We start from the raw sequence: 288,358 nt of genomic DNA, 5'->3' as shown, positions 1-288,358 counted from the left end.
CGGATGAAGCGTCATGACCACTCATGCCACTCGTCATGGCGTAATGCAAGATAACATGTGTGGCTTGCAATTCCAACCTGGAATAGACTCTCTAGGTGATGCTCCTTCCAAGAAATATTTTGGAGAACTGACATTCGAAGCTAAATGCAAAAGGGATCCTCGGTGGCTCAGATGGATATAGCGTCTGCCATGTAAACAGGAGATCCCGGGTTCGGGTCCCAGCCGGGGCACACATTTTCAGTTGTCCTCATCGAGGTATATCAACAACACCTGTCGACACCTGAAGGTTTCAATTAATTATCATTTACTTGTAAGTGCTGGCAGAAGTTTAATTGAAACACATTCACAATAATTCTCTATTATTCCAGTCTTGAATATACCTTCCCGTGCGAGTTCTCATTTCAGTTGTTTTATTATGACGATCATTTCTCCCTGTGTTGGATGGCTCCGACAAAACGTTTTCACATTCGGAAAAGAAGGTTGATGACCGAAAATTAATGAGAATATTCCACTGCAACGGAAAACGCCTTTGATTTTATGATGTCCATACTAAATACCGTGTCATGTCAATAAACTCTCTCCCCTATATGAAGATAATACAAATCGTGTTGCTCTTTTATAAACTTTGTCGATGTACTCCTTTAATCCAAGTGCTAAGGATCCCAGGAGGCGTAGAAATACGCCAAAAGAGGACGGACAGGTTCAGTGTAGGCAATCTCTTTAGTACATCTGTTACATTTCGTAAGTGTTTTTCCAATAAAACGCAGTCTTTGGTTTGCCTTCCCCACAATGTTTTCCATGTGTTCTTTCTAATTTATTTTGCTCGTAATTGTAATTTACTTGAATTTACGGACTTGAGGTTAGATTGATTTATTGGTTAGCCGAAGTGTAACGGATCCCTTGTAGCAGCTATTGCATCAGCGTACACTGAAAGGAACCTAATTGGTATACAATCTGTACCGGAAAAGTTACTATTATTAAGCAACACTGTCGCTCTAGCAGCACTGATATCGCGCAGAGAATACATTCCTTATGTCTTGCCCCTGGAAACTGTTACATCGACCAGAATCTCTTTGGGTTTCTTCTGCCAGATCTCGAGACGGCGTTCCGTTGTAGAAACTATTATAAGCATCTCGCATTGAAGTACAAAATTTCGAGCTTCTAAAGAAGATGGACTATCTTGGAGATTATGCGTCCGTCTAAATTTTGCTTGCTTTTTCCGTTGTTTTTGAAACAGTGTACTGATCTGTTATATGTATAAAGGGGATTAGTTCCGTCGTTTGTTAATTTATTTAGTACAAAATCTCAAATGCTGTCGATACTATTTCTTGGTATTCAAGACACATCTGGTCTACAATTAAATTGAAAACTTGGAAGTAGTGGAGATTGTATCCCAGGAAGGCATTGAAAGAAGGTGACATTTCTTACTCAACACCAGGCTGTCAACGAAGACGATGACATAATTACACTGTCATATTTCCAACGTAGGTATCATAGGAATCTAACAATGGATCTTAGGACATGCACAGTAGGATATTTATAGACAGTCATTTGATATCGATGAATTGTAGGTGCTATGCTTATGAAATTCTTTGTGCAGTCCACGTGTACTCTACATGGTTGTGAATATCATCCTGTAAGTTAATGATCTATTTTTCTAGTTGTCGTAGCTCTCTACCTGGCCAGAGACTGACTGAGGACTAGAGAGCATTCTAACTTATGAAACAATGCAGTCGGACCGTAATGAAATTTCGAGACATTTCTCATTTTTCCGTGACTTGGAGGAGGACATATCTTACTTGCAAAAATCAGGTGGACTCAATAGCTATATCGAAGACCGGAAGTTTGCGAGAATGTAGTACGTAAGCGATATTCTGACAAAAGCGGAGTTGAGAGGTGAGTCCTATTGCTTCCTTCCAAGTGTTGTGGGTAAATATATTACTGCCTTTGACATATGTATCGTGAAGTGACTGAAGTGAGAAAATTGGGGGCTCATATGAAGATTTTTATTGAGAGACAATCGGCAGCAAAGTTTCAGCCTCTTGGTTTCTCAATAAGTAGGATACTGTGTTTCAATGAGTTTCTGTTGTTCTAACCAAGTTCTAGGCAACACTTCCTTAAACGTTTTTACAAACAGAACAGAATAATTTTTATGGGGTGTGAGAACCTGAAACTGTCGGCGTTTCAATAAAATATCTTCTAACAAAACGACTGCTCACACCCTGTAAGACACACAGTTAGGTGACGGAGTAGCATAACCTGTTTCATCTCTTCGCATTCTTTCAGACAGCATCACCACTCGCCCTAGTAATAGAGGGCGGAGTGTCGTGAATCATTTCTTTGACAGGGAAAATAAGTCCTTATATCACTAATTTGAGAAGTGGTATTGACACGCTATTCAGACAAGACTTTACTTAAATTAGCTTTTATTAGATTTAACTTCTATTTGACTGCTTCCTCTGAAGTATCTCTCTCAGATAACTGGTCAGAAGAGGACCCTTACATAACAAGCTGTAATTCTGAATATAATTTTTCTCTTATCTGGATACCTTTGTGGAAAACAGAATTTGAAGAGTGCTGAGAATAACTTTAGCTCTGCGGGTCAAATTATTCCTTTAACTTAAACTAATGTTGACTAATTAACTTTTCCTTTTACCTGCTAAACAGAGCCTTTTATTTAGGTCTGTCCACCTGTTGATTTTCGTATGGCCTCAGGGAATGCCAGGTATCCGATTTTCTATTCCGGAAATTCAGTTCTCATGGCAGCCTGTTGCGATGGGTATTTTGTCAATTTAGACGTCCTTTTGTCTTGTGTTCAAAATTCATTTTCATTATTGACTGTCAAATTGGACATAATGCCGTAAATTGATCTTGAGTGTGACTATCTAATTTGTTCATTCTCAGTGCTTGACTCCATTTCACGTGCGGAAGCGACAATATTTTTACAGGGCGTCAACTAATTCGCTAACTTCAGCGCATTTTTCTACACTATTGTGTTCTTCAGATTCCTTTTTTACATAGTTTTCTGACTTCATCATAATACAGAGGCAGCTATCGTTACCTGGGTAAATTATTTATATTGGTTTAACAACAGCATACAAATAATTATGTTGCAGAATATGCACCTTTCAGTATGACGTTCAAACAATGTTACGGCGCTATACATGTTGCGCACTCGCTAGATAAAGTCAACTATCTTGTGCAACGTAACTTCGTGGAAATGTCAATAAATTTCTAAAAATTTAAAATAAAGAAATATGAGAAAATGGGATGTGATTGATTCATTATATGCATATAGTTAATTACATGCATAAACAAGGTAAATAAATAATGTTGTCCTTACCTCGAACGTTTTGTCTTAAAAAAAATCACACAGAATTTCAAAAAGTTATAACATCATTTTCTTCGACTTTCATCTGTTTTCTTAAGTATTGTAGAGTTTCCTTTCAGTACAGGAAACAGAGAAAAACAGGTTGTAAGACCGTTGAGACAATAAAATTTCGTACACATAATATTCATAAAATTGTGCTGTAATGTATCACCTCTCTTTCCCCACATGGGTATCGCTATTTTAAAATTTTTCATCAGAGTAAATCGTTATTAAGAAAAGGATACATCACACTGTGAATAAGAAAAGAGAACATGTAACCATGAAAAATAGAAAGAATATATTGTTTTTTTTCACTTTTATCTTACTGTCTAATAGATTTTGTAAAAGACAGCAAGTTTGCTTTCATTTTAATGATCAATTATCGGCAGGGCAAGAAGTCGTCTTTAGAATGAAGCGAAGTTGATGACTAGATATCGTAATGTTGTTATCTGTCAACGCAACTTGATAGTTTGTATAACAATAAACGGACTTCGTTTAAAAACATAAATTGCAGGTTCGACTCAAAATATTTGAGTTGAGAGGGCGCTATAGGATTTTTTGGCCGGCGATCACGTCGCCAAACTGGCTACTTTAACTTAATTTCATAGGCCAAAAATGTATAGAAAAATCTTCAGTAGCACACGAATACAGCGTTATGCCCTATACTGCAAAGCAAACATAAAATAAATCAGATAGCATTCCTTTTCAAGAACGTAAATGAAGTTACAGGAATGATAGAACCCTGTAGCAGCGAGTTTCAGCGGGGAAGAAAGAAATCACTATAATCTGTTAAATCTATTGTTTTAGCATAAAAAAGATCAGAACTATTTTCACAGGCGAAATGTTTACAAAGATAACGTATATCATGAGAAATTTCGTTGTTAGATTAAATGATTTGCTACAGGTGCTAACAGATGAAGAACTTAAGGGCCAAAACCTCGTAACAGCATACTTCTTAAATTATCTGACGAGAATTCGGGCATTTGTCAAGACAAAACTTCGTAGGGTAGCGTCACATGGGTTGCTTATTTTAGTTAATACAAGTTTCCTCATTCATGATAAACTCCTGACATGGCCACCAGTTACTTGCTTCTCTTCGTTCGGATGAAGAAACCATTTCGCGGCAGCCATTTCCAGATTGAGTACGAGATGATTTTCGAGGTGTTAGGTTTCCTGGACGGCCGAAATGCAGACTTCTACTACAAGATGTCCGACAAGCCATACATCATAGGAAAAACTGTGTCCCATTGAAGGGCGCCGATTCAGAGGACGAACAACAAGTTTTGAATCGCAGCTTGATTTTTCGAGAGTGTAACGGAGAATTTAGGACTATCTCTAGCAGTTGCTGTAACTTCCATGGAAACAAATAAGTATCTGGTCAGTTTCAAGTGCTAGGATGCAGATTATGTGCTACTCGTACGAGTATATGTGGATGCTGTTCTACACTGCAAAAATAATCCTGCCTTTGTGCCAATGCAGACAGAACGGAGTGTGCTAAAAAGTTAATGGGCAATAGAAGTAGCATTAAATGGACAGTAAGAAATGACACCAAGTAGCAACTTTGATTTCACACGTTTTGGCTACAGTATGTATTCATTCCAGAGACGTATTACAAATTCTATAGCGTCACGGTTCGCAGACTGGTACCTCCAAAGATCCATTATAAAATTCGATGGTGCAGACAGCGAACCATGTATTTTCATAGTTCCCCATTGATGGACGGCGTGCCTAAATGAGACAATGTAGTCACATGGTCAGTGAGTCTTGCGGGTCTGTTTGATAAAGTAGGACGGGGACGTTGTGTTGCGGTAAGATGCCAAATAGTTGTACAAAATTCGAGTACACTTGAAATGAGAATCTCCTTATCATTCGTAAACGTTATAAGGGTTATGAGAGCTTATTTTAATGCTTGTACTGCAAGGCTTGTAGTGGCGAACTTCAAGGCTCTTGGACAACTTTACAATGAGTTTCTCTTCCTGAAATGTTACGCTCATGGCTTTGTGAATGGGTCGTCTTCCGTGCACGGTACAGAAGCAGTTTGTTATTTAGCCGTTGTAATATTATGACATATGTGCGCATCACATCCCAGTTCAATGAGTCATCGAGGCATAATTGAGTTTTGAATGTGATTATACGGTAACACACTCAAATATTTTGAAATCGTTAGAATTTCCTTGCCATTATGTTCCAATATTAACGATTTTACATCGAGAAGTACTTTGTTAACAGTAATAATTCATTCTACGTCCTGCGCACTTTGATTTGAGCAACGATGTTCCTGAGTTATTTCTACGATTCACAATACACCACTCTAACGAATCCTCTCCGTTGTTCTCAGCACTCCAGAATACAACAAATGTCAGTTGCTAACAGTGATGGCGAAGCGGCGGTCCATCTTTTGATAAAAAAATTAAAATTATAACTTTATAGTCATCAGAAATCATTCGACCTAGTACTGTTTTGAACATGTGAATCAGTTGATTGTCTTCGAGTAAGATCCTCTGTACATCCAGAACTACTACTCGTCTCAATCCTCTGATATTTGGGCACCGTTGATCAATTTCTGTTTCTTCATTTCCGATTAAATATACCTACAGAAATGTATAGTCTTTGTAGGGTAGTGGTAGTAATGCCCCCATGTTGTGATAGATTTGTCTCCGGGTGGAAAAACACATAATCGATTTCATCTCCCTGCGTGAGGCGACTGCCAAAGGAGAAGTAACCATGAGAAAAAGGTTGAATAATTAACGAAATGATACTTTATGTATTGTATTGTGTGTAACCGTGATCTAGACTCGTCGGCGCGACAGCTCAGCGTGTTAGGTCAGAGAGCTGGCTGGTCTCTGTAATAAAAAACTGAGTGATGGGATCAACAACGAACTTCAACGGATGTCACTTGACCTCCGCTACGACCAAATACAAAATGAAGGGCAGGGTCTTTGATTAGTAAGCATAACGTCCGCGGTCCCATTTTTGAATTCCACCACTCATCAAATTTTGATTAATAATCAGTATTGGAGACCGAACACTTTCATCTTAAGAAAATCACCCTCGTTCTGCAAACGGCATTATCAAGGAGGATGGAGGAGCGAACAGAGATTTTGGGCACACTCTTGCCCTTTGGGTGGGAAACGTATTCCATAATGGCGGAATAAGCAGCAATGATCAACGGTATGATGGTACAGCCGACCGCTGGTGGCCGAGCGGTTCTGGTGCCACAGTCTGGAACCGCGCGACCGCTACGGTTGCAGTTTCGAATCCTACCACGGGCATGGATGTGTGTGTTGTCCTTAGGTTAGTTAGGTTTAAGTAGTTCTAACTTCTAGGGGACTTATGACCTCAGCAGTTGAGTCCCATAGTGCTCAGAGCCATTTGAACCATTTTTTATGATGGTGCATAAGGAAATAGAAACCACTGCATTAAAGACAGGTAACGTCTATAACCTGGCGATATGGCCTGTAACGGAAAAAAAGTCTCATGATGATCTCTTCATTAACGATAGTTTATGGAATAGTCCCCATTCGGATCTAAAAATTGTGCAAATGGCTCTGAGCACTATGGGATTCAACTGCTGTGGTCATCAGTCCCCTGGAACTTAGAACTACGTAAACCTAACTAACCTAAGGACATCACACACATCCATGCCCGAGGCAGGATTCGAACCTGCGACCGTAGCAGTCGCACGGTTCCGGACTGCGCGCCTAGAACCATTCGGATCTCCGGGAGCAGACTGCCAAGGGGGAAGTAACCATGAGAAAAAGGTTAACTAATCATCGAAAAGATAACGTTCCACTAGTCGAGGCGTGAGATGTCAGAAGCTTGAAGCTGGTAGGGAAACTAGAAAAACTGGAAAGGGAAAGGAGAGGCTCAATCTAGATATGGTAGGGGTCAGTGAAGTGAAATGGAAAAAAGACAAGGATTTCTGGTCAGATGAGTATAGGGTAATATCAGCAACTATTCTTATTAGCCTTGACAGACTGTTGGAGAATAAGCTACACTCATCTCATTCCATTACACCACTGGATTACTGGATTTTTCGTTTTTCTTCCTAAGTGAATCACATTTTCAAATCAGATGGGGCCCTATGTTCATGTTTATGTAATGGAAGACTTAAGTTTTAATAGTGCATTTGTTAGTGGTGGGAGGGAGTTCAAACTCATCTGTAACTGTTTTTAACGAAGGCTGTTATCTACCTACTAAGATATGACAATGCACGAGGCGAGTGAGAGCAAATCCCGTCAGTATGCCATCTAGAGTTCATTTACAATACCGATTGAGGTGTAATTAGTACTATGTTGACTACTGTTGGTGGAGGAAACTTTGACAATGATGCGGTCTAGCTTGTACTTGTTGACTAATTTGCTGTCGACATACTATTGTTGGATAAGCACCTAAGACTTGCATTTTCTTATGAATAAATAAGTAGCACTATGCGAGAAGGAAGGGAGGTCCCTCAGACGGGTAGGCGCGTAGAGGTAAAAAAAAAGAGCAATGGTGTGATTAAATTGCGAATCTCCTCCTACACTTGCAGTAGCTATGAACTATGTGTGGCGTGGCGGTGTGAGGCTGTTGCACTAATGTTAATGATTCAATGAACAGTTTATTGGAAGCTCTGTGATACTGTCACATTCATATTACTGGGTTATGCACCATTTGAAAAATGACGTATTTTTCACGAAACACTACGTTGTCAACGAAAATTGTGACAGCATTACATTGTTAGATTTGTAGCTTAGTAATCACAGGAATGTGATAAAGAAGGATATTTATAGACAATCATTCGATATCGATTAATTTTATTGGCTATGTTTCTGAATTTCTTTGTGCAATCCACATATACCCTTTACTACTACTACGAATTGTGAATATCATCCTGTAAGTTAGTGTGCCATTTATCTAGTTGTGATAGCTCTCTACGTAGTTTGTGATGGATGGAGAGATAGACACTAGTGGAACCATACCTTTGGAACGTGAAGAACGTGAAAGTCGAAAGAAGGTAGAAGGTTAGTGAGAATATAGTAGGTAAGGGATACTCTGGCGAAAGGATAATTGAGAGATGAGCTCTGTACCCATTCTTTTAAGTGTTGTGGACAAACATAATACAATCTTTGACATATCTCTCATGAAGTGACTGAACGAGAAAATTAGTGTCTAATACCAAGGTTTTTACACAGAGACAATCTGCAGCAAAAGTACTGTCTTTTGCTTTCTTGATTAATAAGCGACAACATCCTTCTACATCTACATCTACATTTATACATTTATACTTCGCAAGTCACCCAACGGTGTGTGGCGGAGTACACTTTACGTGCCACTGTCATTACCTCCCTTTCCTGTTCCAGTCGCGTATGGTTCGCAGGAAGAACGACTGCCGGAAAGCCACCGTGCGCGCTCAAATCTCCTTAATTTTACATTCGTGATTTAATCTGGAGGTATAAGTAGCAAGGAAGCAATATATTCGATACCTCATCTACAAACGCACCCTCTCGAAACCTGGACAGCAAGCTACAACCAACGGGATGCAGAGCGCCTGTCTTGCAGAGTCTGCCACTTGAGTTTGTTAAACATCTCCGTAAAGCTATCACGCTTACCAAATAACCCTGTGACGAAACGCGCCGCTCTTCTTTGGATCTTCTGTATATCCTCTGGTACGGATCCCACACTGATGAGCAATACTAAAGTATAGGTTGAACGAGTTGATCGACTACATTTTCTAAGGACTCTCTCAATTAATGTCAACTTAGCACCCGCCTTAGCAACACTTAATTTTATATGATCATTCCACTTCAAATCGTTTCGCACTCATACTCCCAGATATTTTACAGAAGTAACTGCTATCAGTGTTACCTCCGCTAGCATATAATCATACAATAAAGGATCCTTATTGCTATCTATTCGCAATACATTAAATTTGTCTATGTTAAGGGTCAGTTGCCACTCCCTGCACCAAGTGCCTATCTGCTGCAGATCTTCCTGCATTTTGCTGCAATTTTCTAATGCTGCAAGTTCTCTGTATACTACAGCATCATCCGCGAAAAGCCGCATTGAACTTCCGACACTATCTACCATGAGGTTTGTGTGCTATAAACAGAAAAAGCGACATCTTAACAGGTTGGCTAAATATACATGTATATCTATCTGCAAACTTTACAAGCCATCGTATAGTGTATGGCAGATGATACCCTGTATCACTACTATGCATTTTTTCCCCTATTCCACCTGCAAATACAGCGAGGGAGGAAAAGAATGTGTATATGTCTGCACAGGAGCGTTAATTACTCGTAGCTATAGGACAGTACGCTGGTTGAGCGGCAATAGAGGTGATTGTGTGGGATGTGCTTGCTTTCCGATTTTTACATGAAAATTTGAAAATATTCAATATGGTGAGTGCGTTGGACGATTATTCCCCCATGTAAAGTGATCATTTAACGGCTGTGAAGTCACAGTGACTCTCTAGCCTCAGGGCACCTGTTACACCTGACACGTGAACACTTGGAGATGGGTCTGTAACTTACGGCACGGCTTTTGCTGCTTTGACTCCTGACACTCCTGCAGTTAGGTACACTGCGTGCTTCACTATCACGTGTATGTTGCAATCAGAAAGTTGTTTTTGGCAGATATGTTTACTGGAAACTTCGCTGGGGGATTGGGATGACTGTGTTCTCCAGTGAGTGTGCTTACAAGGCCTTGAATATATTTAGTAATACAATTTATTTCTGGTGGAAATTTAATGACTTGAATTGTAAAATGTATATGTTTGATTCACAAAGTTTATTATCTCAGATATGTGTTATTATGAAGAAGAGAGTTTCTATGATGGTGGTGAGAGTTTTGAGTGATCTATTTGGGTCCTACAAACAATCCTGTTAGTAGAACATCCGCAACTGAGTATTATAGCAGAGGATGAAATTACCGCTTCAGTTACAAATTACTTTATTATCACACGACCGGTTTCGGACTGTTATAAGTCCATCCTCAGGCGTCGTAGCTGTGCTATGGTCTCCGAGCGTCGCGTGTACCGGGCCCGGTGTGCTGCCTATGAGGGCAGAACTGGACATTGTCTCGATGCATCTTGTGAACATTAATTTTACAGTACTGATATTGACCTTATCTGCTGATTCAACGCGATGAACATAGAGAAAAGCATGTTACACATTTGCCAGTTCTGATCATGAAGCATCCATACAATAGAAACTATCTATTGTAACAAATTCAAATGACATGCTTGCTATTTAGCCAGTCACGTTGTTACAGTGGCTATTTTTCCAATGTGAAAGTATTCCATCCAGGAAACTGGTAACGAATAAATGTATTGTAAGACAGCAAAGTGTGTATCATGCGTTACTGCAAGTATATCTATGCTGTTGACAGTTGCCTGAAAATTTTTTTATCAAAGAGATAAATGTCTCTCTAAATTGTAGAGTACTGGACCCTATGCAGGGTTATAAAGGTGACCGCCCAAGATGCTCATGGATGCATTTCTTTTACTTGAGTCATTCTTTGTTATTTGAAAGAATACTTGCTTGTTATAAATGTCAGTCCGTCCAGCACAACCTGTGTAAGATGTTAAGTATATTTTTCTGATTCCTTCGCACAACGGTTGCTAGTGACCTCATTACGATGGACGACTAAGTGACGCCTGTTTGAGATGCAACCAAACCACTCTGAGATGTCAACCTCACTCTCCACACACTGTTCTTCGCGATATGTCCTGGAGCAGCCGACATCGGTCGCCTACATCCGGTACTTTGGCCATTCTTGTGTCGTCGTCGTCAGTAGAACTACCCATTAACCATAACAATCCAACATCTCTTAACTTTTGATATCCAGTATTATAAAACATGAAATGAAATCATTCTGTAATTGTACTTATGCTACATGTTATACTTTACTTACACCATGCTATATGTGTCAGTAAACGAACACAAAAATAATGACACTGTCTAAAGATCTATGTATTTACACTAATTTCGTAAAGCAAAAGAGGTTCAGATGAGTAGATATAATGTACAATGAAAATTTTAAGACATATGTTGAATGTCAATTATCCCAAGCAACATTTTCTTAGTAATTAACTTACCACAAGAATGATATTAAACTCAGCATCCGTATTGAGTTGCGTAAGGAATTTTGAATGCAGATAAAGTACTTCTGCAATGACATGTAATGTCTTTCATAACGTAAATTGTTGAAAGCTCCATTTTCAGGTGACTGCGCCCACGTGAGGGCGGGGAGAGGTGGAATGAACAGGTTACTTAAATATATTAACGAGCATAAAAACAGAGACAGCCTTTGACAGTACATCTAGAAACACAGTGTTCTACGTCTACAAAAGAATTTTTATAACAACGTTTATTTAGCTCATCTGTCTTCATAAACAGTGTACTATAATGAGGTTAATTTTTAGACAAAAAAGTTATTATATGTTCACTTAACAGTGTCTACTCGATTACAAATCATTTATGAAGACTCTTCGAACTCTACAGTTCAGTGGGTGATGTAACGGTGAATTGCTTATGCATGTACTACGACAGACATTGCATCCGTCATTCAGGACTGGTTTAACGCCCAAACGGTACAAGCCGCCGCTCACCAAGTTGAGAGGTGTTACGCAAGCGACGAAGTGTCAGAAGCAGAAGGTATTTCTCCGCAATACTGAGAGTGGTAGTGATGTTCAGTCTCAATGGGGCGCTGTTACGTGTGACGTTCCCCAAGGGTCGGTGCTGGGGCTACTGCTGTTTCTTATTTGTATAAATGAGATGCCTTCCAGTATTACAGGTGACTCAAAAATATTTCTGTTTGCTGATGACACCAACTTGGTAATGAAGGATCTTGTGTGTATTATTGAAAAAGTATCAGATAATGTAGTTCATGAAATAAGTTCGTGGCTTGTGGAAAATAATTTGATGCTAAATAACAGTAAGACTCAGTTTTTACAGTTTCTAATTCAAAATTCAACAAGAACCGATATTTTGATCAGACAAAATGGGCATATTATAAGCGAGACGGAACAGTTCAAGTTCCTAGGCGTTCGGATAGATAGTAAGCTGTTGTGGAAAGCCTATGTTCAGGATCTTGTTCAGAAATTAAATGCTGCTTTATTTGCCGTTAGAACAGTATCTGAAATAAATGACAGTTGAACACGAAAAGAAGTCTACTTCGTATATTTTCATACGCTTATGTCGTATGATAATATTTTTTGGGGTAATTCTTCTGATTCAAAAGGGGTATTTTTGGCTCAAAAACGGGCTGTTCGAGTTATGTGCGGTGTAAGTTCGAGAACCTCTTGTCGACCCCTATTCAATAGTCTAGGAATTCTGACATTGCCCTCACAGTACATATTTTCCTTAATGTCGTTTGTTATTAGCAATATTAGCTTATTCCCAAGAGTTCAGCAGCTTTCACTCAGTTAATACTACGCAGAATCTGCTTGTGGAATGCACTTCTTTGACTCTTGTGCAGAAAGGAGTGCAGTATTCTGCAGCATCCATTCTCAGTAAGCTACCACAAGAACTCAAAAATCTTAGCAGTAGCCCAAACACTTTTAAGTCTAAACTGAAGAATTTCCTCACGTCTCAATGTTATTCTGTCGAGGAGTTCCTGGAAGAGCTGGAAAATGAAGCAAATTTCAGTGTTACATTGTTGATTTTATTTATTTGAACTTACGACTTGTCGCCTGAATATGTTTCTTATATTTCATTTTATCTGTGTCGTCGTGTTATAATTTCATGTATTGACTCGTTCCATGACCATGGAGACAACTCCTCAATTTGGTCCCAAGGAACAATAAATAAATCTGTGCACAGCGTGCATTGCATTTACTAGAGAAGTGAATGTAATCTTCTTTTTTGTTAATTTATTAGAATGTGTTGATTTCTGCCATCCTTGGTGTACCTTTGTGCTAGAAAGTTGCGTTCATTTCTGAACTATTGAACCTTTTTGTATGTTTTTCAAACACTGGAATTAGTTGGAAGTACAGTGATTAGTTTTGTGAGGCTACGGTAACGTGCTTCTGGAGCTCAATAGTCTTCTCATTTTAACAGTTGTAAGTCGAACCCACAATTTACTTTCTTATATGATGTTCAGTTATTATTATATTATTGAAACCATTTCTTTACGTTTGCGATTAGTAACAACATGGCTTCCAGTTACCAAACTCACTGCATTCCAGCGAGGACTTCTTGGCCTGCAGCTGATCGTTCCATTGAAACTGAAATTAAACTCGCAGTGTGTTACAGAATCTCTTAGGCGGGGATCACTCAGCGATAATACGATATGTGGTACGGCGCGTTGCAATAAATGTCGCTCGACACGTCGCCTTCCGTTGCGACACTCGTGTTTGCACTGGGTTGATTCAATATGCGATACGATAGGCATTGAGACTCGTCGTACTATGAGCAACAAGACGGTATGAATCACGTTTCTTTTTGAGCTATAGTTCAGAGCTATTATGAAGCGTTCGTTATTGTACATTAACATTGTTTAAAGCACAAAAAACTGAAAAAGTAAAGCAAGTCCGAGGTGCACCTACACAACGCTATTAGTATCACAGTTTGGATGTGGTTTCTCATGAGGCCTCCCCACACTAGAGTTCTACAGTATGAGTCCAGACCGCTTCCAGTTTTTGGAACTATCAGTCTCATGCAGTCTGATTAAGCGGTACAAAAATTTTCGACTTCGTCTTTCCTTAGCTGAAAAGTTATTCATTACAGTCAGGTAAGTTGGCAAAATGTGCCGCGATGAACAACTTAATTTTGTAAGGCCAGCTGTTATGGCATTTCATTCAATATGATACACACATAAGTAATAGATAAAATGCTCTTGAGAAGTAGTCCCAAGAAACGTTGCTGGATCTAAAGTTACATCAGCCATCGTCTGTAGAGTAGCAGTGGGTGGTGAGCTCTGTGTAGAAAAGGTGTTTGAAGAATAGAAGAAAGCCATGTACATGAGAAAAATCCGGACGTGTTTCTCTCGGCTTTGTCCAGGAAGAGGAATTTTCCTTTCTGATCTCTTTTACTGCTGAAATCAAGACGCGTAGACATAAGAAAAACGAAGTCATCATTATCAGTTGATGACCCCTGGTTTCTCTTCATTTCAGTAAGCCTGTACTGCCAGCGTACGAATGAGAAGCACGAGGCTGCTGCACACTCCACACAGTAGTGGCTGTGGCTTTTGGCACGTAGGTACCAAACGTGTCGCGGAAAACCTCCAGTATATTGTTCCGAATATGGAATGTGGTATGGCTCTTCATCCACCGTTAAACAGAATTTCGACATGTTAGCTATAGTTCGTACACAGTAATAGATCCCATGTAACGTGCCAGTCCTAAACTGTATAATCACTACATTTTCCCTGTAAATATCTCGAGATATGTGCAGTGTTTTATTTGACTCAAAAGTATCATAAGCATGACGAAAAGAAAACAGTTCGTTATCCAGCTGTGGCTATCAATTTGTATTTTCTCATTTTTTTACCGAATAGTTTCCTCAGAATCAAATGAGGAAGACTATAAAATGAAGCGAAAATGTGGGTAGAAGGACGTCTTCTTTGTAATTTTTATGATTATACTTTACGTTTTCTAATTGACAGTGAGCTTTGTCCTTTCTACGACAACATTTTAGTCTCATGAACCAATCTAAAAAATCATAACCCACATTGAGGAAGAAAGGTCATGCATTACATAATTCACAGCGTACCATTTCCAAAGAACACTCGGCATCACCTTGCCAGATAATACCTCATTTAAAATTATTCTGCTGTGTTGAATCCGCACCTTACTTTGCTGCTTTGTCTCTTGACCAATGGTGACCATTGTGACTAAGGAAGTCATATGGATTGAACTAACACATCTGCAACATATCGACTGCTGCGTGATTATCAGATGCCTTTGCTGCCTATGAATATGTGCACTTAGTGAGACGAACTGTTTCCTTCCTCGTAAACAGTTTTCATTGACGATGGAGACAGCTGCTAAAGGAGACCCAAGTACATTTTATGTGCCTTGATCTTTTCAGAGAAAAGAAACAACAGCGGAAGGTCCTGAATAAGGTGTGAGAGCACTTGATTGTGAATGTAGATCCACTACACTGATATTATGTTATCGTTTGAAATACATAGGGTGCTACAGCTACAGTTTGTATTCAAATCCTAAGGGTAATGTTTGGTGATTGATAATTCGTTAGACACCCCAGCAACTCCACTCTTTGCTCTGCTACCGTAAAGTCATGCTTAACATTAGGCTGCTAAAGGCTTGAAATGTCTATCACGTAGACATATACAGATAGTTTTTGGATTTACTAGGAGATTTAATTTTTCTGTGTCAGTCCTGTAATCATCCAAATGACTGTTGAATATGGGTGACATCCATCATCTGCTTAGTCACTGTAGCGAGTCTGCAGAAAGAGTTTGATGATTTTGGGGGCTAAGATTAATTTCACTTTATTTAGACCCCTATTTATATCTGGCTGTAGCAAAAAATGTTCAAATGTCTGTGAAATCTTATGGGATTTAACTGTTAAGGTCATCAGTCCCTAAGCTTACACACTACTTAACCTAAATTATCGTAAGGACAAACACACACACCCATGCCCGAGGGAGGACTCGAACCTCCGCCGGGACCAGCCGCACAGTCCATGAGTGCAGCGCCCCAGACCGCTCGGCTAAGCCCGTGCGGCTCTGACTGTAGCCCATCCTATGTCAGCGATAGTGTCGTGGAGGGAACGGGGCTGTAGTTGGCGGGAGGGAGAGTGGGGTGAGTAGAGTCGTAGCCACGGAGTGACGAATCTCGCTCGTTCCCTGACTTGGTGTAGAATTGCCCATGGATTTTTAACAGATGCAACCTGACCTTTGTATTTGTACGGATAGGTTTTGGTGGCAGGATAACACTTCTTTGTTTGATTTGAAGCATTTGTCCCCACTGCTGATCTAATGAATATCGATGCTTATGACGTGCTGAAGTTGGGAGGTTACCTTATGTTAATCATATTCTACTCTACAGAACAAATTACGTTAAATTTTAGGAATTGTTTCTCTTAGGCACTCCCAGTTCCACGTTAGAAGTTTACCTGTGCAATAAATGCACCGTGGTGAGGACGATAAGGTCTTTTCTAGTTCATGGACAGAGAGACCATATGTTCTGCATTTCTAACGGATTTGTGTTGTTAATGACTATGCTAGTTGAAACATTCGAGTGGATTTAGCAAACACACTTATTTCATTTTGTCAAATGAAGCTTGCCTTGAGATACTGAAAGAAAATTTAAACGTTTTAGTTTTCTCTAGCATGCCATCAATATTTTTGGTTGCAGCGCTGCTTACAGTTATGTAAGAAATTGTGAGCTTGTCTACTCCTTTATACGTAAAATACCACAAAAAAAATTTTTGAAGAAAGTGTTTAATGCAATAGGGTACTTACAAAGTTCATTACCAGCTGATTTGTTATCTCTAGTGTAGAGACTGGCTTTTAGTCATTATACTGGGAACACCCTCAAAGCGTTTACTTGTATAGAACGGTGAAGCAAAAGACAGTTTTCATGTTTTAATGTTTTCTTGCTGTAAGCATGGTCTGCATCAGAAGACGTAAACAAGCTCGAGATGAAGAACTATCTAGCATAGCTTTACATCTTATGTGAGTGTACTCTCTGATGGTGTACACATTCTGCTGAGAGTGCTGTTGTTTGAGAAGTCAAGGACCACGTTGTTCTCAAGAAAAGAAATGAAAATGCAGAGTACACCTAGGCAGAGCCCAACTTACCTGGATTTCTGTTATGCAACTGAAATGCGACATGTTCCACAGCTTTTGGTGACTAACGAATGTTTCGCTTCAACATTGACCTATCTCATCGGCATGTAGCACATATTAAAGTCTACCCTTTATGGAGGTTTGTACTTTTGCAATCCAGGTGCTCAAACAGCTGTCTGCTTAGTGTCTGGCATACAACACTCCGCCGTTGACCACAATATCAGACGCTGAAACATGCCCAGAGGTAACGGTAGTACTGCAAGGGCTCAGGCCTCCATATTTGCCAGTTGCTTCTTCATAAAAGAGTTGTGAACAGCCCTGCTGATGCAATTCACAATATGTAATTTTAGATTACTCACGTAATGGGTTATAACATGAGTCGCTGATGTAATACGAGTATAAATATCTTATCAGTAGAACATGAACGAATTTGAAGCAGTTCTATCACATTGGCTCATTTTCGGGTGTCGAAAGTTATGGACTGTGAACTACGGACTGCTCATGGAAACCTTGTACGGTGTGTACTAAATGCTGCTCAAGGCTGTGGAATTCAAAACAGGTCGTCCTACCAGACGACGTCTTACGTATAGTACATAAACGAAAGGGTGGTGTACATAGCCACAGAATTCCTAAATTTCAAGGACGAGTTTCCACTAGCTAATGTTCCGACATGGACACCAGATATTTCGTGGAAACCTCGTCATTCCTGCACCCTGCCAGAACAGAATCTGAGAAAACCAAACACACCCCTGACATAATATGATTGAAGCACCTGCTGAAATAAGCACTAGAATGTTGGTGATTAGCATCCATGACGTGACGTCATCTTCCAAGTGCAGTAACGCATTACCCTGTTGAAAATTTAGTTAACAAGGGATTTCCACCAAAATGAATAAAAACATAATTGTGTAATGTCGCAGTAGCTTGCGCTCCCTTTTTCGTAGCTCATCTTGTTCCTTCAGGAATTTTGGAAATTTTGTAGTAGATAACTCCCACTAGACGTAATAGCCCTATGGATACAAAGTACAGTGCCTTCTTCTCTCATGCATTGCGCTGGGTTACTACCATTGCTTTGAGTCGCTCCTTTAATCGTCCCATCTCCAATCATTACTTTGTACCTTCCTCCTCCACGGCCATGTGCCTTATACGATGCAGTTAATGCCAACAGTGTGTCCAGCTGATCGGTTTGTTCTTTCAGTTTTCGCTTTCATGAACTGATCGCCAACCTATCTCCTTGATCTATGCATAATTGACACATCAACACGAGGCTCGCCATCCTCTGAACCCTGGTCTGTAGCCAATGCTAATCAGACATATTGCTTCCCTGCCCCCCCCCCCCCCCCCTTCCAGTTCTCAGTGAGTGGGTGCTCGGCATAAATGGCCAATATGTCGGGCTACTCTGGATGGCTGTCCATCAATATGCCCAGGAAAAACCCTGCGTTAATAGCAACATGATTTTCTCTCATTGGCCTAATCCCTGTTCCTCCTAAGCCACAACACCCATTAGCATAGCTTCCGATTCATCAAATCACTTCCGTAACCACTAAATACCACGAATTTCACCTATGTGTCAAGTACAGGCATTGATTAATGCAACCCCACGATTTTGCACACATTCCGATCAGGATGACAAGTAAGCCCCTTTTCAGCACGACAATACCCCCCTACTTCCCTCACTACCCCGTTGCTACTAGCTTATACTCCTGCCGTTCGCCGACCGGAGTGGCCCTGCGGTTCTAGGCGCTACAGTCTGGAGCTGCGTGACCGCTACGGTCGCAGGTTCGAATCCTGCCTCGGGCATGGATGTGTGTGATATCGTTAGGGTAGTTAGGTTTAAGTAGGTTAATTAGGTTTAAGTAGTTCTACGTTCTAGGGGACTGATGACCTCAGAAGTTAAGTCCCATAGTGCTGAGAGCCATTTGAACCATTTCAACCCTGCCGTTCTTTGGAATCGCCAGTTTAAATTGCCCAGCGTCATAGAGCGCACTTGACATTCAAGATAACCATCGACTTTCCACTCGGCACTACAACCTCAGGTAATTACTTACTACTTTTCCATCTGTAACTAGGTTGTTTATGTTTTTATGTTGGTAACGCCACGAAGCTCTCCGTGTGAAAATCACTGACTGTGCTGTGTGCAGTCTGTGGCTGGTTGGCATTGTTGGAATATTCACTATTGTAGTGTTGGGCAGTTAGAGGGGAAACAGCGCGTAGTGTTGTGCAGTTGGAGGTGAGCCGCCAGCAGTAGTGGATGTGGAGAGAGAGGTACCAGAGTTTTGAGAGGTTGCTATAACCGGATGATCTGGACGTGTGTCCCCCAGAAAAAGGAAATTTGTAAAGATGGGTGTCATTAATTGATATATATATATATATATATATATATATATATATATATATATATATATATATATATATATATATATTGATTATTTTTGAACACTATTACGGTAAACAAATTGTTTGTTCTCTATCAGAATTTTTCCTTTGCTAACTATGCGTATCCTTAGTTAGTGCCTTCAGTAGTTAGGATCTTTTATTTAGAAGCAGTGTTGGCGCTCAGTGTATCGAAGTAGTTCGAGCAACAAAGATTTTTGTGAGGCAATCTTTAGTCAGCGCCATTCTTCTGAAGGGATTTTTTAAAGTCAGATTGCATTGCGCTAAAAAATAATGTGTGTCAGTTTTGTGATGATCAGAATAAGTAAAGAGATAACTGTTTGTGTACGTTGTGTTTAGCTCAGCTGTTTGAAAATCAAATAACGTTGAAGTTTAACAGCACAGTTTTCTAAGGAGACGTTTCACATCCACTCTAATACTTCCAAATGTTCAAATGTGTGTGAAATCTTATGGGACTTAACTGCTAAGGTCATCAGTCCCTAAGCTTACACACTACTTAACCTAAATTATCCTAAGGACAAACACCCACACCCATGTTCGAGGGAGGACTCGAGCCTCCGCCGGGACCAGCCACACAGTCCATGACTGCAGCGCCTTAGACCGCTCGGCTAATCCTGTGCGGCTTAATACTTCGATTTCCTAACATAACCACTGGCTAGAGATACGAAGATTAGTTTGTTGGTATAGGCAACAGTATTTAATACAATTTACCCCACTCAGTAATAGCCACTATTGTACGTTGCAAGTACTTTCGAGCAACCCAGCCCTATCGTGTGCTACTCAATGGTAGCGGTATACTATTTAATAGCTCTCACTGTGATATCACTATCCCACCTAAGGAAGTGTTTGCAGACTTATCTTACGCCCCAAATGTGCGACTCCCTCCTCTCCTGTGGTATTTACCAGAACAACTGCTGGTACTGTCACCTGACAGTTGACCATCTCTCCCCAACCACTCACATTCCCATCTGGTCCAGTCTTTAACTGACCTAGTAAACAAAGAGTGAGGGCAGATTACGCTAGACTGTGCCACCGCACACACCACGGATTGGCATCACCACCAGTGTCTCAGTTATTCCTAGTTCTGTATGTACCCCTTAAGTAATTATCTTTATTGGCTTATCGCTATGGGTAGTGTTTAGAAAAGGATTTTTTGCGTGACTTCGGTCGTCTCCCCTGCTGTCCCTGAACAGCAACCTCCTGCGGAATACCATGCTTAAATTGTGAAATGGAAGCAAGAGTGTTCCCTGCTGCCCCCATACTGTCGTCGACGTCGTTCTCGGCTTATACTACATACTGTAGTAGACCAGTAGGAAATAGTAGTGAGTAGAAGGGAATAATAAATAAGTAAAATACACTCAAAAGAAAAGGCGTGGACCTCCTTTAGGTGTAAGCAATAAAGTATGTATGTGTGAAGTGATTCAAATGTGTCAACCCTCTCTCCCCCCTCCCCCCCCCCCCCCCCCTTGAGATCTGTGCACCGCCCCATCCAGAAGCCCCCGCTTATGTTCAAGTTTTTCAGATTTTTCTTGTATTGATCCTTATACCGTTTGAGAGGGGCACCTCGTGGACTTTTACCTGTTCTCACTTCGCTGTACAGCATTTGGCGTGGAAGTCTGTCATTTTTCATCCGCTGGACATGTCCTACATACTGTAGTAGTCCAGTAGGAAATAGTAGTGAGTAGAAGGGAATAATAAATAAGTAAAATACACTCAAAAGAAATGGCGTGGCCCTCCTTTAGGTGTAAGCAATAAAGTATGTATGTGTGAAGTGATTCAAATGTGTCAATCCTCGCCCCCTCCCCCCTTGTGATCTGTGCACCGCCCCATCCAGAACCCCCCACTTATGTTCAAGTTTTTCAGATTATTCTTGTACTGATCCTTATAACGTTTGAGAGGGGCACCTCGTGGCCTTTTACCTGTGCTCACTTCGCTGTACAGCATTTGGCGTGGAAGTCAGTCATTTTTCTTCCGCTGGACATGTCCTACATAGTGTAGTATTCCATTAGGAAACAGTAGTGAGTAGAAGGGAATAATAAATAAGTAAAATACACTCAAAAGAAATGGCGTGGCCCTCCTTTAGGTGTAAGCAATAAAGTATGTATGTGTGAAGTGATTCAAATGTGTCAATCCTCTCCCCCCCCCCCCCCTTGTGATCTGTGCACCGCCCCATCCAGAACCCCCCACTTATGTTCAAGTTTTTAAGATTATTCTTGTACTGATCCTTATAACGTTTGAGAGGGGCACCTCGTGGCCTTTTACCTGTGCTCACTTCGCTTTAGAGCATTTGGCGTGGAAGTCAGTCATTTTTCATCCGCTGGACATGTCCTACATAGTGTAGTAGTCCGATTTCAGAATCTCTGCCTGACCATAATGTAATCTAACTGAAATACTCTGTATTTCCTGACTTTTTCATATATAACTTGTCCCCATGTGATACGCGAAAAGAATGTTCGCTCCTACTAGCTGAAATTTACTGCAGAATGCCATTAGTCTTTCTCCTCTCTTATTCCTAGTACCAAGCCTAAATTATTCCGTAACGAGCGATGTTGCACAGTGGTTAGCACACTGGACTCCCTTTGTGGAGGACAACGGTTCAAAACCCGAGTCCTGCCATCGTGATTTGTCTTCCGTGATTTCCGTTAATAGCTCAAGGAATATGCCGGAACGGTTCCTTCGAAAGTGCATGGCCACTTCCTTTCTCCATCTTTCCCTAATCCGAGCTTATACTCCGTCTCTAATGACATCAAGGTCGATGGGACGTTAACAGTAATCCCCACATCCTTGTCCTTGATATTCTCCCGTAAACCTATCCAATTCTCCTTTCCCTACAACCGCATGCGAATCGCCCACGACTACTCGATTTTCATGTCCGTTTACGTACTGTTCTATCTGTTCAATATTGTAAATTACTTTCTCTATCTCTTCATATTCGGTTTGCGACGTCGGCATTTAGACCTGACCTATTGTTACCAGTTTTTGTTTCTGGTCGATTCTGATGAGAACAATCGTATCACTGAACTGTCCACAGTATCTCACTCTCTGCTCCACCGTCCTATTCATAACGAATCCTAAACCCATTACACCATTTTCTGCTGCTCTTGGTGTTACCCTGTACACCTCTGATCAGAAATTGTTGCCTTCATTGTACCTCACTGACTCCTAGTATACCAGATACTCTAGCTAGAAGAAAAGGATTTCTGGGCAGATGAGTACTGGGTAATATACAAAACAGCAGAAAATGTTATAACGGGACAAGGGTTCGTTATGAGTAGGAAGTTGGAGCACATAGTCGGTTACTGTGAACAGTTCAGTGATAGAGTTGTTCTGATCAGAATTGACAGCAAAACAATGTTGACAACGATAGGTCATGTATACATGCCGACATCGCATTGTGGAGATAAAGTAGTAAAGAAGATAAAGTAGATAAAGTCTATGAGGATACTGAAACAGGAATGCAGTATGTAAAGGGAGATGAGAATCTAATAGTCAAGGGGGAATGAAATGTAGTTGTAGTGGAATGAGTAGAAGAAAAGCTTACAGGAGAATATGGGCTTGGGACAAGGAATGAGAATGGAGAGAGACTAATTAAGTTCTGTAACAAATGTTAGCTAGTACTAGCGAATACTCAGGTAAAGAAACACAAGAGGAAGAGGTATACTTGGAAAAGGCAGGGTGATACGGGAAGATTTCAGTTACATTACATCATGGTCAGACAGAGATTCCGAAATCAGATAATGGCATGTAATGCGTACCCAGGAGCAGATATAGATTCAGATCACAATGTAGCCGTGATGAATGATAAGCTGAAGTTTAAGAGATTAACGAGGAAAAATCAATATGCAAAGAAGTGGGATACTGACGTATTAAGGAATGATGAGATACGATTGAAGTCTTCCGTGGCTTTAGTTACAGCAATAAATAATACACTCCTGGAAATTGAAATAAGAACACCGTGAATTCATTGTCCCAGGAAGGGGAAACTTTATTGACACATTCCTGGGGTCAGATACATCACATGATCACACCGACAGAACCACAGGCACATAGACACAGGCAACAGAGCATGCACAATGTCGGCACTAGTACAGTGTATATCCACCTTTCGCAGCAATCCAGGCTGCCATTCTCGCATGGAGAAGATCGTAGAGATGCTGGATGTAGTCCTGTGGAACGGCTTGCCATGCCATTTCCACCTGACGCCTCAGTTGGACCAGCGTTTGTGCTGGACGTGCAGACCGCGTCAGACGATGCTTCATCCAGTCCCAAACATGCTCAATGGGGGATAGATCCGGAGATCTTGCTGGCCAGGGTAGTTGACTTACACCTTCTAGAGCACGTTGGGTGGCACGGGATACATGAGGACGTGCATTGTCCTGTTGGAACAGCAAGTTCCCTTGCCGGTCTAGGAATGGTACAACGATGGGTTCGATGACGGTTTGCATGTACGGTGCACTATTCAGTGTCCCCTCGACGATCACCAGAGGTGTACGGCCAGTGTAGGAGATCGCTCCCCACACCATGATGCCGGGTGTTGGCCCTGTGTGCCTCGGTCGTATGCAGTCCTGATTGTGGCGCTCACCTGCACGGCGCCAAACACGCATACGACCATCATTGGCACCAAGGCAGAAGCGACTCTCATCGCTGAAGACGACACGTCTCCATTCGCCCCTCCATTCACGCCTGTCGCGACACCACTGGATGCGGGCTCCACGATGTTGGGGCGTGAGCGGAAGACGGCTTAACGGTGTGCGGGACCGTAGCCCAGCTTCATGGAGACGGTTGCGAATGGTCCTCGCCGATACCCCAGGAGCAACAGTGTCCCTAATTTGCTGGGAAGTGGCGGTGCGGTCCCCTACGGCACTGCGTAGGATCCTACGGTCTTGGCGTGCATCCGTGCGTCGCTGCGGTCCGGTACCAGGTCGACGGGCACGTGCATCTTCCGCCGACCACTGGCGACAACATCGATGTACTGAGGAGACCTCACGCCCCACGTGTTGAGCAATTCGGCGGTACGTCCACCCGGCCTCCCGCATGCCCACTATACGCCCTCGCTCAAAGTCTGTCAACTGCACATACGGTTCACGTCCACGCTGTCGCGGCATGCTACCAGTGTTAAAGACTGCGATGGAGCTTCGTATGCCACGGGAAACTGGCTGACACTGACGGCGGCGGTGCACAAATACTGCGCAGCTAGCGCCATTCGACGGCCAACACCGCGGTTCCTGGTGTGTCCGCTGTGCCGTGCGTGTGATCATTGCTTGTACAGCCCTTTCGCAGTGTGTGGAGCAAGTATGGTGGGTCTGACACACCGGTGTCAATGTGTTCTTTTTTCCATTTTCAGGTGTGTAGCTTAGTAGGAAGTATAGTTGAAGAGGAATGGACATCTCAGAGACGGGGAAATCACATAGGAGGAAGAGAAAGACGTGGGTACAAAGAAAGTAACTGCGAAGAACAATGGACAACACAAGAAATACTTCATTTGATTCATGAAAGAAAGAAGTACAAAAATGTTCACAAAAATTCAGGAATACTGAAACACAGGTCTCTGAGGAATGAAATAAATAGGACGTGCAGGAACCTAAGACGAAATGGCTGCATGAAAAATGTGAAGAAATCGAAAACGAAATTATTGGTAGAAGAACTGACTGAGCGTACAGGAAAGTCAAAACAAATTCCGTGATATTAAAAGCAATGGTGGTAACATTAAGAGTGCTACGGGAATTTCACTGTTAAACGCAGAGGAGAGAGCGGATAGGTCGAAACAGTACATGAAGGGCTCTATGAAGGGAAGATTTGTCTGATGTGACACAAGAAGAAACAGAACCGATTTAGAGGACGTAGGGGATCCATTATTAGAAGCATAATTTAAGAGAGTTTTGCAGGACTGAAGAACAAATAAGGCAGAAAGGATGGATAACATGCCATTAGAATTTCTAAAATCATTGGGAAAATGGCAACAAAACGACAATTCCCCGGTGTGAAAAATATACGAGTCTGGCGACATATTATCCGACTTTCGGAATCGTCAACACAATTCCGATGTCTATAAGAGATGAAAGGGGTGAGAACTATCGCACAATCGGCTTAATATCTCATGCATCCAAGTTGCTGACGAGAATAATATACAAATGAATGGAAAATAAAACAGAGGATTTGGTAGACGACGATCAGTTTGGCTTTAGCAAAAGTTAACGCACCAGAGAGGCAATCCTGACGTTGAGGTTGATAATGGAAGCAATACTAAAGTAAAACCGAGACACGTTCATAGGATTTGTCGATCTGGAAAAGGGGTTCGACAATGTAATACGGTACAAGGTGTCCGAAATTCTGAGTAAAATAGGGATAAGCTGTAGAGAGAGAGACGAGCAATATACAACATGTACAGCAGCCAAGAGGGAGTAATAAGAGTGGATGACAAAGAATGAAGCGCTCGTACTACAAAATTAGTAAGACAAGGATTTATTTTTCGCCCCTACTGTTCAATCTGTACATCGAAGAAGCAATGATGGAAATAAAAGAAAGTTTCAGGAGTGGAATTAAAATTCAAGGTTAAACGGTATCCGTGATACGATTCACTCATGACATTGCTGTCCGGAATGAAAGTAAAGAAGAATTAGATGCTTCCTTGAATGGAATGAACAGTCTAAATCAGTTCAGAATGTGGACTGATAGTAAATCGAATAACGGCAAAAGTAATGAGAAGCAGCAGAAATGAGTACAGCGAGAAATTTAACATCAGGATTGATGGTCACGAAGATGATGTAGTTGAAGTATTCTGCAACCTAGGAATCAAAATACCCAATGATGGACTGATCAAGTACGATATCAAAAGCAGACCAAAAGTGTGAAAAAGACATTCTTAGTCAAGAGAAGTCTTATAGTATCAAACATAGGCCTTCATTGAACAAAGTAATTTCCGAGATGTACGTTTGGAGCACAGAATTGCATGGTAGTAAAACATGGATTCAAAATGGTTCAAATGGCTCTAAGCTCTATGGGACCTCACATCTGTGGTCACCAGTCCCCTAAAACATGGATTGTGGGAAAACCGGAACAGAAGAGAATCGAAGTATTTGAGATGTAGTGCTACAGACGAATGTTGAAAATTAGGTGATCAGGTAAGGAATGATGAGGTTTTGCGTAGCATCGTAAAGGAAAGGCATATGTGAAAGACACCTACAAGAAGAATGGAGGGGATGCTAGAACATCTGATATGACACCAGAGAATGGCTTTAATGGTAATAGAGAGAGCTGTAGAGGGCAAGAACTATAGAGGAAGACAGAGACTGAATACATAAAGAAATAATTGACGATGTGTGTTGCAAATGCTACTCTGAGCTCAAGAGGTTGGAGCAGAAGAAGAAACTGTGGCTAGCCGCAACAAACCACTCAGAAGGCTGAGGACACTCCTCTTCTCTGCATATAACAATGGAATTCGCATTGCACTCTTAATAATACCACCATTTTTCTGTATGCTGAGTCATTTCCTTTTACTTTTTTTTCAGATTTTTCGTGCAACAGTTTTATCTTCTATTCTGTGCGCAAGTGTTACGTATTTCATTCCTTAGTGACTTGTCTCAGCGTATTCCTGATTTTACCTGAACATTTCTGTACTTAGTTCTTTTATCGATCAACTAAAGTATTTCGTCTGTTACCCATGGTCTTTTCGCCGCTATCCTCTTTGCACCTATCTTTTTCTTTCCAAAATCTGCCACTCCACTTTTTAGAGATGTCCATTTCTCATCGAATTAACTACCTACTGAGCTATTCCTTATCACAGTATCTAGAGCTTCAGAGAACTTCAAACCTATCACATAATTTTATAACATTTCCTACCCCACTTCTTTGCTCATTGAGACTTCCTGGCTAAACTCAGCCTGCTCTTCATCACTACTGTACTGTGATCTGAATCTACATCTGGGCCAGCGTCCGCCTTACAATGCAGTATCTGTTTTCCGAATCTTTGCCTGACCATAGCGGAATTTTTACTGATATCTTCCATATTTCCTGTCCTTTCCCAAGTACAACTCGTCCCCTTGTGATAATCGAGTATTCGCTATTACTAATTGCAATTTGTTGCAGAACGCAATCAGTCTTTCTCCTCTCACACTCCTATTAGCAAATCCAAATAAATTCCGTACCGAGCAGAGTTGCACAGGCACACATGATTCGCATTTGAGAGGACAAATTTTCAAACCCGCGTCCGGGCATCCTGATTTATGTCTTCTGTGATTTCCCTTAATCGCTTGAGGCAAATGTCGGAATGTTCTTTCGATGGGCACGATCACTTTCTTTCTGCGTCACTAATGATCTCGTCGTTGACGGCACGTTAAACAGTAATCCTCCCATACCCGTCCTCCATATTCTCCCGTAAACCTGTTCTTTTCTACTTCCAATACAACCGTATCCCAATCGCCCACGACTACTAGATTTTTCATTTCCCTTTATGTACTGACCTACCCGTTCAATATACTCATACACTTTCTCTCTTCATCTTCGCCATGCGACGTCGGCATTTATGCATAGTCTATTGTTTCCGGTTTTATTTCTATAGATTCTGATGAGAACAACCCTATGACTGAACTGTTGACAATATCTCACTCTTGGCGCTTCCTTCCTATTCATAACGAATCCCATTCCCGTTACACCATTTTCTGCTACTGTTCACATTACCCTGTACTCACCTGATCAGAAATGGTTTCCTTCTTTCCGCTTCACTGACTCCCAGCATATCTAGATTGTGCTTTAGCGTTTCAGTTTCCAAATCCTCTAGGTTCCTTAACACATTTAATATTCTGACACGCCTCATCCCGACGCGTATACCGTTATCCTCTCGTTGCTCACTCAATCTTTTAATCATGATGACCTCCGCATTGGCAATGCCCTCCCAGAGATCCGAATAGGGGACTAGTTCGGAGTTTTCTGCCAAAGGAGAAACCAACGTGGGATATTTCAATTGTTGTTCACAAGCTCTATATATTACAAGTTCCAAACGCAGTGGTTTCCATTCCCTTTTGCATCCTGACGCTGTTAAACATTGCTCATTCTTTCATCAGTCGTAAATGTCTGCTGTTGCCGCCGGTATACTCGTGGAGGTCAACTTGTTAAGGCAGGACCTGGGTATTGGGATTGTACGAGGTTGGCATGAATGGATGAAATGCATTTGACACTCATATTTTCAATACGCAGTCATCGTTGATATGTGGCGCCGTTGGCGCCAGTCTCTTTTCTGTATTCATGAAAGATCTATGCGATCGACTCTGTATAGCGTAGCCGCGGTTTCCTCTTGGGTAGCTTTTCGGCTGTTTAAGCGCACGTCGCTATGCGGAGGTGACTGGTTTATTGGTTGGTTGGCTGACGCTCCGATGTGGATCTGGTTGACGGCGGTCGCTCTTTGAGCATGCTGTGACTCTTTCTCAGGTCGGCAGTGGGGCTGCGGACGGAGACGTGCGTGCGGTCTGGGGTGTCTACTGCGTTTAGTGAGAGGGCGATGGTCTCCTCTGTGCTGCTAAATGATATGAACCCGTCAAAGTGGCTTTCGAAGTGTATCAGCCTGCAACCGGATACGCTACAGAATCGAACGTTAACGGCTCTCCCAGAGTTTTGACCCGCATGTTATGTGTTTCTTGTTGACCACTGTTGCACAACTTGTTGAACAGTGGCTTGCCTGTTTTGGACGCATTTGAGACAGTAGGAAGAAGCGTATGTATAAATGGATGCCTGTGCACTCTGAAATAACCACAGATTTGATTTAATGGGACTTTTTCCTGCCTTTTGGTATTAAGTGTAATCCACCTATAGCCACATTCTTTTGTAAAATTTAGAGTTTTATGACATTGTTTTTCTTATTTTATGTAATTATTATTATTGAAGAATATAAGACAGAGTACGCCTTTTGGTTTCTACACATTTTGCAGTGTTCTCATGGTGAATGTTTATGTATCGTGGTTCCTGTGCAAAGGCAGTGCGAACTGTTGTTGTAGACAGTGATTGCAAGAGATTTAATTTGGCTGCGAGGAGTGATTGTATTCCTGTTTTGAAATTTTTCTTATATTTTAAGGGTTGTGTTGCTCTGGATACTGCCCATATGCTGTGTCGTGATATGTTGTTGTTTCAGTGGTATAATGAGCGGTGCGCGTCGTCCGTTGTGGCTGGTCGTGTAACTGGGGGACGACGCCTTGGCGGCAGCCAGTGAATTGTAACCGATAGCGTTGTCGCTGTGTTTATCAGCAGAGTCCAATTATTCGGCGAATATTTGTTCTCGGTGACCCTTAGGCATCCGTCTTTTGATCCTCACCGTTTCTTTCAGCTTTGGGCTCTGAGCACTATGAGACTTAACATCCGTGGTCGTCAGTCTCCAAGAACCTATAACTACTTAAACCTAACTAACCTAAGGACATCACACACATCCACGCACGAGGCAGGATTCGAACCTGCGACCGTAGCAGTGGCGCGGTTCCGGACTGAGCGCCTAGAACTGCGAGACCACCGCGTCCGGCCCTTTCAGCTTTCATTCAGGCTCGAGCTCAGTTGTAGTTTCTGCGCACCTCTGATGTTCCATTACGTATCACTGAAATTTTCTAATACCTGAAAGATGCCTATTATTGTACTGGGTTTTTGATATCTCATTTAGAAAAATAGATTGTGCGTTGTTTCTGTTGTTATATCTTAAAAGGTGTCCTGACCTTCTGGGAGCTTTCCTCAGTCAACCGTTTATTGTGTGTATGGCTCTCTTAATTTATGTAAACAGGTTTTAAAATTGCTATATTTATTGTTTGGGATGGGCTTTGACGCCAGTAAAGATTTGCCTGTTTAGTAATGTTTCAAATTCTGGGGCAATTATGTATATTATTCTGGGGTAACAGCAGTTTGTGGTTGTCATGCAATTGTTAAATAAAACCAGTTGGAAATTACAAACCTGAATTTGTGTTTGATTGGTTATTGTTGCCTTCTCTTTATTTCGTTGAAGTAACCTTGAGCGTGTATTCCAAGTCTCAATTGTTCGCCATAGATAAAGATATACATGCTAGTTGAAATAAAACAGTTGATGAAATGGAAGTACTTTTATTTGATTCTGCATAAAACTATTACAAGAACAACAGAAATATAAAAATCCAAAACAATTGTTATCAAATACTAATCCTTGCAATCAGTTTTTCTTATAACAAAAAAAGCTGACAGTTCTTGAAATTCGATTAGCAACCAGAAACTGTCATAAAAGTGGATCAGGTCATTCCTCAGGTTTTGGTTGTGAGTAAAAGAGGTAAGTTCTGTTGTCGTTTTTAGTGTATTGTTTTCTCTGAAGATAGCAGGACAGCCATTTGGTCTTCACCCACTCGCAGAGTAGTCGGCGCCGTCAACTTGAACTTACAGTCTTGCAATTCATCTAACTCGTCGGACAGTCTGACAGAGATGATCGACATTGACTCTTCGGTTTCACCACGTAAACTGCAACAAATATAAGGAAATATGTTTTAATAAACGTAAGAACTAAGAAAAAAATTAAATGTGAGAGCACCCTGGTAATAGATGCACTACAGAGGGTCGTCCCCACGTGTATCAGCTACATTTTGTCACGATCTCGTATTTATTTGAGCACCTCTCTCGATGTGTTTTGAGAAGGTTTCCCTTCAGTGGACCTGGAAGTACCATGTCACATTTGGACTCTAATTTTAATGAAACAACTTTAATAGGAGGTGAATGTTGCTAGGAGCGCTGTGATAATGGAGCAACCTGCCTAACTGCTGACGAGTGGGCTATCTTAGCGGCTTCATATCCTTGCTCTTTGTCAGATTGACCATGCGAGTAAACCTGACCCGTGGTGCTTTTCGAGAGATTGAGAATGTTATTAGAACGAAGTCACTCAAGATGGGTAACGAAGCTGTTAACGTGGCTTTCCATAAGCCACACGTGCCTCGTGGGTCGTACCAAGTGATGAGCACATCCGGGACCTAATTTGTTGGTGAGTTGGGAAATGGTGAGCACCACCAGTTCCCTGTAACCGTAGCACCTTATCCTGAGCGATCTGTTGCTACAGCGGTGCGGCACGATAAGGCCATAACATTCGAACGAAGCAACGTGAAGCGGTCCCAAGCGTTTACTCCGTCCTGCATGTGTTATTCCGCAATCCGCACTCCGCAGAGCCAGCAACAGTACATATGCTGCGGACTGAACTATAAAATTCGTACTGGAGAACCGTTGCACAATTTAAATTATTGTTGTTGTGGTCTTCAGTCCTGAGACTGGTTTGTTGCAGCTCTCCATGCAAATCTGTCCTGTGCAAGCTCCTTTATCTCCCAGTACCTACTGCAACCTACATCCTTCTGAATCTGCTTAGTGTATTCATTTCTTGGTCTCCCTCTACGATTTTTACTCTCCACACTGCCCTCCAATGCTAAATTGGTGATCCCTTGATGACTCAGAACATGTCCTACCAACCGATCCCTTCTTCTGGTCAAGTTGTACCACCAACTTCTCTTCTCCCCAATCCTATTCAATACTTCCTCATTAGTTACGTGATCTACCCACCTAATCGTCAACATTCTTCTGTAGCACCACATTTCGAAAGCTTCTATTCTCTTCTTGTCCAAACTATTTATTGCCCATGTTTCACTTCCATACATGGCTACACTCCATACAAATACTTTCAGAAACGACTTCCTGACACTTAAATCTATACTCGATGTTAACAAATTTCTCTTCTTCAGAAACGCTTTCCTTGCCATTGCCAGTCTACATGTTATATCCTCTATACTTCGACCATCATCAGTTATTTTGCTCCCCAAATAGCAAAACTCCTGTACTACTTTAAGTGTCTCATTTTCTAATCTAATTCCTTCAGCATCAACCGACTTAATTCGACTACATTCCATTATCCTCGTTTTGCTTTTGTTGATGTTCATCTTATATCCTCCTTTCAAGCACTGTCCATTCCGTTCAACTGCTCTTCCAAGTCCTTTTAAGTATGAAACGAATATTATAGTTTTGTTAAGGCATAATCACTGAGTCAGTGTAAAACCAAGTGATGCCAATGACTGTGTATAAAATTTCCGTCATTTCAGTCAGCATCATCAGCACTGGATGTATCTACACTTGGTGCCCAACATAATGTTCTCGTAACAATTCCATCTGATGATGAGCCTGAAGTGACTCCAAATTACGAATATTGTCTAATATAACGTATCAAAAACGTAAAAAAGCTACTAGTTGCATATTTTATACCACATAAATCGCAAATACTTCGTCTCGGTAAATACATACAGTCGTATGTACTTTCTCTTAATAAACAAAAAAAAAAGTAAGGCGGAACACTTCCTCACCACCGTCCGATCTACATAACTCTTTATCTCTAAAAACCGCAAAGTCAACGGGTCGCTAAGTTTTGAATTTTTTTAAAATCTTGGGCGACTCTTTCAATTTGTCCATAGGCGTATGGAAGGTACAATTTACGTGCACTAACGCCACTGTCGGCCTTCCACCCAGTACAATGAGTAGTGTACTTTGCCTGACAACTTACAATAACTCGTCGAGAAGGTGTAGGTACACAGCTGCCAAAACACTTACTGTCAAGATAGATACAATACCGGTAACGGAACTCGCGCTAACATCCATCGCCTATTGAATTATATCTTCTAAAATTGACAAACGATTGCCAATAGAACTGTTCACATCGCGCTATGGAACATAATTCAAATTAAAGAACCCCGATTCAGAATTTTAGGAGATTCCAAGATTGTAACATATTTAAGTGGATCGCAAATTACTGGAAAAACTACGTTAACTAGGAGTAATTAACTCCTACGAATTGTTTTGCTGAAGAACCACATCTTGTTGATGTCCGTAAACTAAGGACTCCTACATTGGGAATGGGGAGATATTTATACACAATATCAAGGAGGGATAACCAATTTTCCTTGATACAATCTTATCATTCGTGCACTGAAAATAGTGTTATTCAGAGTAACTTACCTTTCGGGAGCTGGTTGTAACAAGTGTACAGCTTCAGCGAATTAGCATACAAGTAGAACTTGTTGTCTGCCGCGACGCATATGGTATCCTCGTCTGCGTTGTCCCTCTTCCATCTTTGAATTTCAGACGGTGGCCCAGAGGCCGATTCCACCGGCTGACCGCACACCTCCGCCACAGCGACCAGTGCTGCTGAAACAAATAAGCATAGTTATAATAACGCTATCGTGTACTGTCTATTAGTGTTACCTTTTGTCTAGCAACTCGACGCTACTGTCTGGTAATCTACGGAGATACAGTGCAACTATACTTACTCGTAGCACGAGTCTGTCACTTGCTATCGTATCCGCACGGGATGGTAATGTTACCCTATTAGTTAGTATTGTGACTCAGAGGCTGTTTGTCTCTACGACTAACAAGAAACCGATGTGACAATAATCAGGGAAGCCGTAGTAATATAATGAAGGATATTTGTGACAATTGTATTATTATCTGATGGCATACTGCATCACAACAAGAAGCCATACGCGTTGTGTACAGATACAACAGGCACAACCGAAGATATATTTCCTAATTAACGAAGAAAGGAAAGACGTACGTTGAATAAATGAGCTAGTTATTAATAAAATCAAGTTTTTACTTTGTTAAACATAGTTTGCGAGGATAATTTTTGACCAGAGACGGAAATGAAATGGAGTACATACAAGAAATTCTGTTATCTTCTACATACGCAGTAAACATTTTGATTGGTTCCATTAATTCACTCCCTGGTAGTCAGCTACAGTGATTAACCTAAGAAAAGACAGTCGGTAATGACAGTGGCATAGGTGAGTACACAGCACTTATCGAGGAAGTCATGGCCTTAACTGGACGTACACATGAAAAAATATATTTACGTACATCGCTCATCTAACCAAGGTTTTCATGAGGTGACCATTGATTGTGAGGCATATAGAGGAACCTAAAGTTGCTTCGCAAAGCAGATTTTCTATACGCCAGTACCATCTTATTTACCGTTATTTAGCTGTAATAAGGGGCATTACCACAACAACCTAGAGAATAAATAAAAAATACGGTGAACACGTCGAACGCCGCAACGATATAACATTGCAAATAAGTAAACACATGCACTGGATACCCAGGCTACTGTCTGAGCGTTATTATCCAAGGATTAAAATGAAAAATGTTTCTTTTCCCTGAGTCTTACACCACGGCTTCGGAAGTTTCTCCTTTGTAGCAGGGCGAGTGTCGGAACTGTTCCAAAAACATAAGTAATTACGACTCCTTCCGGCTCACCATCAGTGTACCTGATATTTGGCGGAAGACTTTGACCTCTTTGCTGTTGATGACGTCGAACAACCAGCTCTAGAGAACGCGACACGTCTTCAAAAAATACTGAAAACCCCCCTGCCTCACTCTCAGTTAATTGGTACTTACCATTCTTCAGTGGACTGCATCTCTAACAGCCTTTCTCTACCCGTCAAGGTAAAAAATGAAACCCACTAAAAACCTCTAAGTTATTACGCATTTACGCATCACTCTCTCGTAGATGCATCTAAACAGACTGAACCAGAGTATGCGTTGTATGCACCGTCTCTCTTAGTTTGTGAAAATCTTACACATATTATCCGGTGGAGGGTTGGGAGCTGTTCCATCGTGTATGTTAAGTTCAAAAATGGTTCAAATGGCTCTGAGCACTATGGGACTTAAATTCTGAGGTCGTCAGTCCCCTAGGACTTAGAATTACTTAAACCTAACTAACCTAAGGACATTAAACACATCCATGCCCGAGGCAGGATTCGGACCTGCGAACGTAGCGGTTGCGCGGTTCCAGACTGTGGCGCCTAGAACCGCTCGGCCACTCCGGCCGGCCGTGTGTGTTAAGTAAATCATAGTAATATATATTAGTAAGTCAGTAGGCTACTGTTTGACAATCAGTTGTCGTGCTGTAAAACTTCGGCCTACAGATTACTACATATTTTCTGCCTCTAGCAGGGTAATGTCAGTTGGATATGGTGTCAGCAATTTCTCATAGAGGCAAATGGTAACTAAAATCTCGTGGAACTATATTTCAGGTGCGTTTATTGCACAACAACCCGTTCTTTCTAATGAGCATTTTCACATGACACTGAAAATTTCGCAAAAGTCCTCATAACCACTTCTCACAAAACAATAATAAAGATATTGCATCTAGTTTTATTCGTGTGTAGTGCAATCCGTTCCAAGAATATATTTCCATCTTTCATTGAACCTGGAGTTTATGTATGTCTTGGCTATATGTTCTTTTCTCTCTCATCCTGCATGCGTCTTTGTATGTTCTCGCGGCAGTCGGAATACCGAAAAATTTCAGCGTAGGAATGTAAAAGATAATATTACACAGCACAATTTTTTGGTATCTATTTACAGGTTCAAAATGGCCTTGAGCAGTATGGGACTTATCGTCCGTCATCGGTCCTCTAGAACTTAGAACTACTTAAACCTACCTAATCTAAGTACATCACACACATCCATGCCCGAGGCTGGATTCGAACCTGCGGCCGTAGCGGTCGCGCGGTTCCAGACTGAAGCGCCTAGAACCGCTCGGCCACAACGTCCGGCTATTACAAGTTCTGTATTCACACACACACATACCATACACTATTAACAGTGATAGATCTTTTTAAATCGTAACGTAGGAGAAAGATACTAGAACATTAATGCTCACCAAAAGGTTATCATACAGCTAAAGATGTTCTATTTCATCTGATAACAGTTATCTTTCAGATTATACCTTTATTTATGGCTGATGTCAGCAACAATAAATAAAATTTTAAATAGCGATTATTGGTGTTAAACAGTTTTATGTACTATTATAAAAATACGCAAATCTAAAAGAAATTTCATTAATGAAGTTTGAGATAAATATTTAAGCACCTGAAATATATATGATTGTAGTACAGTAATTACGTAACGGAGGAATACGAAATGTTAATGGTTCATTAAGGATTTTTTCCCTGACTTTCTGCAGTGTAAAATAATTTCTAATATAGTACTAAATCAATTACATGATGTACTATCTTAACACCTTCCTCTGTTTTAGGGAATAGGTTTCAAGTTATTTGAGCTACCATAGCTGACTGGTTACGTCTGTAATAGTTGATGTGCTGAGGGTATCTGATAAGAACGTTTCTGCTGTCTGTACTATTTAGTGCCTTGACCAAGGTTTACATGGGGTTCTATACACACAAAAATCTCCAAGTTTTTCTTTCCACTGTCTTAGCGTCTGAAATTTGGGCTAATTCCTGCTAACGTTACTGTTTGTGAACAAAATTACTTTTATTTTGTGCAAAGAAAGTAAGTGTCCTATTTTTTGGTAATCCGTCGGAAATGTTTCCTGTATCGTAAGTTTCTTTCACAGAACCTCGAATTTTTTCATCTTTCATTGAACTGGGATAGTAAATAGCTAAAGCTGTTTGGTTTTTGATGTCAAATTACTTCTCCCTGTTCAATACGCTGAACGTAGCTTTTTTTCACTGTGTACCACCGTTTTATATGCAGTCTTGGGTGGCATGATGTGATAGAGATTATGGTGCTAGAAGCTGTCTCTCCTCTGTAAGAAATTAAACCTATTGTATTTTCTGTATATAAGTCTAGGAATCTTCTTGTGTGCGTTACCGAAAAAATTATGATATTAGGTGAATCAGTTGTGTCAAATTCGATTAAAATGAAGATATCATCTCCCTATCGTCTGCAAACAGGGTATCAAGATAAAAGTTCTCTTTTGGTCTTGGTGATTAACGATAATATTTGGTATTGTGAAAGATATTGAAGACACTGTGGTCATCCAATATGGTTGATGGTGCTCCACGAGATCCGGAGCAGACACGTTGACGCCAATCGATACAGTTCCGCATTATCGACAAAGTTCGAGCAAACCGAATGTCTCAGCAGAACTGTGGCAGTACTCAGTACGTCCTTGCAGACAGGATTCAAGAGGTCGAACATAACAAAACAAAATCGGCAGGTGGAAAGGCAATTACAGTAGTAAGAAAAACAGTTGTGCGTATATGATACATGTATAGTCTGCGTCACAAAACTACCATAATGAAGACCAGGAATGGACTGGATGTTGGTGTAGGGGGCGGCCGTTGACCTTCAACGTAATTAAATGTTATGTATTGCTCAGAACTACGTAAAGAGCTCCACTACTGTTCAGCTGTACTTCTGGTAAAGAATCTTTGGAATCAGTAAAATACATGAATGAGTAACTGGGCGAAGGGATCGAACTTTGGTTCACATAAACTGGTAGCAGGAAAGCAAATGCCAAGCAATGGGTTATCAGACGAATCCTAAGGAAATGTAATTCATCCACGAGACAAATGGCTTCCATCAATTCCCGAGCTCTGTACGTCTGTTTGGGAACGATAGAGCGGACAGCGAATATACAATGAAGAGCAATGCTATTCATTGTGCGTTTCTTCAGTAAGCGCGAAAGCATTACGCAGATGTTGGAAGAATTCCAACCTCTTACTGTAAAACATCGACCTTCAGCTACTGTAACAAAATGTTTACGGCTGTAACTAGCACTAACATATTATGGTTTTTCATGTCCTTCCGACCCCTTTCCGTACAACCATTTCAGAGGAAATCTGCAACTCCGTACACAAAGTGAATTTTTCTTAAGGCCCATCAGGTTTTCTCTACTATCACAGCATACAATGTGATTATACTACTCACATTTTTTGATGGATCGTCCCTTAACTGCTACATTCACACCAGAGTCATTTAAGTGGTTCCATGTAATCTGCCTCTCCCTTTTCAGTTTGCAATCCTGCTAAGTCCAACATTCAGTACAATCTATTTCGCTCTTTTTAATCTTCAAATGGCACTAAAAATGTTCTCCTGCGTTGCGCGCTGCATTTCTAAGTTCACTATTTATTGGTACGTAAGTGCTAGACTGTAACTCTTAGCATTGGTAACTTCCCTATTCATTTAAATGATTGATAAAGACAACTCGTAAAACCGTCGCTAGCGTATATGCTCAGCGTTTCTCGTGAGCACGGCTAAATGGAGAGACACTCCTCATGCATCCTCTGTACTCTTAAATTCTTTTCAGTTTCTATCGAATACTTCGCTAATTGTGGTAATAAACGTTTCTTCGACACATATAGAAACAGTGTTTCGCCCGAATCACTACCTGAGAGATCATGCAAAAAGGAGGGAAAAAAGGAAAAAGCTGTATCGGAATCATATAATAAATATTCTGCCAATACTTACCAATAACAAGCAACAGAGAAATCTTCATGGTGCTCGGGATGCCGTACTAGTGTTTTCTGGGTTGTATTTATACCAGGACCACAGTTTTATCACCCGCTAACAAAACGAAGGTTATCATACTGTTCTGACTAACCGTTCCGCGAATGACTTTCCTTGTACTTGAAGAGCTGTATTCATGTTTCTCTGTCTCATATTAAGCGTTATCATCTTTGGCAAAGCTGGGGTTATCGTACTGCTTCAGCCACTTTTTCCTTGTAAATGTCTTTCTATGAGTTACACATTCCTTCCACGGCGAAGAAAATTCCGATCACATTTAGCTATGGAAAGAGAGACTGAAAGAGTTTGAATATTGTAGATTTCATTAAAATCTTGATTTATCCAAGAAAGATATGATAGATTACTTATTTCAATCGATTACATCGTAATGTTCCGTTCGGGAAATCGTTAGAAAATGTCACAAGACAGAAGAATTACGGAATGCAGTAGCGTTAAATAGAATAACTAAGTAGAAATCATAATGAAGATTGCGAAGAATTAAAAAAAATATTAATGTTAAAATTTCAAACTCTGTTACTATTAATTTATATTATTAGGCGATGTGTAGACGTCTTCTATCTTTGCAGCTTCAATTTTCATTACACATGTTTCAAGAACTTTACAGCTGTAACCATTTTGGCTATACGATTTGTTTTAAATTAAAATCTGAAGAATTTCCTCTTTTTGAATTACTTATTACACCGTATTCCGCCATTAAACTGTACTGCCACCTGATGGCATCTTCGTCGACTTTTGACTTGTGCATGGGGCGGTCAGCCTGTCTGCTATTGAAATTTGTTAGCTGCTACTGACACTGCAGCTGGGCATTACGATATATATCAACTGTAAAGTATTACAACCATGTTCGTGCAGTAAGATTTTACGTACGTATATCGTACATACGACAGCAATGTATGTTTTTACTGCAACTAGCTTCGTACCAGTAACTTCCAATCGTAGCCATTTAATTTAATTCTGTTTTGTTCCACAGCTGGCTTTTCTTTCAGGATGTTAACGCGGTGTTCACGAGGAGTCTAAGACGATGAAGTCAGCGTTTCTCTGGCAATTCTACAGATGCTGCTTGGTGCACGATGGTGTTGCTCCCTTAGCGCAACTCTTCAGGTATGTCTGTTGAACTACACTCACTTGGTCATTTTGTTTTGTTGACAACAGAGACCTGGAAGTAGAATCTGTTTCTGTTAACAATTTTTTGTACAGTTTAAATAAGTGTAATGTGAGTAAGACTTGAAACTTCCTGGCAGATTAAAACTGTGTGCCCGACCGAGACTCGAAATCGGGACCTTTGCCTTTCGCGGGCAAGTGCTCTACCATCTGAACCACCGAAGCACGACTCACGCCCGGTACTCACAGCTTCACTTCTGCCAGTATCCGTCTCCTACCTTCCAAACTTTACAGAAGCTCTCCTGTGAACCTTGCAGGAGTGCTAGTTCTGCAAGCTTCGAAGGAGAGCTTCTGCTAAGTTTGGAAGGTAAGAGACGGATACTGGCAGAAGTGAAGCTGTGAGTACAGGGCGTGAGTCGTGCTTCGGTATCTCAGATGGTAGAGCACTTGACCACGAAAGGCAAAGGTCCCGAGTTCGAGTCTCGGTCGGGCACACAGTTTTAATCTGCCAGGAAGTTTCATATCAGCGCACACTCCGCTGCAGAGTGAAAATCTCATTGTGAGTAAGACTTGTTCATTAATGAATATTAGTCGAATGCTCTTAAGACTTATAGATTTAATGATACTATAGTAACGATGTAATGAAATTATTCAGTGAGATTTGGTGCTTGTTTAATTCTGTATCCCAAATGTCAACTGCTATTAATGTGGCGTATTACGCATAGGCTAAAATGGGGATTTCGTCGTCTTACCAGCCTCTCTCTGTTGCCTTCCTGCTAATGGTGGCAGTGCTTAAGAGGAAGACTGACAAAAATGGAGCAAAATATCAGAGAAATGGGCAATATAACTTGTAAGAAATTAAGTTCTCTTGATGCCTCCACTATGTTACTCTACGTTACCAAGCAAAAAAAGAAAAGTCGCAGTGAAGTATCTCTGCTTTTACTCGTATTTAACTATTTTGGAAAATCTCTTTCTACATCTACGTTTTCTACATTTATTTTTCATTTAATGTACAACTAAAATGAAATATTTGTGACTTACGGTTTCGAAAACCCTCGCGGTGAACGTATTAATTCACACGGCCTATTTTATTTGAGGATATGTCGCAAAGTGCATGTAGGTTTAAAAATATATTTGGTGTTGAGCAGTTACAAGACATGTAGCAGCATGTCATAGGTTTGGTCTGAACAGCTTTACGACCGACACAATCTGTCTACGAATATGCTGAATTTAAGAATAGAAATCACAAATTCATCTAAGAAGTGTACGGGAATGACTACATTGAAAACTTAAGGGGGCAGTTCAAGTTTCCTTTACGGAAATCCGAGGATACATTAGAAGCTATATTGGCTGCAGTATTGGCTACAATTAACAAAGGGAATGTAGTGGGATTCTTTAATCTGTACACATAAATGAGAACAAAATACAGTTTTACTCACCACCAGGTTTTTAACGTTTATGAGACAGAATGTGGAGCTGTACCATCAGTTCTGGGCACCACTGGAGAAAGAAATGTAGTAAAGATATCCTCTGCTGAAAGGGGATCATCAGTGCCACAGAGGAGTTCCTAACTTCATTTTTTATCCGCCCAAAAGTTAGAAGTCAGTCTACTGGAGGTGACCATGAATCTGGTTGGACAAATGCTGAATGTTTTGTAAAGTGGCTGGAGCATTTCCTTACACAAGTATGAGCAATAGAAAGAAACCCAATCCTTCTGCTTATGGATAATAATACTATTCAACTGCCTTCGAAAGCTCTTACCCTCTGCAGACGTATCTTTACAACTATCCTTGGGTTCCCATGTCGCAGAAGCCACAGATTTCAACCGTTGTATGTGTTACTACACGGGCATCCTAAAACTGCGTATAGCAAATCTAGTTCTGACTCTCTTGCTGACTGTCCAGAGCAAGTGCTGATTGCTGATAATACACGTCATTGCATGGTTGTTGGACATTACCATTCGAAAAGCTACATATTTAAATGATACGATCGAGGGCTTTGCAGACACAGTAAGTGGGCCATTACGTTCACATATAGATAGTGGTGAAGCTCTCCGATCTCCACTAAAAATAGACAATTACATCAATGAAATTCCGTCCGAATCAGATGCTCTTCCTCGAATGTCAGATAACCCAACTGCAGAACTTGATATATTGCCAGGGCCCTTATATACACTCCTGGAAATGGAAAAAAGAACACATTGACACCGGTGTGTCAGACCCACCATACTTGCTCCGGACACTGCGAGAGGGCTGTACAAGCAATGATCACACGCACGGCACAGCGGACACACCAGGAACCGCGGTGTTGGCCATCGAATGGCGCTAGCTGCGCAGCATTTGTGCACCGCCGCCGTCAGTGTCAGCCAGTTTGCCGTGGCATACGAAGCTCCATCGCAGTCTTTAACACCGGTAGCATGCCGCGACAGCGTGGACGTGAACCGTATGTGCAGTTGACGGACTTTGAGCGAGGGCGTATTGTGGCATGCGGGAGGCCGGGTGGACGTACCGCCGAATTGCTCAACACGTGGGGCGTGAGGTCTCCACAGTACATCGATGTTGTCGCCAGTGGTCGGCGGAAGGTGCACGTGCCCGTCGACCTGGGACCGGACCGCAGTGACGCACGGACGCACGCCAAGACCGTAGGATCCTACGCAGTGCCGTAGGGGACCGCACCGCCACTTCCCAGCAAATTAGGGACACTGTTGCTCCTGGGGTATCGGCGAGGACCATTCGCAACCGTCTCCATGAAGCTGGGCTACGGTCCCGCACACCGTTAGGCCGTCTTCCGCTCACGCCCCAACATCGTGCAGCCCGCCTCCAGTGGTGTCGCGACAGGCGTGAATGGAGGGACGAATGGAGACGTGTCGTGTTCAGCGACGAGAGTCGCTTCTGTCTTGGTGCCAATGATGGTCGTATGCGTGTTTGGCGCCGTGCAGGTGAGCTTCACAATCAGGACTGCATACGACCGAGGCACACAGGGCCAACACCCGGCATCATGGTGTGGGGAGCGATCTCCTACACTGGCCGTACACCTCTGGTGATCGTCGAGGGGACACTGAATAGTGCACGGTACATCCAAACCGTCATCGAACCCATCGTTCTACCATTCCTAGACCGGCAAGGGAACTTGCTGTTCCAACAGGACAATGCACGTCCTCATGTATCCCGTGCCACCCAACGTGCTCTAGAAGGTGTAAGTCAACTACCCTGGCCAGCAAGATCTCCGGATCTATCCCCCATTGAGCATGTTTGGGACTGGATGAAGCATCGTCTGACGCGGTCTGCACGTCCAGCACAAACGCTGGTCCAACTGAGGCGTCAGGTGGAAATGGCATGGCAAGCCGTTCCACAGGACTACATCCAGTATCTCTACGATCGTCTCCATGGGAGAATAGCAGCCTGCATTGCTGCGAAAGGTGGATATACACTGTACTAGTGCCGACATTGTGCATGCTCTGTTGTCTGTATCTATGTGCCTGTGGTTCTGTCAGTGTGATCATGTGATGTATCTGACCGCAGGAATGTGTCAATAAAGTTCCCCTTTCTGGGACAATGAATTCACGTTGTTCTTATTTCAATTTCCAGGAGTGTATTTTATCTCCGTTACCCCATGCAGAACACCCATCGGGCCTCATCTAATTGTACTCCCATTTTACCTCCATAGCCATACAAAGAACTTGGTGCATTATCAGTACGCTCACCGACCTCTAACTCCACATCTTCCTCTGCTTTACAAACATTCTCTCAAGCTGCACCTGTAAATGGTTCAACTAAAGGAAGAAGTGAGTGACTATCTCTAAACCTGTGAAGGTGGCTCCAAAGTTATCTTATCCACCTCTAAGGTCTACTTGACGTGTGTCACCATCACTAACAGAAATAAGTCATACAAAGAGTCTTATATTGCAGGACATGTATAAGAGTTTGAATCTAAAAGAAATATAAAATGAAGCAATAATTCCCCCCGATTTGTTACCTTTTGTAACCATTTCCAGATCTCAAGCTTAATGTTTAAGCGGTTCAGTCTAGTGCTCAAACATTGTTTCCTACACTGAGATATGGTCATTTATAGACTTTAAAAACATATAATACCTTACGGTTTGTGGCTCGCTGTCTGCATACTGAGAACGGCAGGTAAATGCATTAAAAAATACATCAACGAAGTTCTTGGAACATTAGCATATAAGTGTTGTGTACCATACAGTGCTAAAAGCACATTCCTTTTCAGATACACTGTTTCCTCAGAGTTGTCGTAACAAATCCAGCACTCTTTCACTCTAGCTACAACAAATTTTGTGAGTGAAAATACTCTTATTTTCACAGAATTCAGCGGATGTAAGCAGCAGATTGCGAGGTTTATTTCTAGTGGTTTGTTCCGATCCCAATGGGTGGTGTGCTGCTACCGTTTAACCAGCTAGTGTGCAATCCGAGTACTTGTAAGAGGGCGCGCTTAAAAGTAAAGCCTCCGAATTTTTATGAGAAAACATTTAAACATTTTAAATAAAACCAACTTTATTAAGATTCTACATCATTATTCTTCAGATCTACATATTTATTTCTGAACGTAGCCTCTATGGCAATCAACACATTTTTTTATTGTAAACACACGAAAAGCATACCGACAATCCTTCTTTCCACGTACAATACGAGACTGGAATAGAAGGGAGAACCGATAGAGGTACTCAGGGTACCCTCCGCCACACACCGTCAGGTGGCTTGCGGAGTACGGATGTAGATGTAGAATCGGGCGGGGAGAAGTTGGAGTTGTACAGAAGGTGATCGATGGCAGTGAATCCAAAGCATTACAGTGCTGTTTGTGGTTTGGTTATGTCATGCTAAAGGTGATGGTGCCCAACATGTAGACAAAATTTTCGAATATCTGGATTCAGAGGCATGAATTTCAGATGCACTTTGAACGTCTCGGAACACTATGTGCATCACTTTGCCTGTTGATAGCATGGCCTCGAGGAGTTTTATGAGGGCGGCAATCTTTTTTGGCGGAACTCTCTTGATGCTCTGGCTTTCAGCTTCAGAACGAAGAACCCTAACGTTCATCATCTGTTACTACGTTGTTGACAGATTTCTGGTCTCCTCTGTTTCATGACAGCAGTGATTAAATGAAGCACAAACCATGCACACAGTTTTTTGTACAGGAGTTCTGGAATGATGTTCGATGCACTGCACACACGCTCATTACATGCCGCACTCGCGCTTACCGGGGAGCTATGTCTGTTTTAGCCGACGATTATCTGTGATTGATTCATCAACTTGTTTTAGATAAGTCTCGTTGGTTGCCCCACGTGGTTGTCCACTTCGCCCTCTGCCACGCACTTTAAGTGGTTTCATAGATTAGGAACACGAACAAACCGACATCGTAGACTGCTGACGTCGATACCATTGTCACCGTACACAGTTTCTAATCTTCTGTGCATTCCAAATGGAGGCGTGTTGCTCTTTTTTACTCGCCGATATAGTTACGATACAGAAGGCCATGACACACGCTACAATTCAACAGAGTTTGGCAACTTGCTACAGCGAAGGGCGAAGTCGACCAGGTAATATAAATAAAGGTTAATACCTCAGCCCATTTTGAGAACGGAAAAAAGGATTCACAGTAACTATGTTTAGCGCGACATCCTATGTACACAATACGTTTTTTTGTCAGTATTTTGAGGTCGATAGTAGAAAATATTCGTTCGTCCGCTCCAGTGGACCCACAATGGCATTAGATGTTAAACAAACGCGTCTAATAACAATCGAGTAAATGTAAATTCGTGTGACTAGGGCCTCCCGTCGGGTAGACCGCTCGCCTGGTGCAAGTCTTTCGATTTGGCGCCACTTCGGCGACTTGTGCGAGGATGGGGATGAAATGATGATGATTACGACAACACAACACCCAGTCCCCGAGCGGAGAAAATCTCCGACCCAGCCGAGAATCAAACCCGGGCCCTTAGGGTTGACATTCTACCGCGCTGACCTCTCCGCTTCCGGGGAAGGAAAACTACCGATTACCACTGGGTAGTAAAAGTTTCAGACACGATACTCTTAAAATAGTACTCACGACATTTAATGTTTGTCAAGACGTCTCACCATCATGAATTACGTTCCCTATTTGAGAGCGGCGATAGTCAAATACTGCTCGCCTCTTCTCATTTAAGTTTTCCGAGGTTTTTCTACGTATCCTAAGCTGATTGACAGAATGGTTCTTTCCAAACCGAGGCCGCTCATTTCCTTCACCATGCTTTCCCCATCTGAGCGTTTGCTCTGCTATGATTACTTCGTCGTATTTCGTCAAGACTTCCTTGCTGCTACACGATAAAACCGTACGTTATGGATTTTGTCTCTCTGTCACATTGCCTCACATTCACATCAACCAAGTTTACAGGTAATGGTCGTGGATGAAAATATACATCTACATCTACATGACTACTCTGCAATTCACATTTAAGTGCTTGGCAGAGGGTTCATCGAACCACAATCATACTAACTCTTTACCATTCCACTCCCTAACAGCGCGCGGGAAAAACGAACACCTAAACATTTCTCTTCGAGCTCTGATTTCTCTTATGTTATTTTGATGATCATTCCTATGTATGTAGGTTGGGCTCAACAAAATATTTTCGCATTCGCAAGAGAAAGTTGGTGACTGAAATTTCGTAAAAAGATCTCGCCGCAACGGAAAACGTCTTTGCAGTAATGACTTCCATCCCAATTCACGTATAATATCTGCCACACTTTCTCCCCTATTACGTGATAATACAAAACGAGCTGCCCTTTTTTGCACCCATTCGATGTCCTCCGTCAATCCCACCTGGTAAGGATCCCACACCGCGCAGCAATATTCTAACAGAGGACGAACGAGTGTGGTGTAAGCTGTCTCTTTAATGGACTTGTTGCACCTTCTAAGTGTCCTACCAATGAAACGCAACCTTTGGCTCGCCTTCCCCACAATATTATCTATGTGGTCTTCCCAACTGAAGTTGTTCGTAAGTTTTACACCCAGGTACTTAGTTGAATTGACTGCTTTGAGAATTGTACTATTTATCGAGTAATCGAATTCCAACGGATTTCTTTTGGAACTCATGTGGATCACCTCACAATTTTCGTTATTTAGCGTCAACTGCCACCTACCACACCATACAGCAATCTTTTCTAAATCGCTTTGCAACTGATACTGGTCTTCAGATGACCTTACTAGACGGTAAATTACAGCATCATCTGGGAACAACCTAAGAGAACTGCTCAGATTGTCACCCAGGTCATTTATATAGATCAGGAACAGCAGAGGTCCCAGGACGCTTCCCTGGGGAACACCTGGTATCACTTCAGTTTTACTCGATGATTTGCCGTCTATTACTACGAACTGCGACCTTCCTGACAAGAAATCACGAATCCAGTCGCACAACTGAGGCGGTACCCCATAGGCCCGCAGCTTGATTAGAAGTCGCTTGTGAGGAACGGTGTCAAAAGCTTTCCGGAAATCTATAAATACGGAATCAACTTGAGATCGCCTGTCGATAGTGGCCATTACTTCGTGCAAATAAAGAGCTAGCTGCGTTGCACAAGAGCGATGTTTTCTGAAGCCATGCTGATCACGTGTAAATAGAGCGTTCCCTTTGAGGTGATTCATAATGTTGGAATACAGTATATGCTCCAAAACCCTACTGCAAACCGACGTCAATGATATAGGTCTGTAGTTAGATGGATTACTCCTACTACCCTTCTTAAACACTGGTGCGACCTGCGCAATTTTCCAATCTGCAGGTACAGATCAATCGGTGAGCGAGCGGCTGTATATGAGTGCTAAGTAGGGAGCTATTGTATCAGCGTAATCTGAAAGGAACCTAATCGGTATACAATCTGGACCTGAAGACTTGCCCGTATCAAGCGATTTGAGTTGCTTCGCAACCCCAAAGGTATCTATTTCTAAGAAACTCATGCTAGCAGCTGTTGGTGTTTCAAATTCTGGAATATTCCATTCATCTTCCGTGGTGAAGGAATTTCGGAAAACTGCGTTCAACCACTCCGCTTTAGCGGCACAGTCGTCGGTAACAGTACTATCGGCACTGCGCAGCGAAGGTATTGACTGCGTCTTTTCGCTTGTGTACTTTACATACGACCAGAATTTCTTCGGATTTTCTACCAAATTTCGAAACAATGTTTCGTTGTGGAACCTATTAAATGCATCTCGCATTGAAGTCCGTGCCAAATTTCGCGCGTCTGTAAATTTTAGCCAATCATCGGGATTTCGCGTTCTTCTGAACTTCGCATGCTTTTTCCGTTGCCTCTGCAACAGCGTTCGGACCTGTTTTGTGTACAACTTGGGATCCGTTCCATCTCTTACCAATTTATGAGGTATGAATCTCTCAATTGCTGTTGCTACTATATCTTTGAATTTGAGCCACATCTCGTCTACGTTTGCATAGTCATTTCGGAACGAATGGAGATTGTCTCTTAGGAAGGCTTCTAGTGACACTTTATCCGCTTTTTAAAATAAAATTATTTTGCGTCTGTTTCTGGTGGATTTGGAAGAAACAGTATTGAGCGTAGCTACAACGACCTTGTGATCACTAATCCCTGTATCAGTCATGATGCTCTCTATTAGCTCTGGATTATTTGTGGCTAAGAGGTCAAGTGTGTTCTCGCAACCATTTACAATTCGCATGGGTTCGTGGACTAACTGCTCGAAATAATTTCGGAGAAAGCTTTTAGGACAATTTCGGAAGATGTTTTCTGCCTACCACCGGTTTTGAACAAGTATTTTTGCCAACATATCGAGGGAAGGTTGAAGTCCCCACCAACTATAACCATATGAGTGGGGCATTTATTTGTTACGAGACTCTAATTTTCTCTGAACTGTTTCGCAACTATATCATCGGGAGTCTGGGGTCGGTAGAAGGTGCCAATTATTAACTTAGTTCAGCTGTTAAGTATAACCTCCACCCATACCAATTCGCACGGAGTATCTACTTCGACTTCACTACAAGATAAACCACTACTGGGAGACACAAACACTTCACCACCAATTCTGCCTAATCTATTTTTCCTGAACACCGTCTGAGACTTCGTAAAAATTTCTGCAGAACTTATTTCAGGCTTGAGCCAGCTTTCTGCACCTATAACGATTTCAGCTTTTGTTCTTTCTATTAGCGCTTGAAGCTCAGGGACTTTCCCAGCACAACTACAACAATTTACAACTACAATTCCGACTATTCCTTGATCCAAGCACGTCCTGTATTTACCATGCACCCTATGAGATTGCAGCCCACCCCGTACTTTCCCGAGGCCTTCTAACCTAAACTTAGTTTAGGGTCGTTTATTTTAAACATTGGACATTTACATATGCAACGAAAACTGTTACACGTCCATGTATGTTAACCGTTTAAAAGCCACGAGACGACCAGTTGATCCTTCCCGCCCAAAAAGTGCAGACCTCACCACACCCGTCGTGTGAGTCACATCTGATACTGAATTCTCTGAAATTTGATGATTTCGCCAAGTTAAAATTGTGTTAGGTCCTCAGTTGCAGATATCGTTCTCTCACTATTCAGATCAAGATAACTGCCTCTCACTTAGATTACGGTTCAACTGGAGAATCGCTTCTATGCCTGAGTTACCTACTCGAAGTGTTAACCTGCGATTGAGTTCTCTGCATCAGTTCTTGACCATATGTTGCCTCTGCTCTGACACCGTGGAACTAACAGCGAAGGAATTAACCATAACTTCTGGCTTGGAGCTGTTTTATAATAAGATCATCAACTGGGAAAGTTTAAAACTGCCGTACGTCTGCGTAAGCAGTTGGTTTGGTGAGCAGTTCTGCTTCGCCTCAACCCCCCTGACCTACTCAAAGCTTCCCTTGTCACTAGGTAGACTCTTTTTGATCTACTGTCCTCAGAGAATATCGCACCATGATGCTGGACTACAACACGTGGGAGGTTGGATACAGTTGCTTTGAAGTTATTAATTATCTTTGTCTCTGCACAGTATGTATCACGTGGGCAATACGGGGGAAAAGCCAGTCGTCGAAGTTCCAGCCGTTTCTGTATGGCGCAATTGGAAGAGCTCTCACCACGATGGTCACGCGTCTGGATAGGAGCAGCTGACCAGCACCATTCATTTTCTCATAAATCGTAAACGTTGTGAATATTTCTTCAAAAGTTCGAATTTTACTTCTGTTTCGAGGTACAAATTGTAGTAAGTAGTGGGACAAAGAACAGAACTGAAGGAACTATAAATTACCAGCAGTACACGAACAGTAGCCTTCGTTCCAATCAATCATATGGGAAGCCGGTCATCTACAACTTTCGGAATAGACTTCAGGAAGTTGTTACTGAAGGAGACAAAATTATAGAAATCGTCGAGGATTTTTATCCGCTACTCTTAAAGTCAATCGCTGTCTTGGCAAAGCATGCATGGTGAAAATCATGAACATTTTGCAGGAAGTTGTTACTGAAGTAGACAAAAATATAGAAATCGTCAAGGATTTTTATCCGCTACTCTAAAAGTCAATCGCTGTCTTGCCAAAGCATGCATGGTGAATCATAAACATTTGTTTTGAATACGAGATTAGAAGAACTAGAACCTATGTATGAAAATGAAATGGAAACAGTTCTGTGATAAATAAAGAATAGTAGGGCACCCAGAGAAGACCACGTTATAAGAGAAACGCTTGAAATTAGAGCAGAGACTCTTGAAGAAGCATTCATAATTCTAGTAAATGTAGCTCTCGAGGAAGGTAAAATCCCAGAGCCGTGGAAAAAGGGAGGAGTCATTCTACATCTCAAACAATGTGATATAACTAACAGCGAGAGTTACATGAGTATTGGCATTTTATCTCTATATTACAAGCTACTAACAACAATCATTACCAACAGACTCAGTCAGACGTTTGGGTATTACCAGCCTGTAGAACGGTCAGTATTCTGAAAAGGGTTCATTGCTATTAACATCCAAGTAATGGTAAAGAAATAAACGTTCCACGTCACATGGCTTTTATAGCCACGATCGTATCCTGGGCAGTATCGAGGATGATGAACAAAGCCCCCATTCACTACAGATGTACCAAAGTAATGCAGTACGTTTATAAGAATGGCACTTTACATTAGAAAATCAACGAAGACGAACAGTGGAGAGGTACACGTGAGAAGAGGAGCCAAACAAGGAGACACAATCTTACCTAAGTAATTAATCTACACTTTGAAGGATTTCTGAAGTGTGTACCTTGGGCACAGAAAGATGTCGGCATGGAAAACGACTCAACCAACTTTTCGTAGCAAATCACATCATCTTTTTATCAGTGACAGAAACGAAGTGTCGTCAGTGATCCGACGACTAAAAGATCATTCTCAAGCTGTAAGCTACAAAATTAACCATCAAAAGATCAAAATCAAGAATCCTGGCAATATTAGTCTCCATCGAAAATTATGCTTTTGAATTGGCGTGGACCACTAGCCCACGAACTGGAGCAGCATTGTAACATATCGAGAAGAACGGAATACTTCCTCCTGCAACTTACACAACCCACAGTGTTGTCTAATTGTAGATATGGGTGGCCAGAGGATACTGAGGGAAGGTCGGTGGTATTGGTTACCTTAAGACATCGACATGTGCCTAGAATCTGTGGCCAGTTATTTACGTCTAGGGATGTATGTGGAATCAAGGAGAAAGTTCAGTCCAGTTGAAAGCTGTAATTTTTCAGCGCTTTGTGACATAATCGGTTAGGCTGCAGCATCCATGTGACTCCTGTGACCAGCGTATTTTTTGTAGGTCCCACTTTATGTGAGCATTACGTAGATAAACTTCGTTTTGTTATCACTGGCTCTGCACAACTTGCATTGTAATATTGAGTTGTACGTGGAAAAAAACTGGAGGGCTATGTAGATATTATATTATATTCAACAAACAGTGAGAACGCTGCGTACGTGTGATACACTGCCACAGGAGAGGACACCATGAAACCAGTCGGTGGACTAATGAGCAAGTCATCAACATCTGAAGAAAGTAATTTTGGCAGAGTGGTGAACACTGATATAGGAATGTTATCACTATGTGGCACAGATCACTTTGCTGATTCTAAATGGGGATATACCTACTTACGCTTCTTGTAGAAATTCAAACGTTTTACATCGACAATGCAAAAAAAAATCATTGTGGTTCTTTTTGGCTCTTACCACACCACTGGTAATCCAAAATTTTAACCCATGCGTTTAGTATTATTCCGCAGTCGCAAAGACTCGACACAGCTTTGGCAAAATTTTATGACGAGCCCAGTATCTTGTTCTCCCAGTTTAATCCCAAAATACGCAAGATAAGCCTGCTTCACAAAGTCAGCGATGTTCTTCCATTGTTCTCGTACAGTGTATTCTCCACAAATGTAGCAGAACACATTAGGAGAGTTGAAATAACCGCTACACGAAGAACCCATGTTTGTCTATGAAAAGAATAAAATAAAAATTATATTTTCAAAAATATATTATTATAAATATGATAAGGTGGGTGATTTAGATCTTACATTTAACTATAAGTAATGTAATAACTAATAGTGACACACCTTTTTTTTGAAACAATGAGTGAGAAATGTTTAACAACTGTTACACAAATCGCGTCCTCTCACACGCTCGTTCCTCGCTCGACTGCCACTCTGAGCCCAAACAAGGGGGTGGGGGACCCTGACCTTCAACGCAGCAGTGTGACCAACTGACTCTCCTTGAAATTGTGAAACACAGGAGGGTGTCTCAAATTAGTACCACATCCCAGAATCTCACATTATCCTCTATAACGTGTAACATATAAGATATTACATTTGTATATAAGCAGTCACAAAATACAACATGAAAAGGCACACAGAATTATATAATTCACAACCGATTTACTTATATTTAACGATTAAACGCTACATGTCAGAGATAGCCTGTATCTATCAAACTAGAGCCAATAGGGGAAATCCTTTTTCAGATTCAGCATACCAAATATACCCAGTATACGTCCAAATATCACTGGCAACAAGAAAAAATGTAGAGCTGTGTAGTCAAGCATCTACTAAAAAGGGAAACACAATTGCGATGATAGTAAATGTCCTGTCTCCATGAAAACAGGTTCAGTCCATTTTGTTTTAGTTTTATGAGCATTTCATTATATTGCGACATCCAGAGTAGTGTACCGCCGCCGATTACAGATGATCAGCAGAGATATATGTACACCCTGTGCAAAATGGAAAGAAACCTTCCTCTACTTTGATGTGAAAACCACCGATCTCCAAAAAAACGTTCTCGTTATTTCAAAACCGTCATCCGAGTAAAGAAAAAGCTAAAATTTAAACTCCAAAGAGAAAACATCCTTGTTGAGCAATTTATTTCAGCTTGATTGACAAATTACATGATCTGAGAGCGTCTCTTGCGTTGAAATCAGTGCCTATAAATAAACTGTTATTCATGTAGGTATTACAGACATTTCAGACACGTGAAATATCATTAGAGTATACGGTCTTTCACACTAAGGGCTCACATGTCGGAAGAAACACAAACATTTTATGTTCGACAACAACGAGCTATAATTCAAGAAGACATAGCTGTTCTGTACACTTGGGCAGGTCCCATTTTACCAGTACGAATCTATATCATACTAGCCTTACGAAACAAATTGTGAGAGCCTTTCTCGCCCTATGTAGGTCGTATATTGAAGTGGACAAGATATCACTGCAACAGAATAAAAGAAACACCTGTCAAGAATCATTCCACGGTGCTCTAGCCATCCCTTTCACCCACCAGGCGGCACATAATTGTTATCAGGTTGACAGGTTAATTAATTAAATTGATCATGAGGGTCATTTTGAATGGCGAGTATTTTTTTCAGCAGTCGGACCTCACTCTCGAGGTAGCTCAAATAGGAAACCATGGAGAGAAGCTGATGTTCTTTTCTAGGAACACTATTGGGAACCGACATTTGATGCTGAACGCAGAGGGATTCTACAGGTCACAACATACAGTTCACATAAGGACCGAGCTATTAAAAACATTATCATAACGACTAAGTTGCCCTCACCCTGCATAATAAGCGGTCTTGAATCTACAGGTAGATATGAGTTGCTAATACCGTTAAGATTGCTGGTATAAATGCTGTCTGCAATTTGGAATCAGGTTTATCCATGCAACCACATACTTGCGTTGGATCCTGCAGAAACGACTTTTAATGATTACAGCCACTGATCATGCCACTCTCATATCTCAAAACGAGTCACCTTTATCGAACCTATCTGCTAAGTGTCCCATACAGCAAAAACACCAGCACAGTTTTTTAGACAGTCCCTCTGCATCTTATTACTGCTCCTCAGTCTCTGCCCGCCCTCCTTTCAGCTTCGTCCACGTTATCGTCCCAAATCAAGTAGGACCTGAACGGAAGTCGGAGACAGCTATATCTAAGGTCTTCTACATCCCATGGAGAAACAGCTGAGGTAATGCGACAAGACCGCGTTTTGACCACTCAGTGGAAATGGTGATATGATGTTGTAGCTCCGCCAGCTGTGAACAATGTGTATCACCATCACTAAGCGAAGCTTTCCCCTGCAACATGAGGTAGTAGGAAAGATAGTAGGAGCAATTATACTGGTGCCTCTTGTTTTGAAACTTGGGAAGGTTCCACTTCAAACAGGTACTGCAGTCTGAAGGGGATCTGCGTCTCTCAGGGTGCCTTCATATCTGTCACCCAAATATTCTCTGGCACCATGGTATTTTGTGCCATCCAACAGAAAAAAATCTGTGAACTCTTAATACACCACTAACGACATCCGTCAGAGAACTTGAGAACTTGATATTACCATGACCATGTCTTCTGGTATATCGAAAACAAATTCAGTCTTCGTCCAGCATTGGCCATACGTGGCCATCGAAATAAATATACAGGTATTGGCTAATGGAGCAAGCGGCTCATGATCGAAATCGCTTTCACAGATCAGTGTCAAGTTTCATCACCTGTGCTGTAGGAGATCTTTATCACACAGACTATCAGTCGCAAGAGAGGATTTCTTTGTTGTGGTTTCGTACAGTGTTTATTTACACTATAACACATCCAAACAGTGCATGAATACAGTATCATACTAGTCCTTACCGAACAAATTGTGAAATCCTTTCTCGACCTATGTAGTTGGGATATTGAAATGGTAAAGACATCAGGGCTATATTTTTTTTTTTCCACCACGAGTTGGAGTTCTGTTTAGATGTCAAACTGCCTTAATACATATTAATCCACTGGTTCTCACAGAAAACTGGACATCGCTTTGTGTAAATTAAGGAGCTGCTGCTTCCACAATACACACAGAATCATCAAAAGAAAAGACAGAAGCGGTATTTCCTAATGAAAAAAAAAAAAAAAAAGAAAGACATCGGGACATATGGGAACTGGTAGAGTCTTTCAACGTTGTGGGGCGTTTCTAACAGCTGTTCCAGGGTGACTGATGACCCCCACATTTAAAGCCATCTTTCACAGTCATGTGGTAGCAGATGTCCAGGTGGCCCGTTTCGATTGAAGCGGCGTATTGGAGTAACGTACACTATGACTGTTTCGGGGCAGGCCATCAGCAGAAGGTTTTGCTCCATCTAACGTTCCCTCTCCATCTCAAACATGTGATGTCAGTCAATCGTCATGTGGTAATCAATAGCGTACCAGTGGACAGATGGGATGGAAAACGCACTGTCTATTTACTGTCATAAGCAGCACAGTTGATAGTGTGATCAATTTCAGCAGTTTTACAAACTTTTCTTTCATTTCAACGCCGACCAATGAGGCGGCAGCGTGGTTCCCAATTTCTGTATCATCCCTAAATCGCTCCTACACTACTTTGCGAGTACCACAGACAAGATTGCGAATGTAGATACGTTACTTTGCAGTCATTGTTAATTCTCAAACATACATAATCCAAAGCATAGCAGACAGCGTCCAATACTGATCTACATATTTCTAGCCCTTTGATCATAGTGCGTTATTTACGATTACGATTGCCCATCTTTCCCTGTGTGGGTGGGAGTCACAAAGCATTCTCATATCCATAGGATAAAGTTGTAGATTGAGCTATCTCATCGCATTGTTTTTTACCAACCTTCCTTGAAACTCTGTCACCGATTTAATTAGCAGCTTACCAGAAGTAGGGGGTTACTATGTGCACTGTATTCCATGTCTCGTATGGAACAGAGAGAACCAAGCCGTAACTGCTGTCCAGAGACGGCTGTTCGTCACTAATCTTACTCAGAGCGCCCATAGAAGTGTATAAGAGCTCCCCAGATGCGTGCATGTCGAGGACGTTAGCACTCCCGAGCCGTGCTAAAAACTGCTGTTTTGAAGAGCGCGCAGCAGCCCGTAGTGTGAAGCAGTCGCCCTCCGTTTCTGGCGGTGGCTCCGCTGAGGCAATCGCAGCTTTGGTGTCTCCCTCTGGTGGGAAAGGTTGCCTGTTCACGTTCATTTATGTGGCGCTATGAGCTCGCCAGTCGGTCAGTCAGGGTCAGTTTGGGTGAGTGTGCAGTCTCGGGTCAGTCTCTCGTCCGCAGCTTGTTAGTCTGTCTCTCGTCCGAATTTGTGGCGCAGTGAGAGAACTCAACGAGTGGTCGCCCGGTCGGGGGCCTAGTTTCTGCATCTGAGTCTACACGTTAGGCCGCCAGTCTGCTCGAGTTGCTCAGGCAACGTTCATTGGAGGTTGGATCGATCGGGTGGTCGGTTGCGCACTGAGACACAAGATGGCTTGTCCGCCTTGAGCGTCGGCGCACGTGAGTCCAGTGGGCCGCGCCGTATAGCCAAGGGTAGAGGCTTAGCGGCTGACACGAGAGCAACAGGAGTCAACCCACGACAGCGGTCTGGCCGGTGCGAGCTGCGACGCCGTGAGACGGGAGGTCGGCGCGCCTTCCTGCGTCCGTTGAAGCGGCTGGCAGCGGACGGTTCGGGAGAGCGTTTTGGGGGTGCTGCGCCAGGTCTTAGCCAGAAATCGCAGTTTATTAGAAGTGATTGGTGATATGTTGTTTCATTTAATTGTTAAATTCTACTTGTTTTCTTGGTGAGGTCACCAGCCACTTTGTTTTGGGGTCGTCCCACTATTCTTCTCCGTTTGCCCACCCGTGGGAAGGTGGTTATTTATGAATTGGGTGGTCCATTTTTCCCTTGTAGAGTAGGGGCGGGTTGGAGATCCGTGCGGTTCGGGTTTTTCGGTAATCTCCCTATCAATCTGCCGTACGTTAATAGCTGCCTCTGTCTCATGTTTGTCGGATTCGGTGTGTTAACGAATGTATTGCTTGAAGTTTATCGACCTAATTCGTGAAATATGTTTTTATCTTGCCTATTATCTTGAGAGGCGGTACTGTAGAGCATGTTTGGCCAACCTTGTATAATTTGTGTAAGATTGCATTTCTTTTCTTTAAATTGTCATTTTAGTATACAAAGTCGCCACCCTTCAACCGTAAGACTTTTCTTAGAAGTTAAAATCAAGTTGCACCTTCGGTGGCAAGTTAATCTTTTAATTTTAGTGTTTTGCCCCATTTCCATCTCTCCTACGGGGTGCGTAGTTTGTGTGCTTGTGTGAATTGTTAAAACTTTTACTTTAAGGTAATCTGGCGTGTTGCAGATTTGCACCTGTGTAGTCTTTCAGAGGTTGTTGTGAGCGGTCGTGACGATGGCCGTGTCAAAAGGGAGTGACAAGGTTCTCAGCCCGAAAGCTCATACACTCAAAATTTTGTTTCTTTCTGCCTCTGAATAAATTGTAACTCGATATTTAGAGGGTGCTTTCTACTTATAATTTTAAATCTGTGTCTAAAAAAAGAAGAAAAGTTTTTTGAAATAAAATTCCCATTTGTTAAAAGCCATTTCAGTTTGAATTCATCAGTTACTCCCTGGCAACTACTTCCACGCTCACATAATGTGATTAAATGTGTTAATGTTCTTGAGGAATCGCTAGTAAATAAAGTAAATTCTTAAGAAAAAGTTTTGAAAGTAAATTCACGGTTCAACTCCTTATCGGTGTATATCAGACATGAGAGTGTCGTGATGATACAACAAACGGTTGTGAAGCAGAAACGTGTGGTTAATGCATGATGGAGCTCCGGACGGATATAGTTTGAAGCATTTTACGTGAACCAGCTGCGCTATCAATTCAGAAGTATTGTTCTAATGTCTGGGGTCAGTACCAAGAAGGCATTCGAAAGACAAATGATCGTGGAATGTAAACATATATATTCCTAAGGCTATACGCTTCCGAACTATTACTCGTGTGGAATACGACGCTGTTAATAGTGCTATGTAAAAATATATTCCCAGCGCATGATACACTTTCTAACTGAAAATTTCTCACCGACAAACTATGGTGACAAAATGTAATGTATAAAGCTACTCCCATGCACAACAAACAAAACATAATTCTTTGTAATAAAAACACTAGAAAGGTTTTCCGAAGGAGAATGCCGCATGTGGTTTACAAAGTTAAAGTCCGATTACGGTTCGGAAATTATGATACACTCACAAAAGTCCTATAAAATGATCGTCGACAGCACAAAATGCGTGTGAAGAAATAAACACTACGATCAGTAACCAGAGGAGATGTAAAATCTTTTAGCTGCTTACCTCAACGCCTGGTAACCTTCCTCTTGCACACGGTTCTGTGTGGTGTCATAGTCCGATGTTAGCCTATATCGCTCAAGTACAAGATAACATTGCTATTTCGCCTTGACGTCACGCCTCTAAAATGCCTCCTCTGTCCATTATTAAGGTATGTATATGTAACATTAGTCTACTATCCTCCTACAGAACATGCAATTTTTGTTGATTTGGCACAGTACTGCTTTCATGATATTTGTCTCTAATTTGATGTATTCTCAGTCAGTGTACAAAATTTTACTAGGTTTTCGCGATTTTGCATATTTCATGCTATTTCTCTCAATTTTTACGTATATCGGTTCGCTCTGTTCCTTCACGAGACATTTTCTGTTTCCTACTCCATAACGTACTTTGGACTTTCCTGAACATTTTGGTGTTTAATACATTAAAATTAGTCAATTGTGAGACCTTAAAATAATATTTTAAATGTTGACGAGAGACGGTCAAATTTCGCGGCTACGCATATACTGCCACAGTTGAGCAGTCATACCTTGGGAACAACACAGTCTGTAAGGTCGTGAATTGCTTTGTTTTGTGTCTACTGCTACGTCTCAGATGTTGGGACTACGAATAAACAAATCAGTCCTTTATTTCTGATACTAGTTTTCGTTGAACGCAGTTTGGTTATCGGCTATTTTTGTAGTAAGCTAAGTTCTATTCCTTTTTATATGTAAATAAAAATGACCAAGCGTAAAAGTAACTTCACGAAACGCAAATTTTCGGGTAACAGATAAGTGAGATCAGCATTTTCTTCCGAAGTATTTGAAAACACGTTTGCTAGCAGTGAAGCACTGATGTTAGAGACATGTAATTTTAGCACCATTCCAAGTGTGAGATTCAACACATATGGAACTAGAATACTTAAAATATCCTGAGTTGTTTTATTTTCATGTTCATTTATTTACAAAATTCGGTCAAAAAAATTAATATTTGAAAAAAAGAAAAGACAACAAGCCCCAAAATACAGTTTTGGTAATTACTCTAGTTCATTGTATCTAGAAAGGTGAATATAATAATTATGGAAAATTGTAAGTTGGTGTCTTAAAAAGTTTCCAAGATAATGGGTCACAAAATTCGATAATTTAACATTGGTGTCATAGGATATACAATGTCCCCTTAACAGTGAATGTACTTACTGTAAAATCATCCATGTATGTTCGCAATCTTGTATGTGGTACTCGCAGAGTAGTGTAGGGGGGCTTTAGGGATGATACAGAAACTGGGAAGTAAGCTGCCGCTTGTTGTTGAAATTACAGACGGGCTTGTAAAATTGCTTCAATTGATCGCACTATCAATTGTGCTGCTTATTACAGTAAATCGACAGCGTATTTTCATTCCCATCCGTCCACTGGTTCGCTATTGATTACCACATGATGATTGATTGACATCACTTGTTTGAGATGGAGAAAGAATATTAGGGGGAGCAAAACCCTCTGACTATAGCCTTCACTGAAACAGAGATCGCGTACATTACTCGAATAGGCCGGATAAATCGATGGGGGCCAGCTGGACATCAGCTACCACATCACTGTGAAACATGGCTTTAAATGTCGGGGTCATCAGTCACCCTGCAACAGCTCTTTGGAAACCCCTCACAACGCCAAAAAACTCTACCGGTTTCCAATGTCGCAATGTCTATCGTATTTTTTTGCCAATAAAAAACACTGCTTCTGTCTTTCATTTCAATCATTCTGTTTGCATTGTGGAAGCAGCAGCTGCTTAAATTACAACATGCGATGTCCAGTTTTCTATGAGAACCAATAGACTGAGACGTGTTAAGTCGGTTTAGCACCCGAACAGACCTGGAAGTCATTGTGAAAAAAACAAAACAGTGGTGGTGTGTGCTAATGTATTCATGTACTGCTTAGATGCGTTATAGTGAAAGAAAACACCGTAACAAGCAACAGCACAGCGACCCTATTTTTCGACTGATAGTCTGTGGGCTAAAGGTCTCCTACAGCACAGGTGGTGAAACTTGACACTGATCTGTGGAGGCAACTTCGATAACGAGCCACTTGCTCCAGTGAACAAATACGTGTATTATTAATAGGACAATCACATATGTTTATTAGTGGCATGCAGACTGTACTTGTGTTGGATATATCTGAAGACAGTGACTTAGCAGATAGGTTCGAAAAAGTTGACGCATTTCTAGATGTGAGAGTAGGACGAATATGATTCACCAGTGGCTGTAATCGTTAAATGACGTTTCTACATGATCCAACACAAGTTTGGTGTTTACCAATTATGGTATACAGAAGCAGCATAATGTTACCCTCTGTAAGGATTTTTGTGGACTTGACCATGAAATGCCAAGAAGAGTGTAGCCTATCGCACAATAAATTAACATTAAAAAAACAAAAAGAAGCAGATCTAATTTAGAATCTGTTTTAACTATGCAAACTGCTCAAATGATAAAGAATTCGGTCGTCACCCTAATTAGGCGTAGAAATGTGTCAGATTTCTTTTAAAGACAGAGAAAACTGCTTTCAGTAGAAAACGACCGCCTGTATCTTTCTCTCAAACGAAAGTGCAATGACCCCAGCCACAAGCATATGAAAATGGTATAGTGGGTGCTAGCAGTCATAGTAGAACAAGCCAATCTTTGCAAACACAACAGACACTAATACACTCTTCTATATTACATGTGAATCTGAGTAACTTCATTAATACTACCAATGCAAGTCAATACTGAATTGGAAATTGTCCATGGATGTAGTCACAAGTTAACAAATACCTTTTACACAGCATAAATTTAAATAAAGTTCAATAGTATAGATAATCACACTATTCCTTAAAAGCAATGAATAACTGATTTCCTAGATAATGTTATTTCTTGTAACTTTACCTTCAGTAGGAACAAAATAAGTAGTGGGTGCCCATAAACTGGTATTACACCACTTCACACATACAATGAGCATAAAATTCAACATAAATGTCAACGCCAATTAATACTTTCTTTTATATAAAAACTTTGTATATTTTCCGCAACTTTCAACAGGAAGGCCCTTTAATCTCAGCAGCAGTTATAAAGAAAAAAACTGGCATACCTTCTTAAACAATAACTCACTGTGAAATTTCAATAGAATGCACAACAAATTTGCTTACCAGGAAAAACATTTCAAACCAATCTTTGATAACATTCGATTTGAAACCAACCTCAAAATAGTATGTTGGCTTTTAGTTATAGTCACAGTCTTTTACTTTAAAGTCAGTAATTAAGCAAATGATTTTAAAAGTCCACAACACTTTGATATATCTCATATACTGGGAGGCTTTCACAAAGATACTCTTACTATCTCCCTCAATTTTTTTTGCAAGTCCACAGTAGTTTTAACCACTCTTTTTCACTTAATATCAAACAACATTAATTAAATAGCTGTTATGCTTTGAGACTTTTATTTGTTCACAACATGGACACTAGGTAATCATAATTTAAGTGGAGAGGACCCTGAGAAGTTTTTTGATTGGAAACAAATCAAGGTAAATTTATAAAATTTGTTCTGAGTTACATTGTATTTTAGAAACATTTAAGTTCTCATCCTTCACTTTAAACGTCTAGAAATCCTCCACTTCAGCATAGTAACTGCACAGTGTAGTGGCGAGTACATTAAGGTAGATGGATTTGCTGTTGAAAGTGGTATGCCCGCTCATATTCTTGGTAGCGACATACTTCTGATTTTTAACACAATTTACAGTTACAGAGCATAATAATTAATCCACCCATCCACTTGAGCCTTTGGCATAGTGGAAACTGGTACAAAAAGTCTCTCTCGGCTTCTGCACCATGTACTGTTTGATCATTAGCTGCCAGTGGTTCGGTAGCTAGTCTCCAACTGAATCCCTTGTCCACATTTTCACCTGCACCAACCACATTTAGCGCGTGCTACATAATTTCCATTCCAGAGGGGAACCACAACACCTTTTCATACACAAAGATCTAAGAACCCTGAATTAGGATCAGCAATTACCGACCAGAAAACAAACTTTTTAAAGCAAACATATCATTTGCTCACATTGACAGTTCAACATAAAATTATTTAAACAAAACTATTCTTTTCTAAATACAACCAAAGAGTTTGTGCAAGAAAGACAAAAAATATTACAGCATAACACAGAGCACATGTTACAGACATTACACTTCATGTCAAATACAATTAATTAGAAGAAAATTATTTGTCATCTTATCATAGTGTCATACATGCCCCATGTTTGGTCGAGATTTCCCATTAGGGATACTTCAAGGAAACATTTATAACACCTAAGTGGTGTCAGCCACAAAAAAATTTCATTCAACTTCAGTTGGGAAAGAAATATATGTTACAGACATGCAGTATATGCATCAAGAAAGAATCATACATTTCTTTTAAATCATTTCAAAAAGGAAACATCAGTATATCAACTTTCATATGCACCTATACAGACTAAATTTCTTTCCGTTATTTTAAGAATAACAAACTTATCATAAGACAACACCATCCTTAAGCATTATTACCTCATGTACATATTGATCAAATATTTTCAGTACTACAGAGAATACATCATTCCCACATTAGTTTAAAGAAACAAAATTTCATCATTACACAGAGCATGCATTAAATTTCTCCATCTCATCCACATATACTATTGCAGTGACAGACAAGCAGTACACAAATATAACTGCACACTAGTAAAACAGGCATAGTCTTTTACAGCAAAGCTACTGGACGTATATAAAAAGCAAAAGAAATATTTTTCACTATCTACAAAGAACTGTGATAATCAAGAAACCAAATTGTCTTTGAAAGATATGTGCATGAAAGCGCACACACACACACACACACACACACACACACACACACACACACACACACACACACACACACACACAAATAAAAAGCTGAAGTTAATCAATCTTTTCCCTGAACTTCACCCCCCGCCCACTACATTGACCCCAGCAAAACTAAGTTATTTTAAAGCCTATCTTCACATTCAGTAGACTGTTTTGCAAACAATATAATTCATAGATACACATTTTTACATAAGTACAATGAAAGAATACTCTTTTTGAAGTAACACTTTGGCTATCACTAAGGTTTGGCAGTCTTTTCATAAAATTTTGTATAAGGAAATAAAGAAAAACTTTTTTGGATAAACACACTGCCCATTAAGTAAGTTTGGCAGTTCATTCTCACTCATCAACTCCTTGTCTCACATTCTCACGTGCTTACTGCCCGGTGCAGTTGGCACTACTTATGTTGTTATTCATATCCTCACCCCACATTGGCAAGTACTTTGGCTACTACTCGTATAAGAGTTTAGGTAATTTTCTGGTTCATAACTAGTTGGCATTTCACTAAATTGGTTTTTTACTCAACTTCAGAAATTTGGGTATTCTGTCCCATTTCGAACTGCAGTACTTTTTTTACTGTATTCTCCATTTTCTCATCTCCAGGACATATCACACATTCTGTATAATTACAACATCTTTCGTATTTTTTGGTATCTGAAACTTATCCAAAGTCTTTAGACACTGGTAACAAAAACAAACAAAACATTTCTTTTCAACAAGAAAACATTGAGTAGTACACACATTCTATGTCATTTAAATTAAATGTCATACTTGAGATTAAGTCAAGAAAAAGTTTTTCTAGTCATTTTTCATTACTTTTTCGTACCATTAGTTCATTACACACATCAATTCAGAGAATCATTTTATAGCTTATTACACATGATTTTATGATAAATCCTGTGGTTTAGAAAAAGGGAATATCTTACTTCTGACACTTATAGTACACACATTTTCCCTGCCTTTGACATAGCCCTTTTTCATATCTACTTTATACCATACATATACAACCATCTCTGGACATTAATCATATTAAACTATTCATTTTAAACTTTACCTTTATTTACTCTGTTGCATTTTCATTTATTTCCATTGCATGTTTCTACCTCTTTTTTCAGTACTCAATTTACTTACAACATGCTCAGTCATATTCTAGGGAATCTGTAATAATTATTCACTTCTCTGTTCACAAACAATTCACAGTATTCTACATTACTTCCACACTATTCAAGATACTCTGATAGAGAAGAAGGAAAGAAGAAAGTAAAGAGTTCAGAATGAAGAAGGTAAAGTCGACAACACGAAAAGGAAAGAAAGAGGTACTGAAAATAGCTTGAGTACCTGTTGTTCGTCAAACACCTAGCATTGTATAGAGTGCAATGCCCCTTGAGGGTTTCCAACCATTCATCTTTGTTGACATATACCTTTGTCTATAACAAAGTGTACTTATAAACACTTTCTGGTTTTTGGGTACACTTGAAATTAATCATTACCCTATGGAGCTCTTTACACTTCAAAGAGATTGCTATAAATATAATCATTTATAATGTTTTCGAATTTTGTAATGATCTGGCCCAATCCTCATGATTTATTGGCATTAATAGGTTCTCAATTTAAAATATACAGATTCCTGGTAAATTCATTCATAATACTACAACAAATACACAACATTCTGCCCCCAGGTCTTAAGATTAAAGTGGCAGTAACCTATTTGCAGGTAAAATTCAGTAACTTAGAAATAAGGTCATTCATTATATTAGCAACATATTTACAACACTGTGCCCCATGTTTCTATATTAATAAGACAGTCATTTACTATTCACTAAACCAACCCTTAAATCTGGTGGCTTCTCAAGGCTTCTACTTTCTACATCTTTCAATATTCTGTTTAGCTCTTGCCATTGTTTCTTGTAGTCAGGTGGCTTTTTAGATTTATTGATCTCTAGGTCTCTAAAGATATTTAGCAGTCCTTGTCTCACTATATTTTCATCAGGTGGTTCTTGCTTTTCTGTAAGTCAAATTCTTTCACAGCATTAAGTAAAGTATTACCCAGTATAGTATCATCTGGTACCTCTTTCAGTTTTGCTTCAGTTTGGCATTCTCTATTTTGTTTTGAAAAAAAAATTCATTTATTCTCTTGTAACCTCTTTCTGTAAATGTACATCTACTTTCGTCTACCTATCAGAACCCATCTGCATCTGAATCTGTATCTCTTCCTCGCCTGAGCTATCATTAGACTCTTCTTCATTATCAGATTCGAGCAAGAATGCAACTTTTAAACAGTGGGGCAATTCATCACTAGATGTTATAGTCAATTCAGTTTTCTGAAAAGTCTGTAGGACTGCTTCCCTGATCACATTCTCGAGTGCTACGCTAAATAATAAGCATGCTAATGCATCTCCGTGGCGTAGCCCATTTTTTATTTCCAGGGGGTCGGAGTAATGGAGCTTCTTATGTCATACATCATCGTTTTAACCATTCTCAGAAGCTTTCCATGTATCGCCATCTCCTGAAGGCATGAAACAACTGGTTTATAACGATGCTGTCGTATGCAACCTTAAAGTCAATAAAGAGGCGATGTGTTCGAATTCTGTATTCAAAAATTTTCTCCATAATTTGGCACTGGTTGAAAATATGGTCTATTGTTGATGCCCCTCTTCGAAATACGCCGTCCTTTCATCTCCCATTGTCTCATTGACTATACATGCTTCCGTGGTGGCAAGAGGCCATCACATCAAGGCAGACAGCGATGGCAGCCAGCTCATGCAGCGAGGTGCTGATCAGAGCAGCTGGACACTTGAAAAAGCCTGCGTCTCCCACAATGGAGGATGGAAGGAGGGAAAGAGGGAGATAAGAGGGCCTTGAAATTCGGGCAGTTTGTGGGCGGCGCTTGAGATGAACGAACATTCAACTACCGCTCTCTCTGCAGACTTTCGGGACGTCGGTTTTCCCCAGTACATGTGTTGCATTATGACCTATTCATTATGAGTTCTGGTTTTTCAAAGTGTATTTACAACTGTGATGCATTTTGTCTATCTTTTGTGGTAGGTGTCTGGCTTTAATTACCTGGGCTGCAGGGTGTTTTTTGAGCTGGTAGCTGTACCTAGCTCTGATGTCGAACAACTATAGATTGTGTCCTCAGCTAGATGCTTACAGGTAATACACGTAATAAACTCATTTCTGTGAAACACAACCATCTTCTCAGATGAACATATTTCCCACCAAAAATTGAAATATTTCATACACACCAGCCTTTTTCCCACCAAGTCGTAGGTGAAGGGTTGAGTTTGAATGTGTTTGCCACTAGTTTTAAGTGGTACTGTGAAGTTTTTTCCTGGGGGGAGGGGGGGGGGGGGTAACACCAGATGTATGGTATCGCTAATTTTTGAGGTGTAATCAGATTTTAGGCTATCCTTGTTAGCAGTATGCATATAGTTGTGTAATTAGGACAAATCTTTATGATTAATTACATAATTAGGACTGATCATTACATGAGTTTAACAATCAAAATAAATAAAGTGTACTAACTTTCTTCTCCTACATATGGACAGTTTCCTTGTCTACCCTTCAGAACGAGCAAGGTTCGAGTAACAGGAAGGGCAGTGCCATTTTTAATTCCTCATCAATTCTAAGCGCCTCTGGAGGTATAATTGTGTGTGGAGGCTGCAATTGGGCTTTCTGTCCAAAAGCACCAGATTTCGAGTCCCAGAAACAGTATGACCATTTTCAATTTCCCGCCAGTTCCAAGGAGACGTTTTGGGATGAACGTCAGCATAGCCATGGGACAAACTAAAAAAAATTCGAATCCAGCTAAAATTCCTGCCAAAATTCGAAATTCTCATGAAAAGTGGAGATTACGTGAGGGTGAAGGGTGAGGGGAGGGGGTTGGGGCCCATGTGCAGGATAAGTAAAGCACCTGAGGATATAGGGAGGGGGGGTGAGGTTGGGTGTGGCGAGGGGGCTTTATTGATCAGTTCAATTAATTTGCATATCAATTTGATATCAATTTTTAATATCAAATCTGCACCTATGCCTCCATCTGCCTACTACTATCGTTTCACACGTGTGACAGTGTCTGACGTATCGATTCTGGTGCAAAAAATTATCGCCTATTACTGTCGTGCGCCATCTAAAATGATTGAGCCCTGGCTACTTTTGCAGGAGGACACTTACTTCCTGACTGGGAAGACTCTTGCTCTCACATGGTTTGTAGACATATCCATATACAGTTTATTCTGTGATGGTGAGAAGATGGACCTTTACCATAGGCAATATCTCCATGAAAAACACAGTGCAATTGAAACACTGGTCGCTATCAACAACTCTTCCCAAATTGTCTTCATAACCCCCATCTCCGCCGCCTCCTCCCTGATACTTGGGATGTACTACGCAGAAGAGAATCCCCAAAGTTGACCGTGATATGAAGCAAAATGGATTTCGACTTCGTATCAATGACCATTGTCTACAGATGGGAAGCGCACGTGGAATGACGTGAAACATTCAGCATTATTCCTATGCTTTTGATTGTGTGGTCAAGCAATCAATATAACTATTGTAATTTCCGTTCTGTTATTTGTTCATAGATGTTTCGAGTTCATAAGTGTGTTCGAAGACGGAGGCACAAAGTAAATGTAATTAGGAAAATGTATTTGATATTGTGATGATTTATGTCAGTTAATTTGTTTTCAACGCTTTGTTTCGATTTGTATAGCAATTTTGTCCAAAGGTTTTGGAAATTAAGGACAAACTAAGTAAATAAATAAAACTAAAATTGAAAACAAGGTCGAAGGCAAAAGTCGGGCTGCTTTGGTTCCCGGTACCAGTCTCGCTGATGGATACATTTCTAGCCATTTACGACAGAGACACAAACCGGCAGGCCGAAAATCAATAAGAAAATTTTATTTATGAAATTACACATTTCCATACTACTTCATTGTGTGACAGAATGCCTAACAAACACAGAAAACTTCAAAGTCCAGACTGAGTAAAACCTTACTAATTCGTGCTGATGCAGGCACTCTGGTGTTTCAGATACTTTGTTGTTGTGGTCTTCAGTCCCGAGACTGGTTTGATGCAGCTCTCCATGCTATTCTATCTTGTGCAAGCTTCTTCATCTCCCAGTACCTACAGCAACCTACATCCTTCTAAATCTGCATGGTGTATTCATCTCTTGGTCTCTCTCTACGATTTTTACCTTCTACGCTGCCCTCCAATACCAAATTGGCGATTCCTTGGTGCCTCAGAATATGCCCTACCAATCGATCTCTTCCTCTAGTCTAGTTGTGCCACAAATTTCTCTTCTCTCCAGTTCTATTCAGTACCTCCTCATTAGTTATTTGATCACCCATCTAATCTTCAGCATTCTTCTGTAGCACCCCATTTCGAAAACTTCTATTCTATTCTTGTCGAAACTTTTATCGTCCACGTTTCACGTCCATACACGGCTACACTCCATACAAATACTTTCAGAAACGACTTCCTGACGCTTCAATCTATACATAATGTTAACAAATTTCTCTTCTTCAGAAACGCTTTCCTTGCCATTGCCAGTCTACATTTTATAACCTCTCTACTTCTACCATCATCTTATTTTGCTCCCCAAATAGCAAAACTAATTCACTACTTTAAGTGTCTCATGTCCTAATCTAATTCCTGACTTAATTCGACTACATTCCATTATCCACGTTTCGCTTTTGTTGATGTTAATTTTATATCCTCCCATTCCATAGTCACCTACTAAGTTTCCTTCTCTTCCTTTTCCTACTATCGAATTCCTGTCACCCATGGCTGCAAGCCCTCGGGAAAAATTACGGCTGTAGCTTCCCCTTGCTTTCACCTGTTTGCAGTACCAGCACAGCAAGGCCGTTTTGGTTTGTGTTACAAGGCCACATCATTCAATCATCCGGTCTGTTGCCCTGCAACTACCGAAAAGGCTGCTGCGCCTCTTCAGGAACTACACGTTTGTCTGGCCTCTTCAACAGATACCCCTCCGTTGTGGTTGCGCATACGGTACGGCTATCTGTATCGCTGAGGAACCCAAGCCTCCTCACCAACGTCAAGGACCATGGTTCATGTGGTGGTGGTGGTGGTGGCGGGTGGATATGGGGCAGATACCGTACTTTAACGAAACATAAGGAAGCAGATACTTTATGTTACGTTAAAATATGGTTTGATTGTAAGGACTTCGCGGTGACTTCAGTTTCATCTGTATTAGTACAAAGCATTATTTCGTTGAGCACAACAGTAAACATCAGAGATAAATGAATTAACAGTAGCATACACACATCAGCCAAAACATCGCCCGCATCTCGTGGTCGTACGGTAGCGTTCTCGCTCCCCACGCCCGGGTTCCGGGTTTTATTCCCGGCGGGGTCAGGGATTTCTCTGCCTGGTGATGGCTGGGTGTTGTGTGATGTCCTTAGGTTAGTTAGGTTTAAGTAGTTCTAAGTTCTAGGGGACTGATGACCATAGATGTTAAGTCCCATAGTGCTCAAACCAAAACATTACGCCGCCGCGACGTTGGATGCTGTCTTGTGGGTTGTGGGCAATGACTAGGTAACAAAAGCATGTTAGCGGGGCAGGCATGACGGGGAATCACTCTGTGAAAGATATAGGTTGCGTTTGGGGAAATCCATTGGTTTAAGGGACTTAGACAATGGACAGCTTATTATCACGCAGAGCCTGTGAACAAGTATCTCGAAAATGGCGAAGATGGTCGAATGTCCACGTGCTAGTGTCTTGAGCATCTCCGGAAAGGTAGAAGGACACTGAAACTACCATTAGGCACCAAATAGTTGGAATTCCATACTCTTCACAGAACGTAGAGTTCTGAATCTTGTCTACTGTGTAAAATAGGCTAGATGGTGATGTCTGGCATTTCTGCCGAAAGGGCACAATGATGGTGCACGCACAAGTGTTTCGAAGTGCACCGTTCATCGTATATTATTGAACATGGAGGTTCGCAGCAAACCATCCTTGCGTATTCATATGCTGACCTGAAGAAATCGTCAGTGACGACTTTAGTCGGACGTTACCATCGGGATTCGACCTTCAGTCAACGGCAAGTTGTCAGCTTCTCGGGTAAATCCCATTTTTGCTACACTAGGTCGATGGTAGTCACCACAAATCCTTTCATCGAAGAGAACGGCGGCTGGGAACGGTGCAGCACGCCACGGACGCAGGTTGTTCGAAGCAGTACTAAGCTATGAGAGAGATTCTCTTGCCCTTGCTTGGGACCTGAGGTAGTAATCTTAGATACGCTGACAGATGAGAACCAACAGCATCTCTTCATGCTACATGTCATCCCTGACGGCGATGTCATCTATGAGCAGTACAGCCGCATGCGCCTCGAAGGCAAAACTGACCTACAGTCGTTTGAGGAGCGTTGCAGTGAACTCACTTTGACGTCTCGGCGATAAAACTCGCCTGATGTAAATCCTATGCAACCCATCTGAGGGGTCGCTATTGGCCAGAATCATCGCGTACGCTAATCAGCAGCTAGTTATTTCCGCGATTTATGTGACATGTGTGTAACAGTTATTCACACATACCTCCAAAAACCGACCAACAAACTGTCGGGCATCTGATACACGGAGCAAGTGAAGCATTGCGTTCCAAAGACTGACAAACAACCTGTTAAGCGGGAGGTCATAATGTTTTGGCTCATCAGTGTATTCTCTCCCATTCTCTAAACCGCTCTGTCAACGCTTAGCTAATTTACCGAAACCTATTGGATTTGACTGAAAAGTGTCGTCAAACAAGACTTGAAGTGAATTTTCGTCCAGAGGGGAACTTTCTTGGCTGTTTTTCTATAAGGAGGTTGAAAGGTAAACATCTGTGGGCATAAGGTCAGAGAAAAAGTACGTGGAGGTGACTTTTCAAACTCCTGGACAGTTTTGTTAGTGAAATCGGCGGAGTATGTAATCCTATAGTATTGTAGTGAAGTTTTGTAGGTCGTTTCCCTTACACTATAACTCATACAGGGTGTTTCAAAAATGACCGGTATATTTGAAACGTCAATACAAACTAAACGAGCAGCGATAGAAATACACCGTTTGTTGCAATATGCTTGGGACAACAGTACATTTTCAGGCAGACAAACTTTCGAAATTACAGTAGTTACAATTGTCAACAACAGATGACGTTGCGGTCTGGGAAACTCTATAGTACGATATTTTCCACATATCCACCATGCGCAGCAATAATATGGCGTAGTCTCTGAATGAAATTACCCGAAACCTTTGACAACGTGTCTGGCGGAATGGCTTCACATGCAGATGAGATGTACTGCTGCAGCTGTTCAATTGTTTCGGGATTCTAGCGGTACACCTGGTCTTTCAAGTGTCCCCACAGAAAGAAGTCACAGGGGTTCATGTCTGGCGAATAGGGAGGCCAATCCACGCCGCCTCCTTTATGTTTCGGATAGCCCAAAGCAATCACACGATCATCGAAATATTCATTCAGGAAATTAAAGACGTCGGCCGTACGATGTGGCTGGGCACCATCTTGCATAAACCACGAGGTGTTCGCAGTGTCGTCTAAGGCAGTTTGTACCGCCAGAAATTCACGAAGAATATCCAGATAGCGTGATGCAGTAATCGTTTCTGATCTGAAAAATGGGCCAATGATTCCTTTGGAAGAAATGGCGGCCCAGACCAGTACTTTTTGAGGATGCAGGGACGATGGGACTGCAACATGGGGCTTTTCGGTTCCCCCTATGCGTCAGTTCTGTTTATTGACGAAGCGGTCCAGGTAAAAATAAGTTTCGTCAGTAAACCAAATGCTGCCCACATGCATATCGCCGTCATCAATCCTGTGCACTATATCGTTAGCGAATGTCTCTCGTGCAGCAATGGTAGCGGCGCTGAGGGGTTGCCGCGTTTGAATTTTGTATGGATAGAGGTGTAAACTCTGGCGCATGAGACGATACGTGGACGTTGGCGTCATTTGGACCTCAGCTGCAACACAGCGAACGGAATCACGAGGCCGTTGTTGGATCACCTGCTGCACTAGCTGCGCGTTGCCCTCTGTGGTTGCCCTACGCGGTCGCCCTACCTTTCCAGCACGTTCACCCGTCATCTACATCTACATCTACATCCATACTCCGCAAGCCACCTGACAGTGTGTGGCGGAGGGTACCCTGAGTACCTCTATCGGTTCTCCCTTCTATTCTACGTAAAGCGGCTTTCCGAACTCGCCGTTACTTCTACACAGAACGTTTCAGAATGACGTTTTTTTTTTTAAAATTGGGAACAGATCGCCTACGTCAAAACAGGAAAAAGTGTCCAGAAAACAGGAGCTCTAAGAGCTATGAGCACCTGTTCGTCTTCGATACTGTGAACTACAGCTGTTCTACCGCAAGCTCTTTGCTTTCCATATATTGAGAGGAGAAAAAAAGTCCAGTAAATATGGGCGCTAAAGTGCGTACCTTCAGAGTTGAGAACTCGCTCATCTTCGCTACAGTGAAACATCTCTTCCACTCGAGAAGTGTTCGTAGTTCATTATTTAAAAATTACGCAAGTTTTTTCGTATTGCAGGAAATACATCAGAAAACGCATCACCTCACATCCGAGACATCACTTACGAATGAACACACGAAAAAACGCACTTGAAAATTGGAATCACGTTCCCTGTCCGTTGAAATTTTTCAAACAGATCCTTTATTGTATCGCTTTTCGGTACTTTGGTTACATTAAACCTCCGTTGAAAACTTGGTCTTGTTGCAACAACACTGTGTTCTAGGCGGTGGAATTCCAACACCAGAAAAATCCTCTGTTCTAAGGAATAAACCATGTTGTCCACAGCACACTTGCACGTTGTGAATGCACACGCTTACAGCAGAAAGACGAAGTACAGAATGGCGCACCCACAGACTACGTTGTGTTCTATATCTTTCACATCACTCGCAGCGCCATCTGTTGTTGAAAATTGTAACTACTGTAATTTCGAAAGTTTGTCCGCCTGAAAATGTACTGTTGTCCCAAGCATATTACAACAAACGGAGTATTTCTATCGCTGCTAGTTTAGTTTTTATTGCCGTTTCAAATATACCGCTCATTTTTAAAACACGCTGTACATGTCTTAGTTGTTGACAAAAGAATGTATCTGTGGTATAATTTTCCCTGGAGACGTTTTCTTAGTGCACAACACGGTTTTTGAGCTACCAGAGACAAAACATTGTCTTCACACTGCCTATATTCGGGTATATGTCGTTTGATAGGGCTCATCCATTAATCTTCTTAAGAAGTTAATATCAAGACTTCATAACTATTCAGCAGTAGGGATATTGCATTGAAATTGTTAATGAGGCAACTGAGGACGGTCCAGTAAAAATGTGTTCTCGTTGTGTCGCATTAGAACATGCAGTACTACTCCTCCCGGCTTCTGAAAGTCTCCTATTGAATTAAAACGTCGCGCAACGCTTAAATGTTTGCATTTCGTCATATACGACTGTTGTTCAGGGTTCCAGAATGTACAAAATTATTCACGCCAGAACGATCTTTGTTGAAGCAGCAAAACTCTTTTTCTGACGTGTTTTGCGCCAAAATACTAATCCCACACAAAGTACAAAAGTTCAGAGCTGCCTTAACCCCTCCACTAAAGCCAAAGAGAACAATATATCTTAAATGTTAGACCTTTTTCCACTTGCGACTGTATTTTATCATCCTTGAACATTATCCATAAATTTCACGCATGAAAAATCCAAATCATAACTGCGACATAAAAACGAAAACTTTAAACCATAAACCGTTGATAAACACACTCATAGCGTGTTGCCACGTTCACCTGGTTGTAAACATCTGACTTTGGCGGCTGACGGCGTATGGCGAGCAGTTGTCAGCAGCTTTGAGGCAAGGAAATTCTCGAGCAAAAACTGTTCTGTATAGAATGAAAGAAATTGTGTTTCGATTTTCATCAGAATAATAACTTTAGTAGGCACCCGATTTTAAAAATGTGTGGAATGCAGTGGGCCTGAACGCGTGGCTCCATCTTTTACATGGCACAAAGCTTACCTTTAGACTACTTGCAGTCACTCGAGAAAACTGACAAACCATCCTTCATATACTTCCGCATTAAATAGTGTTGCCAGATCGGTCATATGGCTGAACTTGTAATTCTAAGGGGTAACCACCATTGTTAGCTATCTTGAGCTAACGACTCGGTCTTTGGCTCTGCAGTTAGTGATATACCCATCACAATGTTGGAGCACTGAATTCGCGGTGTGGCAGGTCAGTATTGGTACTCAACAGCCGACATCTAAGGTCAGAGTTCCCAGCTGCTTATCGGCTGCTATATGGGGTCAAGAATGCGATACGTACAGAACTGCGTTAATAATTTCGTGGCTTGTTACATGTCTGAACAGCGTTTTGTTACTTACTAATGAAGAATACCTAGTGTATACTTTATCCTTTCAATTTAGTTCTGAAAACGTTTTCGGGCCAACAAGACTATTATTAGATTATCACTAAACATCATAATGAAGGAGAATACATTGCCAAGCAGCACCATTGGAAAAGATAATATACCTCAAGACTGTGGTGCAAAACCTTCCATGGCGAAATCGAAGTAAAAGTCACCTTTGACAGTTCAGTTGTAATGTTTTTAAATATATATAAGGTAGACAGTAAATGTACATGGAACACACCAGAAAACATTAAGACTGAGAGAAAGGAAGAAAAACTGAGGTCTTACGAAACGCCGACGAAAATTAAAAAAAAAATAATATGAGAAACTTTAAATGCTTAGGCCACAATTTTCGTTATATAGTTAAATTATGATAACTAGTTTCCGTTACTTTGCAGACCTCTAAACTACTAGAGGGAAAGTAGCCTAAGAAAATATCTTTGTAGAATTAAGTAGGATATAAAGCAATGTATAACAGCTGTACAAAATGTATGAGGAGAGCGTTTCAATAATAAAAGTGAGTATGAAACAAATCCAGTAAACAGTTTAGTATAAGTAATGTGTTACTGCTTTCAAGACAACATGCCTTTCACATCGTGAAAACGATTTGAATACGAACCAAATACATCACCATTAGCTACACTCAAACACCGACATGCATTCGTATTAAGGACCAACAAGACCAAACAGCATACTAGGACAGCATGTCTTTTAAATCTTCACCGAGAAGGAGCTAGGTTGTAAACTTGCCGAAAAATATTCAAGCTGAAAAGGGAAGGTGCCTTGTGTAGTTAACTGGAAAATCCTGTGTGTAAAAGACTAATCCTAGGTAACCGTCAAATGACAAAAAATCATCGAATTACAATGTAGAGCTAAAAATATGAACAACATACCACAATCTCGCAAGATACAGATTATAAAGAAGGAAAATAGGCAGTTCTATTAGTACAAATTGTTTCAAATGATTATTATCTGGAACTGCATGGAAGCTATTATAGTGAGAAAAACATGATCAACGGTAAGGAGAATTGTCTGTTGTTCCATGGTCGTGAACATTCAAACCAGTCAGTAAGCAGTAATTTTATAAATGAAGCTATATGAAAACGGTCATAAAATTTGTGATATATGCTATATTCCGGCTTACAAAGGAGTTGACTGTTTAAAATTATGTAACACCAGGCCAGTCAGCCTGGCATATAGTTCAAAACTGACAATTCTCTAGCCCTACAGCTTTCAACACCCAATTTTTAATCATTAGTACTTCATTATTATGCTGTTTTTTAACTGGTTCGGATTGGCAGGATATAATATTTTTCCTTAAGTTCATGGAGAGATAAAATTGGTTGGAACACTGTTTCAGAATTAGGCATTGGTTATATAAGTGTCACTTATAGTTAATTCGTGAAGCAAACCTAAGCCTTAATGAGATGTCTATAGTTACAAAGAATGTGTTTACATTGTATATTTACTCTTTGATACTAAAATGCACATTTCATTAATATTTTTTTTAAATGTCATATTCACGAGCTGTCGTATTAGCTACGGTTTTTTTCCGACGGAAATATGGTCAGCCCTGTACCTGTTTTAGATTTCGCCTTTACACGCCTGATGCAGGTTTAGTGTAATTTTTTATGCAGCTTTCCAGGATACTTCACAGAATGTGTATGATGGGAAATGGCGGAGGGATGGGGGCGCCAAATCATAAGTCGATTGAATGAAAAAATATTCTCGAACGGGCCCTGCCTAAATTCAAGAGAGCTGTGTAGCAAATCATTTTATCTGACAAAGAAAGTAAGAGTAAATCGCTGGTGCTAATCGTCATCTATACATTCAGTTTGTGAAAATCACTGAGTTGCGTCGTTCTTATCGATTGCTCTTCGGTGCGAGTTCATCTTTTTGGCTTCTCCACTGTTCGTCCGGTGGCGCTGCCAACGCGCTACAGCCGGTGGGCCAAATCTTAATGGAGTGCGAGCCTCGTTTGGACAGCGCTGGGAGTAAGTAGAGCTGGAGCGGTCGGTACGACGGTTGGCCGATTATGCGGGAAGTGACCATGAGTTCCGTTCCGCAAGAGGCTGATGGCTATTGGTTTTCCTTCGAAAGTGTTCTACCGCCGCCGCCCATTGTGTTGCCGCCCGTCGAAGCGACCGCTTGGCAACATGCCGTCAGTTGGGGATTCACTTCCAACTTTATCCTTTGCCTGTGATTCCATATGGAACGACGGTTTGTTGGTTGATTGGTTGGGTGGTTGGTTTGGTCGGTCGGTCTGTCGCCTCAGCGGACGACGAATGTTGGATCTTTTTGCCGCGTCTGGGTTCTGTGAGCCACTGATTACTTGCAGTCAGTTCCTCTTGCTTCACAGTGACAGGTTTTTGAGTTGCTTATGGTGTTTTTGGTGGCTATAATTACGTTGGGCAACCAGAGCAAAGTTCATTAGTCCATGCTGCATAGGGAGTTAGCTGTCATGTGGTGTACACTGTGGACTTTTAATGAATCCCCTATATTGTAAGGTTCAGTATTTGTATCTAGTGAAATTTTGAATATTTTTAAGTCTAGGGTTCTGTACTGATCTTGACATTGTAGTTCAAAGTAATTTCTAAGCCTTGTGGTACTTGATGATTATTCATTTTGACGTAGTTGTAAATTTTTTGAGACACATTTTAAGCCCTTCTGGCGCTCTGTGATGATTGTTTGTTATTAACTGGCTTTTCGCTACCTTCCGTTGTGAAGGAAAATTTTCAAAAACTGTTCAGATGTGTGTGAAATTTTATGGGACTTAACTGCTAAGGTCATCAGTCCCTAAGCTTACACACTACTTAATCTAAACTGTCCTAAGAACAAACACAAACACCCATGCCCGACGAAGGACTCGAACCTCCTCCGGGACCATCCGCACTGTCCATGACTGCAGCGCCTTAGGAAAATTTTCAATGTTTCCAATGATTTCCTCTTGCCATCAGTGAAAGAATATTCAAATCGTTCTAATGGTTTTTGTTAAAGGAATAGAATATAGTGATTTCTGTCTTGAAACTTTGTGGAAAATTAAAACTGTGTTCTAGACCGAGACTGTAATTCAGGGCCTTTGCCTTTAGCGTGCATGTTTTCTTCCGAGTGGGCTACCAATGCACGACTGACGACTCACAGCTTTACTCCCGCCAGTACCTAGTCTCCTACCTTCGACTGCAAAAGCCCCGACTTCGAGTCTCGTTCCGGGACACAAACTTAAATTACCAGAATGTTTGATATCGTCGCACACTCCGTTACAGAGTGAAAATTTCATTCTGTACTTTTTTCTTCCTTGTTGAAGCTCGCTGCTAGAAGGCTGCATTATTCCCGTAACTTGAATTTTGTTTTGAAACAGTAATGCTATTTGAGTTATTTCGTCTTCATTTTGTAGTATAGAGCAAAACCCAGCATTTTTGTACTAATGAAGCTGAAATTAGCTGGAGAGATAGTAGTTAGTTTGGTGACGCCACAATCGCATGTTTTAAGCTGTTAAGATTCGTAAATCAAACCAGCAATTTATGTTTTTAAACGAAGTCAGATTATTATTACTGAAATTATTTCTTTGCATTGACTCCTAACAACATTGTGGCCTCTAGACCACAAGCTGTGTGCATTCCAACGACGTCTAGTGGTCTCAGCCAATTGTTCAATGGAACTGAAACCAAACTAGCCTTTTCTTACAGAATCTCTTCGGCGCGGTTCCGACTGAGGTGATACGATATGCGATACGACACGACGCTTGCCGGTGCGGCGCTCGTGTTCCCACTGGGATGATTCGATATGCGATACGATAAGGATTGTGACTCGTCGTACTACATGAGACAAGGCATCACGAATCACGTTTCTGCCTCAGTTACGATCTTGATCTCTTCTGAAGTGGTCGTTATTGTGACGTACTATGTACAGCTCAAAAAACTTAAAAAAGAAAGGTATTACTGGGTAGACAAATACAGTGCTTTCAATGTGAAACACAGTTTCGCTGTGGTTTATCGTGAGGTCTATCTATAAGAAAGATTTCACAAATCCTACAGAATGAGTCCAGACAGTTTCCAGTTTTTCGATCTATTAGTTTCAGGCACTCTGACTAAGCAGGACACAAATTTTAAATTTCCTGATTCTCCGAGGAGAAGTCACTCGTTACAATTAGGGAAATTGGTGAAAATGTTTGGGCTATGTTAGAGACGCCACCATGAAAAATTTAAGTTTGCAAGACTACCTAGTGTGGCTTTTCGGTCAGTGTGCCACATACATAAGTAAAGGAGACAATGCTGCTGGGAAGTATTCGGAGGAAATATTGCTGGAATTGAAATGAGATCAGTCATTATGGATAGTGTAGCAGTGAGTGGTAAACTGTGCGTCGGGGTAGACAAAGGGTTTGAATAAATGGAAGCAGTCTGTGAACATTGGAAAAATGACGGCTTCTCATTCTTGGCTTTGTCCAGTTGCTCAGTAACCGATCTCTTTTACATCTGAAACCAAGGACTATGGACTGAAAAAAAAATGCAATCACCATTATCAGCTGATGAGTCCCGGTCTCTCTTCATTTCGATAATAGGGGACCGATGACTTGTGCAGTTTGGTCCCTTTAATCTTTCACCCAACCAACCAACCATATAGGTAAGTTTTTCATTTTGAGCTTCGGCTTGTACTGGCAGCATACGAAACAAAAAATCGAGGCACAGGATGATCACACAGTAGGCCATAGCAAGCAGCAATAGAGTTGAAGGTGGCGTGCAGCTACGAACATGGTCGCGGACACCCCCAATATGTCTCACGTATTGCTCGAGTATGGAAAGAGGTACGGCACTCATTCCACCAACATCGTCATCATCATCATATAAGACTGATTATGCCTTTCAGCGTTCAGCCTGGAGCATAGCCCCCTTATAAAATTCCTCCATGTTCCCTTATTCAGTGCTAACATTGGTGCCTCTTCTGATGTTAAACCTATTACTTAAAAATCATTCTTAACTGAATCCAGGTACCTTCTCCTTGGTCTGCCCCGACTCATCCTACCCTCTACTGCTGAACCCATGAGTCTCTTGGGTAACCTTGCTTCTCCCATGCGTGTAACATGACCCCACCATCTAAGCCTGTTCGGCCTGACTGCTACATCTATAGAGTTCATTCCCAGTTTTTCTTTGATTTCCTCATTGTGGACAACCTCCTGCCATTGTTCCCATCTACTAGTACCTGCAATCATCCTAGCTACTTTCATATCCGTAACCTCAACCTTGTTGATAAGATAACCTGAATCCACCCAGCTATCGCTCCCAAACAGCAAAGTTGGTCGAAAGATTGAACGGTGCACAGGTAACTTAGTCTTGGTACTGACTTCCTTCTTGCAGAAGAGAGTAGATCATAGCTGAGCGCTCACTGCATTGGCTTTGCGACACCTTGCTTCCAGTTCTTTCACTATGTTGCCATTCTGTGAGAATATGCATCCTAAGTTCTTGAAACCGTCCACCTGTTCTAACTTTGTTCCTCCTATTTGGCACTCAATCCGTTTGTATTTCTTTCCCACTTTCGTTTTGGAGATGCTAATCTTCATACCACAGTCCTTACATTTCTGATCTAGCTCTGAAATATTACTTTGCAAACTTTCAATCGAATCTGCCATCACAACTAAGTCATCCGCATATGCAAGACTGCTTATTTTGTGTTCACATATCTTAATCTCACTCCGCCAGTCTATTGTTTTCAACATATGATCCATAAATAATATGAACAACAGTGGAGACAGGTTGCAGCCTTGTCTTACCCCTGAAACTACTCTGAACCATGAACTCAATTTACCGTCAACTCTAACTGCTGCCTGACTATCCATGTAAAGACCTTTAATTGCTTCCAAAAGCTTGCCTCCTATTCCATAATCTCGTAGAACAGACAATAACTTTCTCCTAGGAACACGGTCATATGCCTTTTCTAGATCTATAAAGCATAGATACAATTCCCTATTCCACTCATAACACTTCTCCATTTTTTGCCGTAAGCTAAAGTTCTGGTCCTGACAACCTCTGAGAGGACTAAACTCACACTGATTTTCATCCAATTGGTCCTCAACTAATACTCGCACTTTCCTTTCAACAATACCTGAGAAGATTTTACCCACAACGCTGATTAAAGAGATACCTCTGTAGTTGTTACAATCTTTTCTGTTTCCATGTTTAAAGATTGGTGTGATTACTGCTTTTGTCCAGTCTGATGGAACCTGTCCCGACTCCCAGGCCATTTCAATTATCCTGTGTAGCCATTTAAGACCTGCGATTCCACTGTATTTGATGAGTTCTGACATAATTTCATCCACCCCAGCTGCTGTATTACATTGCAAACTATTGACCATTTTCTCCACTTCCTCATATGTAATCCTATTTCCATCATCATTCCTATCCCATTCTACCTCGAAATCTGAAACATTGCTAATCGTATTTTCACCTACATTGAGCAACTCTTCAAAATATTCCCTCCATCTGCCCAAGGCATCCACAGGATTCACCAGCAGTTTTCCTGACCTGCCAAAATACTTGTCATTTCCTTCTTACCTCCCTTTCGAAGACTGCTAATTACACTCCAGAATGCTTTCCCAGCAGCCGGCCGCGGTGGTCTCGCGGTTCTAGGCGCGCAGTCCGGAACCGTGCGACTGCTACGGTCGCAGGTTCGAATCCTGCCTCGGGCATGGATGTGTGTGATGTCCTTAGGTTAGTTAGGTTTACGTAGTTCTAAGTTCTAGGGGACTAATGACCACAGCAGTTGAGTCCCATAGTGCTCAGAGCCATTTGAACCATTTGGTTTCCCAGCAGCTTGACCCATAGTCTCCAACCTGTTTCCGAAGTCTTCCCAAGATTTCTTCTTGGATGCTGCAATTATCTGTTTGGCTTTGTTTCTTTCTTCAACATAACTTTCTCTGTCTACCTGAGTTCTAGTATGTAACCATTTTTGATACGCCTTCTTTTTCCTTTTACAGGCTTCCTTGACTGGGACATTCCACCAAGCTGTTTGCTTCATCCTACTTTTACACACTACTGTTCCAAGACATTCTTTAGCCACTTCTAGTACTGTGTCCCTGTACCTTGTCCATTCCTTTTCCAATGACTGTAATTGACTACATTCAACTAACTGGTACCTTTCTGAGATCTCTGTCATGTACTTGTGCATGATTTCGTTATCCTGAAGTTTCTCCACTCTTATCCTCCTACATATGGACCTGACCTCCTGCACTTTCGGTCTCACAATCCCAATTTCACTTCAGATTAAATAATTATCAGTGTCATCAAAGAAACCCCTGAATACACGTGTGTCCCTCACAGCCTTCCTGAATTCCTGATCTGTTATTATATGGTCAATGACAGATCTGGTTCTCCTGCCTTCCCAAGTATACCGGTGAATGTTCTTTTGTTTAAAAAAGGAGTTTGTGATTACTAGCCCATACCGGCACAGAAATCCAGGAGTTGTTTCCCGTTCATGTTGGCCTCCATATCCTCTCCAAATTTACCCATAACCTTTTCATACCCTTCTGTTCGATTTCAAATCCTGGCATTAAAATCCCCCATAAGCAGAACACTGTCCTTGTCCTTTACTCTAACAACTACATCACTGAATGCCTCATAAAAACTATCCATCTTATCTTGATCTGGCCCTTCACAATGCGAATATACTGACGCAATCCTAATTTTCTTGCTAGACACTGTAAAATCTATCCACATCAGTCGTTCGTTTACATACCTTATTGCAACTACACTGGGTTCCATTTATTTCCTTATGTAAAGCCCTACACCCCATTGTGCTATTCCTGCCTTGACTCCTGACAGATAGACCTTGTATTCTCCCACTTCCTCTTCTTTCTCACCACTTACCCGAATGTCACTAATAGCTAAAACGTCCAGCCCCATCTTACTTGCAGCCTCTCCCAGCTCTACCTTCTTCCCTGAGTAGCCCCCATTGATGTTAATAGCTCCCCATCTCATTACCATTTGTTTGCCAAGTCGTATCTTAGGAGTTCCTGGTTTGTCAGTTAGAGGTGGGACTCCGTCACCTCCAAAGGTCCTAGACATTTTGCTCTGATTGTTGCCAGCATCACATTTAAAGTACCAGGGAAGCAGGTTGCTAGCCTTATTTGCCCCAAGTCCCATTGGGTTTTACCCCTAACGGTTGAGGGACTAACCGGTGGATTTGGTAGTCTTTGCCGTATGAGCACAAAGGTGACCACGACTCAGAATATGTCCGAGATGCCCAGCCTTCTTCCAAAGTAAGTGGTATCCCGGCTGTCGGGACCACTTATTTGGCTACTCATACGTTGCCCATGGTTCATGAACTAGGAATGACTACAGGAATCCACACCATGAACCACCGTTAAAAACAATTTCAAGATGTTAGCTATAGTTTGTACTGTAAAGGATGTCATAAAACGTACCAAACGTAAACTCGGCAGCAACAACATTTTTCACTGTAGACTTCTCAAATTATGGGCAACGTTTTACGTTATTACCGTGTATCACAATAAGTATGGGTTGTAACGAAACGAAAACAGGCCATTATACAGCTATGGCTATAAGATGCCGATTTTTTTTTTACCGAATAGTTTTCCCAGAATCCAATGAGAAAGATTGCGTAGAGGAGAATGCGCGCGATTCCCGAAACAGCCATTTTCATTTTTTTTTACGCGAAGAATAAAATCCTTACAGGAAAATTAACTACAGAGGACGATGATGTTTCGTTTAGGAATACACAAAACAGTTTTTAGGCAAATCAGATGACTTGAATTTTCATTCCCTGGGTATCGTACGATAAGAGTTAAGTGGATTAATCAGCGCTCCGTCTAAAACCGAGCGATACGACAGAGATACGTATGGGTGTCGTGTTGGTGTCGTCACAATGAGAGCCGGGTAAGTCGCTTTCGTTATGTGTCTATGCGCTCCGACGCTGCAGGGTTGCTCCTGCATTATATCATACATCCCGTATCGCCTCAGTGAGAACCGTACCTTGGGCAGTGAGAGAAGAGTGGGTGAATAACTCCGTCCTAATTTTTATGATTATGGATTTTCTTTTCTTGTTACCAATGAGTTACGTCCTTTCTTCGATAAACCTTCAGTCTCAAGGACAAATCTAAAACAACAAAACCTATACGGGGGAAAGAAAGATGATACTAACATACAGTAATACTTCTTCCATAGATGATGAATACGACATTTTGTAATAATGTGGTACGTGTCACTTTAACATAAGTTTTCTTTACACGGAAATTTTTTTCAGCTACTATTTAACATCTAAAAATTCATCTACTAAGTTGAAGGAGGTGTCATTCAGAACATATTTTCATTCTTTTTAAATGTTGTTTGGCTATCTATCAGACTTTTAATGCCATTTCGCAAATGACCAAAGACTTTTGTAGCAGCACAGTTCACTCTTTTATGTGCCAAAGTAAGATTTACCAAGAATAGAGAAGGTCATCCCTTCTTATAGTGTTGTAGCCATGCACATCGCTGTTACTTTTGATCTGGAAGGATTATTAGTAACAAATTTCGTAAGTGAAAATATGTATTGCGAAGGTACTGTGTATATCATCAGTTCTTTAAATAAATGTCGGCAATGCGATCTTGGTTGGTCTCCATCAATTATTACGACTACACGCTTTTGTGCAACGTACAATTTTTCACTTAATGATGCATTACCACAAAAAATGATGCAAAATTGAAGCATTGAATAAAAATATGCATAGTAAGCTAATTTAATGATACGGTTATCACCTAAATTTGCAATAACCCTAATAGCTTAAGTAGCTCAACCTAACTGTCTCAGAAGATCATCGACATGTTCCTTCCAGTTCAATTTCTCAATAATGCACACACCCAGAAATTCTGAATATTCTGTCTTAGCATCAGACTTTTGTTAATAGCCTATATTTGTCAATTGTGTTATGCCATTTACTCTACAGAATTGTATATATTGTGTCCTCTCAAAGGTTACTAAGAGTCGATTTGTAGAGAACCATTTAATAATTTTCTGAAAGATATTATTTATAATTTTCTGAAATGATTCTTGTTTGTTGAGTGTGATTACGATACTTGTCTCGTCATCAAAAAGAACTAGCATTGTATCTTTATAAATATAGAGTGGTAAGTCATTTATGTATATTAAGAACAATAAATGCCCCATACTGAACCGTGAGGGACACCATTCTTGATATCTCCTCAGTTAGAGGACTGTGTTGATTTTGGCAGACATTTTGTACTGTTAATTTCAACCTTCTGCGTTCCTCCAGTTAGATGTCAATTAAACCATTTGTGCACTGTCCCACTCACACTTAAGCTTATCTAGAAGTATATCATGATCCACAAAATCAAAAGCCTTAGAGTGATCACAAAATATCCCAGTGGATAGTGTTCGGTTATTCAGTGCACTTAACATATGATCACTGAAAGCAAAAAAGAAATTGATATTTTGTTAGTACTCCGTTTATAAAAATATGTAATGCTACTCTGGAATACACTACTTTTACAAGAAATTTGGATAAAGGTGTCACAAGTGAGGCTGGGAAGTAGTTGTTACCATCAGACCTGTTCCCCTTTTTATGCAATGGTTTAAAAATAGAATATTTCAGTGTAATCTGGAAAAATGCCCTGTTTCAGTGAGCTACTACTTGTGTGGATGAGAATCATACTTATCTGTTGGGAAAAAGTTTTTAGTACTCTGTTGTAAATGCCGTTAATTTCATGTGAGCTTTTACATTTGAGTGAATTTATTGTTTTCCTAATTTCAGTAGGAGAGATGGGCTGAATTTAAATTTTATCAAATTGCATATGTATTTCCTCTTCCATTGTCTGCCTTGCATTTTCTAATCAATAACTGGTTCCTATTTTCTCGACAACACTTAAAAATGATTATTAATAACGTTTTATCCTTCTGACTTCCTGTTTGATAGAAATGCAGTCTTTCTGTGCTCTCAGTTGCTCTGTTTCCCTTTTAAGAACATTGTTTTAATTTTATTATCAGATGTACTAATCTCAGACATAATTGACATATTTCTGGACTTTTTAATAACTTTTCTTACTACAGTCCAATAGTTGTTATAATGTTTCACTGTCTCTAGATAATTTTTACTCTTAGCCCTAAGATACATTCACCTTCCTGTTTACAAGACAGTTTTAGTAAGCCATGTCCTTTTAGATAGATTCTTAGAATTATATTTCACTATTTTCTTAAGGAAACTGTTTTCAGATGTACTCACGAAGGTATCATCAAATAGTTTGAATTTTAAATTACCATCCAGTTCCCTGTACACCTCATCACAGTGTAACTGTTGGAAGCTTGCCAAAGGTAGGCAGGTGATGAAGTATCCAGGGAACCTGATGCTATTTTAAAATTTAACCTGTTTCGTATACCTTTGTGAGCATGTTTCAATTGCGGCCGTTCCAGAAAGCACTTGGCAGCACCTTGCCAGATGGTTGATGGGTTTCACTTTTTCCCACTGTCCACACCTCGCTTTGCTCCATTGTCTCCAGCCCAATGCTGATTGTGTGGCTAAAAGAGTCATCTAGACCGACTGCTGATTATCAGTACCCTTGCTGCCTATGACCGTGTACTGTTAAGGAGACGAACCAATTCCATCCATGTAAACAGTCTTCTGGTGACTATTGGGAGAGGTGCTGATGGAGCCATGTACGACATTGTGTGTGAGTTGATGTCTCCAAGAAGGAAAAATAGCTGCAAAAGCTCTTAAATAAGGTTTTTGGGGAGGTGGCTCTTGAGTGTTGCCGAGGGGGGAAGTAGAAACACAACAGTTTTATTATGTTACCGCTCTGAGTAAATAGCCATATATAGCTACAGTTCGTAGTTTAATGCTGACTATTCACTAGCCAGCCCTAGCCTACACTTTTCTGTTCTACCACTTTCTCATGCAGACTCCCAAAGGCTTGAATTGTCTATTTGGTAGACATATGCAGACAGTTTTTATATGTAGTAGGATTTTTAACTTTTCCGTCTCCTCCTGTAATCAACAAAATTCCTGTTAAATGCTGTTGACAACCTTCTTACCCTCCGTCATTGTATCGAGTGTACAGCAAGAGGTCAGAGATGGTTGGTAATTGTGATCATGTGACTTTCACTTCATTTAGACCTTGATATAAATGTGGCTATAGTCTATAGCCATGGTGGTGGTAGTGTTGAGTGGAGGGATGGTGTTGAGGAGAAAGGAGGTGAGTAGAGACAAGCCGAGAATTGATAAATCTAGCTAGTTCCCTGTCTCACTGTAGAATCGTCCATGGCGTTTTAACAGATGCAACTTGACCTTTGTGTTTGTACAGCAGATGGCACGGTAACACATATTTGTTTGCTTCAAAGCATTTGTCTCCACTGCTGGTTTACTGGTTCTCGATGCGTATGGCGTGCTAAAGCTCAGTTTACGATTTTCCTCTCTCAGGCATTCCCGGCTATACGTTAGATCTTTACCTGTGCAGTTAATCCACAATGGTGAGAACAAGCATCTGTCTTCTGGTCCATGAAGAGAGTGACCAGGTCTTCCGTATGTCGTACAGCTTTGTGTTGTCAAGGAGTACGGTAATTAAAACATTCTAGAGGATTTTGTATTAAAATTATTTCTTTCTCTGAAATAAAGTTTGAATGAAGATACTTGCTGTTCTGAAAGATAACAGAAACGCTTCAATTTCCTCTAGCATGCCATCAACATTTTCCATTATAAGGCGTACCACCTCCCTCTATTTCCAATTATTTCTGAAGTTGTGCTCTGTCTACTTCTTTACATGTCAACACGTCTCAACACCTTTGTTTGAATTAATGTTAAGTGGAAATGGAGCCTAACAGTGTCCATTCATAGTTCGTTACATGCTGATTTGGGGTCTCGACTGTAATAAGCAGTTCTGAGAACTGCGGATTTAAGTATACTATAAAAATCTCAGAAGCTTTGGTTGTATAGAACGTCGAAACTAAATATCATTTTTCACGTTTGTTGCTATAAACATTGTCCGCATTATGAGACGTGTTCTGTTACACTCCTTAAGTGAAGCTCAATAAGGAGTACTATCTACTGTAGCTTTACAGTTTACTTAGGTTTCTGTACTCCCTGGTAGTATACGTATTCTGCTGGGAGTGTTGTTGATTAACGAATCGAGGACCAATTTGTTCCCACGTAACTGGTAGGAAAATACAAAGTAAACCTCTGCAGAGTACCGCTTATTTGGGTGGGTCTTATGCAATTGAAATGCGAAAGATTCCACAGCTGTTGCTCACTGACGAATGTTTCGCTTCAACATTGACCCACCTCATCGGCGTGTATCACTTATTAGGGTCGCCTTTTTGTGGAGATTTGTATCTACTTCGCATTATAGGCGGTGAAACAGTCGTCCGCTTAGTGTCTGTCATACAACATTCCACTGTGGAGCACAACGGTAGCTACTGTGGCATGCCCGCAGGTAATGGTAGTACTGCTAGGGCACAGATCTCCATGTTTGCAGATCACATATTCACAAAAGTATTATGAAACCTCCTAGGGACCCAAGTCACAAAACGTAATTTTAACAATTAATGGACTCAGTTACGTAATACAAATTCCTCGAAAGAAGAACGTGTGTACATCAGAATGGGGATTGCCTGATATAAGGATCTAGAAAATTTTGTACTTTCAATTATTTTTCCAATATTGTCTACGATACTGACTGCTCATACGAAACGTCGCACGGCGTATACTGATGTAATGCGCTAGCCTGTGGAACTCAAAACACTCGCATGTCGCCCTGCAAGATGACACCTAATGTATAGGCTACATAAACGAAAGGTTGGTGTAAAGCTCATGAAAGAGTGTCCAGTGACAAATGTTCTAACAAGGCTTCCAGATATCCGGCGGAAACCTAGTAATTCCTGCAACCTGAATACCTTGCATCCCTTTACGTATCGTCATAGACACTTTGAAGATGAAATTAAGGTCTTGGTTGCTTGGTTGCTTGCTGCTTTCAAGTATGGAATGGGAATGATCAGTACGTAGAAATATAACGAAAAACGAGCTTTTCCGACCAATATGCAAAGTACTGATCTGCTATTCCACTAGACCACAAAATGCACTGACGAAAACAAATCTCAGCCAAATAAAAGAAAGAAATTAATGCACGATAATGAAATTTCGGAAACACGTTCGTTTAGGTACCATATTTAAGTGATAAGCACTGCAAAATCGCACATTAATATAAGCGCGATACAAGCCACTGCACATTTTAAATTCTGGTAAGATAAAAGCTGGTGTAACTACCAGAATGTTGAATGCAAGCATGCATATATGCATACATTGTGTTGCACGGGTGCCGGCTGTCAGTTCGGGGTATGAAGTTAAATGCCTGCTTTATTTGGTCGGTCGGGGCGGTGACTGTTAATGCTGGCCGTGGATGACGCTGGAGTTATCTTCCGATTTTGGGCTATGTGTGCTCAATTCGAGACATACATGGTGATCTGAAACGGCAAGATCATATGTCAACACTCTGCAGAGTATGTTAGGTTGCAACACCCGTACGCGGGCGAGAGTTATGCTGTTGGAGAAAAGCCATGGGAATAATGTTCAGCAATGGCAGCGTAACAGGTCAAATCAACATATTGACATGCAAATTGGCATTCAGGGTGCATGAGATAACCCGAGAGTGCTCCCGTTGTCAAATGCAACCGCACCCCAGATCGTAATTCCACGTGTAGGTCCAATGTCTCTAGCATCCACATAGGTTGGCTGCAGTCCCTTAAATGGCCTGATAGCCAATATATGGCCATCACTGGCGCAGAGGCACAACCAGATTTCAGAAGGCGAAGGACCTCCTTCCTGCCTTCCAGTGAGCTCTCGCTTGACATCATTGAAATTGCAAATGGCGGTAGTTTAGGGTCAGTGGAATGCGTGCCACAGAGCTACTGCCTCAGAGCTGTCGCTGAAGTCATGTATGAAGTTCTCTGTTCCACTTTGGTGCTCTAATTGCATACGCAGTGCGATCCGCCAGCGCCATACGCCGAACACGATGCCCCTCGGTAGCAATAAGCGATCTTCGGAACTCTGTCTTCTTGCGACTGTACATTCCCTTGACCACCATTTCCAGCACTCTTGTACAGCGATTGCATTCCTGCCAACCCTTTCTGCACTATCGCAGAAGGAACTGCCAGATTCTAGTAGACCTATTAAACGACCTCGATCAAACTCAGTGATGTTTTGATGATGGTGTCCTTGTCGCCTTAAAGGCATCCTTAAATAATAGCTTACCACGTGCAATCTTAAGGGTAACTAAGCCCTACGACCATTGCAACGTGTATGTAAAGTAAACTAGATGTGCATTTTCATAGTGGTACTACTAGCACCAATCATACGCGAATGGCTTCAAATGTGTAGAAACACGCCTGTCCAATTTCGTTTATGCCCCACTACTTTATCGCTGCTACGACTTTTTTTCCGTCAAAGTATGTCGTACAAAACTGCACACTTACCAATATCCGTAGCCCACAAATAAATTTCTTAAAATTAACAACTATGACCTTGAACACTCGGAACCGCATGATACCATGCTTAGGGTAACACTCTATCTTAAAAATAGCAGGGATCTGTGTCATTTCCACGCAAATCTCCGCACTTGTCCGCTAATGCCATACGCCATACGCAAGTGCTTGAGTAGCGTGAATGGTAACGCTACAGTATGAATGGTTCTCTTGGAGTGTTCGTATGCGGATTAATGTGTAAATTGTGTACAGTGATGTCATTAAGAGAATTAATCCTACGAATACTGTCCAAATATTACGGACAAGGTTGCGACTTTCTGAATATGGAAATGAAATCGGGGCGGAAGAGAGTTTGTGGATATACAGGGTGTTACAAAAAGGTACGGCCAAACTTTCAGGAAAAATTCCTCACACACAAATACAGAAAAGATGTTATGTGGACATGTGTCCGGAAACGCTTAATTTCCATGTTAGAACTCATTTTAGTTTCGTCAGTATGTTCTTCCACCTACTCTCAATGGAGCACGTTATTATGATTTCATACGGGATACTGTACTTGTGCTGCTAGAACCTGTGCCTTTACAAGTACGGTACAACATGTGGTTCATGCACGATGGAGCTCCTGCACATTTCAGTCGAAGTGTTCGTTCGCTACTCAACAACAGATTCGGTGGCAAATGGATTGGTCGAGGCGGACCAATTCCATGGCCTCCACGCTCTCCTGAGCTCAACCCTCTTGACTTTCATTTATGGGGGCATTTGAAAGCTCTTGTCTACGCAACCTCGGTACCAAATGCAGAGACTCTTCGTGCTCGTGTTGTGGACGGCTGTGATACAATACGCCATTCTCCAGGGCTGCATCAGCGCATCAGGGATTCCAACCGACGGAGGGTGGATGGATGTATCCTCGCTAACGGAGGACATTTAGAACATTTCCTGTATCGAAGTGTTTAAAGTCACTCTCGTACGTTCTGTTGCTGTGTGTTTCCATTCCATGAATAACGTGATTTGAAGAGAAGTAATAAAATGAGCTCTAACATGGAAAGTAAGCGTTTCCAGACACATGTCCACGTAACATAATTTTTTCTTTGTGTGAGAGGAATGTTTCCTGAAAATTTTGCCGTACCTTTCTGGAACACCCTGTATTGTATAGCATACGAATTCAGAAATACAATCGGATGACACAGAAATACATGACTTTGCGATGGATAGATACACTGAATTTGAGGTACAGGAGTAACCTGAACCGAAGGTGGCTGTTCAACCAATACACATCTTTCTTCACCAGAGCAACCGTTACAGTCCAGTCCAAACGAGTACGGACTATCTTCACCAAAACAGTCGAATACCATTTTACCAGGAAAGAGAACAAACTGTACAATTACTAACTATAAAATAACATGTACTATCACAGTTTGATCGAGCAAACTCGTATGTCTACAGTGCACTACTGACAACGGCAAATATGGCCACTAGAAGCTTCTCAATGATTGTCGTGGACAATTTCAAAGCATCGACTTCTTTTATCGACAATGCCAATTCAACCAAGCATTTTACTACATTTGTCACACTTAAGGACACAGAAGACCATAAATGTATCCGTCACAAAGCATAGCACTTTGTGGAAAATGTGAATATGTTTATAACAGAACAGGGAGTGGAGAAAAAAATGTTTGGAACAGTGACCAAAGCCAAATCCAGTGTGAAATGTCATCATCAGCAACACTATCTTACAGAGAAGAGAAAACTACAGCTAATGTAGTCTGTGCATAGGTCTACCCATAGCTACATAACTGATGTGGCTTTATCAATGACAAGCAGTGTAGTAAACAGGTTGTACATTTGTTTTCAAGAAGCAAACGGCTCTTTTGGCCCAATATTTCGAAGAAATTTTAAACAACTTTCCCACGAAACATAAATACGTGGAAGCAAGTAAAGGTGGAAAAATGACTAAAGAGCACATGAAGCATTTTCTAACCTCAGTCTCTGGGAACTTGTAACAAGTGGAAGGACCCTAATTACTGTGCATTTCTTAGCCATGTAATCCAGATCGTACCCTTTTAGATGCAAGTTTTCCAAACAAAGATGTTATGCTAAAGATATTTCCACCGAAAACAGAAAAATATTTTCAAACCCTTGATGTTCACTTCTTTCGAGAACACAAGCTCTTTATCAGAAGGATCGCTAATTATGAATGACTGCAATCTGCCAAACCACTAGCGAAGATAATTTGGTTTATCAACAGTAAATAACAAAACATCCGCAATAAATTCCACATTTCCTACCTTTCTTAACTCTTCAGTCCATTTATTTTTTACAGATTAAGGGGCAGTTTAAAAAGAGTTGTGTTGGGAAGCACGTCACACTGCACACTATCCTCGAGGTCTTACCAGCGTTTTCAGCTAGAGGAAGAGCACGAAATGGCTGCCTCGTCTGAGAGGCAGTAAAGCCCATGTGGCTGTCCTACTGATAAGAAGTCATTTTAAGGCAGAAGAGAGTGACGTCTGTGTTCATAGGCACCAGGAAACCACAAGAGCAGCAGAATTAACCTCATGTACTGACAAAAACCGTCGAAATAAGCTCAGCAACTATTATGTAATTTTCGGATCTGTCCACGAAAAACAATTAATCAAAACAGCATATTTTTCAAATAATTACCACTTGCACACTTTGTTTCGGGCTTTTTTATCTCCTTCCTTTGTACATTAGATTTACTCAAACACGAAGAAACTTTTAGGGTATCAGTTGCTACATCCACATCGAAGTGTTTTGTCGTGCAGGAGGAAGAACCTCTTGAGGAAAGTCAACGATGTCATCAGAAGCGGAGCACAACCTCAGATAATGATGGTGAAGGCCATCAGCGGAGTCTGTATTTATAGAAGCCAGCCAGGCACGAGCCTTAAGCCGCGTCGGGAAACCTTGTAAAACTTAAAGGAAAATAGCCGAATGTGATTTGGTATCTCCCCACCAGAGCAGAAAACGGCTGTATCATTGATGACGATGATATATCTTCAGTACCAGGAAACTGAATGTCGTTCCTGCCATGTTAGTTCTAGGCGACAGTCAAAATGTCATCACATCGTTTCGTTTCCAGAATTTTTAATGTTATTTGCTTTCTCTTTTAGTGAAGCCACTGAAGACAAATAAACTTACTAATTGAAAAATCTGTGTGGATATCCTTCTCAGACTGCTAATAAAATGATAACTATAAAAGCATTCGAAATATTTAGTAGCAAGGCAAATTGTGAGAGAATACGCGATAAGATGCAGTGGCATCGGAATTTACAGTTTACAGAAGCTGGACCCTATGAAGTGGTGTGCATTGATCGTAATACTTCAGATCAGTTATAGGGAGAACGGGCAGATAATCGGCTTGTTGGAAAGCCTTTGGGGAAGAGCAGAGCATCTGAAATTGACCACGATGATTTGGTCTGTATGGCCCACAACATCTCTGTGCACACGATTTAAGGCAATTAAAAATTCTTATAGTTCCTTTTTCTACTTTCCAGTGAAAAGATGTCGTACATATGCAACTGGTAAAACACCATTTACAAAGAAAACCAAAGAAACTTAACATTTGTCATCTTAAGTACGTATGTGTATCTGTGTACGATATTAGTGAGATGTGAAGCATCGCCACTTGCTATATAACCCGTTTCTTGGATGACTTTGACGGTATCTAAAGCGTAGGTGATAATGTTTTAATTGTAAACCCTTTACACGCTTTCGCTTCTTTCCAGTTCTGTTATTGAAAGTAAATATATTTTCTTGTTCTACTTTTTAATGATGGCATTCACTTTTAACGTGTTGCAGGTTTTTTTCTGAAATTGTGATACTTACTGCAGGGAATTAAAGTTTTCTCCTAGTGTGACAACTTGTTCCCTACTACAACGTAGTCTTCTACTTAGGTACAAATACTCTATTGAAATTAAAAGACATTGCTATCGAGGCTACTTTTCGGGGACCGTAATTAGTTGTTTATCTGTTAAATTATTGCTTTACTACACGGCAAAAATCATTTAGTGATATCAAATAAGGCAGAAGTTTTATCAAACACTAGTTACAAATTAAATACATTTTGAAACTGAAGACCTTGGAACCTAACAGAAATTTCCATTTTTAAGGTAGGTAAAGTTGTGTGTACATTAAGGAAAGTCAGTTAAGTTGCAAGTATGACATGTTCTAGGGTGAAAGACGTTCTTCTGTCTCAGGATAGAAGATGGCGCACAACCGACGCAGTATGTTTTAACAGTCTAGACGTTATACAGGGTGTTTCTCCTAAGGGTTGTTATGTGCTTTTCCTCTGGTGCTTCAGCAGATATTTGCAGTTTCAGTTGTGACTTATGTACTTGGAGATAGCTCTGACGAATGTTGCTAGTCTTGTCATCCACGCGACGGCTAGTGTAGAAGGAAAATGACGGTTTGTTTCCCGTTAAAAGCAAAATGATTTGTTAAGGATACATAACTTTATATAATAATCCTTAACTGAAGAATTAACAACATATCTCAAATAGTTTTGATACATTATACAGGACTGAAATGTGTAGAATTAGAAATATTTATAAATGCTGCAGAAAACACAGTTCAACATCTAAGAACAACTAAAAAATGTAGAAACTGTTCGTGTTGGTCTCCAGAGCGTATTCCTTCATGCGATTCTAAAGTCAATAACTAGACTGACATAGCGACTAAGAAAACACCACGTGCTCCTAGGCATACCATCGTCTAGGTAAAAGACTCTCCCGTTCAAAACGGAAAGCCGAAAGCAAGGTGAACGGTACAAACCATCAGTGACCTCTATACAGCCCTTTAATCGGGTTAGAGACGTCTGCATTCATGGATAGGCTTTATTGAAAGAAAAAGAATGTTCCTTTCAATATTTTGCCTAAATTTTTTGTGCTATTTTAAAAAAGGGTCGTGAGCAGTTTGTAGTAACTCACGTTTTTACTAGCTTTTTCTCTTCTTACTGCGGCTTTAACATAAATTACCCCGAAGAGATGGAAATATCAGCTATGGTGAGTTGGTGAGCTGTGGCATGTAAATTCCGTGGACATTGGTGTTTTCATTTCCTTCACTGTATCTCAATGACACACAACGAAAAAAATGAAAGGTGCAATGTGAGAGTATGATAACCCGTCCTTTTGACAGTGGCTGTTAAAATGTTGTTGATAACAAACATGACACAGCCATAGATAACATGCCTTTAAGTACAAGGAAAGTCGAATTGCTGCTTGTTGTTGCAACCATAGTTCGTGGAGGGGAATATCAGAATGGAACGCTACGATAACCGATGGATCGAGTGTTTAAATATATATATAAACGAAAACATAACGCAAGAAGCAGTAGTAGTTCTCACTGAGTACAATGAAGGCTGCTCTGTTGCTTGTTGCTGGTGAGTATTGGCAGAATTCATAAACTTTCATTCAAGGTAACCTTTTTTCCTTCGTTACTTCCTTTTACATAGTTTATGAAGAGGTGTTATGTTGTGAAAATCTCTTTCTACAGTGGCCGAAGAATTGATCACTGCCACAACTGACGACGTAATAGTCAGAAAACAGCTTAGAGTCTCGAGTGTTCTAGGACTGTTCCATTCGCTGGTGCTCGCGAGCCGTGTAGCGCATAGATACTCGACGAAAGGTGTTCTTGTAGTCTATATCAATAATTTCAGTGCTTTGATAGTATGTCCTGAGCAGTTACCAATGTTACGTGTATCAGAATAGTACTTGCATACCGTTGAGTAGCTAGCGAGCAGTAGAAGAGAAAATTTGAAGTGCCACGCGAAGGCGAAAACAACGCTAAACAGACAATGAAGTATGATGGATTTTACAGGCTTGCAATGTGAATAGGGTAGCACAAGATAGGAAAATATACAGAATACGAAACTGAGGAATGAATGAGCTGTGAATGCAGAAATTACCGAACCACATGCCAGAAAATGTGACTAACACTCTTTTATTGTTTGCTGAGAATTCAGTTGACCTAACCAAGCAATAACTGTAGAGAAAAAGTGACCGACATAAAGATAAATTCGCTTTATGGACGAAATAGCAGCTTGCATGAAAAGTGACTAAACGGGAATGCAGTGGTAGAAACGAAACTCATCATGTTATATCGCTGTGTTAGGTACAGCCGTAATAATCTTGTTACTGTTGCCAAATATCGGTTTGATAATAAATGGAGTTCGCCAAGCATCTCCTTGTTTAAAAGTGCCACCCTTCACTGTGTCTTCTCTATGTCTGTTCTATCGATTCGAGACGGATGAGAAGTATTCGGGAACCTACTGAGACATTTTTTTGCAAGTTATCGCTTTCGTGGGAGAATTTTACTGTCGTAAGAATTTTCCAATAATTCTGAGACTGGCAATGGCTTTTCTTGCATCCGGTTTTGTGTGGTCGTTCCACTTCAGGTCACGTCGGACAATCACTGCTAGGCACGTTCTAGTTCCAGTGATTGGTCGCAATTAGTGTAATTTAACAGTAGCGGATCTCTTCACCTATTTATGCCCAATGCGCTATACTTAATTACGCATGCGGCCAACTTCCAGCATCTCCCCCTATCGTCCATTCACCGTAGATTTTCAGTTCCCTGCAGTCTTCAGACGTTGCAGCCTCACTACAGACAACAGTATCGTCCACGATATATCTCACGAACCTTCCGCCATTGTAACTAAATCATTTATATACACGGTGTTACAAATGTATTCCATATTTTGAGTGAGTATTGTATGGACGAAAACAACAAAAAATTCCAGTAAAAATCGTATGTAAAATGCACACTTTAAGAGGCATGAGCACTTGTTCATCTTTGCTACCGCGAAGCACATCTCGTCTACTGTAAATCCTTTGCTATTTCGAACTGTCTAGAGAATGCAGTAAAAATGAGAAAACAAATGAGACCACATTATTTGGTTTCTATGTAACGGTCTGTATCGCACCTATACTCTTCTGTGCATAAAAAGGTTTATTGTGACATGTGTACATACTGTTAAATTATTAACAGAAACAAGACATCTAATCCGAAGATTACCTTTTGAATATAGACAGTTACAAACTAATTGTTACTGCACGAATGTTTACTGTGTACAACAACGGTAGAAATGAAAAAAAGGTTATAAATGAAAGTTTTACTGAAGTTTGACCTAATTTTGAAATCACGCAAATACTGAGCAAAGCAGATAATGCGGCAATTAAACAAAGTGCACCTGCGTGAGCATAGATGTAGAAAAGATTCGTAACATGAACACTAAAGACGTCAATATGGGATGCAATAACGTTAATTATAATTATGCTATGACACACAGCAGTCTTCATTAATTTCAAAAACCTTCTACCGGCCGTGTACTATGCCAATGCACGTGCTCGCTTACTGATATTTTGCCTTACCACTTCTAATAAAACCATTTCCAGCACAATCCCCATTTGGCATTTCCGCGCCAACACACATGTCTATACCAGAACACAGATGCTTCACAACTCATCTCTACCCGCTCTCTCAACCCAACGAAGTTATTGTTACATGAAATATATTGCTCGTGTTTCGTGCAATAAAATATCTCCGACATTGTTAGCATTATTTGCTACAGCGATTTGACATAATTATTTCTTATTTATCCTTTCGGCATAAATTAGACTTTCATGATACTAATTACTGACAAAATTCATAAACATATGTAGTTCAAGAAAATTGTTTTGAACTCCTGACATGACGTAGCTGAAAAATACGTGAGGCACTGGGTTGTAGTATTACAATCAGAGCTCGTAAAGTAATCTGCTTGCTGCTGCGTACATCCTATGCTTGTGAGTCATCGCTCTGTAATAACACGCTTCCTTAGTGCTGGCAAGTTCAGAGAAAAAAGTGTAACATAAATTTTTGTCACAAGCTATTAAACATACGGATTGGTCCTGTTAGATTTAACGCATGTGCTCCACTTACTCAGAACTGTGAATACGCTTTGGAGCAAAAACACTAACAGATGTTTACTGCATATTGTATTCACAGACAATAACAGAGGAACGTGTTCATTTGTTTACTGCGTTCCTTAGGTCGTTCGTCCTGCCCTAGAACAGACGTCCCTCACAGTAACAAAGATCAATAGCCGGCCGGTGTCGTCGAGCGATTCTACGCGGTTCAATCTGGAACCGCGCGACCGCTACGGTCGCAGGTTCGAATCCTGCCTCGGGAATGGATGTGTGTGATGTCCTTAGGTTAGTTAGGTTTCAGTAGTTCTAAGTTCTAGGGGACTGATGACCTCAGATGTTAAGTCCCATAGTGCTCAGAGCCATTTGAAACACTTTTGAAAAATCAGTAAGTGCTCAGAGCTCTTGAGGTATGCAATTCAGAGAACATGTCTACTTGACATTTTGGCCATGTTTTAGTCCAAAGTGCCACCTCTCCAAATATAGAATACTTTTTATTTTAACACTCTGTGTAGTGTGAACTCTAGTCACTACGTCGCCCTTCCTTTTGGTGCTCTTGAAATTGTCTTCCCAACTGTCGATTTTTTCCCGTTAATAGCGATGTGTTGCGTTATATCTACAGCGACACATATATGTATCGAATATCTTTCGGAATAATTAAAGAAACGAGGAACTAATGTGGGCAACATTGTCCACGCTCTGGAGCTGAGCTATCACGAGATTTCTGTTTGCAGAATTCATGTGAATTTCTAATGGAGAAGATTCTCGTCGTCCAAAAATAGTCATAATGAGTGAATGTGAAACGTGTTCAATCACTCTGTACGTTAGCGATTTAGGCCTTCAATCATGTGCAGCCGCGCGGTGTGAGGCGCCTTGCCGTGGTTCTCGCGGCTCCCCCTGCCGGAGGTTCGAGTCCTCCCTCGGACATGAGTGTGTGTGTTGTCCTTAGAGTAAGTTGTTTAAGTTGGATTAAGTAGTGTGTAAACCTAGCGACCGATGACCACACCAGTTTGGTCCCATGAGAACTTACCACAAATTTCCAATTTCCAATCACGTACGCTTTTTCAAATCGATTGGAAAGCTTCGTTGGTCCTGCAACTTTCGATTAACTTCTGCTCCAAGGGAAGAATTTTCTGCATATGACCTTACAAGTATCTCCCAGGTCCATATAATTTTCTACTTTTACGCTATTGAGTAATTTTGGTTTCTATTATGAGCATCAATTATGTCCACGTCGACCAAATGAGCGGTATGGGATAATTGGTCGAGCCTTCATTCCACGATGAAACAGTTTCGAAAGACCGAATTCAGTAATTCGACCTTCTCTTCATGAACTTCCATTTAGGTGCCATTACGACCAAAAGGTGACTGAATAGGTAGTGTAGACGCATTTTCAGGTCCGATACTTCTTAGGATTTTTTATCATATCGGTTAGAGACGTTTTAATTTCAAACACATGGTTACCTTCAGATTGTGATTGTTAACAAGGCTCTGCCGTCGTTTAAATCTCTATTGAAGTTCTACTTCTTTTAGGATGGGCTTAGTAACATACCACGTGAACTGTGGTCAGTCTTTGCGATCCATCGCAAGCCTACTTGGAACTTACAAGTTAAGATGCGTTTTCAGTACTTTCAGATTTTATCCATTTGTGCTTCACATCTTCATCAGAGCAGATGAATATTCGACAGCTCAAATACACTCCAGTTTATTTCCTGCTATTCTGCTAAGGAGGAATATTTTCATATATCTCGTAACTTCCTTTTCTTCGTTTTTACACTTGGAGTCACTGAAGCCTTAACTTCTCTATAGTGACATTCTCTCCTTTACATAAACACATTCGGGTCTGTTATTAGATCCTGTCTGTTACTGGATCATGTAAGATATTCCCCTACGAGTCGGTTCTTTGAATCATTCAGAACAGTCTCATACCAACCCTGCCTCTGGCACCTGTTTTGATCACATGGTTCTCTCTTTTAATGGCTACATTATACCGCTACGTTAACGTTTGCAGTTGCAATCTTTTAACAGTAGATAAACAATGAATTATGAGTCTCAGAAATGATACAAACGGGAACTAGTAGCAATATCTCCCTTGTTGTCTTAATGAAAAGACGGGTTCCAGTTCAATTATACAACAATAAAGTTCCTTCACCATTTATTATTTTACATACGTAGCACAACGAGTTTCCCGAATTTTTTCCCAGTTTAGAATATTGTAGGAAATAACATAATTTTTAGATATGGTGTCTGATTGTATGCTTGTTCTCCCACAATTCCTTGTGGTCGTCTTTTTATCTCCTCACTGTAATTTAAAAAAAACCGAAAATTTAAATCATGGAATGTAAATGCTGCTGTTTTGGATAATATCTTTGGAATATATCACAATAGTTCAGAAATATTACACAGATTTTATAGATGCTCTTGATGCTCTTACGAAGCATATATATTTATTAGGACAAAGACGACACTTGTCGATACTTTAACGAATATAGGGGATTAAAAAATTTCTATGAAACTATGGGATTGAACTAGAGAGGAGCAGCAAACTATTAAGATCAGAATCTAAATAAGGGACTTCGTTCATGGCAAAGCATTTTGTGTCTAAATCGATTCGTATAACAGAATCACTGAGGGTTTCAGAGGATATTCTTGGTTACTGATAAGTAGATGCAATTGAGACAGTTTATTCCATACAGTGCTACGTTACAACTAAACACTTTCAATAAACTGCTCCGCTGGCAGTAACAAGCCTTGGTTAATTGAAGTTGGGGAATATTAAACGGTTTGCTTCGCTAAATTTGTATGGGTACTACATGCATATCATATAAATCTTTTTATCAAAATGCATAATACTTGGAATACAAACACATGTAGTGCTACTGAAGACATAGTTCAGTAGGCGAAGACGTGCTGTTAGCGTGATATTTGTTGAGGTAAACATACACGAACGTTCCTGATCCACGTTTCCTATTACCAAACGTTTATTCTTCAGTTTCTAAATAAATATAACACGCAATAAGTATGTATGACTCTAAACCATATCTGGGAGCCCTTATAATGCTTAACATGTTGCCTTAATTTTTCTGTTGCATGTTAACTACTGCAATGCAATACAACACGCCTCGAAAAGGGTAGCAAGCATGAGAAGGCATACTAGAGACCGGCTTCCCCTCCCGCCTACCCCATCCATCCTACTATTCTTGGCCATGTAAAGAACATCTATTAAACATACAACCAGTGTAATTTTCTCACACAGGTTAACTAACGTGTAGCATGAAGGTAATAAAATTAGTTAAAGTCCATCCATATTCCAACTAACAAAATGAATCACCGTGTTTAAAATAACTCTTGTGTCAAGTGTGTTGGCACCACTGTATCATGTAACAATATATGTGGTGCAGGACGTTAAAAATACAAAAAATGTACTATGCCTACACAGTCTCATAGCTATGAAATTAAAATAAATCATTTTGGAATTTTGTTTAAATGGCCTTGTAAATCATACCACAATTATCGCTATTATAGATGTTACGATGAAACGTCCCCTTAGAAAAATTATACATGACTGTGCTTAAACTGACACACAATATTATTAGCGCAACGCAATCTGACTTTCAAAAATTCCTACAAAAGAATGGCCCTGACTAACATTAACCTATACGTTTCACAAATCACTTACCTCACAAAAATCTTCGTTACTCGAACTACTGCAATACAGCGAGCGCCACTACTGCCAGCTAAATAAAAGATTCAAACTACTGAAGGTACTAACTACTGATAGGCACAGTTAGCAAAAGGAAGATTTTGATAGAGAACAAACAATGTATTTACGTTAATATTGTTCAAAAGTCATATTATATATAGCACTTCATGACATCCAGTCTCTCTGCTCCCCACATCCACCACTGCTGGCGGCTCTCCTCCAACTGCACAACGCTACGCGCTGTTCACATCCACCTGCCCAACACTACAATGGCAGACAACAATGCAAACTACCCACAGACTGCGCACAGAACAGCCAGTGATTTTTCATACTGAGCGCTACGTGGCGTTAGCAATAAAAAACCTAAACAGCCTGCTTACAATGATAAATGAGTGCACTTGTTTAGTACAAGTCACATAGGTAACCATCCTTTGGCCAGTCACCATTTTTTTCGTCGCCATACTTGATGGTGATACCATATAGACAGACTTAATTTGAACAGGGGTGACGTTTGGTCTACTGCAAGAAGCCGTTCATGGTTAATACCACCTGCCCTGCGACACTTCGTTGCCTATGCTGGATTTGCGATGTTATATGGGGTCTGTCATATCGGATACCATCTTGGCGGAACAAGGAGAATATTTGTCCTTGAACTTGACCTGTCCGAGAGGTATGGGGGAGACATTAAGGGGTTATCCAATTAGGAACAATTAATCCTGCATTGTAATCAATGCTCTATTTTGACTTCCAAGTGTCATACATGATCTACTGTCTGTCCTAGAACCACGTTTTCCCTATTGTGGCAAGAGGAGGGTGAGGATGACATAAATCATTTGCTGTTCAGGTGGTAGGAGAGTATGGCGTCGTAAATCAGCTCGCACACGGTCCAATAGTGGAACAGCGAAGTAGAAAAGTGGTTCGATGACTCTTCTTCCGGGCACTTACGTGTGAATTCCAGCAATGCCAAGGTACTGATGTAGCTTTAGATGTAGATCTCTTTGTTCAGAGTATAATGTAGGGAGAGAGGTTTATAAATTATCTGGACACAGTGATGATGATGAAGACTGAATGAAATGTGGGTTTGTATTGGTATTGTTCCACTACTCTGACTGTAATCAGTCAAAGTCCAAAACCGTACGTCGTCTAACCACCACGAAATGTTAACGTCACAGCATCCTCACTGTTCCCAACTCACATTTGACTTAAGATTTTGTAAGCGTTAAGAATTGTTCAAGTATATTAAGAGCTGCTTATAACTCTACAATCACTTCAAAGGTCGTAAAACAACTGACACCACCCCAACATACAAACTACCTGCAATACCGTTCCACACAGCGTGACAGTCTGACACGGAATGACCCCTCAGCTCACAACGACAACGAGTTAATGCCCTCTCGGACTTATAAGTCCTCGGATGCACTACCGAAACTCACAACGAACGCAGTATTTAGAAAGTAGACCTATGGACCCAATAAATTGGGCTGTGGCATATGTTGGTACCGTTTTTCCATAATTTTAGTAAACAGATCAGATATACATAACAGAGGCTTTAGCCGGTAATATTTTCTCCTTCATTGTTTACAACAGTCTGCCAATGCTAGGGTAACTTTTCTATTCAGCGACTACAGAAATCAAGCGGTTTTTCAGGCAAAGACCTCTTTGAGCCATATTCGGAGTGCATTTTCATCCGGCAAGCAGGTTTCATGAACGTTGTTCGATGGAAAGCGGAAAAGGAGACATACTGATGGCACAAGATCGAATGAATAAGATGGTGCGTAATTACTTTCCAACCCAACTCTTGCATTGTGTTCCTTGTCAGTCTAGCACAATGTGGACGCGCGTTATCTGAAGTAGCTTCACTTCACGCAGTCCTGCTGGTCGTGGTTCTTGCATTACGTCTGCAAGATATCTCAGCTGTTGAGAATAAATGCCAGCAGAGATGGTTACTCCATCGCTCTTCCACCACGTGAGTAACATTATCATCCATGGGTGCGTGCAGGTCTTTTTACAGGGAGTTGCTGTTTTGTTTTAGCTCAACCAGTCGTTTCTTTTCCTTATGTTAGCATAAAGGCACCATTTCTAATCAGCAGTAATGACACAGTGTAGGAATAATAGGTTCTGTTCAAGAGCCAATTAATGACGAGAAAGCACAGATGGACATATGGCCACCCACTAATTTTTGTGATTTTGACTCTGAGCATCTGCTACCAATACACACGACTTTGAAGCTGCTCCACTGCATGCAGCTGTCGTACGATGGTGGAATAATCACAGTTTATCACATTTACGAGTTAATGAGTAAACTGACGTGGGTACTTATGAAATAATGCGTTTAAACTATCTTCATCAAACCCGAAGGTCTTCCTGAACATGGGATCACTACTGTCAAAACGATCCTCATACAACGAGATAACCATTTCATTGCTCTGTCCAGTAGCATTATCCCTATACCCTGTGCAAATGTAACTGTCTTCTTCCACTGCTGTCACCCCTCTATTGAGTTCAAACAAAAGAATACGCCAGGAATGTTCCGATTTCTGCACTTGACACTACATTTTCTTGCATCTACAGCTCCACTGATCATCTCCAAATGACAATCTGACAATCTGTAAATGCAGATGGCAACAGTGAACTACAAATACAAAATGACCTTCGATAAAGATATCCATAGTAACTGGAATACCAACATGAAAAACAAAAACGCTTCGCACTTATCCACCAACCTTATAAAACATGTAGACGTTATAATTATAACATCTATGTCGAGTTTAAAGTCTTCGTCTTCCGTTCCACTAAGATAACGTACATTTTGCAATGTTTAACAGTTTACACATAATGAAACGTCCCCTTAGAAAAATTTATACAAGACTGGTCTATGTGAAACGCCCTCTTTGAACAATTATACACGAATGTGCTTAAAGTGACACACAATATTTTTTAGCGCAACGCAATCTGAGTTTCAAAAATCCCTACGAAAGAATGGCCCTGACTAACATTAACCTATACGTTTCACAAATCACTTACCTCACAAAAATCTTCTTTACTCAAGCTACTGCAATACAGCGAGCACCACTACTGCCAGCTTAATAAAAGATTCAAACTACTGAAGGCACTAACTACTGATAGGCATGGTTAGCAAATGAAAGATTTTAATACAGAACAAACAATTTATTTACCTTAATAGTCATAATATATATATCAGTTCGTGACACCAATTCTTACAAATTTCAAAACTCCGCCATCTCTCTCCCCACGTCCACCACTGCTGGCGGCTCACCTCCAACTGCGCAACGCTACACGCTGTTAGCATCCTGCTGCCGCTGCCCAACACTACAATGGCAGACAACAATGCAAACTAGCCACAGACTGCGCACAGCACAGCCAGTGATTTATCATACAGAGCGCTACGTGGCGTTACCAATAAGAAAACGTAAACAGCCTACTTACATAGCCCCCATGCTCCCACAAAAAAATTTACAAATTGTTTTGGGCAGTGGCCAATACAGGTTTGAAAATTTTTTTCATAATTACAATAACAAAGAAATGAAATGCACACACTTATCGATACAATGTTGGTCAAAAGCTAAAATTTTCTCACAGTCCATAAAGACAGTTCTGATCATTCATCAAAGTAAAATTGCAGTGTTTTTCTCAAAGTCTGAGCAGTAAAAGAAAATGCACACAGAAGTAGTGGATTTCTAAGCAGTCTTGAAGAAGTGGTGTTGTCCTTCCAAAGAAAGACAGTGCTGACTCTTGACATGCAGACAGGTAATGGGCCACAGCAGAGTCAGTCGATGTTGAAGACTATCGGTAGGTAGGTCATCACAGAGCAGACCCACTGTAGTCCTGGTAGAGATTACTATTGGTGGGCCACGAGAGGTGCAGACCCACTGCAGTCCTTGTAGAAATAATGGTATTGGTGGGTCATCAAAGGTGTAGACCCACTGTAGTCCTTGTAGAAATAATGGTATTGGTGGGTCATCAAAGGTATAGACCCACTGTAGTCCTCGTAGAGATGGCCAGCAGCCATCTGTTTGACTGTGCAGGCGCACAATCACCATTGAAGAGTCTTGCGGATAACATAGCAAGTCCATAAACCACCACTTGTCCAATCACAAAGAATTTGTTTGAAATGTCCTTAGAACCAGCAATGCTGTTGTCCAGTCCTTTGCTGAATTATTAACACATGTGCAATCACTAACAGTCCCTACTTCTCACATATTGTCCATATACTATGACCAACAGAAATGTGTGCAGTGAAATGTAATTTACAAGTTACTTAATTTGATGAACTGGTGTCAATTACAATTTTATAACATAAGAATACAATAACAAAGGTACAAAAAATATCATTAAAGAACATAATAGTACAGATAACATTTGCAGTAATACAGGCTTTACAAAAGAATCGAAATAACATATACATCAGTGTTAGAGGAATTGTGACATGAGTACATACATCAAAGATCAGAATAACTTTTGAAACATCAACTTCACACATGAGCATTTAAACAAAACAGAATAAATAATTTTTAAACATATTTACAAAGAAAACGACATATTATTAATCCAAATTATATTTGAGGATAACAGTATTCCTCATCATAGTGAATGTAGCTGAATATTAGAAAATTCTACAACATAAGTCTTATCAGATGAACATATAAAGACAGGAAGAACATAAATACACAAGGGTACACAAACACATAGTGGGATAACACAAAAGGAAAGGATAGGGTTTGTTTTCAATGTAACGTTTGGGACTGCAGTATAACCCAAAACTTCATTCTGTAGATCTTTCGTCATATCTCAACATTTGTTTCCACCAAAAATATCCTATCCAAGCATGCTTTCTGTATTTTGCTCACATCCTCTTTCAAAAATAGTTTTTCTCCACTGTACACTACTTTTTTGGCCAGACCATTTCTTATAGCCAAACTATTTTGTTATAGCTTCTCAATGCATTTCTTCCAAATCATCATAGTTAGTTTCTTTTATAGTCTACCCCCTCTTAAGCTAACTTAAATCTACTGAGCTCAGATGCTAAACTAAGGGACGAGGCAAAGCAGCGGCACAAAACAATTAATACAAACAGCAATGACAAAAAAATGCAAGTAAGCATAGCGAGCAGCAATAAATGTAATAATTTATATCTAAACATGACAAAGCTGAAACAGAAAAAATATTACAGTAAAAATGTGTAATACCTATGTCACATCTTAACACTAGAGTGTTGCATCACTAGAACATACGCTAGACGATAAGTTACCAAATCATAAAAAAATTATTTTTGTAAGTCCTGTGAAGGGAAATGTCTATTTGTGCTCTCTTTTCTAAGGAAGTACATCATAAAATGATTCTTTACTGGATCTATAGACAGAAAGTAGTTATATTAGTACATGTATTACATTTTAATTTAAACAATGCTGCATTGCAACAAGAAACTAGATTTTAAACAAAATGAGTAAATAAATATATAAAGCAATCCATATGGCATTTCTCTCAACTAGCAAGACAATAGCAGTGTAATATTTCTCATCGTTTCATTAGGCATTTTAGTAAATATCATAAATTAAGAGCTCCATAGTATAATCATATGTTTTCAAGTTTGAGCGTGTCGTATTTGCGATGCTTTCTACAAAGGAATCTCAATAGCGAGGATAATGACCTCTTTTTTTTTCTCCACCTGTGCCTCTGACAGGCACACACTAATGGCTTTCTTTTGTCAGGTGGTTGTCGCGCAGCTGGGTGCCCACGACGCATTACATGCAGATGGTCACTTAACTGTCTTATCGAAATATTTACGACACCAGTTTCCGCTACAGTGGCAGTCTCATATAAAAAAATTCACAGGTCAAGAATTTGCGTTACAAATATGTAGAAACAAAATCCTTTAAATAGAATAGTGTCCAAAAAATTTTCGCCAGCATAGTGATACATTCACGCAAATACACTCATTTCATAACTCTTAAAGTACGATTCTCGGTTTCCAACATCCTTTCTCACAAATCAGAGTCCCTAACCACTACTCATTATTTCTTACCTTATTACACACATATATATATATTCGTCGACACTTCTTGTATATTTCATCATAACAGATACGTAGCATAACCAAATAACTCATATAGCATCAGCTTAAACATACCTCAGCAGCATAATTCACATCGTCATCGTAATAATAACATCATAACACCACAGTCAAATTCTCAAAATCTCCGTAACTTCCTCCACTAATTTCAAAACCTAAAAAAAAAATTCTCTGCTCATGTCAAAAGTGTCATCTGCCTCAAATGTACTTTAAAAATCGTGATCCCATACCAAATATGTCATTCAAAGCTCTCATAGTATCACAATGGTTCCGAAAAATATGAACTGTTCACAAAGTACAGACAAAATACAACTTCATAAGTGTGAAGTTATCCAATGGTGTAATTACGTAAACATCTGTCACTGATGTAGTAAAGTAAATGTTTGTCTCTCTCAGTTAAATGATCAGATAGCTGTGTAATTTATGTGTTAGAGAAATATGGTACCGATGTGTAAAGTTGTATTAACAAATACCATATTAGCTAGGGCTCCTTGTGCTTGCCAAACACATGGTACACAAAGTAAGCGTGTACCCCCCTGAGGATTAATGTAATTATATCCTCAGGTGGTACAGATTACAGCAATGGCATGAAATGTATCACGGAAAACTTTCTTTTTAATTCAACAGTATTGATAAATAAATGGTTGAAGTACCAAATTAATCACTCAAATGCGTCCCCTGTCGTGCTAAATGTGCGTTTTGCTGTAAGATAATTCTGTGGAACTGTCGTAGTTATCGTCCTCTGTAAGCGAAGTTGTGCTGAAGTCAATGTACTTACCTCATGATAAACGAAATTGAAATGCTTTGCGTATAGATATCTTAGTTATTACGCTTATTGCCGTGATGAAGTAAGTACTTTACTGTACGTATTGTTGTGCTACAGAAAAGGCTGTCTCATTGTAGCTATACCACAAACGTTACTACTAAAACATGTTTTACTTTCCAGAAAAATTCAGAAAAACTGTGCAGATATAAAACAGATAAACTGCAAAAGCAACATTGTAAATTGTCACTCATTAGTAGCGTCGTGATAAAATCGTGTGTTGTTGTTGTCTTCAGTCCTGAGACTGGTTTGATGCAGCTCTCCATGCTACTCTATCCTGTGCAAGCTGCTTCATCTCCCAGTACCTACTGCAACCTACATCCTTCTGAATCTGCTTAGTGTACTCATCTCTCGGTCTCCCTCTACGATTTTTACCCTCCACGCTGCCCTCCAATGCTAAATTTGTGATCCCTTGATGCCTCAAAACATGTCCTACCAACCGATCCCTTCTTCTAGTCAAGTTGTGCCACAAACTTCTCTTCTCCCCAATCCTATTCAATACCTCCTCATTAGTTACGTGATCTATCCACCTTATCTTCAGTATTCTTCTGTAGCACCACATTTCGAAAGCTTCTATTCTCTTCTTGTCCAAACTAGTTATCGTCCATGTTTCACTTCCATACATGGCTACACTCCAAACAAATACTTTCAGAAACGATTTCCTGATACATAAATCTATATTCGATGTTACCAAATTTCTCTTCTTCAGAAACGCTTTCCTTGCCATTGCCAGTCTACATTTTATATCCTCTCTACTTCGACCATCATCAGTTATTTTACTTCCTAAATAGCAAAACTCCTGTACTACTTTAAGTGTCTCATTTCCTAATCTAATTCCCTTAGCATCACCCGATTTAATTTGACTACATTCCATTATCCTCGTTTTGCTTTTGTTAATGTTCATCTTATATCCTCCTTTCAAGACACTGTCCATTCCGTTCAACTGCTCTTCCAAGTCCTTTGCCGTCTCTGACAGAATTACAATGTCATCGGCGAACCTCAAAGTTTTTACTTCGTCTCCATGAATTTTAATACCTACTCCGAATTTTTCTTTTGTTTCCTTTACTGCTTGCTCAATATACAGATTGAATAACATCGGGGAGAGGCTACAACCCTGTCTCACTCCTTTCCCAACCACTGCTTCCCTTTCATGCCCCTCGGCTCTTATTACTGCCATCTGGTTTCTGTACAAATTATGAATAGCCTTTCGCTCCCTGTATTTTACCCCTGCCACCTTTAGAATTTGAAAAAGAGTATTCCAGTCAACATTGTCAAAAGCTTTCTCTAAGTCTACAAATGCTAGAAACGTAGGTTTGCCTTTTCTTAATCTTTCTTCTAAGATAAGTCGTAAGGTCAGTATTGCCTCACGTGTTCCAACATTTCGACGGAATCCAAACTGATCCTCCCCGAGGTCTGCATCTACCAGTTTTTCCATTCGTCTGTAAAGAATTCGCGTTAGTATTTTGCAGCTGTGGCTTATTAAACTGATAGTTCGGTAATTTTCACATCTGTCAGCACCTGCTTTCTTTGGGATTGGAATTATTATATTCTTCTTGAAGTCTGAGGGTATTTCGCCTGTCTCATACATCTTGCACACCAGCTGGTAGAGTTTTGTCATGACTGGCTCTCCCAAGGCCGTCAGTAGTTCTAATGGAATGTTGTCTACTCCGGGGGCCTTGTTTCGACTCAGGTCTTTCAGTGCTCTGTCAAACTCTTCACGCAGTATCGTATCTTTCTCCTGATAACGACATCCTCCTGAGTAGTCCCCGCCCGGAGATCCGAATGGGGGACTATTTTACCTCCGGAATATTTTACCCAAGAGGATGCCATCATCATTTAATCATACAGTAAAGCTGCATGTCCTCGGGAAAAATTACGGCTGTAGTTTCCCTTTGCTTTCAGCCGTTCGCAGTACCAGCACAGCAAGGCCGTTTTGGTTAATGTTGCAAGGCCAGATCAGTCAATAATCCAGACTGTTGCCCCTGCAACTACTGAAAAGGCTGCTGCCCCTCTTCAGGAACCACACGTTTGTCTGGCCTCTCAACAGATACCCCTCCATTGTGGTTGCACCTATGGTACGGCCATCTGTATCGCTGAGGCACGCAAGCCTCCCCACCAACGGCAGGGTCCATGGTTCATGGGGGGTAGCTGTCACATAAACTAACCACTGTGTCATCTGGTATCTCACAGAAAGTACTTTGAATCCAGAATGTATTTTCAAGTAAACCAAAATGTTGCATTAAAATCTCATTAGCCATACTGGTAAATGTTCTAAGTATGTAAGCCTTATAGTCGTTACGTAATCGTGCAACTAACAAGCAAGAATGTACACACGCAATAACACTGTGATGTCTGTTCACTATAACAAAGCACTCGTAAATACTGTCTAAATATGTTCCGTAGGTTCTAGACTGGATAGTAAACTTCAAACATTGTTGCATGTTAACAGTTTCTCAGTGTGACAAAGCATACTAGAAATGTGAAGTGAAATGTTTTATGGCAAAGACAAAGTTAAAAAGCAGATTATCTTTCAATAAACGGTTTTACATGTGAAATGTGGTGTAAACCTTTACTCTTCCTCAGTATGCAGCAAATCAACTTGAAGTCAATCATCATGTGGTATACGGCAGTAAAGAACACTAGAATTTTGCTCAAGGTTAGCTTATGTTATTTTTCTCTGAGCCAGCCGGCGCACGCGGCTGCCTGAGGTGCGAGTCATTGTCTGTTACCTCTTTGTTGGCGCGCGTCGTTACTGGGAATAGGAGACCTAACTTCTACAAATTCACCTTGCCGTGAGGGCCCTACCCTGTTTGAAGCTCGCCAGTTCTGATGGATTTCCGGTCTGTCATTATGATTATATTGTCTGTCGTCATGTCGGTAGTTCCTGTAATTTCTTGTTTGTCGGTCATGTGGTGGAGAATTTCTCCCTGAATCGTAACTGCGCGCTGGACCGTTGCATCTGAAGTTATTCCGTCTCCCGTGATGATAATAGTTCTGGTTGCCATATTGTCTGTTTCTATGATTGTCTCTGTCATATTCATTACTACGGAAATGCGATCTTTCTCTGTAATTATTACTAACCTGCCAATGGTTGTCATATAGGTGGTGTCTGTTTTGGTCACGATTTGCGTTGTAGGAATAGACCTGTCGTGTCCAGTTATTGTTTCTGTCGTCACGGAATTGTGACGGATGTGACCTGTAGTGATTGTTTTCCTGTTTTCGTATCCGGCTACGGTCTGTGTCAATTTCTAATTCTTGTAAGAATCCCTGAAAAGCTTCAATGTCATCTCTGCAACGTCCCGCCAAAATCATATGTCGTAAATGTTCAGGCAATTTCATTAAGCAAATGTGGATGAGTTCTGTGGGGCTGTACGGGTTTGACAGGTACTGATTCTTGTGCAACATGTCTTCAAAATATTTCACAAGACTGGAAAATTCAGATTGTTCGAAATTTTTCATCATTATGATGCCATGTTTTACTCGGTCTTGTGTGGCTTGAGACCAATATGCTGAGAGGAAGGCGTGGTAAAATTCTCCTTCACTGTGGCAATCGTGAATGACCGATCGCATTCTTACAGCTGGTTCATTCTCTAAGTAGCCACACATAAATTCTAATCTGTGTTCTAATGACCAGTTGGGAGGAAAACAATGAGAGAATTGCTGAAGCCACGTTTGTGGATGAATGTCGTTGCCAGAATTCTTAAATGTTTTCAATTTACGTGTAGTAATGAACAGCTTATAGTCAAAATCATCATGTCGGCGAGTCGCATATCGGACATTGTTACGTCGTTTCGGCGGTTCCATCTCAAAATTCGGTGTACCTTGCCAATTTCTTTCATAATTTTCGAAGTGCCCTGTGATATTATTTTGTGGCTGTTCCGTATTTCTATGTCCCTCTTCCCGTATTGAAGCGCGAGTGTCCTCTGAAATACGTAATTGTTGTATTACCTGTGTCAGCTGATCTTGTACTTCCCGGATTTCTCTTTGGTGTTGCGTACTAATTTGATTCAGATTTTGTTTGAATTTCCTAATTTGTTCGCACTCTTCTGTGTCATTAAGGACTACCGGTTTTGTGTCATTCAAATTATCATCTACCTTCGTAGATAAATTATTTAGCTGATCCGAAAGTTCAACTACTTTCTCTGATAATGAACTAATGTCCTCCATGTGTCTTTCTGAACCAATTTTCAGAGTATCTACTGTGTCCTTTAAGTTTTCTTCAGTTTTTGCAAGTTGCGTAACCGAATCGGTAGATGCAACTGAGTCAATTTTAGCTTGCAAGGTCTCATGATTTTCATGAACAATTGTTTGCAGTTCTTTTATGACTGTTTCGTGATTCTGTAATGCACTTTCATGCCGCGAAAAAATAGGTTGGAAATGCTCACAAATTTGTGTTTTACGTCATTACAGACTTTTTGACATTTCGATTCGATTTTATGTAATTCAGTGGTGAAATCTTCACGTGTTTGTTCAAGCGTATTCCACTGAGTCTAACGTTTGAAGCTTTTGCTCCATTGCGTCTAACTTTTGCTCTGTTTGTCTCTGATTTTGTTCAAGCGTTGTGTCTAACTTTTGTAGCCTTTGTCCCATTTGTTGCATTAACTGTAATAACAGTGCACTGGTGTCTGAAACATGTTCCTTAGTGCTATTTGGAAATGTTTTGGAACCGGCAATATTCGCAGTTTGAAAAACAGAAAATGTGTCTCGACTTATTTGAGAAACCGGTGAGGACGCAAAACCTGAATCTACAGTATTTGCAAGAATGTGTCCTGTCATTTCGGACTCCTGAGGCGAGCGGTTGCCAACCGATCGATCGATAATGCTTCCCTGTTCACTAATTGTTTCACTGTCTAAACCATTGTTTGCAGCCCGCTCCATTTCCCTATGTACAATTACCAAATTACTACTTTGAACATTAGTTAATTCAATACATGGTGGCGCTAAGACACTGCTTTCGTCTTCACTGTCATTTCTCAGTTTACTTTGGAGCCTAGTATTACGTTTTTCACACGCCATTATAGTCACAATATTTCACACGACAACACAGAAAAGCACAATTTGAAGAACAAAAATAAGAGAACACATTAACATAGCACTGAAAATAATATCTAGTTAATTGCAAGCGCAGCTGCGAAATACTTCATGCAAAACTACATGCATGCCACAACTATTTTACTGTACAACAATGAAAGACTGCAACTACAAAGGAAATTTCCTCTATGATTACGCGCTAGCAATAAAAAAATCTACATTAATTACACGAACTACAAGGAAAAAATCAGAAGATTCCAGTGAGGTATCCTCGGCTAAGGGTCGACATATGAAACGTCCCCTTAGAAAAATTTATACAAGACTGGTCTATGTGAAACGTCCTCTTTGAACAATTATACACGAATGTGCTTAAACTGGCACACAATATTTTTTAGCAACGCAATCTGACTTTCAAAAATCGCTACGAAAGAATGGCCCTAACTAACATTAACCTATACGTTTCACAAATCACTTACCTCACAAAAATCTTCGTTACTCAAGCTACTGCAATACAGCGAGCACCACTACTGCCAGCTAAATAAAAGATTCAAACTACTGAAGGCACTAACTACTGATAGTCATAGTTAGCAAATGAAAGATTTTAATAGAGAACAAACAATGTATTTACCTTAATAGTCATAATATATATATCAGTTCGTGACACCAATTCTTACAAATTTTAAAACTCCGCCATCTCTCTCCCCACGTCCACCAATGCTGGCGGCTCACCTCCAACTGCGCAACGCTACGCGCTGTTAGCATCCAGCTGCCGCTGCCCAACACTACAATGGCAGACAACAATGCAAACAAGCCACAGACTGCGCACAGCACAGCCAGTGATTTTTCATACAGAGCGCTACGTGGCGTTACAAATAAGAAAACGTAAACAGCCTACTTACAATAATTAAATAAAACATGAAATCTGTGCACAAGTGCCTATGATAATTGAACAAGTAATGACTCGTAAAAGAAGCTAGGAAAGAAAGGTAGCTTATGCGATAGAAGCGTCTTAGTTCTATATTCAACGCTGCTATTATGGTTCAAATGGCTCTGAGCACTATGGAACTTAACTGCTTAGGTCATCAGTCCCCTAGAACTTAGAACTACTCAAACCTAACTAACCTAAGAACATCACACACATCCACGCCTGAGGCAGTATTCGAACCTACGACCGCTACGGTCACGCGGTGCCAGACTGCAGCGCCTAGAACCGCTCAACCACTGTTGATATTACATTACGTATAATTAAACACTTTCAAGTGACGAGAGTATTTCATACGGACAAAATTTAATATTTAATTACATAAGCAAAAATAACGTTACAAGATTTACATATGACTTTTTCACTAATCTTGACGTATGAGGAATGTCATGTTACGAGTAAGTGTGGATAATGTGATGATCTGGCATGTTTCCACAATGTAAAAAAAGTGAAATATAATAATTCAGTAAATAAGGTAAACATGGATATGAGGATTTAGTGATGGTAGCTAGTGTCTTCCGTGTAATTTAGCGCTCATCTCACCTCTTCCATGCCTGCAAAAAACTACGGATATCATGTCTTCGGCAGCTTGCTCGCCAGTAGGAACGTGGCTAACGAAGCTGGTGCAGCCATCTGCCCACCCGTCGGCTCTTCAGCCAAGTCAAAACGTACAACTCTAAAGTTCCAATAAGTTTAGATGGCTGAATAGCTCGCCAGCGTGTGTGTTACGTTACGCAGTGAAAGAATTAACGCAACGAATCTACCAGGGATGGAGAAGATAACAGAGTATGTTATATGTACTGTCATTCGTTTTTCCTGCTTGAAAAAAATTCTCTGGGCAAAATACCTGTAACCAAAGCTATCACTTGATTTTATTATTCATTGCCTCATTCGCTCTACATCTGTAATTCTTTTGTTTGCTAACTGGGAAAGGTTATTTCCTTTCTGTCTGTCGTATTTGCATAAAACCGTGAGGCTCTCGTGTTGCGAGACAGTACGTCTTCAGATTTTCTAAATAATGTCACAAATATTCGGTATTGTGATACTGTAACTTACGTGACTGTAGTTACATTGGTTTTCATGTACGTCATAGAGACAACCAGCCTCAGACTCACACTGCCAGCCAATAGAGCATCATTACCGTCCAGTGGAGGTATTTTAGCCAACGCCAAAGTCGTGCTATGAGTCCTTAGAGTGCATTGTATCTCAATATTTGCACATTAGCAGAGAGCGGAGTCACATTGCCAGACAGTACTAATGCCCTGCTATAAGATAGAGTGGCACTAACACCCAAAAGACAAAACCGCATTCCATAATTATGTTCATTAACTTCTTCAGCCCTGGTAGCAGTGGTGGAGGTCCACGGACAACCAGAAGAGTCGACCACCGTCGCCAACCCACAACCAACCACCGTCACTAATCCACAACCAACCACCGTCACTACGCCGAAACCAACCACAGAAAGCTCGCCCGCGGAAGACGAAGATGCCATATGTGTGGAGGCAGACAACACTCTGTACTTGTATGCTAATGTCCAGAAGCTGTATTATTGCTACGACCTGCTACCGAAAAGTAAGTCACTTAAAACAACACTATTTCCTACTTAGAATTGAAAAGGTAACAACACACAGTTTAGTATAACATTTCTTGAAGGATTCCATAGCGCATGTGAAAATATGAATAACATCAAACATTCAAGAGAAGGTGGTTACCCCTACCTGATACTCAAAACGCATGAAAATACCTTCCCGCACAATGCAAAACTCCGAAATTTTCAAAATTGCAACTCTTCGTGATTCTTCACCAAAACTATTTGGATCAGTTTGCTGCACGCAGTTAACCCACTTTTCCCTATAATTTGCGATCCCCTAAAAATTGCTGCATTTTTTAACCTTATACAGTTCTGAATCGGAATTATTAGGACTAATCTGTATAACTCGGCACAATGTTCGTCAGGGGCTATAGTTTCAACATTTTGCGAAGGGATATTTTAATAGGCGACGGTTGTTACAGCAAGTGCCGTGATTGATAGCATGTGATTTATTTTGACGGTGTTGTGTTAGCAGCTTTGTACCAAAGCCTACACACAGAAAAACAACATATCCGATAGGAAAGGCCCACTTTTCAAATTAACCCGTTTAAGTAAAGAACTAGCATTAGTGTATATAAACAATAATGTATCGTCCGGTGTATAAATTGTCAGAGGAGGAATACTATGATGTCTGTTTTAAAAAGCTCAAACGACGGGTATAATTGTCCTTGAACGAAATTTTCACTCTGTAGCGGAATGTGCGCTGATATGAAACTTCCTTGGAGATTAAAACTGCATGCGCACCGAGACTCGAACTCGGGACCTTTGCCTTTTGCGGGCAAGTGCTTTACCATCTGTCTTTGTTTTATAATAATGACTTGGTACTATCATGACACTTCAGTAGACTATTGTCAAATCATCATGTAATGACAGCTGCTAATGGGAGAAAAAAGTAGCTATGATAACAGAAAAATAATAACAATAATAATAATAATAATAATAATAATACACCCCGTGGAGCCCCGGGAAAAGAATAGGCCTCTGGTATGTTCTGCCAGTCGTAAAAGGCGACGAAAAGAACAAACCACTAATAGGGCTAACCCCCCTTTTAGTGTGATTAGTTGGTTCAGAACAGAACTAATGAAGCCTCGGACAAGCGCCGTCATGGTTGAGGAAGACGCTTGAACCCTATGCCCGTCCACAATGGTAATGACACTGCTAGCCACACGGAAAATGATTTAAATCCAAATAGAGGTGTTTTGCAGGATATGCTTCCTGCAACCACTCTAGAAGGAAAAACAAAGATAGAGGATGAGATGGTCAGATGAATTTCACCGACACCTCATGTTCTGTTATTCCCAAGCAACAAACTTAGGAACCAACACAACTGGACACAGATTACTATTATACACAACATTTATTACCAGATACCCAGAATTAAAATTTTAACAGAACAACGACTAGCTGATCAGATCCGTGTAATAACCAAAAACAGCGTCTGCGTGCCAGTGAATCAAATTTGAGTTAGGGTTTGCCACCCATGGAAACTGAAGGCACCAGTGTAGAAGCTATATCTATCCTACACTGCTCATTAGGGAAAGTGATGGCCTCAACAGAGTCTACTAGTTCTCGCAAATCACCAAAGTTGGTGGGATGGCGAGCAAACACCAAACGCGATCGATCCTTGGGTCACATGCCCCCTAAGATGTTTGAACTGCTACCAGACTCTGTAATAGGCATACCAAGCTGAGTGCATTCACTCCACGTATTGGCTCAACGTCTCCAACGATGACTGAACCTGCCAATAATACTCCCCTCAAGCTCATTATGCACACGTACCGACAATTTTATGCCTGTAATAAGAGCCCTGAACCTTCCTGACGACTCAAAGTTTCCAAAACCGAAGTACCCAACGTCCCTTTCGCTAAAGGTTGTGCAATGGGTAAGGCATCATTATGAAAATCAAACCACACATGCAGTCACAATATCTGCTGCACCTGATTCAGTCTATCAACAGACAATTCTGAAATACCAGCCAGGAGGCACATAATGGGATTGGGTGACTTAGTAAATTGATTGGAGGGCCTCGGAGTGGTTACCGTCACTGAGTTGATTACGGACTTAAATTTCCTGCCCCATACCCACAACCTCTCTTTCTATACTCAGGGATGCTGCCCTAGCCTGCACGTCGCTAGCCTGATAACTCAACTGCGTAACTTTCAGTCTTTTTGATCGTTAAGCGCAACGCAGTCAATCAAGCGATTCCATAAATACGCCAGATGCGCTTGTATCCTACCGACCTGCCTAGTTGTGTGTTGAGTATCCTCCAGAAAGGAGATATTTCGCTGTACGCCATCTAACACAGGTGAAATGTTATGAAGAGAGACACATACCAGTCCGATGATATCCGCTGAAAGACTAAGCAGGCTGTTCAACGCCAAACGCAATCTGGTCGCTAATACCTTTGGTTGGAATTTGACGGACTTATTCATACAGCAAGAACTATTTTTCCAGGTGGGAAATTCCCAAAAACTCTCTGGAATACATGATATGTAGCGGTCCCCTGAAAACAATGAAAGAATATCAGTACAACACCTTGGAAGGAAGAAAATATTAACACAGTAATCCGAAGGAACAATAAATGACATCAAAGGGTATACAAATCTAAACCTCCCTGCCATGGAGAACGCAACATCACAACATATGTTGGGCTAATTCTCAGAGCAAACACATGGTAGATGGTCCCACATATTTCGTCATTCGGAGTTTCATGTAATACACTTTATTGCTTAACAACAATTATTATGATTAAAAATTACAAACCCTGTAAAATAAAGAATAAAAACGCTTACAATAATTTAAAGAACATGTACAGGAGCAGTTCACTAATAAAACACTTTAACAATTTACATCATTAAAAATAGGGCTTAAAACTAGGAATAAATATAAAAATACAAGTAAGACGACACACAAACTAGGTGTGACTGCAAGCTGGTTCAACAATCTGAGTTTTACCACAAAAAATAATTACAAATTACGGCCACTAAAGATACTAACAATTGCGAAGCATAGATAAAACTTTAATCAAACAGACAATGTCTACCCAAAATACAGAAAGGATAACAAGTCACACCACTGTTTGTTGATGTTGCAAACCCCATTAACAACTTATAAACCTTAATAACAATCACAAGCTGCGACATCGTCGCGAAAACACACAGTGACCAGTATATGTAATAACTTTCCTTTGATTTACGTCCATGGTCACAATCTTTTTGTTAAGATCTTGTTAACCTAAGGACAACACACACACCCATGCCCGAGGCAGAATTCGAACCAGCGACCGTAGCGGTCGCACAGTTCCAGACTGTAGCGCATAGAACTGCTCGGACATTCCGGCCGGCTAATAAGAATCCCTTAATCAATAAAATACACAAACGGCAGTGTCGATGATGTAGCCAATACTAACTTATTTAGGACGTGACTACACATACAAGTTACAAAATTAAGACTTCTTAAATTTATTTGAAAATTAAAAATGTGAAATAGCAGTGCCTGAAAATTAAATAACTAGGTCATACCCACCTACGAAAGATGTCTTTCCTTCAACAAAGACTATGCTGCAGCTTCAATTTTATCAATTCAGTTTACAACAGAGAATGTTCACACACTTACACGGAATATGGCCTGGAAAAACAAATTAATATCGGCTACAATTATCGACGTCCACCCACACAATCACCTAGAGGAGCGTCAATACCACAGTTCTAATTCAACATTAACACGGACGTGGCCCTACGATAACAAGTACCGATAAAAATCATCACTTAACTCCACTCATGTGTGAAGGAGCCGTAACGTCCAGGATTCCAAACAGCGGTGTTATTGCCTCCAATGCGCACGGGTGATCTCCACGTGCAGTAAAATCTAAGCTTGCAACGTTGGCCCAAAACTTCCTGACCAGGTTGTATGATGCGTCCGCTGGTCTTCGCGCAACACGCTGCTATTAATCCTAAATTAAGGTGGAAAAGCTTGCGCCGACCACTGTGGCCGATCGGTTCTAGGCGCTTCAGTCTGGAACTGCCCGAGCGCAACGGTCGCAGGTTCGAATCCTGCCTCGGGCATGGATGTGTATGATGTCCTTAGGTTAGTTAGGTTTAAGTAGTTATAAGTTCTAGAGGACTGATGACCTCAGATATTAAGTCCCATAGTGCTCAGAGCCATTTGAAACACTTTTGAAAAATCAGTAAGTGCTCAGAGCTCTTGAGGTATGCAATTCAGAGAACATGTCTTCTTGACATTTTGGCCTCTCGGGGTCCATACCAGGCAGCAGGAGTCTCCCAAAACCAACAACTTGCCAGCCACTTGCCCTTCAGTTAACCGTCACCCCACAGCCCGCCAAAAACCAACAACGCACTCCTCGACAAAAGACCCTAGCCTAGTAACTATTGGCGCCAGCGGAATGCCGCGCCCACCAAAATTAAAGACACCCGGCTCTTGGCTGTTTGTATCTAGATGGAGCCTAAGCATTTCCGTTTTGAGACATCTTAGCTTCCCTACCACGTTTAAACTTCTTACGTGACCCCCCCCCCCCCACTCCTCACCCCCCCCCCCCCCCCCCCCCGCTAGTAAAAATTGTTCAAAAGGCTCTGAGCACTATGGGACTCAACTGCTGTGGTCTACAGTCCCCTAGAACTTAGAACTACTTAAACCTAACTACCCTAAGGACATCAGACACATCCATGCCCGAAGCAGGATTCGAACCTGCGACCGTAGCAGTCGCACGGTTCCGAACTGAGTGCCTAGAATCATGAGACCACCGCGGCTGGCCTCCGGCTAGTAGAAAGTCGTTCTTTCGTTAGTTATTTGTTATTCTGTCATGGTCACCTCCCGCTCTGCAGTCCCCTCCCTGAGAACCGAAAGAAGGACTACTCTGGAATCCGGTACCACTTTTTCAGTTGCAGCCCACATATTCTCAGCATACACGTTATTTGTCATTAGCGCAGTGGTTCCCATTGCTTTCTGTATACTCATACAATTTTTCATTGTTGATTCTTCCACCTATTAGGCACAGTTCCCCATCCCAAGGGCAAAAGAATGTCCTAAATCTCTGTTTGCTCTTTCTTGCATCTTTGACAAGGCCTCTGGCAGAAGGAGGGTGAACTCTCAGGTTGAAACTGTTAAGCCGTCATGGCTCATGACTTTTTTTGTCAAAATTTAATTAGTGATGATCTTACAACTCAGGATGGGTGATGTTTTCATTACTAAGCAAAGATGCTAACCCTACACCATAGGTGCGTTCCTATATTTTCTTCCGTGGACATTTTGCTGTAGATGCGGACGTCAGAAAACTAAAGTATCTTCCTTTTGCTACAAACTTCACTTATAGTATGTGATTTCACAGCCTGTGGCTGAAGCTTCAGAAAAAATAACTTCTGCTCAGGAAGGACAATACGAGAAGGGGAAGGCTCCTCGTATTCTTCATTCATCAGTATGAATGGACATTTGTATTCCTTTTGTTGTTCGACATAAAATTTAGGTTCTTCATCTCTGCTGCTTCGAGGGGCTAAGGCCAAATGCTATTTAACACCACTATACCGCAAGTCAACGTGTATATGGTTCAAATGGCTCTGAACACTAAGGGACTTAACAACTGAGGTCATCAGGCCCCTAGAACGTAGAACTACTTAAACCTAAATAACCTAAGGACATCACACACATCCATGCCCGAGGCGGGATTCGAACTTGCGACCGTAGCAGTCACGCGGTTCCAGACTAAAGTCCCATATTGCTCAGAGCCATTTGAACCATTTTCTTTAATGTTTTAATTACGGATTGTTTCTACCTCGGAAGCTACGCGGTGAAGCCAAGATCTCCGTTTTCTGTGACATACAATGTGCCTCCTTCCAGCCCAATGGTTGCCGCTGAAGTATGTTCAGAAGTTAAGGCAATCGCCCTATGTGGCCAGTTCACCAGCTTCAGGGGACCAAAATTCCCCTAAGTTTTCGTCATTCCCCTGTTATGTGGCTAGCATTCCCCTAGACGGTCACCATTCTCCCTTTTGGTGTGCACCACTCCCCCACAATGGACGACACTAGCTTTGTTAATATATATGATATAAAGAATTTGGTGGTCGCACCAGCTTCTCTTTGACATATTGCAGCAATGTTACTGAGGAGAAAAATAATCTACAGCTTGTTATTATTTTTAGCGATATGGAATGTGGGGAAACGATATATGATCAAAACAATATGAGAACTATTTACTGATCGAATCAGGAAGTTATTTTTATAAGCAAGTCGCGAGAAGATGGCGCTTTCCTTGTACGCGGGATAAATCTTCAGTAGGATGTAACTTGAAACACCAAAACAGTTTAGCTCATTTGGTTATCGATTTCACTTGTCTCTGTCATAACGCATTTACAACTACACACACTGAACACTGTTTTCACGACGGACTGACACTTGCAACGTATCGAGGACAATAAACAGGTACCATTCGCAACCAAATACAATAATGAAATTTTCAGGCTTCAAAAATAAATAAAAAAAAAGATATGTGATTGTCGAAAGAACTCCAGACAAAGATTTTACAGTCGTAATTGAGTTTCAAAATGCGCGGGACTTTAGAAATATCCATCCGAGTCAAGTGGAATGGCAGCAGTTACGTGACAATGGGGAATTCAATGAAAGCAAGTTCACCATGAAATATAATCCACACGTTCTGTGTAGGACAGGTCGGTAATCCGAACTGTGGATGGTAGTCCAGGTGTTGTTACCGTCCCAGCGGCTTCCTTGGCGAGCGACTAACCGGTCACAGCTTCATAGCCGCTGATCCAGAGGTGTGATTTCACTCAAGTGAAATTAACAGAATGGACTTCTTCCCGCATCGGCGCCAACAAGCATCGTTAAGCATCGTTAGATTATATAAAGAGACACTGGGTAGGAAATATAGAGAAGCTGTCACCCGGAAAAAGAGTCGAAGTTCTTTTTTATGACATTCGCCACTACTGGAAGTTTGAATACCCCAGATCTCTACAAACATGATATGCAGTACTCGCCTCAAAGCCAGTCCTTTGCGAGTCGTCGTGTGGATATATATTGACCTCAAATACTGATTTAAAATTGCGAGAAAGTCTTATTGTTATTGATAGCCTGATTGTCAAAAGTAATTCTAGTTATTTCGCTCATTTTCAACACTTTCATTGGAAAGAAACCTTAAACACTTTTATGAATGTGCTCTAATTATCAGTCAAGAAATCTCTTGAAGATCTAAATACTTTTGGAATGGAGGAAGGGGGGGGGGGACGCTATGTTTATCCAGAAGCATTCCGCTAAACTTTGTATGGTGCAGTTTGAGTATATCAATCTCAGAATTCAGATTCATGTTGAATCCATATAAGAAGAAATTAGGTGCATGGATACTGCCGGCATATGCATGCCCGAAGGAACATTGCGTCGTAATTCGGTATAAAACACATACTGCATTATCGTACTTAACCGCCGCCACCGGACAAGCAATTTTCAATTCCAATACGAGAGCGAGTCAAATGAAAACCATAAATTTGTAATAACAAATAAAATTTCGCGCCGTTGTCCTGTAAGTTGGTAAGCGTGCTACAAACAGCGTGCAGAATGGCCTGTATGTGGCAGCATAGTGCACAGATGCACACATACCGTCGTAGTATTAGTATAAAGATGGCCGCCCCACTTACGACTTGCACCAGGGAAGAAAAACGTTCTGTTATTAGGATTTTGCGTAGTGAAGGTGTGAAACCTATTGAAATTCATCGACGAAGAAGGTTCAGTACAGTGATGCGTGTTTGTCACAGCAGCAAGTCTACGAATGGAGTTAGAAGTTCGCAAATGGTGTGACTTCAGTGGAAGATGCTCCTCGTCCAGGTCCGGCACAACGAGTTGTGACTCCACAGAATATTGCATCAGTTGAAGCCATAGTGAAGGAAAACCGACGAGTGACACTTAATGACATCGCAGCATGTTTACAGATTGGTAATGAGTCAGCACACCACATTGTGAATGATGTGCTCCAGTATCACAAAGTGTCTGCAAGATGGGTGCCACGTCAGCTGACTCCGGAAATGTGAGAACGATGTGTTGATGCTTGTGAAGAACTTCTACGGCACTTGGAACGAGAAGGTGATGGCTTACTTGCAAGGATCGTTCTGATGAAGAGGTACGTCACGCGGTGCATGAGTGGTTGCGTGGACTACCAAAAGAATTTTTTTCTAAAGAAATTTATGCAATTTGTAAGCTCTGGATGACTTGCATTGAGCGTGGCGGAGATTATGTTGAAAAGTGATACAGCTTTGTACCACTTCTACACAAGAAATAGTATTTAAAAAAATATTTAAAGTTTTCATTTGACTCACCCTCGTACATAGTGGATGGAAACGTCGCAGACATATGGTTGACGACATATGGAAGTTTGTGTCCGCCCGCTAGTTGTGCTCGGACAGCTAAATGGTAAGACGACCGCTCGCGATCAGCGGGAAATCCTGGTTCGAGTCCCAGGCAAAGACAAACTTTCAATGTCGACATTCCATTATACAGCTGACTGTTCACAGTCGCAACTGTGAGTACATTTAAAGTATTTCATAACGGTGGTAGTCGCCTCAGTGCCAGTTCCTTCGGAAATGCGTGCAATTCCGATGGAACATTGCATCGTAAATCGGAATGATACAGCTTCTGCAGTGCTGCTGTCATCTGCCGAGAATATACACAATGGATGTACGAATGCAGGTTGCAGAAAAATGGTTAACGACATATGGAAGGTGGGGTCCGGCCGTCATTAGGTCTCGGATAGCCAAATGGTAAGGCTACCGCTCACGATAAGCTCGAAAGTTCTGGCACAATATTTTAGTTTTCTCATTCTGTTATACAGCTGGCGGTTGTCCATATTCGCAACTAAAAATATATTTCTTGTAAGTGTGAATTGGTGGGGGTGTAGCACATAGCTCTCAAAAAAGCTCTCAGCTCGTTTCTGAATACATTGACAGCCATCTTGCACTTTTAACCACATATTTTGTCTGCGATTTGCCGGAATTTCACTACCAACCTCGAAAGAATACGGTACGGGCCTAGTATTATTTCGGCTCGAAGATTCTCTCTGTGGCTCGAAAACAATTACCTTTGCCTGTGGAAATATCCAGTCCGTGTCTTGTTACCCACTGCTGGAATGCAAACATTTAGACTTTATACAAACACAGGTTCTTCAACACAAGTAGGTGGTACGAAATAGGTTAAATGGCAGAACACGTTTTACGGCGTTCATAATATAATAAAAAGTTGTAGGTGATTTTTAAGCGTACTCACTGAACCGCAAGGAGTGATATATCAGTTGTTCATACAAAATCGAAATTCTCTACGAATATGGCTAAAATGGTTCAAATGGCTCTGAGCACTATGGGACGTAACATCCTCGGTCGTCAGTCCCCTAAAACTTAGAACTACTTAAACCTAACTAACCTAAGGACATCACACACATCCATGCCCGAGGCAGGATTCGAACCTGCGACCGTAGCAGCCCCGCGGTTCCGGACTGAGCGCCTAGAACCGCTAGACCGCCGCGGCCGGCTCTACGAATATGTTTTTCCAAATACGTAGTACTGGTATCACTAGTTTGGCGTCAGCATTGTTTTTTCAGTACAAGTTTGGATTTAAATATTATTTCGTTCATCAACAGTGAATGTACTGTCTTGGATGGGCGGCCTTGCGGATGGCCCAATCCACGGCTGCGCAGCACGGTCAGGAAAGAGTAACTGCAAGGCACCGCTTTACGTTGGATCGTTCCAATAATAGAGCGGTCTCGTGCTAAGCCGCTTTCTCATCAGATCGCTCAGGTAGGAAATGGTTTTACGGTTACAGGGGGCTGGACGCGCTCGCCATTCCCCAACTCACAAACTCCGTGTTTGGCATATCCGTTCCGAGCAAATGCGACTGAGGTCCTGGTCCTGTGGTGCTTGTCATTTGTCGCGACCCAGGAAACACGTGAGGCTCATTGAATGCTGCACACGTGGCGGGTATTACGCTCCTTGAGGAACTTTGTTCTAGTGACATCCTGATCCTCTCGAAACACGCCACGCGTTAGATTTACTCGGATAGTCCATCTGCCAAAGAGCGATCTCGTATCGTTCCAGTAAGGTGGTGGTGGTGGTTAGTGTTTAACGTCCCGTCGACAACGAGTTCATTAGAGACGGAGCGCAAGTTAGGGTTAGGGAAGGATTGGGAAAGAAATCGGCCGTGCCCATTCAAACGAACCATCCCGGCATTTGCCTGAAACTATTTAGGGAAATCACGGAAAACCTAAATCAGGGTGGCTGGAGACGGGATTGGACCGTCGTCCTCCCGAATGCGAGTCCAGTGTGCTAACCACTGCGTCTCCTCGCTCGGTGTTCCAGTAGCGGAGGAGACTACTAACATAGAGCTGTTGTCAGCAGTTATGACGGTTACTCCACTATCATGGCACTCGTAACAACATTCACCGCCACTTAAAACACGTATTCGTAAAATGAACGGCCTATATGTGACATGACACCTCTCTGTCCAATGAAGGAAATCTGTTCAAAACGGATCAACAAGTTATGTTTCTATTATTGTCTGGTAATGATCAACCGAATTCGATATCCTGACTAACTACAGCTTGTACATGCCGAAACGCCTTTTTTTGCAGTGCATCTGTTACCAGAGGGCTCTTACGTTCTCTGTGCAATGCGATCGTAACATAATTTTGTCAAAGTGCTGAAAGTGAAATTCATGATATGTAGAAAATTGCGGTGATTTATAATTGTATTATCGGTAGTAAATATCAAATGCTGTTAAGTTTTTACATAGTTGCTACCTTTGTTAATCCATAATTCGTTGTATTTGTTGTAGTTTACGTGGTGCAATCAAAGGACAAATGTACGACAGAGCTGTTAGACTGTCCACGGAACTGAAATCCAAGTTGCCGGCTCACCCTTAAGGGGGTGATTACGAGTTATTGAAGACCAGATGGCTGGCCTCCTGACTGAAGAGGTCTACCGTCTCCAGAGGAAGAGGACGATGGAAGAGCGTCAGAACATACATCTTTCGTTCGCACCAAAAACAGGCGGAAGCAAGTCATCCTGTGTTATAGCATTTTCTGATTACTTCACGACAAGCAATAAATAAGATGCGCTTTTCATTTAGGCGAGAAACTGACTGCAAAAATTAGTATTTAAAAACATTGGTCTTGGCTTTATTTATCTTTCTGTTATTCTTGTAATACTTTTACTCTTACGTAATAAACGTGTGGATTCATGCCGACAACTGTTATATTTCAACTGTACAATATATTTTTTTTATCAATAGCTCCACATAAATACTGACAGAAATGGCTGCTTATTAACAATAAAATTTATTTCATCCATTCACGCTAACCTCATTCCCAGTACCCAGTTCCTGCCTCTACACACTGACTGCCACAACGACACCTGCGGCCACAAAAGATCTTTGCGACTAACGCCGTGGATTGGCCTTGGCTGGCCTGGATAATGCGGAAATACACTACTGGCCATTGACATTGCTACATCACGGAGATAACGTGCTACAGACGCCAAATTCAACCGACAAGAACAAGATGCTGTGATATGCAAATGATTTGCTTTTCAGAGCATTCACACAAGGTTGGTGCCGGTGCGACACCTACAACGTGCTGACATGAGGAAAGTTTCCAACCGATTTCTCATACACAAACAGCAGTTGACCGGCTTTGCCTGGTGAAACGTTGTTGTGGTGGCTCGTGTAAGGAGGAGAAATGCGTACCATCACGTTTCCGACTTGGATAAAGGTCCGATTGTAGCCTATCGCGATTGCGGTTTATCGTATCGCGACATTGCTGCTCGCGTTGGTTGAGATCCAATGACTGTTAGCAGAATATGGAATCGGTGGGTTCAGGTGGGTAATACGGAACGCCGTGCTGGATCCCAACGGCCTCGTACGATTAGCAGTCGAGGTGACAGGCATCTTGATCGCATGGCTGTAACGGATCGTGCAGCCACTTCTCGATCCCTTTCCAGGCGCGCAGTCCGGAGCCGTGCGACTGCTACGGTCGCAGGTTCGAATCCTGCCTAGGGCATGGATGAGTGTGATGTCCTTAGGTTAGTTAGGTTTATGTAGTTCTAAGTTCTAGGGGACTAATGACCACAGCAGTTGAGTCCCATAGGTCTCAGAGCCATTTGAATCATTTTTCTCGATCCCTAGTCAACAGATGGGGACGTTTGGAAGACAACAACCATCTGCACGAACAGTTCGACGACGTTTGCAGCAGCAAGGACTATCAGCTCGGAGACCATGACTGCTGTTACCCTTGACGCTGCTTCACAGACAGGAGCGCCTGCGATGGTGTACTCAACGACGAACCTGGGTGCACGAATGGCAAATTGTCATATTTCGGATGACCCAGTTTCTGTTTACAGCATCATGATGATCGCATCCGTGTTTGACGACATCGCAGTGAACGCACATTGGAAGCGTGTATTCGTCATCCCCGTACTGGCGTATCACCCGGCGTGATGGTATGGGGTGCCATTGGTTATGCGTCTCGGTCACCTTTCGTTCGCATTGACGACACTTTGAAGCGTTGACGTTACATTTGAGGTGTATTACGACCCGTGGCTCTACCCTTCATTCGATCACCGAGAAACCCTACATTTCAGCAGGATAATCCACGACCGCATGATGCAGGTCCTGTACGGGCCTTTCTGGGTACAGAAAATGTTCGACTGCTGCCATGGCCAGCACATTCTCCAGATCTCTCACCAACTGAAAACGTCTGGTCAATGGTGGCCGAGCAAGTGTCTCGTTACAAACGTCAGTCACTACTCTTGATGAATTGTGGTATCGTGTTGAAGCTGCATGGGCAGCTGTACCTGTACACGCCATCCAAGGTCTGTTTGAGTCAAAGCCCAAAAGTATCAAGGCCGTTATTAAGGCCAGAGGAGGTTGTTCTGCATACTGATTTCTCAGGATCTATGCACCGAAACTGCGTGAAAATGTAATCACATGTCTCTTCTAGTATAATATATTTGTCCAATTAATACCCGATTATCATCTGCATTTCTTCTTTGTGTAGCAATTTTAATGGCCAGTAGTGTATTTGCAAGCCAGGATAAATAGTGTTTTATCTGCTTGTACTCTCTGGCGTCTCAAGACGGAAGTCTAGCCAGTTTTATTTCAAACTGTTATACAAAGACATCTTCGAAATATCATGCCAAGATGGAGGTTCACGCTATCGCTGTATTAAAGGGATGTCTACCGTCTCAGTCAATAGTCCTTCTAGAAAAAGAGTACTGTTATCCCCCAGGAAACTTAAAAGACGAATTCGGAGAGTTCTCCCACGCATTGAGCACCCTCTCCTTCAGCATGACAATGATTGACCATAATATAGGTTGCATGGGGGCTTAATTAAATAGAATGCAAATAATGTTAATTTTTTGAGTCGCTGTTTGTGCGGTTACGCAGTCTCGTAACCGGTTGGCCCTGAATAATATTAGTATGCAATCTGACTGCACAGAATTACAACAAAGAATGAAAGGAAATTTGCGTTAACACAATTAATTAATTAAGTCCCCAGCGACTATAAAACCTACGAAACAACAAAGTACAAATCTAACTGTTCTGTGTGTGGAAGTGTGATTCAACGTAAACATCTGGTACGGCTCTACCTCAATAAGACAAGATGGTTTAAACGCCATTTACAATGAAGTAATTAAAAAAAACCAGAAATACGATGATTGCACATAGAAACCAGAATTACAGTCAAATACAAGAACACGAGCTAGATGCTTTGTTGATTGAACCTGTGACCAAGAGGCATTGTTACATAAGACATTAAAAATAAAAAAATTCTTTACGTTCACATGTATTGACGAAAAATACACTCTGAATATTACAACATCCCCAATCGAATAACATATGGTATCTTACCCAACAGAACAACTAGTACTCTATCGACGTCTCAACAAGCACAGATCACGCCTACCTCAGAACTACGACGACTCTCACCAACTTCTCAGCGGCAACTGCCAGTGGAGGCGGCTGAATAATACTCTTTGGACCAATCTCTGGCGCTGTGGCTCAGTGTAGCTGCCTTTCATATGCCCCTCCTCCACGGGCTAGAATTTGATGGCATTTTTGCCAGCAATGGTGGTGAAAATACCACCAAATTCGTCCAAAAAAATACAGACAAAAATAAAAGATGATATTAAATAAGTAACTAAATAAATTTTGGCTTTGCACTGACCCTTCAATAACCTAATATATAAAATACAGTAAGGAATACAAATGTTTGCATACATGTGATTTTACATATTAGTTTACACAAGTATCATGTGGTTAAACAGTTCAATCAATAGCGTCAATGACGAATAGGTGCTGGTAATAGTCTCACAACATTTCATAAACAGTAAACACACAAAAAAATCAGTTTTTACAAATATTCACATAACATCTTTTCAATAGTTCAATAAACAAGTAGCACTCCTCAGAGTAGTTGACAGTTCCAGCAGTAGCACCCAGCAATGGTCAACAGGTGCAAATAGCAGTCTCATAGCATTTCATCAGCAGTATTTAAACAGCTCCAACAGTGGCACCCAAAAAATGGCGAGCAGGTGCAGACATCAACAAGTGACATCATTCCAGTAGAAGCAGTCCATCAGTGGCACCCAGCAATGTTGAGCATGTGCAGACAGCAACAAGTGACATAATCTCAGTAGAAGCAGTCCCATCAGTGGCACCCAGTAATGTTGAACAGGTGCAGACACCAACAAGTGACGTCATTTCAGTAGAAGCAGTCCATCAGTGGCACCCAGCAATGTTGAGCAGGTGCAGACAGCAACAATTAACATTATTTCAGTAGAGCACTTCCATCAGTGGCACCCAGCAATGTTGAGCAAATGCAGACAGCAACAAGTGACATCATTTCAGTAGAAGCAGTTCCATCAGTGGCACCCAGCAATGTTGACAGTGGCAGACACCAACAAGTGACATCATTTCAGTAGAAGCAGTTCCATCAGAGGCACCCATCAATGTTTAACAAGTGCAGGTAACAGTCCATAACACTCACTATTTAGACAGTTCATCAGAGTTCATCAGCAGTAATTAAACAGTTCCAAGTGGCACCCATCAATGTTGAACAAGCGCAGGTAACAGTCCATAATATTCACTATCATTAATCAGACAGCTCATCAGAGTTTATCAGCAGAAATTAAAGAAACGTTTCCAAGTGGCACCCATCAATGGTGAACAAGTGCAGGTAACAGTCCATAATATTTACTATCACTAATCAGACAGTTCATCAGAGTTCATCAGCAGAAATTAAACATTTGCAAGTGGCACCCATGAATGATGATAGGTGCAAGCACGAAGATCAGTTTGAATGCACACACAATTGCTTTTACAAAATCATTATCAGTGCTCTTACACTAAACATACAAATTATAGCAAACACTCAAATGATATCAGATAATTGTCATATTAACTATTACAAAAACACAAATGTCAGTAAACCTATAATATTTATGGGTGTCAGTGCAAGCCACAACAAACAAGTGAAATAATATTAGGGAGATAGGTCGGTACCAATTATTTGGGATTAGGAAAGGAAAACACACAAAACACACTCATTCATCTATCATCCACATTTAAGTACTAGTGTGTAATTGAATAGTGTTAACTGTGTAAATGCAATTCTGTCATAATTTGATACTCAATATGTGTATCAAGTAGTAGTGGTACAGTGTATAACAGCCAATAATAGTTAGTCAACGTCATAGTAATCATGTAAAGACCAATGTTTGCCAAGCCAACTTTTTCTGAACAACTGTCAGTGTGCCATGATATGCAAATACTTCCTTTCTCCAAAAAAAAAAGTATATACTGCTTATTGAATTAACAAAGTGTGTGTATAGACAATCTTCCTTCCGCTTGAGTGTTCCAGTCTGCCATCTTCATCCTCCTTGTTCCGTATTAACAAAAAAGAATAAAATAAAAAAAAAATATGCTCACCTCTTATCCACAAAAACTCCAATAATCATCAGCATCCCACAATCTTAATACTTCAATAATACGTCTTCAAAACGTCTATACATATAAACCTTATCAACAAATTTCATTTACCTTACCTCTTATCCACCAAAACTCCAATAATCATCAGCTTCACACAGTCTCAATACCGCAATAATACCTCTTTAATACGTTTATACATATAAACCTTATCACCAATATCATTTCACTTCCATAACAGCTCTTTCCTCTAGTCAGTCTCCACGAACAAGTACAGATAAAATCCTAGTGCAAACTTCAATTCATCATCCCATACGATCCGAAGACACAATGTCCACACACAACCTCTGTGTAATCCATCTGACCCGAATATTCTACTCATTATGAATTATAAAATACGTTTTGGTTACCTTGTCTATCATTAAATAAAAGAAATGCATACATGACCTCTAACAGCCTTTAGTTTGAATAACTTTCAGTAAGTAAGTACGAGTAGGGAGTGACAATGATTGTAATATTTCACAGTGTGTACACCACTTCAAGAATCATGGCACAACAGAAGCAAACATGTGGAGTATTGCTTGTGTCAAGTGTCACTTGCTATTTCAATTGCTCATTAAAAATGCAGTGTAATAACTGTCAATGGTCTAAACCTAGTGTTGGTATGTCATGTCGTTAGCTTCCTTCCCACTAGCATAAATTTATACAGCTTCCATAAAACCTCCACCTCATGTGACTTCAATGAAGTTTCTTGTACCAATGTCGTTCGTAGAATTATAGCAGTTCATTTTCTTCCCTTAAAATATAAAGCACTGAGCGTAAGAAAAACATGGAATAGCGAATAAATATACCAGTAGAGAACAGAATGTCAACAAGTGGATGTAGCACAATGCCTACAACGAGGCTCTGCCAAGCGAACAATCTATAATTAATACCGTAGTGTGGCCTAAACTCCATGTTCGTACACCGTACATCAGCATTTTTATATACCAAAGTAAAGAGTAGTTATGACAACAAAACAGAAATGTGTAAATATTCAATCCATACGCAAAGCAGCAAATATATATCTTGCGTAATAAACAGGTCATTAGCATCATATCAGCATAAGCAAATAAATGTTCACATGTAATCTTAATAAGTAAACATGAAGGCGCAAGCAGATAAATCACAAGTATAACTTACATACGTAAGCATATCAGCACAATTAATCAGGTGACAATTATAATTTAAATAAATAAGCACAGCAGTAAAATAATTTGAAAAAAGTTGGCATCAGTGAAAAAGCATTGCAGCCAAGCGATGCATAATATACATAAGTAACAACCCTGTTCATTAATAAAACATTGTCAAAATCAGCAAAGCACGTCGCTTCACAAGTAAATTCATAGAACATAAAATTTAGCACAAAATATAAATCACGTAATCGCGAGCAGCAAATTACGTCTAAAGTACGTACGTAAGTGGAAATATATTACCTGAAAAATAAACTCAATTAATAGTTACCTTTTTAGTTTAATACGTTCTTCTTCGAAATTGCATTCTTCCTGAAATTTCCTCGATAGCAAGTCCTTTTAACGTCGGACACACACAGAATTTACCTGAAGTTCTTAAATATTTTATACAACCGTATCCTGAAAAATACTGAACGTTAATAACATAATTCATCAAGTCACTATAGCTTTATACTGAATAGTAATTGCGGTCGAAGACTGCCTTGTGCGGCGCGCAGACTTGACTGTTGCTTTGAGTATATGCCGCCGCCAGAACACGGCGCGGTACCCTTGTATTCTCCGTGTTTACGTATAACTGTTAGTTTCTCAATGGTATGTCATTCCACAAAAATTTTAACGTTCGATATATGATGTACTCCCTTAGAGCGCCGAAATTTAATAGTTTCTACTTCGACAGTGTTATCATGAATAATTTTGCGAACCCTATATGGATCGTTACAAAGCAGAAAAAATTTGCGACACAAGCCTTTTCCTTTGCGAGACAAACGATGAGACTTAATTAACACCTTTTGACCAACTGACAAGGTTTTTAAACGACCAGGACGTTTAGCTGATTTTTCTCTACTAGCAGCCGCAGATGCAATATTTTGTAGAGCCAGATTGACAACTTCAGAATGCCGCAGTTTTCGTGAAGGCGGAAAAGGAACGATTTCAGAAATGCGATTTGTCGGTGCTTTATTTTTTAATATCAATATAGGCGGTAAAGAAGTTGAATCATTAGGGAGTTCATTCAGAATGTTTTGAAAAATATGAAGATTCTGATCCCACGTTCTGTGATTCTGATGACAATAAAGTCGACACAATTTATTGATTTCCTTCATCCATCTCGCTGAAGTGTGAGATTGAGGGTGAAAAAGTGAAATGAAAATTGGGTTAATCATACGACGCCGTAGGGTACGAAGCCAAATTTTAGAGCGAAACTGTGATCCATTATCTGATATAACCTTATCAACATGACCAACTTCTTTAAGAAAATGTTTGATGAAAGCATTAGATACTGAACGAGCTGTTGCTTTGCGTAAAGGTGTAAAACACACATACTTCGATGTCAGTTCCACTACTACCAAAATGTACGCAAAACCACTAGTAGAACGAACCACTGGACGGAACAAATCGACTGCAGCCATCTCCTTTAATTTTGCTGGAATGATAGGAAACAACGATGCTCTGTGAGAAATAGTTGGCGGGTTATCCATTTGACATAATTTGCATTTGGCAAGAACAAATCGAATACGTATTTTCCATATTACTGAAGTAGCAATTTATGAAAGCATTTTCTGGGACCAAAGTGTGCATAACTGAAACATGTATGCCAAATCAATTTATTAACCCACTCATCAGGCATGCAGACGAACCAAACAGAGTTGTGAACCGATTTTCGTTTAAAAAGAATGTCATTGCTAACTAAATAATACTGTCTAATCGCTACGCTTTCCTTTCTCTTCCACTTCTCCTTAATGTCCTTCCAGATTGGATCCTTGTTTTGCTCCTTAGCGATGTCCTGGAGCGAAGACGAAATAAAATTTTCAAACGCCACACCTTGAATATACATCAAACAATAATTGTTTTCTTTGCAGTCCTCCTCAGCACTTTGTTTCAAACCCATAGGTGCCCGTGATAAAACATCAGCAATAATATTTGAAGAACCCTGTATGTAAGCAATATTAAAGTCAAATTCCTGTATATACAGCGCCCATCGTAACAATCTTCCATGTGTTAATTTTGTTGACATAAGAAATTCCAGAGCTCGATGATCGGTGTATACCTTAGTATGACTGCCATACAAAAATATGCGAAATTTTGTGAAAGCCCAAACAACAGCCAAGGCTTCAAGTTCCGTAATCGAATAGTTCTTTTCTGATTTAGAGAGAACACGACTTCCAAATGCAATAGTTTTCTGTACTACAACGCCGTTTTCTTCTATCTCTTGAAATAAGTGTGCACCTAGGCCTTTGTATGATGAGTTCGTCGCCAAACAAAAAACTTCAGATAAATCCGGATGTGAAAGAAGTGGAGCAGCAACTAAAGCAACAGGAAGTTGTTCAAATTCTGATTGATCTTTCTCATCCCAACACCAATTAGAATTCTTTCCAGATAGTTCACATAAACGAGGTGTGGCCAAAATGTCCAATCTAACAAAGCGCCTAAGAAAATTACAGACACCAAGGAAACTACGAACATCACGTTTTGTAGTAGGAACAGCAGAATTACGAAAAGCGTCTAGTTTCTCTAGATCAGGAAGAATACCTTCTGTAGAAATAATATGACCAAGAAATTTCACCAGAGGACGACCAAGTTCACTGTAATGCCAACTCTTGTAAAAATACGTAATAATGAATCCAAAATTTTGTTGTGCTCACTCCAAGAACGTTTAGCGATAAGAATATCGTCAACATATCAAGTAATGTTGTCACGAAGATAAACAGGTAAAATTTCGTTTAAACTACGAATGAATGCTGCTGAAGGTACAGTAAGTCCAAACGGTAATTTCCGAAATCACTTGTGGGTAAAATAGTCATATCCGGTTATTCTTTACCGACTCTCTGCCTCAGGCATTGATGTGTGTGATGTCTTTAGGTTAGTTAGGTTAAAGTAGTTCTAAGTGTAGGGGACTGATGACCTCAGATGTTAAGTCCCATAGTGCTCAGAGTCATTTGAACCATTTGACCACTTTCAAGCGTTTCACTTTGATAGTGATCAAACGGTGCAAGCAGAGATAAAGCTGTGGCTCTTTCAACAAAGCCAATAATTCTGCAGTGATATTATCAACAAATTTGTCACTCGTTGGTAGAAAGTTGTTCATCGTGATGGTGAGTATGATGAGAAATAAATCTGTGGACATGAAGAATAAATATGTAAAACTTTAATAAAATTTATTGTATTTAAAAAGCTTTAATACTTTTCAAATCTAAACATTCGGGTGCATTACTATTCAGCACTGACATAGTTACGTCACACGCCGCCATGTTACATGCCACATGCTCTACCAGCAGTGAACTCCAGCTTGCGTCAGCGAAATATAGAAGTTGACCGAGTATTGGTGATACGCAATAGAGCAAACGGTATTGGGAACACAACAAAAATTTCGGAGGTATACTTTTTAGTTCGCCCTCGTACTTCACGTCTTTATTGGTAATTAATCTTTCTCATCAAGTGCAAATCCATTTTGCACAATGACTGTTAATTTCATTAGCTAAAGTGATTTTCCGATTATTATGAATCTCAGTTATGAAATGAATTCATTCAATGAACAAATAAAAACATGTTTAACACTCCTAGTACGACTGGGGGTCTAAGTAATCCCATAAGCAACTGGGAACATATCCCCCTTGTTTTCAAAACTGTAGTTTTTCTAACCTTAAGAATGTCTCCGTCTCATTCAGTTTTATCCAAAGAAATTTAGTTCAGTTTTATATTTACATTACACCAAAATGTATCCGTGGTTTTTGCACTGACTGCCACTTGGGCCAAGATGAACCGAATCGAACTTCATTTCGTTCCTTGAATGTAGCACTTCCGAAATTAGAATGATGACTTATGCTGAAACAGATATAACGTATGTTTTCTCGTTAATTCGTTAAAATACTGCCCATATATCACGTTTAAGTTACTTGGGATCTTCATGACCGCGGCGGTACGGAATGGGATTTGAAAATGACCAGCTTTATGTTTTATAATTTCTAATAATCTTCTATAATTTCCTAGAGCCCTAAGAAGTGACAGTACACACTCCACTTCTGTAGATCGTCTAATACAAGAGAAACACCGCTCAAGAAACATGGAGACTGATCTTAAAATCCTCAGAGAATGCAACAGTCTATATCAAAACCTCACAATAGAGGGGAAATACCACATACGAAAAGCAATAACACAAAGAATGAGAGCCCTGAATGAAAATACTACACTGTGCAACAAAACACTGTTTGGAACACTCAATGAACTATACAAAAGACCTTCCCGCATATAACATAACTGTCACACAATGTAAAAAAATCTTTTTTCTCGGTTCCCTCTCCACACCTTTTTCCTGCACGCTCTCTCTTTCTCTCTCAACAGCACACACACACACACACACACACACACACACACACACACAATTGTGCTGGGACTGAGAGACTGACTATTTGTACATTTTTAACGGGTTATTGATTGTTACAAGGTCTTCAATATGTTCCGTATAGTGTGATCCTGAATGGAGCTTTTTCTCGTTCATGATCACTCCCAGAAATGTGAAAAACAGTGGCATCCGGACCCGTCTTCTTTGTGTCTTCAAACATCATCTCGTCTCCCGAAAATAACCCGTCACTGCTGTCAAGTTGCTCCATCATGTAATTAGTATTTGTCCGATTCACGTTCCTTAACAACTTTACCCTACCCCTTGTCAGCATTCGGAACTGTGTAACATTACAATAACGACTGTAACTGAAGAAAAAATGCATCCAATAATCTACCACTATTCTCTAGAGACTGATCAATGAAACTCTTTGCCTCCGAAAGTAATACATGACTAGAAAGCAATCTTATACAAGTTAACGACACTGTTCATAATGCTGATTTACGACAATGATCATGAATGTGGTGCAAAAACCACAAGTTCTTGAGTCAATAAGGGAGATAATTGGCTAATTAAAAGAAAACATAGGGATTAGTACATAGGCACCGTCAAACAAAATCTACAGCAGATCCAAAATTAATTTCAAGGAATTGATGATAAAGAGAAAAGTAACTAAAGCATAGCAGTGTGATTCTCAGTGTGCGGAACCTAAGGCAAAGGTCGCCAGTATGGAGACAAACCGCTTGTTTGCTGTGCTGGGACCCATATAACTGATTGCAAGTTAGGGGGCAGAATCACGAAGTTATGCAAATCACACCCAAATGGGTTTATATTGAATCGGCACAAGGTGTCTAATGTAATTTTACAAACTGGCTTTTTGATTATCGTAAAGTTTTCATGGATTAAGAGAAGATACTCAGTACGTGTTCCTGATGGTTGACTAAACTGCACAGTGTATACGTTTGTCTACTCCCGTCTTGGGCAACATTCTTCTTTTTAGCAGTTTGGAAATTAAATTTATTGTTATTACATGCTCTCAGTGGTTAACTAATATGCTCAGTATATGCCAGCTGAAATTCATCCCACTTTAGAGTCTCTCCCTTTCGCTTCAGTTGAGGAGAGCTGCCAACTCGGCAAAGTTCTGGACGAAGTTTCGAAAATATTGGGCCATGTCGGTAAACTCTTAATTTCTTTCTTATATCTGGGCACTGGAAAGCGATGGATGGCTTTGGTGATTTCTCGTATATCTTCACACCATCAGCTGAACCTACACAACCTACGAAGGAGCTCTTTTTCTTGATTTGGTTAACCTTTGATGGTTTAATGGCTAATATTTCCTCACGCAGGCTTCACAGTAACTGCCCTAATTGGTCCAGGTGGGCCTCAAACTTTTTGCAATAAACAAAATCATCTGAAAATACTATACGCTCTTGAACTTTAAATCATCCAAAACATAATCAAAACCAAAAGGGACTCTGTTGTAGTCAAATTCCAATCCATACAGAAAGCAGTCAAGGGCTTATACTCTTCTGCAAGTAGTACTTGATGATACACTCCGTTCGGATCAAACACTGAAAAATATTGTGCTCCCAAGAACCAGAGAGAACAATCATGCAAATCTGAAAGTGAGACTGTTTATAATGTCACTTTCTGATTCAACAGACGACCTGTCATGCGAGCTAAAAATTTTGGGAATGCATGACGCGAAACGGATTACGCCATCGGCCAGTTGTTAGTTGATTATATTCTAAGTTTTCATTTTTAGAGGTGATGATTGGTAAGACGCTTCTGGCACCGGCGTCCTATCTGTCAACTGAACATTATATTTTATTGTTGATACCAAGTCTATAAGGGTACGCCTGCAGTTTCTCAGGATGGCTAAAATACTGAATCTCTGAGGTGTTGTTCCGAAACGTCTAATAAAGCCATATAGCCTCTTCCAGATTCAAGTGAAACAACTGAAAAGAATATACTTTTTTCTATAACTGAACACAATCCTCCGTGGTATTATGGTGGCACAAAGGCTAAAACATAACATCGTGATAATATATTTCAAAAGACACCTGGTACATTTAAAAGTGACACCTTAACGAAACCACGTTTCTCAGATACTGTACCAGAGCGAGCTGAATCTGACATGATCACTGCTGAATACTTAAATGAAGTTCCACCTTCCTGACGAGAGGAAAAATGAACCCATTGACACTACGAGAGCTCAAATGATATGTCTGAAGCACGAGAAATTTACAATTTCGAGAAAACTTGTGATACCAGCATTCGAGAGATTTCTCCCGAAACAGCTTCACGACCATTAGTGGCGTAAACAAAGGAGAAATTGGCTTAGGAGCACACTTTGGTTTTCCTCGTTATTTTGCTCAGTTAGTTAAGCCCCCAACTAAGTCAACATCTACTCACAGCAATCTGCTTGCCTCTGGCGTGAGATTTAATTTCCTGCCTCGCGGCGTAGCCGCCCGGTCTATGGCATCTTGTCACGGTCCACGCGGCTCCCCCGTCGGAGGTTCGAGTCCTCCCCCGGGCGTGGGTTTGTGTGTAGTCTTTTGCGTTAGTTAGTTTAAGTTACATTAAGTAGTGTGTAAGCTCAGGGGCCGATGACCTCGCCAGGTTGGTCCCATAAGACCTTCCCACAAATTTCCAATTCTGATTTCCTTTTTCTCGGGATATCGGAAAATCAGACACCAATATCCCTCTTCATTGCATCGAGAAACGCCCCAACCCTCGGCAGTCTGTTCCCTGGTGCACGTCGCCTATATGGAGCCTTCTCACCCAATAAACTAGCGTTACTGCCAGTAGGATCACTCTTCCTGTCACTACTACAAAACCTCTCGAAATTTGCTGGTAATTCATGTAAATGAAAAGAGCTTTATGTTTTATTGGCAAAGAGCACTCTGGACTGAGCCACAGGATGCACCCCCTCTCCAATAATGATCACAATCTCTACCTCAGGCATCTTAAGATACAAATAAGTAAAAGACATTCTAACCTCATCGTCTCGCGCGTAGCTTTTCCAGCGCAGCTGGTTATGGTAAACTATTAACATTTACCAAAGAAAAACCACGAAACAGCCGAGTGTCTTTAAATATTTTTATTTTACTCACACTATTAGTTTGGACATCTCATTAATGCGATCTTCAGGTCTCTGCGTGTTCAAAACTACGAGTATAAACGCAATTTGTGTCAAAGTATAGCACTAGTTTACATTACAGAAAACGAACTGTAATAATAAAAGTATCTAAAACCTACAAAATGCAACATGCAGCGTTAAGAAGTATACGTATGCGCACAGATCACAACGCATGATATGTATACGTACTGGTTATCATCGAATCTAACTAATTTCATGTTACAGATTTACTCGTATAACATAACATTCCAGACAAAAAAAAAAAAAAATTGCCTTATCTCATGAATAAGAAAACCACAATTTTTCTTAGGAAAAAAATCCTCACTTAAAGCAAAAGTCTCGATATGACTTATGAAGTACACATTAGAGAGCGTATCTATCACCCAGTTAGTATCACCATCTGTGATATATCAGAAGTAGTTGCCACAATGCAAGAAAACGCAAACAGAGGCAAAACCCAACGGCCAACAAATTACTACGTGAAAAATGGTAAGCAATAAAATGGCGAGAAATACTCATAAAATACCAAGAGGACATAATTTTATATGTAAAATAAAAGGTAAAAACATGACTTTGAGTCCCTTAAAAGATCAATTAAACGGCGAGGACATGCTACAATGGGCCAAGGAAGAAACCCCAAATGCCATGTTAATCAAGCAGTGTCATCCGAAAATCTCAGTTGAATACGTAATTACTGCTCCCTTTGGGGATATAATGTATCTTGCTATCGACCTGTTTATAGAACTACGCAACCCACCCAAACATGAACTAACACATAGATGTTTCGCAAAAGCTAGTGTGGGGACACGCCAAGCTAAACGTAGGGTGAGTGTGTAAAGACCAACTAGAATACAGAGTACATACACACTAGATGAGGAACATGTTGGAGTAAAAAGGAGAAAAATTTGTGAGCGGAAATGAGTTGTTAAGCGGCTTCATATAATAAACCAATCATTGAATGGAACACTAATAAATCGAAGACTTCTAAATAATAAGGAATATAAAGTGAAAAAAAACAGTCAATGTAGTAGCACAAGACTACATATGCCAAGAGTCTCCAGCCATATACTAAATCTTGTGACTAACAAAAGGAGCACTTACAATCAAAACTCATAGCTATCATCAAATCGCCGTAAAACAAAACTCTTAAAAATCATAAAATTAGCATATATGATAAGAAAACAATCATCAGTTTCCTTGTAGACTGTATGGCGAAGTAAAGATCATAAAGCTATAACTATACTAAACAATCCGAAACGCCTCTAATGAGACGCAGTCAATAAACGCAGAATGTCCCTCATATGCCCTCGGGAATATATAAATTTGGGTCTAAAGATACACCAGGCTAAGAAATGAATCGAAAAACTAATTACTGGAAATCAAACCATTGAGTAACAACACCGCTTCACACTCTTAAATCTCAAATTGACATTATCATCATAAAGAAAATCTCACTACAGTAAAGTACCAGATTAGAAATGACCACAAATGATGAATAATAAAAAGGTGCGACATACCAATAGTATGAAGCATTGTAAAGCTCTATGCCATGCACCAGTACTCCTAACATGGGAATGTATCATCTGTAACAACGGGATGAACCAATGCACTACGATAACTCAGTTGGGTTCATTACAGAGTACACAACTATATGTAGAAGAAGATAACATCTATAAATCTAAAGAAGACCAGGAAATATCGTGTGTCAGTAGAGCCAAATAAAATCGATAATGTAATGTGAAGGACAGAAATCGTTCCGCGGGAATAACTTAATGTAATAGTTGGATAATAAGTTAGATACACTACTGACAGAAAAGACTACACCGTAACGAATGTACTGTGAAGAATGGTATCAGTAGATTTGAGTCATACAGGAAAGTGATAAAGAAAGCCCAACCAGTGACAATAAGCCCATGTACTCCCAAACAATACAATGAAAACGACTGCGCCCCATCGAAAGTACAGTCGACCACGCCAAGCAATTATACGACAGGTACGTATGTAAAATAAATACCGTTATCATAGTGAAAGGAAGACCCATCCGATAGAAGCGCCACGAGAAGGTCGCAACTACTCTCTAATCTAATAGGATTTCGTCAAGTCTTTGCGAAAATAAATGTTAAAAATTTATGCTTGAATCTACTGGAACCTTGGGTCATCAACACTTCCAGATAGGATGTCCTCTATTTCAAACCACACCTTGATATGATGGTCCAAGTATGCTACGAAAGAAACTCTATTGTGCCCAACTATTACCGAAATCGAATCGCCCAAGGTAAACGATCATTAAACTGTGGCAGAAACTGCGGTTTGCAAAAGATGTAAAAGGGGACCAGACGAAGTAACTTTATGGCTCGCAGCTGTTGCACAAAGCGTTGTAAAGAAAACTACACAACCGTCAACATTCTGCGACGACACTTCCAAATGAAATCACCAGTCTCCGGAGAAGAATGCGTCCGTAAGATGAGTACCATACCAGGACATTCTTGGCATTAAAGCCAACGAGGAAACTACATCGATAAAAATCCGATTCCACAACTCCTTTACAATCAGACCAACTTCACGAACACTTCAAAATGACTCGTCCCTGTTATAACATTTCAGCTCCTCAACACCAAATTAAAACGTTCCACTTCAATTTGTTTGCACTTATAGCGATCCCAGCTTCCTCAACCAAATTAAAACGTTGCATTAGGAGGTGTCTGCTTCGTGCAAAAGGTCTTGAGTTCATATTGACGACAACAAGTAATTCTTCATTACAGACGTTTATTTACAAACAGAACTGACAGACTTCACAGACTCAACAACTTTTTCAAGTTTTGACTGGTTATTTGAAATTTCGTTACTTAAATCAGTTTCAAGGACAGAAATTTTGCTCTCAACCGTGTCCACACGACAACTAAGTTCTTTTTGGTTTGACTCAAAAGTAATTCGCCATTCTTCGAGAACCTGATTAGTGTGAGCAATCTGTTCTGTATTTGAATTTATTTCTGATTTTAAATCACACACAGCCTTCGAAATCGACCTGTCCATCAGTTGTTGTGTCTGTTCAATTTGTTGACGTAATTCGGCACGAGAATCGTCCATCTTCGAGTTTGTGTTATCCAACTTCGAGTTTAACTCTGAAAACATTTGTTTTAACATTTCCAACATTCCTACACTGTCAGAAGCACTTTCCCTAATAGGTGTACTCGCTACACCGCTGTCAATACTGAAATCTGCGTCTTTTTCCATTATTTTAGGAAGCAGGTACTTATCTTAGTGTCCGTCGGCGGTCGTTGGTGTCCGTGTTTTGCGAAATTTCTTCAATTCCAGGATGGTTTCTCTCGGTTGATTCACTCCTCTTCTTGTGACCCCAGAATCGACGTATTTACTTCTGAAGAATGACTGGTCCGTCGTATATCCTCTTCTTGTGGTCCCAAAACAGACGTATTTTCTTCTTGTGATCCCAGAAGAGACGTATTTTATTTTGAAGAATCACTGGGTGGTCGTCATATTCTCTGCTTCCTCCTCCAAATTATAACATTTCAGCTCCTCAACACCAAATTAAAACGTTCCACTTCAATTTGTTTGCACTTATAGCGATCCCAGCTTCCTCAACCAAATTAAAACGTTGCATTAGGAGGTGTCTGCTTCGTGCAAAAGATCTTGAGTTCATATTGACGACAACAAGTAATTCTTCATTACAGATGTTTATTTACAAAACAGAACTAACAGACTTCACAGACTCAACAACTGACTCCCAGAGCTAACCGCACTGCATATCCGAACTGGCAACTGACCACTCCTAGGTGTATTAATATCTTTCCAAACAATGAGAGTCTTTGACAATGTTTTGTTTACAATATGATAGCAATTCACGACTTAAAACTAAATTAGACATTACAGAATTTTAGTACAGATTAAAGTAAGTAAAAGGATCAGTACATATAAATTCTTACAACCATAATTTCCAAATAGATTTTATAACATTTTTCTACCAGCTTCTGGATAACCTTCACCAGATTTGTACCGATGTTTCCAGAAATATCTTGTTATTTGATTCTGGATATTTCTTGAGTGATTCAGAACAACCATTTATATGTAAAATGATTTAAATCGTGTTTCAAAACATAAATAAATCTTTTTAGCAATATTTCTTGATACAAATCGTCTTTCGAAATTAGGTTATGAAACAGTTTTCACAAGTTTTCGTATTTTTGCGATCATAATATAGAATTTCTCCATAGAAAGTTCCAGAAGTGTGCATTAAACTTTCATTTACAGACTTTCTCTTTAGCTGGTGAGTTTTTAAAAGTATCTTGTCCATATTATACGAAGTAATTTAGCTCAAAACTGATAATTTATACAATTAATCAGAGCTACAGCAAACAGTGAGTCTTTCTTTTACAAAATGAAATATAATTACAAAATTGAATGAAAATAGGTTACTAACACTAATATATATTTACATTAATTCTGTTTTGGTCTTTCTGTGCAAAATGTCCTAATATTGACACAGTACAATATTTAAACATCACCAAAGTTTCCCTTTACATTTTGCATATCTGTATCGACATCCCCTAAAAGTCTACAGTATCGAATACTTCAATATGTCCCAATATGTCCTGTAATGTTACACTGTGACAAGAAGTGTATGATCGTAAGATTTAATTTGGCTATTTAGGCCCACGGTATTTTGCTGTATTCTTTAGGCAGATGGGTTTACAACAACCTCGTAGGGAAAAGTAAGCGCTCAGTTAACAAAATAACCTCTCTTAAAATTTTTTCTTACGAAAAGAATCGGCCGAGCCATTCTAGGCGCTGCAGTCTGGAACCACGCAACCGCTACGGTCGCAGGTTCGAATCCTACCTCGGGCATGAATGTGTGTGTTGTCCTTAGGTTAGTTAAGTTTATGTAGTTCTAAGTTCTAGGGGAATGATGACCACAGAAGTTAAGTCCCATACTGCTCACAACCAACCATACGAAAAGAATCGATGGAAAAGAATCTACTCATCTACGCATTTCAAATGTAGAAAATCAAAATCATCGATGCTTGCAAAACAGGAATACCTGTATACCGTGAATTCTAAAGCGAAAGTACAAAAGGTAAAGCTTTAAAAAACAAGTCAAGATGAACATCGAACCCAAATATACTAAATGACAAATTACTTTTGTAGTTTTAAATGAGATCATTTAGGTTAGGCTTTACCGTGACTGTTATTGACATTAAACGTAAAAACAAGTTTTTTGTTACCAGTCACCGTGTTATTTATTTCCACGACGCGTTTCAAAGGTTTAAATCTCTATCATTGGGTGGATTTACATTAGTTAGTGTAAAATTTATCTGTGTGTTGTGTCACGATTTTGTCAGTCAGGTGAAACGTTATAATGGCTGAAACTTCATATTTTTTAATAAGAATCAGGTGAAATGTTACATACTTGAAGTACAATAATCATATTGGCTACAGCAGTGAAATTATACATAGACGACAATATTTGACTGTAATTAATTGACATATTTGATAGGCTGGAGACAGAAGGAGAGGAACAGAGAGAGAAATTGTGTGTGTGAGAGAGACGTGGTAGAAAGAGTGATTGTATGAGAGCAAACATTTACATGGCAAGTGGTCTTAAGATTACATGTTATATATATTAGCTGCCTAAAGGTTGGGGTAATACATTGGTTAATGATATAAATATGCAGACAGGCATACAATTTGTGCCAGTAGTTGATGTACATACAGTTTCAAGTTGCTCTCATATAATCACTCTTTCCACCCTCTCTCTCTCTCTCTCTCTCTCTCTCTCTCTCTCTCTCTCTCTCTCACTTTCTTTCTCTCTTCCTCTCCTTCTGTCTCCAGCCTATCACAACTGTCTATTAATCCCAGTCAAATATTGTTATCTATGTATAATTTTACTGCGGTAGCCGATATGATTATTATACATCAAGCCTGTAACATTTCACCTGATCGTATAAACGAGTACGAAGGTTAAGCTATTTTAACTTGTCAAAATCGGATTTACATGCGACCTGAAGTACACACACATATATTCGACACCTCAAAACGAACACCTCCAAATCCTTTAAACAATTATTCTGTAATAATGTTGTTACGATGTATATTCTTTTCTTGACTTCTGCTACACGAACCTTGCCCCCAGCTGATTGCAGACGCCATATTTCTTTACAAATGTGACAGTATGCATGTGATGTGTTACGACAGCCAAAGGAACCCGTGACCACTGAAGGTACTCTATTTTTCTTATTTTATGTTTACCATTATATATCAGTTTAATTTTTAGTCAGAAGAAATTCAAACCGTGTACTGAAATAGTGTCTGTTTGTCCACTGGGCAGTGCCACAAGTTCCTCCAAAAAATCGTAACACAACACACACACAAATGTCATACTAACTAATGTAAATCCATCCCATGATGGGGGTTTAAACCTTTGAAACGCGTCGAGGAAATAAATAAAACAGTGACTGATTAATTACTTTTGTAGATTCTGTGCTTCCAAGACGTGACAAATGAGCACACCGGCTTTTCAAAAAATGGTCAAAGATGGCACAACGGAGTCACAGGATAAAAGATAACCGCTCTTGTCATACACTGATCGTATCGCAGACGGCGTAAAAGAAAGATAAGTGTGGTGGTATGGTACTTACATGTGTACCACAATGGTGCACTTCTCCTCACAGGAAAGATTCCATTCGGAAGTGTCGCGCCATCATAACATAGATTGTGTAGTTTCCTCTCAAACGGTGATTTGGACGGCTGATAGCTTTATAGTTAGTTGATCTTGTCCCCCTTTAACACTTTTTCGTATAAATCACAGATTTTGCTGTAGTTAGATGATAGTTTACTTTAAATGGTTTGATTTCGGTAATGGTTTGGCACTATAGTGTTACTTTTATTGAATATCATGTTGTGGTTTGAAACATAGAAGTGCACGTTACCTTAGATTCTAGTAGGATGTCGCAACCTTTTTTACACTTTTTGGAAAGTTGTGACCACATTCTGTTTGATTACAGCGTGGTTATGTGCTTCCCATGATGGTTTCGGATTTTGGGTGTGCCTATCATTGGTCTAGAGGTACTTTGTTAAACTATATTCTCTCATAAGTAGTAGGGAGTTGGGGTTACGAGGACACTTTTGATATCAAATTGACAGGCAAATTAATTAAATTGATCAATTAATCATTATTAATTAGTACTTCAGCCGTGTATCGACTCATGGTACACCTTGTGTTCAGATTGCATTGGTTTTCCTTTTCTTCCCCCGGCCATGTTTGTTTGATATGTTTTCTGTCATTAAGTGGCTGATAGGTTGTCTTTTCCCTCTGCTATCGATATCTGTATTTTTGCTTCCGAGAAACTGCTATGGAGGAAGTGAGACCTTTGAGCGGTTGTAGCCTCGTGTGGTGGCGCGGAAGTAGGGGCGTTGCGCGCGGGGAGTGTGGTGGACACGGGAGGGCAGTGTGGCTCACCCGCGCGAAGCAGGGATGGTCGTTTGTACCGAGTCGCCACGTGATGTATGTCGGTTGTGTGTAACGAGCGGCTCGAGTTGACGGAAGAGCTCCCCGCGTGTTGGTTGTACAGTATACAGAATCGACCCACGAGTAGTTGCTGTTCATTTCGCCTTGGTGGAACGTTAACAAGCTTCTTTTAATCCTCCGTTTCAACACTGGAGTTTGAAAGGCGACACCTAACATGAAGGAGCGGTCACTATCCGCCAACGTTGCACAGAAGCCGTGACCTCCGGTGACAGAGCGTGTTGTCGCGTGACCGTGGCGTGTTGGGTACGCTGGCGATGCGTGCGCGGTCGGATGTTTGGATCCTTGCCATCAGAGGTCGTGTACTGCATGTTCGAGGAAAATTGCAAGTTAAGTTCGTGGAAGGTTTAATCATTAAGCAACAATTTTTTGTAACCAGCGTCTCTTCTGCTCTGTGGCCTCCGGCGACAGGGTTTCCTGTCCCCGGCACCGGTGTAATTGAATTGAAGACAGTGATCTTTCCTCCTACTCTCGTTACTGTCTGATGGGAGTTGTAGTTTTGGCAATTTAATTGCTTCGCTATTCTGTCGTGTGTTGTGAGTAAATTCATGTTTCTTGTTGGTTGATAATGTGGTCGCTCATTCACGACTGTGTGCTGTAATGTTTCCTTGCACGAGGTTAGCTCTAATTCTGTCAGCAAGTTAAGCCATGTTATAACAAGTTTTCGCTGGCTAAAAGTCGGTGCAGTGACCAGCCTGAGAGTGGCAATTGTGTTCACGGGTGTATTTAAATTGGTCAGTATTCTGTCTAGCCTGAGCATCCCTGAGTGGGTGATTTGTGGCCGCCTTACACGGGTCCGTCATATCTGTTACGTTCTAATGATATTCCAAGAGACTTGTTTAAAAATTTTTTAAATTCCTCCAAGTTTTTAAATTCCTTTTATTGCCATTAATCGTCTGTTTGCTGAGACCTGTTTAATTTTTTTTAATGGCAATGTTGGTAGCTTCACTAACTCACCGTACTTTTACCAAAGTTCTCTATTTACTTTAGTAGTCTGTTTACTAATGTTTAATTTTTTTAAATTGTTGTATTGCTATAAATTACTTGATTGCCGTTAGCGGCGTGTTTAAAAGGCTGTTATTGCCGTACTGCTAGTTTCTGTAAGATACGAATAGAACATTTGTGAAAATCTCAGCTCGACAGTAAACTACCAGAAATTTGGCCACGTTTCCCAACTTGTGGTGTGGCTTGTAGTAACCGTAACCACTGTGTGTCACTACTTGATGGGCGTCCACAAACTGGCGAAAATCGAGGCCCTCTTCTTCCATCCCTAAACCCCTCCCACCCTCCATCCACTTAAAAGGAGACTCGGGTTTCTTTAAACGGCCAGATGCTCCGCAGAGCGCCACAGGCCCCCACTACCACCCCTCTAAGTATTTCCGCTACCCTCAGCAGTCTCTAGTGATATATGTGGCATGCCTTGAGGCAGCGCCCCTTAGCACAACTGGGAAATTTAATAGCATAAACCCGCCCATCCAGAGAATTGTCCAGTTGGTCCGCAGCGCTCAGCTTTCCACCATCTGGCCGCCGCTTTAAGGCGACGCTCCTACGCCAACACAAAAGTGTGTATAGTCAGCTAAACAATAGGAGATAAAAGCATGGCCACCTCAAGTGCAACTTGTCCGTCTGAAGTATAGTGACGCAGCCATCCCTAAGGCTTAGGGAGCGCTCCAGCGGCGGCGGCCTGACACAGACTAGGCAGGGCAACAACGCATCCAATAGGCCTCTCGTTCTGCGATGGAAACATTTTAACTTCGACTGTTTTGCTGCGAAAATTACAGATCACCGTAGAAAGTTTCCGTTATCTCGAAAACGTCATCGGACTACAAGAGAATTGTCTGTAAATAAACTGAGATGCAGGTGAAATAACATTAGAGAATATAATATTTCATGTCATTGGCTCAAATGACGAAAAAATAAATACATTCATGTTATGTTTGACAACAAGAAGCTATAATTTAAGAGAGCGTTACTGTTTTGTAAACAATGACGGCTCCCCATTTACCAATGCGATGGTGTATCATACTAGCATTTACGAAACAATTCGTGAGATCCTGTCTCGCGCTGTGTAGGTGGGAGCTTGAAATTTCGTTAAAAATATCACAACGAAAAAAACAAAAATGCTTGTCAAGAATCTTTCCGTGGTGCCCTAGCCATCTCTTCCACCCATCAGGTCACGTCATCGATATCAATTTGATAGGCTAATTAATGAAACTGATGATGAGAGTCAGCCGGCCAGAGTGGCGGAGAGGTTCTGGCGCTTCAGTCTGGAACCGCGCGACCGCTACGGTCACAGGTTCGAATCCTACCTCGGACATGGCTGTGTGTGATGTCCTTAGATTAGTTAAGTTTAAGGGGGGTAGGACGTCAAACAGGCCGTCTTGGAGCAGGAGAGACACCACAGGAGATTTTAATTTCCACTGTATTTACTTTTACGAATAAATTCATACAACTTTGTCACCATGACCAGGAAGGATTTAGAATTCTCACTCATAGCAGTCGAAGTTCAAAAACATAACAAAATTAATTTTGTTTTACATGTGAAAGTTCATCATTTTTTCACTTACCATTGGCTGCGTTTGTTGCCGTAGGTACACGTTTCTTCATAAATAAGAGAGAATCTTCGATGAATTTTGCACAGCATACAAACCATACTTACAGGTGTATGGAACTCTAGAAATTATTTAATTTATGAAAAAATAAATGTGATGTTATATTTTAAACTTCATGTTTATAAAAAACTATTATCTAAATTTTTACCACAGTTTTTAATAGATTTGGAAAATTCTAGAGTTTCATACACCTGTAAGTATGGTTTGTATGCTGTGCAAAATTCATCGAAGAATCTCCCTTACTTATGAAGAAAAGTGTAACATTAGTAAAAAATGCTGCCAATGGTAAGTGAACAAAAGGTGAAATACAAATGTAAAAAAAAAAAATTATTTTCCTATATATTTGAACTTTCACCACTATAAGTGTAAATCCTGAATCCTTTCTGGTCATTCCGAAAAAGTTTTATGAATTTATTTTTAAAGCTATAGACAGTGGAAATTTAAAAATCCTGTGGTGTCTCCCCTGCTCCAAGTTGTCCCGCTTGACGTCCTACCCCCCTCAAGTAGTTCTACGTTCTAGGTGAGTGATGACCGCAGATGTTAAATCCCATAGGGCTCAGAGCCATTTGAACCATTTTTGATGAGTCACTTTGCATGGCGGGTAATTTTTTTCAGCAGTCAGATTACACTCGCCAAGTAGGAGGACATGGGGGGAACACGATGTTGTTTCCGAGGATCACTATTGAGAAATGACATCTGAAGCTGACCACAGAGTGGTTCTACAGCCCAAAACATACATTTCGCTTAGGGTTCAAAAAGGCTCTGAGCACTATGGGACTTAACTTCTGAGGTCATCAGTCCCCTAGAACTTAGAACTACTTAAACCAAACTAACTTAAGGACATCACACGCATCCATGCCCGAGGTAGGATTCGAGCCTGCGACCGTAGCTGTCTCGCTCTTCCACACTGTAGCGCCTAGAACCGCTCGGCCACACCGGCCGGCTATTTCACTTAAGGACCGCACAATCATAAAACCTATGTTACCGTCACTCTGAATAAAAAGTGGTCTTGAGTCTACAGGCACACACGAGTCGCTGACAGTGCTGCCAGGCAGAAATGTTGTCCGGAATGTGGTCCGAAACTTGGAATCAAGTCTATCCGTTCAACCACATATTTGCATTGCATCCTGTAGAGATGTCTTTTAATTATTAGAGCCACTGGTGAATCATATTCTCTCGAAACAAATCACTTTCTCGAATCTGTCTGCCAAGGATTCCATACACCAAGAGCTCCAGTGCTGTTATTAGACAATCTCTCTGCATCTTGTAACTGCTCTCATGTCTCTTCCTTCCATGCAGCTTAGTCCATGTGATCGTCCCAATTTAAGTCTGATATGTACAGAAGTCAGAGAGTGCTACATCTAAGATCTTATGCATCCGACGAGCTGAGTCCCACTTGGTGGAAATGAAGAAATGGTGTCATAGGTCCTCCAACCGTTTACAGTGTGTAAGGCCAGCGCCAATACGAGATAGAAAAAGGACTTACAGTGGCGTTTCTTGCTGGGAGAGTTAGGAAGACTAAACATCATAAATGGCATGGAGGAAGGACGAAGGTTTTGCTACTGTATTGTGACACATCTCCTAACTACATACAGATACTGCAGTCCGAAGGAAATCTGTGTCTCTCAGGGTGCATTCCTGTCTATCACCCAAACATATGTGGTGATCCAATTAAATATACAGGTTTGTTCACTGGAGTAGGTGGTTCGTGATTGAAGTCGCTTCCACAGACTGGTGTAAGCTTTCATCACCTGTACTGAAGGATATCCAACAGACTATCCATCGCATGAGAGGGTTCCTGTATTGTTCCTTCATAAGCAGTTCAACACATTGTTTTGTTTTTCCAGTTGTAACACACCCAATCAATGTACACCACCATACACTTTTTTTCTACCATGACATACAGGCCCGTGTCAGCTGCTGCTAAACCGACATTAACACGTTTCAATCCTCTGGCTCTCACAGAAAACTGAACATTGCATGGCACAAACTGTATAACTACCACAACACAGGCAGATACAAATAAAACACAGAGGTGATTTTTGTCATTGACAAAAATGAGGAAGACATCGCAACATACGGAAACTGGGAGAGTTGCAGTATTGTAGAATACTTCCAACAGCTATCCGGAGGTGATTACCTGTACAAATAATCTCATCTTCCCATCGACAGGGTAGCGTATGTCTCGGTGTTCCATTTCGAAAAGCATTGTTCCTTCATTTGGCAGACGTGTACATGATTACTGTCCTGGTTTTGACCATCACCGGAAGGTGCTGTTCACAACACGTTTGAGGTAACACAAATAAAAAGAGGTAGTTATCTTACTGGTGACAAAAATTAAAAAATAAAAATAAAAACATGTTCAGGGCATCGCAGCATATGGAAATAGGATCAGTCTGTAGCAATGTGGAACGCTTCCAAACAACCGTATTGAGGTGGTGACCTCTACATTTAATCCCATTTTCCACAGCGACAATTATCAGATATCCAGCGTTCCGCAAAGGCTCCCTACATGTCAAAGGAGTGGTGTCAGTCAATCATTTTGTGGCAATCAACAGTGTACCCAATGGAGGATCTGGATGGGAAAGATACCATTCATATGGGGCGTTGTGCTGTAATACACACCACAGTTGACACCGAAAACGAATACTGTCCATGTATGTGCCGTCATTGAGCTTATGCGGCGATCCTATTAAATATACAGGTATTTATTCATTGTAGCAGGTAGTCAGTGTTCGACGTCACTTGCACAGACCACTGTAAAGTTTCATCGCCTATACTGTACGAGAACCTTATCCCACAGCTTCTCAGTCACAGGAGACGGTCCCTGTTTCATTGTTTGATACACCACTTTTTCTGCTGTAACACCCTTTGTATACTGCCATACATTTTTTTTCGCCGTGTGTTCGAAGTCTGTGTCAGATTATGAACTGACATTAACACGTATTGGTCCATTGGCTCTCCCCAGAAAACTAGACATCGCACAGTGTAAATCATGGTGGTGCTGCTGAACCCACAGCACACCCATACACTGGGTGATTGAAATAAAAGATAGTCACAACGTAAGGAAACTGGAAGAGTTTTGAGGCACTGTGGATCGTTTCCAAACAGCTGTCAAAAGCTGATTGAAGACATCTACATTTACACTCATCATTCACAGAGACGGGATAGCTGATGGCGCTGTGTTCCATTTGATTGATTCCTCATATTGCTGCCATGCACGTTACTACTATTTCGGTGTTAGCCTTTCCCAGAAGAATGCCTCCTCCACTAAGAATCTTTCTCCATCTCATATAGGTAAGAAAATGGGTCGCTACGCTGTCAACTAACCAGTTTCTACTAACTTTCAAGGTCATCCAACCTCCCACTTCCACATCCGAAATATATGCATATAGATCGCTGTATATGGGACATGTCTTAGGATTTTTGGTAGGTTGGCGAATAAGCTAGGTAAATATTCCCGTAAAAATATTTATTAACTTTTGCATATACATCTATACAGAGGAAAACAACTCTTTCTTATTTTTGTTTGGTGTAGTTTTAATAATGTCCTATTTAATTTATAACTTATAACTTAAATCCACATCTGAATCATCTATTTCTTTCTCCAACCAGTAATTTGACAAATACAGATAAGGTACATTTTCGAATTCTAATGCGTATCTAATTTTCTTCCTGTAAAATACTTGTTTTATGGTTTTAACTATTAGCTCAGTTCCTTCATGCAGTTCTAGGCAAGAGCATTCGAGGCTTTTAATTTTTCCTCGTAACTGCTCCATGACGATGGTGTTAAAGCATTTCATGTCTTCATGTGTGTATGTCGGCAACTCTCCTGCTCCACATTCTAGCGGAATATCCGTATAGAACTGTAGGTTTACAACTTTTGCAAACGAGTGCCCACTAAATGTAGTTATTCCATCAGTTTTAAACTCGGTAAATGGCTGTTCTGTTGCAAGGTGGACAACATCCAGCTCGCTACACTTCAATAGAATCTAACCATCCTTTTTAAGCCGACCCAAGTGGGAACAGAGCTTTAAAAACATTTTTCGTGTATCCCTTAATATAGTAAACGTTTTCGATTCCATTGATGACCAGTACTCAAACACATGACCAGTTTCCATTGCTCTTTGCTGTAAATGCCAATATTTTGTATTCCCCTTCGGAGTCAGATTTTTCCATACAGTGGGTTTAAATCCATATGTAAACCAGGCCCGCACATCGGCAATAGCTTCATGCTTTCCCAATTGCAGTTTATAGTCTTCCTTAAGGTATTTGTCTTCTTCATATATTCTAGTTTCAATTTCTTTACTTCGATGTCCTCTATTTCCAGGTTTCTTTTCTGTACATTTAATATATTAACTGGACGTAAAGGAATAATTTATTTAAAGGCGAATGCTTTAACCTGTTTGATATAGTGGTTCTTTTTCTTAAGAATTGTGGTAAAACATTATTTGTAGGAACCCGCCACAATTCGGCAATATCTATACCTGACGGTATTCTGGAGAACACTCTTCTAGACTGAGAAAAATAAGTTTCCCCAGTTTTAACATAACACTTCTATGTAGTACTTATATTGTCTTTCTTGGAGTCAGAATCAAGAAACTCCATGTAGTTCTGTTTGCAGACAGAGCTTAACTTATAAAATTATCTCAGTCCTGAAAGTCCAGCAAACTTGCTCGCACACCAGTCAGTTTTTGGGTGTTCTTATTACCCCAACAGACAAATTGCAGTACGTTGTTTAACACAACACAGCAACGGTTTTGTACATTATTATTTATCTGACACCACATGGTCGCAATTGGCACAGAATAAAGTGGAGCACACTGTAAATACTTTTTGTGTCTTAAACAGATTTCTACTGGGTCGAACACAGGATCCATTCTGTAGTTGTAGCCTCCAGCCTGGTAATGCCTTGCTCCTTAGCCAAAGAAGACGTAAAAGTTTCCCATAGTCGCATGTATTTGCACTATAGTGAATGATGCATTGGTGACAGAAGTGTATGGCGTTGCAGAACTTTTTAGCAAACATTTTATAACTGTTACTGAAGAGATGGGGTTGTCAGGGTCTGTAGATGCTGCTATGGAATTCTTCAGACCAGACATTTCAAGTAGCTTCCATAATATGCATTTGACCCTCACTACCCCAGCAGAAATAATGTCCTTTATAAAATTCTTAAAATCAAAAACATCAAGTCGGTATGATGAAATATCAAAAAGTTACAGAATATGATTCTGAGTTAGGTAACATTTTAAGCTATATGTGTAACCAGTAGTTTATAAGTGGAATATTTACTGAATGGTTGAAATATACTCGAGTTAAGCCACTGTTTAAGAAGGGAGATAAAGAAATAGCATCAAATTTCCGTCCAATTTCACTTTTGCCAGCATTCTCAAAAATGATAGAAAAAGTATTGTATAATCGGCTTTATTACCATCTTATCTCAAATAACGTATGGTCAAAGTCGAAGTTCGGATTTCTAAAGGATTCTGATATTGAGAAGGCTACCTACACTTACACTGAAAATGTGCTTCATTCATTAGACCAAAAATTGCAGACAACTGGTATATTTTGTGATCTGTCAAAGGCATGTGACCGTGTAAATCACAATATTCTTTTAAGTAAATTAGAATATTATGGTGTAACAAGAAATGCTGCTAAATGTTTCAAATCTTATATCTCTGGCAGGAAACAAAGGGTGTTTTTTGGAAAGAGACATGTATTAAGCTATCAGGCAACTGGGAACTAATTTTATGTGCAGTCAAACAAGGTTCCATTTTAGGGCCTTACTTTTTCTTGCGCATATCAATGTCCTTTCATCGGTAACATTACCAGATGCCACATTTGTTTTGTTTTCCAATGATACAAACATTGCAATAAATAGCAAGTCAAGTGTAGTCTTAGAGAGATCGGCTAGTAAAATATTTGTGGACATTAATCACTGGTTCCTGGCCAATTATTTGTCACTACGCTTTGAAAAAACGCACTAAATGCATTTCCATTGTGAAATCGGCTCACCTCTACTCTCAACAACTGTGATTCTGCTCTGGGATGACCAACTGTACCACTATAAACCTGCTACATGTTACGAAGAAATACTTGTACAGTGAAACTTTAACAAAGCCAACTCTTACATCTAGCAGTAATGGGAGGCGTTTCTATGCTAATTTCCTTGGTGAATCACAAAAAAATCAAAAGAAATGATTGTTATCGTTAAAATTATTATAACTAAACAAACTTATGCTATAATGCTTATGTTCGGCTGTCACCGGTCATTAAAATACATGTGGCTTGTTCAGAAAGTCAGTGGCGTTGGTTAGCATTTCCTCGCACCCCTCGACTTGGGTTTGGTCCCATAATCTCGATTTCCTCGATCGGAGCTCTGTTTCTGTTTCCTACGTTGTTCAATTGGTCACATCTTCTGTTATCATTGTAACTGGAGCCATGGCTTCGCCATCATTGCTTTGTGGTCTGTAGCATTCATTCCTCCTTCCATTCCAGACTCTGTTGCATAGTGCACAATTATTGCCGTTCCCATTCCAGTCTCTTCGTTTTTCAACTTCGAAATTTCCCGACCGTGGATGGTTTCCGTAAGGCGCTCCATTCCTCGCATTTCCGTTCCTATTATTTTAATGGTTATATTGTGGACGCGACATACGGCCTGCGACGTATGTCAGACTTCCTCCTCTGTGTTCTCGGAATGCATACTCTAATTCGTATTTTAAAGTGTGTTTTGGAATGTACTGAGCTCCACATTACACCTGCCAGCTAGTACTTGTTGATAGGCTGACGGAAGTTTGGCGTAGCAATGACGAATGATTTCATCGGTAGAGCATGGTACGCCAAGATATTGGTTCCTGTCAATCGTTGCATCTAGGAACTTGACAGGACTTTTGTAGCCTGAACTCTCGAAATCTTTCCCAACAATCATCTCGTATTTTATGCGCTCTTGCGTCTTCTTGGACCAATAGATATTTAGGAAGCTGTCCTTGAATTCCTGGTAACTTCTACACGTTGCTGAAATTCCGCGCATTTTCTCCGCAACTGACCCTTGCAAGTGTCCGCAAATAAAGTCCAGCTTGTATTTTAATGGCCAATTTGGTAGTAAAGAAATGTCAAATTTTGATATCCAAGTCCATGGATGAGTAAAATTACCCTCATCTCGGAAAATTTCTAATTTTTGGATTTGAAGGAAGTGTTGAAAATCAAGTGGCGTTTCATCGACAACTTCTGTCCTTCGGAAAATATCTGACCTTTGGAGGTCCTCGTTCGACGTCCCCTCATTTGTGCTGTCTCCTCGGCTTCGGGAAAATGCGACTTGCATCTCATCATATCCTCTGCTTGCCGCTAACGGTGTTCAGTTATCCGTCGCGACTGAATTTATTTCAGGCGATGTTGCGTTCGCTCTTGGCCGTATTTGAATTTGTTCCCTTAGCGCCTCCTCCAATTTCTTCTCTACGCCTGTGTTGATCGCTTCCTGTTGCGCTTTGAACGAAAGGCGAGTCCGGACCTCTTCAGTCTCACTCACTGGAATTGCAGTTGTTACCTCCGAGCCTGTCCCTAATTTGCACAGCTCAGATTCTAATTTGTCCATGGCCGCTGTCGCATGAAAATCCGTGGCTTCACGTATTTTTGTGTCGATGAGCAGCTCCGCATCATTTTGTCGTTTTTCTACGCTTTCGACCTTCTTGTTCAAGTTAATTACCGCCTCTCGTCCTTGCAGTCCTATCCGTTTACTCGCCTTCGATGCTTCAGTTCTACTCGTCTCCCGAAACTTGCAACTGCCTTGGCTCTCTCTGCCGTCTTCTTAGCATGATGTGCAATCTTCAAACCTTTAATTGCCTTGGTGTTTACTTTCCGTAGGTCCTCCTGGAGTTTATTTGCCCGTAAGTTGTGTTCCTGTCGCATCTGATTAACTTGAGCACCTATATTTTTTATATCCGTCTTCGTCTCGTTAATTTTTTCCTCCATTGCTTTTAGACTATCAAGTTTCTTCTCCATCCCCATTAAAAATGCCACTAGATTGAAGTCCTCCTCCTTTCCCACGGTATCGTGATCATTCGAACTCATACAATTATTCTCTGGTGTTGTGTTCCCATCATTGCGTTCTGATACCTCCCTGTCTTCCCTGTCCGGATATCTGACAATCACATCTGCCTCGATATGTTTTGGTACGTTCACACCTTCAACCACGCGCCATCTGACATTGTCTGCCCTCTCAAGAAAAGACATATCGCTTTCTTCTCCCTGATTTCCTTGTTGTGCGACCTCTTTGTTGCTAATTCCGTTCAACAGCAACGCCTCCCTACGTTCAAACTGTGCCTCAACCGTTCCATTGCGCTCTTCCTCCATGACGTTTGCTTTATTTTCCAGCTCACAGTCTACTTGTCTAGCCCTGCTTCTCGTTATAATTCAGATTCTCTGTTAAAAACTTTACTTATCTGTGCAACACCTGGACAACCTATTATCTAACTCACAAGATATACGCAGTATAATACAATGATAGTAGTACATGAGATTAAAAATAAAAAACAACCTAATACAAAGCAAATACTGTAGTAAAAACCACAAAAATAATACGACAACGCCGTTAGCAACGACGGGAAATTGGTCGACAAATGACACAGAAGTTGCTGACACAAATGCACTATAAATAAAACAAGTAAACACACAAACTAAACCATCAGAGAATTGAATATCTTTATACTAATGACCCATATTTTTCTTGATAATGTGCACCTGATCGGCAAGTACGCAACTTACAGCATCACAGAAGTGCCAAGGACCGAGATCATGGCAGCGGTTCGCCAAATGAAAAAAGGATTATTGTTAATGAAGTAAAATATCCACGCAGTGGGCACCAAATGAAATAGCTACTCCTGATGTTTCTGATATAGACTGCCACAAAAATGCGAAGGAACTGTTAATCAGAACTCAGGGAGAAGTTGTAGTCTAATTCACAATCGATTTATTGATCTTAAACAAGACAAGACAACATAATTATTAAAGAAACATCATACAAAAAGTATTTATTTAACAAAAGCCTTACAAAAATGGGATCTATGGTGGACAAAGTGATTCGCTGGGAATTGCCTCCCAGGCTCCCTTTTCGTGGACGATTTTGCCGTCTATTGCAGCGCGCAGCGTACATGTTTCCTGGAGCGCTGTCTTCAGCGTTCTCTTGACCGTCATTACTCCTGGAGTGTCGCCAATGGCTTCAGTTTTTCTTCCGAGAAAACAGTCTGTATTAACTTCTGGCGCTACAAAGAGTTTCTCCCACCGTCCTTACGACTCGGCCCTGTTGCTCTCCCATTCGTGGAGACAACAAAATTTTTAGGTCTTACATTTGACAGGAAACTTAGTTGGTCTCCACATGTGTCATATTTGGCTGCCCGTTGTACCCGTTCTCTAAATGTCCTCCGTGTTCTCAGTGGCACGTCGTGGGGAGCGGATCGAACCGTCCTACTTCGCCTATATCGGTCGATCGTCCGCTCCAATCTGGATTATGGGTGCTTTGTATACTCCTCTGCACGGCCGTCCATCTTACGCCGCCTCAACTCCATACAACATCGGGGTTTACGGCTTGCGATCGGAGCGTTTTATACTAGTCCCGTCGAGAGTTTTCATGCTGAAGCCGGTGAATTGCCACTACCGGCGCGATATACTGCTTTGTCGTTACGCCTGTCGGCTACTGTCAATGCCCGACCACCCATCGCATCGTTCCTTTCTTGAGGATTCTCTCGACCGTCAATACGGGTTGTATGTCTCTGCCCTGCTACGCCCTGGAGTTCGCTTTCGTCGCCTCCTTCAACTCCTTGATTTTTCACTCCCTGCAACCTTTAGGGTGGGCGAGAGCCACACGCCACCTTGGCTCCAGGCTCAGGTTCGCGTTCACCTTGACCTCCGCTCGCTCCCAAAGGATGTTACCCCCGGTTCAGTATACCACTACCGTTTTGTCGAACTTCGTTCGAAGTTCATTAATATGACTTTCATTTATACAGATGGCTCTAAGACCAACGACGGGGTCAGGTGTTCTTTTATTGTCGGGGCACAAAGTTTCAAATACCGGCTACATGGCCATTGTTCGGTCTTCACAGCTGAGCTCTTTGCCCTCTACCAGGCTGTTCTTTACGTCTGCCGCCACCGACATTCTGCTTATGTCATCTGCTCCGATTCTCTGAGCGCCATCCAGAGCCTCAGTGATCCGTATCCGGTTCACCCTTTCGTGCACCGGATCCAACGCTCTCTTCTGCAGCTGGTGGACGACGGGTCTCCACTTATCTTTATGTGGGTTCCTGGCCATGTCGGTATCCCTGGGAACGAAGCTGCAGATGCGGCGGCCAAGGTTGCGGTCCTCCAGCCTCGGACGGCTTCTTGTTGTGTCCCTTCATCAGATTGTAGCACGGTCTTTTGTCGGCGCATTTTATCGCTGTGGCATGCCGATTGGGCTGCACGTACGGACAAGCTTCGGGCCTTGAAACCTCTTCCCGCAGCTTGGACATCCTCCTCACGACCTTTTCGGCAGGAGGAGGTCGTTTTGGCCCGGCTACGAATTGGACACTGCCAGTTCAGAAATCGCCATCTGCTGACGGCAGCGCCGGCGCCGTTCTATCCATGTGGGCAATTTCTGACGGTCCGCCACATTTTAACGTCCTGTCCGGATTTTACTACGCTGCGTCTTGATCTTGGCTTGTCATGTACTCTGGATGCCATTTTAGCGGATGACCCAGGAGCTGCTGCTCGCGTTCTTCGTTTTATCAACTTGACACCCCTGTCTAAGGACGTTTGATTATGCTGTAGTTTTTTATTCCTATGCCCGTTAATACGTCTTTTATAGTGTTGTCCCTTTTAGTTGCTGCTTTAACCTTGTGCCTCGCGGTACATTCCTAAATTAGTCAGGGCGCTAATGACCATTGTAGTTGTGCGTCCTAAAACCACAAAAAAAGATTCGCTGGGAATCGACACACAACACTAATCAGAACACTACTCGCTCTATCTCACTTCATACACGTAAATACAGGTTATGGCATCATACTACGCCACCACCAAGGATCTATATCCTGTCATACAACAAAAAAAGACGAAAAATTTTGTTCCAAAGAACAGGTTGCTCAGAAATAGATATTATAGCCCTACATCGTAGCAGCGAATACTTTACCATCCTACTGGTCAAGGCGGCACACTACGATGCGTTCGGCGAATGAAGTTATGAACGGTGGAAATCTGTTATTAAATACGCATTCCCGAAAAATGTAAGTACACGGTCTTGCGTTCGGCTAATTCAGAACGCAGGCACTTCCCTAAGAGCCTCCGAAACCCCGACGGATTCTAGTGTGCAGGTGGACCTGTTTGCTGGTCTGCCAAACCGATATGACTCCGTTCCAAGGCTGGGCATGTTGGAATACGTCAAATGTTTAGACGCCCGCCTCAAGAGAAATAAGTACACCCACGCATCACTCGTTGTGCCCATGATGATATAAGCAGTACCTCTGATGGTTCAGAAGGTGACTGGCACAGGCTGTAAGTCGCGCCGTAGCATAGGCCACAAGTCTCACTGTTTAGGTAGAGACCTGCAGTTCTTTACTAGTAAAGCACCAGTACAAAAGACTGGTACAAGAGTGACGATCTCCCTTTCTCTGTGTTGCCTCCTGAGCTTGGTTCCAAAAGCACATTTCTGTTTCTTGACTTCCCCCAATTTCGCACAAGCCAATCACGAGCTGGAGCCCGGCAACTAAGCTTGGTGAATGGTCTTTGCACTGCAAACCCATTTGACCAATCAGACACTTAAAGTTAATTGGCAAAAAACGCAAAAAAAAAACATTCAGCTTTGCGGCCTCTTTCCCACATGTTTGCCATGTCTTTTGCTGATACAATACAGGGTGGAAGCACAGTCCTCCATAAACAACTTATCTCCCCTGTTGCGTCCATTTCAAAGTTTTCAAAGAACGGCCATGACCTAGGACTGGCAAAAGATGTTTTGAAACAGGGTCTGCACGTCTGGGCGCCAGATTTCCTATCCCATGGTCATTTTCAGAAAATTTCAGTTTCTTATGGTGGCTTGCTCGCTAACAATGCCTACAATGCGCTGTCGGCGACTTTTCGGATCTAGGCCTTATACCTGGACGTCTGGTGCCAAAGCTAATGTGTTTTGCACAATACAACCGTGGCATGGGGTCATCTGGAAATGTCTCTTCATCGTTCTGCAGAAAAAACTTGCTTTGTCGCACCACAAATGCCGTGCTTTTACTGCAGTTCGTTAAGTAGGCACCCTGTTCCTTTGAACGCAGGTAAAGCTTACCTTATTTCTTTCCCTAGAGCACGCAAACAAGACCATAAACCCGCCTGCGGGTTCGGGGGTTAGAATAGGCCCGCGGTATTCCTGCCTGTCGTAAGAGGTGACTAAAAGGAGTCTGAAACTTTTCGGCCTTATATGATGGTTCCCTGTTGGGTTTGGGTTTGACCTCCATCTCTCAAAATTTTCCTAAGAGCGAGCCGATTGGGGAAGGGCGCCTTACTTGGTGCATTGTGTCCATCTTGCGATCAGACCTTTCGCCAGCTTATACACCGTTGAACTGTAGTCCTGTCCGCTCTCCATCTCTTGGGCATGACTCTGTTTCTGCGTGCAGATTACACCTTGCACCGACGGCGACCATGGACCACATGTTACCTAACATCCAGCACGGTAGCCAGTCCGTTGTGGTGGGGCCGCCATGTACCCTGTTGGTTGTAGCCCCCTGACAACACAGGGATCGCTCTACTGATGCCTGCGCCGTTAACTCCCCACGTACAGGTATCCCAAGGAGTAGATGCCTATCCTCTTGTGGTATCGGGACTCCCGGCAACGGCCATCCTGCCAGGTGGCTTTTGCCGTGGCTGGGTGGCGTCTGTGGGGAGGGCCCTTGGTCGGAGTAGGTGGCATCAGGCCGGATGACCCGCAATCAAGCGTGCTACATCGTCTCTCGCTGGTGGCCAGCCGCCAATAGTCTCTAAGCGTCCTCGGGCTCAGTTTAACGCTCAGAAGTATGATCCGAAAACGTTCCCCTCCCTGGCCACACCGTGTGAGGAACGTAAGTATCAGGATGGCAGTAGCAGTTATTCGCCCCGCTTCTTAGTTTGTACGAGGGCTGATGGGGAGTTTTTACTCTCCACAAAGCCTCAGTTCTTCGTCGAGCATTTAGAGGACAAGTTTGGGGAGGTGGAGGGCTTGTCAAAAATGCGCTGTGGGTCAGTCCTGATACAAACGGCATCCTCTGCCCAGTCACGACGGTTACTCGCTTGTGACAAGTTGGGGGATGTTGCCGTTACAATCACACCCCATAAGAGCTTAAATATGGTCCAGGGAGTTATTTACCATAGGGATCTTCTTTTGCAGTCTGATGAAGAGCTGCGCGCCAATTTAGAGCGCCGGGGTGTACATTTCGTCCGGCTCGTTCATCGGGGTCCGAAGAAAAATCAGATTGCTACCGGTGCCTTCATCTTGGCCTTCGAAGGGGATACATTACCGGAAAAGGTCAAGGTGATGGTCTACCGATGTGACGTTAAGCCCTATATCCCTCCCCCAATGCGGTGCTTTAAGTGCTGGAAGTTCGGCCATATGTCTTCTCGCTGCATTTCCAGCCTCACATGTCGAGATTGCGGACGCCCCATCACATCCCAATACTCCATGTGCCCTTCCTCCCATCTGTGTCAACTGCGGGGAGCACCATTCACCTTGCTCGCCAGACTGCCGAATTTTCCAGAAAGAGCGTAAAATCATGGAATACAAGACCCTGGACCGACTAACCTATACTGAGGCCAAAAGGAAATACGACCGACTCCATCCTGTGAGAATGACATCTTCCTACGCTGCTGCTACAACACCTGTGCTAGCCCCGTCTGGTTCTCCAATTGTGGCCGGATCGACGAGTAGTACAACTCCTCCTGCCCCCTCGGCACTGGTGGGCTCTACCCATCGGGTTGCTTCTGCGCCACCTACCTCAGGAGCAACACCATCCCACCCATCGGGGACGTCCGTCCCCACTTCTAAGCCGGAGAAGTGTCCAACTTCTTCGGCTTCTCACGCTCGCAAAGGGTCCCTTGGGTCCCTCCCTTCCCAGGTTTCCAACAGCGAGAAGGCTGACGACCGACAGTGGCGTAAGTGCCCGCAATCAGCTGGTCGTAGGGCTTCACGATCCTCCTCCGTCCCGGAGACTGAATCGGTGAAGCCCTCCCAGTCGGTGCGACCCAAGGAACGGCGTGAGAAACCGAAGAAGAGCTCTCAGCCCAAGGAACTCGCGGTGGCAGCCATCCCACCGCAACCTTCCGGATCTGCGTCTGAGGATGCGGTGGAGATCCTGGCGTCCGCTGAGGACCTCAATCTCGCAGGTCCATCAGACGCCATGGAAAGCACTATAACAGGTACTAAATCGGAGGCAGCAGGTGACCCAGCGGCGTAATCTCCCTTCCCAGTCCCGTCACGCCTTTATCTGCCATGTACAACACCATCCTCAAGTGGAACTGCAGCGGTTTCTTCCACCATCTAGCTGAGCTCCGCCAACTTATCAGCCTTCACCCTTTCTTCTGCATTGCTCTGCAGGAAACTTGGTTTCCGGCAATGCAAACCCCCACCCTCCGTGGCTACCGGGGTTATTATAAGAACTGGGCAGCTTATGAAATGGTGTCTGGTGGCGTCTGCATATATGTCCTGAACTCTTTTCACAGCGAGTCTGTACCTCTCCAAACACATTTAGAGGCTGTCGCTGTTCGGGTGTGGACGCCACAGGCTGTTACCGTCTGCGTCTTTACCTTCCACCGGATGGTGATGTCGCGCAGCATGTCCTGGCTGCTCTGATAGCTCAGTTGCCTCCACCTTTCCTGTTACTGGCGACTTTAACGCCCATAACCATCTGTGGGGTGGGTCGGTGGCAACAGGTCGAGGCGCCATCGCTGAGCATTTATTGGCGCAGCTCGATCTCTCGATATTAAATTATGGTGCCTTCACACACTTCAGTGTGGCGCATGGCACATACTCCGCCATCTACCTTTCGATCTGTAGCCCTAGCCTCTTACCGTCTGTCCAATGGAGAGTGCATGACGACCTTTGTGGTAGTGACCACTTTCCGATCTTTCTGTCACTGCCACAGCGTCAGACTCCTGGGCGCCCTAGCAGATGGGCTCTGAATAAGGCTGACTGGGACTTGTTCTCCTCCAATGCCGCTATTGAGCCTCTCTCTACCGATGACATTGATCCAGTGGTTCCATCGGTCACCCCCCCCTGTGGGTTCGGGGGTAAGAATAGGCCCACGGTATTCCTGTCTGTCGTAAGAGGCGACTAAAAGGAGTCTCAAACGTTTTGGCCTTGTGAGATGGTCCCCTAACGGGTTTGACCTCCATCCTTCTAAATTTTCTGAAGAGCGAGACGATTGGGGAAGGGCGCCTTACAAGGAGCGATGTGTCCATCATGCATTGCCATCTCTAGCCAGGTTTGTCGTCATCGCTTAGCAGTCCCGCTCACCTACCATCTCTTGGGCGTGGATTTGTTCTTGGGTGCAGTTTATTGCAGTCTGCTATGCTGTGTCGCTTTATGCGCCAATGACGATATTGGACTACATCACCTGAAATCCAGCACGGTAGCCAGTCCGTTGTGGTGGGGCCGCCATGTACCCTGTTGGTTGTACGCCCCTGACTACACAGGGATCGCTCTGCTGATGCCAGCGCCGTTAACTCCCCACGTATGCCGAGGAGTAGATGCCTATCTCCTTGGGCATTGGGACTCCCGGCAATGGCCATCCTGCCAGGTGGTCGTTGCTGAGGCTGGGTGGCGCCCTTGGGGAGGGCCCTTGGTCGGAGTAGGTGGCATCAGGGCGGATGACCCGCAATGAAGCGTGGTACATCATCTCTTGCTGGCCGCCAGCAGTCTCTAAGCGTTCCAGGGCTCAATACAACGCAACTACATATGACCCCAAATCGTTCCCCTCCCTGGCTACACCATGGGAGGAACGAAAGACTAAGGATGCCAGCGAACCATACTCGCCCCGCTACCTGGTGTGTACGAGAGCTGATGGTGAATCCTTTACATCCATGAAGCCTCAGTTCTCCGTCGAGCACTTAGAGGACAAGTTCGGGGAGGTGGAGGGCTTGTCCAAAATGCGCTCGGGCTCGGTTTTGATCAAATCGGCGTCCTCCGCCCAGTCCCGCCGGTTACTCGATTGTAACAAGCTGGGGGATGTTCCGGTTACAATCTTAATATGGTCCAGGGCATAATATTCCATCGGGACCTTCTATTGCTGTCCGATGACGAGCTTCGCGCCAATTTAGAGCGGCGAGGTGTTCACTTCGTCCGGCACGTACATCGTGGTCCAAGGGATAAGCAGGTTGCCACCGGTGTCTTCATCTTGGCCTTCGAGGGTGATACTTTACCTGAGAAGGTCAAGGTGATGGTCTATCGTTGTGACGTCAAGCCCTATATCCCTCCTCCGATGCGGTGCTTTAAGTGCTGGAAGTTCGGGCATATGTCTTCCCGCTGTACTTCCAGCCTCACATGTCGAGATTGTGGACGCCCATCACATCCCAATACTCCATGTGCTCCGCCTCCCATCTGTGTAAACTGCGGAGAGCACCACTCGCCTTGCTCGCCGGACTGCAGGATCTTCCAGAAGGAGCGCAAAATCATGGAGTATAAGACCCTGGACCGCCTGACATATACTGAGGCCAGGCTGAAGTTCGAACGCCTCCATCCTGTTCGAATGACTGCCTCTTACGCCGCGGCTACTACTGTTATGGCCCCATTAGCTCTTCCTCAGACTGCCACCTCTCAGAGACGGAATGCTACACCTGCCCCCTTGATGGTGGGGGGCACTTCACTCCCTGCTGCTCCTGCACTACCTGCCTCAGGAGCAGCAACCCCCCAACCATCGGGGACATCAGTCCCCACTTCTAAGCTGGGGAAGCCTCAAACTTCCCCGGCTCGAATAGCATGGAAAGGGTCCCTTGGGTCCCTTCCTTCCTAGGTTTCCGCCTCTGGGAAGGGTGACGTCAGCCAATGGAAGAAAAGCAGACCAGCGGCTGATCGCAGGGCTTCCCGCTCCTCCTCCGTCCCGGAGACTGACTCACTGGAGCCCTCCCAGCCAATGAAACCCAAGGACCAGAGAGACAAGACGAAGAAGAAGACCTCTAAGGCCAAGGACCACGCGGTGGCATCCACCCCACTGCTCCCTACAGGCTCTGCGTCCGAGGATAAGGTGGAGATCCGGGCGTCCGCTGAGGACCTGGATCTCGCCGGACCCTCAGACACCATGGAAGCAGATTGTACTGGTCCTCCATCGGTGGCAGCAGGTGACCCAGTGGCGTGATCTGCCTCTTCGGCCCCTTCACGCCTTTTTCGGACATGGACAAAGCGATCCTCCAGTGGAACTGCAGCGCTTTTTTCCACCACCTTGCTGAGCTTCGCCAACTCATCAGCAGTCACCCTTTCTTCTGCATTGCTCTACAGGAAACTTGGTTTCCGGCAATGCGGACCCCTGCCCTACGTGGGTATCGGGGTTATTACAAGAACCGGGCAGCTTATGAGAGGGTATCTGGTGGAGTCTGCGTCTAAATCCTTAACTCTGTCTACAGCGAATGTGTACCTCTTCACACACCTTTAGAGGCTGTCGCTGTAAGGATGTGGACGCCTCAGCCTATTACTGTCTGCAGTTTGTATCTTCCGCCAGATGGTGATGTCTCGCGTCATGTGTTGGCTGCATTGATAGCACAACTGCCTCCTCCTTTTGTGTTACTGGGCGACTTTAACTCCCATAACCCCCTGTGGGGTAGCGCCGCGATTACTGGCCGGGGTAGAGATGTCGAGACTCTTCTCTCGCAGCTTGACCTCTGCCTCTTAAACACGGGACAGCCGACACATTTCAGCGTAGTCCATGGCACATTTTCGGCCATCGACCTTTCTATCTACAGCCCCAGACTTTCACCATCCATCCACTGGAGTGTCCATGACGACTTATGTGGTAGTGACCATTTCCCCATCTTTCTGTCACTACTACAGCGTCACTCTTCTGAACGCCCCTCCAGATGGGCTCTGAATAAGGCTGGTTGGGGCTTGTTCTCCTCTCTCGCCACTATCGCACCTCCTTCCCCTGACACCATTGATGCGGTGGTTCAGTCGGTCACCACCGGCATCGTTTCTGCGGCGGCATCTGCGATTCCCTGTTCATCCGGGTCCCCTCGGCGGAGGACTGTGCCTTGGTGGGCGCCCGAGATCGCAGAGGCGATTAGAGATCGCCGGCGGGCTCTTCAACGCCATAAGCGGCACCCGTCCTTGGAGAACCTCATCGTTTTTAAACAGCTCCGTGCCCGTGCCCGACGCCTTATTCGCCAACGGAAGCAGGAGTGCTGGGAACGGTATGTTTCCACCATTGGCGTCCGTACCTCTGCATCACAGGTTTGGGCTAAGACTAGGCGACTCCATGGCTATCGGCCGCCTGTCTCTGTCCCTGGGCTTTCGCTAAATGGAGTGGTGTGTACTGACTCCGACACGATTGCGGACCGGTTAGCATCCTGGCCACACTTCATGGGTGGGGTCTTAGGGGCCCGCTCCCGATTTTTATTCAGAATTTTCTGTCGTCTCGTTCCTTCCGCGTGCAAGTTGCTGCGTCCCATAGTTCCTCCCGGGTCCAGGAGAATGGGGTCCCACAGGGGTCTGTCCTCAGTGTCTCCCTGTTTTTAATTGCGATCAATGGGCTCGCTGAGGCGGTGGGATCGTCCGTCGCAGCTTCGCTGTATGCAGACGACTTCTGCCTCTACTACAGCTCCGCTGGCATTGCAGTTGCTGAGCGCCAGCTGCAGGGCGCTATCCGCAAGGCGCAGTCGTGGGCTATAGCGCACGGCTTCCAGTTTTCGGCCGCTAAGACCTGCGTTATGCATTTCTGCCGGCGTCGGACGGTTCACCCTGAGCCACGCCTTTACCTTGACGGTGAACCTCTTGCTGTGGTAGAGACGCATCGGTTCTTGGGACTGGTATTTGATGCCCGGTTGACTTGGCTGCCTCATATTAGACAGCTCAAACAAACATGCTGGCGGCATTTAAACGCTCTCCGTTGCCTTAGCCACACTGGATGGGGTGCCGATCGGTCCACCCTTCTCCGGCTGTATCAAGCGCTGATCCAGTCCCTCCTTGATTATGGGTGTGTGGCTTATGGTTCGGCATCGCCATCAGCGTTGCAATTGCTGGATCCCATCCATCACTGCGGGATCCGACTCGCCACAGGAGCATTTCGGACAAGCCCTGTTGACAGCTTACTTGTGGAGGCTGGTGTTCCTCCATTGCGGATCCGGCGCGACCGACTTCTGGCCGCTTATGCTGCCCACGTTTGTAGCTTGCCAGGGCATCCCAACTACCGTCTCCTGTTCCCGCACTCGATCGTCCATCTTCCAGACAGGCGGCCCCGGTCAGGGTGTACGATCGCGGTTCGCATCCGGGCTCTACTGTGTGGGATTGAGTTTTTTCCTCTCACGCCTGTTTTCCGGGCCAATCTCCGTCTGCCCCCTCGGTGTGTGCGCCGACCATGCATTCGGCTGGATTTGGCACAGGGTCCGAAAGACTCGGTCCCTCCTCCGGCCCTCCGCCGCCGCTTTGTTTCTCTCCTTGCCGAGTTTCCCGGATCTGCCGTGGCCTATACCGACGGTTCGATGGTCTCTGGTCGCACTGGTTACGCTCTTACTCTAGAGGATCATTGTGAGCAACGGTCGCTGGCACCCGGGAACAGTGTATACACTGCCGAGTTGGTTGCCATCTATCGCGCCCTAGAGTATATCCGCTCCCGCTCAGGTGAGTCCTTTGTCATCTGTAGTGACTCCCTGAGTGGTTTACGAATTCTTGACCAGTGCTTTCCTCGTTCCCGTCTGGTGATGGCCATCCACGAGTCGCTCCATGCTCTTGCCCGTTGCGGCCGCTCCGTGGTCTTTGTTTGGACCCCAGGTCATGTCGGCATCCCGGGCAATGAGCGGGTTGACACGCTGGCTAAGCAGGCAGTGAGTTCACCGGCTCTGGAACTCGGCCTTATGGAGTGCGATCTCCTGTCGCTTTTGCGCCAGAAAGTGCTTGGTGCCTGGGGTGACGAGTGGCGCACCCTGCCCACGCCCAACAAACTTCGGGCGGTGAAGGAGACGACCGGTGTGTGGCGCTCCTCCATGCGGGCCTCTCGGAAGGACTCTGTCGTCCTCTGCCGGCTGGGTGTTGGCCACACGTGGCTGACGCACGGCCATTTGTTGCGCCGGGAGGACCCACCGCTATGTCACTGCGGGGCAGCTCTGACGGTGGTCCACATTTTGGTGGACTGCCCGCTTTTAACAGGACTCAGGCAGACGTTTGCGCTGCCTGATACCCTCCCTGCCCTTTTATGTGATGACGTTGCTATGGCGGACCTCGTGTTGAGTTTTATTCGGGCAGGGGGTTTTTATCGTATGATTTGAGTGTTTGTCATTTTATTTCCTGTATTGACTTGGGCCTTTGGCCTGTGGTTTTAAACTGTGGGTTTTAATGTCATTTGGTGGTTGGCTTTTCCTTATTTTTATGGTCGGCCAACCACCTTCACACTCGGTGTGATTTTAGTTCCGTTTGTCTGGTCTTTGTCTGTCTTTCTTGTATTGTGTCGTCCCTTGTCTCAGTTCTCCGTTTTTAACGACTGACAGTTTTTATTTCGTGTGATTTTATCGTGGAACAAGGGACCGATGACCTTTGCAGTCTGGTCCCTTCAATCCCACACCCAACCAACCAATCCATCGGTCACCACCGGCATCGTTACTGCTGCCGAATCTGCCATTCCCGTTCTTCTGGGTCCCCTCGGCGGCGGACTGTGCCTTGGTGGTCGCCTGAGATCGCTGAAGCGATTAAAGCTCGCCCTTGGCGCTCCAGCGTTACAAGCAACATCCCTCAATCGAACACCATATCGCCTTCAAACGGCTGCGTGCGCGAGCCCGCCGCATTATCCGCCAACGCAAGCAGGAGTGCTGGGAGCGGTATGTGTCCACCATTGGCCTCCATGTCACTCCATTGCAGATCTGGGCCAAGATTCGCCGCCTCTATGGCTATCGGTCCCCTGTCAGCGTCCCTGCGCTCTCACTGAATGGAGCAGTTTGTACTGACTCCGACGTCATTGCAAACCGCTTGGCAGAGCACTTTGCTCTGAATTCCGCTTCTTCCAACTACCCCTTGGGCTTCCGCTCCACTAAAGAGCGGATAGAACGTCGGAGTCTTTCTTTTCGCACCCACCATCCTGAATTGTACAATGTTCCATTCAGTGAGTGGGAATTCCGCAGTGTCCTCGCCGGTTGTCCTGATACCGCTCCTGGCCCAGATAGCATCCACTCTCAGATGCTGAAACACCTTTCAGTGGACTGCCAGCGACGCCTCCTCGACCTTTACAACCGCATTTGGGTCGAGGGTGAGTTTCCGTCGCAATGGCGGGAAAGTCTTGTTGTCCTCATTATGATACGACATGGCGTCATCACATCCTTTCTACGATTCATGGATGGGGTCTTTGGGGCCCTCTGCCGATCTATATCCGCAATTTTCTGTCGTATCGTACCTTCCGCGTGCACGTCGCGGCCTCATATATAGTTCCTCCCAAGTCCAGGAGGTGTGCCACAGGGTTCTGTTCTGTCTGTCTGTTTTTAATAGCCATTAACGGGCTCGCTGCGGCCGTGGGAAATTCTGTCTCCGCTTCCCTGTATGCTCACGACTTCTGCCTTTACTACAGCTCTATTGGCATTGCAGCTGCTGAACGTCAGCTACAGGGCGCAATCCGCAAGGCGCAGTCTTGGGCTGTTTTTCGCAGTTTTCCGCAGCCAAGACCTGCGTTATGCATTTCTGCCGGCGACGCACTGTTCACCCGGAGCCGCGGCTTTATCTTGACGGCGAGCTTCTTAAAGTGGTGGAGTTACATAGGTTTTTGGGGGTGGTTTTTGATGCCCGGTTGACTTGGCTGCCTCATATTCGGCAGCTTAAACAGGCGTGTTGGCGGCATCTAAATGCTCTGCGATGCCTGAGTCACACCAGGTGGGGCGCCGACCGATCTACTCTCCTACGGCTTTACCAGGCGTTGATCCAGTCCCGTCTGGACTATGGGAGTCTGGCTTATGGCTCAGCGTCCCCATCTGCGTTGCGGCTGCTGGACCCAATCCTCCACAGCGGGATACGCCTTGCCACTGGTGCATTCCGGACCAGCCCTGTGGACAGCATACTTGTGGAGGCAGGTGTTCCTCCACTGCTGTTACGACGCTAACAATTACTGGCTGCTTATTCTGCCCATATTTTTAGCTTGCCCGGGCATCAAAATTATCGTGTCCTGTTCCCGCAGTCAGTCGTCCGTATGCCAGAACGTCGGCCCCGGTCGGGTTGTCCGATCGCCGTACGCGTCAAACAGCTTCTCTGCGGGCGTTGGTGTTTCCCTGTACCACCTCCTTTCCGGGCCCCTCTGCGTACACCCCCATGGCGTGTGCCTCGCCCTTGCCTTCGGCTGGACTTGGCACAGGGCCCGAAAGACTCAGTCTCTCCGGTGGCCTTCCGACGCCGCTTTTATTCCATCCTGGCCACGTATCAGGGCTCTGGCGTTGTCTATACCGACGGTTCGATGGTTGCTGGTCGTGTCGGTTATGCACTAACTCTAGGGGACCATTCTAAACAACGTTCGTTGCCGGCTGGCTGCAGTGTTTACGCTGCTGAGCTAGTCGCTATCTTTCGTGCCCTAGAGTATATCTGCTCCTGCTCAGGTGAGTCCTTCGTTATCTGTAGCGATTCCCTGAGCGGTTTACGAGCTCTCGACCAGTGTTTCCCTCGTTCTCATCTGGTGATGGCTATCCAGGAGTCCCTGCATACTCTTGCCCGTTGCGGCAGATCTGTGGTCTTCGTTTGGACCCCGGGCCATGTTGGGATACCCGGAAATGAAACTGTTGACCGCCTGGCGAAAGAGGCCACTAGTGCACCATCTCTGGAGATTGGCCTCCCGGCGACTGATTTGTGGGCACTATTACGCCGCAAAGTTTTCGATTTATTTGACACTGATTGGCGCAACCTGCCCGTGCCAAACAAACTCCGCCTTATCAAGGAGACGACTACTGTGTGGCAGTCATCCATGCGAGCCAACCGCAGGGAATCAGTCGTCCTTTGTCGGCTCCGCATTGGCCACACCCTATTCACGCACAGGTATTTACTGTGCCGTGAGGATCCCCCTCTTTGTCGTTGTCGGGCGTCCTTGACGGTGGTCCATATTCTGTTGGAGTGCGCCCTTTTAACTGTTCTCAGGCAGACTTTTGCGCTGCCTGATACGCTCTCTGCGCTTTTATCTGACGACTCCTCCATAGCGGACATAGTTCTGCGTTTTATTCGGGCAGGGGGATTTTATCGCTTAATGTAAGTGTGTGAGTTTTTATGTTGATTCTGGCCTCTGGCCTACGATTGTCTGATTTTTCATGTGTTTCTCGGTGGTTGGCTTTTCCCTTTTTGTTTGTATGGTCGGCCAACCACCGTCACACTATGTGTGATTTTAGTTCGTCTTGTCTGGTCTTTGTCTACGTTTCTCTTGTTCTGTGTCGTCTGTCTTATCGTCTGTTGATCGTTTTTACTCTCTGTGGGTGTTCTTAGTATTTGGAAAAAGGGACCGATGACCGTAGCAGTCTAGTCCCTTTAACCCCCACAAACCAACCAACCAACCAAGACCATAAACTGCTGCCCACCATTTCATCACAATGTATGAAGTCAAATCGCCATAGATCGTATTCCCTACACTGAATCAGAAGTGAGAGATCCCTACAGTCGCTCAGTATCGTTCGTCTGTGAGGGAGACTGAATATAGGACACTAGTGTGATCTGTTCTTGAGTACTGCTGGAGTGTTTGGGATCCTCACCAGATCGGACTGTAAGAAGATATTTAACAATGGGAGCAAGCTGCTAGATTCTTTGCCTATAAGTTCAATAAGCATACAAGGGTTAAGCATATACTTGCAGAGTTAAAGTGGAACTCCTTGGAAGGAAGAAGTCATTCATTTCGATGAACACTACACAGGAGCTTAGAGAACTAGAATTTGAAGCTGAGTGTGGAATAATCCTACCGTCGCCAACACACATTTCGCACAGGAACCATGAAGATTAAATACTAGAAATTAGGGCTCATATGGAGTCATACAGATAGTTGTTCTTCCCTCACTATATCTGCGAGTGGAACAGCAGAGGAAATGATAAGTTATGAGACAAGATACCCTACACCACACACCATAGTGCGCCTTTGCGGCGTATGTATGTTAATGTAGATGTAGGTATCAATAGTGGTGGTATCAGCTGGGCGATAGATATGCACACAAATTTGTAATTTATAGGTAAAAAGGCGACTTATACTGAGAATGAGCATATTGTTCCTAAGAACAATGGAGATTTCTTATAGGGCTAAGGGGAAGTAGATAATCTTGATCCGTTTGTACATCCGATTTTGCATGCTGCCTATTTTTTGTTTTAAGCAATGTCTGTCATGTTCTGTTATAACTTGTTATGTCAAAGTATTATCTTTGATGCTAACCAGTGTGTGTACATTGTCCTCCTAGCTCTTGTGTGTGTGTGTGTGTGTGTGTGTGTGTGTGTGTGTGTGTGTGTGTGTGTGTGTGTGTGTGTGTGCAGGTACGCTTGTTAACGTGGCAAGTTGCATTTTGTATATATTGTGTACTTTTATTACTGTACTTCGTTTCCAGTAATGTCAACTAGTGGTACACCTTTTAACATACTACGTGTATACTTGCCATTTCTTACATGCATGGGCCTGAAGATGGAATAATGAGATGCAAAAACACGTCGTGTGAGTAAAATAACAGCTTCTTATAGCAATGAGCTTTTGATTATGTATGTTTGTTAAATATCTGACAAGATGCTGTTGCATATTCATGATGGATCAACAGATAACAATTAACAATTTCATTACTGATTCCACTGTTTAAGTTACTCTCGAATAGGCTCTTGTGGGACCTTTTCAAGAACATTCCTTCCTGATGGCTTCATCAACCACTCTCCGTAATTTTCCTTGAGACAAGGGATATGTGATCCAGGGGTGGCTTCTGAGGTAGTGCCGCTGTGCCATGGCACCACTTGTATGAAAAAGAAAGAGAAATCTATGTAAACTGCAGGTAAAACATTGTTTCGAAGTACGGATTTTGTGATCTGAAGAGGTCCATTTCGCCATGAGCGCTCTCGCGGTAATTTTCTGAAGTTTGGAGCCATCTGCATATTGGCACCGTCTACCCTCATAAACATTGGGTTAAAGAATCGGCCATCGGTTTCTACACGCTTCTAATGGTGAAGATGGAGACACAGCTGATCTGACAGAGCTTTACGTTCCTTCTGCCAGAGAGGAATAAAGTGGTGAAATCATAGCACAATCTGCCATCTAGCGGTCGTGTTAGATTATATGGGGGCACAAATTTCTTGTAATACAGTTTAACAATCATTCTGCAATTTAGTACTAATGTATTCCTAAAAGCAAATTAATGCTTTATTAAATCGAATACAGAAATAATGTACTTAAATATCATTAGAAATGGCTATATATAATTTGAATATAATTATGCCCTTAGATTTTGAAACTAAGAGCCACTATTTTAATATTGGTGTATTTAACAGCAGGGCTATTTCTACAGGTTAAAAAAGAAACTAACGTTTTCACCACCTGTTGAGCATCTGTTTTCCAAAGAACAGCGTAATATTTATATTTATACTCGTTATGTTTTTGTAATACAGTTCTGTACTAACACATTGCAGTTATTGTGACGTCAGGTAATTAACCATAAATAGCTGTGAGCGCAATGTTAGCTGTAAGGGAAAATTCACTTGACTCTGAAATTAGCAAACGTGAACAAAATAATATAGTTATTAGAAAACCATTTAGCGACAGGACTTATAGTGAAAAAATTCAGATAAAAAACACTAGATAGGCCACATCTGAATCTGCAGCGGGAAACAAAAAACTGATGCCATAAGTTTAATCCAGAAATTTACCAAAAGAGTAAATGGATTTTTGGTTGTGAAGAAAGCAACGTAGTTTTTTGTTTTGCTTGTGTGTTATTTAGAGGAAATATTCATTGGTGTAAGACCGGAGCAACTGAAATTGGGAATATATGGTTTAAAATGAAAGTACATGAAATGTCAAAGCGACACATGAATAATGGGCTTATTCTTTCACTTCTAGGCAAAACAAATATTTGACATAAATTTGATTCGCAATACAGACAAACAACTGACATCCACAACAAACGTGCAGAAAAGAATAGATACACATTGAATTTAATTGTAAACTGTATTCGGTTCTGTGGTGCTTTGGATCTGACTTCCCAGGGCCTTGACGAATCTGATAGCTCTCGGAAGGTGGTGGTTTTCCGTGAGCCAATTCTGTTCAGCGTGGAAATGGATAAAGATCTTCAAGTTAATATCAGTCAAGCATCAGTGTTCAAAGTAATTCCTAAGACTGTTCAGAACGAACTACTGCAATGCATGTTGGAAGTGTACCATGACGAAGTTCGTAGAGAAATAAAATAAGCCGATTATGTTGCAATAATCGCGGATGAAACCACATACATGTCTTGCGATTTTCAATTGCTTATTGTTTTGCATTTTTTTGGGGGGGAAAACCTGTTGAAAGATTGTGGAACTTCGTTAATCCAGAAAGTCAGAATTCTCATACTATAAATGAGAGTATTATGAAAGAATCCGAACCATTCATTGACGATGACCGATCAAATCTAATACATCAGACTTACGAGAGTGCAGACGTTGTGAGTGGAAAGTCGAATGCGATCCAGAAATTAATTAGAAACAAGTTGCCAAATACAAACTATACCCATTGTTAAGGGCATCAGTTCAACCTTATTATGTCTACGACAGCTTCTGTTAATCGCAAAGCCAACATACTTTTTGTACATGTTTCAGGTATAACTTATTTCTTTTCTAACTCGCCACAGAGATCAAAGGTATTGCATAGCATTATTCAAAATAGCCCACTACGTGTGTGTGTGTGTTGCGAGATGGAATTACCGTTCACAAATGGTAAAAGATGTTTTTGAAAACAAGGAAACTCTTACTAGCGTTTGGGAGTGTAACGTTCCTTGGGAGCACACACACTATTAATAAAATGAAATGACATTTAATTGTACTATGTACGCCGCTATGAAGCAATTCGTATGTCCTGTAATTGTTTAACAAAAAATATTATTTAATTTTGCATAAAGGACGTTGGTTATTATTATACTATTTTCTGTAATAATATTCTCGATGTATTTATGATTGTAATGTTTCTATACTCATAATGCAATTACCAAGTATGTTAATATCTGCGATGAAAAAATGTAAAATATAGCCGCAGAGGAAAATAATGTTGTAAGATTACAAAGAGATATTCAAAATCAGCAATAGTATAAAAAGTACTACATAATGTGCATTCTTTGTCGTCTTCCTCTAGAGCTGAGAGAGAGTAACCTGTGACGTAGCATTATATGAATGAGTAGACTTCGTTTGTCTGTATCTATCTTTAGCCGCCATTAGAGGAGAAATTATACAGGTATGTAATTTAAATTATTATGGTCTAAATACATTATAATTTATCAAAATTGTGTATTACTAATGTAAATTAGCTTTCCCATGTCATGTATAATATTTCTTTAAAGAATTTTCAGCACTTTTAGAGATTATCGTTGGTGTTGCTGGGCTGTGCCGCGACCGAACGATTTGCAGCGGCGGCACATTTAAAAAATTGCTCCACCATAAAATTAACCAAACCCGTAAATCGGGAGCAGGTAAAATTAGTAGTGAATTACGAAATATTTTTCTGTTACAGCGATCCTGTGGCTGACTGAATTTATTACTGTTTTACATTTGTGCATTCATAGGCGGATAATTAACGTTGAAGTTGTTAATCTGTTGGTTCTTTCCATTTCTAAAGCAAATAACTTAAACGTATAGTGAAGTGTGTTTTGTCAATGATAATTAAACGTTCATGTCGGCTTGGCAATATTTAAACATTTTATGCTAACAGAGATAGTCTTGTGTTCCATAGCTAACGCCGGGAAAGAATTCAGTACATATTTAAAAACCCACCGCAACTAGAAAATGTGTGCCAAGGCCAAAATACGTAAAAAATTAATTTAAATAAGTTCCAAATAAATGTTATTAATCAGTTAGTTCGAATTTATCAGCATGAGAGGGTTGCTAATGTTCACGTAATTTTAAATGTGCTTAATTCTGTGGAAATGAATTTTTATTACCACACGTAAATAAGGGAATCTACAACAAAGTTCGTACTGAAAGAGTAAATAACATAAATATTTAAAGCCATTTCTTCCCCATTTTTTCATCCATTCATTCATTGTTACGTAATAAATATTCTTAATTTTTTTCTCGTTAAAGGAGTCATTCAAATAAGTGGGAGCGCAAAACTATGTTCTACTATTGAAAAAGTTGGTTCATACAAATGAAGACTGCTAGATAACGAATTCATTTTGTCGCTGTCATTTTCCTATAAGACAATACCTCATGTAGCCGTACTTTTTAATCAGCTTCTGAAGATGATAATCGAACCTACCAAAGCAAAGCAAGACATCCAAAACTTTGAAGCAGTAATGCAAAACATCAGAGATGACATTGACTCCATCCTGAACGAGATTAGTTTCGAAAACGACGAAACGATGCGAGCCAAGAAGCCACGGATTCTTGATGAGCATAAAAAAAGGAGATGCTTTGGAAAGCAGAGCCGGTGTAATAACGGACATATGGGTCGCTATTCCACGTGGTATTGCGAGAGTCATATTCGAACCCTATGACAGAGGAAGACTGCTCGCTGCACTCATTTCAAAATAAGAAAAGGAAACAACCAGAAAGCAAAACATAAAGCAAAGCGGCCTACATAAATCATTGGGTAACGACTAAAGCGCAATCGTGAGCTGAGACTGACAGTGTCGTTAACGTAGTAGTTCAGACCCGATCTTCACCGGTATCTTACGCCACCAGACATCAAAACACTCACTACTTACCACTGCCACGTAAAAATGACCACACATACCCTGTGAGCAGTGAAGAATTGTGTTATTGATATGAGTGCGCACGTGTGCATTTGTGTGTGCGAGAGAGATTTTCAGAGTTACAAAGGATTACTATCATGTTCGCCAGGAATAACTCAAACTCTTTATGTGTGATGAAATATATGAATTATTCACAAAATTCCTTAATACCTTCGACGCTTTTGGCACCGTTAATGGAATGCCTCTGCGGCCGCTCTGGTATGGTCATTAATGTAATGATATCTGTAAGCTGCAACACAAAAGTCTGATTCCGCACCATCTAACTATAAAAAATTAACAACACGCTCGTTAGTGACCGTAGTCAAACTAGAAATCTCCTTAGAGATAGATCGGCTGTTACGTAATTACGCATGTGGCAGATTTTACTAACAATCATCACACAGCAATTTCATGACACCTGTGTTAAGTAACACTGCCAGCGAGATTTACTGTAACAATTTAAGAAAAGCAACTACTGCCAGGATTCAGCAAACTGCTGGAAAGAATTAAACAGCAGCTGCCCATCAGATTTATTGATAAATTGTATATTATGTTGGCCACGGCTCTGTTTTTCATGAGTAGCCTCAATGAACAAACACAATTACAAGAGCCCCTTTCTATAACATACGAAAACCGCATGAACAATCAAAAATTTTTTGTAACTTACATATACAGACAACATATAACATTGGGATTAAGGGACTGGTATTTGGCACAAGGTACAACAACATGCTATAAATAAGGGTTCGAGTACCACATCACTTACTTTCCATATTATTTTACCATTTGAACAGGTTCCACTCTTCTCAAGTGATACTGTAAGACTACTATCAAACTATCGGTAGGAAATAAGTTAGTAGCCGACGTGATATTAGTTCACTGATGTTACTGTGTTTCTGACAATTTGTGGATAACCAGTGCGGAAACTGCAGAGATGGCCACGTTCAGTAACAATACAACAGTCACAAAGCAATAAACACGCGCCGTGTTTTCTGAGTCGATGAGGTAACCAACAGCAGACCTTAAGCAACACAGACTCCTAGCAAATGGATGCTTTAATCGTAAAGGACCCAACAGGCCAAGTTCACAGGCAGCATTGACGACCAATTATTAGAACCGACTGACAGGTAGCAAATAAGCCACCACACCGGACACAGAGTTCCTTTAGTTATTTAAGCTCAAAGCACTAGTAAAGTTTAAACTCCCACATCGCAACAGGTTTCCGATCTGGCGACAGTGACCGGTCAAACAGCAACAACTGGCATATCCGGACAGAACAGACTAACCTTTGAGTCGTAGCTCCTGCCTCCACCTACTGCCGGCGCCGACGACACTACTCTGGCTCATAGCTCACTACCTGCTCGGAAATGACAGACTGCTGACCTCTGCCGGTTTGCTGAAGTTTTCACATTTTATAAGTCACAACATGGTATGCTACCTAAGAACAAACATTGTGTTCAGTTTTAAAAACAATGAAATTCAGACTATCTTTTCAGCATTATATTTAGTCGTCTATCTGTTAAACTATTACATTACAAATCTCCAATACTCAATAAGAGAAATCAAACAAAATAGAAATTTTATCAAACTTCAGCTACAAAGTAATTACGCTTTGAAACCGCAGCTGTTGAAAATTAATGCAAATTTCTGTTTCCAACATAATTACACTTGTGTTGATATGCCACGTGTTCCATTCTAAATTTCTTCCTCCTGTTTCAGTGTACTAGATGGCGCACGACACACAAAGTATATCATAACCGTCCATACGTTATACAGGATGTCTGCCCTAAGAATCGTTAGGTGGATTTTCTCTGGTGTTTCAGGAGATATTTGCAGTTTCAGTTTTACTAGGGGAGCTGGATGCAGCCCTTACAAGATGTGCTCGTCTCCTCTTTCATGTGACGGCTAGTGTCGACGCAAAGCGATGGTTTGTTGTCCGTTACAAGCAAAATGACCTTGTAAGGAGAAGTATGGAGAGAAATGTGTAGAACGCAACCCCGCATCTAAGAACAACACAAAATGTAGAAAAAGAAGGAAACTGCTAATGGTGGTCTCTAAAGCACATTCCTGTATGTGATTATAAGATAGGTGAGTAGAATGAACTATCTAGGTGATTAAGTTCCTAAATATTCCATGTTCTAGCTACAAGGCTCTCCTATTCAAAATGGAAAGACGTTTAGATTGCACGTTGAATCGTATAAGCGATCGTTGACTTCTGTACAGCTTCCTTCATCAGGATTTGAGCCGTACTGCGTAAAAAGGTGGGATTTGTTGACACAGAAAAAACTCTTCATTTCGAGCCAGTATCTAACTTGTGTTGTACTGATGTTAGTAATCTCTAGGAACCCACGTCTTCTCACTATGGATTTAACAAGTACTACCGCTAAAACGTGTATGAAATATCAACTCGGCTGTGTTGGTGATTAGTGGAGGTTAACTTCCGTGGATACTGTCTTTTCGTTTGGTCGGCTCCTGGGATGCCACGCAATAAATAGAAAAAGAAATCACCGGTGTAGTACAGTGACAGATCGTTTTGACAGCAGAACTCGAAATACTGTTCAAAATAAATGTGACACATCGAACGATAAATCTTTTCAAGTACAAGGAAAGTCAATCTGCTGCTTGTTGCTGCAGCCACATTTCCTGGAATGGAAAATCAGAAGGGAACTTACCGATAATATTCGATGTTGCCATCGGGTGTTTAAACATATGTATAAATGAAAATACAACACTGGGAGCAGTATTAGTTCTTGTCGGGCACAATGAAGGCTGCTCTGTTGCTTGTTGCTGGTGAGTACTTGGCAGAAGCTACAAATTTTCGTTCACTGAAAACTTTTTGTACCATAACTCTCTTTTACATGATTTCTGAGGTAGTGATTGGCGTGAAAATCTATTTTTACAGTCGTCGAAGAATTTTCTATTACCACAATTGGCCACGTAATAGTTGGAAATGGAAAATAGCTTACAGTATAGAGAGAATGCTAGGAATATTTTTTCATTTACTTGTCCACACTAGCAGTGCTACTGCATAGATACGCGAAGAGAGGTGTTCGTTTTCTCTATATGAACATTTCCAGTGTTTTAAAAGTATTAGTCCAGCAATAATCAATCGTAAGTTCCGCTGACTAGTGCTTATATGCCCCACTAGCTGCAAACTAGAAACTCTAACGAGGAATCGAAGGTACGACTTGTAGTAAACTGGAAATGGCGTGTGGCTATGGCCTCCCGTCGGGTAGGCCATTCGTCTGGTTCAAGTCTTTCGAGCGCCACTTCGGCGACATGAGTGTCGTTGCGAATGAAATGATAAGGACAACACACCATCCAGTCCCTGAGCGGAGAAAATCTCCACCTAGCTGGGAATCGAACCCGGGCCGTTAGATATGACATTCCATCGCGCTGACCACTGAGCTACCTGGGGCCGAGCGATTTGCAGTCCCACATGCAGATGTAAATATTGCAAAACGAATTGTAACGGATGTCAGATCTTATAAGCTTCGAAAACGAAGCGGATAACACGAGTTAGAGAGGGATGAAGCATACTAAACTAGTGGGATGATTGAGCTGTGAATATAAAAATTAACGAACGACGTAACAGACAATGTGAGTAACAGTGTCCTATTGTATTTTGTGCAATTATTTGTCTACCCCGAAGAATAGCTGTAGAGAGTATTATATAGACATAGAACAATAAAACTTTGTGGAACAAATAGCGCTTTGCCTCAAAATGTTAAAATAAAAAAGCAGTGGAATAAAACTAAACTCGTCATATTATGTCACTGTATTTTTTTTTTTTTTTTTTTTTTTTTTTTTTTTTTGTGGCCGCTCTAGCGAGCTCTGAGTCTTCCTTGTATGTTCTTCTGGGCTCTCCGGAACCCGATGGCCTATTTGCTTCACTGTTACCAGTGATGAGGAATGTTTACGTCGTGGACTACTTTTCCGTTCAGTATTTCCAGAGTGGCTGACTCCTCCCCTGTTTTCCTTGCGGTCAGCCAGCCACTTCCATCTGCAACATTGCTTTAGCTCCCTCTATCATTTTCTTCCTGTGTTGTCCATGTTTTACTGCTGACGCTCTGCTTCATCCCACGCTTTGGGGTGGGTGAGCACATGTTTTTCAACGATTGTTACCCATGTTTTCTGTTTCGTTTTATATTCCTGTTCTGGGATTTTTCTTGACACCCGTCTCACTATGTTACTGAACGGGCGCTGAAGACCTTGCTGTCGTGCGCCCAAAACCTCTCTACTACTACTACTAATACAGTATTTCCAATCGTATGTTAGTTAAAAGTATATTAGGTGGCGGTGTTAGCCTCTTTGTGGTATGTTGCATCTGCAATTGAATCGCTAGATTCTGAATAGGCCTGCTTACATGGAAAAGCTTCGGTAACAGACGCTACTGATTTTTGCAACCACCGTCAAGAGAGACACTGACTACGAAGCCACTTGTTGAAATTCAGGCACGACGTGGATTTTTGTGCTGCTTGGTAGGATGCCCCTTCTGCTAGATCCGCCGTACTGAGGTCCTTACTCTCGACCTTTATAAGGTTAAAGTATCACTCTCAGAAGAAAACGACTCGTCTTTGATCTTAATTCTTGATATTAATATCTTCAGTAGTCTGGTAAGCCGTTGACCAACTTCTAAGTTCCTGACTAATCCTCTTACCAAGCGACAAACTATCAGAAATAAACAGTCCCACATATGTAGCCTGGATAACTGTTTGCTAAGGCCCCAGTCCTGTCAAGGCTTAGTCTGCGGGGGAACAGACACTATTAGTAACAATGGAATAAGCAAGTATCACCAAACCCACCAGATAGTGACTCGAACACACTATCCCAAACACACTTTCTTAGCTATTCAGAATGACACGGGTTCGTCAGGGCGATTCGCTCCCACTGATTCCCTTCAATCTTGTCATAGACGAGGTAATGAGAGAGTGGGATAAATAACAAGAGAAAAAACATTTTAGGATTCCAGGGCAAGAAAGAGAAATATTAGAGTTGAAATGTTTCGCTTCTGCTGACGATATTTCTAAGGGCAAAACTGATGTGAAGTTAAAGATAGAAATGCCTCAAGAAATTGCAGCTAAAATCGTATGAAAGTAACGGAATACATTAACCTTAAAAACACCACAGAGAAAAATATGTACGAATAAAACCCGGAAATATCAAAATAGTCAAGTTCAAATATTTGTGAGAATAGACGCAATATAATGGGTTAGATAACGCCACAACTAAGGAACACCGAAGAAAATGGAACTAGCATACGAACTCATGCAAAACCGTTATATGACAAGATCAGTATCATTCCAGTCAAAAACTAAACATTACGCTACTATAGTTAAACCGAAAGAGCTTTACAGATATGAATGGCGAATCTGAAGCCTCAGAAAAACCAGGAGCGAATTGTATAATTTCATTTGTGTGCTTTGATAGTTTAGTTTCTTGAGTTTCCGCGTGTTAACTTAATATCTAACATACACAGTTCTTGCCTTTCCATTTGCGTCGTAAAGTAAACCGATTATGTTTTATGTTACAGGTTCCTAATTAGGAGCGAATTATTTAGTCTCACCTGAGTTCTTCGGTAGTTCGCTTTTGAATCGTTGCGTATTAATCTAATTTAGTAGACGAAGCTCTTGCGTTTTTGTCAGCGTCTACACTAAAGTTCCGCAGTACGTGTCGATAGTCATTTTGTCTCAGTAGTGGAGTTTTCTACGGTCTTTAGTATGGATAGGGGCTGTTAATGTTGTGCGCGAATGCGAGCCGAGTTGGTGACACTTCACTCTCAGCTCCTGGCTCTGATAGCTATGGTTACACAGCTTGAAGCTGCAGAGGAGGGCATCACCGTGGTGGGGGGGGCGTGGTAATACAACGGACGTTCAGCACTCCCGAGTCCTGCGATCGGTCCTCACCGGTGGCCAGCCAAGTTACTTTTCACACTGAGGTTGGTCCCCCTAAACGTGATCGAATGGGAGTTCGCCAAGGGGTGTGGCAGGCGTCGAAAGACTTTCAAGGGGGCCGCACGTAAGACCAGCCCTGTTACTCCGACAAACAGTCGCCAGGTGCTGTCTGTGGCTGACACTGTCGCTCGGCCACATGTAGTCACCAGTCCTCTCAGCATACGGGCAATCAAAGACGGTGGGGCTATAGCTAATTGGGAGTTCCATTAGGAAATGGCTGCCAATTTTCACTCCGGGTGCATACTGAGTGGAGTCAGTGCACTCGTGGAACGGTGCCTTCCGAATGCCATGAAGAGTACAGGCAGCAGCTAACTGCAGGTGGTGACTCACGTCTGTACGAACTATGTTTGTCGCTTTGGATCGGAGCAGATTCTCTCTGGTTTCGAGCGGCCAACTGAATTGATAAAGGTTGCCAGTTTTGCTTGCGAGATGAAAACAGAGCTCACCAGCTGCAGTGTGGTCCATACGACTGTTTGCTGAGCTCTGCCACAGAGCCAAGTGGAGCGTGTGAGTAAGAGGTTTAGTTCATGTAGGCTGCAGACTCCTCGACTTTTTGGGTTTCGGTTTCTGCTGAATACGTAAGGAGTTCGCTACACGCAGGTGGCTACATGGTAGCAGGTGCTGTGTGTCGTTGTTGACAGAAAAAGGAATCGAGCCTATGCCACAATTCTGTTGCACTGATGTTAGAAAGCGTTATCAGAAATCTCTAGGAATCTAGATTTTACTAGAATTTTCTCTCCTCACTACGCATTTGACAAGTTCTGCCCCTAAAACGTGTGTGAAACATCAACACGGCTTTCGTGGTGAGCAGTTGAGGTTTACTTCTGTAGACATCGTCTTTCCGTTTGGTCAGCTCTACTACATGATACACAATGAAAAGAAAAAAAATTGAACCGTGCAGTATGGTAACCCACCTCTTTGTCAGCAGTACTGAAAGTAGCTTTGATGACAAAAATGACACAGCGAACGATAAGACATCCTTTGATGTACAAGGGAAGTCAATCCGCTGTTAGTGGATGCAAACGGAAAATTAGAAGGGAACATAAGATTGCCTTCGATGATGCTATCGGGTGTTTAAACATATATAAATGAAAATACAACGCAGGGAGCAGTAGCAGTTCTTATCGAGTACAATGAAGGTCCCTTTGTTGCTTATTGCTGGTGAGTACTCAAAGAATTTATAAATTTTCGATAACCAAAAGTTTTTTTTTCCTTAATACCTTTTACATAATGCGTGAGGTAGTAATTTGCTTGAAAAGCTATTTCTACAGTCATCGAAGAATTTTCCGTTGCCACAATTCGTGACTTTCGAAATGGAAAACAATTTAGAGTATCGAGAGAAATCTAGGAAGATTTTTTGCATTTGCTAGTCCACGCGAGCAGTGCTAGCTTGTAGACACGCGAAGAAAGGTGTTCGTTTGGTCTATACGAATAGTTTCCATGGTTTGAAAGTATGAGTGGAGCTACTACGAATGTTACGTTTCGCTGACTAGTACTTGAATACCTATGAGAAGCAGACTAGGTATTCTAGAGAGGAATCGAGGGGAGAATTTGTAGTACCACGTGCAGACGAAATTATTGCGAAACAGACGGTAAAAGACGGTGGATTTTAGAGCCTTGCTAAACGAAGACAAGAACTCAAATTACAGAGGGATGAAGCATACCAATCTAGTAATGACTGAGTTTTGAATAGAAATTAACGAACCACGTATCAGACTACGTGAGTAACAATCTCTTATTGTATTATGTTCAATTGTTTGTCTATAGCAAAGAATATTCTCTTGCAGCATAAATATTAACTTTTTTGTAGGAATAGCATCCTGCCTGACAAAGTGTTATACGGAAGGTCAGCCGAGGAAAACGATACTCATGATAATATATCACACTATTTTTACTTAGACCGCATGCGACATGTTTTAGGATGCTCCAACTCTTCCGCACATGATGGTCTGGGCTCTCCAGAATTCGATGACCTAATTGCAGCACTATTTCCAATTCTGATGGATTGTTTACATCCTGGACTATCTTTCCGTTAAATGTTTCCCGCTATGCCTTCGCTGTAAGTAAATTAGGAGGGTGTGTTATCCCCTTCGTGAGATGTTACACATGCGATCGAATCGCCGACATGGGAGCAACCGCCTTTCGCAGCCGACCACTTTGCTAACAGACGCTACAGTTCTTTGTAGCCGACATCAACATGTGGAGAGACGATGACTACGTAGCCACTTGTGCAAGTCAGACACAACATGGATTTTTGTTCTACTTGATGGATAGCCTCTTCCGCTAGATCCGCTTGCTAACGTCATTGCGTTTCCGTTTTTGCTAAAGTTGACGTATCACCATCAGGAGAAAATGACTCGCCTTCGTTCTGTACGCTTGATTTCAGTATCTACATTCACCTAAGAATTCGTTGATTATCTTCAACTCCCAAGTAGATGACTATTTGGATTCCCCTCTCATCGTACCAAACGACGAGCTGTGAGAGACAGTCCCGCTTTTGTAGCCTGGATCATTGATTGCTAAGGCCCCAGCCATGTTAAGGCTTAGTCTTTGGGGGAACAGACAGTATTCCTAACAATGGAGCTTCAGTTTGGAACTGCACGACCGCTACGGTCGCAGGTTTGAATCCTGTCTCGGCCATGGATGTGTGTAATGCCCTTAGGATAGTTAGGTTTAAGTAGTTCTAAGTTCTAGGGGACTGATGACCTCAGATGCTAAGTCCCATAGTGCTTAGAGCCATTTGAACCATTTTGACCTAACAATAGAATAAGCAGGTGTCGCTAAACCCACCAGACAGTAGCTCGAACAGACACTCCGAGAAACAACTTCAAATGTTAAATTTCTGATAGTAGTTTCTAAGCCCTTCAGGGTTACCACAGGTATTCAGCATGGCAATGGGCTCTCACCGATTCTCTTCAATTCGGTATTAGGCAGGGTCATGATAGTTGGATAAATAACTACTGGGGGAAAATATCGAACGAATCCATATCGGACAAGGAAGAGGAAGATTTGCGCTGAAATGTCTCGCTCTCGCTGACGAAGTTTCCAAAGACAAAATAGATGCAAATGTAATGATAGAAACGCTAGAAGAAATTGTAGCTAAAACCGGATTCCTAATATCGTAAGAGAAACCGGATTACATCAATTTAAACACACCAGAGAAGAGCATATACAAACAAAAAACGGAAAATCAAGTAAGTCAACTTGTGAAAATGGACGCAGTATAATGGGTTAGATAACACCACAAGTAAAAACGACCGAAGAAAGCGAAATCAGCATACAAACACAACCAAAAATTGTTTCAATAAAAGACCAGTGTCATTCCTGACAGAAATTAAACACTATGCTACAGTAACGAAAGCAAAAAACTTTACGAACCTGCATGTCGGATCCTAATATCCAAAAGCGTTTTAGGACCACAAAAGGACCATGATAACAAGTGGATGAAGAGAATGTATGAACATAGAAACAATCACAAACACAAAGAATAAGAGGTGATTAAAGCTTCACTGTCGCATTTACACAATGAATGACAACAGGCTGACGAAGAAAACTTTTAGTTTCATTTTCTAATTAAAGGACACTACGAAATGTTTGGAAGAAACAAGAAAGGATTTGAGAAAACCTAACGTCACAGAAGACACCATATAAAAAATGGAAAGTTTCGTGCTACTGATCAAGATTGAAAAATTTCCTATCCAGCAACGAAAGTCACAACCTAGGAGGATGAGGTAAAATGAGCAGAGGAAGGCTATTAGCCAACCCACGAACAAGCTCGGGGTTGAAAAAAGAAAAAGATTGTACCTTTCTCTTAGGTTTAAGCGGTCTACAATTGGAAAAATTCTATAATAAAAGAAAATAAATTCACAGTGATAGGTACAGCCGAAGCAGTGTAATTACAGTCGCTAAACATCGGTTTGACGATAAGGAGGTGGAGTTCCTCCAACGTCTTCGCAGAAGTATCGCACTCGCTAAACCAACGCACCATTCTTAATTGTATCAACTACTCCTAGGTACGTTCAGATTCTAGTGATTCGATCTCTTTACATATTTAAGCGCAATTGAGTATAACTAATTACTTTCAGGGCCAAGTTCCGCCATCGCCATTTGTTCTCAATCCACTGCAAATTTCAAATTCCCTACAGTCTTGTGATGTAATAGCCTCAGTACGGGCAATAGCGTCACCGCCGAAAATCAATTATTTACGTGGAGTTAACGAAAGTATTCCAGGTTTTAAGGGATGGTCGTATAGACAAAGAAAACTTCCACTATACCCTAAAGTGCACATCTTATTAGACATGAGTACTTGTTCATCTTCGTTACTGTGAAGCACACCTCATCTACTGTGAAATGTTTGCTATTCCGAATCATCCACAGAATGCAATAAACAAATGAGACACGTTATTTTCGTATTGTGTAACAGCGTATAACCCACAGATAAGCTCCTGTGTACGGAATGGTTTTTGTGATAAAAGTACTACTCTTCCACAATTAATAGAAACGAGGCACCAACACGAAGATCAATGCTTACCGATAGAACACAGACAGCTACAACGTGATCGTTGCCTCATGGATGTTTACAACAACGGTACAAATGTAAAAACAAAAAGGTGGTAACAACTTAAAGTATTACAGTAGTTACCTATAATTATTTATACCAAACTTATTGGAATGAATTTAAATTGCAGAAAGAAAATGTTGCCAGCTCCAGAACGAGTAAAAGTTACATTTTGAAAGTAGCCAATGACTTTAAAATCATTCAAATACTGGACCAGAAAGGTGAAACTTCAAATAAACAAAATGCTCTTCGATGTAGAAAACACGTGTAATATAAAAATAAACACGTTAATTTGGCGTGTTGCAATGTTTATTTTAACTATGCAACGACTGGTAAGACTTCATAGAAACTGTACTGTGTTGCGTAACTCAAAATAATGCTGTTTGTTTCAAAATATACTTAATCGTGACCAGAACTGATTATTATTGTTCATCAGTTACTTTTCAAATGATCCCATAAAATTGACGGCAACAGCTATTTGCCAATATTGACATTTCATAGATGAATGTCGTTTACAGAATGCAATGTATTGTCTCGTAGAAGAAGGTGTAATTAGATGAATGACGAACACTAACTTCACCTAAGGTCTAATCAGCACTTGCACATACAAGAGCGCGGAGCGAAGTGCCTCCGGCCAGAACAAATACGATATATATATATATATATATATATATATATATATATATATATATATATATATATATATATATATAGGGTGTTACAAAAAGGTAAAAAAGGTACGGCCAAACTTTCAGGAAACATTCCTCACACACAAATAAAGAAAAGATGTTATGTGGACATGTGTCCGGAAACGCTTAATTTCCATGTTGGAGCTCATTTTAGTTTCGTCCACCTACACTCAATGGAGCACGTTATCATGATTTCATACGGGATACTCTATGTGCGCTGCTAGAACACGTGCCTTTGCAAGTACGATACAATACGTGGTTCATGCGCAATGGAGCTCCTGCACAGTTCAGTCGAAGTGCTCGTACACTTCTCAACAACAGATTTGGTGACAGATGGAATGGTAGAGGCGGACCAATTCCATGGACTCCACGCTCTCCTGACCTCAACCCTCTTGACTTTCATTTATGGGGGCATTTGAAAGCTCTTGGCTACGCAACCCCGGTACCAAATGCAGAGACTCTTGGTGCTCGTATTGTGGAGGGCTGTGATACAATACGCCATTCTCCAGGGCTGCATCAGCGCATCAGGGATTCCATGCGACGGAGGGTGGATTCATGTATCCTCGCTAATGGATGACATTTTGAACATTTCCTGTAACAAAGTGTTTGAAGTCACGCTGGTAAGTTCTGTTGCTGTGTGTTTCCATTCGATGATTAATGTGAAGAGAAGTAATGAAATGAGCTCTAACATTGAAAGCAAGCGTTTCCGGAAACATGTCCACTTAACATATTTTCTTTCTTTTCGTGTGAGGAATGTGTCCTGAAAGTTTGGTCGTACCTTTTTGTAACACCATATATATATATATATATATATATATATATATATATATATATATATATATATATACACATTGACATCGGTGTGTCAGACCCACCATACTTGCTCCGGACACTGCGAGAGGGCTGTACAAGCAATGATCACACGCACGGCACAGCGGACACACCAGGAACCGCGGTGTTGGCCGTCGAATGGCGCAAGCTGCTCAGCATTTGTGCACCGCCCCCGTCAGTGTCAGCCAGTTTCCCGTGGCATACGGAGCTCCATCGCAGTCTTTAACACTGGTAGCATGCCGCGACAGCGTGGACGTGAACCGTATGTGCAGTTGACGGACTTTGAGCGAGGGCGTATAGTGGGCATGCGGGAGGCCGGGTGGACGTACCGCCGAATTGCTCAACACGTGGGGCGTGAGGTCTCCACAGTACATAGATGTTGTCGCTAGTGGTCGGCGGAAGGTGCACGTGCCCGTCGACCTGGGACCGGACCGCAGCGACGCACGGATGCACGCCAAGACCGTAGGATCCTACGCAGTGCCGTAAGGGACCGCACCGCCACTTCCCAGCAAATTAGGGACACTGTTGCTCCTGGGGTATCGTCGAGGACCATTCGCAACCGTCTCCATGAAGCTGGGCTACGGTCCCGCACACCGTTAGGCCGTCTTCCTCTCACGCCCCAACATCATGCAGCCCGCCTCCAGTGGTGTCGCGACAGGCGTGAATGGAGGGACGAATGGAGACGTGTCGTCTTCAGCGATGAGAGTCGCTTCTGCCTTGGTGCCAATGATGGTCGTATGCGTGTTTGGCGCCGTGCAGGTGAGCGCCACAATCAGGACTGCATACGACCGAGGCAGACAGGGCCAACACCCGGCATCATGGTGTGGGGAGCGATCTCCTACACTGGCCGTACACCTCTGGTGATCGTCGAGAGGACACTGAATAGTGCACAGTACATCCAAACCGTCATCGAACCCATCGTTCTACCATTCCTAGACCGGCAAGGAAACTTGCTGTTCCTACAGGACAATGCACTCCATGTATCCCATGCCACCCAACGTGCTCTAGAAGGTGTAAGTCAACTACCCTGGCCAGCAAGATCTCCGGATCTGTCCCCCATTGAGCATGTTTGGGACTGGATGAAGCGTCGTCTCACGCGGTCTGCACGTCCAGCACGAACGCTGGTCCAACTGAGGCGCCAGGTGGAAATGGCATGGCAAGCCGTTCCACAGGACTACATCCAGCATCTCTACGATCGTCTCCATGGGAGAATAGCAGCCTGCATTGCTGCGAAAGGTGGATATACACTGTACTAGTGCCGACATTGTGCATGCTCTGTTGCCTGTGTCTATGTGTCTGTGGTTCTGTCAGTGTGATCATGTGATGTATCTGACCCCAGGAATGTGTCAATAAAGTTTCCCCTTCCTGGGACAATGAATTCACGGTGTTCTTATTTCAATTTCCAGGAGTATATATATATATATATATATATATGGAATGTTCTATATATATATATATATATATATATATATATATATATATATATATATATATATATATATAGAACATTCCATTACAATGATTCTTGACATTCGTGGATAGGTCTAGAACGTGCTCGAACCGAATATAGAAATTAAAATTTCACACTTCAGTTGAGTTTCGAACTGACTATCCTCCATGTAACAGCGTAGTATGATAACCAATACACCATGGTGACTGTGCTGCTCAGCTTCTGCTGCGACATTGCTCCCTCCTTAAGAGAACAGCGTCTCGGTGTTACGTCGTCCTAGTCCGGGAACGAGTTATCGGTCCTACGTGCTCCGACTCCCTATGGCTGATGTTCGCCCTGACGATGATCTTCTTAGAATTTCCTTTGCCGCTACGCTCTTCGTAACCTTTCCACTTGTTGCCTAACGTTGGAGCATCGAATTTACCCTGGGTTGCAGGATCTTTATAGGGGTTCATTCGAAGACGTGGACAGTAACTCTGTTCTTTCATCGTCTTGTGTCGGTGTCGAAATATTTAACTTCACAAGTGACATCAGACAACTGTTTTACAACCGTATAAGGTCCAAAGTAGCACCTGAGGAGCTCCTCAGAGAGACCAACCTTTCGAACAGGGGTGAAGATCCTGACGAGGACAGTAGGCTGGTAGACAACAGGGCGATGGCTCACGTCATACCTTCCATCGGAATCGAGCTAAGTGCCGAGCTTCCACAGCTCTGGTTCACATCTGGCCGATGTAGTCGTCGTCCACGTCATCAGGATGTAACGGAAACACAGTGTCCATCGTCATTGTCGCCTAACCCCCATGCACCAGGAAAAATGGCGTAGGACCTGTAGTGTCTTGTTTGGCGGTGTTGTAGGCAAACGTCATGAAAGGTAGCACGTCATCCCAGTTGCTCTGTTCAACATTGACGAACATTGATTGCACGTCGGCCAAGGTCTTATTAAGGCGTTCAGTAAGCCCGTTAGTTTGCGGATGGTAAGCAGTCGTCATGTGATGAGCAATGTTACATCGACGGTTTATCTCTGTCACGAGATGCGATTGAAAAACTTTCCCTCGATCCGTAATTAACGACCTTGGTGCTTTAATACAATGTCTTCCACGATGAATTTGGCTACCTCGAATGCTTCGGCTGTTTTCACGGCTTTTGTAATGACATAGTGTGCGAGATACTCAGTGCAAACAATAATCTACCTATTGCCACTAGCAGACGTTGGAAATCGTCCGAGGAGGTCAATCCCAACACGCTAGAAAGGCATTTCGGGTGGTGGAATTGGTATGAGTAGGCCAGGTGGTTTCTTCTCCTCTGGCACTCTCCACAATGCGACACATAGTGACGGATACTCCCAAATAAACCTGGCCAGAAAAATCACTTGCTGATCCTGTCGAATGTATTAATAAATCATAAATGTCCAGCCTCAGGTGTGTCATGGCTTTTCTCTAGAACATGTTAGCGCGTGTGTTTAGGAACCACTGGTAGCCACACATTTCCAAACAGAGCGAAGTTTTTCATGCAAAGTAATCCATTAACTACTTTAAATTGTCCTTCCACATTCTCTGACCGATTTAAGGCAAGCATAATTAGAGCTATCTTGGCGTCCTTCCTCTGCTCAGCTGAGAGATCCTGGAGTGCAGTGCGTCGGTCACTATCTTCCTCAAAGTCTTGATGGTCTGGCTCAGGGTTTCTTGAGAGACAGTCGGCATCTTTGTGTTTTCTTCCACTTTTGTACACTATGGTAATTTCATACTCTTGAAGACGTAGTGCCCACCTGGCGAGTCGTCCTGTTGGATCCTTAAGACCTGTCAACCAACAAAGTGAATGATGGTCTGTAACAACTGTGAATGGCCTTCCATAGAGATACTGAAGAAATTTGCACATGGCCCAGATCCTGCAAGACATTCCCTTTCTGTAGTTGAGTAGTTTCTTTCTGTTTTTGTGTCGTTGAAGCATATGTTATAACCTTCCCTTTTCCATCCGAAATTTGCACCAGAACAGCACCGATCCCATATCCACTTGCATCTGTGTGTAGTTCTGTAGGTGCTCTCTCATCGTACAGACCAAGTACAAGGGTCAGTCATCAGAGCTTTTCGCAGCACATCGAAAGAATTTTGTTGAGCACCACCGCAGATAAATTTAGCATCGGCTAAAACTCTTGGAGTGGCCTGGCTTTCATACAAAAGTCTTTGATAAAACAACGGTAATAAGAATATAATCTGAAGAAGCTTCTCATATATCTAATACTCTTAGGAATTGGAAATTTCGTTCTAGATCTCACCTCTTCTGGGTCTAGTCGGACACCTTCGTCTGACTCGAGGTGTCCAAGTATTTTGATTTCTTTTGCTCCAAAGAGACACATTCTTGGATTAAGTTTCAGTCTACCTCGTTGAAGACACTTAAGAACGGCACTCAGTCTTTTTATGTGCTCATCAAATGTCTATGAGAACACTATAATGTCATCCAAATAACAAAGACACACCGTCAACTTCAGGTGACTTAGAACATTATCCATCATCCGTTCAAAAATTGCTGGTGCATTACACAAACCAAATGGCATTACCTTAAACTCATACAGACCCTCATGGGTGATGAATGCAGTTTTCTCACGATCAGTCTCATCTACTTCGATTTGTCAGTTTCTCATGTCCATGGCTCAGAAAAACTTCGCCCCCTCCAGGCAATCTAGTGTATCGTCAGTTCGTGAAAGGGGTAACCATCCGTTTTAGTTACCTTATTAAGCCTCCTGTAATCAACACACAATGTACCCTCTGACTCCAAGAAGAATATAATAATTCCAATCCCAAAGAAATCAGGTGTTGACAGATGTGAAAATTACCGTACTATCAGTTTAATAAGCCACAGCTGCAAAATACTAACGCGCATTCTTTACAAACGAATGGAAAAACTGTTAGAAGCCGACCCCGGAGAAGATCAGCTTGGATTCCGCAGAAATGTTGGAACACTTGAGGCAATACTGACCTTACGACTTACCTTAGAAAATAGATTAAGGAAAGGCAAACTTACATTTCTAGCACTTGTAGACTTAGAGAAAGCTTTCGACAATGTTGACTGGAATACTCTCTTTCAAGTTCTAAGGATGACAGGGGTAAAATACAGAGAGCGAAAGGATGTTTACAATTTGTACATAAACCAGATGCCAGTTATAAGGGTCGAGGGGCATGAAAGGGAAGCAGCGGTTGGAAAGGGAGTGAGACAGGGTTGTCGTCTGGCCCCGATGTTATTCAATTTATTCAATCTGTATATTGAGCAAGCAGTAAAGGAAACAAAAGAAAAATTCGGAGTAGGTATTGAAATCTATGGATAAGAAATAAAAATGTCGAGGTTCGCCGATGACATTGTAATTCTGTCAGAGACAGCAAAGGACTTGGAAGAGCAGTTAAATGGAATGGATAGTGTCTTGAAAGGAGGATATAAGATGAACATCAACAAAAGCAAAACGATGATCATGGAATGTAGTCGAATCAAGTCGGGTGATGCTGAAGGAATTAAATGAGGAAATGAGCCACTTAAAGTAGCAAATGAGTTTTGCTATTTTGGGAGCAAAATAACTGATGATGGTCGAAGTAGAGATGATATAAAATGTAGACTGGCAATGGCAAGGAAATCATTTCTGAAGAAGAGCAATTTGTTAACATCGAGTATAGATTTAAGTGTCAGGAAGTCGTTCCTGAAAGTATTTGAAAGGAGTGTGGCCATGTATGGAAGTGAAACATGGACGATAAATAGTTTGGACAAGAAGAGAATAGAAGCTTTTGAAATGTGGTGCTACAGAAGGAATGCTGAAGATTAGATGGGTAGATCACGTAATTAATGAGGAGGTACTGAACAGAAGTGGGGAGAAGAGGATTTTGTGGCACAACTTGACAAGAAGAAGGGACCGGTTGGTAGGACAGCTTCTGAGGCATCAAGGGATCACCAATTTAGCATTGGAGGTCAGCGTGGTGGGTAAAAATCGTAGAGGGAGACCAAGAGATGAATACACTAAGCAAAATCAGAAGGCTGTTGGTTGCGGTAAGTACTGGGAGAAGAAGAAGCTTGCACGGGATAGAGTAGCATGGAGAGCTGCATCAAACCAGTCTCAGGACTGAAGACAACAACAACAACAACAACAACAATCGACACAAAAGCACCAACTGCCATCCTTTTTCCTCACGAGAACCATGGGCTCTGCGAAGGCTGAATTCTGTCATTCTTCATCTTTTTCTCTACCTCGTCGCGAATTATTAGACGTTCTGTTGCTGACACACTTTATGCTCTCTGGCTTATTGGTTGATGGTCTCCAGTGCTAATCCGGTTTTTCACCGTCGATTTGTCTAATTTGCTCTTCACCTGTGGTTGAAGCATTCAGAGAACTCTGGAAGAATGGCAAGTAGCTTTCTTTGATGCTCTTTAGTGAGATCTGGTGATAGTTGAACTAGAAGATCTAATCTCATAGCAGTAGCGCCATTTCGCCCACAGAAACGTCGTGGGAGGTTTTTATGACGCTCACCTGTTCATCAATTAACGACTCAGCGTTTGATAAGCACATGGGTCTTGAAAGGATCTACGGTTCTCGGCGACAGTTGACTATCCTCAGTTCACGGATTCCGTTCTGGGATGACCAAATTAGTTTTCAGTGGTTCAGATGGTTCAAATGGCTCTGAGCACTATGGGACCTAACTTCTGAGGTCATCAGTCCTCTAGAACTAAGAACTACTTAAACCTAACTAACCTAAAGACATCACACACATCCATGTCCGAGGCAGGATTCGAACCTGCGAGCATAGCGGTTGCGCGGTTCCTGACTGTATCACCTAGAACCGCTCGGCCACCTCGGCCGGCTCTTCAGTGGTATGCTTCTCTTACATACCTCTACAAGAACTATGGGTTGATGGATGGCAGGACATATGACAGTTGCCATACTAGCTCTGACTGCATGAATGACCACTTCATCCAGCGCACGCATTCGGATGTGCATCTTCCTGTCCACAGTATCTCATCTCGTCTAGCATAATCTTCGAGCGACCACAATCTATAGTTGCATAACAACCCTTCAAAAAGTCCCATCCAAGAATGTTCTCATGACTACACTCTTGTAAGACGATGAATCCTAAGGGCTATGTATGGCTACTTATACCCACACGAATCACACATCTTTCTGTAGATTTTTCATATTTCCCATTAGCCAACTTCAGTAGAGATGTTTTTCTGTCGACGAATACTGTTTTGTGCAACTGGTGGCGGTACCTCTCCGAAATGACTGAATATGATGCTCGAGTCCACAAGAGCTTGAGGTGGCCGGTTATCCATGAGGATATCGAAGTAGTTTCTTATCATTTTTGTAGTGATCGGTGGCGGAGGATTTTTGTCTTCGGCGGCCTCACCTCCAAGGAAGGTCGCACCCTGTAGTTTTCCAGGTTACGGCAGCTAACGATCGGCTGGAGCTTCTAAACGGCGCTGGAGACCTTGATTGGCATGTTGGGGAGCGGCCTCTCTAACGGATAGCTTGCAGCGATGGTGACCTACATCGTCCTACACCCACATTTTCTTGTTCATCTTCATCGTCCCGGAGTTGGCGTCAGGTTAAATCGATCTTCTGGAGCGGGAGTCATCAAATATCCGCCGCCTTTCTCGACAGTAGCGCACCACATGTCGCAGTCGTCCACAGTGGAACATACTGGTTGGTTGTCCTGGGTCCTCAGACATCAGTTTTCCTTGGTGCCCAAATATGATCCTCATACGGTATGGTAGGAACGCAACTTCACCTGGGTCTCGACTTTTTTATCGTTTTAAAGGGAAATGAAGGACGAGAGATTGGGTTCAATGTCTGTTCCACTTCCTCCCTTATGACCTCTTGAAGCTTCTCGGTTTTTGCTAGCCGTGCAATCCAAGTGCCTTCTGAACTTCCTCTCTCACTTTCTGACGAAGAACCCTTGTGAAAACAGTTCCTTCCTCCATTATAGACATCGATACGACGCTTGGAAGCCTTTTTTTTTTTATCCATTGTCTCTGTATACTGGCACCATTTTATTAAGTCGTGTGCTGTCGAAAACTCCTTCAGGAGTAGGGCTTGATACAAGTCCTCAGCAACACCCTTCATGAGATGTGCAACCTCATCTACTTCCTTCATTTTAGGATCCACTATTTTACACAGCCCCAAGACGTCTTCAATGTAGGATGCTGTAGTTTCTCCTGGACGCGGTGCCCTGCATTTTAATTTATCTTCAGCCTTGCAATTCTGTCTTTGTGTGTCGCCAAATCACCTGCGCTGTTCCGCCTGGAATACTTCCCAGCTTCTGAACTTTTCCTCGTTGTTCTCATACCTTTGCTTGTCAGGGCCTTCCAAGCAGAAAAATACATTAGCCAAACACACGGTGTCATTCCATTTGTTAAATTTTGGTATACGCTCATATAACTTCAACCACTTTTTTGGATCTTGTCCATCGTCATCAGAGAACCCGGAAGGATGTCTCATGTGGTGGCACACAGTTGGTATCATCGTGACGTCCTTCTTCTGTCTCCTATAGTTTGCAATCTGTTAAATATAGCAAGAACTCGGGTTTCTCGCCACGTAAACGGCGGGTCTGTCGTGGCCTGATGCGAGCCACTGTGTCATCGATAATGTGCGCTACCCAGATTCCAATACCCAACGTCTCCACCAGAATAATGGCACGTAGAAGGTGTAATTAGATGAATATCGAACACTAACTTCACTTAACGAATGTTTATTCAGCATACAAGAGCGCGGAGCAAACTGTCTTCGGCCAGAACACATACGGTATATACACAGTTGCAGAACATACCAGTACAATGATTGTTGACATTTGTGGATACTTTTAGGATGTACTCGAACCGAATAAGAAATCAAAACTTTGCATTTCAGGTGTGATTCGAAATCACGACCCTCCATGCAACAGTCTGCCATCATAAACACTTCACCATGTTGACTGTGCTATTCAGCTTCTTGTGCGACAGTATAATCAGAAAATTACTTCGACTGCAAGGTAGCCAGAATACTTTAGCCACTGAAACATGTACTGCACGTAAATAGGTTACTTATTGTCTACACTACTGTAGTAGTGCAGCACAATATCAACAACTATACTAACTACATGGTTTTATGACAATGATGACTTGATTGAACATCAATTCTAAATTTAATCAGCTTTGTTGATGGTTAATGACTTAGGTCAATAAAGTCTGCTTCGACTAGACCGCTCTAATGTTAAAATATAATTACTATTACGCTGGCATGCCGATTACACAAGTTTGCATTGACTAGACCACTCTGATGTTCCAAGATGGTTACTGTTGCGCTGGTATGCCGACTATACAACTAGAAAATGCTGGCTGGATATTTACTTTGCCATGAGTTACTTGCGTAACGATGTAATACTTGTCACGAAATCCAGTATCGGCACCAGCCTCTTGCTTAGCGAGCTGCTTGAATAAACTTGATCCATCTTGCTTTCTCCATTAATTCCAAAAATTTTCGTGCGACCATGTACTGTGCCCATACGCGAGCTCACGTACTTATATTTTGCTTTCCCACAAATTATAACACCTTCAATTGACACATGTGTGTCAACACACACATCCGTACCACAGCAGAGATGCTTTTCAACTCATCTCTGTCCACGTTCTCCAGCCAACGAGTTTATGGTTACCTGAAACATGTTCTTCGTGTTTCGTACACAATTTTCCTGACGTCGCCAGCTAATTTACCTTTACGTTTTGAAATAATTATTCCTAGTTTACTCTTTCACCCCACATTACGTTTTCATGCACACCAACTAGTGGCAAAATTCTTCAAAACATATAATTAAAACATATGGTTTTAAACCAGTGAATTCAAGTAGCTGGAAAATTTGTGAGGGACTGGATTGTAATTTACAAGCCGCCTGAACTCCCGTCGAACCTAAAGTCAAGTCAAAACATACAAATCTACGGTTTCAGTACCTTTCGGTGACTGAATAGCTCGCCAGCATTTGCGCCCTATTGCATTTGAACGAATAAATGAAATGAATCTACTAGGGATGAAGAAGATAACAGAATTTATTACATGTTTTGTCGTTCATTTCCTGCTTCTTCATGAAAATTGTCTAGGAAAGTAATATGTAACAAAAGCTCGATCTGATTTTATTAGTAGCTACCTCATTTATTCTAAATCCGTAATTCTTATCCTCGTTAATTCGGAAACGTAATTTCCGTTCTGTCTGTCATACTTGCAGAAAAACGTGGTTTTCTCATGTTGGGATACTGTATGTCTTCAGGTGTTGTACATAAATGTCACAAATATCCGGTATCCTCTTACTGCAACTCCCCTGAATGTAATTACATTGGTTTTCATTTACGTCATAGCCACTACGAATCATAGAGGGACACTAACAGACAATAGAGTACTATTACCATCCAGTGGAGGTATATTACCAAGTGGCAGAGTCGTTCTACGAGTCAATAGGATTTCACTACAGTTCAGTATTTTCACTTTAGCAGCTGGTAGAGTCACGTTAGAAGACAGTAGTATTGCAATGATAGTTGGTAGAGTTACACTAACACCAAATAGTGGGAACAGAGAGCTGTAATTATGTGCATTGACTTTTACAGCATTGGTAGCAGTGGCGGAGGTCCACGGACAACCTCAAGAGTCTACCAGCGCCAGCATCTTGAATGAAAATCTAAGCACCGGCAATATCACGGCTGAGAATAGATTTTTGGCGAGGTCGTCCTACACGGAAGATGACGATGATACCATTTGTGTCGCGGCAGACAACAAATTCTACCTGTATGCTAATTCGTTGAAGCTGTATTCTTGCTACAACCAACTACCGAAAGGTAACTTACTTTAAACAAAACTGTTTTCTGTGCAATGTACACAAGATAACATCAGACTGCTTAGCATCTTATTGCGTGAAGGGTTCCTCAGTGAATGTGAAAGTACGAGTGAATTCAAATCATCAAGGAAGAGTGGTTACTCCTATCTCACTTCTCAATGAAAGATTCTCTGCTTTACGAAACTGCTACTCTCCGTGATTCTCCACCACAACTATTCTGAGCCATATGCTGCACATATTTGGTCGCCTATTTCCCACAATTTGTGATCCCCTTAAATCAGCTGCATTTTTTAAACTCCTGCAGTTTTAAATCTGAGTACTTGTGTGAGGATTACGTTTTGAATCGTGACATGAAATTCGCCAAGGACTATAGTTTCAATATTTAACGAAGAGATATTAACGGGCGACGGAAGTTACCTCGAGTGCCGTGATCCATGGCGTGTGGTAAATTTTCACAGTGAATGTGTTGACAGCATTGTACGTGCACCTATACATAGTAAAATACTATAAAGCAATACTATAAAGCAATAAAGGTCGTCAGTGGAATTAATGTATATGAACAATGTTCGCAATACTTTTAGGAAGAAACAGAAAGTGGCGTACAAGACTAGAAAAGTTGAAAAACTACCGGCCCATTGACTTTACCTTGTCGGAGACGTCATATTGCCATCCAATTAATGCACACACTCTTACGAAGCCTAGAGACAGACATCTACAATGTACCACCAAACCAAAATATATGTTTACTACAGACAGTGGTACACAGTATTACTAATCAACATTGAAAGCAGTATAAAACTATTTAGAGTTTGGTGAATTTATAAATACCAGCATGCCTCACATCTTGTTTGGGAGTCAGTGAAGGCTGAAACCAGAAAGTGGTAATAGCAAGTTACGAAGGTCAGATCAAAATAATAATCTAGTTTTGACTTGCAACATAGAAAGAAACGGGACTTAAAATGGGACTGTCACATAAGCTCATTTTTGGCACACATGATCACTTGGAATCCCACACATAAACACACACACACACAATCACGCGCGCACATACACACTTCTGTATTTCATATAACAAAAATGCTGTGTTTCACATCAGAAATATTATGTACACATAAGTTACCATCAGATCTAGTCTCACACTTACGTTTGTTCACATTCGTCTCATCAATATATGTATTTTCTCACATAGTGTAACTGTCCCCTGTCTCTGCTTTTTATCAGTTCGTAACAGACACACATAGGACACAAGGCGGTACTGTTCCCCTACCATGTGGCTACCATTGCCCCAAGCTGCTACCATACAACTACGCGGTTACCATTTTCCTACAATGTAGAAGAATCTAGCCATGATGTTGTGTCCCTGATATCACGCATCTGTCAGTCGTTTACCAGCTTCCCCTTGACATTGCGTAACTGAGAGAAAAATATTGGGTCACCGTAACCATCTTTAGAGAAATCAAAAGCGGGAAAACCATATATAACTAAAAGTAATCGGACAACTATATGAGGACTATTCACTGACTGAATGAAGAAGTTATTTTGCAAGTAAGACCGTAAAAGATGGCGGTTTCCCTGTATGCGGTATAAATCTTCAGTCCGATGCTTCTTGAAACACCGAAACACGCCAACTCATTTGCTTATCGATTCAGTTAGCTCCGTTACAACTACACACGCAGAACATAGCTTCCACTACGAACTGAGACTTGGGACGTATTTAGGATACTAAACAGGTACCATTCCCGATCAGATACAGCAATTGAACACAAAATTACATAAAAAAGTACGCGAGTGTAGATGCAGCACCAGACAGTGACTGAATAATTGTTCCTGAACTTGAAGACGTGTAGCAGCGTTGAAATGTTCAGTTGAGTCAAGTAGAGTGGCAGTGGTTATGTGAGCGTCCGACATTCATTGAAAGCAAGCTGAAATCGGAATATAACCCATACCTACTGTGTTGGACAAGTCGGTAATCCACATTGGGGACTGGATTCCTGGTGGAAGGCAAAGTCGCACAGTTTCCTTGGTTGAGCATTCTACAGATTTATTGCCAGGGATAGCACTGTGTGACTTCAGCCAAGCGAAATCCAATGGATTCCAACATTTCGAGAATCCTTTACACAAATGAATTTTCAGTCAAAGTGGTGCATGATTCATAAGTACTGTTAGAAGAGATTAAGAGTAACTGAGTAGGAAATATGGAGACTCTGTCACCTCGGTATAAAAAAAAGTGCTTCTAGTATCTTAACAATTTCAGCGGTCACGACACTTACCCTACCGGTAATTTGAATGTATCACATATCTCCTAAGATAGTATTCCATACGCTCCTTCAACGGTCACTGCTTTTGTAGCAATGGGTGTAGAAACATACCCTCCTGGAAATTGAAATAAGAACACCGTGAATTCATTGTCCCAGGAAGGGGAAACTTTATTGACGCATTCCTGGGGTCAGATACATCACATGATCACACTGACAGAACCACAGGCACATAGACACAGGCAACAGAGCATGCACAATGACGGCACTAGTACAGTGTATATCAAACTTTCGCAGAAATGCAGGCTGCTTTTCTCCCATAGAGACGATCGTAGAGATGCTGGATGTAGTCCTGTGGAACGGCTTGCCATGCCATTTCCACCTGGCGCCTCAGTTGGACGAGCGTTCGTGCTGGACTTACACCTTCTAGAGCACGTTGGGTGGCACGGGATACATGCGGACGTGCATTGTCCTGTTGGAACAGCAAGTTCCCTTGCCGGTCTAGGAATGGTAGAACGATGGTTTCGATGACGGTTTGGATGTACCGTGCACTATTCAGTGTCCCCTCGACGATCACCAGAGGTGTGCGGCCAGTGTAGGAGATCGCTCCCCACACCATGATGCCGGGTGTTGGCCCTGTGTGCCTCGGTCGTATGCAGTCCTGAGCGTAGCGCTCACCTGCACGGCGCTAAACACGCATACGACCATCATTGGCACCAAGGCAGAAGCGACTCTCATCGCTGAAGACGACACGTCTCCATTCGTCCCTCCATTCACGCCTGTCGCGGCACCACTGGAGGCGGACTGCTCGATGTTGAGGCGTGAGCGGAAGACGGCCTAACGGTGTGCGGGACCGTAGCCCAGCTTCATGGAGACGGTTGTGAATGGTCCTCGCTGATACCCCAGGAGCAACAGTGTCCCTAATTTGCTGGGAAGTGGCGGCGCGGTCCCCTACGGCACTGCGTAGGATCCTACGGTCTTGGCGTGCATCTGTGCGTCGCTGCGGTCCGGTCCCACTTCGACGGGCACGTGCACCTTCCGCCGACTACTGGCGACAACACCGATGTACTGTGGAGACCTCACGCCCCACGTGTTGAGCAATTCGGCGGTACGTCCACCCGGCCTCCCGCATGCCCACTATACGCCCTCGCTCAAAGTCCGTCAACTGCACATACGGTTCACGTCCACGCTGTCGCGGCATGCTACCAGTATTAAAGACTGCGATGGAGCTCCGTATGCCACGGCAAACTGGCTGACACTGACGGCGGCGGTGCACAAATGCTGCGCAGCTAGCGCCATTCGACGGGCAACACCGCGGTTCCTGGTGTGTCCGCTGTGCCGTGCGTGTGATCATTGCTTGTACAGCCCTCTCGCAGTGTCCGGAGCAAGTATGGTGGGTCTGACACACCGGTGTCAATGTGTTCTTTTTTCCATTTCCAGGAGTGTATTACCCCCGGATACTGTCTGAAAACTGCACCACAATTCTATTGTTAACGTGAGACTTATCGTCAGCGTAACGCTAGGTATTGCGTTCATCTACAGCAGTTTCCTAGAGAAATGAACGCCGACGTGCTCTCTAATGATCCTTCCTGAAATCTTCTCAGTATGTAAATAGGATTCGAATAAAGGGGGAGATGTAGGAGCGTCCAGTTAAAGCACTGTCAGCTTGTTGGATTCATATCATATCCTTGAAAGAAGAAATTTGTTACAGAGGTACAATGGGAGCAGATGTGTTGAAGATTCATGTTCTTCATCCAAGAAAGAACTGGTACGGGTGGAGCGCACTCCTCCGAAACAAGCTCTCAGCACTTTTCTGATTCTTTTGACAGCCGTTTCGCATTTCCGGGCCACATATTTTGTGTGCCCTTTGTACGTTACGTTGTTCCCGATCAAGATCCCTACGTATTTGACCACCAATTTCGAAGATAATTGTTACAGGACAAGTGCTATTTCCTCAGGAAGATACGTTTTGTGACTCGGAAGCAATACGACCTTTCTACATCTACATCTACATCCATACTCCGCAAGTCACCTGACGGTGTGTGGTGGAGGGTACCTTGAGTACCTCTATCGGTTCTCCCTTCTATTCCAGTCTCGTATTGTTCGTGGAAAGGATTGTCGGCATGCTTTTGTGTGGGCTCTAACCTCTCTGATTTTATTCTCATGGTCTCTTCGCGAGATACACGTAGGAGGGAGCAATATACTGCTTGAGTCTTCGGTTGAGGTATGTTCTCGAAACTTTATCAAAAGCCCGTACCGAGCTACTGAGCGTCTCTCCTGCAGAGTCTTCACTGGAGTTTATCTATCATCTCTGTAACGATTTCGCGATTACTAAATGATCCTGTAACGAAGCGCGCTGCTCTCCGTTGGATCTTCTCTATCTCTTCTATCAACCCTACCTGGTACGGATCCCACACTGCTGAGCAGCATTCAAGCAGTGGGTGAACAAGCGTACTGTAACCTACTTCCTTTGTTTTCGGATTGCATTTTCTTAGGATTCTTCCAATGAATCTCAGCCTGGCATCTGCTTTACCGACGATCAACTTTATACGATCGTTCCATTTTACATCACTCCTAATGCGTACACCTAGATAATTTATGGGATTAACTGCTTCCAGTTGCTGACCTAGTATTTTGTAGATAAATGATAAGGGACCTATCTTTCTATGTATTCGCATCACATTACACTTGTCTACATTGAGATTCAATTGCCATTCCCTGCACCATGCGTCAATTCGCTGCATATCCCCCTGCATTTCAGTACAATTTTCCATTGTTACAACCTCTCAATACACCACAGCATCATCTGCAAAAAGCCCCAGCGACCTTCCGATGTTATCCACAAGGTCATTTATGTATATTGTGAATAGCAACGGCCCTATGACACTCCCCTGCGGCACACCTGAAATCACTCTTACTTCGGAAGTCTTCTCCCCATTGAGAATGACATGCTGCGTTCTGTTATCAAAGGACTCTTCAATCCAATGTGTGTCTATTCGTACTTGTTAGCCACAGTTGGAATGCGAACATAATTCAGATCTTACGCAAGCGGCGCTCTTCAACAGAAATGGGTCGCTGGATACAAGTGGAATTCAGTTGCACAACAGGATTTATAGCGTCCACAATATTAACAAACGTTGCAGGTGATGTTCGAACATATTACTTGAATAGTAAATTCAACTTAACTTGTTCGAGTAAATTGGAAATTTTCAGCGAATACATTTTTCCAAATATGTAATTCTGTTTTCACAACTTTTTCGTCGACAATTCTTCTTCACTATGTGTTTTAAATTTAAAATTTATATGGTTCTTTGAACTGGCTGGGCGACCGTGCGGGCGGGAGAATACGGCGGCTGAGCTGCATAAGTAGAACTGAAAGGCACCGCTTCTCGTTGGAGCGTTCCAATGTTATGGTGGTCTGGTGCCGGGCCGCTTTCGCATCAGGTCGCTCACTGTTACTGGGGACCCGCTTTGCTCACCATTCCCAAATTACCAACTCAGGGATCGCCACATCAAATGTTCAAATGTGTGTGAATTCCTAAGGGATCAAACTTCTGACTTACACACTACTTCAACTAACTTAAGCTAAGAAGAGAAACACACCACTGCCCGAGGGAGGACTCGAACTTGCGGTGGGAGGGGCCTCTCCAGATCAGTTCCCAGTAAATGAAACTGAGGTCCCTGAGGTTATCGCCATTTCGCAAGTCACAGGATACATGTGTTGCTTACTGAAAGCTTCACACACCAGGAGCATTACGCTCATACAGGAACTACGTTGTAGTGACATCCTCAGACTTTCGAAATGCCCCGTACCTCAGGTTTACTCGCGTGGTCCATCTTCCACCTGCCTGCTGCCGTGCTAGTAAGGATAGGAACCCGGTAACATAGCATGCTTTTCATCAGTTACAATGGTTGCGATATTATTACGGCACTCGTAACAACTTTCACCGATTGTAAAGTATATCTTCGTAAAATGTAGCACTGAAAAAAATAGTGATGGTACACCACATTCTCACTGATGTACGACCATAACACAATTCTGTCACTGTGCTGATAGTATAATTCACGCTATGTAAAAAAGGCGAATACTTGCAGTTGTCTTATCACAAGTAAATTCAAACTGCTATGCCATTTTCATAATTCATGCCATTATTAAAACTTATTTCCATTCGTTGCAGTTTACGTGGTGAAACCAAAGAGTCAGTGTAAACCATACCTGTCAGATTGCCCCAGGAACTAGGAGTATTGTCCGTTGGCTCGGATTGAATCGTCTGCGACGGAGTGAAGACTAAATGGCTGGTCTGCTGACCGAAGACATCTGGTGTTTCTAGAGGAGCGAAGAAACTGAAAGAGCGTCAGAACTTGACTCATTTACTTGAACATAACCGGTGGAATCTACACATCCTATTCTGTGTTAGCTTCTGATTACTTCACGACATGCTGTATATTTCATTACTGTGAAGGTTAGTATTAAAAACATTGCATTTGTTTTCTTTTAATCTTTCTGTTGTTTCGGTAATACTTGTATGCCGACGCAATAAAAATGTAGTTTCATGACGTCAACTGTTATATTTAACCAGCAGACGATATTTCTCTACCTACAGGTTCACGTAAGTACTGTCAAACAAAGGCTTATTATTAATAACATCACATGTATGTCATGCATTATTCACTCTGACCACCTATAATCCCAATATCCGGTTCCAACCTTAACACGCTGACTGCCACGAGGACACAGACATGCCAACAGCATAGTCCATAGACTAGAATGCAGAAATGCATCGAATCAGTCTCTGGACTGAAGACCACAACGACAACAACTTTCAACACCCTTATTCTTCATTCTCATCATAGTCACCATGGCGACGCAGAAGTTTATCCCAACGAGGAAGCAGTTTGTTGATACCGTCACAGTAGAATGTTTGATTTTGTTGAAGGGGCCCACAACATTGGTTCTACTTGCACCGCTTCATCACTGTCCAAGTGAAATCATCGAAATTTTACTCCGAGTTTTGGAACCAAATGAAGGTCGGATGGGGCCAAGTCGTACACAAGGTGTCGGGTTGTTACGGCTGTCGCAGCGCTCTAGTGTGCCCTGCCGTCGTCATGATGAAAGAAAGGTAGCTCCATACGAGGAAGAACTCTTCGAATTCGTCTTTTCAGTTTCTTGAAGGCACACAGTTAGCTGTTTCCCGCAATCTGTCACACCTGAATTACAAACCGCCATGTTACACGCTACAATACGTAGCCGTCGATCAGCAGAGGGAGGCAATTGGATATCGAGACCTGAAAGTAAATAGACTAATATGCACGACATGTAATACCGTGACCTGTATTGGGAACACAATACAAAATTCGGAGGCATAGTTTTCAGCACGTCCTCGTACACCCCTTATTATCAATTGCAAAACCATTTTGCACAATAACTATTAAGTCCATTGGATGACGTGGTTTTGATTAATGGACACAGACTTTAGAATTTTTATTATTAACGGCATTTATTCAATGAAAAAAATACACTTTTAGCTTCCCTAGTACCAATGAAGTCAATATGATTCCATAAGGACTGGAACAAATCTCCCTTGTTTTTCGAGACTGTTATTTCTACACCATATGACTTTCTACCTCTAAGTAAGTTTTAACCAGCGAACTTTAGTTCAGTTTTATATTTGCAGCACATGGAAATTTGTCACGTTTATTGCACTGAGGGAGCCTGTTTGATTTTCCTTTCGTTCGTTGAATAAAGCATTTCTACAGTTAGAATGATGCCTTATGCTGGAACAATTGTAGTTTACATTTTCATGATTGTTCATTAAAAGACAGTCAATTTATTCCTTGTAAATTGTTTAGGGCCCTTTGATGACCCCAGGGGTTAAGGTGTCAAGCAAATCCAACACCTTCCATGAAAACTCTGACATGATAAGCAAATCCAGTAGTATGTCACATAGCTCCGAATGAGTCGTGACATTAAATTAACCAAAGTAATACGAGTAACGAGTTAGCAAATGGAATACCACAGACTAACACAAGAACGCCTAAATGTATGTCATACCTTCCCATCGTGAGACAGACGCAGTTCCGAGGGGAGAAACGAGAACAGAAGCCAAGAGCAGAACCGTGTTAAGCTGGAAGGCCCTACGATAAGGGCTGGACGGACACCCACCTCGCCAGCTAACCGCTAAGACCACACCACCCACAAGTTTTAGCGTGAGGCTTTTTCGCGTCTCTGTTGCGTCAAGGACCACCCCCCAGCCCATGTTGAAAGCTAAGCCCTCCAGAAGAACAGTATAGATCTTACGATAACGCTAAAAGGACCACACCAGCTGCAAGTTTTAGCGTGAGACTTTTTCGCGTCTGTTACGTTGCAAACTTTAAAAACATACCCCTCCACGAAAAGTATAATGTTTCTCATTGGATGGACAGAGCCTAAGGTTAACATTGAGACCCTGATTGGTCAGATGAAAACACAGCCAAATAGTTTTTTTAAACCAACTTCGGTAAATTGTAGTAAGGAGAAGTTAGGAGAAGCGAGTTAGTTCCGAGACGGCGAGCTGGATGGCTGGGCTGCTGTGCCGGCCGTTGCCCCCCTGAAGCTACCTAACCAACGACAAGGTAATGAACGCACGCGATGCCGCATAAGAACGCACAAAGCTTCACTCAGAACTGCAGAAGTCTCATATGTTACACCACCTTTTTGTGTAATACTAATGTCGATCGTAAATTAAAGCTCATGATGTTCACATTTGCCACATAAAGTAAAAATCTGAAACACGGTGATTTCTCAGTTATATAATTATTGAAAAGCCACGTCAGGCACTGTAATTTACAACAAGTTAGATAAGTAATTAAAGATAATTGAGGGACACTGTAGACCATTTTGATAGTTTTCTCTTTTGTGAAACTTAATTTAAACCTAGATTATAGATGTGATATGGCATAGGTCATCCTTCGATCCATTGTAGACCTTGAAAACCCATTCAGGGATTATTCGTTCACATTTTTGTTGTACGCAGTTGGTTTTTACCATCCTGTATCAAAACACTTCCTTTTATCAATAGTGCAACTTATAAACGATGTTTTGTGAGTAGAATAAAATTTCCAATGGTAAACTTAACTGATTTTTCGACGTTATTTTACCTGATAACTAAAAATAGGAAAGCCTTGAACCCTTTCCACTAAATTTAGTTAGTATTAAGATTCTTTTACAGGGAGTGCAGTGGAGCTGTCGCTGAGATCATTAAGTATTTGGTTATATCATCGCTATTCTCACTGAACTCTTCTGAATTCTACATGTCATGTGTGGTCTGGCGTCTCCTTACCAGCAACAGGTCCTAGGTTCAAACTAGTCAATTCCCTAAAAGACACGCTCAGAGCGTCGTTGCGCAAAAGTGGTAGGGAGACACGATGTAGAACAATCAGACACCACCATGAATGTTAAAGGGGTACTAAGTGAAACTAAAAATCTTAGTAACTGTGGCCAAGCCGATAAGCCAGAAAAAGGAATAAAACAAAAAGGAATACAATGGGATTTAAAACTGATTATATTTTCGCTTTATAATGGGCGAAGAACGACAGACAGTTGAAATTACGCATGCATATCACTGATGGAATCGTATGCGATTGCTAACATGAATAAACATCTTGAACCGCGCTACCACGATACGATGTATTAACAGAAATTGTTTACCATGTAAGTAAGCCTGTCACCATTGTGGTCCTTCTCTCTACATTACAGGTAATGTTTTCTTTCTTCATTTTTCACTCAAGTTAGCAAATTATGTTTCATATCTTATTTCAAAGGGAAATCTCATCATCTTTCACTTTTAAAGGTATGTGGGCATAAAATTATCGTTTAATTCGGAACTGATTGGTGCTTTTCTTTATGCGTATATCAACACTGAGTATCGGCGTCATTTACAATATCATCACATACAACAGTATAATAATTTATTTATTTTTACATAATAGTATTAAGAGGAGGAATTTATTACGGTAATCTATTTGGTTTTTAACAGTACACAATATGGATCGTAGTCGATGTTGCTCTTACTACTAATGAATTTGAATTCTATAGCCAACTGCACCCTGAAATAGTGTATTATGTTGCCTGCCTATACGGTGGACTTCCGCGGGATACTATAAAAAATTTGTCCAATCTCACAATAAGTTGAATGATTACATTAATGTTATTCGTAGAGATGAAAGTTCGATGCTCTAATTTTAACCACTGTTTTAAGCATCGATGGTGGTTACAGAAAACGGCTTTTCTTATTTTGATTGATTTCGTTTTGGTACGGTTCGTTAAATTATTGTTGACGTGGAGAAACATGAATTTACGAATATGGGAATTTATGGTAATACCAGAAGCTTTATGTTTAAATCTCTTTATTGAAATGCATCCAGTTTTGATGACATGTTCCACTGTCGTCACATCGCTATGTACATAAATGGGACAGCGACGTCAGACATCAAAGAAAAAAAGCAAGATGCCAAATTAATGCTACAAAATAGTCTTATGTCAATGAAAAGAAAGATAAACTGAGACAAGTAACAAAATCATTATCAGTTAGATGAAGGAAATCATACATTAATCGTAATTTATTCTTGTCGGTAAAAATTTAAAGGTAAACCCAAATGGCTATAAAACACATCTGTTGCTTGATAAGAGTAGCCAACAACATACACGACGATGAAGAAAATGCCATGCGTCGCTGTCGGCATGTGATTCCTTGTCCCAGTTCAAGACAAACGTGTATCTAGCTATCCTCAGTCCGACTCGCAGGTTTATAAAAATGCGATTTAGAAAATGCGGCTCTGGTAATGCTGTTCCTGCATCCAGTCTGGCTAAGAGAAAGTAACATTAATCCTTCGCTGTTGAGGAGCTGTGCCATTAGCTCAGTGAGACGAGAAAATGCCTTGGGAATCGGAGATTTGCACTCAGTGATGTTCAAATTGCGTTTGCGCCAAACATCATTTTTCTGTTAAAGGATCAAACAATATCTAGTTTACACCTCGAATTGTGGTATATTGTATAGATCCTTCTGTCTTTACTTAAACATTAAGATGTAACATAAACTTCCTACAGCTAAAACGACTGCTTTGTTTCATCCATGACACAAGCAAAGCAAATTGAAAATAATCGTGCACACAATAACATCGTCTGTATCCAGTGAGGTACCAAAAACTTAATAGGTAGGGTACGCTAAATTGCACATTACGTTACACACTATAATTCTATTCTACACATTTACCGTCCAGGCTTATCTTCACAGTGAAGGTACGTAGACATACTAGCAAATTTCACTTTAGAAAAGGTGTTTAACTACCGTGTATTTCCAAACACTTTGCCAGAAACTCGATCATACTTTGCTGGACCCTACACAACACGTCTTCATCAAGTTGTTCCTTTATCTTTGTGTCCTCCCTCCCCCCCCCCCATCCCCTCCCCCAAATAAAGGTCTAGTCGATTAATGTCCGGGGACTGTGAAGTCCAGAACATCGAAAATCAATGATGGAATCATTTCCCTGGAAACGCGTCTATTCCAAAGTATGACATTACACAATCATACCGAAACCATAGCTGTCGCTGAACACCAAGAGAAACTTTTCAGACGCACCAAGAAACGTGTTGCAAAGGAAATAGCAATGCAAGGGCACATGCAAACTGTCCAGCAACAGGTACGGAATCAGATTCACTTCTCCCGCGATTATAGCCTGTAGATTTATGTTGCTGCGCCACGAATACACCTCGTGCAGGCGCGGTTTTCTGTTCAGAATTTTTTGTAAATTTCGTGCACCTAGGGCTGGAAGGTAGTAGATAAGGGTCGATCGTCGCATCGGATGTCCGGCGCCGGCGACGTTGATATTTAGCAAACGATTCTGCGACACAGGTTTACGACACTACTTGCAGGAGGGAAGGCACGTTAAGGCTGGCACTGTATACAAGAGTGGTAAAATCTGGGTAGCACAAGGAATTGACGTGCTGTGAAAAACTGGTATATTGCAGATAGAAGAGCCCCTAATGACCTGAGTATAGGGACGGAAGAGGGCTGAGGGAAGCTGATGTTGTAATGATTAAACATCACTCCACTTTTCCCCTCCAGGGGAAATACATCAGAGGTGTTGGAAAAAGACATAAATAAGAGAGCCCGGTTGCTTAAATGGGAAGCAGTCGCGTCACCATTATGTCCTTGTTCAGAATCCGTGAGAATGACTGTTGTATAAATCGTAGGCCAACCGCGACGATCTTTTGGTGATGTATTACGGCGGCAAACCGACTCGCAGAAACTACTAGCAGTCTACGCTGCACGGACGCGCAGTATCTGTGGCGGGGCGGGCCGCACCTTGGAGCAGCATCGGCGCGAGGCGCCAGAGGGCTGCTACCGTCCGCTCTTCGGGGGACATCGTCGGGGGGACTGCAAGCTGCCATTCGCAGGGCAGGGAGGAGGCGCCAACTAGCGGCCTCCTAGCTGCAGAGCAGCCTGCTCTCACTCACCAAGATACCATTGCTGCTAAAGCTTACCACAACGATGGCGGCCATCTGTTTCCCTTCGGTGCTGGAAGTGGCGTCCACACGTTGCGCTTGAGGGAGCAGCCAACCACTTCCCCGGCTACCTATGCAACCAACACAGGCGGCGGCCTCTTAGCTGTGAGGTGAGTAGGGGCGCTACGTCTGCAACGCCGTGTGACTGTACACCGATGCAGTAGGTTCCACCACTGCTAATCCACGAACTCATACCACGTGACGCCATCACTGGGATCCGTGGAAGGCCTGCTGTTTACCTTCGATTCAGTAAAGTCAACAAAACACTTCACGGTGTTTCTTTGCAAATTTCTGCGTAAGTAACTTCAAAAATGGTTCAAATGGCTCTGATCTCTATGGGAATCAACTGCTGTGGTCATTAGTCCCCTAGAACTTAGAACTACTTAAACCTAACTAACCTAAGGACATCACACACATCCATGCCCGAGGCAGGATTCGAACCCGCGACCGTAGCAGCCGCACGGTTCCGGACTGAGCGCCTAGAACCGCGAGACCACCGCGGCCGGGCCGTAAGTAACTCATCTCCCCAAAATCATACTTCTCGGGTCGTTCGAGCAACCCTAGAGTATGGGAACGGGGGGCAGTAAGATGTCCTGTTCACAATTGACATGTGGTTTGTGTTCCAATTAATAATGATGGTTGTGGATTGAAAATAACTTCACGAGTGAATCTAGATTCGTCAGTCCATCCCACGTTAATTTTAAAATGAACATTATCTTCCACTTAGTGTAAAATCCATTCGTATAACTATACTCGTTCATTTCGGTCTTCTGGCTACTGGTTCTTAATTAGCGTCCTATTGTATAGAAACTGATCTTTTTGCATCACTTCAAAAACCAATCTTTCAGATAGTGGAAACTGCCTTTGTTGAGGTGCTTCGTGAATGGTTTCAAGAATTGCATATTCTGTTTGTGGATTATGTTTTGTTCTTGAACAACAGGATTGTATTACATTTGGTCGAAGATTAGCCATATCCCAAAAGGATGTTCTTCACGTGACGAAAACCATTCTCATTAAGATGACGTCTTTGAGGGCACTATGTAGCTCATGCACGAGCAACAGCAGCAGCGTCTTAATCTGAATCACTCAGCATCAGAAAGGTATTGAGATATTCATCGTTTGTTCAGCATATCGGGAAGCTGCCCTATATAAACATGACAGTAGCCGCTATGGTTGACCACTATGCGGCTAGTAGACTAATAAATGCAGGTTAATGGACCCCACTTCAATGCCATAGGCCACTCTCCTGTGATGAAATTATGCAATCCTAGTAAAGGAGGAGAGCTAGGGAACGGACATCAAAACAATGAAAAAGAAACCTGACGACGAATCGAACAATTGCTCCATGGTGGGTGGGGGTTTGATGTTTCAGCAGACTACTCAGGACCTACGATTCCTGGCATGGTTATGTGGGGTGTCACACAGTCCTCTTTACATTCCGATGCCCTACAGGGTGTGACTGTGTCGACCCCTCTTCGTTTCCAAGCATGTATTTTCTAAATGCAGACGATCTTATTTTGATAGATGAGTTTTTAATTGGAATCTGGTTAAAGACTCGCATGCTAGCATTTATTCATCACCCTGCATATTGATTAAGAAAGTTAAACATAGAGAGTACGTAGTAACAGTAACTGTAAATTACAAACGGCTACAAAATAAGAGACCTGCTCAGTGAGAGTTGTTAACGTTATAGTTTGAAGCAGCTCTCCGAGCCACTCTATCTTGTGTCAGCCTCTTCTTCTCCGAATAGTTACTGCACTACGTCCTTATGAAACTGCTTAATGTATTGACGTGTAACATTCATTTAAGGATAGCACCGATGACAGCTAAGATGAAAGCAGGATACAGACATGTGAAGCATATGTATTTAACGCTTCATAGAATTTTGTAGATACTTTTCTTTACAGGGTAAAGGTAGGTGAAGCTCATGATGTACCGGGCAGAACAGACAAATAAAATGGCTGTATACAGACGTGGAAGAATGACTGAATTAGTGGCCTCTGAGCTATAACACATTTGGTTTAAGTTAGTTTTTTTTTCTTTTGAGCAACCAGTGCGTTGACACGGCGTGAAAGGAGAGATGATAAGCTTAGAGGGTGGTATGGTACCATACAAGTTTAACGGGCCGCACCTCAAGAGAATAAAGTTTATTTGTTACAAATATTGTATATGTAAATGATGTGAATGAACAATTCAAAGTATACGTTGATGCTACTGAACACGAAAGAGGCTGACCTACACACTGGGTACAGTCACTGCTTCAGAAACTCCCATTTTTGTCTCTACAATTTCTATACAACAACTTTTAAGGCAGTTAAACACATGTCATGAGTACTTAAGTTACACGTCGTCTGAAGTAAACAATGTATATTTCTTGTAGTAGGAACCTAACAAGAAACTATCATGAACAATGCTGATTGAGAGCCTTCTTGTAACACGGTGTATGAGTTATAAATCCTATCCTTAGTAATCCAATGTGCCTGTAGTCAAACAGTTTCTTTCCCTCATTCCCAGGGGCGATGCTAAGCGTAGTCAGACAAGCAGCAAGAAGTGTGTTTGAAGTAAATGCCGATGTTTTCCACCTGATCCATAAATAAATAACAAGCTCCCATGCGTAATGTAAAAGGAATTATGTATGTATGTGTGTGTGTGTGTGTGTGTGTGTGTGTGTGTGTGTGTGTGTGGGTGTGCGTGTATTTATATAAGGATGTTCAATGTAACTGAGGTTCGCATGTTTAACCTCTTCAGTCCCGACGTACACATATGTACATCAGGTCTTTGTAGTGTCGTCCTGCCAAGTGTCATTTTCCCGAATTGAGACCTGATGTGCACGACTGTGCACATCATGCGGTTTCTGTTTTTGCCACTAGGTCACGCACAAGTCAGTTGTGGCGGGTTTTCTCGCATCCCGAAACTTCCGATCTTACGGATGGCGTCATCTGCGGCACGCGAGAAAGGTAAATTCAGTTTCAATATTCATGTTTTAATTGTATTGCTGTTTTTATCGTGTCTTACTCCAAACAAGGCATCAAGGAAGTGATATATGCATGCAATTAAAACGATTGTTTCGTAGTTTTACAAACATCGACTGTTGAATTTTAAGTGCATCAGGTCTTAGCTCACAGAATGTAGTGGTACTAACGCTAAGACTGATCTCTCTGAGAAACCGTAATTTAAAACGTAATATAAATTAATATCTGAAAGTTTAAGCTACTAATACGGTAGAGTAGGAGCAAAGTCGTTGTGCGTGTTACATGTAGCATGATGGACATGTAATCTATAGGTCCTGGGTACTAAACACAGTAAAAGTTCCAAAATTTCTAATTTTGTTATTAAGTTCACTTTCATTTCTTTATTCAATTACTTCAACAGTTACCTTCACTTTATTTAATTTTTGCTTCTCAGCTCTGACAAGCGATGAAATTATGAAACTACTTGAGACAAGTGACTTGAGTACCTTGTCAGATGAAGAAGAGGATTCTGTTGATGAATTTCAACTCCACCTGAACGTATTGGTGTGCCACTATTAATTCATGGGTTATGTACAGAAGGTGGTATCAAAAAGAAGGGACACCAAAACAAAAGTGGATGTCTCTCATTAATTTCAGAATTCACTTGGCCCACGACTTCGTGAAGTCTTCAAACATTGTAGACTCACTGCAAATTTCTCTGAGTGTAATACAGGAGAATATCAGCAGTTCTGATGAAGATGAGGAGCATCAAACCGCACAAAACGAAGATGAAATGTGCCAAAGCAACTAGAGGAAGCAAATGTGACAGGGTTGGCCACCTTCCTGAATATAATGAGAGTATTTTAGCCTCAAGGTGTCGGCTACCAGGGTGCAAGTCACGTTCTCGCATAATGTGTGAAAAGTGCAAAGTTTATTTCTGCGTCTTAAAAAACAATTGTTGTGCTAAATTCCAAAAACATGAGAAGTTATGTTTTCATAAAATGTAATGTGTACATAAAAATGAGAAGTAATGTGAACAATTTTCATTGTAAATAAAAATACGAAAACACTACGAGATCGGCATTTTTTTCTCTGTTAAGGCCCAATGTACACATATGTGTACATTCAATTATTCAAACATTATCTAAAATAAAATTTAAAAATTAGTTTTTTTGTGCTACTTTGAGATCAACTGCACCAAAAAAAAGTGACTGAAATATTTTTCCATTCTTTGTTTATGTCTGGGACTGAAGAGGTTATTCTGCAATATAAATGTAAATGCATTTATTATGCAGAAACTAAACTGATATGAGTGCATAAGAAAATAATAGAAGCTAATGTAGCGTTTTAAATATTCCCAAAATTAAACAGTGTCAAGTATGTGTGAGTGGAATGTCACTGTTATTATGTAATATATGACTGTTTAAAATTTTAACTATGTAATTAACGACTGTTTAAAGAGTAACACCACACGAAAGCAGACATTTCATGCAAAGTAAGTTTATAATAGATTTCGGCGGCAATTAGGCACCGAACCTATGTAATTTTTTTTTAATACTGAAGTCTGTTGACGCTTAGTACTTTTGTGCAAACGTACAAAATTTTTTACTAAACTGCACACAACTCTGAACAAACGGAGAAGTGTTTCATAAGGAAATTAACTTGTAGGCGGGTGCTGATGGACGGATTTCCTCCCTGCCGAATAAGCGCGTTAAGTTGGATAAACAGTGAGTCCCAGGCGGTAAAATTGGAGGTCTTCAGCCACAGCACCTAAATCACCATAAGCACGCACACCGTTTACAAAAAATGAACAAATGTTTCTGAAATAATCCACGGTGCAACATACGCTGACTTCGGTGTTTCGCTCCGCAGTCGTCGTGTGTTGCACCGTGGACACGCGCGAGTTAAAAGTACTCGACGAGGACAACCGTTAAAGTCACAGTCAGTGCCAGGCCGCCAACTATTTGCCACGCATGTGGGCGCGCCAATGAATGAGACTCGACTGAACCAAGCGTTGTTGAATAGGCAGAGTATTTTATATTTGCACCCCTTTTTTATACCTTGTTTTCCTTTTAATTTTTTGTAATAATATACGTAGGTATAATAAGGTAAAGCCGACATCTCCAATAAACATGACATAAGTCTACCTAAAAGACATCGGTAACACTGTACACCTCCATAAAATGTCACTGTACAATGGGGGACTATTGTGTAATACCTAAACAACGAGCTCCCAATATCATACCTTCTTTTTTTATTTTCTCTCGTTATTCATTTATAAGAATGTTTTCTTTTCCTCATTAGTAATGTTAGTTATGTTGAAGAAAGAAACAAAGCCAAACAGATAATTGCAGCATCCAAGAAGAAATCCTGGGAAGACTTTGAAAAGAGGTTGGAGACTTTGGGCCAATCTGCTGGAAAACCATTCTGGAGTGTAATTAGCAGTCTTCGAAAGGGAGGTAAGAAGGAAATGACAAGTATTTTGGACAGGTCAGGAAAATTGCTTGTGAATACTGTGCATTCCTTGGGCAGTTGGACGGAATATTTTGAAGAGTTGCTCAATGTAGGTGAAAATACGATAAGTAATGTTTTAGATTTCGATGTACAATGGGATAGGAATGAGGATGGAAATAGGATCACATTTGAGGAAGTGGTGCAAATGGTCAATAGACTGCAGTGCAATAAAGCAGCTAGGATGGATGAAATTAAGTCGGAACTCATCAAGTACAGTGGAATGTCAGATCTTAAATGGCTACACAGGATATTTGAAATGGCCTGGGAGTCGGGACAGGTTCCATCAGACTGGACGAAAGCAGTAATCACACCAATCTTTAAACATGGAAACAGTAAAGATTGTAACAACCACAGAGGTATCTCTTTAATCAGCGTTGTGGGTAAAATCTTCGCAGGTATTGTTGAAAGGAAAGTGCGAGTATTAGTTGACGACCAATTGGATGAAAATCTGTGTGGGTGTAGGCCTCTTAGAGGTTGCCAGGACCAGATCTTTAGCTTACGGCAAATAATGAAGAAGTGGTATGAATGGAACAGAGAATTGTATCTATGCTTTATAGCTCTAGAAAAGGCATATGATCGGGTTCCTAGGAGGAAGTTATTGTCTGTTCTACGAGATTATGGAATAGGCGGAAAACTTTTGCAAGCAATTAAAGGTCTTTACATAGATAGTCAGACAGCAGTTGACGGTACATTTAGTTCATGGTTCAGAGTAGTTTCAGTTGTAAGACGAGGGTGCGACCTGACTCCACTGTTGTTCATATTATATATGGATCATATGTTGAAAACAATAGACTGGCTGGGTCAGATTAAGGTGTGTGAACAGAAAATAAGCAGTCTTGCATATGCGGATGACTTAGTTGTGATGCAGATTCGATTGAAAGTCTGCAAAGTAATATTTTAGAGCTAGATCAGAAATGTAAGGACTATGGTATGAAGATTAGCATCCCCAAAACGCAAGTAATGTCAGTGGGAAAGAGATATAAACGGATTGAGTGCCAAATAGGAGGAACAAAGTTAGAACAGGTGGACAGTTTCAAGTTCTTAGGATCGATATTCTCACAGGATGGCAACATAGTGAAAGAACTGGAAGCGAGGTGTAGCAAAGCCAATGCAGTGAGCGCTCAGCTAAGATCTACTCTCTTCTGCAAGAAGGAAGTCAGTACCAAGACTAAGTTATCTGTGCACCGTTCAATCTCTCGACCAACTTTGTTGTATGAGAGCGAAAGCTGGGTGGATTCAGGGTACCTTATCAATAAGGTTGAGGTTACGGATATGAAAGTAGCTAGATGATTGCAGGTACTAGTAGATGGGAACAATGAGGAAATCAAAGAAAACTGGGAATGAACTCTATATATGTAGCAGTCAGGGCGAACAGGCTTAGATGGTTGGGTCATGTTACACGCATGAGAGAAGCAAGGTTACCCAAGAGACTCATGGGCTCAGCAGTAGAGGGTAGGAGGAGTCGGGGCAGACCAAGGAGACGGTACCTGAATTCCGTTAAGAATGATTTTGAAGTAATAGGCATAACATCAGAAGAGGCACCAATGTTAGCACTGAATAGGGGATCATGGAGGAATTTTATAAGACGGACTATGCTCCAGACTGAACGCTGAAAGGCATAATCAGTCTTAAATGATGATGATGATGATGATGATTAGTAATAAGAAATTTGTACATTCCCGCAGAAGACAGGAAAGATAAGCTTTTAAAATTATCTTTGTAACACAAGAGCAATGTTTGGAGAACATTCAATTTTTTAACAACTTTTGTTTCAGTTTCTCTCAAGAGTACTTAGGTCTTATATCTGACTCAAATAGGATGCGTCATTTTAACTCGTGACACACAATGTGTGTATAAAATGCAAGTAAATGTACATTTTAAAAATTATCATAGACGCAAGAATGTTTGTTTCTGTTCACCAATATTCGTTCACAAGCATGACTTTTGCCTGCAATCGTAATACGGTGCAGTAATTTCTTGCAACCTTCAAGACATCTTAAAATATATATATGCTGATCATCAAGATTTGGTGGATGGACTATATCATCGGCAACCACAGAAGATTAGAGGTAAATTAATGATATCAGTGGAACTCAATAGAGACTTAAATTAAATATGTATAGTATTAACAATTGAACAATTTACTTTTGGTTAAGAACCAAGATTGCTGGAAAATCGGACATTCTAAAAATCTACGTCGATAGAGCAAGAGATATTATCCTAGATAATTATTCATTTTTGCGCTTGCAGTATCTGTACGTTGCACTGTAGTAACTATTTCTCATTACGTAAATTTCATGCCGATTGATACTCGGTATGTTAGCTTTTGAGCTGCCTCCCAGCACGGTTATTGCAAAATCGACCAACAGACTAACAAAGATGCCATCTTATTGTTCAGTTCTTTATTTCTGATCTTTAGTTTTTTACTACTGGCTTCAATCTTATTCTTCAGGTCTTTATGAAGCGATTCAAACTTAGTAAACAGTAATTGCATCCAGGTGCCTGCCGCTATATTGCGACTTGGTTTTTCCACGTGTTTTAAAAGAGTTTTCAGCTTTAGATAACTCTAATAGTTCTGCTCTTCAGTTTTTACCTCAGTTTCAGTTATTTCGTCATCAGAAAATGGCTCTCACTTTGCAGTAACATTGACATTCATTTTACATTCTACATTAGACAAATCACATTGCGATATTCGACTAATTACGTCCACGGAACCATTATCATTAATTTCAGTTTCTGATTCTGAAAAATGGTTGTCAGGTACAGCTTCCATTTTAATTTTCAACTACCCGTCCGTTGTGGTTGCAATTCTGGTACGGCTATCTGTGTCCCTGTACCACGTAAGCCTCTCCTCCAACGGCAAGGTCCATGGTTAATGTGGGGAGGGATATAAATTATATAATAATAACTTGAAAAGTAATTCATAATTTACTGTTATACCTGCTCTTCTTACTACATAGGACAAACAGAACATGCCTTTACAACCAGATATAAAGAACACCTTACTTCAAAAAATGGCATTGGCACCAAAAATTCGTCTTTAGCTGATCATCTTTTGATTACAGGTCACACGCCTAAAGCTATTTCAGATATCGAAGTCTTGCACACCGTGAAGAAAGGCCGTAGATTAGATATTCTTTAAGAATTAGAGATTTTTAAACAAATTTCTCGAAATGATAGTCTCATTCTCAATGACCAGCTACCGTTGCGTCAGAAAAATTTCTTCAACGGTATAGAGCCCTTACATTTAATTTCGGGTCTCCTCGTGCAGTTCACCGACATGTTTTTTTCCATGTAAGTCATTTCGTAACTTTTCATTTATTAGAAGGTTTATTGGCTGTATTTCATGTTACGTAGTTTCCTATAGGCTGTGTCATTCAGCCCATTCTGTTTTTTCTATAATGATGTTTTTATGTTTCAAGCTGTATATCTATGATCTGTGGCGGCAAAATGTTACTTTACCTGTCAGAGTTGAACAAAATATTCCCTTCTGCATTATGTACTGAACAATATTTATTATAGCTTTGGCCTGTCTGCATTTGAATGTTAAGTAGCCAAGGTGTACCAGCGGCTACTAGATGGCGCTCACCTGTAGTACTTGCTAACACGGGCGCCTCAGTCCGTTGCAATCTGTGGCCGTACAGGTGTGAGCAACCCTTAGAGGCTCGCATTCACACATTCCTTTTAAATATTTTGTGGCTAAATCACTTGTGGCCTGTTATTTATTTTATACGAGGCATGTAAGTACTGTCCTCATCTTATATGTTAGTCAGTACTTACACCTTTTTATATGAAAATTTTATTTTCAGAAAAATTATTATTATGTTATAGACCATCTTAAATATTTCAATTCTGATGAAAGCACTCTTAGGAGTGATGAAACCTGGTTAATAAGACTAAAAAATTGTGACTGATGGCTCATTTGTTTCAATTTTAATTAATAAACGCTCACTGAACCAAGCAGCCCTGTTAAAAACTTTACGATTCTTGCCTGCCCAAGCATCCAAGACGACCTCTAAATACAAAAATCTAAAGAAAAAACTACTAAGTAAAAGTATAGCCTTCAATTTAATAAGCAATGTGAAAAAAGTGGACTAGTCCCTACTTACGCGAACGCCTTCGTTAATTTTGCTACTTGTAAGAAAGATCCCAAATTCTTCAGACCTATCACTAAAAATCTCACTTCTGATAATGTTTTAATGCTATATGCTAAAAAAGCCTTCTTAATGAAGAAGCATATTACCTGCATTTAAAACTCACAAATATTTTTCGTATTAATTATAACTTCAACATTGTCGATTTCTGGATACAGTTTAATGCACATTTGGAAATTTGTAAACAAGGCATAATTTCTAAGCAAGAAGAGAAACTTTGTAAGCTTTTTAGTCTGTTTCCTGCTCAAAAATGTACACAAATTACTTTTAGAAATAAAACAGTCATGTTTCTTAATAAAAGAATTCTAAATAAAACAGTTCTTCTAAACAGAACGAAACTGTCTTACTGGAAAAAGGGTTGAAGTACAATGTCATGCCCAGCTTGTCTGACAAAAAGGTGATTAAAAAAATGCTTGGAGATCTAAAAATTGGTCTTAATCGTAAAAAAATTGCAATGCGTGTCAAACTAGAATTGCATATGATGTAGCTAACATTCTCACCAAAAATGTAGCCTCTCTTCATAACGTAACGCATAGGGATAGAAAATTGGTTAATTGCATTAATAATAAACTTAAAGATGCAGATGCTCTTATACCTAAGTTAGACAAAGATTGCGTTTTAGTTATTACTCACAATTCTGAATAGATTTCGAATACCTTCTATTTTTCTAGCGATAATAATATTTTGGAACTGCATGAAGATCTGACTCCTGAATTAGAAAAGGAAGTCAGGTGAGCTATCAATAACGTCTAATTTATAATCAAACCTTTTCAGAAGAAAATGCTTATTTGTTTGAATCCTCAGTCCCCAAAACTTCAGTCACAATTTAAAATCCATAAACCTACCCATCTGATACGCCCATTGTTTAATAGTGTGAATAGCGTGTACCATGATTTGGCCAAATTTCTAAATGGAACTCTGAAAAAAAACAATCTTTTTCAAGATCAATTATTTCATTCTCAATAGTCACGCCTTAGTCAATTTCATTACACATAAAAAATCTTTGTACTAATGTCCCTGTACAGGAAACGCTTACAACCGTAGAAAATTATTTACCCCATTTCAAAAAAGATTTGTCAGACAAACAACTCACTCATTTCATGGATCTCATCACAGTCGTCGGCAAGTACAATTATTTTTAATTTAATGAACAATTGTACCAACAATCCGACGGTCGTGCTGTAGGTGGTATTCTTGCCTAGATTTTCGCAAACCTCTCGAAGAAAAGGTTTTTAACTGTTTTTCAGCTACATAACTAGGCATTCTCTCATATTTCAGATACGTTGATGACATTTTAGTCACCTACAAGGGACGTGCTGATGGCATTCACCGTATTTATAATCTCTTCAATGTACTTCCTCAGAAAATATCTTTCACCAAAGAACTTGAAAACGAGGCCCGCCAATTAAACTTCCTAGACTTCACGATTACAATAGAAGAAAATAAAAACTCATTCAATACTTATCGTAAAGAAATATATAGTGATCAGATCGTCCCTGCGTCTTCTATGCACCCACAGTCTCATATAAACGCATTCTTTCACTCTATTATTCGCCGAGATACTTCCATTCCACTTTCGAAAGAAAAGTCATCAGACGAAATCAATTTACTCCAAACGATAGCGGTTAATAAAGACCTGGCGTAGTAGCTGACATCCTCAGAAAGGAAACTGTTAAAAGAGTTACTAACCTCGGCACCTATATCATTGAATCCAACCCAAAAAAATATTTTCCTATTGCCATCTTGGGGCCCATTTCCTATCAGATCCAACGTCTTCTGGGTAGTAAATAGAACTGCAACGTTGCCTTTTCTATATTTAATAACTTGAAAACAAAAAAAATTCATTCATAATTTAAAATCGATTCGTTCCCCTTTAGAAAGTTCTGGCGTCTGTAAGATTTTCTGCGGTACTCGCTCTCTTTACTACAGGACGTGCTTAAGCAACTAGATTAAGGAAAAGCTTTTAAGAAAAAAATTGCAGTAACTCCAAAAATTCGTCTTTTGCCGACCTTCTTCTGATTACAGGTCACACGCCTAAGGCTATTACCGATACCGACATCTTGCACACCGAGAAGAACGGGCGTAGATTAGATATTCTTTAAGAATTAGAGATTTTCAAACATATTTCTCGAAATGATAGCCTCATTATCAATGACCAGCTGCCGTTGCGTAACAAAAATTTCTTCAACGGTGCAAAGCCCTTACTTGACATTTAATTTCGCGTCTTCTCATGCAGGTCACCGAAATGCTTATTTCCATCAAAGTCATCTCATAATTTTTCATTTATTATAAAGTTTATTTGTCATATTTCATGCTATATCGTTTTCTCCAGGCTGTGTCAGTCGGACCTTTCTGTACTTTCTCTAATGACGTTTACATGCTTCAAACTGTACTTTTAAGATCTGATGTAGACAATATGTTACTTTATCTGCCACTGTTAAACGAAATATTGCCTTTTACATAATTCACTGAACAATATTTGTTATAATTTTCGCCTGTCTACATTTGAATGTTAAGTGGCCAAGTTGTACCTGCGGCTACTGGATGGCGCTCTCGCTCGTATGTCATGTTCATCTGCCGCACTTGTTAAAGCGGACGCCTCAGTCAGTTGCAAACTGTGGCCGTACAGGTATGAGCAGCCCTTAGAGGCTCGCCTTCACACATTTCTTTTAAATATTTTGTTACTAAAGCCCTTGTGGCCTGCTATTTACTTTATACGTGACGTATAAGTACTGTCTGTGCCTAAATGTTAGTCTGTACTTGCAGTTCTTTGTATAAAGAATGTTATTTTCACAAAAATTATAATTATATTATAGACCACTTTCAATGTGTAAATTCTGATGAAGGCACTCTTAGAACCTGGTTAATCAGACTAAAAAATTGTGACCGACAGCTCATTTGTTTCAATTCTAATTTATAAACGGCCACTGAAACAAGCAGCCATATTCAAATCACTGGGTGCCTCATATTACTCCACTTTATCCTGCGTGATAACGCACTATGCCGATTTCACTACGAAAACTATCCAGGAGTTCGAGAATTCGACCATCACTCACTTATTTTACTGATCTTATGCTCTCAGATTTTGACCTTTCAAGCTGCTCGTCGAGAACGGGCAGTAAAATTCCCCTCTGGACGCAAGAGAACTTCAAACTTGGTTTGACGACCTCTTTAACCAAGACCCAATAGATTTCAATAGGCTTGGAACAGGTAAATTACCTGAGCATCGAACGATTGTTTTCGAAAATACGGTTTATGACTAATTTTTTTTATATTTGTTGTTGTGCCCAATAAAAGAAAGGACAACGCTATTAAAGTAGACACTGTACTAATTGAATGATATTCAGATCACCATGAAATCCTTACGACGAACGTCTGTTTTAATAAAACATAAAGTATGTGTAACAACAGCGTACCTGCATTAGCACAAGTTAGTAAGATATTGTTCATTCTCGATTTCAAAACGGCCTGTGTTTAACTTCTGTCCTGTAATATGGAAATATGGCATCTCATAAATGAAGTAAATAAAATTTGTTGACTGATTTTCCATCTGACTACTGGTAGTTCGGCGGCGAAACGGTTAAAAATGTATCCTTCAGCGAGACTGAAACCTTGAACCAAAGCAGTCACCACTTTACATATGACCACGTTAGATTTTGCTATTTCATTTTTATTTATTTACATTGTTCTTCAACCATAAAAATTTGAGGCCCAATTGTAATACAAATCATTTCTTTTAGTAACAAGACATCGTAAACAAACTAAATCACATAAATTATCTCATTATAAAATATTATTTTTAATCTTACTTAACTTCCTCTGCCGCTCTTCCAAAGCACGGGTGAAATTTAAACGTCTGCGAACAAATAAGAGAAAAACAACTGCTACAGTTATACTGTTTAAACAACCTCGTGAAATTTACAGCTGAATAATCGAATGAGATTAGGTATCTCACCCCCCCCCCCCCCCCCGTTCCAAGTGAGAATGTTTGGTTGGTTAGTTTAAAAGAGGGGGCAAGGGACCAAACTGCTAGGTCAATGGTCCCTTGTTCCGGATAAAACAATGGTACAAGGGTGAGAATAAAACAAGCGAGACTGACAACACAAAACAGAGAGAAAGGAAAAACCACAAGTACCACGGAAGAGCAACTAACACTTAAATGGACAGAAGGGGAGAAGGAAACCACAGAAACGCAATAAACAGGTAGAAGAGATTAAAACGACAAAACAAATTACTATGGCTGGCTGACCACAAGAATAAAAAAGAGCAGCCAGTCCCTCTGAAACACATTAAAATCTCCACCCTGAAAGCATTAGAGTTGAGTACGCAGAGGAACGAAGGACATGCGCTAAAACTTAGGTCAAATGATAAAACCCACCCTTACGTATAAAATATAAAACTAAATCAGCCGATGAGGCGCCGTCAGACAAAAATTAACGGCAACGAGTCCGGAAACCGAAGATTTCGTCGCTGAGCTGTCTGAGACAGTGCACCAGAATATGGGCCACTGTCAACTGGGCGCCACATCGACACTGAGGCGGGTCTTCACGAAGCAGGAGGTAGCCGTTAGTCACCCAAGCGTGATAAATACAGCGCCGGCAGGAAACCACAGAGTCCCGGCGAGTGGTCCGCATGGAGGCTTGCCACACATTAGTAGTATCCTTAATGGCATGCAGTTTGTTGTGCGTATTAAGACTATGCCATTCCGACTCCAAATGCTAAAAAACCTGGCGGCGTAAACACGAACGCTGGTCAGTTATTGAAATGCCAGTCTCCATAAGCAGTTACCATGTAGCCTGTTTCGCCAGCCTGTCAGCAAGTTCGTTGCCTGGGATTCCGACGTGTCCGGGGGTCCACACAAACACCACTGCACCACCGGACCGTTCCAGGGCACACAAGGACTCCTGGATGGTCGCTACCAAAGGATGACGAGGGTAGCACTAGTCGATAGCTTGTAGGCTCCTCAAGGAGTCACTAAACAGAAGGAACGGCTCGCCAGGGCATGAACGGATGAGCTCAAGAGCCCGAGATATAGCCACCAGCTCTGAACTGAAAACACTGCAGCCATCGGGCAAGGAATGTTGTTCAATATGTCCTCCATGGGCATACGCAAAGCCGTCGTGACCATCAGCCATCGAGGCGTCGGTGTAAGCCATTTCAAGGGTTCGGTACATGTCAAGAATCGAGGGGAAGTGACAGCAGAGAGCCGCAGGGTGAACTGAGTCCTTTGGGCCATGTGAAAGGTCCAGGCGAAGACGCGGCGTGGGTATGCACCATGGAGGAGTATGCGAAATGGCTATGAGTATAGGTGGTAAAGGCAAGGACTCCAGTTCAAATAGAAGGGTAGGACACGAACTACAGTTGTATGCCCTGAACTTGGCGCGGTAATTCGGATGCGCAGGAGAACTACAAGCGTGTGCAACGTAACGAGCTGCAGCAGCATAGAGCGATCTGCACCCCAGTTGGGGGTGTTGCTCAGGCAGTGGAGGGCATTGAGGTGCTACCAGCACTTCCGCTTAAGCTGACGAAGGTGAGGAAGCCAAGTCGACTGGGCATCGAAAACGTCCTAAAAATCGATATGTCTCAACTGCAGTGAAGGGATCTTCAGTAAGGTTCCGGATGAAAGGTACAACGCTGACAGAAGTGCCTAAAACACGACTTTGCGGCCGTAAACTGAAAGCCGTGGACTTGAGCCAATGAATCCGCCTTGTGGATGGGTCTCTGTAGGCGCCGCTCAGCAAAACCAGTACTGATGGAGAAGTACGAAATGCAGAAGTCGTCTGTTTACAGAGAGAATGAGACGGACAGCTCTAAAGCTGCTCCGGGAAGCCATTCGCCTAGATATGGGGGGAACTATGGGTGGCACCAACTTCGATGCGGAAAGTATGAAGCGACAGGAGAAAGTAGGCCATGTGACTCCAGGGCCCAACCCAAGCACAAAAGCACCATACATTCCAGTAGCTTACAAAAAACGTTGTTGAGGCTGATGGGCCGATAGCTGTCCACATCAAACGGGTTTTTGCCGTGTTTGAGTACTGGTATAATGGTGTTCACCCACCAGTGCGATGGGAAGACCCCATCGCACCAATCTTGTTGAGGATCACGAAGGAGATGTCGCTTGCAGTCAGACGAGAGACGTTTAATCGTCTGACTATGGATCCGATCTGGTCCAGGAGCTCTGTTGGGGCAATGTGCAAGGGCACTGAGGAGCTGCCACACTGCAAATAAGGCGTTATAGGGTCCACTGTGGCGTGGTGTGAACGAGAGGACTTCCCCTGCCTTCCGCCATTTGAGTGTGCGAAAGGTTGGGGGGGGGGGGGGAATTTTCCGGCCCAGAGGAACGATGCATAGTCCTCAGCAAAGTGCTCGGCAATCGCGTTTGCGTCGATAGATAACACGCCCTTCATGTTAACACTGGGAACTCCTGTTGGGTTCTGGTGCCCAATAACTCGTTTGATCTTTGCCCAGACATGGGAAAGTGACGTATGGCACCCAGTGATCGAGATGTACCTCTCCCAACACTCCTGCTCCCGTCGTTTGCTAAGCTGGCGAACGCGGGCACAGAGCCCATTAAAGGTTATCAGGTGCTCTGGGGAAGGGTGCCGCTGAAGAGCTCGCTGACGCTCCTTAATATCCTCAGCGACATCCGGTGACCATCAAGGGACTGTCTCTCGCCGGGGCACCCTAAAGGGCGAAGGGTCGCGTTTTCTGCCGAAGAAACGGTCGTTGTAGTTACCTGCTCAATCCACATCGATATTACCATGTGGAGGAGATTTAACGGTGACAGTAGAGGTGAAGGCTTCCCTCGTTTAAAGCCAATCTAGGCAGGCGTCTGTGGGCCAACGCCAGGACAGTGACTGGAACAGGGCGAAGTGGTCACTACCACACAGGTCGTCATGTGCTCACCAGTGGACATATGGGAGAAGGCCAATACTGCAAATTCAGAGATCAGTGGCCAAATATGCGTCATGTTCCACACTGAAATGTGTGGGGGCACCTGTATTTAAGAGGCAGAGTTCGAGATGTGACAGTAAACTTTCGACATCTCTGCCTTGGCCAGTATGCACGGTGCCACCCCACAAAGTTCAAAAAATGGCTCTGAGAACTATGGGACTTAACATCTGAGGTCATCAGTCCCTGAGAACTTACAACTACTTACATCTAACTAACCTATGGACATCGCACACATCCATTCCCAAGGTAGGATTCGAACCTGCAACCGTAGCGGTCGCGCGGTTCCAGACTGAAGCGCCTAGAACCGCTCGGCCACACCATCTGGCCCACCCCACCTGGAATTGTGAGCATTAAAATCTTCCAAAAGTAGGAAAGGTTTATGGACTTGATCGATCAGTGCAACCAACGCATTCAGGGGTACTGCAATATCTGGAGGAAGATATACGTTGCAGACAGTTATTTCCCACATTGTCCTTATTCTGACAGCCACAGCTTCAAGAGGGGTTTGAAGGAGCACAGGTTCACTGCATACTCAGTTCAGGACATAGACACTGACTCCACCTGACACTCGATACCGCCACTATAGTTATTGTAATATCCCCTATAGCCATTGAGGTCAGAGGTCAGCATTTCTGGGAACCAGGCTTACTGAAGGGCAATGGGGAAAGTAAGTATAAAGCTTAAGAGTTGCCATAGCTCAGCCAGGTTGTGGAAAAAACCGCCACAATTCCACTGGAGGATGACATTGTCGTGAGCCTGGGAAGGCATGAAGCGCACAAGGAGGCAGGTAATGCCTCAGAGTCACCTGCTGCCACTGATTGAGTATTTGTAGCCATTTCTTTGGTGGGTGAGGCATCAGTGAGATCCAGGTCTGCAGGGGACACTAAGATCTCCACCACATACTCAGATGCAGAATTGATAGGAAGTGGTGGTGTTGGGCCACCAGAGGTTCCTGTTTCTTAACAGAATTCTTTTTAGTTTGCATGCTCTCTCGCTTCTCTTTTGGGGCTTGCTGGAAAGATTTCTCTGTAGCACCTTCAGGCATGGAGGAAGACCATGAAGCCCTTCATCCGGCAGCTTTTGACTCCTTGAGCCACTGGCGAATGTCTGCCATGGAATTGGGAGAAGGGGCCTCAAGGGATCCCTTCCACACGAGAGGAACTGGGGGATGTTGTTGCTTCTCCAGCCGGGCAGAGGGGTCCAATGTCTCCTGCATTTAGGATGGCCTAGCTCCAGAAGTAGGTGCTTTGGGAGCAGCAGAGTGTTTCCTCCTAACACCAAAGGTGGCGGATGTATTCTGGTGGCCCATAGGGCCCACCGTTCGTGGCACAGAGGGAGGAACCACTCGGGGAGGCGATGGTGATGTAACTGCAGCGTATGTCGACGTTAACTGAATGGGGTGTAGTCTTTCAAATTAATATTTAGCCTCAGTGTAAGTCAACCATTCCAGGGTCTTGTGCTCCATGATTTTCTGCTGCTTTTGGATTTCTGGGCAGTGTGGCCAGCAGGGGGAGTGGTGCTCTCCCAAGTTGTCTAAGTGGCGCACATAGAGCAGTGGACGTCTGCAATCTCGACATGTGGCACTGGAAGTGCAGCAGGATGACATGTGCCTAAACTTCCAGCACTTAAAGCACTACATAGGGGGAGGGATGTATGGTTTAACGTCACAATGGTAAACCATCACCTTGACCTTTTCAGGCAATGAATCACACTCAATGGCCAACAAGAAGGCACTGGCAGCAACCCTGTTGTCTTGGGGTCCTCTGTAAACGTGCCAAATGAAATGAACATCTCGCCGTTTTAAATTGGCGTGGAGCTCGTCGTCAGACTGCAAGAGGAGATAGCAATGGAAAATGATCCCCTGAACCATGCTCAGGCTTTGATGGGGAGTGAGGCAAACAGGAACATCACCCAGCTTGTCACAGGCTCAGGATTGGGCTTTGGATGCTGCCTGTATCAAGACAGCGCTGTTTCGCATCCTGGACAGAGCTATCACTTCTCCAATCTTATCCTCCTGATGTTCAATGAAAAACGAAGGCTTCGTAGGCTGAAAGGAATCCCCAGTAGTTCTGCTACAGACTAAAAACCAAGGTGAATATGGCTCTCTCTGGTCTGTAGCTTTACGTTCCTCCAATGGTGGGGGAGGGAAACGATTTAGGGCCTTATCTGTCAGCATTGTATTCGATCTTTCCTTTCTTAGAGGTTGCTGGTGCCCCTACGGTCAGCAGCAAGAGATGCCTTAGTCCGTTTGATTGCAGGTCATTTGCCCTGATGTCACCCGCTCCGATCAAAGGCTCTCCCCACGGACACCACCCAGCCACAGCAAAGGCCAACTGACATGATGGGAGTCCTGATGCCCCCAGAAGACAGGCATCTACTGTTTGGTGTACATTGGCAGTTTAAGAGCTCAGGCATCAGCAGTGCCATCCCTGTGTTGTCATGGGGCTACCACCAAATGGGCATATGATGGCCGCACCACAACGGACTGACTACTGTGCTGGGTATTGGGAGCAGAGAAATCCAGCATTGCCATGGGGGCGAAGAAGACAGGAGACAATGGAAGAAGATGACATACCCCAGAAAGTGTCCTCTACCAAATAGTTGTATCGCAAGTGGAGATGCAAAGCTATGACAAGAGATCTAGGAGATCGAGTGTAAGGGAACTATGGATAACTCGTGCACCACATAAGGTGTCCTTCCACATATGGCCCACACTTTTGTAGAATTTTGAAAGTGGCAGCTCAAACCATAGAATGGGACTTGAACTCAAAGTGTGAGGCTCCTTTTAGTCGCCTCTTACGACAGGCAGAAATACCTCAGGCCTATTCAAACCCCCAGAGTCGCAGGGGCAAAAGAGAGAACGGTCGAGTTATTCGTTATGATGATTTGTCGTTAGTACCAGTAAACAGAATGTCGCCTCTGCCATGGATACTTCCACATAACAGTCAGAATGTCATCAGACGGTTTTGTTTAGTTAATTTTTAATGTGATTCCTTTTGTCTTTATTTTGAAGTCACTGAAAATGAATTAAGTCACTTATGGAGAAAATCTCTCGAAATGTCGTTCTCAGACAACCGATAAAAGGATCTTAGTATATAAGAATTCCAAAGAAGCAATAGGAAAGTAAATAATAGCAGGATACGTGAAACCATACGGTGATATGATTAATACTGCTTGCAAGATCTGAACGCTGTGAATTGATGTGGATTGTTCGTAATATTTCTTCCCTAGTTTTATTGTTGGTTCGCCTTTGGGGAAGTGCAGTGCAACTGAAAATGATCATGGTCTTAGCTGTGTATGGGCCACAAGATTAAAGGCGTTTAAAAACTATTTTAGTTTCTTTTTCTAAAGACATAATTTACTTCCTCGTGAAAGAATTTACTACATATATAACTAAAACGCCATTTATACTAAAAACGAAACCAAATAAAAATTTGTCGTGTTACGTACGTATGTGTACCTCTGGCGAGCTGTTAGATGTGAAGCATCGGTACTATCTCTGTTAACCGTTCCTTGTGTGACTTCCGCTGTATGTAAACGATAGGGGACAGGGTTGTAATTCGAAAAAAAATTACACAATTACTCTTCTAGCCAGCTGGATATTTTATGTTTAAAATATTCCCTTATTTCTTATCCACATTTTATGTGCTATAGTCTTTTTCTGAATTACAAAACTTGCTCCACCGGCTGAGGTTTTCTTTTTTCCCACTCACAACATGGTATTCTGTTAAATTATTACCTATTATGGCGCACGACCGACGCAGTATTCCATACGTTATATCGTATGTCTCTCCTAAGAGTCGTTACGTGCTCTTTCTCTAGAGTTATGGAAGATATCTGCAATTTCCGTTTTGAATTGTGTAGCTGGACTCAATCCTAACAAATTATGCTCGTCTGGTCTTTCATATCACGGCCAGTGTCTACAGTAGGTGTGGGTTTGTTACCCTTTATAAGCAGAATTATTTTTTAACGAACGATAGAGCGCTTCCAAATTTAGTCCAGTGTGATATTATATACGACTGTATTATATACGAGTTAAAAGTGTAGAACTCGAAATAATTACAAATGCAGCACAAAACACAACCTTGCGTCTACAAACAATAAAAAATTGAGAAGATGGTGCAAACTGCTTAGGTAGTCTCTAGAGCACATTCCTTCATTTGATTCTAAGATCGGTAACTTGACTATAGTATCTAGATACGCAAATTCCTGGGTATACATTCCTCTAGGCACATGACTTTCCTCTTCAAAATGGAAAGAACTGTAGACTGCACGGTGAATATTACAAACGGCCAGTAACTTCTGTTGACCTCCTTCCATCAGGATTTGAACCCCACTCCATTAAAAGATGGGCTTTTTTGACTGAAACCGAATTTTCCTTTCGAGCTGTGCCTGAACTGAATTTTATTAATATTAAATAGCGTTATTAGCAATTTCCAGAAACTCACTTAAGTAAAAATTTCTCTTCACGCTGCGGATATGACGAGTGTTGCCCCTAAGATGTGTATGAAATATCACCTCAGTTGTGTTGCTGAGCCGTAGTAGTTGATTTCCGTGGACATATACCTTTTCGTTTCCTCGCCTCTACTACAGCGATACACAAGGCAAAAGAAAGGAAAAAAGCAACCAGTATGGTCATCATTTATTTTGACCGCTGTTAATGAAGTGGTGATAATAACTTTGACACAGCGAACGATAACAGATCCTTTCAAGTACAAGGAAAGTCATGTGCTGCTAGTTGATGCAACCATAGTTCATGGAACGGAAAATCAGAAGGGAACTTACGATAACAATCGATGATGCCATTGGGTATTTAAACATATATAAATGAAAATATAACGCAGAGAGCAGTTATAGCTCTTGTCGAATACAATGAAGGCTGCTCTGTTGCTTGTTGCTGGTAAGTCTCGGCAGAATTTAGAAACTTTCGTTCAACGTAAACCTCTTTTCTCTTACCTCCATTTTACATAATTTCTGATGTATTAATCCACGTGAAAAAACTTCTACAGTCGACAAAGAACAGTTAATTGCTGCAATTCGCGAAATAAAGTACAGAATGCAAAACAGCTTAGAGTGTTGAGACTGTTCTAAGAAGATTTTTGATTTCCTTGCGCTCGCGAACGACGGCAGTTCACAGATACTTGAAGAAAGGTGTTCGTCTAGTATTTTTGAAAAATTTCAGTGGTTGGGAGTAAGACCCAAGTAGTTACAAGTGTTACGTTTCTCTGACTAGTTCTTATATGCCCATGTGAAGCAAACTGGGAATTCTAGTGAGCAATCGAGGGGAAGATTTGTAGTGCGACATGCAGATCAAAATAATGCGAAGCATACTACAAAGGATCGTGGATTTTACAAGTTCGCAAACGAAGAGGGTAATATAAGCTAGGGAGGGATGAAGAATGTCAAACCAGTGGAATGAATGAGCCGTGAATATGGAATATAACGACTATTAGACAATGTGACTAGTAATCTCTTATTGTATGCTGAGGGAAATATTTGTTTGCGACAAAGAATATTTGTAGATAATATATTACTGACATAAAAAATTCGCTTTCTGGAAGTACTAGCATTTTGCCTTAAAGATTGGTAAACAGAAAGCAGTTGTGGAAAACGAAACTGTCTGGAACCACGCAGCTGCTACGGTCGCAGGTTCGAATCCTGCCTTGGGCATGGCTCTGAGCACTATGGGACCCAACTTCTGAGGTCATCAATCCCCTAGAACTTAGAATTACTTAAACCTAACTAACCTAAGGACATCACACACATCCATGCCCGAGGCAGGAATCGAACGTACGACCGTAGCGGTCTCGTGGTTCCAGGCTGTAGCGCCTAGAACCGCACGGCCACTCGGGCCGGCACCTCGGGCATGGATGTGTGTGATGTCTGTAGGTTCGTTAGGTTTAAGTAGTTTTTAAGTCTAGTGCACTGATGACCTCAGATGTTAAGTCCCATAGTGATCAGAGCCATTTGAACCACTTTTTGAAAATGAAACGCATCATATATTTTTTTCTTAAACTGTAAATGAGAAGTTCTAGTAAGCACAGACACTTCCTTACATGATGTTCTAGGCTCTGCAAAAGCTGATGGCCTAGTTTCATCACTGTGTCTATTGATTAAGTATTATTTACTTCCAGGAGTATTTTTCCCTTCAGTGTTTCACATCATGTCTTGGTTGAAAGTAAGTTAGTAAGGTGTGTTAGCCCCTCCGTGGGATGTTACATCTTTCTTAGATCGGCTACGTGGTTCTTAACAGGCCTCCCAACACGGGAACGGACGCCTTTCACAGCCGACAACTTTGGTAACAGACGCTGTTGATTTTTGCAGCCGTCGTCAGCATGTAGAGAGTCACTGATCACGTTGCCTCTTGTTCCAAGTCAAGCACGACTTGAATTTTTTCTGCTTGGTGGGTTGCTCCTTCCGCTAGGTCCGCCGTACTGAGGTCCGTCCTCTCCAATTTTAATGACGTTGAGGTGTAGGCGAAAATGACACGTCCGCCTTTTTTTGCCTTTGAGAATAACTTCATCTTCATTCGCCCCAGAAACCGCTATCTTCACCTCCACTCCTACGTTGCTGACGAATTGGCTGTCTTTGTCCTATTACCAAGCGACCAGCTATTAGAATTGGACTGTAGTGCATTTGTAGTTTGGATCTTTGAATGCTGAGCCCCACTCAAGGTCAAGGCATAATTCTTGGGGCACAGACAATGTTCCTAACAATGGAAGAAGCAGATATCAGCAAAACCACCAAACAATTAAAAAATGGCCCTAAGCACTATGGGACTTAACATCTGAGGTCATCTGTCCCATAGACTTAGAACTACGTCAACCTAACTGACCTATGGACAGAACACACATCCATGCCCGAGAGAAGATTCGAACCTACGACCGTAGCAGCAACGTGGTTCCGGACTGAAGCGCCTAGAAACGCTCGGTCACAGGGCCGGCCCAAACCGTTACTCAGACAGACAGACACACACTGACATTTGGGATGTTTAATTTCTAGAATTAACACAAGAGTTCGGCAAAGCGATGGGTTCTCACTGATTGGCTTCAGTCTGGTCTTAGACAAGGTATCAGGGAGTGGGAAAAAGAACGGCAAGAGAAAACCATGGAAAGAGTCCATCTAGGACATGGCAGAGAAAGTTTTGAGATTGAATATCTCTCTTTTCTTGAAGATGTTTCAAAGAAGAAAACAGATGCAAAGGTAATGAGGGAAACACTTCACAAAATTGCAGATTGTACCTGATAACTAATATCGTATCAGAAAACGGAATACATTGAACATAGACACAGCATAGAAAAATAAGTACAAACAAAACACGGAAGCATCAAAGTAGCTGATACGTTTCAGTATTTGTGAGAATGGACACAATCGAATGGGTCGATAACACGAAAGGTAAAGACAGATCAAAGGAAATGGAGTTAGCATACATTCACCCAAAACTGGTGTAATAAAAGATCAGTATCATTCCAGGCAAAAATTAAAAGCTACGCTACATTAATTATAATGTAAGCACTTTACGGATCTGAATGACGGATATGAACACACAGAAATCTTTTAGGAACACGCAAGAACAAGGATAACAACCGAACGAAGACGATAAGATGAATACAGAAACACAGAAAGATTCACGCAGTCATTAAGAACAAGGAGATTAAAGTCTTGCGATCATATTTAGAGAATGAATGAAAATGCGATAGCGAAAAAGGCTTTTATTTCATTTACAAATTAAAAGACACCACTAGATGGTTGGAGGAGGCAAGAAAGGTCTCTAGAATGTACCATACAGGCTAAGGAACGTTCCAGACTGCTAATCATTACTGCAGAATATCCTGTCTAACGACGAAATTCACTACCTCAAAGGATCATGTCAAATAAACAGAGGCTTGTGATCATCGAATGCACAAAGAAGTACTGGGGAGATAAGAAAAAGATTTTACCTTCGTCTTAGGGTCCAAATGGTCTATAATTCACCATACTTCAATAAAAAAATATCTCAGTGTTAGGCACAGCCTTAGTAATTTTGTTACTGTTGCTAAATATTGATTTGACGATAAGGGGGCTGATCTCGTCCAGCATCTTCGTAAAAGTCTCTCACTCACTGAACAAAAGGATCAATCTTCATTGTATTTTCTCTATCCTCTCAGTCTGTACTACCGAGTCAAGACGGGCGAGCAGTACACAGGAACGTACAGAATGTTAGCTATCTCTTTCATGGACGAATTTTATTCCTTAAGAACTTTCCAATAAATCTCAAGACTTACAACTGCTTATCCTGCAGTCTGTTTTGTGTGGTTGTTCCACTTCAGATCGCTTCCTGACAATTACTCCTTTGTATTTCATCGTTCCAGTGAATCTTCGTCAATAGTTTAACTTGACTGTTGTGGGTTTCCTCACGCGATTATGTTCAGTGCTTTATTGTTAATTACGTTCAGGGTAAACCTCCAGCATCTCCACCTATCATCGATCCTCTGCATATTTCCAATTTCCTACAGTCTTCTAACGTAGCAACCTCGCTACGGTCAACAGTGTCATCCTCGATATATCTTATAGCATTTCCATCGTCATCACAAGATCATTTATATAGAGAGTGTTAAAGGAAGTATTCCATGTTTTGAGAAACGGTTGTATGGTTCGCAACAAAACAAAAAAAAAAAAAACAAAAAAAAACAAAAAAAAGGAAAAAATCCAGTAGTCTATCTAAAATGCATACCTCGTTTGGAATGAACACTTGTTTATCTTCCCTATTCTGAAGCTTATCTCGTCTACTGTAAGCTGTTTGCTCAGTCGGATCATTCACAGAATGCAGTAAACATTTGGATAGTCAAATGGGACAAATGGAACTATCTTACATTGTTGTGGAGTAACAACACACAACTATGGTTCAAATGGCTCTGAGCAATATGCGACATAACTTCTGAGGTCATCAGTCGCCGAGAACTTAGAACTAATTACACCTAAATAACCTAAGGACATCACACACATCCATGAACGAGGCAGGATTCGAATCTGCAACCGTAGCGGTCGCTCGGCTCTAGACTGTAGCGTCTAGAACCGAACGGCCACACCGGCCGGCAAACACACAACTGACATATACTCTCCTACGTGTGAAACTGCTGTTCCACAATTAACAGAAATAATATATATAATACGAAGATCAATGCATACCGATAATGCATACCGATAGAATTTAGAGTGTTACAAACCAATTGTTACCGGACTAATATTTACTGTGTCCAATAACGATAGAAATGAACAGAAATGGTGACAAGTTATAGTCTTACTGTAGTTAGCAGTAATTATGTATCCCAAAATTGTTTGAATGTATGTAGAAATGAGAAGAAAAGTTTCTCCTACTCCAAAACGAGTGAAAGTTACATTTGGTAAATAGCTAATGTCACGGAATTCACATAAAAACTCAACATGAAAGTTAATGCGGCAAACAAACTCGCGCGAACTTAGATGTAGAAAACACCCGAAAACTGAACACTAAAGACGTTCATCTGTGACACAATAATTTTAATAGTAAGTTTAATTAGGACTTGCAACACTTCATAGAAACGATACTGTGTTACGTAATTCACGGTAATGCTATCTATCTGAAAATGTGGTGACCAGATGTGATTATTATTGCTTATCAGTTTCTGTCACAATAATGCCATAGAAACTTTTTCTTCAAAGTAACAACTATTTGCGAATACTAATGTTACGAAAAGTTACGTCATTAGAGAAAACCAAATAAAATCAAAAAATTACATTGGCTGCAAGACGGCCAGGCAAGCATACTTTTGTCATCGAAACATGTATTGCACTTGTACCACTTTTAGTCTGAACTGATAGTCTGCGTTACCATAGCAGTGCTGCATTATATGAAGAACTATAGTTACTACAGCTTTCTATTACAATATTACTTGATTGAAAGTGAGTTGTTAATTTAACGGATTCTTTTTTCTTTTAACTATATTTTTCGCTTATGACTTTCTCGGAAGTTTGATGGTTAATGGGTTGGATCAATAGGGTTTGCTTTGAGTAGACCAATCTAATGTCCCAAGAAAACTACTATTAGAATGGAATGCCTATCACACTACAACAAAAATACTGTCCAGATCTTACATTTCTATGAGCTGCTTGTTGCACGATGTAATTCTTATAATAAATAGCATTATTGACGGTAGGCTCTTCTTGATTAGCGATGAGCTTGGATAAACTTGGGCCACACTACTCTCTTCATTAATTCTAAAAGCCCTCTTGCGTCCATGTACTCTGCTTGTACATGTACTCGCTCACTTTTATTTTTTCTTCCCACTTAGTATAACACACTTTACACCACAATTTCTATTCGGCATTTGCGCGCCAACACACGCGTCTGCACCTCAGGACACATGCTTCGCAGGTAATCTCTGCGGGCTCTCTCATCCAACGATATTATTGTTACATGAAATGTATGCCTTGTGTTTTGTGCAAATATAATATCCCTGACATTGCCAGAGTATATGCTACAACGACTTGACATAATTATTTCTTATTTATTCTTCCAGCATGAATTACATTTCCATACGATCTGATTTATGAGAGAATACATAAACACATATTGTTTCAGAAATGGTTTTAAAGTCACGAAATGAAGTAGCTGCTAAATACGTGAGGCAATGTGTTGTAGTTTGTCAACCTATTACATACAACCTGCATTAGTGTGCCATCCATAAAGGAGGTGATCAAAATGAAGTTCGGTATTTCCCTTGTGAAATAGCACGATTCCATTTTCTGGCTGATGCACTTACCATAAAGTGTGTATACGGTTTGCCGGCCGCGGTGGTCTAGCGGTTCTAGGCGCGCAGTCCGGAACCGTGCGACTGCTACGGTCGCAGGTTCGAATCCTGCCTCGGGCATGGATGTGTGTGATGTCCTTAGGTTAGTTAGGTTTAAGTAGTTCTAAGTTCTAGGGGACTAATGACCATAGCAGTTAAGTCCCATAGTGCTCAGAGCCATTTTTTTTTGTATACGGTTTACAGTGTCAACAACTGGCAGTAGCTCAAAGTATGCATCTTAGAGCCCATGTCTTCTGGACATTTTGCTTACGTTTTCATGCAAACTACCACCTCCCAGAGTATGGAATCCTGTATTACATCGTGTATATTGTGAACAGATACAGGAGTATCACAGCTCGCGATGGTTCCCTTGAAGTTACCTTTCCAACCATAAATTTTCTTTTATTAAGAGAAATGTGTTGAGTTATATCGGCAGTGAATTACCGAATAAATCATAAACCTGGTCCGATACGCCGGCTGCGGCGGTCTCGCGGTTCTAGGCGCGCAGTCCGGAACCGCGCGACTGCTACGGCGCAGTTTCGAATCCTGCCTCGGGCATGGATGTGTGTTTTGTCCTTAGGTTAGTTAGGTTTAAGTAGTTCTACGTTCTAGGGGACTGATGACCACAGCAGTTGAGTCCCATAGTGCTCAGAGCCATTTTTTTGGTCCGATACTCGGTATTCTCGTACATTGTCCGCTAAATGACATTTAGGAACTGTATCGAATTACGTTCGGAAAAATTCACGGAACAAGGCATCGATGTGGGTGACATTAGGCACACTATGATTCAGAACTGATGAGTAACGCAAGATTTCTGTTTTGCAGAATCCATTTGGTTTTTAGTGGATGAGACGTTCGTCCTCTAAAAATGTCTTCATCGCTGTGTATAAAGGGGGTTCATTTATTCTGCAACGTCAACGAGCAAGGCTTTCAATCATGCGTGCTATTTTTTCAAATCGTTTTGAATGGTTCGTCGCTCCTTTGACCTACAGTTAAGTGTTGCTAGAAGGGGAGAAAGATAGGACCTTATCGACATCTTCTCAGATCCAGATACCTTTCCACTACTGAATAATTTTAGTTTATATTGTTCTGTCAATCAATGTTGACCAGCTGGGTCTTCTGAAACAACTGAGCGAAACTTCCTTCCATGGTGAAACAGTTTTGCAGAAGCTATATCAGTAATTCGACCTTCTCTCCATGATCTGTCTTGATGGTACCAGTACGGTCAATGAGTGACTGAATAAGTGTTATAGATTTATATACTGTACCAACAATTGTTAAAATCTTTGGTAAGGTCGGCTAGTGACTGTAAGCTCATGGCTCCTTTTAGCTCTTGTTTTTTTAACAAGGCACCGAAGCTCTTATTGTATTGACAGAAACTTAGTAACATATCACTCGAACCATGACGGGTCTTTGCATTTCACCGAAACCTTACTCGGCACGTACAGTTCTACGATACCGTTTCCAATGGTTGTGGAGTTGACCATTTTGTGTCTCACATCTTCGTAAATAGTGAAGCAGAATATTCGATCTTGACAGCAGAAATACTCTGCTCCAGTAACGTTCTTTTGACACCAGTTTTCATTGAATTTGTAACAGCCGTATGTTCACTAATCTTCTCTTCCACGTTAACCGATTCGCGAACTTTAGGTCTGTTACCAGATCATGTAAGCATTTCCCTATGAATAGTTTCTGTTAACTAAACTGCTGGAGGTATTCTCAGAAACGTCATCCAGAACTGTCTAAATGCAAATCCTGCCTGTAGCAACAGTTTTAATCGCATGACTCAACCGTTTAAAAGCTATATGAATTTTGAGAGTTAGTGACTGGCGTTGCAATTCTTTTACGCTTGAGAAGTATCGAAATATTACGCTAAGTGATACACACTGGGACGCGCACGCAACACCTCTTGCAGAAATGGTAAACAGAGTACTCCCGCTTTAATTACTATCAATAAATTTACTACACCAATTTCATTTTGCTGACGTAGCACTACATATTTCGCTATTTTTTTACACCTTAGACTGTTGTAGGAAGGAACGTAAGATTTAGATCATCTGTCTTCGTGTGTTTATTCTGTGGCTTTTCCCATGCGGTTTTCTTTTTATGTCTTCATTGCAATCAAATAATTTTCGAATGTATGGTCTGCGGTCCTAGGATAATGTTTCGGAATATCTTCTTATGCATATCACGTCACTTTCAAAATCCGGAGATTGACACGTACCTAACTCTGCATTCACAGTGTTTGTGTACCTTAAGTCGTAACATAAGACTTCAAGTTCTTCGTTGCCATTATGAAATATTTTGATGTGTTGATTAATAAATTTTTTATGCGTTACATTTTAGATGCTTTTTTTGAAAACTATAAGAGTTACTTAGAAACGAAATAGGTACTGCAATAATGAACAGCAATGAATAATGCATTTCAAGTCACTAAATAAACAAAGTGCTTCCAAAACAGTTAAAGAAAGGCGGAGATAACCGCAGGCAGCACCATACAAAACTATTATAAACAATAAGTAACATAAACGAAAGGACTAAGGAGAATCATGTCATTATTACAAAGTAAAATGCAGGCCACATAATAGACGCTATGGTAGAAAGCGAGCACAATGAAAAATTATATTATTTACAGAAAACAACGTAATGTAGTTGACAACAAGTATTGAAAGAAACAGTTGCGAAATAAAATCGAACTGCATTTACACGAAACACATTTCTTGATCACAGAGTATAAAGAGAAGTACGCGAGTCCTAAAGCTACGATATTAGTATCTCATCCAAAAAAACACCAGGATTCATGTCCAGTCGTATCAAGAACAAGCTACAGATCCAAACGTGAGAGGTTGCATTGCCCTTTTGGTAGATGCTACCGTGCCAAAGAGAAATAAACTGTGTAGAGGGGTGGACATGGTCGCCAAGCACCAAACCATGCTAGTGTTGATAATTATTCCTTCCAGAATGATGAAATCACATTTCCCAGACCATAATGCTCCCTCACGCTCGTAGCACGATGTTGGCCTTGAGACGTCCCACGCCGTACACGCCAAGCGCCATATGACTGATGGAGCATAAAACGTCATTTATCTGAAACGTCCGCTCAAAGTAGGTCAAGTTACGGTACTGGAGTGCAAATTCAAGCCTTCGTCGCTGATGAACGACAGTCTTCGTGAGCGCACGAATCAGGCACCTACTGAGGACGACGATACATAGCAACTTTCGCTGGATGATCGCTGAGCAGACACTGTTGATAGCCCCTTGGTTCATCTGGGCGGTGAGTTGCTCAACTGTTGCATGTCTGTTCACCCATACACATCTCTCCTCCGGGTCTCCCTGGCACGCTTTATAGAGCCTCCACAGCTAATGCTGAGCCCTATTGTCTGTGGGTGGTTATCAGACGTTGACGCCGAACAACGGCGGTGGTCACATTAATGTGATGGAACCGTGTATGTACTAGTATCATATACTTAACGAATGTAGTGAAAGAACTGTGTCTCCATCGTATAAAATGTAGAAGATCATAACAAATAAGTGAGGCGGTCCAAGCAAGGGTGTTACTACTTTGCCCCTAACTACAGTATGAAATATATCAGAAAATCAAACAAATAATAATGGTACTTATTAATCTCTTCACGCAAGTGTTTTTCACAGGAAATTACAGGAACTGCATTATAATAGGTTTCGTTCTTTATCTAGACGGGGACGGACAAAGTGTTACAGAGTCATTCAATTGGAGGTATTAGTTCTTTTCAGTCAAATACCAGTTACATGATCATGAGGAGGAAGGCTTAGAGATTTTTAAATATTTTGGTTCTCTACTACAAAGGAGAGAGGGGGTGTTTGCCGTCAGAACCAAAGAAGAACCCAACTTTTTCAGCCAAATATCTGGCTACGTTTTTGTGGAGAAGAGACAGTCCCATCTACATGTTTCTAGGAGACAATTTACAGCTCCGACATTTGCCTTTCTAGAAGGGAACCCCTTCAGAAACACAAGTGAGGAAAGAGGAAATATTTTCCTTTTAACTGTGAGATAATAACAACCCAACAAGAACTGGAGAGGCTACTGTATTTGCTTCTTTATTCAGAAAGTTAATATTGAAGACCTGTCCGACATGACCAAACTGTGCTTGTCTCTGTTGATGCTTTCTTTTTTTATTTTCAGGGAATTTTAGACTATTCAAGTAATGACCCATTTTTCAGACATATACAACAGAGTTCAACATATAAGAATTCATATAATCATGAGTAGATGTGACAATATTAATAATAATTAATAGTAATTACAAATTAGCAGTACCAGTTATATCCCACTTTTTACATCATCTACGTCGTCAGCATCAGGGTCCATATCATTTTAGAGACACTGCCCCACCTGTCACCCAGAAGAAGGGGATGATTTGTGAGCGCCCCTTCATCACTTGTCACCTCAGCAATAGATGCCGAAAGAGCTTCTCACCCTCTCCTTTGAGTCATACCAGGCTACACTTCTGGGCAAGGATTATCTGATTCTTATCGGAGATTTTACGATCCCATGATTACATTCCCCTTCCCTGTCCCTCTACAGTCAATGAACGTCAAGAGTAGTTATCCTCCTGGTTCCCACACATACATAAAGTCCAGTATGGTCAACACTATGACATCATAACCTAAAATTGTAGATCCACATCACAAATTCAGTGGAACTAACTGTCGAAGTCAATAATATCACAATAGGTCTAAACGTCGTAGCTGATCAAATGAAGCATCCTCTTGATTTCACAATCAAATCTGGCGGCTAAGATGGTTAAAAATGATGGTGTGATATGGATGTCACAACAAGTTCCCCTTCTGGCCGAAATAAATCCTGCACCTAATGACTACTTACATAATACAGTTCTGAGAGATGTGGTCTGGTTTACAAGACCACATATACACGATCAGTATGCGATTCATGTTACATAGATGTCACCAGTTTACCGAAGGAAAGGCATGAAAAACGTCTTCCTGCAGCCATGTATCGTGTAGGTGCAGAGAATATGGTGATCTGGCAGGTTTACGTAAATGAAAATATGTAAAACATTACAATTTTTCTTCAGTGTTAAAGATAGATAGAGGTAGTGATTTTATAGGTAATATCTCCTGTCCTCCGCATAATTTAGCTCTCAGCTCACCCGTTCCACGCATGGAAGAAAACGACCGATATTCTGACACTAGTCGCATGCACAAGTGTCGGCCTCTCAGCCAAGTCAAAGCGTTCAGCTCCCAGGTTAAAATAACTTTAGGTGGCTGAGAACCTCGCCAGCATATACACTATGTGCCACTGCGAATGAATTAGTCAAACGAATGTACTAGACATGTAGCAGGTAACAGATTTTCTTGTACGTACTTTCACTGATTTCCTGCTGCTTGAGAACAATTCACTGAGCAAAAGAAGTCTAACGAAGGCAGTCAATTGATTTTATTATTCATTACTTCACTTAGCCTGGCTCTGTAATTCTTTTCATAGCTAAGTCTGTGTTATTTGCACCAAAGCGTGCATGTTCTTCGTGTTTCGGTACTGTACGTCTTCAGATATTCTATATAAATGGAACAAAGATCCGTTACTGTAACGTACCTGATTGTAGTCGGGTGGTTTTCATGTACGTCTTAAAGGCAATAATTCTCAGACTCACACTACCAGACAACATAAGTATCTTTACCACACAGTGGAGGTATGTTAGCATATGGCAGAGTTCGTGCTACGTGTCAGTAGAGTTACACTACACCTCAGTATTGTCACGCTGGCAGCTGCTACATACATAACATACTGTAGTTTTTCAGTGCTAAGTGGTAGAGTTGCACTAACAGTCATTTGACGAAATAGCGGCCTGTAATTATGTTCATCGATTTTTGCAGCGCTGGTAACAGTGGCGGTGGTCCACGGACAACCAGAAGAATCTACCAGCGTCACCATTTCGAGTGACAAACTAACTACCAGCAACATCACAGCGGAGAGAACATTTTTGGCGAAGTCATCATACACGGATGATGACGATACCATTTGTGTCCAGTCAGACAACAAGTTCTACTTGTATGTTAATGTGTTGAAGCTCTATTCTTGCTACCACCAGCTACGGAAAGGTAAATTACTTTAAACAACACGGTGTTATCTATTCAAAATTGACCAGTTAAAATCAGATTTTTGAGTATAAAGTTTCGCTAAGGGTTCCACAGTCAACGTGAAAATACAAGTAAAATCAAAATAATCAAGGAAGAGTGGCTGCCCTTACATCACTGTGCGCAATGCAAGAATCTCCACTTCACGAAAGTGCAACTCTTCATTAATCTCCACCAAAACTATTCACAGCAATGTGCTGCGCGTATTTAATTCACTTTTTGGAGTAATTTGCGTTCCCCTTAAATCTGCTGCATTATTGAAATCCTCTACACTTCTACACACCTTTGAATTCTTTTATGAGTGTTATGTTGTGTAACGCGACGTGAGGTTTCAAAATGTAAGAAAAAAGATATTTTAACAGGCGACGGATGTTGCCACGAGTGACGTGGTACATAGCTTTTGGTTAATATCCACTGGATGTGTTTGCAGCATTGTACACAAACCTATACTAAGTTAAACACTCTAAAGTTATAGGCAAGGCACCCTTTTCGTCGAACCCTGTAGAAGGCCGACAACGCGATTAGTGTATATAAACAATACCCGTCACACGCTTAGGAACAAGTAGAAAAATGTTTACAATATTAGTAAAGTTTTAAAATTAGCGATGCGTTGACGTAGAGACGAAGAATTGGATGAACTGGGGAATGGTAAGTGAACGTACTGGTTTACACCTTGTCGGAAAGATCATGTTGGCATTAAATTAGTTCACATACTCATTCACTGTCCTAGTGATGGACACCTACAATCTACCATCAGACAGAAATGTATGCTACGTATAGACGGTGATACACTGTACTAGTAATCAACCGTATAAGCAGTGCAAAAATTTCCCAAATCTGTGGCGTTTATAAACAGCAACATTCCTCAAATTTTAATTAGGACCCAGTGAAGGTCGAATAAGGAACGTCGTAAAAGCACGCTACTTACGGCAGACCAAAATATCGAGAAAGAAGGAGAAGGAAATAGCATAGTGTTCATATTAGTTCATAATCTTCATACAAGTTCATGCTTCATTCTAGTCTTCATACTTCAAACTAGTTAGCACAAAAGTAACTTTTACATAAAAGGTAAAAATTTTAAGTATATCCTTGTAATGGCTTTTAGATTCACCTGCTGTAGTAAGTTTAGAAGAAAGCTTTAGCTCAAGTGTACAGTCCTTCAAAGTTGTGTCGTGTATTGAAACCGTCCCAAAAGTCTTAGTAATATCAGCAACTTGCTAAATAATTCTAAAACATTTCTGGAAAAGCGTCGTAGAACAGATGAAGACAAACAAAAATAAAGTGTAAGTGTGCAATTGTGCAGCTTTACCGTCGTCTTAACGTTAATGATGTAGTTGTAGCGGTAATGAATATGTAGATAGACATGTCTACAAAACAGGCTGTAAAATCTACATGTATAGTAAGTTTGTTAATACACAATTACGATATTATTGGGCTTTGCTTTTCGTGGCCGCTATTGGAAGCAGGCTGAGACATCGCAGTCATCAAGTACAGTGGTTAAGGAAAACGCTTCTTCAGTCGAAGCTTTCATGGCAGCTATGCTTATACTATCAAGCTCGTCATCGTGTTCTCGCGAAGTATCACGATAAAAACTGACGATGAGCTGACGGAAATGCCACCAGTCCGAGGTGCAATAACATTTGGCCAATTAACGAACAGAAGGTTGCCTCGTATGTCGCACAGAGGTGAAATCCGTTAACTTCCACAGGGATCGTACAGCGCAGCACTGGTTCAATACGAATCTTCTAGAGTTAGGGAAAATGAAAGGACTCACCACTACAAACTTTTGGTCTCTGTCAAAACAATTGACATTTTGGTGGTCTTGCTCTCTTCACTATTGGCTCTCTCAGTCATGGAGGAAGGTACCGGATTCACTCGGTGTTTCCACAGGGTGATTTTTTCCATCGTGTACGAACTCTACAATTTGATCGATGGGCGGATACGGAACAAAAAAGGTCTAATGAACTTTTGCCCGGCAGTGGTTTCCTTTCTGATGGCCGTTTATTCATATATTGTTACAGAAACTGCGGTCTAATACGCGCTGTACCATGCAGCCACTGTTACAGTATTGCTGAAGATTGTTTTCATGTGCCATTAACGCATGCATGTACGTGCCATAGCATTTTATGTCTCACATGTTGACATCAGTGAGACTCCATCCGAACAGTGTCAAAGGAACCATGAATATGCTGCTCTAGTATGTCCACTACTGGAATGGGCTCTGCATACACGATACTTTTCAGATGGTCCAATAAACAGAAATCGAACGGGTTAATATCAGATGAACGGACAGGTCATGCACCTGGAACCGTTCGAGCGATCCATCGACCAGTGAAGACACGACTGAGATGCGTCCGGACCTTAACGGTTAAGTGAACTGGAGCGCCATCATATGGCAGCCACATAGCGCTTCTAATCATCAAAGGCAATTCTTCCAACCTGGTGGGAAGGGGGGAGTGACATTCAAGAAACGCAGATAGTTCCGGCCTATTGGGTGAAATGCAAGTGAGACTAGTCCCCTAGAACTAAGAACTACTTAAACCTAACTAACCTAAGGACATCACACACATCCATGCCCGAGGCAGGATTCGAACCTGCGACTGTAGCAGTCGCGCGGTTCTGGACTGAGCGCCCAGAACCGCTGCGGCCTGCAGTTGTTATGGAGAACGTCCCACACGGTCGTCTGGCTTATTCTGTATTGGGGGGCCCACTGCCTGTAACTAACACGGTGGTCACTCTCCACAGTGTTAATCAAATTTTCCTCGAAGTCTGATATCCGTATGTTTGTGGTACGTCCTTCATAATTTCCGGCTTCCTGAAACGACCCTGTCTCAGAATAATAGCGAAGCACTCTTGCAAACACGGAATACTGTCGTTGTTGTCGGCAGGAATAGGTTTCCTGATTCAACCTTGCTGCCCGCCGCCCGTTGTCACTCGCCTTCCCGTAAGTAAATACCATGTCGGCCGGAGTGTCCGAGCAGTTATAGGCGCTACATCTGAAACTGCGCGACCGCTGCAGTCACAGGTTCGAATCCTGCCTCGGGCACGGATGTGTGTCATGTCTTTAGGTTAGTTACGTTTAAGTATTTCTAAGTTCTAGGGACTGATGACCTCAGAAGTTAAGTCCCATAGTACTCAGAGGCATTTGAACCATTTTGTCGGCAAGCTCTCGATTCGAATACGGAGCCATTGTGTACAACACTGTATCACGTCTACAAAAAGGTGAGTAAGCAACAGAAGTGCATCGTTCACAGAATTACCAATTACTATGACAGGAGAGTGTGCTGAGACATGAGGTATGAGGAACAATGCCGCCCTCTAGGAGAAACCTTGCATACTGTAACTGTCACTAGGTTGTACAGCGAGTATTAGACCGCAGTCTCTGTAAGAATGTATGACTGAGTTAATGGTCTTTAGCATGAGAACCATGCATTACCGGAAATAAATTAATTAACGTTTTTGGTCCGTATCCTCTTATCGATCAACCCCTAGAGTTTGCACACGGTGGAAAAAATCACCCCGTGTAATTCTAAGGACATGTAATGTAATTGAACAATAGACTAACACCCATGCCAAAGGTTTCGATTATTACATGCAATGTAGCAGCATAATATAGCTGATGTCTGTTTTAAAGAGCTCAAATGCACTGTTAGTACCCTTCATGTAGATGTCTTTGTTGTTTTCATCGATACTATTTCTTTCTAGTGACAAAGTACTACGGACACAGAGGCGAATTTTAAGAGAGTGTCTGGCAATGTCAGCGTCTAGAGGAGTGTGTGAGGCCGTCTAATACACCAAGATGTATTGGAAAACTGGCCGTCCAACCACACAGTGACGGATTTTCTAGTGTGGTCTCAGGCTATTTTCTCTCAGAGATGCTTGGTCGGGCGAACGTTCTACCTCCGCTCTTTCATTTTAGTATTTTTGTCCCTTCCGGCAGACACAACCCGCAGTAGCAATTGCTAGATTCAGAAACGAAGTGAGTTTTATTATCACAGGTACCTTTAGTTCGATAAAACACGCCGGAAGAGAATCCCGATTTGCTGCTGAAGAATTGGCGTATAACATGTTCTCCAGAGGTCAACTGTTTCGCCTCACCATTGACACGTACAAGCCTTCAGATGTTATCCCTTATTTTGTTTAAAATTAGCTTGTGCGTACCTCTCAATACACACCGCTAAGCGAATATCTCCATCTTCTGTGTCATAAAATGTGTCTCCTTTGCAGACCAATGATACTGGTTGAAGCACACAGAGAAACTACAGCAACTGATGGCTGGCGATGTTGACTAGCACCCACCTCGAGAACCCCTGGGTCCCCACACCTACATCCGGACATTACTGTTTCAACCACTGATGGAAGGTGTCGGGTTTTGACTTGCCGCACAGTAAGACACGGAACATAGACTGTGGCAACCACATAGGCTCATTTTGGACACACATTATTACTTTGAGTAGAATACGAGGGCCAGAAACCTTACCGAATCTCAGAAATTTTCAAATGCGTCCGTTAATGTATTTCATGTGTCATTAAATTACCCTCTGTACTGTCTCGTCATTTAATTTTCCTCATTAAATTCATCTCACACTTGTATTTGCTCACGCTCATCTCGTCATTGACTGTCGTCTCTCACATCTCTTTACCAAAAAGTTTAACTATTGTCTGTCTCTTGCTTTTCGTCAATCACTCACAGACACACATTGTATATAATGCGCATCACCTTCTACTAAGTATTAAGTGACTACCATTGCCGTAAGTAGCTACCATTCCCCTAGGTGGTATCCATTCTGCCTTTGGGTTGGCACTATTCCCTCAAAATAGAAGAATCTACCATTCAAGATATGTCTCTGATGTCACGAATCTGGCAATCGTGCGCCAGCTTCCCCTTAACATAATGCAACTGTGTAACTGAGGACAAAACTACTACCATTTTAGCGATATGCAAAGCGAGTAAAACATAATGATGTAAAGCGGACAGCAGTATGATAACTCTCAACTAACATAAGCAGAAAGTTATTTTTATTAGCAAGACAGTAGCAGATGATACTTTCTCGGCAAAGGGTATTAATCTTCAATACGATGCTTCTTCAAACACCAGAACACTTCAGTTCATTTGCTTATCGATCTCAGTAAGCTCCATTGTAAAGCACTCACTGCTACACACACAGAATACTGGACAGACAGTTGCAACGTATTCAGGACATTGAATAGGTACGGTTCGTGATCAAATACAACAATGGAACACGAAATGCTGAAAAAAAATCGTATGGCCCTGTACAAATAGTACGTAATCGTTATCGTGCTTGGAAATGTGCAGTAGCGTAGAAGTATTCAGATGAGTCAAGTAGAGTGGTAGCGGTTATGCGATAGTCTCGCATTCACTGAAAACAAGCTCACAACGGAATGTAATTCACACCTATTGTGTAGGAAATGTCGGTAGTCTGTGTTGGAGATTCCATTCCAGGTCGAAAATCCCCTCACGCAGTTTCCTTGGCTAAGCGGTCGACAGCTTCATTGCCAGTGATCCCACAGTTTTATGTCAGCCAAGCGAAAGCTCATTGGTTCCAACACTACGACAATCATTTATATAAATGGTTTATGGGTCAACAGGTTCAAAAGTTTTTAGTACTGTTAGAAGAGATAAAGAATCACTGAGCAGGAAACGTAGAAAAGCTGTCACCCCGAAACAGAACGAAATACTGACGATATCGTAAGAATCGGCATCGTCGTGTCACTTGCCACTGCTGGTATTGTGAATATACCTGACTTCTGCTAACATGGTAGGCACTACTCGCTTCCCACAAAGTGACTGGTTTTGGAGCAGTTAGAGTGATATATTTTTTAAGCAGATACTGTCTTAAAACAGCATCGAAGTTTTAGTTTTAATGAGAGTCTAAGGTAGCGCCAGTTATTAAGTTCACCTTTGATAGTTTCATCGGGAAAGGAACTTTATACCTTTTAAGCCTATGTGCTCTCATTCATGATGTCTCCTGAGTATCTAAATACGCATGGAATAGAGGGAGAAGGACTACAGTGATGCCGAAGCGTCCATTTCAACAGTTTATGGTAACATGGATTCTTGGATTCATATTGAACGCTTCTAAGAAGAAATTTGGTCCAGAGAAATTACCATCGTAGACTGGTTGGAGGAAGTAAGTCTTTACTTGTGTGTGTGTGTGTTACAGTAAATACAAACCTACGAATGTGAACTGACAAATTAAATGTTCTACTGAGCTCAAAGTAAGAGAACGTACATGAAACCGAATAGAATTCTCTGTGTAAAAACTGATCTTATTCATTAGCAAGTAAATAAGCATACCAACAATTTCACGCAAACCAATAATTTCCAAATATATAATACTGGGTTCGCAACTTTGTCGCCGAGGATGTTTCTTCAGTATGTGTTTGAATATACGGTTGCTGGGGACCGGCAGTGCTCACCATTCCCCAAATCACAAACTCAGGGATCGCCAGATTAGTTCCTAGCATACGAAACTGAGGTAACTGAAGTTATCGTCATTTGGCATGTTACAGGATACATGTGTTGCTTATTGAATGCTTCGCACGCCAGGAGCATTACCCTCCTAGAGGAACTTGGTTCTAGTGACATCCTCAAACTCTCGAAATGCGCCAGGCGCCATGTGTACTCCCTTGGTCCAATCTTTCAACTTTCTGCTACCGTGCAAGTAATCCTGTAACATAGCCCGCTGGTCAGCAGTTACGGCGTTTGCACGATTATTATGGCACACGTAATAACCGGCCTTTGTGGCCGAGCTGTTCTAGGCGCTACAGTCTGGAACCGCGCTACCGCTACGGTCGCAGGTTCGAATCCTGTCTCGGGCATGGATGTGTGTGATGTCCTTAGGTTAGTTAGTTTTAAGTAGTTCTAAGTTCTAGGGGACTGATGGCCTAAGTCCCATAGTGTTCAGAGCCATTTGAACCTCACGTAATAACAGTCACTGCCTATTAAACACGTATTTGTGAAATGTAGGACCGAGAAAAATACTGGCGGGTCTCCGTATTATCACAGATGTACGACCATAACATAATCTTGTCACAGTTCTGAAACTGAAATTCATGCTATGTAAAAAAGGCGAAGACTTATCGCTGTCGTGTGACTAGTATAGTTAAACGTGCTACGTTATTTTCATACATGCTACTGTTAATACTACATATTTCAATTCCTTGCAGTTTACGTGGTGAAACCAAGGAGTCAGTGTCAACCACACCTGGCAGATTGTCCCAGGCACTAGGAGTATTGCAACTCTGTGGGCTTAGCTTGAAGAGACTGATTCGTCTGCGAGAGAGTGAGGACTAAATGGCTGTCCTGCTGATTGAAGACATCTACTGTTTCCAGAGGAGCCAAGAAGCTGCAAGAGCGTCAGAGCTTGGCTAGTTTACTCAAACATCTTTCTCTTGTTTCTGTAATAGTTGTATACAGACGCAATAAAAGTGTAGTTTCATGACGTCAACTATTATATTCAAACTGCAGAAGGTATTTCCCCTACATATAGGTTGACGTGATTACTGTCAAGCAATGGCTTATTATTAATACCATCAAATGCATTTCATCCCTTATTCACGCTGACCACCTATAACTCCAATATCCAGTTCGAACCTTAACACACTGACTGCCACGAGGACATTGGCGGTCACAGCAGAGACTTTCGACTGACGCCACGGCTGGGCCTTACCTGGCCTGGGAAATACAAAACATTTATAATGCAGAGGAAATGGCGTCATATCTCACGGATGTATATGGATTTATTGCAAGCTATTATGCAAAGGAAACTGTGAAATATCACGCCAAGATGAGGGTTCACAGTATCAAGATAGTAAAAGCGACCGTGTCCCGTCTCAGTTACTAGCCCTTCTAGACTGAAGTTTAAATACAAGGGAGTGGTGAAAAGTAATGTCTCGGAATTGTTATATACGAAAACTTAGATAGATTTTTAAATAAAACAAATTTTATTAGCATTCTACACCCTTATTCATTATGTGTACATATTTATTTCTCATACTAGGCACGTTGTCTGTCATAACGAGAGAACAGTTTCTTGATACTTTAACTGTAGAATGTTTGACTTAGCTGAAAGGGCCGCAATCTTACTTCTACATTCACCGCTTTGGGGGACTGATAACCTCAGATGTTAAGCCTCATAGTGCTTAGAGCCATTTGAACCATTTTCAACTGCTTCATCACTATTAAAGTGAAATTCTCGAAAGTTTCCTTCGAGTTTGGAACCAGATGAAGGGCGGATGAGGCCAAACCGGGACTGAATGGAAGATGATCTATGACCCCGTATACAAGGTGTCGGGTAGTAACACATGTTGCACAATAATTGTTAATTCCATTTGATGACATGATTTTCCAATTAACAGACACTAACTTTTAGATTTCAGTTGTTAACGGCATTTATTCAATGAAAAAATACATACGCATTTAACCACCCTAGTACCACTGAAGTGAATATGATCCCGTAAGCAACTGGAAACAAATCTCCCTAGTTTTCAAAACTATTATTTCTAAACCATATACCGAGCGAGGTGGCGCAGTGGTTAGCACACTGGACTCGCATTCAGGAGGACGACGGTTCAATCCCGCGTCCGGCCATCCTGATTTAGGTTTTCCCTGATTTCCCTAAATAGTTTCAGGCAAATGCCGGAATTGTTCCTGAAAGAGCACGGCCGACTCCCTTCCCCATCCTTCCCTAATCCGTTGAGACCGATGACCTCGCTGTTTGGTCTCTTCACCCAAACAACTCAACCCAACCCTCTAATCCATATGACTTTCTCCCTCTAAGTAAGTTTAATCCAGGGAAGATTTGTTCAGTTTTATATTTACAGTACATCAATATTTATGGGTAGTTTTTGAACTCAGGACCGCTGGGGTCAATACGAGCCCAGTCTGTATTTTTCTTCGTTCCTTGAATGTAGCATTTCTGCAATTTAAACCATTACTAACGCTGGAACAGTTGAAATTAATATTTCAACGTTAGTTCATTACAATACTGTCAGTTTATGCATTGTAAATTACTTGGATTCTTGAGGACCCGACGGGCAGTCAGTGAAAAACAAAATTGATGTTAGGGGGAGTCGAGTCGATTAAGCCACAGAAAGAAACAAAACAAAAAAAAGAAGAAATGTGAATTAAAAATGACAAAATTTTTGATTTTTAGTTTTATAACCATCGGGTGGAGGCGAAGAACGATAGAGAGTTGAAATTACGCATGTATAGCACTACCGGAATTGTATACGATCGCTAACGGAGATGAACGTCATCGTTTATCGCTCTAAAACGAAACCATGTATTGACGAAAATTGTTTACCAGGTATGTAAGGCTGCCGAAATTGTAATTCTACTCTCTGCATTACGGGTAATGTCTTCCTTTCTTTCTTTTTCTTTCAGATTACCGAATTATGTTTTGTATTTCATGTCAGAGGGAATCTTAATTATCTTTCACTGATACAGGAATGCGGGGATAAGATTATAGTTGAATTCGGACCTGGTTGGTGTTTTTCTTTATGCGTACATCAACACTGAGTATCGGCATAATTTCCAATAATATGACTTGAAACAGAATTTTTTTACAGATTGTATTACGAGGACGGTTATATTACGGCAGGAGAGCTGTCCATCTTCCCTTTCTCCTGACAAAGGTACGCGCATTTTGTTATGTAGTGGCTAACGGCAAATTCCCGAACCGTCAACGACTGCACTCTATTCATCTGGCCGACAAGCCAATATGCCCCCCTGTGCGGCAGTCGACTCCGACGAGCACCGTTTGGTTTGTTGCACGGCAATCGAATGTTGGCTTCTAACGAGGAAAATGCTTGCCCTTTTACTGCGTACGACGCACACGGCGATCGAATCTGACGACCTACTGTTCCTGGACAAAGTATACTTTCCCACTTCCAGGACAAACGCCGTAAACTGGATAAAGGGAATGCTGACGTATTATTTGTATCGCACCGATGACAACAACGTCATAGACTTCTGGTACGTACTGCAAGAGCAACATGAAATCTTGCGGCTACACGTGAAATACACGTAGAAAATGTTTTTCTCATTACCCGGGTTCGTTGTTCACGGATCCTCTGGCTAGTTGGGGTGTTCCAGGTATGAGAAGTGAAATGAGGAGATAGCTCAACGTTCAGGAACTAACGTTCAAGCCTAATGCATTCAGGGGACAATACATAAATTTAACTTAACGAGAAGCCGATCTGCGTACACACCAACAGGGCCGTTGCAGGGTTCTGTTTCCTTTGCTTTCTTTTTCTAGTGAATTCTTTAAATCGAGACGAAGTTGGGAGCGCTTTTTTACGTTTGGATGTATTGAATGGCATCTTCAGCTCCTGTATATCGTGTTTAATACCTATGAAAGTAAAAATCAACAGACACTTATAAAAAAAACATCAAAAAGTAAAAAAAAAGTCGGCAGCGCGACAGAATATCAATCCTAAGGGCCATGGTTCGATTTCCGGCTGGGTCGGAGATTTTCTCCGCTCAGGGACTGGGTGTTGTGTTGCACTAATCAGTGTCGTTTCATCCCCATCGACGCGCAAGTCGCCGAAGTGGCGTCAAATCGAAATACTCTCACCTGGCGAGCAGTCTACCCGTCGCGGCCCTAGACACACAACATTTATAGTTTTATTTGGTGAAGTTCCATAGGAATCCAGAGAAAATCCGTCCAATCCGGCGAGACGTTTAATCGACTACGTTATTCACATGGATGAAAGTTCGATTCTCTATTAGTAACCACTGTTTTACAATTCGATGGCTTTTTTAAATTTAGTATTTGGAAAATAGTTATTAACTTTCTAGCATTATTATTGGGCAAACGTTGCTTAATAAAATCGTAACGCTTTACTTCATTATTGAATAACAAACTTCGCAGTTTTCTTTTTTTTAACTGTAGCTATTATGTTGCGCAAGTCAACATACGATTCTTTTTATTAGTTACATTTTCGGATACATTGCAATTTACTGTATTACTTTAGATGATGCTTTAATTTGCTAAAGAAATCATTTGTCAATAGCAGTTACTCTGCATTGTCACACACATAGAAAACTATTTTTATTATTACATACCATTACTCTACCATTTGCATTTCTTAATATATTCGTTTACCTGTATTTCGTTGTCTGCATTTATCTGTTACCTCACCATCTCCCTTATGCAAGATTACACGTTTTTCAAGAGGGAATTATTCATCAATTTTCCAAATTTTCACAGAATTTCCCAGCCTACTGATTTAGTTGCTCCTATTTCTCTCTCTTTTCCATTATACACTTATTTCGACGCTTCCATCCGCGTTTTATTTCCATCAGCCTACTGACTTTATTATTTGTATATATTTTGATGTGATTCTCACACCACTTCCACAATTCTGTTTTAATTAATAACAAAACCCTTTAGCCTGCCTCTTGTGGCTCCATTTTATTCACCTTTCCCACTTTCAGACAACCTTACTCCCAACTGAAAATAGTTAATTTATGCAGAGTGTATTATTTCAGAACTTTTCAACTTCAATAACTTCATTTATGGCAAAATATTCCGTTTGTTAGAGCTACTAATCCATTTTAGAGGATGTAATTTATGATTTATTTACTTGAGCCATCATTTTTCTGTCATAGGTGCTCAAAAGTCAGCCGCTGTATTTTGACATAATTGCTATTGCAAACTATCTTTCATATGCTCTCGTAAGTCATTATTTTGGTATAGTCATTTTCCGAAATGATTCTCGCTCACTAGGAAGTCATTACAAATTAATAGCATATTTACAATATGAAAACATTTATTCCTTTTTTACTGTGATAGGACGGAGGAAGAGAATGAAACCTGAAATGTAAATAAATTTGCATCCAGTTAGAACCCACTGTTTATCTCCCAGAGAATGCAGTCTCCCTACAGAAACTAGTTGCTGTCGCTTCTGAATCACTTCAAATCTACAATGTTTCGTAGACTATGTTCTTTCTTACTTTTCGCGTATTTAAAACGGAATGCGTTTGCATGAGGGATATCCATTATCCTCAATAGTCCTTGATAAACAATCATAAACGTCTTTGTTTCTGCTGAAGTTTTCTTTGGTTTTTCTATAGCTTTGAGTTACACCAAATTGGCAATGCAATAACTAGCGGTAGAAGCTTTTGCGTCATGCCTTCTTTTTCTATCCAACGCTCTTTTACATATGTTTGTCTTAGCCTGTGCCTTCGTCTCATCCATGGAGCTCTGATGCAGGACTCGAAATTAAACCATGCTTGAAAGCAACTTGCTGAATTCCTGAGTAAACATTAGCTCACACGGAGCAAAGCCTTTGGGATCAAGCATAAGATTGTTGATGATTTCTGCTAAGTTTTTAATATGAACGGCCCAAATCGAATGCTTCCTGCCACAGTAAGTCCCACACAGTCCGTTTAGCTCACCCCACTCGCTCATATTTCTCTGTGGAGAATACGCTGAGAGCATTATCTATGGCGAATTCCGACCTTTCTGATACGCATTCAGGACTATTATCTGATAAGGCTTCGCAACCTTTACAAAACTGACCTTTTCCAGCTTGTCTACCAGCAATTAGGCATTCGCTCTCTTTGTCGGACATAGTTTGACATACTATCTAAGACCATCACCGCAAAAGCATGGGTACACATTCCTTTTGATGTCCGGAGAGGGCTAAAACGATCGGCTGCACGTAATTTCAGAGGTTCACTTGGTTCTAAATTGTACATTGTACATTGTACTGTGGTATTTACTGCGTGTACCTTCTGACAAACAACACAGGCTGCTAGCCTTCGCCGGCCGCGGTGGTCTCGCGGTTCTAGGCGCTCAATCCGGAACCGCGCGACTGCTACGGTCACAGGTTCGAATCCTGCCTCGGGCATGGATGTGTGGGATGTCCTTAGGTTAGTTAGGTTTAAGTAGTTCTAAGTTCTAGGGGACTGATGACCACAGATGTTAAGTCCAATAGTGCTCAGAGCCATTTTGCTAGCCTTCTTGATACTCCACGATGCATGTTATCGAAAAAGACCCTCTCACTTAATTTGGAAATGCATTTGTTGGCCAAATATTGTCCGTATCGTAATGTACGTTATCTATCAGCAAATGGACATGTTGTGAAGGAAAATATGTTTTACATTCTGGCGAATCTAAGTTTCTTCTTTGGAATAAAATTCTTTGATGTAATCAAAAATACTGCGCTATTTTAGAATAATTATGGACTCTTTAATGGCTTTTCACAAACCGCAGCTGATTATCTTCATTTTGCTCTCTATTTATGTTTTCGCATACTTCCTTCAAGGCAGTTTCTCACTTGAGTTCATGTAGGGACACCACGATCACTTCATTCCTACCCACTAACGCAATTTCTGGTTCCTGCGTAATCTAGCATTTCCTGATAGCCCATCTGCATCCACATTGTTCTTCCTTTGTATGTATTTAATATCAAGCTCGAACTCCTGAAGATACCTAGTCCAAGGCGTGCTCTTCATCAACAAGTGGGGTGAACAAGACGCCTGCAAAAGGTGATCTTTAACAAAACGCCTGTAGATTCCGAATAAACCGGACGTTGACCTGAGCTACTTTTTATTTATGGACGCTTCAAACTTTACAATTTCACAGAATGTGAAAGGATCAGAAATATTTTTCCCCTGCTAATTTCATCACCCAAGAACTTTGCACAGCTTCTAGTAGCACTCAGTCTAGTAGACTGATATGTTCTTTCCACGTAGGAGTTCCAAAGAGTAGATAGTCACCTTATCTAACAACTCTTGCCCCAGTACGTAAGCCATTATTCTTAGAAAGGCACACACGGAAATATTTAATCAAAATGCGACTACTTTATATCGGTACGACAAACCATCATACAAAAAGGCTGTACATTTTCGTGATTCTTCCACTAGAGGCGAATTCCAGTATCCATAAGTTATGTCCGTAGATGAAAGATACCTCACGTGCTCAGGCTTTACATTCAAACGTCATTCATATCCCTTACTTTACCTGGCGTATTAGAAAACACATTATGATGAGTGTTTAATACTTCCCTTAAGTTTGCTCTCTGTTTATCAGAAATTTGATTTGTTGACTGTACCTTTGACTTCTGTCCCTTCTAGTATATAGTTCCCTTAAGCATTAGCGTCTAGCACATTTTTCAGCATCCTCCTCAAATATCCCTTATTCCTAATTACTCTAACAGGCAGATCACATGCTTCATTGTTACTACCTATAAAATATCTATGAAAGGTTCTTTAATTATCTGAGAATCAGTTAATGACAGTAATAAGTGGTTCTGATCAAAATCAGTCTATCCCTGATATTTTGTTTAGATACGCTTATTAATACCTCAACGCTTAAACCGAGCACCATTGAACTAGAATGATCTATTATTATGTCATCTATACCAATTGATATCAATGATTAATGTTTACAGGTCTACAAACCTTTCCACTAGCACCTCTTATTCTTAAACGACTTACCTTCATGACAATTAATTCACTCTTACTAGCAACAGAAGCAAAGAATAATTGAGACAAAGCACTTGCTTCACTATCACTATCAAGTAGACAAAGCACTGTTACCCCTGAGATGTTACTTTTTATAATTGGGTGAATTATTCTAGACTGAACAGGTTCCTCACAAACATCTTCTAATAAATCTTTTCCAATCTGTTTCCAGCTAAAGTAGTTTTGTTCAGTTGCAGGTACATTTACACTTAGACTCACGGGGTCATTAGTCTTTGCATTCTCAGCTGCCTTTTCCAACCTGTTCACCGATTTTAAATAAAATCACTTGATCACTCCCTCTACTTTAGTTTGCTGCACGTCAGCTAAACTACTCTCTACATCTGAGCACTTGCGTCCCTGCATAACACTGCTATCTATAACATTGCTGTGGGCTTTTATGGTTTGTGGCAAATCAGTACACCTACTAGGTTCCTTGACCTCATTATTATTGCGAACCCGATCATCCATCAGCTCCTCCTCTTCTAAACCTTGTAAAAAGAATCTGTTTTTACTACCGAAACTCAAGCTTTCATGTTGCTATCACTGCCGAAGATGAAAGCCTTGACCTGATCTTCGTCCTTACCTGGTTCAAACACATTAATTTCTTCTTCCCTGTTATCTACTGCTATTCACGCTTTTTTCTAAAGTGTCCAAATTGCTGTCAGCTATATAATGAGATTGGTTTAGCACATCACAGGTCGTGTCTGTTCCTTTTTCATCATCCCAGATATCTGTCTGCGTGTGTTGACTAACTGTGATTTGTGGGTTTGTTAGTGGCGGTGTCACTATTTCCGCCTGGTGAGCTCCAGTTTCCTTATACAAGGCACCTAGTTTCCCACACGCGGCCTATTGTGTTCGATACAGAATCTGGCTCTCCATCTTGTCTCAACGACGCATTGTTTACATTTCTACTTTAGTCATAATAATTACTGCGAAAGCGGAGCATCTGTCTAGCCCGTCTTCCTCTGCCACGGCATCGACCACGATAATCACGTCTTTTATTCGGATCTCTATACTTCCAACAGCCCCGTCCCCACCGTCATTACTTCTGTTATTTACGTGATTGTTAGAACGCTGTTATTATTTTCCACCTGCTCCTCAGTAGCAGCTTCTCTGTGTACTCCCTCCAAACACTCAATGAACCTGACATTATCTCTACGTGCACAAATGATACTTTTCTGCCAGTACCAAGGCAGCTTACCTTCTACTACCATGAGATTCATCTCTGGGGTCATCTTTTCTGTCAGATCCGACAACCTTGAAATATACTTTCTGGTGAACTCTTTTACTGACTCATCACTTGGAGCAAACTTACTGCCAGTCCAAACCTCACACAAGACATTGATTTCATTGTTGCGTGACCAGCACTCATCAAAAATGCAGTTATAAATTCAGAAAGATTTTATTTTGTTATTACTTAAGCTGACCATCGCAGAGTATCTGCCGACAAATGACTTCTTATGAAAGAGATTTTCTCTCGCTCTAACTATGAGTCAGGCAAAACATCCTCAAAGTCATTCCAAAACTCCAGTGAGTCTGTATCAAAACGCAACAGCTCACGACATCCGATGAACTGAGGCAACATGCTAAACAGTAGTATTACAAGAACTACCAGAGTTTATTCTATTTTTCATGTTAGTAATAACAGTGTCTAGCTGTTGTGCTTCTATTGCTTCCATTCTGTCACAAAATCTGATATAAACAACCGTATATAATATCACACAAACGGATTTTACTCTCTTAAAATCTTTTTGAGAAGCTTTTGCTTTAGTAGTTACTTCTTCAAATCGATTAGAGCAAAGTTTGGATTCATTTCCTATTCTTCCTGACAACCTCCGTACTCTCCGACTGAGAAATCTTGGCAAACTTCGCTAATTTAGCTTTTGAAAGTACTAAGCAATTTATTTAGCAGTTGCAGTAGTTTGACTGGCAGATCATTGTGGTTAGCATCAATTTTATAATTTTGAGTTCATTTCATCTTTCAGTTCTTTATTATTAGACTCAGTCTTACTACTTAACTCTTTACCAATGGATTCCATCGTATTGTTCAGTTCTTTATTATTGATAATTAGTTATTTACTACTAGATCCAGTCTTCATGTTCTGCTCTTTATGATGGAATTCAAGTTTAGCAAACAGTAACTGCATCCAATTCGATATCTCTACGGTTTTTAAGGAGTTTCTAGCATTCACTGACTAGGGTGAATTTCAGAAATATTGAAGTCAGTTTCATTATCTGATAACTCAATTAATTCTATTCTTTCATTTTTAACCTTAATTTCAATTACTTCGTCATCGGGAAAGGGTTCCAACTTTTCAGTAACATTGAAATTCATTTCAGATTCTACTTTCGAGATATCACAGTCCTGGTATTTTGGATTTATTACTTTAACGGAACCATCCTCATTAATTTCACTTTCCGATTCAGAGGATTCATCGTCAAAGACTGGTTCCATCTTAAATTTCACATTATCCTTATCAGAACATCCCATCTTCCGTAGCCTTCTGGAAGCAGTTAGCAGTTACTTTAAATATTCTTGATGTAACTTAATTGCTTTATCTCGATTAACGATGTTGACGGGAAGTATCAACAGATGTGATGCGAAGCGTGGCGACGTAATAGCAGAGAACAGCGGTAGCTGTAGCGGTGAATATGGCGGGGAGTATCGCCTACTGCAGAAGCTCACGTACACGCAGCTCCGTGAAGACGCACCGCCTTTTTCTAACCTGACTGTCGGTAATAGCTGCGACCTGATACCATCTTCCTCCCTCCTTCCGTCACGTTCAAAGTTCTTGTGGCCAACATTCACAGATCAGTTTCCACACTTAGCACTTTCTGCGCTGGTTTCTGCCTATTTCACTTCAGTGTCCTGTTAGAGCATACAGAGTTCGCTGTTTTGTACCGATCACATTCACTGTTGAATTTCCCGGAGGGCGTACCCTAAGTTAGGCGGCGGGTTTAATAGCAAATATAATATAAGGCTTCGCCGTCTTTGACAAGAGCCTAAAACCATTTTGTGATAAGCCAGAATGCTATGGAGAACATACTGCCAATAGTTTCTAGCCTGAAAGCCCTCATTCTTCTGGTGCTATCTGAAAAAAAAAATGTTTGTAGTCTCTATCTACTCAGCCGCATCAGGAAATACGAGTATGAATAAAAGTTTAGAGTTGTAACACATTCATATATTCAGTAAAATTTCACACGCACAAACACAGTTATATTCCTCATAGTAATAATAATAATAATGATAATCGCTCGCCACAAAAGTGTAAACTTACGTCACCACTTCCTACGAATCTTTGTTAACTTTACAGGTGACACACAAACAGTTCTTTCCGTAAAATCTAAGCGATCCAGTGCGATAGGCAGCCCTCGCGAGTTCACTTTAAATTTGTACCGAAAGCACGCATTTGGTTGTAGCCTGGCGGTGACTTCATCTGAGACACAACGTATGCCGTCGTTTGACTGACGCGAACAGACTGGCAACTGGATGCGAAGTGTCTATTTCACTGCCTCTAGGCCGTATTTATATATGGGTGCAACGGACGCCCGAACGGAACACCTACAGTCATCCGCTCTAAGACCAGGTAGAAGCAGCTAAATAACCGCTTTGTCGGACATGAATTATTTTATAACACTGTGGAGCATCGATGTAAACGAAGGCTTCTGAGGCCGTTGTCACAGTCAATAAAATTCTTCTAGATTTAGGCTGCAATGTCAACTGTAAAATTCCGACGATTCGGCGTCTATTGCAAGACGCCTTCCTCAAGGAGTATTGCTGACTGCTGAATGAGCACTAGTTTGGTTACTTATGTGCTACGGAGGAGTATTGTCATCGGATATGAGGGTGAGGAGAAAGGGATTTAGGTTTTCTTTTATTAGTCTGTTGCATTGCGAGTTGTCATTGAAGGAAATAGGCGTTTTCCATTGGAGTTTCCTTTATTGCTTGCCCTTGGTGGAAATAGGCGACTGCAGCGTAGCGTTGTTTACTAACTGCGTTGTATCGACTAGGGCGCGTCAGCACTCTTGTGTACCCTCCGCCGCTTTGGCCTACCGCGCGCCTGTTGCTCTGCGAGACAGCTGTCCTTCTGCAAAGCTGTCACTGCTGGCAGCCAAGACACTGGAAGTCAGTACCCGCCTTCTCTATTCATGTTGTCGGGAAGCTTTACTATTTCTATAGACTCTCTAATCTTTGTCCTCAAACTAAACGGTTGTTTCGCCAGTACTCGGGCCTCTCGATATTCGATCACCATCCTGCATTATTCCTGGTCGTCTCCCACCGTTTATTTTTTGTTGTAATCTTTGAGACGAATATGTCTCTCGTGTTCAGGTAACCTTGTGCTTGAGTGAGATTTCCACTCTGCAGCGGAGTGTGCGCTGATATGAAACTTTCTGGCAGATTAAAACTGTGTGCCGCACCGAGACTCGAACTCGGGACCTTTGCTTTCGCGGGCAAGTGCTCTACCAGCTGAGCTATCCAAGCACGACTCACGCCCCGCCCTCACGGCTTTACTTCTGCCAGTACCTCGTCTCCTACCGTTTACAGAATCTCTCCTCCGAACCCTGTTTGGAAGGTGGGAGACGAGGTACTGGCAAAAGTAAAGCTGTAAGGGCGGGCCGTGAGTCGTGCTTGGGTAGCTCAGTTGGTAGACCACTTGTCCGCGAAAGGCAAAGGTCCCGAGTTCGCGTCTCGGGCCGGCACAGAGTTTTTATCTTCCAGGAAGTTTCATATCAGCGAACACACCGCTGCAGAGGGAAAATCTCATCTGTAACCATCCCCCAGTCTGTGGCTAAGCCATGTCTCCGCAGTATCCTTTGTTTCAGGAGTTCTAGTTCTGCAGGATTCGCAGGAGAGCTTCTGTAAAGTTTGGAAGGTAGAAGACGATGTACCGGCAGAAGTAAGGCTGTGAGGACGCGGCGTGAGTCGTGCTTGGGTAGCTCATTCGGCGCGGTAGCTCAGCGTTTTCGGTCAGAGACCCGGTTGGCCTCTGTAATTAAAAAACTGAGTGGGAGGATCTACCACCGAACTTGAACAGGATGTCTTGCGACGTCCGCAACGACCAAACACAACGATCAATAACGACAAAAGATGAACAAAAAAAGTTGTTAGAGCATTTGCCTCTGAAAGGCAAAGGTCCCGAGTTCGAATCTCTGCCTGGTACAAAGTTTTAATCTGCCAGTAAGTTTCAACCTTGTGCTTTTTTACGCCCAGTCTCACATACATACATTAGTCTACATTCGCACCCGATTCCATAAACTCCGGCGGCATGAAACCTGTCAATTGTATCTTTCATGGAGCCCACAACGTCTTTAATTTTGTTATTGCTACGAAAAATGGCTTAATACCTGCCCGACGGAGAATTTTGCCCAGACGTTCAGTAACGTATGGTAGCAGGACTGTGTTCGTGCTTAGTTCTGTATTTCCATATAGCCCTCCTCCTTTGGCGTATAGAAGTAACTAAACTAGTGCTCGTTCAGCAGTTAGCAGTACACACTGAGAAAGGCGTCTTGCAATAGTAGCCGAAACGTCGATGTTTTATAGTTGACAATGCAGCCTCAAACCCAGAAGAATTTTATTGACTGTCGTGTGTTAGTTTACAATCGTCGTACTTTTTATATGAATAGACTTAGATAGAGAAAAAGTTTTAGTTCGACGGCATTTAAATTTGCCTGCTAAAATTTTAAGAACCTACCCGAAAGTACAACATGACCTGTGAACTATTTCTTTAAGAGTCCCTGTATTCATTGTTATTCACACCAAGGTCATGAAAGTTGTTGTATCTTTATTTTATAATGGATGTAACGAAGTGCTGTAAGCAGAACTTTGTATCATTAATATAAATGATACTTAACCTATTACAAATAAGGACGGTTTTGCTCCAAACTTAGTTTTTAGAAAAATTACTTGTAAACTATTAGAGGTAGGTTAACGAAGCCACATAGTCTTTTTTTATATCAAACGGAAGCTTCGCACAGATTTTCATATTTCTGAATCTAATATTTAGCGCCTTCAGTGTTTCCGATCAAGTGTAGAGAGGTAAGAGTTGATTTTGACCTAGATTTGCACATTCTGAAATATTTTTGGATATCTAGCTTTCTTATTTAGCACCACATCATTTTTCTTTAAAACAATGTCGTTAGTGACAGATATTCATTTGACCATCCTGAGACTTAACAATTTTAACCGATATATACTGAAGTATATGCTGATAAAGTTTGGAACAGGTATTTTTAATTTTTAATTTCATGCTTAGGTTATGACGCAATACTTTGCAATCTACGCAGAGGCGCGTTATGATGTCGTTGCGCTAGTAGCAGTAAACTGGGGTAAGTCCCAGCATACTCGTTCGAGTCTGTATCTCTCAAGTGATACAGCGCTTGTATCGCTACATATCTTACCAGCCTGATTAAGGGATCTAGCTTTCCATGCTATAATCCGTAGAACGCCAGTACTGTTTTTGCTGACATCCTGCTGAGTAGTCTCTGCCTAGAGATCCGACTCCAGCACTATTGTATTATCAGTTACAGCAGTAGAGGAGCAGTAGAGGAGCATGTCCTTGAGAGAAAGTTCCACTTGCTTCTATCTGTTCACAGTACGAACGCAGCAACGCACTTTTGGTTGACGGTACAAGGCCAGCTCTGTTAACCATCGAGATTGCTGCCCCTGCAACTACAGAAAAGACTGCTCGAGCAATGGTACACAGCATCTCCCAGGTAGCGATTAAGTGCAGATTTTCTCTTTCAACCATATCACAAGTGTACTGTGAATATCTGGAATCCGGTAAAACATCACATCTCCAACATCACTGCGGTCAGCAAAAAATTCAGCAAGAACGGGACCAACGACGACTGAGAAAAATGGTTCAACGTGACAGAAGTGCTACCCTTCCGCAAATTGCTGCAGATCTCAGTGGTGGGCTATTAGAAAGTGTCACTGTTCGAACCATTCTACGAAACATAATCGATATGGGCTTTCGGAGCCGTAGCCCCGCTCGTGTACCCTTGCTCATTGCACGACACAAAGCTTTACTCCTATCCTGTGCCTGTCAAGACCGACATTGGACTATTGATGACTGTTTACGTGTTGCCTGAATGGACGACTCTCGTTTTAAACTGTATAGAGCGGATGGACGTGTACGGGTACGGAGACAAACTCATGGATCCATGGACTCAGCATGTCACCAGGAGACTGTTCAACCTGTTGGGGGTGGGGGGCTCTGTAATGATGTGGGGCGTGTGCAGTTTGAATGATACGGGACCTCTGATGCGTCTAGATTCGACTCTGAGAGGTGACACATACATAAACGTCCTGTCTGGTCACCTTCATCCATTCATGTCCAATGTGAATTCCGCCGACTTTGGCATTTACATCACGACAATGCCACATCGAACACGTCCAAAATTGTTAAAGAGTGGCTGCAGGAAGACTCTTCTGAGCTGAAACACTTCCGCAGCGCACCCATTCGCCGGATATGAACATTATTGAGTATATTTGGGATGCCTAGCAACGTGCTGTTCAGAAGAGATCTCCACCCCCACGCACTCTTACCTATTTACGGACGCCCCTACACGTTTCATGACGTCACTTCCCTCCAGACCTACTTTAAATATTAGTCGCGTCTATGGCACTTCGTGACCTTAGTCGACTCCATGCCATGTCGTCTTGGGGCACTTCTGCGTGCTGGCTGGAGCCCTACACAATATTAGGCAGGTGTACGAGTCTCCTAGGTTCTTCAGTGTATGTTACCCTTCGTTACATCAAATGTGAACACTCCAACTGTACATTTACAACAAGCGCATAGCTCATAACACTCTCCAAACATCCTTGACCGTTACCTACCATCTGTCGCTACTGACCAGTTATGTCCATGGGTAGGTTGCTACTCAGCACTTCCACTTTCGTGAATCAAACAGACAGGCGGCTAGATGCCGTATCACATATTCCATTCCGCAGTTTTACTGACTGATTTAGTCATTATCTAATATTATATTGGGTCCTCTTGTCTTCTTATCTACTAATCATTGTGTTAAGGCCTATCCAAGTATTGTCAATTTTCGTTTGCTTTGCGGACATCTGTTCTGATGGGTTACTCGTGATCACCAAATTGTTGCTGATGTGTTCGTCGTCATATCCGATGTATGGTGTCTCCGTCGTACCTTTTAGCTCTTTAGAAAGTAAAGAAGATCAAATATACTTAATTCAGAATAATCGTCTTGAAAGAACCACATATTCTACCCTCACATGACCTTAGAACTAAACTAATAGCTTCATCCCCTACAGACAGAAGTCGTACAACTTCTACAGTTGTTTTTTTTCTTGCGGCCTCTGACAGAAATTAGCTGAGAAGTCTATGTCTATTGATGTCTTGACTTCGAGCCTTTTTAGTACGTAATTCTTATCCATTAGGGACACAATCACTGTTAGTGTAATGTTCTTCTTGCTCTCAAAGCTTCTAGTCACAGATATTTCAACTCTAGCCTTGTTTTGTCTGCTCTACGACGAGCACTGATCCATGAATGGTCTCAAGACCTTATACTAGGTTTTGCATTTCTTGGTTCCCCATGATATTACTTAGCCTCAAATTCACTAGCAACCGATGTAATTACCTGTTTTCTGATCAGTGCTTAGGAATAATGCTCCGAAATTGTCGAAAGAAGATAACTGGGTGCATGTTTCCTTTAACAGAGATATCATGGATTCTGCATGTATTAAGATGTTGTGGTAAATTATCACCATCAATTTTATCTACCTGTTTATTTACATCAGTTACTTTAGGAAGCTCTATTACCTGTTGTATAACTTCTCTCGATGTACCTTAAATGGAACTTATCTTTACAAGATGATTCTTCATTTGCCACTTTACCTCTATGTTCACTCGTTTCTTTAGACACTGAGTTAACACCAGAATGGCGGAACGGGCCCAAATTACCGAGGTTATACGTTTTCCGTTACTGTCATAAACAGTTTGTTTGCATCTGATTGAAATCATATGACGTTTTCTACATTTTCCTTCACTTTACAATGATGTATTCGCATTTACAAAATATTTATATTTTTTCGACATTTCATTCGATATAATTAGAACAGCGGAAGGAGTCAGTTCACCGGACCGTAATTTCTCTTGTGAATGAATGTAAATTATCCAACAATGAAGCAGCAACAGTCAGCTGCCACCCAGAGCAGTTGCTGCTCATTGCTGAAACTTGGCACATATAATTCCAATCTGCCACAGTTTGTATCGTGTAATTCACGTAATAGTGTTTCTCTGCAAAATGCAATTTGAAAAACGTATCGTCAGCGAGAGGTTTCTGATGAAGAAGAGTCACATCTGTTATAGAATTGCGAAGTTGAGTAGGAAACGGACGTTACTGATGAAAAAGATGATGATTATGTAACGGAGACAAGTGAAGATGAAGGCATTGTTAACGAGGAGCGGTTAGTGGAAGAGGATTCATATGCTGATTTATGTAAATCATCACCTCTTTCACCACAGCAAGCACAGTTGGAAGCGTCTACAAAGATGGATGCTAGTGATGGAATTATATGGGAGGTCGCCAGTTTTTCATTCTGAAAGAAGGTAGGCTGTGAACGTTCTGAAGGAGAGACGGGGTCCCATTGCTTAAGCTTGCCAACGATAGGACGGCCCTGTCACCAATACCTTCCGTATTTGATTTTTGATGAATCATGGCTACGTCTCATGAAGGAATACACGGAATCAAATGCTTGAAAAGTACTAAAGAAAAATGACTGATCTGTGCTGCTAGAGAAACTGGAGAAACTGATAACCATAATGTATGCTCGGGGCCTCACTAGTACAAAAGTTATATCTGTGGGTGATCTGTGGCTGCACTCTCGAGGGAGTACTTTTATCGAGGACATTATGACAAGGGAGAGATTTCATCAAATTCTCAGATTTATCCGTTTTGATTAAGATTCAATCCGAGATAAATGCCTGGGAGCTAACAAATTCTTTCTTGTAACTGATTTTTTGGATAGCTCATTCAAACCTGTAATCATTCTTACTGCCCTGGAGAAAATATGGCCATTGACAAGCAACTTTTACCAGGAAATAGAAGATACAGGTTGACTCAGTTCATGTCCAACGAACCAGACAAATATGATCTGAAATTGTGGTTGGTTGTCGATGTAACGACGAAGTATACACTTAATGACTTCCCATACATTAGAAAAGAGGGTGCAAACAGTGAGAAGGAAAAACTTGGAGAGGAGCCATTTCTGAATCAAGGAACAAATGTAATGACACACTGCTTCTTTACGTCTCTTCAAGTTTCCAAGAAACTCAAAGAAAAGAAAACTTCATTAACAGGTACAACAAATAAGATCAGCCGTGAAATGCCGGAAGATGTAAGGATGCCCGTTGCTGAAATACGTTCCATCTCCATCATGCACCATTGTGGCAACGCAGACAGCACAATGACAGTCTACCAAGTAAAGAAGAATGAAAATATCAATCTCCTGAGTATACTGGATACCTAACTAGCAAAGAGTAAAAAATTAAGGAAGAAACCTGAAACCATAACATCCCAAAATGTAAAAAAGTATTGGGTGGACGTGTTTGATCAAGTAGCCCATTAATGCCTTACAATGACTGCATGTAGGAGATGGCCAATGCTGTCATCTACAACTTTTTCAATATGCCGGCACTAAATGCATGGGTCATCCACAAAATTCTAATGAACGAGAAAATGGAAAGGAAGTTCATACCTCAGCTGGCGAATGAATTCAAGGAAATAATGGACGAGAACACCCGGAAAAGGAAGAGGATACGGGTCTGAAGTCACCTAAAAAGCTGCATTAGTTTCACCTTCATTGTCTGATTCAGCATCCATTGTTTTATTCCTAATCTTATTCCGCCCGTCAGGCACAGAAAAGTACACGAGAGCTGACGTATACAATTTGTACTACAAATTTCATTGACTTTACTCATTAATTCAGTGACGGCCGTTATTAAACTTACTTTGCTTATCATTAGCTTCACTAAATCTAGCCACTCCAAAGGCAACAAGACCAGCGAAATCTTTGTAATGTGCCATAGAGTTGTGTGCAGAAAACGTGAGCGTAAAACAGAAATCACCTGTGCTTTAGTGTGTCTAACAGATTCCATTGACTTGTGTCAAAAGTATACAAAGTCTTGTGTAGAACACATAGAGAATAATATATACAAAATATACTAAATGCGTCAGAAAGATTGTACAAATAGACATTTAATGAGAATCTGCAGTTAGGAAACTTTTTAGCATTAGTAACAATAAATGTCCAAAAAGTTTTGCTGTCTATATAAATAAGTAATAAGTCATCATGTTAAATAAGTACTGGGAATACTAGAAAATATGTGGATTCATAAACAATAAAGCAAGTTACTTGTTTAATTCAAATCAGAAAATATTTGTGTGAAGTCAAAACTACCCCTTTCCATCATCTTAAAAAAGGCAGAAATTCGGCCGTTCTTGTGTTAATATATGTACTCAGAATTTTTTTTCCATACTGTGAAGTTCAACCATCTCCCTCTTTATAATGACAGCTTCAATAACTTTATTGTCTGACGTTTCAATACTATTTCCATCGAAATTGATATTGTCTTTGCCAAGTGATCCTATTTTGGAGACCTTACTGTTGAGTTTTCCTAGTTTCTCAGGCAGTGCCATAATGTTAACTTACTGACATTGAATACTCATAACACACATACCATTGACCTCACTTGTTGTGTCAACAGTACGAGTAACCTCATAATGTTGGGTCGCAATATTAGTTTAACCTGCATTAGTTTCACCTTCATTGTCTGATTCAGCATGCACTGTTTTATTCCTAATCTTATTCTGCCCGCCAGGCACAGAATAAGTACACGAGAGCAGACGTATACAATTTGTACTACAAGTTTCATTGACTTTACTCAGTAATTCAGTGACGGCTCTTATTAAACTCACTTTGCTTTTCATTAGCTTCACTAAATCCATAAACTAACTGTTCACTGTAACCTACATTTGTTTCTAGTTGTTCATTACAGTTGTTTATGTCATTATAAGTGTGAACGTGTTCACTTATGCTACTGTTAACTTTAATATTTAGCGAAACTCCCGTCCCGTCGCCAGTAATGCAAATTAGTGGTGACGTAATATCAGCGCCACAACTGTTTCGCAGCAATTGCAATTCCTGATTAAACATATAAAAATTCATAATTATTACTTGGCATAGACATTGGAGAACCAATTCCAGCTCACACCGTGTGCCACAATTGAAATCCGGAGCATGCAAACCGTAGCAGTTGCAGAAGTCAGGGTGCCCCTTTCAACTCATTGCCACACTGAGCTGAAACGTAAGTAAGAAGTGTAAACGGCGCAGTATGTTTGCAACCAATACGTCAATCTGTGTACCATTCGGTATGGAGTAGTAACATGTGACATCTCAGTTTAGCCACTGATGACATCCTAGCATTCGTCGGGAGAGTGAAGAAGGGGAAAACCGGCAATAACAGAGACACCAAGGTGGGGACAGGGCTGCTGGCATCTCCGGTTAGTGAGGGCAGATTACCATTTCGCCTGCCTTACTTTAGCTCTAGCTTAGATACCTTCCATTTCGAAAGCCACAGTCTCATACTGTATGAAACTCTGATTCTGACAGCATGACAGTCTCACTAGTTACAGCGTAAACTATTTACGCAACTCGTGATGTGCTGCCTGCTGCCTGAATGAAGACTGCTTTCTAGACTGCTGCCAGCTGGTTGTGGTATAACTCAGCCACTGTAAGCTGCTGATGCTGTTTGGTCACATCCGAGACTGATAGAAGATGTCGTCGGGCTGGGCCTTCCTCTGGTCGAGGGCCATATCAAATGACTCAAAGCCCGTGATTTCAACATGTTGGGCACGGCACAATAGTACCACATTCCTGGCTGTACGTGGTACCACCAACGTAGCTGTATGGTTTGTTGGGGATCTGGGGCTTCAGCCTTCATGACACTCGCCATCCACAGTGCACTTCTGTTACATGTCACTCCATCTTCAAGATGCTGGCGTGTGCCAAACTCACTGATGGTGAGAAACGGTATATCTGTGCCTGAAGACTCCCGATTCGGCTACCTGCGTCACATCCCCGTTGATTCCCGACCTGGCAACGTCTATAACCTCCAGAGTGTTCCATTCACATCCTTCACTATGCACGGCGCTCCTGCTGCACAATTATTTGCTGCGCTATGATGTAACCTATACACATTTCATGTGTGCAACAGATGGTTCTTAAGTTAAAGCAAAGTATTGCTAAGTGGACAGCAATAGCCATTAACAGCAAGTTTTACTTGAGCTGTCAGGCACCAAGACCTATATTCTTTTGTGGTGTTATCCTTGGTATTAGATGTACGGAAGCTATCTGTGCGATTAGACCCGCTCTGCCCACACTGGTATTATAGCGAGTTATTTAATTCTTAAATATATCTGTAAAGTGCTTAGCGTATAAATGAATTTTGGTACTAGCATACAGATTTCAGTATGCCTGTTCCATAAGACCAAGTTAAAACTAAACACGGCACATATACTGCCCAAACAAATGTATGCCATGCATAATAACAAACTCTCACTGATAGACAGAAATTTCCACCAAGGGCGGCGTGAGTGCAACAAACAAATCATTTGTAGCCAGACAAATGGCAACAACAAATTTTCCCCACACAGGTGTGCAAGCTCTTTCTTAAGAATTATCAGAACAGATTAAATTAAATAAAACAGAATCGAGTCAGTCATCTAACGTTCATAAAACAGAATCGATATAACCTCACATCCCTCCGACATACTGGAAGAGTACCTATACATCGAAGGGGGGAATATCAAGAGGAATGTGGTATCAGTGGAAATCTGGATTGAGGAAGGAGGCATGCAAGGACAGTCCATTCAGTTGGGCAAAGCCGTTCTGCCAAGGCGATGAAGCGAACAGGAGTCTCAGTTTCGAATCCCAGACTTCTTATAAAAATGTGCAACAACTATAAGGAACAAATTTACAGTAGCATGTTATCTTATTTCAGAACAAGGGGTATATCAAGTGGGATAAGGCATGAAAGGGAATTTGGAGGGGGGGGGGGGGGGGTGAGGAATGCTATGGTAATCTATGAAGCTGCGCAGAGCCACTCTGCAAGGGTGTCGTCGTAGTTAGCGCATCTGGCAAGTGGGCAGGGGACACCGGCTCGAATCTTTGCTTTCGTACAGGATCTCATTTTTCACTTCGGTCTATAAATATGTGTTTCATACTTAAAAGATCCTGGGAACCATATTTTTCATTTAATCTATATGAGGTCTGAGCATCGTTGAGGAGATGTTCAGTATTGTCATAAGCTAAACGTTGTAAGCTATTATATTAACTAATAAAAATACAATGAACAATTCCTTCTTGTGATATATTACATACAATCCTTTGTTGTTTATTACATTTTTGAACAAAAATTCTTACAGTACAGGCATAGTTTTTTATTTACAATAATTTATTGTTTACTAACATTTTGTAATTATCTGCCATTTTCCATTGTGCATTTTATACATAGATTTTCTGAGATAAGATTTGTTAGTTCCTGAATTCGAAACAAGAACAGCTGCTAATATGAGTAACGTAGAAGTAAATATCCTCCGAGTAGTGAAGCAACTTTAATCACTTAAGAAAAGTAAGTCTTCCAGTCCAAACCGTATACCAATTAGGTTCTTTTCAGAGTATGCTGATGCATTAGCTCCATACTTGACAATCATATACAATCGTTCGCTCGACAAACGATCCGTACCCTAAGACTGGAAAGTTCTGCAGCTCACACCAATATTTAAGAAAGGTAGTAGAAGTAATCCTCATAATTACAGGCCCGTATCATTAACGTAGATTCGCAGCAGGATGTTAAAACATATATTGTGTTTGAACATTATGAATTACCTGGAAGAAAACGGTCTAATGACAAATAGTCTAAAATGGGTTTAGATAACATCGTTCTTTTTAAACACAACTATCTCTTTATACGCAATAAGAGCTGAGTGCTATTGACAAGGGGTTTGAGATGGATTCCGTATTTATAGATTTCCCAAAGGCTTTTGACACTGTACCACACAAGCAGCTTATAGTGAAGTACCGTGCGCATGGAAGATCGTCTCAGTTATTTGACTGGATTTGTGACTTCCTGACAGGGAGTTCATAGTTCGTAGTAACTGACGGAAAGTCATCAAGTAAAACAGAAGTGATTTCCGGCGTTCCTCAAGTTAGTGTTAGAGGCCCTTTGCTGTTCCTTATCTACATTAACGATTTGGAAGACAATCTGAGCAGCCATCTTAGGTTATTTTCAGATGACTCTGTCGTATATCGACTGTTAAAGTCATCAGAAGATCAAAACAAACTGCAGAAAGATTTAGAAACTATATCTCAATGGTGAGGAAATTAGCAGTTAATCGCGCTGCTGCTACGGTCGCAGGTTCAAATCCTGCCTCAGGCATGGTTGTGTGTGATGTCCTTAGGTTAGATAGGTTTAAGTAGTTCTAAGTCTAGGGGACTGAAGACCTCAGATGTTAAGTCCCATAGTGCTTAGAGTCATTTGTAAGAGGTCAATGATTAAGGAATTTGTTGCTAGTGCACTCGAGTAGATGTACTTTCGATGGATTGCTCACGCGCTACCTGCGATATGTAAGCTGTAAGAGAATCTCAGACCAGAGGGCAGTGTTTTATGCTGTAGGAACTGTTTAGTAGTTGCTAGCGAGCAGTCGTGTGTATGAAGTTAGCTGGGCCGGTCGTGGGGAGCGATGGCGGAGCCTGAGCGTTGTAGTATAAGGTAAAAACAGAGTCGTGCTTATGTAATATTGTTATATCAAGTCCCATGTAAAAGTTCTTTTTAAAAAAATCTGTTAATAATAATCTTTCTCATAAAAAGTAACTTTTGACAATCATTCGCCTCAGTTTAAAGAATTCACTAATTTCTCCAATCCTTGGTCATCCTGATTATTGTAAAGAAAAATCAGTTCTTTCTTTTTATACATGACAAATCTATCGGCCAGCATAGCACTGAGCTGTGCCAGAAAAATTTCTTATAGGAGCAGATATATACGCGTTATCCGGCGACCTTATTGAGTTAAGAATTTTCTATTTATTTAGAATGATCTTTAAGGGCCATGACGCAGCAATACTGACGTCCAAAATTCATTAGTTTAAATTCACAGTCATTATTGAAAAGTTATAAGTGAGCGACAATTTTTTATTGAGAGATTAGTCACATTATATTATTGATAGGTTACGGAATTTTTACTGTTGGGAGGTTACGGAATTTTTCTGTGGGGTTGTTACACTTGGCGACAACCGGCCAGGATCGTATTTCTGTGTGAATTTCTGAGTAGTAGTCAGTTATATATCTGCTTTTATTTACCTAACGCATCTGGCGCATCGTATTTACTTATTTGTCACTCCTCCTTTCATAGATCATCTGCAATTTATTGCTCTTTGTTGATATTGTATTAGTTCCATTTTTGCTTTGTCTTTGTTTGATTTTGTGCTTAACTTTGATTTGTGAAAATGCCGCGAAAAATTGCTAACATTACATCGCGATGTGCAATGAGTGAAAAAGCCAACTCGAATAATTTGACCGATAATACTAGCGACACTCAGTGTAATAGTGGTAATCGTCTAGTTACAGATAATCAGTGCCTTCCGATCACTAGTATTCATTTAAAGCCTAATGATGGGCAAACAAATTCAATTATGTCCACAATAAATTTAACAATTGATGACGGGGCACGTTCCGTTACAATGAACGTTGCACAGTTTGACACATCTGATTTGCAAAAGGTACACAGTGAACAGATAAAGGTTTCTAACGAAGGTGAACAATATACACAAAACACGTCAAATTTATTTTATTCCGATGTAGTGACCAACAGTGCACATCCCATTAGCAAACCTTTTCATGAATCAGACAATGATGAAATGGTTACACAAAATGTGACACATTCAGATACACCATCACACCGCACAGAAAATAGAGTCGCTAATTTTGGGTTGGATCAAGTTATGGCGTTTTCACTACAACTCAATGAAAAATCCGACCGTCAGAACAAACAATTTAATGAAAAACAAGACAACCTTAATGAAAACTTCAAACAGTTGAATGATAAACAAAACAACAATTACAAACAACTTAATGAAAATCTCAAACAGATGAATGAAAAACTTGACTTCTCTAGTGAACAGATTACTGAACAGATTACAGCCGTTGCCGAGCAATGTAACGAAACTAAAAAACAGTTACGTGAGGAAATTAAGGCTAGTGCTAGGAATAGTAGTGAAGAAATTAGATCTGTTGCACAAGAAATATGCAGCTACAACAAAATTACTTAGAGATGAAATTAGTCCAGTTGCAAAACAATGGTCAGAAAACGCAACACAGTTACGCGACGAGTTTAAATTAATGTCAGCAGAACTTTCACGCACACTGGATGCAAAAGTAGACAAGAAATTCGAACAACAGAACAGCCAAATTGACGAACGTTTTAATCACCACCTACAGAACATTGAAACGCATTACCGTAAATTTATACAGGAACAGAATAAAGTAAAGAAACAAGTCATGGGAGCAATTACTGTACAGAGACAGGAAGATAAGCGTAAGTTATTTACGAAAGCAAAAACATACGTAGACAACATTACTACAGTATAAGACGAAATCACTACTATCAAACAGTTGACCACTGAATTGCATGGTGAAATATCCGATCTAAAACCAAAAACAGATACTAATATTCAGACTTTGGAAGATAAATGTAAACTAAACTTTCAGACAATGACCAACAGACTTGAACAATTAGAATTAATACAGGATCCCGATGCTATTAAAGCAGACGTTCAGAAATTAAACAAAACCACATGTAAAATGCAGAAACAAATTAATGCTTGTGACACTAAAAACGACGATCAGGTAAAAGCACTGACTGAAAAATTTTATGAATTGGCCAGTCGTATTGACGTTATCGAAAATAACATTGACACCAAATCAGACGACACGTCACCAGTTTCGTTTAGTCAAACACCCAAATTCCAAAACATACAGCAGATATTCAGTGAGATAGGTTCGTCCAATAATATATTACTTAGAAAATTGTAATCTTTATAGCAAGAAGTGACAGAGATGAAAAATGTCTCAGCCTCTATCACGACACAGCATGCGCCACTTTCCGAACATCTCTCACACTCATATAGCCAGTATAATTTAGATAATTTACAGAGAATACGTGACTTAGATTCCGAACAGTCACAGACAAACAGATTGTCATACAATCCTGAACCTGTTCAGACATTCAGAGGCGACAATTTTGATTACAAGCACTTTCTATCCGTTAGGAATTTTAAGAACATAGATTCACGTTTTGGATTGGATACAACAATTTAGCTTTGCTTTTCCACCAACTTGGCCCGTAACACACAAACTTGAATTTATTTGCAGTTTTTTGGAAGGCGAACCGGCAACTCGTGTGAGACCGATCGCGAGACATTGCTATTCGGTAGAAGAATTTCAGAATGCTTTTCTGTCAGCGTATTGGTCGAAGACGACACAGCCCGGAATCAAGGATCAATTAATTAGCTTACCAGATTATGAGAACTCAAATTTTCCCACTGTCACGCAATTTTTGAACACATGGTCCAACAAAACCAAAACTTAAGTGAGCCATACAGTGAATCAGCACTTATCCAATTATGTATTTCTAAACTGCCACAATCGTTAAGAGTATCACTTTTAACAGGACAGCAGAAAGAAAATTTTTCGGCATTTACGGATCTGTTACAGCTTTTGGAAGTTCAGCAATCAGGCTATTCCTTTATTAACAAAAATTTTTCTCGTCATAACCAAGGCCAACAAGCATACGGGGATTACGATCAGCCACGCTATTTTAATAGCAAAGGTGATAAACGGTCCAGGAATGCCAACCACCAGAACTTTAAGAACAGACAAAATTTTAATTATCAGTATCATCATAGTTATCAGCAACAGTAAAGACGGTTTGGCAACAATAGAGGCTTTACCCCACAACATCATCAAAACCAGTTCCTTAGCATACCTAACCAACAATGTACTCCGCAAGGTCAACCAAGCTTTAATGTTTCGCCGCCTACACGTATAGCGTCGGCTCCACCAAATAGTAACGCACAGCAACAAGGAAATCACTACGTACAGAAAACACACCACTTCAACTGATATCGCAAAGCGCCATGTAGCAACGATTATTATGACAGACGTAAAAGTAAAGAGCACAGTTTTCAGCGTACGTTTAATAACAGTCGCTCTTACCAGCAGCATAATCAACCGCAACAACAGATTATCATGAATGAACCAGACAGTCGGTATCGTCCCGAACCTCATACGTCAGGAAGAAATAACAGAACAGTACAAATAGTGGAAATGCCACAGCATCCTCCCGCAAATAACAGCACGTCAGATAGAATTTGGCTAGATACAGCACAGATTGAACCTTCCAGCGATGTAAGCAATACTTTTGATACACAGACTCTTGTTCACGAAAATGTTATTACTTTTGACGACATCCGAGACACTCTTTTGCATGGAAAACCAGTTATTCAAAAAACCATTTCCCATGCTGTCATTGAAGTAAAGATTGGATCATCCACATTTTCAGCAGTAATCGACTCTGGATCACCTATGTCAGTTATAAATGAAGAAACCTTCAACGAATGTAACAAAGAGAATACTTATCCTACGTTACCATTAGGCAAAACTAAAGTAAAAGGAGCAGTATCTAGTAAAGGATTAGACGTAAAATTAGAGACACACTTATCATTTTGTATTGCAGGTCATACGTTCCATTCAAATTTTTGGATTGTTCCCTTATTGACAACAGAAGTTATTTTAGGTACGAACTTTTTGGGACAACACGACGCAGTTATTGACTTCCAAAATTCCTATTTAATGTTAAAGGATGAAAATGTACAACCGGCATTAGAATTTCAGCACTCTTTATCTGCAGATGAACAAACAATTAACCGGACAGAGGTCATTTCTGCATCACGTAACATAGACTGTCGTTCCACATTGTTCATCGATACGTATGTTCACAACTACAATACACCAGACGAAGTCGACTATGACATTATGCAAATGATTTCTGATAAAGTTAAACAGAGCAGTGCAAATACCGACGACGAACGTACAGAGCTACGCAAAATTATTTTACAGCAAGCTTCAGTTATTGACAACGTCCCTGGTACTATGTCCGGTTTTATGTATGAATTTCAAGTTAAACAGCACGACACATTTAAAGCTAAACATTATCCCATTCCTTATATCCACGGACAACAAGTTAAGACAGAATTACAAGCTATGCTAGACCAAGGAATTATTGAACCGGCAGTTAGTCCGTACATAAAGCCGCTCCATATTGTTAAGAAAAAGGATGGTTCACTTAGACTCGTGCTTGATTCGCGTCATGTCAACGACATTATTATTAATGAAACAGATCGCCCACAGACCCTAGAAGAACTTCTACAGAAATTTCATGGTATTGCTATTTATTCGACATTAGATTTGAAATCGGGATTTTGGCAAATCCAGCTCCATCCCAACTGCAGAAAGTACACAGCTTTTCTCTGTTTTGGTGATTGTTATCCATTTTGCAAATTACCGTTCGGTCTACAATTTCTTCAGCTGCATTTATTCGCGGTTTGAATACTATACTTCCGACAGAACTTAAAGACCGAATCACAACGTATGTAGTCGACATTCTTATTGCAGAAGCTAACTGGTCTGAACACAATCTGATTCTGGAACAACTGTTGCAAACTTTTCGTGCACAAGGACTCACAGTTAAACTTAACAAATCGCACTTTGGCAAAACTTCCAAAAAATTTCTTGGACATCTAATTTCAGCAGTAGGCATTGCGTCTGACCCGTAAAAACTTCAAGCTTTACGTGACATTACTGTTCCAACGACAAAGAAACAATTACCCAGCTTTCTGGGATTAATTAACTTTTTCCGTAAATTTATTCATTACTCTGCTTTAGACATTCCTAGATTATGCCAATTGACGGGTAAAAACGCTATTTGGTCCTGGGATAGCCAAGCACATTCTGAATTTGTTAATTGGAAACATGCCTTGTTGAATGCACCACTTTTATCACACCCAGATGTTAGTAGAAATTTTTCCATTGCCACCGACAGTTCTAACACCGCTTTAGGCGTACACATTTTTCAGGAAATTGAAGAAGATGGTACTACAGTAATTAAAAACATCGCCTTTGCAAGTCTCATTCTGTCACCTGCTGAACGCAATTATTCTGTCACAGAACTTGAAACATTATGTGCTGTATGGCATTTACGAGATTTAGGCATTTTCTTTATGGAAGACATAGGACCGTTTACACAAATCACAGAGCTATACAGTTTTTACTCTCCGCAAAATTTACACACGACATGTTAAGCAGATGGAAACTTTATTTACAGGAATCTAATTTTACAATTGTTCACATTCCCGGTACACAAAATATTGTAGTAGACGCACCGTTTTCTTAGCAACAATCAGCAAGACATCGCAACCAACTTCTGCCAAGCAAATTCTAGAATCATGTATATTCAACAAGTCGCATTTGGAAATTTAATTGCATCGTCATTACGAGACATACCACAAGAGCAGAGCAAAGACAACATGTGGAAAGAAATTAAACGCCTTGGCAAGATCAGAATAATGTTACCATTAGGAACCATTACACTGTACGAAATAATATTCTGTTTCTCCTCTCTCACCCTGACAGCAACAACTGGTTATTATGTATTCCTGAGGAGCTTCTTAACAAATTAATTTGGTATACTCATTTAAGTTAAGCACATTATGGAGCCAGAAAATGTTTTCTTATACGAGCTATAAACCTTTCTCCGATCTGTATATCCAAGTACCACGCTTCTTCGAACCCTTGTGAACGACTGATGAAAGAAATTGGTAAAGTATGTAGAATATACTGCCATAAAAAACATATTGATTGGGACACACATATACTCTCATTCCAGGATGTAATTAACTCCATACCAAATGAATCTACTTTGCTATCTCCGACTGTTATATTGAAAAATGTTGAACCACCTAACAAAATTAAAGAATTAGTATCTTTTCCTACGTCTTGTCGACTACGTCACCATGAAATAATTGACATTTCGCTCAACAACATGAAACGTGCCGCAGAGCGCCGGAGACGACAGCAGAAACAGGTTTGTACACGCCGTGACTTTCACATTGGACAGAAGATATTAGTACGCACGCATTATTCATCCAACAGAGGAAAGAGTAGATGCAGTAAATTTGAGCTTCTATGCGCAGGTCCATAAATGATACGAAGCATTCCTCACCCCAATGTGGTACATGTCGAAACTTTGAGAACCAGGAAAAGCAAGGGCAATCACCATGTCTCCAATATTAAACCCTTTGTTGAATGAACATACTTTATGATTTTTCACACTGTAATGCCATTTCCAGATATTTATATGACCACTTACTGATGATGATTATATTTTTCTTGGCAAGTGCCCGGCAAGGTAAGGTTAGCAGGTCGCTTTTCTTATCGTTAGACATCAGACCGTGCACATTTTCCATTTTTTATGTATGTATGATTGTCTTCCTATCGAAAGTAGCATTTTTGTTTGTATGCACTATGTAATCTTTAAGATATAACAAACACCAGTTGACTTTGACATTTTGCCTTATGACCTCTCAATAATTTGACTATTCTACATTTTTTGCTACTACATTATGATACTCTGTGTACATTTTTGCACTTGAAAATTGTCAATGTTCTTGACATAATACGTCTTCTGTCATGCTATGCTGTATGCCTAGTTATACCACTATAAATATGTTTTTATTTAAAGAGTACATGATTTAAATGCAAGATATTAATCCTTATTCATCATTTTCAGAAAACAATACCGTGTAAAAGAAATAAATCGAACAACCACAGTGGTTTACTATGAAATGGAAATTTTACCATCAGAATGAAGGAAAGAAAATGGAATATCTTGTCATGAAGGGTAAATGGATCAGCATTAACAAGATTATACTATGCACATCGTATGATAGCAGTCTTGACTAATTATTTTTCTTTCAGAATATGAGGCGATTGATGCAGGCTGTCAGACAGAACTACAGTTGTTAATTTTAGTGATGATATATGCTAGAAGTAAGAAACTATATACACTATGAAGTAATGAATGGTAACAAATAGTTGTATGAAGTAAATGGTAATATTGATATGAATAATGAAGTGTCTATTTTTTTGCTAATGATAATAAATGATAATGAATAGTTGTATGAAGAATATTGTAATATGAATAATGAAGTTTTTCTTTGCAGATGATGATTATGATGAAGTTTATATATTTTCTATTAGTTAAGGAATGCTATGTAGTTATTTAAGTATTTGTTGCAGTTCCTTTTGACAGTATGTCTTAAGTCGCATAGTATAATGACAATGTTTTGGGAAAGACAGCGAAAGTACATACATATTGAGTACATGTTTCATTATGTGTTAATTCGAAGTTTACTACTTTTCAGCATAATATGAATACATTTATTCTTTCCGCTCAAAAATCCATTTTGTATTTTTTTCCAGGAGAAGCTTTCATTTTATTAATATGCTGTAAGCACTTACTTATTAAACCTGTTCTAGTTTTTTTACCCAGTTGTATGTATCATTCATGAATGTGATCACATATACTCTACTTGTTTCATAATCTTGCTACAGCTGACTCATGACGAATGACGTTATTAATCCTTGTTTCCAGCAATAAGTCAAATCAAATATTTTCATGCCCCAGCAATTGACTATCGATCCCGACGCAATGCATCGCCAGCACAAAAAAAGAAAAATTATTACCTGTCCCAACTATTACCAGTATACAACTAAATAATGCTACCAGTTTAATATATATTTCTAGTCCTAAATATAATGCAAATTCCTCTGATGTATTGAATCCATTATATCTATGTATTATTTGACTACAGACACTGAGAAATAGTTACAATGTGTTACATTTCAAATATGTCTTATGTCACTTGAATGAAGACTTCTGAATAATACTGAATGATTGTTTTGTAATAATGCATAAATGCTATGCCAATAATTACTGTACTGAGAAGACTTATGTTGCCAATAATTACTGTAATTATGTGACTTATGAATAATGTTTTGTAATACTCCATACATAATACATAAATGCTGTGTAAATAGCCAATGAGTAAGAATTTTCTATTTATTCAGAATGAACTTTCAGGGCCACGACGCAACACTGCTGACGTCCAAATTCATCAGTTTAAATTCACAGTCATTATTGAAAGGGTATAAGTGAGTGACAATTTTTTATAGAGAGATTAGTCACATTATATTATTGATATGTTACGGAATTTTTACTGTTTGGAGGTTACGAAATTTTTCTGTGGGGAGGTTACACAGTTGAACCATTTTGACCCTAATAATGAAAAGTGTGAGGTCATTCGCATGTGAGCAAAAGGAATCCATTATACATTGTTTACACGATAAATCAGTCAAATATGAAGGCAGTAAATTCAACTAAATACCATGGACTTACAATTACGACCATCTTAAATTGGAAGGAACACACAGACAATGTTGTGGGGACGGCTAACCGAAGCCAGGACACTTAGAAATGTAACAGGAGACTGCCTACACTAGACTTGTCCGGCCTCTTTTACAATACCGCTGCGCGCTGTGGGACCCTTAACAGATAGGACTGAGGGAGTACACCGAAAAAGTTCAATGAAGGGTAGCACGTTTTGTATTATGGCGAATTATGCGAGAGAGTGTAACTGAAATGATACAGGATTTGGGATGGACATCATTAAAAGAAACACGTTTTTCGTTTCGAAAAAATCTTCCCGCGAAATTTCAGTCACCAACTTTCTTCACCGAATGCAAAAATATTTTGTTGACACCGACCTACTTAGGGATACACGATTACCACGA

General features: G+C 41.4%; 1 protein-coding gene and 1 long non-coding RNA gene across 5 annotated transcripts; both read left to right on the top strand.

Moving 5' to 3' along the window:
* Nucleotides 1-95,494: 95,494 nt before the first annotated feature.
* Nucleotides 95,495-256,329, top strand: LOC126332098 (uncharacterized). Of its 4 annotated transcripts, none has more exons than XM_049996545.1 (3): nucleotides 95,495-95,603; nucleotides 116,096-116,329; nucleotides 127,181-127,608. In XM_049996545.1, the coding sequence occupies exons 1-3, from the start codon at nucleotides 95,576-95,578 to the stop codon at nucleotides 127,240-127,242; spliced, it is 324 nt and encodes a 107-aa protein (XP_049852502.1). In that variant the 5' UTR covers nucleotides 95,495-95,575; the 3' UTR covers nucleotides 127,243-127,608. The 4 variants fall into 4 exon arrangements, 3 of the variants coding, with proteins under 3 accessions (XP_049852502.1, XP_049852503.1, XP_049852504.1); XM_049996546.1 differs by lacking the exons at nucleotides 116,096-116,329; nucleotides 127,181-127,608 and adding exons at nucleotides 248,603-248,827; nucleotides 256,055-256,329 and having other exon boundaries at nucleotides 95,551-95,603; XR_007563566.1 differs by lacking the exons at nucleotides 95,495-95,603; nucleotides 116,096-116,329; nucleotides 127,181-127,608 and adding exons at nucleotides 182,998-183,029; nucleotides 248,603-248,827; nucleotides 256,055-256,329.
* On the top strand, nucleotides 202,323-209,361 carry LOC126332140 (uncharacterized). The gene is made up of 2 exons (XR_007563567.1): nucleotides 202,323-202,550; nucleotides 208,983-209,361. It is a non-coding gene; the product is annotated as an uncharacterized LOC126332140 (long non-coding RNA).
* Nucleotides 256,330-288,358: the final 32,029 nt, after the last annotated feature.

This window comes from Schistocerca gregaria, chromosome 2 (assembly GCF_023897955.1).
Source record: "Schistocerca gregaria isolate iqSchGreg1 chromosome 2, iqSchGreg1.2, whole genome shotgun sequence".
Classification (NCBI taxonomy): Eukaryota; Metazoa; Arthropoda; class Insecta; order Orthoptera; family Acrididae; genus Schistocerca; species Schistocerca gregaria.
This window is presented reverse-complemented; position numbering and strand designations above follow the sequence as displayed.

Bases quoted from the DNA above. Each gene is read 5' to 3' on its own strand.
- LOC126332098 (XM_049996545.1), top strand. From the start codon at position 95,576: ATGAAGGCTGCTCTGTTGCTTGTTGCTG. The intron at 95,604-116,095 runs GTGAGTATTGGC...TAACTTCTTCAG, and splicing joins TGCTCTGTTGCTTGTTGCTG to CCCTGGTAGCAGTGGTGGAG. The intron at 116,330-127,180 runs GTAAGTCACTTA...TATTTGTTGTAG, and splicing joins CTACGACCTGCTACCGAAAA to TTTACGTGGTGCAATCAAAG.